Source organism: Budorcas taxicolor, chromosome 10 (genome assembly GCF_023091745.1).
Source record: "Budorcas taxicolor isolate Tak-1 chromosome 10, Takin1.1, whole genome shotgun sequence".
NCBI lineage: Eukaryota > Metazoa > Chordata > Mammalia > Artiodactyla > Bovidae > Budorcas > Budorcas taxicolor.
In genome coordinates this window covers 1,274,038-1,562,395 of record NC_068919.1, presented here as the reverse complement: position 1 = coordinate 1,562,395, position 288,358 = coordinate 1,274,038, and the positions used below count along the sequence as shown (strand labels likewise).

The window sequence follows — 288,358 nt, the reverse complement described above, 5'->3', positions numbered from 1 at the left end:
ATGTGACCTTTACTATATTGAGGTAGGTTCCTTCTATGCCCATTTTTTGAAGAGTTTTAATCATAAATGGGTGCTGGATTTTGTCAAACGCTTTTTCTGCATCTACTGAGATTATCATATGGTTTTTATCTTTCAATTTGGTAATATGGTGTATTCCATTGATTTATTTGCATATATTGAAGAATCCTTGCATCTCTGGAATAAACCCAGCTTGATCATGATGTATGAATTTTTTGATGTGTTGCTGAATTCTGTTTGATAAAATTTTGTTGAAGATTTTTGCATCTATGTTCATTAGTGATCTTGGCCTGTAGTTTTCTTTTCTTGTGTTATGTTTGTCTGGTTTTGGTATCAGGGTGATGGTGGCCTTGTAGAATTAGTTTGGAAGTGTTCCTTCCTCTGCAATTTTTTGAAAGAGCTTTAGAAGGATAGGCGTTAGCTCTTTTCTAAATGTTTGATAGAATTCTCCTGTGAAGCCATCTGGTCCAGGGCTTTTGTTTTTTGAGAGATTTTTGATCACAGCTTCAATTTCAGTGCTTGTAATTGGGTTGTTCATAATTTCTATTTCTTCCTGGTTCAGTCTTGAAAGATTCTTTTTCCCCAAATGTCCCAGTTTAACCTCCTGTACAATCTATACCTTCTTCACTGATTTGAATTACAATATTTATTATATACGGAATTCCCATAGGCCATATGGGAATTTTTTAAATATTTATTTATTTATTTACTTTATTTGTTAGGCTGCATCAGCTCTTCTTTTTTTTAATTTGGAGGATAATTGCTTTACAATGGTGTGTTCGTCTTTGTCATACAACAATGCGAATTAGCCAAAGACGGAGGAGATATATATAAACTCATGCACCAGGTCTTAACTTGCGGCATTTGGGATCTGATCCAGGACTGAACCCAGGACCCTGCACTGTGAGCACAGAGTCTCAGTCACTGGACCACCAGAGAAGTCCCTGTCATATCTATTATGTTCTGGTCCCTGAAAATCTCTTCTCACCCAGTATCACCACATTTAACTTACTATAGTTTTGTAGCATGTTTTTAATCTGATAAGACTGTCTGGTCCCTACCTCATAAGTCTTTTTTTTTTTTTTCTAAAAAACTCTCAGCTATCACAGCTCATTTAGTCTCTATAAGAAGAACATATAGATTAATTTGAGGGAAAATATATTTTTATAATATGGAGTCCTGACTGTAAGTCCAGTGCTCAAAATGTCACATGAAATCACTAGATTTTCACTTAGAGAATCTGAGACCAGATCCTTGAGGACATTTCTGACCAGATTAGTTGTGTGAGTCATCTGAATCTATGGCCTTATTGTGCATTTCTCCCCTTTCTCGGGAAAACCCATGGGAACTACATGGGTATCAAGAAAACCAGGCCCAGAGCAAAAAATAAATAAATAGTTCCTCCATATCCTTCAGGAATTCTTTAATAGAAAAATTAATCATTCACATCCTGTCCACAGTGAGAGCGGAGCTCCAGTCACAATCAATACCGCTGCTCATGTGTGCTGCAGGCTGCGTGCGTTTTGGGTATAGAATTCCTGGCTTGTGGCCATAACCAATACAGGAGTAAATGCCATTTAATTCCACCCAGCTGTTCCTGGGGCCTTCCATGGGTGGGTGTGCTGAGGGGTGTTTCATTCGATTCACAGGGAAAAATGTGCCCCTCAATTGCTTGGCACGGAGCCAGATTTGCTAGGACTTTCCGAGCACACCACTGTCAGGAAGCCATGGAAGCCGTTCGCATCGCCGCCCAAGCAGCCCAGGGCGCTCTGCGGGCTCCGGCAGTCTGTCCAGTGCTCTCAACTTGCGCTTCACTTCACGCTGAAAACCCAGCGCTTTGTGTTCAGCTTAAGGTCTTCCCAACGTGTGAGGTTAAGAAGATATCTTTACCTGTTTAAATCAATGAAGCAGTGGACATGATTAAATAGAAATTATACTTTACGTAGTATTAAAGGTGACATCCATCTATGTAAATTTAGTGTAATGGAAAACTTAGTTTAAGAATGTAATATTCTTAACCCAAAAATAAAAACCTGCTTTGCTTGACATAGGTTACTGAATTGATGTTTTGTAGTGTGTTTAGGTGCCAAAAAAGCCATTTTGGTTTCAACAAAGAATAGTCATTTTCCAATTCACATCATATAATTCCAGTGTTGTAGGTCAAAACAGATCCTTTTTCCCTTGAGAAACAATGACAAGGGACCCTGTATGGTTTGCTCTTGTGTTGTTGTTTTATTTTGTTTTGATACGTCTCAAGATTTCTGCTTTATTGACTATGCCAAAGCCTTTGACTGTGTGGATCACAATAAACTGTGGAAAATTCTGAAAGAGATGGGAATACCAGGCCATCTGACCTGCCTCTTGAGAAACCTGTATGCAGATCAGGAAGCAACAGTTAGAACTGGACATGGAACAACAGACTGGTTCCAAATAAGAAAAGGAGTACGTCAAGGCTGTATATTGTCACTCTGCTTATTTAACTTATATGCAGAGTACATCATGAGAAATTCTGGGCTGGATGAAGCATAAGCTGGAATCAAGATTGCCGGGAGAAATATCAATAACCTCAGATATGCAGATGACATCACCCTTATGGCAGAAAGTGAAGAGGAACTAAAAAGCCTCTTGATGAAAGTGAAAGAGGAGAGTGAAAAAGTTGGCTTAAAGCTCAACATTCAGAAAACGAAGATCATGGCATCCGGTCCCATCACTTCATGGGAAACAGTGGAAACAGTGTCAGACTTTATTTTTTGGGACTCCAAAATCACTGCAGACAGTTATTGCAGCCATGAAATTAAAAGACGCTTACTCCTTGGAAGAAAATTTATGACCAAACTAGATAGCATATTCAAAAGCAGAGACATTACTTCACCAACAAAGGTCCGTCTAGTCAAGGCTATGGTTTTTCCAGTGGTCATGTATGGTTGTGAGAGTTGGAGTGTGAAGAAAGCTGAGTGCCGAAGAATTGATGCTTTTGAACTGTGGTGTTGGAGAAGACTCTTGAGAGTCCCTTGGACTGCAAGGACATCCAACCGGTCCATTCTAAAGGAAATCAGCCCTGGGTGTTCTTTGGAAGGAATGATGCTAAGATGAAACTCCAATACTTTGGCCACCTCATGCAAAGAGTTGACTCATTGGCAAAGACTCTGATGCTGGGAGGGATTGGGGGCAGGAGGAGAAGGGGACGACAGAGGATGAGATGGCTGGATGGCATCACTGACTCGATGGACGTGAGTCTGAGTGAACTCCGGGAGTCGGTGATGGACAGGGAGGCCTGGCGTGCTGCGATTCATGGGGTCGCAAAGAGTCGGACACGACTGAGCCACTGAACTGAACTGAACTGAACTGAAGATCATGATGGAGGAGGAAATGGCAACCCACTCCAGTATTCTTCCTGGAGAATCCCATGGACAGAGGAGCCTGGTGGGCTACAGTCCATGGGGTCGCAAAGAGTGAGACACAACTGAGCACGCAGTTCACAAGGTTGTGATAATGTGTTAGTCAGGGCTTCTCTGGTGGCTTAGTTGGTAATGAGTCTGCCTGCAGTGTAGGAGACCTGGGTTTGATCCCTGGGTCAGGAAGGCCCCCTGGAGAAGATCCCATTCTCCAGGAACAGAGGAGCTTGACAGGCTGCAGTCCCTGGTAATGCAGAGTCAGACATGAGTGAGTGACTAAACACCACACGCACCATTAGATAGATTATTATACAGGGTTTAGGAATTGTGTGCCATGTTCAAAGTTATAACAAAAGAGGCTAATGTGGCCAAATCCATGTGACATAGTAGAGCTGGTGGTTCTTTGAGCTTGAAATATGGCTAAATGTGTTTGGGACAGCTCCAAACCAAGGGGTCCCTCCATCTTTGGCTCTGTTAGGCAGAAACTATATGGGATAGGACAGAAAAAGAATCTTTATTGAGAACCCACTTAATACAAGGTGCATATTTGATCATAGTTTAACCCCCACCAGATCCTGATTTGAGAACTAAGTCTCACAATTTAAATTAGCTGTATGCATGTTAACTGATTTCATCAGAGTCAGTTCTAACATGAGAAATCTGTCGATTGGCCAACCCCTGTTTTAGGAAAGGAAACACATTCATGGAGCACCTACTGTGTTTAAGACCTGTTTTAAAACTGTGGTTCACATTCCTAGCCCACCATATTAGCTTTTCAGTGTTTCAAATTCTGTGGGAGAAGGCGAAGGTGGGAGGATTTGAAAGAATAGCATTGAAATATGTGTATTATCATATGTGAAACAAATCGCCAGTCCAGGTTCTATGCATGAGGCAGGGCGCTCAGGGCTGGTGCACTGGGAGGACCCTGGGGGATGGGAGGTGGGAGGGGGGAGGGGGGTTCAGGATGGGGAACACGTGTACACCCATGGCTGATTCATGTCAATGTACGGCAGAAACCACCACAATATTATAAAGTAATTAGCCTCCAATTAAAATAAATTAATTAATTTTTTAAATTTGCATATTTTAAAATGTTTAGTTAAAAAGTATGTTGGATAATCTAGAACACTTTGAGAAAAGAAAGTTGGGAATTTCTCCAAAGGAGTTGTTTTAAATACAGAGAAGAATATCTGTGATCTAGATGCTCTTATTAAAAGGGTTTTAGAATGTTTCTCAAGCTCTACAGTGCAGCCCATCATAGGAGGGGATATTCCTTCTAAGGGACATATTTCAAACAGCAAATAACAAGGTGCTGGAGAGAGACTGGCTTGAATATGGTTGACTTGGATATGGCTGATTGAATGCTGCTCACCATTCAAGTCTCATTGTCTGTGCTTTCCCACAGCAGAGGCTAGAAAACTGAAATCTACATTTTCCCAGACTCTCCTGATGCCAGAGTTCTGGATGCCTCATTCATGCTGGTGACTGCATGCACTTTGATTTGATTTGGAGACCGGAAGTAAACCTGAGATCATATTCCTGTGACTTTCTACTGACAGACAAGGCAACCTGTCAAGAGGGCAGGTAGTGGCTGAACACAGACTTTGGATTTCTAGGCTCCAGCTTGAAGGGACTGGATAGGAAGTGGTGTTCACTCTGCCAGCGCTTCCTGGTCTCTGGAGCCACACTTCAGCAGTGTGTCCTTGAACTCCATCCTTCAGTTGCTGCCACTGTGTGTGTTGGTCCCTCAGTCATGTCCGACTCTTTGTGACCCCACGGACTGTAGCCCACCAGGCTCCTCTGTCCGTGGGATTCTCCAGACAAGAATACTGGAGTGGGTTGCCATGCCCTCCTCCAGGGGATCTTCCTGACCTAGGGATCAAACCCAGGTCTTCTGCATTGCAGGTGGATTCTTTACTATCTGAGCCAGGGCCAGGAAAACAAGGAAACAGATTCTCCCCTAGAATCTCCAAAACAGATGTAGCCCTGCTGACCCATTTTAGATTTCTGACCCCTAGCGCTGTAAGGGAATAATTTCTCTTATTTTAAGCCACTAAGTTTGTGGTCATTTTTTACAGCAGCAATAGGAAGCTAGTACAAACATTTCATAAATAACTATTGAGATCCTATCATGTGGTGCTGGGGTAGTTGTAACAAAAGTAAGTGCCTGTCCTGATATTCCAGCTTGCATTCTTGCCCAGAGTGAAGCAGAAGCAGGACTCCAAGCCCAGACCTGTCCCTCTTGCAAGCCTGTGCTCTTAACGCTGTCTTCCTCCACCCTCACCAGACCAGGCCCCAGGCAGGCGCACAAGCCTGGGGTCTCTTCTGTTCTAAAGGGATCTAATGAGTTTTATTCCTGATTGGATTCTCAGAAGTTGATATAAAACATCTTTTCTCGTTTGTAGGAACCTGGATGAGTCTCTTCCTTCTGAGGGTCACTGTGGTATTTTCTGTAAAGAACTCCACCCACCCCTGCCACCACCCAAGTCCATTTCTAGACCTTTGATTTGTCTCCTGATATGAGGGGTTTGTTAAAATGTTCAGCTTCTAGAGTTCTAATTCCATACATCTTTATGGGGCCTGAGGATGTACACTTTCACAGCCCAGGTGATTCTGAGGCACACCAGGGACCTCACCTGGGAAATACTCTTTATATAACGTTATAGAAAAGCCTTACTTTCTGAATCCTTAGAGACACAGTTTCCAACATTCCAATTGCCTTAGTTCTTCTAGAGGTCTTTCAAGTAGATATTCTTTTCCTGATGACACATTTTGCAGTGGCATTAGAAAATAGCAAAATCCCACATTGACTAATAATATGGGTTGTATTGTTTCATGTTTTATTTGTGGTACAGTAATGCTACTAGAGTTATCTTTCTTTTTAATATTATAATGATATTATTAATATTACAACTACTAAAAAGTCATGTTGCAATAGCCAGTGTATTTCAACATTCTCAGACATACTCCTGTAGGATTTGATTTTTTTTTTAATGTCATTTAAATTCAGTTACAGATTGTTTCACTGAAATTGCTACTTACTGGTCTGTGGTTTAAGAATTCCTTCTAAGTGACAGCTCAGAAGCCAACTTTGCTTCACTGGAAACAACAGATTATACTGGCTTCCTTTAGATATTTACAATATTTCTGTGAACCAGAGAATTTTCTTGCTCTAAATAGCACCAGTTATCCAACCCAGCCCTGTCATTTTACAAATGAGGAAAATGAGGTTTAAAGGAGGGAAGTTACTTGCCTACAGTTACACAAGTAGTTACTGTGAGGTTAGCAGCTGCTTTCCTGATTCCTGGTCTATTCAGAGTCCCGGTGACTATAATTTTATTTCTAAATCCACTTACAGTATTTCAGTCACTTCCAGTATAAGTTGATTTTTTATAGTGAATAATCTGAAGAAGATACATTTAAAATATTCATGTATTTGTTTTGCTAGTTTTTTCTTTGAAGAAATAAATTCACAACCTCTTCTATGTTAACCCCAATTTTTTTTCCTGTAAGTATTCATTATTTAAAAAAAGATTATTAAGGACTTAGAAAAATTTTTGTGGCTCTCTACTTCATTATCCTTGTCCTGATAACTCTCCCATTCAAACAGAGACAGTGTTGTTGGGGGGTGGGGGGGGCTCCAAATGAGACCTAGAGCACCAACCTCACTCTGTTTAATGCACCATTAATTTAGTATGTCATATCCAGCCCTACCCCCAAATCCTCTCCTACCCCCAAATCCTCTCTTTCTTAGCAACAAGGAAATGGTTTCACACAACTGACTCAAGCGAAGTTCTTTGAACAGTTGTTAGGGTGGGAAACTCAACACCCCAGAACAGTGATCACGGAGGTGGTAGTGGAACAGCTGGGGGATTGTACTGCCAGCCACCAGCAGACGTGCTGTGGGTCTGACTCTCAAATCACCATTACTCAGATTTGGATCCAGGAGCAAAAAGCCTAGAATGGTGAATACCTGATTCAGTGTGAAATTCAGAGACACCCATCCCACAGTTTAATTAGTATAACCAAATGACCCCTGAAGTCTTGCTGTTTGCTAATTCTTCTGGCCTAAATGCCTTTCCCCTGCCAATGGAAAAGCAAGGGGAGGGCAGTGCTGACCAGCAGGGTATGAGTTATACATAGCAACTGGATATCAAAGGGCGGAGGGAGTCCTCTTTCTTTCGAAAGAGGAAGGAGAAGGGAGGTGGATAGGGGCACAGTGCAGCTAATACTGTTCTGACTTTACCTCCATCCCGTTGAAGTCATGTTTCTAAAACAGCCACACAGAACTTCCGGTTTCAGCTCCATTATGTAAAACAGTCATACTCAGATTATCTTGACATGAAGCAGAGCAGGAAATTGAAGTGGGGGAGGGAGTTCTCATTGTGTCTCTTGGCAGCAGGGCTGACAACAGTCAGAGGTGGAGGTAGTAATTTTGTGGGAGAGGCTTAAGATAAGTGTTGTGTGTTTTCACATGTCTTTTACAGATTTTCAGTTCAGGCATGAGAAACATTGGGTTGACACTTAAGTTTATTGTCTTGAATTCCAGCCCATTTGGGACAAAGTCATCTTGTTTGGTTACATCCCACTGGAAAATTAGTTCAATGTCTTTTTCTTCCTCCAGGACACAGATTGTCTTTGTAACAGTTCATTTATTCACTTGTTTATCCTTTCAACAAACAATTATTTCAATGTACAATACTTGCTAAGTTCTTAGGATATAAGGGTGATTATAGCTGCCTTCATAAATAAAGCTTAAGGTCTTGTGAGGGAAGCATGCAATCAAGTCAGGACAATAAAGTGTATTAAGATTTACAGTAAAGGAAGTGAAGGGATGAATAGCTGAAACACCAATCCTGCCTACTCCCCCCCTTGAAAAAAAGGCATGATGAAAAGAATGTCTACCTCTGGGGCAGGCATGTGGACCAGATGAGATGGTGTGGCTAAAATCTCTGTTAAGTGAAATGACTCTTAGTTCTACTTTCTAGTCAAATCCTCTGTTGAAATCGTTTAAATGCTGCCAAGAAAGATTCGTCAGAACACTTCTCTTATTTTAAGCATCCAGGCTCTGTTTCCATAAGATACAAGAGGCTGGTCAGGCATCCTCCACCACATGCTAAACATGACTTATAGCAGCCTGTGTGGATGAGTTACTCCCCATGAAGGCCCTGCCCCACTCTGTGTCCGTGTCCAGAGCAGGCTACATGGGCCAAAGCAGGGCCCAGCAAAGTGCAAGGCACAGAGGAGTGGTGTCCATGGGTCTGAGCTCACCATGGACCTGCCCGGCCCGCCTCTACTTTCCTGGCTCCCTGCCTTTCAGTCAGCGTTCCTCGCAGTTGTATTCATCTGTTTGTGAGATCATTTTGATCTGTCTCTCTCTTCCCTGGTAGATAGTGTGCTCCAGTACAACAGTCCAGAACTCTTTTGCTTCCCACTGTAGATGCCCCTGAATATTCACTGGAAACACTGAAGCTGAAGCTGAAGCTCCAGTGCTTTGGCCACCTGTTGCAGAGAGCTGACTCACTGGAGAAGACCCTGATGCTGGGAAAGATTGAGGGCAGGAGCAGAAGAGGGTAACAGAGAAAGACATGATTGGATGGCGTCCTCAACTCAATGAACATGAGTTTGAGCAAGCTCCAGGACATAGAGGGAGGCCTGGCATGCTGCAGTCTGTGGGGTCGCAGAGAGTTCGACACGACTGAGTAACAACAGCCAGCAACATAGATGCCCCAGCCCTTGCCCCAGAAGGGTGAGTAGCACTGCCTGATTATGGTGCCTGAAGGAGCGACAGCAAGCGCGCTACTTACTCCGACTTATACTTAGGAAAGCATCACTTTCTATCTGAACAGTGGTTTCCACCTGACACTACTCTATAATGAAATCCCTATAAGACTATTCCTAGAAGATGCTAAAGCAGGCTGAGGCAGTGACCCAAAGTGAAACTCAGGTTGAAAGGGGTCAGGACAGTCACCGAGAGTGCCTTTCAAGTGCCTTCAGCAGGATATTCTAAAAAGAGTCTCACAGCCCATCTCCAGCTGGGAAATATTTCCAGAAAGGAGGGAAATGTGTCCTTTTAAAAACAAGGTATTTAATGCCCTTTTGGGTTTGGAGAGGTACTGGGCTCGGCACCCTGCAGTGAGGAGGTTTCTTCATGCCAGAGCTCCCCGTATGTTCTTCAAGGAAAGAATGGACATGCGGCCTCAGCTTCTGGTGTCCATTTTTATGCCTTGGTTGTGTGTAGGGGAAAATGGGAATATATTTTCAGTATGTGTGTTTTTTTCCTGGTGTCTGCTGACTCCCATGGAGGCTGTAAATCCCCAAATCCAAACATAAGAAGTCCATGTCAGGAGGCAATGACCCACCACTTTGGACTCTATTCAACATCTACCCAAAGAATATCCTTGGCAAAGAGCAGTGACAGCAGAATAGTGGTAAAAATAGCAATCATTCTCTCAGTTGTCAACTAAATATAACTCCTAATGGCTAAAGTTCTATAAACTACTCAATTTTTTTTGTTCTAACAAAATAGTTTGAAAATCAATGTTACCTTGGACACACAAATTCAGTATGACATCAGATATTCCAATTATCATATAATTAGTTGTTTTACATCATTATCTTAGAATTTCCAGTGTTCCAATGTTTTCTATACAGAGTGAAGGGAGAATAGAAGAAATTGGATTTACTGTACGCTTTTCTTTCTGTAAGAAATTATATATTCTGTATACACTGAAAAAGATGATGCTGAACAGTCTATAGATAATTTTAAAGAGAAAAGAAGTTTAGTAAGCAATGGAGAGGACTTCCCGGGTGGTCCAGGGCTAAGACTGCATGCCCCAATGCAGGGGACCTGGGTTCAATCCCTGGTCGGGGAACTGGATCCCACATGCTGCAGCTAAGACCAGCAAGCCAAATCAGTATTAACAAATGAAACAATGGAGAATATTGGAGCCTTGGTTTCAGGTAAACCTCCTGGGGAGGCCAAAGATTGAAGGGAACTTGAAGTTAGTCAACTGGCTGCCATGTGGTTTTGTGAAGCTAAGGGGGAGCAGCATCGTTGACAAATGAGTGCTTCAGTAGACACTTGCCCAGTGAGAACCTGTTACTGAAGAGAAAGGAAAGTGACTTAGGATGCACAGTGCAGGGAAAGGCGCACAGAACTAGGAGAAGTAAAGTTGAAACTAGAACAGACGAGGGAGGGTAGAAAGGCAAAACGTCATGCCCATTGTAGTTCTCTTTTCAAGCTCCTCTAATGAGAAACAGACATGACTAACATGTCTGCAAGATTTATTCATTCAAGAACATCAGAATCAACTCTGCCTTTCCCCTGAAAGGGGCCATACATGAAACCTTTGCTCTACACAGTTCTACCAGGAGATAGGCTAGGCTATAGCAAGACATTTTCCTTTACAGCACTAAATAGGGGTTGTCATGTGAAATTTACATATATGATTGTTTGATAAAGGTTACTCTCCCCCATTAAACTACAAGTTCCCCAATGACAAAAATTTTGTCTTCTTTTTTCACTAACCATTGGTTCCTAGTGTGTGGCATGTTGCCTAACACGTAGGAGACACTCATTTATTGAATGAATGGATGAAGCCCACTTGACCTTCCCCTTTTGTCTCCTTTCTGTCTTCCTTTCCTGTGCAGTATTTTCTGGCTTTCCTCTATTCATTTTACTTCCAGATCAAAACCAAAATTCATCTCAGTTCAGTTCAGTCGCTCAGTCGTGTCCAACTCTTTGTGACCCCATGAATCGCAGCACACCAGGCCTCCCTGTCCATCACCATCTCCCGGAGTTCACTCAGACTCACATCCATCGAGTCAGTGATACCATCCAGCCATCTCATCCTATGTCATCCCCTTCTCCTCCTGCCCTCAATCCCTCCAAGCATCAGAGTCTTTTCCAATGAGTCAACTCTTTGCATGAGGTGGCCAAAGTACTGGAGTTTCAGCTTTAGCATCATTCCTTCCAAAGAAATCCCAGGGCTGATCTCCTTCAGAATGGACTGGTTGGATCTCCTTGCAGTCCAAGGGACCCTCAAGAGTCTTCTCCAACACCACAGTTCAAAAGCATCAATTCTTCGGCACTCAGCCTTCTTCACAGTCCAACTCTCACATCCATACATGACCACAGGAAAAACCATAGCCTTGACTAGACGGACCTTAGTCGGCAAAGTAATGTCTCTGCTTTTGAATATACTATCTAGGTTGGTCATAGCTTTTCTTCCAAGGAGTAAGCGTCTTTTAATTTCATGGCTGCAGTCACCATCTGCAGTGATTATGGAGCCCCCCAAAATAAAGTCTGATACTGTTTCTACTGTTTCCCCATCTATTTCCCATGAAGTGATGGGACCAGATGCCATGATCTTTGTTTTCTGAATGTTGAGCTTTCAGCCAACTTTTTCACTCTCCTCTTTCACTTTCATCAAGAGGCTTTTAGCTCCTCTTCACTTTCTGCCATAAGGGTGGTGTCATCTGCATATCTGAGGTTATTGATATTTCTCCCAGCAATCTTGATTCCATCTTGTGTTTCTTCCAGTCCAGCGTTTCTCATGATGTATTCTCCATAGAAGTTAAATAAGCAGGGTGACAATATACAGCCTTGACATACTCCTTTTCCTATTTGGGACCAGTCTGTTGTTCCATGTCCAGTTCTAACTGTTGCTTCCTGATCTGCATACAGATTTCTCAAGAGGCAGGTCAGGTGGTCTGGTATTCGCATCTCTTTCAGAATTTTCCACAGTTTATTGTGATCCACACAGTCAAAGGCACAGAGAACTAGTCAATCTAATCACACTAGGACCACAGCCTTTTCTAACTCAATGAAACCAAGCCATGCCTGCGGGGCAACCCAAGACAGGTGGGTCATAGTGGAGAGGTCTGACAGAATGTGGTCCACTGGAGAACGGAAAATTCATCTCAACTCTTCCATATATTAGGTTCTTTTCATCAACAGCCCAGAAGAACCCAATCAAGCTAGGAGTAGTCTCTTTTGCCTCCAGACTACTCATATGTCTATCCCTTAGGACAAAAATTAGAAGCCTTAGATGCTCCTATACCAGCAGTAGTCCTGGGAAAGGTGAGCAACATAGTGGTTCCAAGTGCAGAAACTGGGTTTGAGTTACACTTCGGTACAGTTCACCAAATGTGATCCTACATGAGCTGTTTAATCTTTCCAAGTCTTAGTTTCTGCAACTATAAAATGAGGATGATAATAAAATCATCCACTTCCAATGGTTATTTTAATGATAAAGTGACTTTCTTAACAAACGTAAAGTGTCTGGTGCTGGAAAGCCCTATAAAGTATCAGCTATCAGAATCTCAGTGACCACAAGGCCTAAACATGGACCTTGTTATATATTTTTGAATCTGGTTCCCAATTTGCACCCCTAAACTGGACAACAGAGCTAAATGTTAGATCTTTGTGCCCTGCTGCCTGTTACGTTTCACTGGCAGTCTCCTTGCCCAGGTATCCAGGCTGCAGAAATGCCTGCTCGGGGATGGGGGAGCTGGGGCAGGGGTCATGGGGTCACAGGGTCATGAAGAACCCCATGAAAATCAGAGCCCAGTGGCCAGTGGTTGTTCCAGGGCAGAGGTTTCTTTGTTTCCACTCTTGGTCTTCGGTCATCTCTGTGATGGCTCTGCCTTGCCTCTCCAGGGAAGTCGTCTGTGCCTAGACGGACAGCCTCCTTCCAAGAGCTCTCCTCTCTTACAGCCCCCTTCCCAACACCAGCAGGTTCCTGTGGTTGAATTCCTGTGTCACTGGAGAAGGAATGCTTTATAACTCTTCTTCAGGCATCTCAAGTTTTCTCTCCAAATCTGGAGAGAGAGAGAAGGTTTCTGTGACGCACAGCTCAGCAGGCAGAAATGGTTGGGGCTTTGCAGGGAGGGGAGGTAGGAGGCTGCCCAGAGCAGCTAGGGGGCCAGAGTCCCTGCACCCACCAGCCACTGCTTGCAAGAGAGCTTTTCTGAGAGAAATGGGAAAGCGTGGATACACTGTCAGCATTTCTGCATTTTGTTTCCGGACAAGCCTAAGAAATCAGAATGACAGGTAGAGTCCCCTGCTGGGGGAAAGCGCCTCTTTGCAGTCCAGTTTAGACGGTTGCAGTGGGGAGGAAAATGGAGTCACCTAGGCCCACGTCTCCTTGTCCAGGAGGTGGGGAGGAGTAAGGAAGAAGCAGCCCTCCAGCCTGTCTCCCAGTCGACGCCCCCGAGACTGGAAACTGATCCGGGTAGGGAGGGAGGTGGGAGGGAGGGTCAGGATGGGGAACACATGTACACCCATGGCTGATTCATGTGAATGTATGGCAGAAACCACCACAATAATGTAAAGTAATTAGCCTCCAATTAAAATAAAATTTTAAAAAACTGCTCGTGGATAAGACCAGCAATGTCCACAAAGCCGCACTGCAGCTTTCTAGTCAGGGGTTGGTGACTGTAGAGATGGAAACTGAGTTGTCAGGGACCCTAGGGGGTGCTTAGAAACCACAGACCAGAAGAACTGAGAGATGGGGACTGTGCTGAGAGAGATCCTGCTTGCAGAATTGCACGGGGAAGAGAAAGCCCACAGAGGTGCTGCATTCTCAGCCACGACGGGAAGACTGCTGCCAAGGGGCCTGTCCCTTAAAAGCAGGCTCCCTGAGCTGTGCGTCCAGGCTCAAATGCCAGGGCAGAGAAGTCTTGTGGATCAGTTTTGTGTATGAGGTGTGGAATCAAACTTTCACACAATTAGAGAACCTCCTTTTTCACAATCGAGTCACAAGGCAGGAACTCTGTGTTTTCCTAAAGTTTCCAGTTTGTGGGAAATGAGAGAGAGAGGGAAACAAGAGTTTGTCTTCATTTTCATCCCCACCTGGTTTTTCTTCTCTGGGCCTGGTTTCAAAACCCACACATATAATCCTCACCTTTGAAATTAACCTTACTTTTCATTTCTTGGGGCTTCCCTCGTAGCTCATTCGATAAAGAATCTGCCTGCAATTCAGGAGACCCAGGTTCGATTCCGAGTCAGGAAAATCCCCTGGAGAAGGAAATGGCAACCCACTCCAGTATTCTTGCCTGGAGAATTCCATGGACAGAGGAGGCTGGTGGGCTACAGTCCATGGGGTCGCAAGAGTCGGATATGACTGAGTGACTAAACCACCACTTTCATTTCTTACTGCTTTTTTTTTTCTCTAAGTTTCCATTTAGATAAATCTCTTTCACCAAGGGATGTCTAATGAAAGATGTAGGGGGTCGATTTTGGGAACATTTTCTTAATGGTTATACCTCTTGGGAGGAAGGTTAAAAATACTTAAAATATTGGCAAATTTAACATTTTTTTTCCAAAACTGACAAATAATTAGAACTCCAAAACAAAACAACAACAAAAAAAGAAGTCTTGGGGCTTGGGGAGGGACCCTTACCCTTTATTTAAATGGAAAAATTAATTTCCAGAAGAGAAATTTTAATTTTTGTGGAACCACCAGTTTTACTAAAATTACTCCAAAAGTGTGAGCTAGTCAGTTGTGTCCAGCTCTTTTGGACCCCTATGGAGTCAGCCAGACTCCTCTGTCCATGGGATTTTCCAGGCCAGAATACTGGAGTGGGTTGCCGTTCCCTCCTCCAAGGGATCTTCCCAACCCAGGGATCGAACCAGATCTACCACATTGTGGACAGATTCTTTACCATCTGAGCCACCAGGGAAGCCCAAACTGAGCCACTAATACTCCAGTACTACTCCCTAGCTTCAGTCGATACTATTGTTAACGTTACCATTGTTAGGCAAATACTCTAAAGCCATACTGATTTACTTCAGCAACCATGTACATCTCGAACTTATAGATCATGAAAACCAAACACTCATTAAAAAAATTTTTTTTTAATTTGTTTACTTTTAATTGAAAGATAATTGCTTTACAATATTGTGTTGGTTTCTGCCATATAACAACATGAATCACCCATAGGTATACATATGTCCCCTCCCTCTTGAACCTCCTCTCACCATGCACCCCAAGGTTGTCAACCTCTAGGTTGTCAAAACACTCTTATTTTTAAAATGTATGTTTATTTGTGATTGCGCTAGGTCTCTGTTGCTGCTCCCAGGCTTTATGGATCTGTGGTGAGCAGGGACCACTTTGGTTGTGGTACAGGCGCTTCTCACTGTGGCGGCTCCTCTTGTCTCAGAGCACGGGCTCAGGGTGCAGGGGCTCAGGAGTTACGGCTCACAGGCTTAGTAGCTCCACGGCAGGCAACCAGGGACCAGGGATTAAGCCAGTGTCCCCTGCATTGCCATTCTTAACCACTGGGCTACCTGGGGGCCCCAAACACCCTTATTTTAATAAGGCATTACACTGATGCAGCGTTTTCCAACCTTCACTATGCTCTTAGATACATTATCTCACATCTATTTCTCAAAATGGTCTTCTGAAAGCAAGCATTATCATTGTTTGTTTTGTTTTTGACTAGCTTATTTCTTGAAAAATACACTCCCACACACAGCAACAAATTCAAGTAGAAGAGCACAAACAGAAAGTTAAAGCTCTCAAAACCTGTCCCCCACTCATCTCCTCCTGACCTTAGACATTCTTTCCAAGCCAGGCTTCAATAGTACATGAACCATGAACTTCCAGATGTTCAAGCTGGATGTAAAAAAGGCAGAGGAAACAGAGATCAAATTGCCAGTATCCATTGGATCATTGAAAAAGCAAGAGTTCCAGAAAAACATCTACTTTCGCTTTATTGACTATGCCAAAGTCTTTGACTGTGTGAATCACAACAAACTATGGAAAATTCTCAGAGATGGGACTACCAGACCACCTGAACTGCCTCCTGAGAAATCTGTATGCAGATCAAGAAGCAACAGTTAGAACAGGACATGGAACAACAGACTGGTTCCAAAGAGGAAAAGGAGTATATCACAGCTGTATATTGTCACTGTACTTGACTTATATGCAGAGTACATCATGAGAAATGCAGGGTTCAAGAAGCACAAGCTGGAATCAAGATTGCCGGGAGAAATATCAATAACCTCAGATATACAGATGAAAGTGAAAGCGAAGTCACTCTCATTGCGACCCTGTGGACTGTAGCCTACCAGGCTCCTCCCTCCATGGGATTCTCCAGGCAAGAATACTGGAGTGGGTTGTCATTTCCTTCTCCAGGGGATCTTCCTGACCCAGGGATCAAACCTGAGTCTCCCGCATTGCAAGCAGACGCTTTAACCTCTGAGCCACCAGGGAAGCCTGATACACAGATGGCACAGATGACACCACCCTTATGGCAGAAAGTGAAGAGGAACTGAAGAGTCTCTTGATGAAAGTGAAAGAGGAGAGTGAAAAAGTTGGCTTAAAACTCAACATTCAGAAAATGAAGATCATGGCATCCAGTCCCATCACCTCATGGCAAATAGATGGGGAAACACCGGAAACAGTGACAGACTTTATTTTTTGGGCTCCAAAATCACTGCAGATGGTGACTGCAGCCATGAAATTAAAAGACGCTTGCTCCTTGGAAGAAAAGCTATGACCAAACTAGACAGCATATTAAAAACCAGAGACATTACTTTGCCAGCAAAGCCCATCTAATCAAAGCTATGGTTTTTCCAGTGGTCATGTATGTGTGAGAGTTGGACTATAAAGAAAGCTGAGCGCCGAAGCATTGATTCTTTTGAACTGTGGTGTTGGAGAAGACTCTTGAGAGTCCCTTGATCTGCAAGGAGATCCAACCAGTCCATCTTAAAGGAGATCAGTCCTGAGTGTTCATTGGATGGACTGATGTTGAAGCTGAAACTCCAATACTTTGGCCACCTGATGCGAAGAGCTGACTCATTGGAAAAGCCCCTGATGCTGGGAGAGATTGAGGGCAGGAGAAGAAGGGGACGACAGAGGATGAGATGGCTGGATGGCATCACCGACTCAATGGACATGAGTTTGAGTGAACTCCGGGAGTTGCTGATGGACAGGGAGGCCTGGTGTGCTGCAGTTCATGGGGTCGCAAAGAGTCAGACACGACTGAGTGACTAAACTGATACACATAGCAACCCAAATCTATGTGTTCTCTTTAAAGATAAAGTCACACACATGGCAGCAGGCTCTCCCCTGGTTTGTGCCTTGCTCTTTTAATTAACCAATGGCTTGGAGATCTTCAATAAGAATATACAGAGCTGTGCCTCATTCTTATTTAATGGTCTATGTAACTGGTTTCCTACTGTTTGTAACAGAAAATAGAGTTTTCCGTTACGAACAATTCTACAATAAGCAATATTAGCAAAAACTTACATAGTTCTTACTTGGTGTTCTTCATGCACAGAAAGTCAGTTAATCCTCATAACTGTCCTATAACAGAAACTGTCATTACTTCATTTAAAGATGACAAAATAGGCACAAAGATAAGTAATTTCCCCACAGTCACACAGCTGCTGCTGCTGCTGCTGCAAAGTCACTTCAGTCGTGTCCGACTCTGTGTGACCCCATAGACAGCAGCCCACCAGGCTCCCCATCCCTGGGATTCTCCAGGCAAGAACACTGGAGTGAATTGCCATTTCCTTCTCCAATGCATGAAAGTGAACAGTGAAAGTGAAGTCGCTCAGTTGTGTCCGACTCTTAGCGACCCCATGGACTGCAGCCTACCAGGCTCCTCCGTCCATGGGATTTTCCAGGCAAAAGTACTGGAGTGGGGTGCCATTGCCTTCTCCAGTCACACAGCTAGTAAGTGGCTTTGATTTGCACATGTTTGAATTTAGATAGTCTGGCTCTAAGACAAGCACAGTGTCCTGCCCCTCGTGTTTGCCCTGTGCATTTAGACCTGAAAAGCCCAGCCACACTTCACAGGGTGGGGAGATTGAGCCCAGAGGGGCAGAGCTGCTCAGCCAGGCGGCGGCAGAGCCTGGGCTGGAGACCAGGCCTCCCGGTTCCCAGAGCCTGGCTCCTTCACTGTCCGTCATGCCCTGCCACTCCTGCAGAATGTTATCTCTGGATTCTCGAGAGCTTCTGAGCGCTTTAGACATGAATAGAGCAACTACACTGAGAAGTAGTTTAGGAAAAGCAGTTCCAGAAGAGACTTGGGACTGTGATGAAGGAGTTCAATTCTCAGGTCTTTCTACTACTCACCTCCTGTACTAGTAGCCACATACTTGGAGCGAATGTTGCCGCAGTGTATCTCTAATGTAAAAACGTACTTTTTGAGTTGCAAGTTTAGAGATACATTATGTAAAATTTTATCCAATGTTATCCCTCTTTTTTTTTTTTTTGCAATTGCCATAAAACAAAAACTGTATTAAATCATGAAAGTTTAGACTAAAGAGAGTACGCCCCATTTAATCCTACATGGCTACTCATTAACCACAGAGAAAGCAGCATGGAACCAACATTCTGCCCCCAGCTTGGGAAAAGTACAGCTGTACTCTATCTGAAACCTGCTTCCAAAGTGCTGGGCAGCCCTGAAGAGTTGTAAGCAAAACTATTTTCAGGGACCCCTTGAGTTTAAACAGTTCAAGAATTTCCCATAGATCCTCCCAACACCCTGGCCCTGGCCCTACTTGATTCTGAATGGCTTTGATTCACAGACTGGAAGGCTCCTTAGAAGCATCTAGTTTCATCTTTCACCACAATGTGGCCTCACATTTGCCTCATGCTTTACTGTCTTCCAATTATTTTGCCATTTACGTGTTTCTGTGACCCCCATGACCACACTGTGAGAGCAGGTTCTTTGTCTTCACAAGTTTTGTATCCCCTTCACCCAGGCAGGACTTAACCTGGCATGGAGGCTCTACAAGTTTTGGTTGCATCCTTCCCTGTTTCTCTGTTGTCCTTAAATTTCCCCCCACTATTATCCAACTGTTGCCCAGGCAGCCTGAGCTCTTCCAGCAGCAATGCAGGCTTGACGGAGAACCAGGCTCCTTGGCTTTGCTGCCAAAAGAAAGACTTGAGACAGGTTTCTGGGCTACACGTTTAGCTTTATCATTTTTCTTCATTCATTCGTCAGTTATGTACCTGCTGAGGGCTAGGTATACTGCCAGGGCCTCGGTGTACAGAGATGAACAACTCTGTCGGAGTTACCTTCTGTGTGAATGACCAATTCAATGTGAGACACACAAATACAGAATCAGTGCTCCTGGCATGGGCACTGAAGGCGCTATGAGAGAGACTGCCAAAGCAGACATAACCTAGACTGGAGGTCAGGGGAGGCAACTCTGAAGAAGTGAAATCTAAACTGAGACTAAAGGCTATGGCAGGGATCCAGGACTCACAGAAGGGGGAGGAGAAGGAGGCCCGTGTAGGGAACCACGTGCACAGTCACCAATGCAAGACAGAGTTTGGAGGAGGAGACTCTTCTGGAGCCCCATGTTACATATTTTCAGCCCTCCTCTGTTTCAACCACAGCTATGATGGACACTCCCCTGACAACTCAAACTTGCATCCATCAGACAGCCACCGCCCCCCCCCCCCCCCCCCAAGCCTCTGAGCAGCTTTCTCCTTTCTCTGACAAGGGCCCAAGTGCAGCCTAGAAACCCCAGGAAATTAGTGCTGCCCCGTTCCCAGCCCTCACCAGGCAACCCTCAGCAGTGGGGCCGCAAGCTGGTATACACATGTCCCAGCTTCCCTCCTGTCAGTGAACATCACTGGGAGGCATTCTGTATTCTTCTCAGCAGAAGAGAGACATGTTGCCTAGAACAACAACCTCCAAAAAAGGCTCTCTTTGTTTTTGCCTCTTCTTTTCTTATTCTTCTCATGCCGTCACTCCTTTTCAGATCCCCACTTCCCATTTGCCCCTAAGTCATTTCAAGGAAACTCAATCTAGGATATACACACATTAGAGGAGCTGGAAGAGGGTCTTAAAGGGAGTGGGCAAAGAGGCGAGTAAAGCAGGGTGAGGCCAGAATTGTAGGGCGGGGCCGGCTATGCAGAGCTGAGAATGTTATGCTCTATGGCTCCATGGTTCTGGGTGCAGACTGGGTTGTAGTAGCTGAGCAAAGCAGGAGGCTCACACAGAAGCCCAGGCAACAGAGGTACTGTCTTGTAGTGTGATGTTAGACATCCCAGGGGGCACTGCTGGTAAAGAACCTGCCTGCCAGTGCAGCCGACATAAGAGACACAGGTTTGATCCCTGGGTTGGGAAGATCCCCTAGAGGAGGATGCAGGTCAACTCCCTCTAGTATTCTCTCCTGGAGAATCCTCATGGACAGAGGGACCTGTCCCCAGGTGGGCTACAGTCCAGAAGGTTGCAAAGAGTCAGATACAACCAAAGTGATTTAGCACGCATGCATACACGCACTGCAATGTTGGCAGAGGCGATAAAAAAGATACAGACAGGACTTCCCTGGTGGTCCAGTGAAGAAGAATCCAGCTACCACTGCAGGAAACACAGGTTCAATCCCTAGTCTGAGAAGATCATGCATGCCGCAAGGCAGCTAAGCCCAAGTGCCACAGCTCCTGAGCCTGTGATCTAGAGTTTGGGAGCCACAGCTACTGAGCCCACAGGCCAGAGAGCCTGTGCTCTGCAAAGAGAGAAGCCCACGCACCTCAACTGGAGAACGGCCCCCGCTCACCAGCAACAAAGAGCCAGCACAGCCAAAAAGAGATACAGACAGGTTGGAATATGGTTCGGGGGGACGGGGTTGGTTGCACTGGGTCTGCACTGATGCTCACAGGCTTTCTTTAGTGGCAGCAAGCGGGGGCTACTCTTCGTTTTGGTGCACCGGCTTCTCACTGCAGCGGCTTCTCGTGTTCCAAAGCGCAGGCTGGAGGCACACAGACCTCAGGGGCTGCCGTGTGCAGCTCTAGAATGTGCCGCCGTCAGCAGTTGTGGCACATGGGCTTAGTTGCCCATATAGCATGTGGAATATTCCCAGACCAGGGATCAAACCCCTGTCCCCTGCATTTGCAGGCAGTTTCTTATCCACCGTACCACATCCCAGGGAAGTCCTGGGATGTGTTTTAAAAGTAGAATGATCTGCACTTGCTGATGGGTTGGGTTAGAGAAAGGAAGGGATTAAGGATGCCTTTGCTTGGGTTACTGAGTGGATGGTGGTAATGTGTACCTGAGAATGGAAGTATGGCGAAGGAACAAGATTGAGCAGGAAAATTGAGTGCAATTTAGTACTCACGAAATCTAAGATGTCTGCGTGACATCCAGGGAGAAAACATCAATTATGCATTTGTTCACATGAGTCAGGAACTCAAGGGTGGCCAGCAATGTGGATTTGGGATCATCTGTTTATGCACGGTACTTAAACCAAGGGACTAGATAGGCAGAGAAGACGAGGATTCACAGTGAAGCTCTGAGGGACTCCATCATTTAGAATTTGAAAAGACCCTGATGCTGGGAGAGGTTGAAGGCAGGAGCAGAAGGGGACGACAGAGAGGAGATGGTTGGATGCCATTACCAACTCAGTGGACATGAGTTTGAGCAAGCTCCGGGAAATAGTGAAGTACAGGGAAGCCTGGTGTGCTCCAGTCCATGGGGTGGCGAAGAGTCAGACATGACTAAGCAACTGAGCAGCGACGAAGGGGGCAAAAGGGCAGCAAATGACATTCAAAAGTAGCCAGCAAAAATAGAAGAGACTATGATATCACACAGTCTAAGAGGGGAGAGAGTTTCACGAAGGAAGGGGTGGTCAACTCTTCTGAATGCTGCTCAGAAGTGGGATAATTTGAGGATGTAAAACTACCGCCTTCTCTCATATCTTTCATCAGCATTAATCACAAAAGGCTCACACCCTTAGGCCAGGCGTCCCAAGTGCAACCAAGCCACTTTTAAAAATCAGCAGATGACTCGAGGCAGAAACTAAATGCTTTGTCTGGCTTAGGAGACATCTCACTCAGAGATCCTTAGATCTGTGTGCCCCCGTCTGCCTTGGTCTCTCTCTTCCTACCTGTTTCCAAGCTGCTGAACTTCTAGATCTGATCCAAGTCCTTGAGTTCTTCTAGCCCCGAAAAAATGATTGTATGAGTTTTATAGAGCACTGTGTTACTTTTCTAGGACTGGATGACTTGAACAGCAAAAATGTAAACCACTCTGGAGGTTAGAAGTACAAGCACAAGGTGTCAGCAGAGCTGGTTTCGTTCTGAGGCCTCTCCTTGCCTCGTAGTGGCCATCTTCATCCTAGTGTTCATGTGGCCTTCCTTCTGCATGCATCTGCTTCCTAATGTCTTCTTTTAAGGACAACAGTCATATTGGACAAAGGCCCACCTTAATGACCTCATTTTACCTTGCTGTTGTTGTTCCAAGTCATGCCCAACTCTTTGCAGCCTCATGGACTGCAGCGGGCCAGGCTTCCCTGTCCTTCACTATCTCCCAGAGTTTGCTCAAACTCATGTCCATTGAGTCAGTGATGCCACCCAACCATCTCATCCTCTGTTGTCCCCCTCTCCTCCCATGCTAGGGATTGAATTCTGAGGTGCTGGGGATTAGGACATTAACATATGATTGGGGGGACACAGTTCAGCCCATAACTGATATGTTAGTCTTTCTTCAAGTCTTAGACATGATTTAAGAATCTTACCGCGATAGGCCTACCTTTCCTAGGTCTCAGATCCATTCACCTAGTCAATTTCTAATGATCCTCTTGATTTCCTATCTTTCTCTTACTTAGTGCTTTTTAAAATTCTTTTTTTTTAATTTCTATAATTTTAAAGGTTACTTTCCATTTACAGTTATTACAAAATATTGGCTGTGTTCCCCATTATGCAGTAGATCCTTGAGCCTGTCTTACACCCAATGCTTTATGTCGCCCCCTCTCTCACCCTTCTGTTGCCCCTCCTACCTTCCCACTGGTAACCACCAGTCTGTTCCCTATTCTTGATACATTCATTCAATTGCTGTTTTTTTTTTAGGTTCCACATATAAGCAATACCATACAATATTTATTTTCCTTTGTCTGCCTTATTTCGATTACCATAATGCCCTTCAAGTCCATTCATATTGCTGCAAATGACAAAATTTAGTCCTTTTTTGTGGCTGAGTAGTATTTCATTGTATGGGGCTTCCCAGGTGGTGCTAGTGGTAAAAAGAACCTGCCAGCCAATTCAGGAGACATAAAGAGTTGTGGGTTCAGTTCCTGGGTCAGGAAGATTCCCTGGAGGAGGGCATGGCAACCCACTCCAGAATTCTTGCCTGGAGAATCCCATGGACGGAGGAGCCTGGCAGGCTACAGTCCATGGGGTCGCAGAGTCTGACATGACTGAGCAAGCAAGCAAGCGAGTATTTCATTGTGTGTGTGTGTGTGTGTGTGTGTGTGTGTGTGTGTGTGTGTGTGAGCCATACCTGCTTTACCTATATGTCTGTTGATGGACACTGAGGTTGTTTTCACGTCTTGGCAACTGTAAGTAGTGCTGCTGTGAATATAGGGATGCATGTGTCCTTCCCAGTTATAGTTTTATCTGGATATATGTCCAAAATGGATTATATGGCAACTTTATTGTCAGTTTTGTGAGCCACAGTGGCTGCACCAATTTACGGTCTCACCCTCCCAGCGTGTGAGAGTGGTTCTCCACATCCTTGCCAACGTTTAGTATTTGTAGACTTTTTGGTAATGGCCACTCTGACAGGTATAAAGTGATACTTCTTGTGGTTCTGTTTTGTATTTCCCTAATGATTAGCGATGTTGAACATCTTTTCATGTGACTATTGGCCATCTGCATTTCCTCTTTGGAAAAATTTCTATTCAGTTTTCCTGCCCATTTTTAAATCAGGCCATTTGTTTGTTTGTTTTTTCTGGATGTTGAGTTGTATGAGCTGTTTATATATGTTGGTTGTACCCTTATCGGTCATATCATTTGCAAATATTTTCTCCTATTCAGTAGGCTGTCTTTTCATTTGTTGATGGTTTCCTTTGCTGTGCAAAAGTTTTTAAGTTTACTTAGGTCCCATTTGTTTATTTTTGTTTTTATTTCCGTTACTTTAGACGACAGATCCAAAAAAAAAAAATTGTTGTGATTTATGTCAGATTGCTGCTGTTTCACATAGCCTTTAGCTTTGTTTGGCTGTCGAGACTTGCTTTAATCACTCGGGTTTAAAGTTACCACACCGTTGGCCTCTGTACACAGTAATATGTATTCATCAGGAATACATAGACTGGTCCCAGGAAAATTGACTGAGATGTATACGACCTTTCTTCACTGAAGTTTAGTGCTCTACACCTTAAGAGGTTAGCTTTCCAGAAGTAGTCCTTTTTTCCCAGCAGCTCTTCAGTTCAGGTTAGCCAGCGATGGCTAATACTCTAAGATTGTTATTGGGGGTGGGGAGATTTATTTCATGGCTATCCCCTGAGAATATATGATCATATAATTAGAGAACTGAAAGGATTCACATTGTGCAGCCGGATTTTCAGGATAATCAGAGATGCTCTCCATCTCCCAAGTCACCCCAAGTACCTTCAAAAGTCGACCACCCCTAACTCCCTCAAGTTATATCATTTGTATTAGATCATGCCTGTGTTCAAACGTTTCCGTGTCTCTTTCTTGCTTGTTTCATCGAGCTTTTCTCCTTTGGTAAGCCAGCCCTACCAGTCTACCATCCGTATGATAAAATAATGCAGCCCTTTCTGGAGCCCTTTCTCCCCACGGATGCAGCCCTTTCTCCTCGTGGTTGTGGAAGTTGACCTTGCCTCTTCCCACCTGTCCCGTAGTTCTCACTCAGAACACCATCCTCCACGCAGGCCTCACCCCTTCCTGGAGCCCTGCCTGCCACTGTATGCCAGGTTTCGCATTATTCTCTTCAAAATCCCAGAGGCCTTGATATCCATCCATAATTCAGCCTTTTACCTTACCTTCTTTCCCTTTTTGATTGAATTATAATTGATTTACAATATTGTGTTAGTTTTAGATATACAGCAAAGTGATTCAGTTATATATATATTCTAATTATTGATTCAGATTATTTTTCATTATAGGTTATTGTAATGTAATAACCTATAGGTTATTCATTATGTATGTATTATAGGTTATTATATTATAAAATGGTGAATATAGTTCCCTGTGATCTATAGTAAATCCTTGTTACTTATCTATTTTGTATACAGTAATTTTAATCTCTTAATTCCATACTCCTAATATGGAGTTAATATGGAGTCCCTTTCCCTCTCCCCTTTGGTAGCCATAAGTTTGTTAGAAAATAAACGTCTGTGACTTTGTTTCTGTTTGACTAATACATTAATTTGTATTATTTTTTATATTCCAGATATAAGTGATATATAATATTTGTCTTTCTCTGTCTTTCTTTGTCTTTCCCTGGTAGCTCAGTTGGTAAAGAATCCACCTGCAATGCAGGAGACCCTAGTTTGATTCCTGGGTCGGAAAGATCCCCTGGAGAAGGGATCGGCTACCCACTCCAGTATTCTTGGGCTTCCCTTGTGGCTCAGCTGGTAAAGAAGCCGCCTGCAATGTGGGAGACCTGGGTTTGATCCCTGGGTTGGGAAGATCCCCTGGAGAAGGGAAAGGCTGCCCACTCCAGTGTTCTGGCCTGGAGAATTCCGTGGACTGCATAGTCCATGGAGTGGCAGAGTCAGACACGACTGAGCAACTTGCACTTCTCTGTCTGACCTACCTCACTAAGTTTACCTCACCTTAATTTTTAACCTCATTCTGTACACTAGTCTGGACTCTTCATCCAAACTGTAAAGTCCTCTCTAGTCTCACCACCTGGCACTGACATAGTTCAAGCCCTAAAGTCTCTCACCAGAATGACTTTAATAACACCCGACTGGTCTGATAGAGTCCCTCCTCTACTTAAAAGTCCTTTACAAGCTCTCAGGATGAAGTTCCTCCGCTTAACCGCGCACACAGCCTCGCCTGTTCCCGCCTCGCTGGCCTTCCGCCTTCGCCTCCCAGCTTTCTCCTTCCTTAGGACCACACACAGCTTCGGCCCCAGCCACGCGGAGCCCCTTGCTCCCTGAAGCTGCTGCGCTAGCCTGTGCCTCTCACGCGCCGTTGCCTGATTGTGCCTCCATGCTCATCCCCCGACCAGGCCCTACCCGCGTTTCAGTGTAGCTAGAGTGAAACCTGGGCTTCCCTGGTGGCTCAGCTGGTAAAGAATCCGCGGGCAATGCGGGAGACCCCGGTTCAATTCCTAGGTCAGGAAGATCCCCTGGAGAAGGGATAGGCTACCCACTCCAGTATTCTTGGGCTTCCCTGGTAGCTCAGCTGGTAAAAATCCACCTGCAGTGCAGAAGACCTGAGTTTGATCCCTGGGTTGGAAAGATCCCCTGGAGGAGAGAACGGCAACCCACTCCATATTCTTGCCCAGAGAATCTCATGGAAAGAGGAGCCCGGCAGGCCACAGTCCATGGGATCACAAAGAGTTGGGCACGACTGAGCAACTAAGCATGGCACAGCATGAAACCCCCTCCAAGAAGTCTTCCCTCATTTATTTACTTAGTGATTGAGTTTAAAGAATCTTTTTTTTAAGCAGTTTTTAAAAATTGAAGTATCCTTAATTTACAATGTTGTGTTAGTTTCAAGTGTTCAACTTTTCAAGTGAGCAAAGTGATTCAGTTATACAAACATACACACACACACATAGTTTTTTAGATTTTTTTCTATTATAGGTTACTTCAAGATACTGAGCATAATTCATTTATCCTGTTGTTCACCTATTTTATATATAGTAGTATGTACCTGTTAATCCCAACGTCCTAACTTACCTCCCCACCCCAGGCGGTCTTCCTTCATTTAGATACCCCTGTCCATGCTTCCGAAGCTCCCTGTTGCTACCACCCTCGGCGCTTCTTGGCCTGTTCTGTAAACACTAATTCATTTTAGCAGCAGAGGTAGTCTTCTTTGTATTGGTAACCCTACTGCCCAGCATTACAACTGGTAACAATAACAATAAAATATCCCACAAATACTTGTTCAGTGATTAGAAGAATTTACCACTGGTTTCCTGCCCACTGTTCCTTCTCATTGCTTCCCTACATATTGGTGCCATAGTTCCTATTAGAACAGATACTTTGTATCCCCCCTACCCAAATGCTGCTGATGGATGATGTGACTAACAAAATCCATCCTCTTCAGTTTAGAATTCAAGATCCTTGGCAATCTGATCCCTACTCTGCATAGACCACAATTCTACTCCCCATTTTGTAAGAATGTGTCCTTTGCTTTCCAAACCTGGGAATTACCTCAAACCTGAGTGGCCTGCCTGGAGGGAGTCCTCTTGTTTCCCCTGCTGTGCCTCCTGTCAGTGCTGGACCACTCTCCAAGCCTCAGGTCAATCCCATCTCCTCTATAAACACACTCCCAGATTCCCCCTCTGCATGGTTATAATTAATTTTTTCCTCACTATTTTTATAGCATTGTGATATCTAATTACAGTATTCGTTTCTATTTGCTTTATATGAGGGGAGTGTATGTGTGTGTTTGTGTATATGTGTTCCCCGCTAGATCGTGGGTCCTAGATGGTAAGGCCTCCAGGGTACCTAGGAAGTAGATCATGCTCCGTGAAGGTACTAAACTAAACCTTTTTGTTAGAAGAAGCCCCAAGCTACATTCTGGCTTCTGTTCCAGGCACAGCTGTTTATAACCTTGGGCAGGTCCTCTAAGTTCTTTTGGTTTCCTTTGCTTCATCTCTAAAATAAGATTAATCATATCAAGGATGCTGTGAAAATTAATTATTTATCATTTTGAAAGTGCCTTGATATCTTTAGAGATGGGCATTTCTATTTTTGTGGCATCCTTCTCACCAGAGCTTGCCATTCTTTTAGAAGAAACATGCAAAGGAGAGGCAGGGACTGTTCAAAGAACAATTTTTTCAGAAGCTGAAATAATTATATCCTGTATTTCAGACAAGGTCACCTTTTACCCTTAGTAGCAAATGATGGAATCTTGAAGAAACCTGTTTTTCCTACTAGTGACTTTAAAGTGATTATAGTATTTATGTACATTTTTTAAAAGATGAATAAAGATTCTATCACGCAGAGCACAGAGATTTCCCTGAGGGAAGAAATAAATGAAGTAAACTTTTAAAACATTCCTAATGTAAATGACCTTCATAGACACAAGTCACCTGTTATACGTCCTGGTCAAGACTAGCAGTAGAAACATTCACTTGAGTGTTCAAGACATACCCAAAGTCAAGGGCAAAGGAAGCAAAGTCACTGATGTAATAACTGATGTTTCATGCACATCAACTCAATTCTCACAATACTTTCATGAGATACCCAGAGCAGGTCTTACTAACCCCTTTTGGTGGTTGACGAAATTGCAAGCCTCTGTGGTTATACAACTTATCCAAGGTCACTCCGTAAACAGCAGAGCCAGAACTCAACTCAGTCTTTTGACTCAAGTTCAGGGCTTCTCCCAGTCACCTCACTGCATCTCAGCCCTAGTGCTATGAACTCTGAACAGGACACCAAGGCTGCTGTAGAAGGAGATGGGCTTAGTTGCTCAGTCGTGTCCAACTCTTTGCGACCCCATGGACTGTAACCCACTAGGCTCCTGTCCACAGGATTCTCCAGGCAAGAATACTGGAGTGGGTAGTTGTTCCCTTCTCTAGAGGATCTTCCCAACCCAGGGATCAAACCCAGGTTTCCTGCATTGCAAGCAGATTCTTTACCTCTGAGCCACAAGGGAATCCTGAAGGAGGGGGATAGACTGATTTTTTTAAAAATAGATAAAAAAGTGAAAAAGACGAAAAACAAAAACTGAGGTCAGGGCTGGGTCCCCTGGGTAGAGATCTATTGCCTCTGACTTTAACCTCCACTCCCTCTCTGCTTGCCAAGAGATGACAAAGACCTTGCTGACCCCAGTGCTCAAATCTGGCATAAAAGATCCGTGCTCAGCAGCTCCCAGGGCAGATGGAAACAGTTTGACCTTGCCCAACAACTGGCCCTTCTCCAAGCGTCATTCCTCCTGGAGATAGCCACATTTTAAAAGTTAACCACGTGCGCATCTGTAATGCAACCTGTGGCGCTTATTACCTTTTTTAATAAATGGGGTATAACAGATCAGAGTTTTACAGACAGACCTAATAAGCAGGCCCACTTATTTTTCCAGTCATTAGATGGCTCCACAGCCTGCTTTGCTATCTCTCTTAGGTCATTTCCACACTCAGAGTTACAGATGTGGGAGGAGGAGGAGGCAGGCTGTCATTTCTTAAGAGCCAAAGGTGACAGTAAGCTCAGCCCCTGAGATGCCACCAAGGTGGTTTGATTTTTAAATTGGGACATACATACCAGGTTTCATTTTTTATAGATTTTATTATCTTTATTTTTGTTCAGACAAAATTATTCAACGTCAGCTAATTTGGAGATTTTCTATCGAGAGAGAAGAAAAGCAGATTATAGTGAAATGGGGTTAAGCTGGAAAGGGAAGGAAGCAGAAGGAGTTTTTCCCCAGCATGAGTACAGTCTCAGCCCAGGCGCCTTCCTTCAGCCAGAATGAAAGAACGGTCTTATTCTCTCTCCTTCATAACCCCAGCCCAGTTTACTTTTTAAAATTCTGTAGCACGACGTGTTTACAGAAATCCACCCAAGCATATGTAGTTATATTTCTTTCTTCCAGAAAGATTTCAATTTCACGGTTTCAAAAAGTTTACCTATAATGTCTCAGCCTAAAGGAAATAGCTGTTTACATTCCTTTAGTTCTCCTAATCTTTTTCCACATATACACATACTTTTCACATGATTCGTATCATAGCGTATGTATGATTTCGTGTTTCTAGTGGAGATTTTTTTTTAAGTCATCAAGGATGCCTTGAGACCCTATTTCTCTAATTCTTACATTTCAAAAGAGAAGATTTCAATTTTAAAGTGATTTAAGTTACCATAAAAACTGAGTTGCAAAAAAGAAAAAAAAAACCTGAGGAGTTGCAAGAGTTGCTTCAAGTGGAGTAATTGTTGAATTTAGTTTCTGAGAAGCCTCTACCGTAATTTCATTAAGTCATAATCTCCCTATTTGTCTGATTCTGCCCTTTGCTCCACGTCCTTCATGTGCTGTTTCTAAGAATAAAGTGCCACTGTGAACTTTATAAGAGAAAAACATTTCTTAGAGATTTCAAACAGAGAAAATGGAGACTATGAGGCTTGTGATCCAGAAGCGCAATCAATTCCCATCAGCTTGAACCAGAGGGAAGACAGCAGCAGTGCTGGTGCCTGAGAGACTGGACAATCCCAAGGATCCAAGGGGAGCTCTAGAAGCAGATAGAGGAAAGTGAAGAGGTTCTTGGAGATGGCATCGACGGCTTCCTTTGTCTAGAACTTGTGAAGCTGCCTCTTGTCAACTAAAAGTGTTAACCTGCAAACTTGTTCTCTTTATGGATAAAGTCAGAAGGGAAAAGACAGACTGGATGCCTTCCCTCTTCACTGTCGTCCAAGAAATAAAATGATGAAAGATCCCCCAGCTCCCTTATGACTTATGTGCAACAGGAAGGAGTAAAAAGCAAAGTTTAGCATGTTAAGCCATGTTCAAGACAAAAACATTAACTTCAGAGGTGGATTGTGGCAAATTTAAGTTGCATATTTTAAAAAGGGAGAGCAAAATGTAGTGTCATAGCCAGCCCCAAGTTTACCCAAAAGAATCTAACTAGGAAATGGAAAATCTAACCAATTTTATACTTTATCTATTGCTGCTTAACAAATCACCCCCAAATTTAGTGGCTTAAAATGACATTCCTTTTCAGTTTGGGGGAGTCAAGAATCTGGAGCTGGCTTCGCTGGGTGGTTCTGGCTCCAGGTTTTCCATGAAAAGACTTGCTGGGGTTGCAGGACCCTCTTCAGCCTCACACACTGTTGTCTGGAGGTTTCAGCTCCTTGCTGGCTGTTCACAGAATCAGACCCACAGGATCTCTCTATCGGGCTGCTGAGCTTGCTCACAATAGGGTGGCTAGCTTCCCTTAGAGTGGCTGATGAGAGAGAGAGAGAGAAGAAAGTGAGCATGCCTTTCATGACCTAATCACATAGCTTCACTTCCACCATATTCTGTTCATTAGAAGACAGTTCAGCCCCACACTCCAGGAATTTACCTCTGCCTTTTAGGGGAAGGACATCAAAGAATTTGTGGATATATTTTTAAACTAGAGTACAACAAACTTTTTAAAATGGGGCGGCTGGAGGTATAAAGGGCTGCAGAGGGGATACCAGCTTCTAACAGAGCATAGAAGCTAGATATACAGGAAAGCCCAGCTCCTAACCTCACTACCACTCCCAGAAACTGAAGATAGTCAGTCAGATCCTGAGGAGTCTCACCAACACTCCCAAATCTGGAGAGAAATATATTGAGTGTATATGTACCTGTCTTTCATCTTCTGACTGAGGATGAGTGGAAATTGATATGGGGAGAAATGGATAAAATAGAGCAGGGGGCAATAGTGTTAACTCTCTCTGGCAAACGTGAACGATTCGAGCTCCAGGGTGAATTGGGGAAAAAAATCCCAAACCACAGTGTAGGGGCATTGCCCACCCCTCCTCAGCATTCATAGTTACCATGTTTGCTTTTCAGGTTGCCAGTGGCAAGCACCTACAACTCGGAGTGTTTTGTTTATTTCTAACCAGCAGAATGCACATGGCCTCTTGTGGGGCAGGCAGAAGTGCTGGGCAGTGAATGCCTCCTCCCAGCAAAGCTGACGGACAACCAGGGGCCCCTCCCTGTGCAGGCATGCTGACCCTGCTGTGTGTTCTGTGCTGTCTGCCCGAGCTCCTGTTGAGCTCTCAGGAAGAGCTCCACTTTCTGCTTTCCCTTGCCTGCCCTCCTGCATTCTTTCTCCCCCGACCAGCGTCAGTCGTGTCCAGCTCTGTGCGACCCCATAGACGGCAGCCCACCAGGCTCCCCCGTCCCTGGGATTCTCCAGGCAAGAACACTGGAGTGAGTTGCCGTTTCCTTCTCCAATGCATGAAAATGCAAAGGGAAAGTGAAGTCGCTCAGTCGTGTCCGACCCTTCGCGACCCCATGGACTGCAGCCCAGCAGGCTCCTCCATCCATGGGATTCTCCAGGCGAGAGTACTGGAGTAGGGTGCTGTTGCCTTCTCCAGCGCTTCTTGGGATCACCTCCCCAATGCAGCCACTTCTACTCATTTCCCCCCCTCAGGTTCTGCTTCTGTGGAAACCCAACCTACAAACCACTGAAAAGAGTGGAATACCCTCTCAGATGAAGAGTGTAAACCCTGGCACGGAACAGTTAACAGAATCCCAGAAGAGAACCCAGGTAATGACAAAGATAGAGTAACAACTGTTGTGTATAGTATGACTACATTTTTATGAAAGTTTACCCTTGCTCTCCATCCAGCCAACCAGCTCTCTATTCCTTCTTCTCTTTTCATAGACATGCATAGAAAGACGTCTAAAATCATGCTTTTCTAATGTTAACTCTAATTATCTCTAGATGGTGCAACCCAGGGCTTTTTTTACCTTCATACATAACTTTTTCCATAGTATGTATGTTCTTTATAACCAGCATGTGCCATTTTAATGAAAACAGTAGTGAGTTTTTTCCTTTAAACAACAAAGACCAGAAACAGATAACCAAGAGGTAAGTAGGGGTAGTTTATATGAGACAGTGTGACTATAGATGACTGTGATTTTCTCTTGTGAGGTTTTTAAACTTTTAGTGAGAAATTAATTCCTCTTCCTCATCCCTATCAAATCAATAATGAGTTTTTAAACTGAAAATACATACTGTTTGTAAAAGACAGCAAAATAGCAAAATAGTTAATTTTATTTATTAAGAGGCAGAGAAGACTCTTCTTTAATGTAGTTCACTGATAAATTGGCCAAACCTGTCAGGAAGGTAAATTAACAATATAAAGCAGAGGTCTTAAAAAGTATCTATCTTAAAAAATATGTTTTTGATCCGGTAATCTGCTTCTATGCATTTAGTCCTAGGCAGCGTTTCCCAGAGCGTGGTCCTGGCATCAGAATCTCCTGGACTTACCCAAAGATGGGGGAATAAAGATATTTGAACATATCTGGATCAGCATCTTTGATTCAGACTGAGATGTGGGAATTTTGAGTTCACAAAGTCCCCTGATAGTTCTTTTTTCCTTTTGGCCTCTCGGGGCAGGCAACTTGTGGAATCTTAGTTCTCTGACCAAGTATTGAACCCAGATCACCGCAGTGAAAGCGCTGGGTCCTACCCACTGGACCACCAGGGAATCTCCCTGATAATTCTTTATTCTCTTATATCATTTTAAAAAATCTTTAACTTTTTAATTTGTATTTGGGTATAGCCCATTAACAGTGTTGGGATAGTTTCAGATGGACAGCAAAGAGACCAAGCCATATATTTACATGTATCCATTCTCCCCCAAACTCCCCTCCCATCCAAGCTGCCACATCACACTGAGCAGAGTTCCACGTTCCCCTGATAATTCTTATATACCTTAAAGCTTCAGCACCACTTGCCTGGGCAAATGAGAGTCAGTCCCCAACGTTTATTGAGTTCCATGAGGAACTGGGCTCCATTCTCTGCACTGAGGACACAGCAGTAAACAACACAGAAAAATTCTTTGTGCTAGTAGAACTAATTTTTCTTACTCAAAAATTTTATATTAGTATCATTATGGATTATTTATGTTTTGATATAATAATATTTCAAAGATGACATGGAAAACTGTTCACCAGGTGTTGTCAGAGGAAAATAGCTAAGGTTACTTTCATTAAATATACATATACATTGATAAAAAGACTAAAGGAAATATCAGTATACAAAAATGCTAATCCTGATTATCTCTGGAAAGCATGATTATAGATTATTTTTATTTCTTCTTCATACTTTTAATATTTTCTAAATTTCTAGAATAAATGTGATTTACTGACATAACCAAAAGGAATATTTTTAAAGTTCATTTAAACACCAGAGGAAATGGGAATTTTCCAATGCTGTCTTTTAAAATAAATTTTTATTTACTAATATTAATGCACAATTTCTTTCACTTAAGAATTAAACCTTAGAACTTTTGTCCCCCAACCCCACTGCCAGTGTCTCTTTAGGAGCCCTTCTGCCCCATTTTCTGAGCAGGCAGGGAACTCCTGAGAGGTGGGTCCTGGCTTGCTTTGCCTGTATTGTCAGCAGGACCTAGGATGCTGGGTGGGACTGGGGGTTTGTGGGGTATCTTAGAATATTTGATTCCATTTCTGGAGCTATTTCATCTTCAAGTTCAACCTTACTTAAGGAGATGAGCTTTCAAATTCTCGGTGAAAGGAAGGTGTTTGACTAGCTGATGAACCCAGAGTACTTCCCAGCTCTAATAAACGGAGAACTCAAGAAGAGTATAGATTTTTTTTCTTAAGTTTTTACCTTTGTTGCTTTTTCTGGATTTCAAATGTGATACATACTTGTCATGGGAAAACATTAGAGAAGTACGGACTATAGAAAGAGGAAATTATCCATAATTTCAGCTCTGTTCCCCACCCCTAACATAACTACCTTAAAGTATTTGGTTATGTTTTTTCAGATTATTCATCAGTTCAGTTAAGTCACTCAGTCATGTCCGACTCTTTGCGACCCCATGAATCGTAGCACGCCAGGCCTCCCTGTCCATCACCATCTCCCAGAGTTCACTCAGACTCATGTCCATCGAGTCAGTGATGCCATCCAGCCAGCTCATCCTCTGTCGTACACTTCTCCTCCTGCCCCCAATCCCTCCCAGCATCAGAGTCTTTTCCAATGAGGCAACTCTTCGCATGAGGTGGCCAAAGTACTGGAATTTCAGCTTTAGCATCATTCCTTCCAAAGAAATCCCAAGGCTGATCTCCTTCAGAATGGACTGGTTGGATCTCCTTGCAGTCCAAGGGACTCTCAAGAGTCTTCTCCAACACCGCAGTTCAAAGCATCAATTCTTTGGTGCTCAGCCTTCTTCACAGTCCAACTCTCACACCCATCCATGACCACAGGAAAAACCATAGCCTTGACTAGACGGACCTTAGTCGGCAAAGTAATGTCTCTGCTCTTGAATATGCTATCTAGGTTGGTCATAACTTTTCTTCCAAGGAGTAAGCACCTTTTAATTTCATGGCTGCAGTCACCATCTGTATATACATATATATATATACATGCACCCATATAAATCATACATATCATATTTTATGTATGGATTACATACACACACACATATATATACATATAATTTTATTTTATTTACTTTAATCCTTTACATTCTGGGGCTTCCCTGCTAGCTCAGTTGGTAAAGAATCTGCCTGCAATGCAGGAGCCCCTGCGTTGCTTCCTGGGTCGGGAAGATCTGCTGGAGAAGGAATAGGCTACTCACGCCAATGTTCTTGGGCTTCCCTTGTGGCTCAGCTAGTAAAGGCTCTGCCTGCAGCGTGGGAGACCTGGGTTCAATCCTTGGGCTGGAAAGATCCCCCGGAGAAGGGAAAGGTTACTCACTCCACTGTTCTGGCCTAGAGAATTCCATGGACCCCCATGGGGTTGCAAAGAGTTGGACACACTTTCACTTCACATACTATTTGGATCTTGATGTTTCCTATTACCAAGTATCTTTCATATCATTTTATGGAGATCCACTTCCACTTCTTTGTAATGGCTGTATATATTATATTGGATGCACATATGCTGATTTATTTTTAAATTCCTCTTATTTAATCTTTTTTACATTATATTTTATAATTGATTACTGCTGATATGTAAGAAACTTACTGATTTGACCTGCTGATAATTATACCTGGCCTCCTTACTCATACCCCTCAGTAGACCTCATTGTTTTTTCCTTTGATTGCCTTAAATTTTATATCACTGTCATTAAGAGATCATGACACCTTTGTTCCTTTCTTTTCAGTATTTCTCTTCCAGTTTCTTCCTGTTGTCTTATACTTGGCTGAGACCTCCAGAAACGTGATAAATATCGCTGAGTGGTAACTATCCCTATAATTTAGGTAAAAGTTGATCTTTGGTTCTAGGATTATTAAACTAATTAGCCTGTATGTATCAAGTCTGTCTGTTCAAGCACTCCCATGCTGTCTCTTAACTTGTTGATGTACCCAGGGATACGGAATTCAAGGTGGACGTTTTCAACTACAGACAGCAGAGGCGGAATGAGAAGGTGATGGGTGCGCTTTTGTAGGTGGTATTCCCTTGTAGTTTTCAGCCTCAGACATATTCCTGTTCTATTCACAATTTCCTACTTCTGCTAACTTCTATCACCAGAGAAGAAGAATAATTAGGAGCCCTCATATTCTGCTCTTTCCATATCTGTCCTGTCCCCAGAAAACTTTCCTCCTAGCTGGACAGTGATAACTTGGGAAGGTACAGTTGCTGCATCAAGTAAGTTGTAGAGGACTTAATTGGATACTAGTGTCTCTCCAGGTTTTAGTGGGAGGGATAACTGAACCTAAAGACTTTGGTAGAATTACTGATACTGTAAGCCAGTATAGAAAGTTGCTTTAAATTGAGTGAGGGAGATGGCTAATTTTAAAAAAAAATTTTTTTTTCTACTTAATCTAAAAATAAAGGTAGAAAACTGGAATTATTATGGCTTCAGGGGGAAAAAAGCAAAAACTGTGTGAGGTCAGCACAATTCTATCAATAACCAAGTTAGAAAAGTTGGAAAGTTATGCTGTTTTTTCTTAGCCTCATCTTGTTCTCAGTAATTGCTTCCTTTCAACCATGAAGTTGTTTAGTGTAGGAGAGATATTCCAGAGCTTCTCTTTATATTCACTGCTGCAGGATCCCATTTTAGCATAATTACAGTCTTGGAGTTGCAGAGACAGGCTCACTCTATCTAACTGTGCAGCTGGCTTTCTCAAATGACAATGGGATGCTCACTAGCTTAGCAAAGTCCAAGGCTATGCACCAGGGGGAGGCCCTCATGCTGAAATTTTGCCCTTGCTTTGTCTGTATTTCCTCCATGAAAATGGGGAAATGGTTTAGAATTATAAAAAGCACAGTTTTTGTTCTCTTAGGGCTTTTTAAAGGGATACACTGAGTTTAAATGCAGATTTCAAAATCCTAAATCAGAGATTATTCATCTTTACATCTCAGGCTGACATTTCAGAGCAAACACAACAAAACAGAAAAATGAATTTTGTAGTACTTATCTCCTTGTCCTTCCTCTTATATTTCTCTTTTCTTTTTGCAAGAAAACTAAAGAAAGTCTAAATTTGCTTACCTCCTTTACCTGCAAGGTGCTTTCCTATTCAGCTTGCTTATTTTCTGTTCTTTCGATGATTTGATAACCAATAACTATTCACACTCAACACTCAGTTATCTCTTTAGAGACTTCTGCTTATGTATATTTTGATTTCCCTGCTTCTCAGTAAGACCAGGGCCCTTCTGGGTGAACACACTTCACCCAGATGCATTCTCCTCTGCCCCCAAGTCCCATACAGTCTTCCTTAATACAAATTCTTGCATTCATCTCTTTTCTCTTTCACTTAGCATAACCTTAGTTCAGGTCTTTATATCTCTTTTCTCATTTATTACAGAATCTTCCTAAATGGTCCATCTACTTCTAGGCTTTCTCTATCCAACTTTTAAAGGTTTCAAATCAAATTTTTGATAGCACCATTCAAAGAGGAATGAACAAAAAAGACATACACCATCCATTTTGTATCAGGTGCCAAAACTGACGCTTGGAATGCATAGGTGAAAGATGCTGTCCATGAGTGGACTTTTTGTTCTGATTCAACTGGTGTCTTTTCTAGCTCAGAGACAGGCTCCATATATCAGTGGTTCTCAACTACAAGTCATTTGTGATTGTTCCAGCTGGGGTGGAGAAAGAGGATACTGTCATCTAGTATGTAGAGGCCTGGGATGGTGCCAACCATCCCACAATGTACAGGACAGCTCCCTCAAACCGAAACAGTACGACACAGAGTGCCAGTGGTGCCAAGATGGAGAAACTGCACATTTCACAGCCAGTTGATGAACTGTCCCTTCAGTTCAGTGCCGCCTGTCTCCACGTAATCACCTCCTACTCAGTCTCCAAAGCTTACTTCAACTCCATCTCTCCCAGTTCCCTCCCTGAATTCCTGCAGTCCGTGGAATTCTCCAGGCCAGAATACAGGAGTGGGTAGCCTTTCCCTTCTCCAGGGGATCTTCCCAACCCAGGGATCAAACCCAGGTCTCCGGCATTGCAGATGGATTCTTCACCAGCTGAGCCACCAGGGAAGCCCTTCCATTACATACCGCATTTTGTTGGTCCATCCATCCATCAGGGAACACTTGGGTTGCTTCTACCATTGGCTAAGGAATAAGGGCTTCCCTGGTGGCTCAGTGGTAAATAAGCCACCTACCAGTGCAGAAGACTCTGCTTCGATCGCTAATCCAGGAAGATCCCCTGGAGAAGGAAATGGCACCCCAGTCTAGTATTCTTGCCTGGAGAATTCCATGGACAGAGGAGCCTGGCAGGCTATAGTCCATGGGGTCGCAAAAAGTCAGACATAACTGAGTGACTTTCACATTGGGAATAAAGCTGCTATGAACATAGATACATAAAAATCTGTTCAAGTCTCTGCTTTCATTTCTTTAGGGTATATACTCAGAAATGGAATTGCTAGATCATGTGGTAATGCTATTTTTAATTTTTTTGAGGGATTGCCATACTGTTTTTCACAGCAGCTGCACCATTCGGCATTCCCCAAGACAAGGCACAAGGGTGCCGGTCTCTCTACATCCTTGACAGCATGTATGCTTTTCTATTCTGTTTCATTTTTTAACAACCGTCTTAATGAGTGTGACGTATTATCTTATTGTGGTTTTGCTTTGCACTTCCCTAATCACTAATGATGTTGAACAGACTTGCATATTCTTAACTGACCATTTGTATATTTTCCTGGTCAAGTGTCTGTGCAAATCCTTTCCCCGTTTTTTAATCGGGTTCTTTATTTTGTTGTTGTTGACTTATAAAAGTTTTTTATATAATTTAGATATCAATCCTTATCAAATACACAATTTGCAGATATTTTCTGCCATTCTGTGGGCTGCATTTTCATTCTGTTGATAGAGTCCTTTGGTGAACAAATATTTTTCATTTTGAAGAAGTTCAGTTTATTTATATTTTTGCTTTTGTTGCTTGTGTTTTTACTTTTACATTGTCAAATTCTCTGTCATGGAAATTTTTCTGTTTTTTTCTAACAGTTTGATGGTTTTTGCTCTTATGTTTAGGTCTTTGATTCATTTTGAGTGAATTTCTATATATGGTGTAAGATAAGGGTTCAGTTTCATTCTTTTACATATGGATGTCTAGTTTTCCAACACCACTGATTGAAAAATCTGTTCTTTCCCCATTCACCATCCTTGGTCTTGGCATCCTTGTTGAAAATCGTTTGACTATATATGAGAGGATTTATTTCTGAGTTCTGTATTCTGTTTCATTGGTTTATATGTCTGTCATGATTCCAATAATCACACTGTTTTGAGTACTGGGATTTTGTAGAAAGTTTTGAAATCAGGAAAAGTGAGACCTCCAACTCTTTTCTCTTTTTTTTTTCAAGATCATTTAACTATTTTGAGTCTCTTGAAATCCCACATTAATTTTAGGATGAATTCTTCTATTTATGAAAATAATGTTGTTGGAATCTTGATAGAGATTGTGTTGAATCTGGGATACCATTTTGGGTAGTACTGATGTCTTAACAATATCACATCTTCCAATCCATGTATACTGGATGGCTTTCCATTTATTTGTGTCTTCTTTAATTTCTTTCAACAACATTTTATAGTTTTCACAGTAGAAGTCAATTGATTCTTTGTAAAAGAAGTTATTTTTTCAAACAGTATGATAATCCTAATGGTAATTTTAAACTAGAAATTATTCATTCTAAAACTCACTTCACAAGAAATAATTTGGCTTCATTTTCACCCATCTTCTTATCGTCTTACCTGCATATATATATGATATCATTGTAGGAGCAGTCATTTCGTAAACCCAATTTTGAACCCTGGTTTATTTACTTATTACTATACCCTATTCATTTTCCATATAGTCATGTAGTCATGTATGGATGTGAAAGTTGGGCTATAAAGAAAGCTGAGTGCCGAAGAACTGATGCTTTTGAACTGTGGTGATAGAGAAGACTCTTCAGAGTCCCTTGAACTGCAAGGAGATCCAACCAGTCCATCTTAAAGGAAATCAGTCCTGAATATTCATTGGAAGGACTGATGCTGAAGCTGAAATTCCAATACTTTGGCCCCCTGATGTGAAGAACTGACTCATTTGAAAGACCCTGATGCTGGGAAAGATTGAAGGTGGGAGGAGAAGGGGACGACAGAGGATGAGATGGTTGGGTGGCATCACTGACTCAATGGACATGAGTTTGAGTAAACTCCAGGAGCTGGTGATGGACAGGGAGGCCTGGCATGCTTCAGTCCATGGGGTCGCAAAGAGTCAGACATGACTGAGCAACTGAACTAAACTGAACTGATTCCTTTTCCATGTTGTCATATAGTCATTTTAGCAGATGCTATATCAATAGTGAACTCTATCTAGAAGGAGGAAGAACAGTAGGGGTTTTTTAATTTCATGAAGTAGCAAAAACAAATCCTTCCTTAGCAAATTGAAAGCAAGAGATTTAGACATTCTTCTTGGGAAACTCCTTTACTGCTCAAATGAAAGTAGTCAAAATGTAAGAAGATACATTCACTGACTTTACTAGTCCTATCTGTGACCGGGAGCTGACTGTGGCTCAGATCATGAACTACTTATTGCCAAATTCAGACATGAATTGAAGAAAGTAGGGTAAACAACTAGACCATTCAGGTATGACCTAAATCAAATCCCTAACGATTATATTGTGAAAGTGAGAAATAGGTTTAAGGGACTAGATCCGATAGAATGCGAGATGAACTATGGACGGAGTTTCCTGACATTGTATAGGAGACAGGGAGCAAGACCATCCCCAAGAAAAAGAAATGCAAAAAAGCAAAATGGCTGTCTGAGGAGACCTTACAAATAGCTGTGAATAGAAGAGAAGCAAAAAGCAAAGGAGGAAAGGAAAGATATACTCATTTGAATGCATGGTTCCAAAGAATAGCAAGGAGAGATAATAAAGCCTTCCTCAGCGATCAGTGCAAAGAAATAGAGGAAAACAATAGAATGGAAAAGACTGGAGATCTCTTCAAAGAAATTAGAGATACCAAGGGAACATTTCATGCAAAGATGGGCTCGATAAAGGACAGAAATGGTATGGACTTAACAGAAGCAGAAGATATTAAGAAGAGGTGGCAAGAATACACAGAAGAACTCTACAAAAAAATCTTCACAACCCAGAAAATGACGATGCTATGAAAGTGCTGCTTTCAATGTGCCAGCAAATTTGGAAAACTCAGCAGTGGCCACAGGGCTGAAAAGGTCAGTTTTCATTCCAATCCCTGAGAAAGACTAATGCCAAAGAATGCTCAAACTACCACACAATTGCACTCATCTCACACGCTAGTAATGTAATGCTCAAAATTCTCCAAGCCAGGCTTCAGCAATATGTGAACCATGAACTTCCAGATGTTCAAGCTGGTTTTAGAAAAGGCAGAGGAAACAGACATCAAATTTGCCAACATCTACTGGATCGTTGAAAAAGCAAGAGAGTTCCAGAAAAATGTCTACTTCTGCTTTATTGACTATGCCAACACCTTTGACTGTGTGGATCACAACCACCTATGGAAAATTCTTCAAGAGATGGGAATACCAGACCACCTGACCTGCCTCTTGAGAAATCTGTATGCAGGTCAGGAAGCAACAGTTAGAACAGGACATGGAACAACAGACTTGTTCCAAATAGGAAAAGGAGTATGTCGAGGCTGTATATTGTCACCATACTTATTTAACTTATATGCAGAGTACATCATGAGAAACGCTGGGCTAGATAAAGCACAAGCTGGAATCAAGATTGCCAGGAGAAATATCAATAACCTCAGATATGCAAATGACACCACCCTTATGGCAGAAAGTGAAGAAGAACTAAAGAGCCTCTTGATGAAAGTGAAAGAGGAGAGTGAAAAAGTTGGCTCAAAGCTCAACATTCAGAAAACTAAGATCATGGCATCCGGTCCCATCACTTCATGGCAAATAGATAGAGAAACAGTAGAAACAGTGTCAGACTTTATTTTGGGGGGCTCCAAAATCACTGCAGATGGTGACTGCAGCCATGAAATTAAAAGACTTACTCCTTGGAAGAAAAGTTATGACCAACTTAGCATATTAAAAAGTAGAGATATTACTTTGCCAACAAAGGTGCATCTAGTCAAGGCTATGGTTTTTCCTTTAGTCATGTATGTATGTGAGAGTTGGCCTATAAAGAAAGCTAAGTGCCGAAGAATTGATGCTTTTGAACTGTGGTGTTGAAGAAGACTCTTGAGAGTCCCTTGGACTGCAAGGAGATCCAACCAGTCCATCCTAAAGGAAATCAGTCCTGAGTGTTCATTGGAAGAACTGATGTTGAAGCTGAAACTCCAATACTTTGGCCACCTGATACAAAGAGCTGACTCATTGGAAAAGACCCTGATGCTGGGAAAGATTGAAGGCAGGAGGAGAAGGGGACGACAGAGGATGAGATGGCTGGATGACATCACTGACTCGATGGACATGAGTCTGAGTGAACTCCAGGAGTTGGTGATGGACAGGGAGGCCTGGTGTGCTGCAGTCCAGGGGGTCGCAAAGAGTCGGACATGACTGGGTGACTGAACTGAACCCTAACTTTAAAATGTAACATTTGGAATTTTTCTTGAAATAAAAGTCCCAGAGCAATAAGAATATTTATTAGCTACACTTATTACAGTGGATAATTGAAATATTTATATCCATCTGTAACTTTTAGTTACTCTGTTTTCAATAGCTGTTCAGAAATTCTGTGAAACTGGATAAAATTCCAATAGCAGTTTTCCTAAATATGAAGAGCCATTTTAGTCATATTTGACTTTATCACCTTTCTTGGAATGAAAAACTAAGCTGACAGTGTCAAATGTTGAACTGGGAGGTATGAATTGGTAAAGACAGGTTTGGGAAGAGTTGCTGTGCCAAAGTTTATAATCAGAGTAGCGAACATGCCCCTACAGGGAAAGCAGCCTGTCTCCTAGAATTACTGTCCTCAAGTAGTTAGAAGGAACCTGTACATACTTGATTACATCAGTAAAAATCCACTGTTTCACCTTTCCTTTTACAACATTTATGCCATTTCTTGGATGAATTTAAGGACTGATGAAATATAAGCATGGGTCTTGGAATCTTCCTTTCTCTGGCTGTGTGCCGCCCACCCCCTTTTTACTTTTCTTTATTTAGGGACCATGCGTTTCTAATCAGTTACTAACAATGTTATAGACAAAAATTCTCCCATTTTTCTCCTCCTCCTTCTCTACCTTCTCCTTTACCATCATTGTTATCATAGATTCTTATTCCAGTTTTCAAACTATTTATGTTGTCTTAATTATGTCACATTTTTCTGCTAGCACCACTTTCTCCAGGTTCAGAAATTGAAACCTGCATAAAGCAATCGCAATGCTCCTTTTAACTTACTTTTTGTTTTTGCTTTCCCACTCAGTTAAAGATTGAATTTTTTTTTTAACTGGAATGTATTTTGACAGTCTGGAACAAAAACTTTTTTTTTTAACTCCTCGTGACCAGCCCTGAAAGATCTGAGGTTTAACTTAAGAGGTTACAATAACAACTATGCCCACGGAGTAGCTCCTGGAGAACTGGTTGGTTTACCTTTGCAGGCTGGCTGCCCACGGCGGTCTGCTTCCACCTGTGGGGCACACACACCTCGCTGCAGAGCTCAGAATGCACACACTCCAGCCGGTCACTATCAGCACGCATGAGGGCAGTAGGCAGCTCCATTAGGCAATGTCGAAGAAAATAAGTGTGTCCAAATGAGTAGCCAGAAAGGCTTAGTAAGCATCAGATAGATGGGTTCTGCTTTCCAAATTATTAAGTGGACTATTCAGAAGTACTGAAACATTCCTTTTTCATTGCAGATTGTTGACCAGAAGCCAGGGACAGCTGTCTTCCTGTAATGGCCCACCGTGACACCCACAGAACTTTTCCCTTCAGTGTTCAACCCGCTAAAATGTGTGAAGAGATGTGCAGTCACTTAGCATCCCTGACATCTAGGATTAGATGCAAGTGTTTTATGCAGAGAAGTGCATGGGTCCTGGAAAGTCAGTTGCCTACCTTTAGATGAATTTGTTTCAGTAAAATCAACTTGTCTGGTTTTCTCTGCATAACAATACCAAAATGATCACAGTACATATATGCATTGTGTGCATAAATGTATCATAGGCTGTCTGTAAGCATCTTTCTGGGAGACAGGCCTTGGATCTGAGTCATGATAAATTTTAAATGTGAGATTTTGCTTTCATTCTACAAAGGGTAAAGTGGAGACATCAACCATCTCTAAGGAACTGTTTTTGAAAACGAGGTCCTAGGACTGTCTGCATCAGAATTATCTCTCTTTAATATCTTCATATTTCAGAGTTTCACCCCAAGTAAGGTGTGGGCACCTGCTTTTTTGCAAACACCTAGGGCATTCTGATGCACATGACCCCATAATCTCTTGTTCTACTATCAAACTGTGCCTATTCACTTATTAAAATCAATGCAGAAATCATAAAGATTATCAAACAGAATCCAGCAGCACATCAAAGGACTAAATTACCAAGGTCAAGTGGGCTTCATTCCAGAGATGCAAGGGTAAGTCCATTTTAGGAACTCCATTAACTGAATTCATTTTAATAGATCTTATAAGAAAAGTCATCTAATATTACCTACATTGATGCTGGAAGAGCTCTTGAAAAAAATATGCATCTCTTCTTCATAAAAATTCTCAGTCCTTAGCATGACGGAGTTGATCTGCCTTAACCTGAAGCCCACATCATACTTAATGGGAAACCACCAGAAATATTTCCATCAAAGTCGGAAACAAACAAAGGATACTTGTTTAATCACACTTGTACTAAGAGGTACTTTAGTAAGTGGTAAAGTTGGTGGACTTTGGTATTCACCTACTACTATCAAGGTTCAAATCCCAACCTTGCAATTTATTTAATATTTCTCTGCTGAATTTCCCTTTCTGTAAATAGGCATAATTATAATATTTAAATCATAAAGTTCCTTGCCATGAGGTATTAATAGCTTGATAGGTATAAAATAATTGATAGGTTCATGGAGGTGTTTGACAAATATTAGCTAACATTGTTATTATTTAACATTATTTTTGAAGTACTAGACCAAACAGAAAGAAAGGATTTAGAGGTGCTAAAAGAAGAGATAAGATTATCTGTAGATAAGATTAACTATAACTAAAATATAGTTACTATAATTGTAAAACTTGAAAATCCAGAAAGACTACTGAAAAACTATGACAGATAATAAGAAAATTCTCTAAATAGCAGGCTATAAAATTCTTGTACAGAATTCAACAGAGCTCATATATACGAAGAAAACTTGAATGAAAAGAAGGCATAGACTATTCCTGTGTAGGAAGACTCAACATTCTAAGGATGTTAATCCTCTCTAAATTAAATTATAAATTTTACACTGTCATTAATATAAGGATTTTTTTTAAAAACTGGATAAATTGATTCTAAATTTCATAAGCAGAATACTCATATGGAAAGTTCCAGAGAAATTCTGGGAAAGAAGAGTTTAAGTGATAATTTATTCTGCCAGATGTTAAACATAGGCAGATTGAGAATAGAATCTGAGCTCAGAAATGAACCTGAACTCATACAAAAATCCAGTATACAGTTGTCACCAAGAATCAGTTGGCGAAAGAGGAACTATTCCTCACTTCCAAAAAAAAAAAAAAAAGGAATAGGAAAACAGCCATTTGAAAAAAATGGAGGCAATTCCTGTCAAGAACTGTGGTGAGCCTGAGGTTTTCGCCTTCTCGTAAGCTGGCCAGTTAGCCTATCAGGTCTTCATAGATGCTATCAGAAGACATGAAGCTCCTGGGTCAGAGGCTTTCTTTTGTCTTCATGGAACAGCAAGAAGCTTGAGCTTCACAATTGCGTTTGTCTTGCTCCCTAAGTAAGGCAGAGGTTTGGTCCAGATGGAAGCTACATACACAGTGGGTTTGGGTCATGGCTGAGGAACTCTGAGTTTAGGAAAGTCTCTACCTCATAAGGGGATTGCTAGAAAATCTAACCCAGAGGGAAACATTATATTTATCATCCTGGAAACCAAACCAATCTGGCGTTTGACATGGAGACACTATTTCTATCTCCTGAGGCTGAACTGATTTGCAGCTCAGATGGTAAAGAATCTGCCTGCAATGCAGGAGACCTGGGTTTGATCCTTGGTTCAGGAAGAAGATACCCTGGAGAAGGAAATGTCAACCCACTCCAGTATTCTCGCCTGGAGAATTCCATGGACAGAGGAGCCTGATGAGCTCCAGTCCATGAGGTTGCAAAGTCAGACACGACTGAGCGATTAGCATACACATGGCTGATCACAATACAAACATGCTTGAAAAAATAGTTTGGAACAAAAGGTGTCATAAGATGCACAGAAACATGAGCTATCCATGGAGAATCAACTCCTATATCTTTCCCTCATACCAAGATAAATTCCAAATGGGTCAAAAGATTAAATGTTTACCAAAAAGTGGTCAACATGATAGTGATAAAAAGGAAAATACTCAGATTGATAAAGGCCTTTCTAAATTATAACACAAAAATGTTAAATATATTTTTAAAGTATATACCATAATCACTATAAACAAAGAAAAGAAAGAAACTTGAAAAAGGAAATTGCAAATCATATTATAAACACATAGCTAATTAACCTAGTATAGCTGTTAAAAATAAAATGCTCAATGGAAAACCAAAGACCAATAGAAAAATGAACAAAGGAGAAAAGTGATTCACCAGAAAAGAAAACATAAATGGCTTCTAAACATATGGAAAAAATTCAGTTAAAATACACGGATCATATTTTTCACCTATTAGATTGGTAAAACCATGAAAATTTGATAATACACTGAATTGGTGCTCTGCAGTATAAAAAGTTGTATATGCTGAACAAGCCTATCTTGGATTTGCTATAGTATCACTGTTTACAATTCTGAACCACAAGAAAATGTTTTAGCTATTTTTAAAAATTAAAGTAAAATGTTAAAAACTGGAAATTCTCTTGGCTGTCCAGTGGTTAGGGCTCCAAGTTTCCACTATAGGGGCAGGCATGGGTTCCAGGCCCTGTTCAGGGAACTAAGATGCTACATGCTATGTGATGCAACCAAAATAGATGTCTTTAAACTTACCTATTGTAGCTTATCATGGCTTTATTCATAATTACAAAAATAAAAACAACCCAGACTCACCGGTATTCATGTGCTCAGGCTGCTGTAACAAAATTTGACAGACTAGCTGACTTAAACAACAGAAATTTATTTTCTCACAATTCTTGAAGTTGGCAAGTCCAAGATCCAGGTGCCAGCTGATTCAGTTTCTGGTAAAGACTCTCTGCTTGACTTGCAAGTGGCTGCCCTCTCTCTTTGTGCTCACATGACCTGTCCTACGTGTGTGCTGGTGGAGAGAACTTGTCTCTTCCTCTGCTTACGAGGGTACCAGCCCTGTTAGGTTAGAACCCTACCCTTATGACTCCACTTAACCTTAATTAAGGTTATAATCAATTTAACCTAAAGGCCTTATCTCCAAATACAATTATATTGTGGGTTAGAGATTCAACATATTAATCTGGCTGGGTGGGGGAGGTGGGGGACAGACACAATCAGTTCATAACAGCCCTTTAACTGGGCAAAGAATACACAGAAACTGGTACCTTCATACAGTGAACCCTTACTTCAAGCCATACATAAAAATTTCAGCAATGTCTCATTCTGCGACCCCATGGACTGTAGCCCATCAGGCTCCTCTGTCCATGGCAGGCAAGAATACCGGAGTGGATCACCGTGCCCTTCTCCAGGACATCTTCCCAGCCCAGGGATCAAACCCACCTCTCTTGCGTCTCCTGCATTGGCAGATGGGTTCTTTACCGCTGAGTCTCCTGGGCTTCCCAAATGATAAAGCCAGATTTGAAAGGCTATATACTGTATGTACCCATTTACATGACATTCTGGAAAAGACAAATCTAACGGATCAGTGGTTATAAGGAATGGAGAAGGGTTTGACACAAGGGATATAGAGGAATTTTTTTTTGCTGTGATGGAAGTATTCCATATCATGTTGGTTATGGTGTGGTTACATGGTTGCGTGTGTTTATAAACACTTACAAAACAATATTAAAAGGGCTGAAATTTGCTCAATCTAAATTGTATTTAGTTTTAAAAATAAAAAAAAAAATAAACACCTATTCTGTATCCTATACCCTATCAACTTGTCATCATATTATAAGGTAATACTATCTGATACTAATATAATAGTTCTTTCTGCCAAGGATTTCTTATTTTTTTTTTTTGTTTTTAAATTTAACAGAGCCTTTCAGGGAAAGATAGTGACAACTAAAGCAATGAATCTCAGTGAAAGTTTAGGGAAAGTTTTTTTTTTTCCTTGTGGGTTAGGATGTCCTTTGTGTAACCCCACAAACAGAAAGTCACTAACTGAGCCTCCAAGTCCATGAACTAATTATATTGCTGTCAAGGTTAAAGTAGAAATCTGTGGAAACAGCCCTGAGCTTTCCTCCAGGGGGGCCAGGTTTTTTTTAAAACAACGGACAAAGACACCAAAGGAATTCTGAGCACTTGAACCCAACCTGCTGTGTCCTCTAGCAGCACCTGCTCAGAGGAGGAGAGCTAGGCTTCTGTTTCTTCGTTGATTCCTCTGCTTGTCCCCCCACCCCAGCCTCTCCATTCTCCTGCCATGTGCCCAGTGTCCACACAGCAACCAGATAGCATTCCTACCATGTTTTACCACCAAAAAAGAAAAATAAACTGGTGAGCAAAGTCCTTCCTTATAGCAACATTAGAATTTTTTTTAACTTTACCAAGCAGGAAATAACAGTTGAAAGTCACAATCTCTAATGGGACTTCTCTTAGTGAAAAATAATAGCACCATATTGATAGGCTATCAGTTATAGGATGTAACAAATGTGCAGGCAGATTCCCTAGGGAGTTTCTCCATTTATTTGCTATTCAGTGAGATATTTTATTTTAAAATTTTTTAGGGAATCATCAGACTCTAAATCATCAGACTGGAAAGGTCAACTGTAAAGGTTGAAAACAAAACCTACTTTCCTCTAAAATGAAATCTCTCACCCTGCTTCTCATACTTTGTGACCCCATGGACAGAGGCCGGGCTCCTCTGTTCATGAAATTTCCCAGGCAAGAATGCTGGAGAGGGTTGCCATTTTCTGCTCCAGGGGCTCTTCCCAACCCAGGGATTGAACCTGCCTCACTTGCATCTCCTGCATTGGAGGCAGCTTTTTACCACTGTACCACCTGGGGAACCCAACCTTAGATTCCTTTATCAATTCCTCCGTAGTCAGCTTTATACACTGTGGAAAGACAGGTGCGAGTCTGTTACCCAAACTCTTTCCAAGCTGATGAATTCGTCTGAAAAGTAGATGAGAGTGGGACTGGGGATATGTAAGTGGTCAAGATTCCTGGACTAGCTCTGGACCTCTGTTCTACAGGACTTGAGCTCCAGCCCTTACTGTGAGTCTGAGGTCTGTGTCCGTCAGGTCGGCCTGCGTGGGAAGAAGGTGCAGCCACTGGCAAGAACACCTCTGCCAGGTAGCTGGTGGTCAGGCAGCTGTGCATGCTCAGTGCTGCTCTGTTACTGCAGCTGCGACGGCAGCTCTGCAGGGCTTCTGCCAGGCCTGGGCTACTTGATGAAACCCACAGAAGTATCGACTCCTCCCCACTCCTCTCAGCCAGTCACTCAGCCCTATTTTTAGGATTCCTTAGCAACTGAGCAGCCTGTTATTCTGTAACTAATATTTTGCATTCCTGATTCCATTACTACTGGTAGCACCTCCTGCTTCCCCCAAAACGTATGCCATACTGTCCCTGCAAGTTCTCCGCCCCTCCCAACGCAAATGTATGTCTTATTGTTCCTGCAAGTTCTCCAAGGGCAGAAGTACATTCAGCGTCTCTGCTCTGTGACTCATAAGTCCTGGATTCAGGAAATTCTTCAAGCTTTAACTGCTTCCAACAAAGCTGAGCCCTATTCCCAGCTCTCCATCTTCACCAGAATTGAGGAATAGCCAGTCAACATGCCCTCTGTCATAAACTTTCATTTTGCTTAACCAGAAACAAGGCAAGCATGATATTTTAAAAAATCAATTATCTGCTTTGGAAAAAGTCAGAAGGCAAGAGAGCTGCATCTGTGACCCCACTATGGGAGGAGGTAAGGGGAGAATTTCTAAGTCCCCAGACCTAAGGAATTCTGCCATTTTTGCTGTAAATCAGAGAAGCATTTGTGTTACAATTACAAGATAACATGACACAGTGGAATGGGGGGAGGCGGGAATCTCTGCCTTTTTAAACTTAGGATCATTTATAATCATTCAGTCTTGGCAGGGCTAGTTTTCATCTATCACTCCCTCTTACTAACAGCTTGTTCCTATTCTTAGCTTGCTGGGAATGTTTGACTGTGTGATGTACTTTGGGAAAATAAGCTAGAGTCATTGAATGTACAAAGGAAGAAGCTCATTTTATAGATATTTAAATTAAGATAGTACTAATCTTAAAACTCTAGTCTATCTTCACAATAAAATCCAAATTTAAGTTATATACATATATATGAACGTCTCTTTCTAATGATAAGCAATTCGACTTCTCTTTGCCATGGGAACCTGGCAGTAGTTCTGCGAGCTTTCATGAGTCCCCAGTGTAGCTTCACGCTGTGCAGTGTGGGTTCTAGGCTTGCTGGTGGGAGCTCTGTGCTGCTGCCTTCATGGGGCAGCTGGTATGCTCCACTGAAGAATTTGTCCTCTGTGGACACTGAAGCAGGACATTCTTTGGGGCATGCCCTTCATTTTCTTGCCAACTCTTTGAAGCTTTGCCGAGTGCAAAGCTCACACAGTGGAATGACAAGATGGAATTTGCATCAGCAGGAGCTCTGTGAGCCCACGAATTATAAACTCTTTTCATATTGATTAGAATAATATTAATTAGGAAAACCTTGCTTTGACACCAATTTCAGCTTAATAAACCAAAGATAGAAAATTAAAGAAAGATGTTGTGGGATTCTGGGTATATTCGAGCCGCCACTTGCCTCAAAGAGCCCCATTTGACACAGAATATTACATGCTTCCTAACAACCCACTGGAGGAAGTCACCATTTTGACTGCTACCCCTGAGATTAAGGTATTTGTAGATTTCACACTTTATAATTTTGCCACCAGAGTCTGTCTTTTAGACATTGTCATCTGCTCTTATTAAATGCTGTGGATAATTATATTATAACAGCTTCAACCATATTACTCTTGCCTGGAAAATCCCATGGGCAGAGGAGCCTGGTAGGCTGCAGTCCATGGGGTCGCTAAGAGTCGGACACGACTGAGCGACTTCACTTTTCCTTTTCACTTTCATGCATTGGAGAAGGAGATGGCAACCCACTCCAGTGTTTTTGCCTGGAGAATCCCAGGGACGGGGGAGCCTGGTGGGCTGCCACCTCTGGGGTCACACAGAGTCGGACACGACTGAAGCGACTTAGCAGCAGCAGCAACAGCAACCATATTAATGTATGTTTCTCAAAAAAAGTATTTTAATTCTCATCTATACCTACCGAATGATGTAAGTAACTTTTATTGTTATGTAAGATAAGCCAAAAAAGATCACTTTTGCATTAGCCAGCTATATGTTTGAACAGAATTATTTAGGTTATTTGCCTTGATTTTCAGAATCACTTTGTCCAGCTATCACTCTGGTAGTTTGAGTCACATGCTGCTTGGTGTAACCCCACCCATGTGGTTCCCTGGGGACCTTAGGGACCCAGAAGTCTTTGGTCCCCTGAATCTAGAGGCTTTCAGTCAAGGGGCTAGCAAGGCAGAAGTGGAGGCTACACCTCGCTGCCATCCTCCCCTCTGCAAGTTTTCCAGTTCAGGACAAGAGTTCATCCGAGATCTGACCTGTTTTCTTGGTTTTAGCTCCACGCTGTCTAGGACTGCTTTTCCTAAATTCTAGCATCAGGATCTGATGGTTCTAAGTAATAGAGCCCTTACCCATCTTCTCCTTGCCTACAACTCTCTGCCTCCTCCAACAGGAACAAATGGTAAGCGTTGTGTTTCTCCAAACTCAGCAAGAAACACATTAAATTCTGCTACCCAAAGGGGCCATTTTGTTCTTTTACTAAAGGCAAGTCCATCATCTTCTCTGTTTAATACCTGAAAACCCAGTTTGTGATAGCGATTTATGGGTAACACACATAGAAACAATATATCTGAGTAATTCCTTATGGTGAGATTTTGCCAAAATGTCCTACTCCATTCGTATGTAACTCCTGTGAGCTAATTTGCGAAATAAGATTTTGGCCCTAAGCACATTTCTTAGAAGTAAATAAGAAATTTAGGTAAAGATTATGCAAGTTGCTTTGAAGCTACTACTGTACTCCCTCATCTATCACTTTTAATAACTGTTTTTAAAACACCATGTTTTGAAGGGAGCTTTGTTTTTCTCAGCTCCATCTCCCATCTGCTACATTTAGTAACAAAGCCATAATCTGGGGTTTATGATATTAGTTGCTGTGGAAATTAATGCTATGCTCTCAATGTTTTACTGAGACAGCATGGATCAGTAAAGGGGTTTGAAACATAAACAATAAACTATAGTAAGCATTTGAGAAAAGTGAAACATTCAATGAATGGAATCAATTTTAGAATTAATTAATATGTGCTCACCTTTGTACTCACATACTGTTTGGTTGCAGGTACAATTTAAAGGATTAGGTCAAAGAAAATTCTGTTAAAAAGGAAAAACACCTATTACCTGGGAAATGAAATTGCACACAAAAGAAGAGATGAAGCTATTGTATTTTAAAGTGGCCTCCATTCTATGTCCCAGGATAAAATGATTTGACAAAGATAATTGATCTCTCTTCTGCCTCAGAATACTAGGTTAGTAACACTTGGTTGTGTGTGTGTGTGTTAGTTTAGTATTCAGCACTAAAAGAAATAAACTACCAAATCATTAAAAGTGGGGAGGGTGAACTAGTGTAGGAGGAAAGAGTCCTGTTATAGAAGACTTTTCTTGCTTTAATAATTTTCTTAAAGCCTTTTATTCCTGCAACTAGACTGGAAGGATACAATGCCTCTCTTCCTTAGCATCTGCCTGCCTTCCCATTCCCTCCAGTTCAAGATCGAACAAGACTAGACCTGAGCCTTCCTCCAAGCTTCTTGCCTCAGGGATTTACTAAACCCTGGAACTAGTGAGTAATTTACAACATCCATGTCAAATGACAATAACAAAAAGGAAACTACTCTTCTCTTGTCCTATATGCAAAAATAGATGGCAGACATAAATGTATTATACAACTTATAAACTATAAAACTTCTAGAAGAATTCATAGGAGAAACATGTTGTGACCTTGAGTGAAGCAAGTTTTTTTTATTTTTATTTTAAATTAATTAATTTATTTTAATTGGAGGCTTATTACTCTACACTGTTGTGGTGGTTTTTGCCACACATTGACATGAATCAGCCATGGGTGTACCTGTGTCCCCATCCTGAACCCCTCTCCCACCTCCCTCCCCATCCCATCCCTCAGGGTCATCCCAGTGCACCAGCCCTGAGCGCCCTGCCTCATGCATCGAACCTGGACTGGCGATCCCTCTCACATATGATAATATACATGTTTCAGTGCCATTCTCCCAAATCATCCCACCCTCTCCCTCTCCCAAAAGACTGTTCTATACATCTGTGTCTCTTTTGCTGTCTCACATATAGGGTCATGGCTACCATCTTTCTAAATTCCATACATATGTGTTAGTATACTGTATTGGTGTTTTTCTTTCTGGCTTACTTCACTCTGTATAATCGGCTCCAGTTTCATCCACCTCATTAGAACTGATTCAAATGTATTCTTTTTAATGGCTGAGTAATACTCCATTGTGTATATGTACCATAGCTTCCTTATCCATTCATCTGCTGATGGACATCTAGGTTGCTTCCATGTCCTGGCTATTATAAACAGTGCTGCAATGAACATTGGGGTACACGTGTCTCTTTCAATTCTGGTTTCCTTGGTGCGTATGCCCAGCAGTGGGATTGCTGGGTCATATGGCAGTTCTATTCCCAGATTTTTAAGGAATCTCCACACTGTTTTCCATAGTGGCTGTACTAGTTTGCATTCCCACCAACAGTGTAAGAGGGTTCCCTTTTCTCCACACCCTCTCCAGCATTTATTGTTTGTAGACTTTTTGATAGCAGCCATTCTGACCGGCGTGAAATGGTACCTCACTGTGGTCTTGATTTGCATTTCTCTGATAATGAGTGATGTTGAGCATCTTTTCATGTGTTTGATTGCCATCTGTATGTCTTCTTTGGAGAAATGTCTATTTAGTTCTTTGGCCCATTTTTTGATTGGGTCATTTATTTTTCTGGAATTGAGCTGTAGGAGTTGCTTGTATATTTTTGAGATTAATTCTTTGTGAGTTGCTTCATTTGCTATTATTTTCTCCCGTTCTGAAGGCTGTCTTTTCACCAGCAAGTTTTTTTAGATAGAGCACGAAAAGCATATTTTATTAAAAAAACCAACAACTGATCATTTAGACTTCAAAATGTTAAACTTCTCTTCAAAAGAGACTGTTAAAATGAAAATACAAGATACAGACTGGGAGGAAATATTGGTAAAATGCAGCTCAATTAAAAGATTTGTATGCAGAATGTGTAAAGAATTCTCTAAACTTAAAAACAAAAGATACAAGTGCCACCATATAGCTATTAGGAGGACTAAATCTGGAACACTGACATCCCCAAATTCTGGTAAGGATGTAGAACAATCGGAAGTCTCATTCATTCTTGATGGGAATACAAAATGGTACAGCCACTTTGGAAGACAGTTTGGCAGTTTCCTACAAAACTAAACATACTTTTACTATACAATCCATCAATCATGTTGGTATTTACTCAATGGAGTTGAAAACTTAAATCCATGGAAAAACCTACACACAGATGTTTATAGCAGTTTTATTCATAGTTGCCAAAACTTGGAAGCAACCAAGAGGTACTTCAGTAAATGAATGAATAAATTAACTGTAATAATTCATATAACAGAATACTATTCAGCTGCTGCTGCTAAGTCGCTTCAGTTGTGTCCGACTCTGTGCAACCCCATAGATGGCAGCCCACCAGGCTCCCCCGTTCCTGGGATTCTCCAGGCAAGAACACTGGAGTGGGTTTCCATTTCCTTCTCCAAAGTGTGAAAGTGAAGTTGCTCAGTCGTGTCCGACTGGTAGCGACCCCATGGACTGCAGCCTACCAGGCTCCTCCATCCATGGGATTTTCCAGGCAAGAGTACTGGAGTGGTTTGCCATTGCCTTCTCCCACTATTTAGCACTAAAAGAAATAAACTACCAAATCATTAAAAGACATGAAGGAAACATTATGGCTATAACTAAGTAAGAGATGAGATGGTTGGATGGCATCACCGACTCAGTGGACGTGGGTTTGGGTAGACTCAGCAGTTGCTGATGGACAGGGAGGCTTGGCGTGCTGCGGTTCACGGGGTCGCAAAGAGTCGGACACGACTGAGCGACTGAACTGAACTGAAGTAAGAGAAGACAAGCTGGAAGAGCTTCATGCTATGTAATTCTAGCTATGTGACATTCTGGAACAGGCAACTCTGTGGAGAAACATCCTTGTTTCTTGAGGTGAAGGGGTGTGTGTGTGTGTGTGTGTGTGTGTGTGACACTCAGTCGTGTCTGAGTCCTTTTGACTCCATGGACTATATAGCCTGTTTGGTTCTTCTGTCCATGGAATTCTCCAGGTATGAATACTGGAGTGGGTAGCCAATTCCTCCTCCAGGGTATCTGCCCAACTCAGGGGTCAAACCCAGGTCTCCCACATTACAGGCAAATTCTTTACCATTTAAGCCACCAGCACAGCCCATGGTGGAGGCATAGGCAAAGCACTAATGTCAGTGAAAATGCTCCGTATGATATCCTAATTACGGCTGTATGTCACTACATATTTGTCCAAACCCACAGAATGTACAGCACCAAGAATGAACCCTAAGATAAATGTGAACTTTCGGCGACTGTGCTGTGTCACTGTAGGCTCATACTTGGTAACAAACTTGTGTAACATTTTCACGAGTGATGCTAATAATGGGCAAGGTGATTCATGCAGGGAGTACTTGAGGATATATGGAAAATCTCTGTACCGTCCTCTTAATTTTGTTGTGAACCCAACTCTGCTCTCTAATACACTATGTTAAGTGAAAGTAGCTAGCCTCCAAAGGCTACATGCTGTATGAGTCCGTCTCAGTGTCGTTCTGGAAAACAAAACAAGAGGATAGGAATGTGGCTAGAGATGGGGAGAAGGGTTGGTCACAAACAGGCTCAAGTGACTTTGGGGAGATGATGGAAATGTCCTACGTCTTCATTGCAGTGGTAGTTGTGTGACTGTATGCATTTATCAAAACTCATAGAACGGTACTCTATGGTGACTTTTACTTATATAAATTATACCTTTATTTTTTAAATGTGAAAAACGAGCAAAAAAACCTAAATGACCTCTCACCGAGCATCAGCATGTTCACTGTTGCTGGAAACTGCTGGCTCCTGAGCTCTCTAAAAGTAAGGTCACCAGCTAACTCCATGAATATTTGTGACTCCAGGTCACAATAGTCGTGCAATGGTTTGTCTCTTATCTTGTAGAGAGCTGCTGACTGATGATGAAAGACAAGACAGGGAGAACTTTCTTTTTCCTTTCTTTCTCTTCTTTTTCTTCCTCCATTTTCTGCTTTCCACCAGCTCTTTTCCTTCACTTCTTTTCCCTATTTATCAGTCTGTGTGTAGCTGAAAGGGATCTGCTAGAGGCTATGGTGAGTGGGGCAAAGGGAAGCATTCAGTCTGATCAGTAGAGTATTAGTAAATGGTTAACAGCCAGCTTTGTGAAGCACACATATTAACACACATGCAGATTTATTTTAAACTCTACTGATATTAAGGGTATAGAACACATAGTTTTCAAACACTAATAAAATTTACATCATTCTTTAGTGTCAATTCCATATAGCCAGTTGATGTCCATCAAACGTTTCACTGATTTTTTGCTGAACTTTGGTATCTGTAGGCTTCCCTAGTAGCTCACTTGGTAAAGAATCTGCCTGCAATGCAAGAGACCCTGGCTTGATTCCTCGGTCAGGAAGATCTGCTGGAGAAGGGATAGGCTACCCACTCCAGTAGTCTGGCCTAGAGAATTGCATGGACTGTATAGTCCATGGGGTTGCAAAGAGTTGAACATGACTGAGCGACTTTCCCTTTCTTATCTGTAGCCAACATACCATTGTAAATAATAAACAAATGTAGTTTTGCAAGAATCTTGGCTGATATTTTCATTAACAGTAATGATTGAGATGAAAGTGAAACAACAGAGAGATGTGTTGGATCTTGACTCATTAATCAAGGACCTGAGTGACTTGGATTAATTTGATAGTTCTTGAATACCAGAGGAAGAGTTCCTTGAACTTTGTGCTGGTCACAATATAACAGTTATAGACACAACATTTAAAAAATTTTATTCTACATTATTAACGTTTTCTCTGTTACTATACAATCAACAAACATATGTGAACCCAAATTTGGAGCTTTCTTCTATTTCCACGGTTTAAATACTCTCACCTTGAAGGATTCCAGACTACCAAGGTGAAAACGCTGGATGAAGAGACGAGCCACCATTATAGCCTGTTTCCACAGTGTAGATGCAGTAGATAGAAACAGCATCAGGAACACAGTTCAGTTCAGCTCAGTCGCTCAGTCGTGTCCGACTCTCTGTGACCCCATGAATCGCAGCACGCCAGGCCTCCCTGTCCATCACCAGCTCCCGGAGTTCACTCAGACTCACGTCCATCGAGTCCGTGATGCCATCCAGCCATCTCATCCTCTGTTGTCCCCTCTCCTCCTGCTCCCAATCCCTCCCAGCGTCAGAGTCTTTTCCAGTGAGTCAACTCTTTGCATGAGGTGGCCAAAGTACTGGAGTTTCAGCTTCAGCATCAGTCCTTCCAGTGAACACCCAGGACTGATCTCCTTCAGAATGGACTGGTTGGCCCTCCTTGCAGTCCAAGGGACTCTCAAGAGTCTTCTCCAACACCACAGTTCAAAAGCATCAATTCTTCGGTGCTCAGCTTTCTTCACAGTCCAACTCTCACGTCCATACATGACCACAGGAAAAACCATAGCCTTGACTAGACGGACCTTTGTTGGCAAAGTAATGTCTCTGCTTTTGAATATGCTATCTAGGTTGGTCATAACTATCCTTCCAAGGGGTAAGCGTGTTTTAATTTCATGGCTACAATCACCATCTGTAGTAATTTTGCACAGGCACTAGCAAAACATAAATGATTAAAAATGATGACTTGTATGTATTTATGACCTTAGCTTTGAATAGAATTTATTTAATCGAAAGCTTACATCCTTTAATTTTTAATAATGACTTTGTTTTAGAGCTAGCTCACAAAACTCCTGAAATTTAACAATCAGTTATCTGGCACTTCTTTGAGTTGGTTCCAGTTCATTAAGGATTCAAGCGCAAGGCCACAAGCCGCCCCCTCCACACACAGATTCAGTAGCAGCAGAGGCAGCATGAAGGGAGAGAGGGTGCAGACATATGTTGTTTCTCGGAGCCCCGCTGCCCTCAACATGCTGCCAGGGCTGCTCTAGCCTTAGGAGATATTTTCCTGAGCTACTCAGACTGATTGTCAGGGCTAAAATATCCATTGTCATAAGCCACACTTTAAGCTGTATGAGAAAATGGATATGAATTTCAGTGGAATAAATGGTTTGACATTCTTCATTAAATTTCATCCATTAAAATATTGTGTCCTTAATGAAAATTTGTTGTTGAGGGAAAATAGTGTTATTCTGAAATTCCTTTTATTTTTAAAGCCAAATCTGAAAAGATTTTCATAAAAATGTGAACAGTTATCTTGGATGGTGAGGTTTTTTTTTTTTTCCTTCTTGTAATTTTCTGTATTTTACAAATTTTCTATAATAAATATATAACACGAAACTGAGACAAATCTTTGTTAACTTGATATGTTAAAGTGCATTGATGTTATCCTTTTAAAAACCAAAACAATAAGTTGCATTTTCAGTAAAAAGAATGCCCTGGGAAACAAACATTACTATGTTCAGTTTCATTTAAAAGCCAGATGTCCAGGAATTGGATATGGCTAATTATCAAATTCTACCCAGATGGAGTGTTTTTTTTTTTTTTTTTTCTATCATTAGATGGAAAAGCAAGTATCTCTGGCTGCTTACTTTATTATATTTAATCACTTTAGTTGGAAAACTTTAAAGAATAGATGCAGCTTAGAAAAAGGACAGTTTATTCTATCATGAATGAAAAGTTGAAACAGGTACAAGAAATAGAAGAAAAAGAATTAAAATGTGTAATTAGTTATGTGATAAAGAAGTTTAAGCTTGCTCTTTGACAAATTCCAGCAGTGTTAGAAATGAAATTGATCCCATCTCTTTTGGGGTTGGTCTTCCTGAATTTATCTATTGCTGTGTAACAAATTACTCTAAGATTAGCAGCTAAAAACAATAGCTATTATTTCACAGTTTCTATAGAAAGAAGTCAGGAAGTTGAGCATGGTTTATGAATTAGTTGGCTGCCAATGACTCAGGGGGCTTCCCTTGTGGCTCAGCTGGCGAAGAATCTGACTGCAATGTGGGAGACCTGGGTTCAGTCCCTGGGTTGGGAAGAACCCCTGGAGAAGGGAAAGGCTACCCACTCCAGTATTCTGGCTGGAGAATTCCATGGACTGTATAGTCTATAGGGTCTCAAAGAGTCGGACACAACTGATGGGCTTTCACTTTCACTATTATTCAGGGTCTTTCTGTGAAGCTGTTAGCCGGGGCTGTGGTAGTATCTGAAGGCTTGATGGGAGCAGATCCACTTCCAGGCTCACTCACATGACTGCGGGAGGGATTACATTCCTTGTGACCTGTTGCACTAAGAACCTCAGTACTTTGCTGGCTTTTGGCCAGGAGCCTCCTCTGTTCTTTGCCATCTAGACCTAGAGAAACATCGAAGGTACTTGCTTCCTGCCTTTCAGGGCTCATTGTTCTCTACTGCCAGGTGTCCAGCGCCTCAAAACAAACAAAAAGACAAAACCATTGCTTCATGTATTTTTCCCAGCTTGGGGTTGTTTAACGCTTGAGGGTGTGCCTGGTACTTGTGACTTCATCTTATCCAGAAGTGGAAGTGTCTGAAAATCACTAATAATTCTATCATATTTCTCTGCCAGAAACAAATTTAATTATTACTTATACTTTTATTTTTATAAGCATAAGGTAATGTGTTTTAAAATTATTCTCATTGATTAAAGAAAAATTACTAGCACAAAAAGTAAAATTTGTTAGAAATCGATGTCGTCATGAGACAGACTGGGGACATTAACAGAGCATTAATAAACGTTAAATTATTCTTTTGCTTGGCATTCAGGGCAGTGAATCTCTGAGAAATGCTTGTTTCTCTTTGGTAAAGTGGTGGGAGAGCTATTGTGATAATGGAGTTGACAAAGAACCAGTATGTATAAGTCAGGATGCCTTCTCAGGTAAGTCAGTTTTAGAAAGAAAAGTCAGGAAATTTGGTGTTCTGAGAATTACTTTCTTAAAACCATCCCTTACACATACTATTATTTCCCACATGTGCCCTGACATAAAAATGGGTGGGAAAAAAAAAAATGGTTGGGAAACACTGGTGTTGACAGTGCTCCATTTTCCATTTCTGCTTGTAACTATGACTAGCTAACCTGTATCTTTGCTAGACTTCTCCAGAAAGTACTAGCAACTACCTCTGCCGTGATCCTTCACTGCAGTCTTTCTCCCTCTCACAAGCTGATGGAACACTCTCCCATTCTTAACATTCATGGATGCATTCCCTTTTATGGACACTTATTGGCCCCGGGCTTTAGCTGCAGTGAGCAGGGGCTTCTCGTCACTGCGCTGTGCGGGCTCCTCACTGCTGTGGTTCCTCTCGTTGCAGGGCACAGGCTCCAGGGCTCACAGGCTTCAGCAGCTCTGGCCCACGGGCTTAGCTGCTCCACGCATGTGCGATCTTCCTGGACCAGGGATCGAACCTCTGTCCCCTGCATCAGCAGGCGGATTCTTAACTGCTGGACCACCAGAGAGGTCTTCTCCATTTCTTTTTCCAGGGAATTACAGGGACAAGTTCAATTTCTTTAATGGTTATAGGGCTACTGTATTTCATCTTGTTAGAGCTTTGGTAGTTTGTAGAATTGGCCTATTCTAAATTGTTGAATTATAAGTTTGTGATATTCCCTTATTAAAGACTGCAGAAATTATAATGATAAGCCATTTCATTACTGATACTGACGATTTATGTCTTCTCCCTTATTATTTTGCACTCTTTTAACTAGTATTTTGTTGCATTTCTTGTTTTATTTTGTTTTCCAATGTCATTGATTTCTGCTCTTTCTTTTTTTCCTAACATCCTGAGGTTATTGATATGAGACTCTCCTAATGTAATATGTCACATTTTTCTGAGTGATATTTAATGTGTAAATTACCTTCTTAGTACTACTTTAGCTGTAACCCAGACATTTTGATATGCTGTGTTTTTGTTTTCATTCAGTTCTGTGGTTTTTTATTTTCTGTTTATGTTTTAAAATTTTCTTTGGATCTTCTTTGACAAGGGGTGTGTGTGTGTGTGTGTGTGTGTGTGTGTGTGTGTGTGTTTCATTGTGGCTTGTGGGATCTTAATTCCCCAACCAAGGATTGCACCCAGGCCCTCAGCGATGACAGTGCAGTCCTAACCAATGGACTGCCAGGGAATTCAGACCGGGTATGATTGAAGTGTGCTGTTTAATCTCCAAGTATTTGCAAAATTCCCTGTTGCCTTTCATTGCTTTTTAATTCAATTCCATAAAGGTCAGAGCACATACTTACATCAATCCTTAAATGTGTTCACATTTGTTTTCTGACCTAGCATTTGGTCTATTATTGGTGCTTGAAGAAAAAACATGTGCATCCTGCTGTTGTGGGTAGTGTTCTATAAATGTCATTTAGATCCTATTGCTTGATTGTGCTATTTAGGTCTTCTATATCTTTGCTCATTTTATGATTTTTAGTTCTATCATTTGCTGAGAGAGGGATGTTGAAGTCCCCAGTTATAATTTCAGGGATCCATGTCTTATGGGAGATGAATTTTTCTGTCCCTGTGTAAGAGAAAAAATGCAAAATGTGAATACAATTTAAGTATGAAAGTATTTATTTAGAATGAGAGAAGAACCACAACAAATTACACATTTTGGAATGCTAACATAAAATCAACAAATATCACAAAATCCAAGAAACAGCATCATAGGAGTATTATTTTACCACCTGATATGATTTCTATAGTACTTTTTCCTTACACTTTTTGCGTAGATGCTCTTTTTTTTTTTTTCGGCATGTGACAGTTGTTTTATCATATTTGTATCAACTGAACAGACCATTCACTCTTTCTAAGTATGGTTGATCAAAAAAAAATTTTATTGCTGATAGTTTTTTTTCCCAGCTTGACAACTTGTCATTTTTTTAAACATTGTAGTCACATTTGGGGATGCTTCTATTAGGTTTCATTTATAGGAATTATAAAATTTGGAATAATTTCCCACAAACTAGCTTCTTGCTCCATACATACTTCTGGTACGGATGACAGGCTGTGTTCATATTGCCACACAGCCTCTGGCTCTGCACCTTGGTGTTACAATCCTGGGAGAGCAGACAGTGGGCTGGAGGCAGATGGCTGGAAGCTATTCTTCTACAGCGATGGTTAACAATAAAATACTACTCACGGAAGTGATTGTGAATCATGTAAATATCCTCCCACTCCATTCTAACAACTTGTATCTCAGACTCAACTTCGCCTTAACTGGAACCTCAAAATTACTCCAACCACTCTAATTCTACCAGACACAAGGAGAACTGTGATAGAGGAGGAAAAACACGAACACACGAGCATATTGCTAAGGCACCTGCCAGGACCTTGGAAAGGGCGTGTGTAAATGGGGGCCTTTGAAGCTTGACCCTCCTTAGTTTAATTGAAAATTAAGCCCTGCTGCTGACATTTTACTGGGATACAGAGGGAAGGACGTAAACACTTGTACTTAGTCAGCTATCTTGAAGCAGAAGTTTCTTGGATGTCTTTTAAAAAATTTTTTTAATATGAAAATTTCCAGTTATACACCAAAGCAGTAAGAATGGTATAATGGATATTCATGTTTTTCATCAAGTTCTAAAATGATCAGATTTTGCTGATCTTTTTTATTTGGGTGCTGCCAGTTCAAGAAATTGTAGGGGATAGATAGAAAGAATGAGTCATGAGCTCTGCCCTCATGTATATATCTGATGAGGAAGATGTGGCGTGAATCCAGCAAACCCTGTCACACTGCCCACGAGAGAACTCGGGCATGAAGGAAAGAACACCTTCAACAAGGAATGACCAGTAATAGATTCGAGGAGGAAATAAGTACCTATTTTAGAAAACAAGAACCTATTTTAACTTGTCCAAGCTGAAACAGAATTGAAATATCTGAAATACATATTCTGGTTTTCACTCTAGAATGTTCCTCTCAGCTTTGGAGAAATAGTTCAATCTCTTTGCTATTTACCTAAATCTTTAATACTCAAATTATTCGGATGTAGGACTTCCCTTTCACTTTCATCAAGAGGCTTTTTCTTTCTTCTTCACTTTCTGCCATAAGGGTGGTGTCATCTGCATATCTGAGGATATTGATATTTCTCCCGGCAATCTTGATTCCAGCTTGTGCTTCATCCAGCCCAGCGTTTCTCATGATGTACTCTGCATATAAGTTAAATAAGCAGGGTGACAATATACAGCCTTGACGTCCTGGTTTCCCTATTTTGAACCAGTCTGTTGTTTCATATCCAGTTTTAACTGTTGCTTCCTGACCTGCATACAGATTTCTCAACAGGCAAGTCAGGTGGTCTGGTGTTCCCATCTCTTTCAGAATTTTCCACAGTTTGTTGTGGTCCACACAGTCAAAGGCTTTGGCATAGTCAATAAAGCAGAAATAGATGATTTTCTGGAACTCTCTTGCTTTTTCAATGATCCAGCAGATGTTGGCAATTTGATCTCTGGTTCCTCTGCCTTTTCTAAAACCAGTTTGAACATCTGGAAGTTCATGGCTCATGTACTGCTGAAGCCTGGCTTGGAGAATTTTGAGCATTACTTTGCTAGCGTGTGAGATGAGTGCAACTGTGTGGTAGTTTGAGCATTCTTTGGCATTAGCCTTTCTTAGGGATTGGAATGAAAACTGACCTTCTCCAGTCCTGTGGCCACTGCTGAGTTTTCCAAATGTGCTGGCATATTGAGTGCAGCACTTTCACAGCATCATCTTTTAGGATTTGAAATATCTCAACTGGAACTCCATCATCTCCACTAGCTTTGTTTGTAGTGATGCTTTCTAAGGCCCACTTGACTTCACATTCCAGGATGTCTGGCTCTAGGTGAGGGATCACACCATCGTGATTATCTGCGTCGTGAAGATCTTTTTTGTACAGTCCTTCTGTGTATTTTTGCCACCTCTTCTTAATATCTTCTGCTTCTGTTAGGTCCATACCATTTCTGTCCTTTATTGTGCCCATCTTTGCATGAAATGTTCCCTTGGTATCTGTAATTTTCTTGAAGACATCTCTAGTCTTTCCCATTTTACTGTTTTCCTCTATTTCTTTGCACTGATCATTGAGGAAGACTGTCTTATCTCTCCTTGCTATTCTTTGGAACTCTGCATTCAAATGGGTATATCTTTCCTTTTCTCCTTTGCCTTTCACTTCTCTTCTATTCACAGCTATTTGTAAGGCCTCCTCAGACAGCCATTTTGCCTTTTTGCATTTCTTTTTCTTGGGGATGGTCTCGCTCCCTGCCTCCTGTACAATATCACAAACCTCCGTTCATAGTTCATCAGGTACTCTGTCTATCAGATCTAGTCCCTTAAATCTATTTCTCACTTCCACTGTATAGTCATAGGGATTTTATTTAGGTCACGGGAGCGGCAAGCGGTGGCTGCACGGTGCTGGAACAGCAAGCTGCTGAGAGGAGACCCCATGTCCAAGGTCAGAAGTGCTCGCTGCCTTTCGCTGGAGCAGCCGTGAATAGATACCCCACTTCAAAGGTCAGGCACGGCAGCTGCGCTTCACTGGATGGCGGTGTGGAGACACCCCATGTCCACAGTCAGAGAAACCCCAGCAAGACCGTAGGCACTGGAGCGGCTGTGAGGAGATACCCCATGTCCAAGGGCAAAGGAGACGCCCCAGCAAGACAGTAGGTGGGGCGAATTCACATTTAGAATCAAACCCGATTCCCGACAGAGATGCTCAGAGGGCTCAAACAAAACTTGTGAGACCCAGGGACCCCACAGAAACTGGGACAGAACTGTGTTTGAGCATCTCCTGCAGAGGTACGTGTTGGCAGTGGTCTGCCCCAGGGACAGGGACCCTGGGTGTGGGTATGGCATAAAGCCCTCTTGGAGGAGGTCACCATTAACCCTACCACAGAGCTGCCAGAACTTACACAGGACTGGGAGATAGACTCTTGGAGGGCACAACAGAGCCTTGTGCACTAGGACCAGGGAGGAAGGAACAGTGACCCCACAGGTGACTTGCCTGTGGGTGTCCAGGAGTCTCGGGTGAAGGCGTGGGTTGGTGGTGGCCTGCTGCAGGGTTGGGGGCATGGACTGTAGCAGTACATGCATGGGACCTTTTGAGAAAGGTCACCATTATCTTCATTACATCCACCATAGTTTGGCCCCACATAAATAGCAGGGAGGGAACGAAGCTCCACCCATCAACAGAAAATTGGATTAAAGATTTACTGAGCATGGCCCTGCCCAGCAGAACAAGACCCAGTATCCCCCTCCATCAGTCTGTCCCATCAGGAAGCTTTCATAAACCTCTTACCCTTCTCCATCAGAGGGCAGACAGACTGAAAGCCACAAATACAGGAAACTAACCAGTCTAATCACATGGACCACAGCGCTGTCTAACTCAATGAAACTATGAGCCGTGCCGTGTAGGGCCACCCAAGATACAGGTCATGGTGGAGAGTTCTGACAAAATGTGGTCCACTAGAAAAGGGAATGGCAAACCACTTTAGGATTCCTGGCTTGAGAACTCCATGAACAGTATGAAAATGCAAAAAGATAGGACACTGAAAGATGAACTCCCCAGGTCAGTAGGTGCCCAATATGCTACTGGAGATCAGTGGAGAAATAACTCCAGAAAGAATGAAGAGACGGAGCCAAAGCAAAAAAAAAGTTGTGGATGTGACTGGTGATGGAAGCAAGGTCTGATGCTGTAAAGAACAATATTGCATAGGAACCTGGAATGTTAGGTCCATGAATCAAGGCAAATTGAAAGTGGTCAAACAGGAGATGGCAGGAGTGAACATCAACATTGTAGGAATCAGAGAACTAAAATGGAGTGGCTGGGTGACAACTCAGATGACCATGATACCTACTACTGTGGGCAAGAATCCCTTAGAAGAAATTTCATAGTCAACAAAAGAGTCCAAAATGTAGTACTTGGGTGCAGTCTCAAAATGGAAGGCATGATCACTGTTCATTTCACGGCAAACTATTCAATATCACGGTAATCCAAACCTATGCCCCAACCAGTAATGCTGAAGAAGCTGAAGTTGAACAGTTCTATGAAGGCCTACAAGACCTTCTAGAAATAACACCCCCCCCCAAAACTGTCCATTTAATTATAGGGGACTGGAATGCAAATGTAGGAAGTCAAGAAATACCCAGAGGAACAGGCAAATTTGGCCTTGGAGTAGCAGGGCAAAGGCTAATAGAGTTTTGCCAGGAAAGTGCACTGGTCATAGCAAACACCCTCTTCCAACAACAGAAGAGAGACATTACACATGGACATCACCAGATGGGTGACACCGAAATCAGATTGATTATATTCTTTGCAGCCAAAGATGGAGAATCTCTATACAGTCAGCAAAAACAAGACAAGGAGCTGACTGTGGCTCAGATCATGAACTCCTTATTGCCAAATTCAGCCTTAAGTTGAAGAAAGTAGGGAAAACCACTGGACCATTCAGGTATGACCTAAATAAAATCCCTAACGATTATACAGTGGAAGTGAGAAATAGATTTAAGGGACTAGATCTGATAGTTAGAGTGCTTGATGAACTATGGACGGAGGTTCGTGATATTGTACAGGAGGCAGGGAGCGAGACCATCCCCAAGAAAAAGAAATGCAAAAAGGCAAAATGGCTGTCTGAGGAGGCCTTACAAATAGCTGTGAATAGAAGAGAAGTGAAAGGCAAAGGAGAAAAGGAAAGATATGCCCATTTGAATGCAGAGTTCCAAAGAATAGCAAGGAGAGATAAGACAGTCTTCCTCAATGATCAGTGCAAAGAAATAGAGGAAAACAGTAAAATGGGAAAGACTAGAGATGTCTTCAAGAAAATTACAGATACCAAGGGAACATTTCATGCAAAGATGGGCACAATAAAGGACAGAAATGGTATGGACCTAACAGAAGCAGAAGATATTAAGAAGAGGTGGCAAAAATACACAGAAGGACTGTACAAAAAAGATCTTCACGACGCAGATAATCACGATGGTGTGATCCCTCACCTAGAGCCAGACATCCTGGAATGTGAAGTCAAGTGGGCCTTAGAAAGCATCACTACAAACAAAGCTAGTGGAGATGATGGAGTTCCAGTTGAGATATTTCAAATCCTAAAAGATGATGCTGTGAAAGTGCTGCACTCAATATGCCAGCACATTTGGAAAACTCAGCAGTGGCCACAGGACTGGAGAAGGTCAGTTTTCATTCCAATCCCTAAGAAAGGCTAATGCCAAAGAATGCTCAAACTACCACACAGTTGCACTCATCTCACACGCTAGCAAAGTAATGCTCAAAATTCTCCAAGCCAGGCTTCAGCAGTACATGAGCCATGAACTTCCAGATGTTCAAACTGGTTTTAGAAAAGGCAGAGGAACCAGAGATCAAATTGCCAACATCTGCTGGATCATTGAAAAAGCAAGAGAGTTCCAGAAAATCATCTATTTCTGCTTTATTGACTATGCCAAAGCCTTTGACTGTGTGGACCACAACAAACTGTGGAAAATTCTGAAAGAGATGGGAACACCAGACCACCTGACTTGCCTGTTGAGAAATCTGTATGCAGGTCAGGAAGCAACAGTTAAAACTGGATATGAAACAACAGACTGGTTCAAAATAGGGAAACCAGGACGTCAAGGCTGTATATTGTCACCCTGCTTATTTAACTTATATGCAGAGTACATCATGAGAAACGCTGGGCTGGATGAAGCACAAGCTGGAATCAAGATTGCCGGGAGAAATATCAATATCCTCAGATATGCAGATGACACCACCCTTATGGCAGATAGTGAAGAAGAACTAAAGATCCTCTTGATGAAAACGAAAGATTAGAGTGAAAAAGTTGACTTAAAGCTTAGCATTCAGAAAACAAGGATCATGGCATCCATTCCCATTATTTCATCGCAAATAGATGGAGAAACAGTGGAAACAGTGACAGACTTTATTTTGGGGGGCTCCAAAACCCCTGCAGATGGTGACTGTAGCCATGAAATTAAAAGATGCTTACTCCTTGGAAGAAAAGTTATGACCAACCTAGACAGCATATTAAAATGCAGAGACATTACTTTGCCAACAAAGGTCCATCTAGTCAAGGCTATGGTTTTACCAGTAGTCATGTATGGATGTGAGAGTTGGAGTATAAAGAACCCTGAGCGCCAAAGAATTGATGCTTTTGAACTGTGGTGTTGGAGAAGACTCTTGAGAGTCCCTTGGACTGCAAGGAGATCCAACCAACCATCCTAAAGGAAATCAGTCTTGAATATTCACTGGAAGGACTGATGCTGAAGCTGAAACTCCAATACTTTAGTCACCTGATGCAAAGAGCTGACTCGTTTGAAAAGACCCTGATGCTGAGAAAGATTAAAGATGAGATGAGAAGGGGACCACAGAGAATGAGGTGGTTGGATGGCATCACCGACTTAATGGACATGAATTTTAGGAATCTTTGGGTTTGGTGTAGGACAGGGAGCGCTGGTCTCCTGCAGTCCATGGGGTCGCAAAGAGTAGTACACGAATGAGCGACTGAAATAAATTGAATTGAATGATCTAGTGGTTTTCCGTATATCTTCAGTTTGAGTCTCAATTTGGCAATGAGTTCATGATGTGAGCCACAGTCAGCTCCCGGTCTTGTTTTTGCTGACTCTATAGAGCTTCTCCATCTTTAACTGCAAAGAATATAATCAATCTGATTTCGGTGTTGACCATCTGGTGATGTCCATGTGTAGAGTCTTAATCTTGTGTTGCTGGAAGAGGATGTTTGCTATGACCAGTGCATTCTCTTGGAAAAATTCTATTAGTCTTTGCCCTGCTTCATTCCATATTCCAAGGCCAAATTTGCTTGTCCAGGTGTTTCTTGACTTCCTACTTTTGCATTCCAGTCTCCTATAATGAAAAGGACAGCTTTTTGGGGTGTTAGTTCTAGAAGGTCTTGTAGGTCTCACAGAACCGTTCAACTTCAGCTTCTTCAGCAGTTACTGGTCGGGGCATAGGCTTGGATTACCTGGTATTGAATAGTTTGACTTGGAAATGAACAGAGATCATTCTGTCGTTTTTGAGATTGCATTCAAGTACTGCAGTTCAGACTCTTTTGTTGACTATGAAAGCTACTCCATTTCTTCTAAGGGATTCTTGGCCACAGTAGTAGATATCATGGTCATCTGAGTTAAATTCACCCATTCCACTCCATCTTAGTTCTCTGAGTCCTAAAATGTTGACGTTTACTCTTGCCATCTCCTGTTTGACCACTTCCAATTTGTCTTGATTCATGGACCTAACATTCCAGGTTCCTATGCAATATTTACATAGGATATTTACACAGCATCAGACCTTGCTTCCATCACCAGTCACATCCACAAGTAGTTGTTGTTTTTGCTTTGACTCCATCTCTTCATTCTTTCTGGAGTTATTTCTCCACTGATCTCCAGTAGCATATTGGGCACCTACAGACCTGGGGAGTTCCTCTTTCAGTGTCCTTTCTTTTTGCCTTTCATACTGTTCATGGGGTTCTCAAGGCAAGAATACTGAAGTGGTTTGCCATTCTCTTCTCCCATGCACCATGTTTTGTCAGAACTCTCCACCATGACCCGTCTGTTCTCGGTGGCCCTACATGGCACAGCTCATAATTTCATTGAGTTAGACAAGGCTGTGGTCCTTGTGATTAGATTGGTTAGTTTCCTGTGATTGTGGTTTTCATTCTGCCTGCCCTCTGATGGAGAAGGATAAGAGGCTTATGGAAGCTTCCTGATGGGAGAGACTGACTGAGGGGGTCAGTGAAGAAGAACTAAAGAGCCTCTTGATGAAAGTGAAAGAGGAGAGTGAAAAAGTTGGCTTAAAGGTCAACATTCACAAAATGAAGATCATGGCATCTGGTCCCATTACTTCATGTCAAATAGATGGGGAAACAGTGGAAACAGTGACAGACCTTATTTAGGGGGGCTGCAAAATCACTGCAGATGGTGACTGCAGCCATGAAATTAAAAGATGCTTGCCCCTTAGAAGAAAACTTTTGACCAACCTAGACAGCATATTAAAAAGGAGAGACATTACTTTGTCAGCAAAGATCCATCTAGTCAAGGCTATGGTTTTTCCAGTAGTCATGTATGGATGTGAGATTTGGACTATAAAGAAAGCTGAGTGCCAAAGAACTGACGCTTTTGAACTGTGGTGTTGGAGAAGACTCTTGAGAGTCCCTTGGACTGCAGGGAGATCCAACCAGTCCAAGCTAAAGGAAATCAGTCCTGAATATTCATTGGAAGGACTGATGCTGATGCTGAAACTTCAATATTTTGGCCACCTGATGCAAAGAGCTGACTCATTTGAAAAGAACCTGATGCTGGCAAAGATTGAGGACAGGAGGAGAAGGGGACAACAGAGGATGAGATGGTTGGATGGCATCACCAACTCAGTGGACATGAGTTTGAGTAATCTCCAGGAGTTGGTGATAGACAGGGAGGCCTGGCGTGCTGCAGTCCATGGGGTCACAGAGTCAGACATGACTGAGCAACTGAACTGAGCTGAACTGAGGGCTTCCTTGGTGGCTCAGATGGTAAAAAATCCGCCCGCAGTGCAAGAGACCTGGGTTTGTTCCCTGGGTTGGGAAGATCCCTTAGAGGAGGGCATGGCAACCCTCTGCAGGAATGCATCACTAGCTGCATTTCAGCACCACAGGCTGAAGTGACATTTTGGATCCCTGTGTGCCCGCTAAGTCACGTCTGACACTTTGTGACGCCGTGGATTTTTGCCCACCAGGCTCCTCTGCCCATGGGATTTTCCAGGAAAGAGTACTCTAGTGGGCAGTCCATCCCCATCTCTTCCCTCTGCTTCAAGCCCTGGCAGTCTCTTTCCTCTACTTCAAGTCCTCACACACACACACACACACACATATGAAGAGAGAGTGTGGCGTATTAGTTTCTAAGGCTGCTATAACAAAGTGCCACAAACTGGGTAGCTTAAAACAATGGATATTGATTGTCTCACAGTTCTGGAAACTATACATCTGAGACAGAGGTCCCGACAGGACTGTGTTTCTCCTGAAACCTGCAGAGAAGTCCTCACTTGCCTCTTTCTCAGTGTTGGTGGCTGGCCAGCAGTCTTTGGTGTTCCTGGCTTGCAGGTGTATGACTCCAATCTTTGCCTTTGCCATCAAACAGCCTTCTCCCTATGTGTTTCTTTCTTCATTTGGCTGTCTTCCTATAAGGACAGTAGTTATTGGATTAGGGGTCCACCTACTCCAGTATGACCTCATTTGAACTTAGTTACATGTGTAATTATCCTATTGCCAAATAAGTTCATAATGTTGAGTACTTGAGGTTAGGAATTCAACACATCTTTGAGGAGTGGGGGAATGATCAACCAATAACAGATGGTAACCATGAGGAAAGCATACCAGAGAAACCAAAGACATTGCCTTGATTCCAGAATTTATTCCAAGAAGGAGTCCTACTACAGTGGGGTAGAAGACCGAAGAATCTTTTTAAGTATGTATCAGTTCAGTTCAGTCACTCAGTCGTGTCCGACTCTTCGCGACCCCATGAATCGCAGCACACCAGGCCTCCCTGTCCATCACCAACTCCTGGAGTTCACTCAGACTCACGTCCCACCTACTATTTGGTTAGCGATGGACTAACTGGGTTTGATTGACAAGTGTATGCTATCATGAGTTAATTAAAAAATTAAATTAATTTAAAAAGTTAATTTAAAAAACTGAATGCCTTCATATAAAGACTGAATGGCCCTGGATACAGGATAGCGGCCCTATCCTTTCTTGTAGTTTTCCCCAGCTATCCTGTTTGGAGGGAAATGATGGCGTATAATTTTGATGAGTAAATGGGATAAGTGATTGTTGTGGTGAGGGTGTCACTCTTTGCCAGAGAACTGTCTTTGATGTCTAAAGGATTACTTGGGACCTAGATGAAAGAGTTAGTCATACAGTAAGAAGCCTAACCAAGGGGATGCAGCTAGCATTTAGGAAATGCACCCATTTTTCTGTATCTCTTTTCCTTTGATCAAACATGTACACGTTATTAATAAAAATAAATACAAATTTTTAAAAAGACATGAAAAGGAAATGGTAAAATGAACTCTGCCCTAGTCCAAAAGAAAAAAAAAAATCACAGCAATTTCAAATCAGGCCCTTTGTTGAGATCCTATACAAGAACAGCAGTATGATTGGGATTCTTAAATGGCAGTGGCTGAAATGACTAATAAAAGCCTGCTAATAACACAGAATCAAATCACCAAACAAACCCATCTCAAAATCCAGTTTCTCTAGAAGGGAAGGGCATGAACTTTATGGTTGGCACCATCTCTTAATGTAGGACCTTAGGCAAGTGACTTAATCTCTCTCAAGTTTGCTATGTATGAAACTAAGGATAACTACCTAGCAAGGCTGTAGTGAGAATTAAGTATCTAGCTGAATGCGGGACACATAATAGGTGGTTCACTAAATTGAAGCCTTCCACCTCCCAGTCCTGCATATATATGCAAAATCCAATCTTTGCCCACTACCCCGTCACCTCCTCATCTCATTCTCTTCCTCTCTCTCTCTCTCTTTTGCCCAAGTTCTTATTTATAATCTAGCAAAGGGCATATAAACAGGAAATGACTTGAATTTATTCTTAAAAACCAGTGTAAAACAATGTAGTATACCACTGACTACTGAAGTGCTGACGAACTCGACGTTCCTAAAAACAGCAAACACATATTGAGTGATCACTCGTGCCAGGCATGGTGCTAGGCATGGAGTAAAGGAAACATCTTCCCTCCCTGGTGGAGTTCAGTTTAGTGAACTGAATGAAGAAGCAATGAATAGATAACTGAAAAATATGTTCAGTGCCCTAAAAGAAATGATCAGGTGCAATGATGGAGACTAATGAACGGGCAGGCGGGATACTTAGTTTAGGAAGGATGGCCTTTCTGAGGTGACATTTAAACTGAAACCTGAAAGATGAGAAGCTAGATGTGTAAAGAACAAGAGCAAGTGCCTTCAAGACAATGGAATCAGCACGTGCAGTGAGGCAGTCAGGAGCTAGAAGGGTTTGAGGGGTAGTTCTGGCAGTGTCAGCAGATAGAGGGGCCACCATGACGTAAATCCAACTCTTATCATGGGCTCAATGCCCTACCTAACTTGCCCCTGTCCCCCCTGCCCCAACCTCATGTCCTCCCCAGGTATCCATATCACCTGTCCTTTCTCTCCTTTATGTGCTGGTCTCCTGTTTCCCACCTCAAGAATGAGAGGTTTGCTGCGTTTGCTGTTTCCCACCTCAAGAATGAGAGGTTTGCTGCGTTTGCTGTTTCCCACCTCAAGAATGAGAGGTTTGCTGCGTTTGCTGTTTCCCACCTCAAGAATGAGAGGTTTGCTGCGTTTGCTGTTCTTCTGTCTAGAACGCTCTGCCCAGACGATTCTCATGAATGACTTCTGGCCCCTGTGGTCAGTCAGGCCTCAGATCAAGCGTCATCCCTGGAGAGAGATCGCTAAGTACCACCCCTCACCCAACATTAACTTTTGGTGTTTTTTTTTCTCTTCCCATCCCTCATCACTATCAAACGTTATTTTGTTGATTTTTAAAAGTACTTTTTGTTTGCTTTATACTCTCCGCTAAAATATAAGTCCCATGAGTTTATTTTCTTTATCGCTATAACCTAGGATCATATCTAGAATATAAAGGAAACTCAAATATTACTTGTTGAATTTATGTTGAATGAAATAAAGCTTAAAGAGGTAACGCAAGATGTTAGAAAAGAACTGACCCAATTGTGTGAGCGAGGACTTCCTGGAAGAGGTGTTTTCAGTTAAAATTGAAGGGGCAAGAGAGCGAAGGTGGCATGCAGGTAAAAACAAGAACTGTGGAAATCACTAGTTCATTCCCGTCCTTTTTCACTAGCTTGGTGGCGGTGGTGGTGGTGGTTTAGTCGCCAAGTCGTGTCCGCCTCTGGCTTAGGACCACCTTTAGCGCTGGAGCCGCGTTTTACTAATCGTTCACCAGCGCCTGTCCCGGGACCTGGCATATGGACAGGTTTTTTTACACAATGACTGGCTGTGGGGTGCGCAGAAGGGTCTATTAACTCGGCTGCTGTACAGCTCGAGGCTGGCCACTAAGTCTGGCAGCACCCGCGCAAGCGAGCAGGATGCGGCGCCGAAGCGCGGCAGCGGCCCCCGCGCCTGCGCGTCACGGTTCCCTCTCGGCGCGGCGCGCGGGGCCGGCAGCCTCGGCGCGCGCCTGCGCAGTGCGGTCCTCCCGCCTCCCACAAGATGGCGGCGGCCGAGTAGCGCGGGGGCGGGGTGTGGCCGCCGGAAGCCCGGCCGCTGCCGGGGGGAGCCGAGGGCGAAGGCCCGGGCGCAGCGGGCCGAGGCGGGATGCTGTTCCCAGGGAGCGCCGTTGGCCACCGGTGAGGAAGGTCAAGCACGGAGCTGCCGTCCCGAGCCCCCAGCGCCCCCTATGTACACCCCCCGCTGCTCGAGTGCGGCCGCCGCTTTGCCTGCTTCGGTACCGCCCCGTGCTGTGGGGTCCCGGAGCTGCGGCGGCGGCAGGGGCTGTGTCCGGCAGGAGAGGAAGCGCCCGGGCTGCGTCCGTGCTTCTGTCCGCGGGGCGAGCGTCTGGCAGGTGGGTGAGGACGCAGGCTTCGCTGTCTCTTCTTTGGGCAAAGCTTTCTCGGCTTTGCCCCGCCGTGGCTCAGAGCCCGGTGGCGCTCAGCCGGCCTCCGCCGCTCCCGTGTCTCCCCGGCCCGCCCCCTCTCGGCGCCCCGCTCCAGGCCTCCGGCTGGCCCCTGGCTTTGCATGCCTCCATTCCCACCCAGGGGCCGGGGGTCGCGGCGCCGGCCGCCCTCCGCAGCCTTTCCTGGCTCCTGCCCAAGCGTCAGCCCTTGCAAGCGGTTTCTCCTTTGCGTTAGGTGGGTGGGTCGTCTGCCTGTTTAGTCACCTCCCCATCTTCCTGGTTTCGACCTTCTTGCTTCCTTGAGACGTCTTTTAACTGTATGGAAAGCTTATCCTGGCTGATAGACTTACAAAGAAAAGCTTGCTATCCAGACGCCAGTGGATTTTGTTCATCTTGTTGAGGGAATCCAGCCCCCAGGAGACTGGGATGGTTTTGGGAATTTGACCATCGAAGTCCTGCAAAGTTGAGGAATGGTGCCAGTGACGGCAAGTGATTCTTCATCTAAATTAATCCTTTTCTCACTACTTGGTCTCTAAACTTTGTTGGGGGGGGGGGGGGGCGGGGGCGGGGCCGGGCGGACATATGTATGCTAGATCAGGGAAAGAATTGAGAAGTGGTCCTGTTTTAAAAGAAGGCTTTATGAAGGTAAGAAATGTAATAGCCCAAGAAGGGATAAGTGATTTTAGTGATTATTTTATTCACTATTAGCCTAAATTGTCCACTGAAGCTTCAAAATCTTGTGTTGTCCGAGCCCTTTGTTTTATTTGGAAAGGACTAAAATGGAGAAAACGCTTTTTAAACTTGAAACTTCTCAAATTTCTTGGATTCTCAATTGTTATTAGTACCACTTGAGGATCCTTACTGTACTTGATATTTTCTGCAAAATTTAGGTTGTGCCAGTATCGTTTCTTCTTCATTACTAGGGCAAGAGTAGTCAGAATTAATGGTGTAAAAAGTGCAAACCGAAGGGGGGATGGAGTAGTGGACGAAGTTGCCATGTCTGATTTTTCCCATTTTTTTCCTGTAATTGGATAAAGTGTCAAGAGCAGCAGAATGGTAAAAAATGAGATTATGAATATAAATGATAGCTTGTCCGTTGAGATTGCAATGGGTGGACCTTTTAAAATTAAATTGAGTGATATCCTTTTTTTGAAGCCATGCTAGGTGCTCTCCAGAGTTACTAAAGCACAAACTGTTGTTGCCTTATTGGAATTCCATGCTAAAAATCTTTAACAGGTGGGTTACAATTGGCCTGACAGATTTAACTTTTCCTTCTACCTCCTGACACACATCTGCCTTAACCTTTATTGTAGACTTTTGTCCTCTTGATGAATTTCTTAAATTTGGACATAGAATTGTTCAATTTAAAAGGAGAGGAGATATTTTAAATGTTTGATTTCTGTGCGGGCAGATTCATTCACTTGGTTGTTGCTGTGCTGTGCTGAGTCGCTTCAGTCATGTCCGTCCCTTTGCGACCCTGTGGACAGCCGGACTCCTCTGTCCATGGGAATTCTTCAGGCAAGAGTATTGGAGTGGATTGGCATTTCCTCGTCCACAGGGTATTCCCGACCCAGGGATTGGACCCACGTCTCTTATGTCTCCTGCACTGGCAGGTGGGTTCTTTACCACTAGCGCCACCAGGGAAGGCTGTTTGTTTCCTGCACCCAAGGACTGCGTGTTTTTAGAGGTGATGCTCTCTCAATTCTGTGCTTTTAGCTGAGCCCTAGTCAGTAGCTCATTGCCTGAGGCATTGTGTCAAGACCTGTCTGACCACAATCAATCAACTGTTCCACACTTCTGGAACCTGTTTTCTCTCTCTCTTCCCCTCTTCCTCCCTTTGGGAACCCTCCCATCTTTGTATCTCTATTCATTCAATTTGCTAGCCTACTGCTCTTTTCATTTGCCTCCCCTTGTCAGCAGGGTCCCAGGGTCATCAGTTTTTACCAGCCTGTCATTGATACCTTAGAATACTTAACTTTATGTCAGTTTCTCTTTCTAGTGACCAGTTCTGAACAGGCCTCATCACTTTTTGATCCCTGAAGGATACAAGAGACAGTTGTGTGAGGATTTTGGTTTGTTTTCATACCAATTAGTGTTCTGTTATCCCAGGTTTTAATGTCGGTTGTGTCTGGTTTTTTTTTTTTTTTTTGGTCCTACTTCATGAAAGCTTTTATAGCAAATAACTTTATCTTTTCCTTTCCTGAGAAAAATCTCAAACATCTGAGGTATAATCTTTTCTATCCTGATATCGTTTCTTTCAGTTCAGTTCAGTCACTCAGTCATGTCCGACTCCTTGCGACCCCGTGAACCGCAGCACGCCAGGCCGCCCTGTCCATCACCAACTCCCGGAGTTCACTCAGACTCATGTCCATCGAGTCAGTGATGCCATCCAGCCATCTCATCCTCTGTCGTCCCCTTCTCCTCCTGCCCCCAATCCCTCCCAGCATCAGAGTCTTTTCCAATGACTCAACTCTTTGCATGAGGTGGCCAAAGTACTGGAGTTTCAGCTTCAGCATCATTCCCCCCAAAGAAATCCCAGGGTTGATCTCCTTCAGAATGGACTGGTTGGATCTCCTTGCAGTCCAAGGGACTCTCAAGAGTCTTCTCCAACACCACAGTTCAAAAGCATCAATTCTTCGGCGCTCAGCCTTCTTCACAGTCCAACTCTCACATCCATACATGACCAGAGGAAAAACCAGAGCCTTGACTAGACGGACCTTTGTCGGTAATGTCTTTGCTTTTGAATATGCTATCTAGGTTGGTCATAACTTTTACTCTTATCTGAAAAGAAGGAACTGTCCTTCCTTTTCTTCAAGAGCAACCTTCGCCAGATGTATCCATGATATCCCTCTCTGTCTTTCTTTCTCAGTAATTATCCATTAACACTCCTTTTTAAGTCTGGCCCTCTCTAGCCTGCATACATGCTTAAATATACCTTTGCCAGGGCTGCCAAACACAGTGCTGTGTGCCGTGCAACTCACAGAAGCCAGTCTGAATTTTGAGCCTGCTGTGCCACTGTATTTTTATTCTTCAATCCTAGGAGCCTGGTATAGTTGTTGTTCAGTCGCTCAGTTGCCTCCAACTGTTTGCAACCCCATGGGCTGCAGCATGGCAGGCTCCTCTGTCCTCCATTATCTCCTGGGGTTTGCTCAAATTTATGTTCATTGAGTCAGTGACTCCACCTAGCCATCTCATCTTCTGCCACCTCCTTCTCCTGTTGTCTTCGGTCTTTCCTAGCGTCAGGGTCTTTTCCAGTGAGTTGGCTTTTCGCATCAGGTGGCCAAAGTATTGGAGCTTCAGCTTCAGCATCAATCCTTACAATGAATATTCAGGGTTGATTTCCTTTAGAATTGGTTGATCTCCTTGCAGTCCCGGGACTCTTAAGAGCCTTCTCCAGCACCACAATTCTCAATTCTTGACACTCAGTCTTGTTTATGGTCCAACTCTCACATCTGTATGTGACTACTAGAAAGACCATAGCTGTGACTATATGCACTTTTGTCAGAAAAGTGATGTCTCTCCTTTTCAGTATGCTGTTGAGGTTTGTCATAGAATTTCTTCCAAGGAGCAAGCATCTTTTAATTCCATGGCTGAAGTCACCATCCACAGTGATTTTGGAACCCAAGAATATAAAACCTGTCACTGCCTCCAGTTTTTCCCCTTCTATTTGCCATGAAGAGATGGGACCAGATGCCATGATCTTAGTTGCTTGTGTGTTGAGTTTCAAGCCAACTTTTTCATGCTCTTCTTTAACGCTTATCAAGAGGCTCTTTAGTTCCTCTTCACTTTCTGCCCTTATAGTGGTATCATCTCCATATCTGAGTTTGTTGATATTTCTCCCAACAATCTTGATTCCAGCTTGCGCTTCCTCCAGCCCAGCGTTTCTTATGCTGTACTCTGCCTATAAGTTAAATAAGCAGGGTGACAATATACAGCTTTATTGTACTCTTTCCCAGTTTGCAGCCAGTCAGTTGTTCAATGTCCGGTTCTAACTGTTGCTTCTTGACCTGCATATAGGTTTCTCAGGAGGCAGGTAAAATGGTCTGGTACTGCTATTTCTTTAAGAATTTTCCGCAGTTTGTTATGATCCACACATTCAAAGGCTTTAGCGCAGTCAGTGAAGCAGAAGCAGATGTTTTTCTGGAATTCTGTCGCTTTCTCTGTGATCCGACAAATGTTGGCAGTTTGCTCCCTGGTTCCTCTGCCTTTTCAGAACCTAGCTTGTACATCTGAAAGTTCCAGGTTCACATTCTTTTGAAGCCTAGCTTGAAGGATTTTGAGCATAACCTTGTTAGCATGTGAAATGAGTACAGTTGTATGGTAGGTTGAACATTCTTTGACATTACCTTTCTTTGGGATTGGAGTGAAAACTGTGACCTTTTCTAGTCTTGTAGCCACTACCGAGTTTTCCAAATTTGTTAACATATTGAGTGCAGCACTTTAACAGCATCATGTTTTAGCATTTTAAATAGCTCAACTGGAATTCCATCACCTACACTAGCTTTGTTGGTAGTAATGTTTCCTAAGGCCCCCCTGACTTCACACTCCAGGATGTCTGGCTCTAGGTGAGTGACCACACCAGCTGGTGTACCGTTCTGTGTATTTGTGCCACCTCTTTTTACTATCTTCTCCTTGTATTAGGTGCTTACCATTCTGTCCTTTATGGTGCCTATTCTTGCATGAAATGTTCCCTTGATGTCTCCAGTTTTCTTGAAGAGATCTCTAGTCTTTCCCATTGTGTTGTTTTCCTCTATTTCTTTGCATTGTTCATTTAAGAAGGGCTTCTTATCTCTCCTTGGTATTCTCTGGATCTCTGCATTCAGTTGAGTATATCTTTCCCTTTCTCCCTTGCCTTTCCCGTCTCTCCTTTCCTCAGCTCTTCGTAAAGTCTCCTCAGACAATCACTTTGCCTTCTTGCATTTCTTTTTCTATAGAGTAGTTTGGTCACTGCCTCCTATACAATGTTATGAACCTCTTTACGGTGATGAACTTTGTATATAAATTCATATACAAACATATGAACCTCTTTCAATAAACTCATATACAACTATATGAACCTCTTTCATTGTTATGAATATGGTAGACACTTTCTGTACCAGATCTCATCTCTTGAATCCATTTGTCACCTCCAATGTATAATCATAAGGGATTTAATTTAGGTCATATATAAATGACCTAGTTGTTTTCCCTACGTTCTTCATTTTAAACCTGAATTTTGCTATTAGGAGCTCATGATCTGAGCCACAGTCAGCTCCAGGTCTTGTTTTTGCTGACTGGATAGAGCTTTTCCATCTTCAGCTGCAAAGAACATAATCAATCTGATTTTGGTATTGACCATCTGGTGATATCCATGTGTATAGTTGTCTCTTGGTTGTTGGGAAAGGGTGTTTGCTATGACCAGCATGTTCTTTTGACAAAACTCCATTAGCCTTTGCCCTGCTTTTGCACTCCAAGGCAAAACTTGCCTGTTATTCTGGGTGTCTCTTGACTTCCTACTTTGTATTCCAATCCCCTGTGATGAAAAGGCCATCTTTTTTTGGTGTTTGTTCTAGAAGGTGTAGTTCGAGAACTACAGCAGTTGTACTTCATAGAACTGTTCAACTTCAGCTTCTTTGGCATTAGTGGTTGGGGCATAGACTTAAGATAAGTGTGATATTGAACAGTTTGCTTTGGAAATGAACTGCGATTATTATTATTATTTTTTGAGATTGCACCCAAGTACTGCATTTAGAACTCCGGTTGACTGTAAGGGCTACTCTCTTTCTCCTAAGGGATTCTAGCCCACAGTAGTAGATAAAACGGTCATCTGAATTAAATTTGCCCATTCTCATCTATATTAGTTCAGTGATTCCTAAGATGTTCCTTCTTGCCATCTCCTGCTTCACCACATCCAGTTTGCCTTGATTCATGGACCTAATGTTCCAGGTTCTTATTCAGTATTGCTCTTTACAGCATCAGACTTTAACCATCAGACACATCCGCACAACTGAGCGCCATACCCGCTTTGGTCCAGCCACTGCATTCTTTCTGGAGCTGGTAACGACTGGCCTCCGCTCTTCCCCAGGAGCATGTTGGGCACCTTTTGATTGTGGTGCTCATCTTCCAGTGTCATGCTTTTTGGCCTCATACTGTTCATGGGGTTCTCGCGGCAGGAATACTGGAGTGGTTTGCCCTTTCCTCCTCCAGTGGACTGTGTTTTGTCAGAACTCTTCACTATGACCCATCTGTCTTGGGTGGCCCTGTACAGCGTGGCTGATAGCTTCATTGAGTTACACAAGCCCCTTTGCTACAACAAGGCTGTGATCCATGAAGGGGTATAGTAGGAAGAACATTTACTTTTAAGCTTTAAAGATCTGACTGTGTGGCTGTGGGCAAGTTACTACTCAGGCTGTATTCTTTATCTATAAAGTAGAATGCTATACGAGGAGGGCATGGCAACCCAAGGCAGTGTTCTTGTTGGAGAATCCCCACGGACAGAGGAGCTTGGTGGGCTACAGTCCATGGGGTCGCAAAGAGCCGGCCAAGACTGAGCAACTAAGCACAGCATAGAATGCTATACTTACCTCACAGAGGTGTAATCGACAGAGTTTAACACACGTTACGTGTCTTTCCAAGGGGTGGTCCATTATGGAGTTCTTAAAAGTAGAAATTATTCCTTCCTTTGCACTCTGGCTTCTCTTACCATTGCAGCACTGACATTGCTTTTTACAAAGTTGTCTTGGCAATCTAATTACCAAGTCTAATGGCCTTATCTCAATCATCCTTGGTTTTCTTAGACCGCTTCTGAAATATACTCTATAGGAATGAAATGATCTGATCGCTTGTTTCTTAGCTTTGTAGTTCCTGACTCTCTTATATCTCTGAAAGTTTCTTTACATTTCCTGCAGTGTCTTGATTTTGCTCTTCCCCCTAAACATAGCTGTATCAGTTAGGATGCGAATAGGATTTAAAAACAAAAGAAGTGTATTAGCTCAGGTAATTGGCAAGTGCATAGGTAGGATTAGTTTAAAGGGTGAGTGAGTCAAGTCGCTCAGTCATGTCCGACTCTCTGCGACCCCATGGGCTGTAGCCCATCAGGCTCCTCTGTCCGTGGGATTCTCCAGGCAAGAATACTGGAGTGGGTTGCCATTTCCTTCTCCAGGGGATCTTCCCAACCCAGGTCTCCCGTGTTGCAGGCAGACGCTTAAACCCCTGCGCCACCATTTGTTCGTAAACTTAGCTTTGTTTAGCCCTTTAGTCCTCGGTCCTTAGTCAGGACTGAGGCTCTGTTTTTCCATTTTCCTCTAAACTTTGTCCTCCCATTTGGGTTTCATGCTCAAACTGGCTTCCCTTCTAGATTAAATCCAAGTGCTTTCCGTCTTCATCTGTAGTGTGGTGACCTTTGTGCTCAGGTTTATCCTTTCATAGTTGCATGTTTCTCTTTCTGCTCCAGGCGTCACATTCTGACACAACCACCAAAGACAGGAGGAGGTTTGCCCTCTCATCTCTTGATGAGGCAAGTAAACCTTTCACAGAAAGCCTGTATCAGGTTTCATTTTGGCCTTATTACTTATGCCCTAGTTCAAGGGGACTGGAAAAAACAATATCTGGCATTTCAGTCTAGGAAGATATTGGGTGAATGGCTACAGGGAAGGTAACCAACATTGTCAGTGACATGTATTGATAGTATTGTGTGGAGAAGTAAGCTTAAATGCATGAGAATTTTCAGATAGTAGTAGCAGACTGAAAGCACTGATTATCTCAAGAGCTGATATAAGCTATACTTAGGACTGGATCAGTCATTTAGATAGTCATGAATGACTAATTAAAATTGGATTATTATATAACATTAGTATGTTTGGTATATCCCAGTTCTTTTAAGGTGGTTGTTAAGTACATTTACACATGCACTGTGAGAAATGGATACATGTAGCAACTATTAGGGAATAGATTTGTGGTTCTTGGAGATGAGAGGTATTTGGAAATCTATGGGTTTGGTTTTTTGATTGTCAGTGATTGGGAGGTCCGATCCAGTTGCTGGTAGAGATGAGATATACCAAGGGTCCTGTGATGTTTGCCCACAAAACAAGAATTGTCCCTTCCAAAATACCAGTAGTGCCCCTATGCACTGAAATAACAAACGCTTTGGTTCTGAAAGAATTCGCTGAGGTTCTCCTGTGCACTTACATTGCAAGTGACAGACAACCAGATTCAGACTGGCTGCACGGTAAAGGGCATGAGTAGGTCTTGTCCTTGAACTTCAGCCAGGCCTTCATCCAGTCTGAAATCCTCAAGGACTTGGCTCTGTTTCTGTGATTTGTTCTGCTCTGTCATTGCTCTTGTTTTGGTTTCATTCTCAAGCTAGCTTATCTCATGGTAGCAAATTACTGTAGCACTTTCAGACTTAATACTCTCATTTTGTCTGTAAAGTGAAATGAAGTATATCTTTTGTTATTTGATTTTGCAAGTATTTGTTGAATGTCATCACTGTTGAAACTTCCCTGAACACCTACCCCTAAAAGTCGATTACGTCCTCTGTTATGTCACAACTTTACAAAACTCTATTACATGCCGTATTCTATGGTTATTATGTTTATATGTCTCATGCATTGAGTTGTCTTAATTGTCTATGTATTCTTAATGTGTAAAATACTCTCTGACTTAGTGATAGACAGTAACCATTTATGGATGAATGAGACAAGAAGGGAGGATATGGGAAGGGGCAGAGAAGCATAAGAAGTCCCCATTCCTTCCTGTTACTGAACCCTGAATTATGAATGCTGTACTCCTACCTCCAAAGTACGTGTATAATGCTCTTGTGATTGAGAATTCATTTGAAAGCTTTAGTGAATTCTGGTAATGTTCCATCATTATTTTCTCAGCAAAACTAAAACCAGTTACCATCTTCTGTTCTTTCCACAAATATTTTGGAAAGCCTGCTATTGGCACATAACGTAACAACAATGGTAAGCAAAATAGAGCTATGCTTAAATATCAGTGAGGGACAGAGACACGTTTATGTGTGCACGCTCAGTCTCACACACACACGCCACGCAGCTAATAGGTTTTGAAGCAGAATAAGATAGATTCAGGGGATTAAAACGTAACAGGATACTATAATACTTGAGGTAGTTTGGTGAGAAAAGGCTTTTTGAGAAGCCCTTTTCTGAGTGAAGTGGATTAAGCCATGGCACTATCTGGAAGAAGCTGTTCGGGTAGAGGAAGCAGCAGCTTCTAACGTGAAAGTGTCCTTGGCCTGTTGGAAGAACAGCATGTGGGAGGCCGTGGCTGAAGCAGAGTGAGAGAAAGGGGGGTGTGGCAGGAGAGGTGGCAGGCCAGGCCAGAGGGAAGGTGTGGGGAGGGGAGACCAAGGAGAGCTCTGGAGGTCATTGCAAGACTTGATTTTATTACGAGATGGAAACCACTAAAAGGTGTTAAGCATGGGAATACCCAGATTTGACTTGATTTTTAGAGGATTACTCTGGCTCTGTGTAGAAAATTGATTTGTATCGAGGTAAGAATGGAAGTAGGAAAGTCATTTAGGAAACTCTTACAGTAATCTAGGTTGGAAATGTAGTGCTTGGGCAAGGTGGTAGTGGTGGAGGACCAAAGAAGTGATCAGATTTGTGACCTATTTAGAAGGTGAAGGAATGACCATTTATTGATGGAATTGATGTGGGGTGTGAGGAAAACAGAAATAAAGGATGGCTCTGAGTTGTTTGATATGAGCAACTAGGTGAAAGGTGGTATATGTTATTGAGATAGAAACGGTGGGGCAAGGGGTAGGGGTTAGTGGGAAGCAGGTTTGGAGAGTTAAATCAGGAGATTTGTTTTGGATGTGGCTTTGTTTGAAATGCCTATCAGATACTCAACTGTAGACACTGAGTATACACACAAACACACACACATGTGCACATATATTAGCTAGGAGTTTAAGAGAGAGAGCGCTAGAGATAAATGTTCGGAAATTATCAACGCACAGATGGTGTTTAGGTCCATGGGACCAGGTGAAATCACCTGAGGAGTGAGAGTAGAATTCATGAAACACTTTGATGTTGAAAATGGCTTCCTGTATCGAAGATTGGGAGCTACTGTTTTGGACAATAATAGCATTCCGAGTATGGAGAAGATAGTGAGTAACCCTTGGAGAAAGAAGTGCAACTTGACCTGGACTTCGGAAGGATACAAAGAATAGAAAAGGCTTTTTCCTTCTCTCATGCCAAGCACAGTGCCTGGCTTGTGGTGAGCATTCTACAGGTGCTGATGAATGAAGAAAAAAGCACTTAGGGGGAGGAACAGCTTGAGCCAGAGGTATGGCAGCAGGCAAAGCCTGGAGTGTTTTAAAAGAAAGTCAGAGACCTAGAGAAGGTACTGGGTTGGGCAAAGTTTGTTCGGGTTTTTCTGTAACATGTTATGGAAAGTAGTCCAAAGTAGGATTGGGTTGGTCTATTCAAGGCTTTAAATGCTAAAATGCCAGTTGTATTTAACTCTGTGAACTAATGATTTTCAACTGTTTCATTCATTAGCACAGCACCTGTAGTTCTTGGCCTCCTGACAAACGCTCAGTAAATACTGAATGGCTTCTGTGGTGGCTCACTGGTAAAACATTCGCCTGCCAAAGCAGGAGACACAGGAGACGTGGGTTCGATCCCTGGGTTGGGAGGATCCCCTGGAGAAGGCAGTGGCAACCCACTCCAGTACTCTTGCCTGGGAAATCCTATGGACTGGCAGGGAGTCGAAAAGACTTGGACACAACTTAGTGACAGAACAGCAGCAACAACAATAAAATTATTATTTCTAATGATAAGCTTTAAAAAGTTATCCTTTATTATCGATATAAAATTACCTGTGACATCTCTCATAACCAGTCAGAAAATACCAGAGATAGCAGCCCCGAGGATGAAAGTGGCTTTCAAAAAACTGAGGAGCCACTAACAGTTTTATGTTAAGAGACGATTATTTTGTTTTTATAAAGATAACTGCCTGAAGCCTGTTTGTTGATCATTTTTTCCTTTAGCTGTCAAGGAGCAGACTGATTTAGAAGTATGGGGGGTGTTAGCTAGAAAGTCTGGAGAAAGCAGTGCACCCCACTCCAGTACTCTTGCCTGGAAAATCCCATGGACGGAGGAGCCTGGTGGGCTGCAGTCCATGGGGTCGCGCAGAGTCGGACGGACTGAAGCGACTTAGCAGCAGCAGCAGCCAGCTAGAAAGTCACTCAGTCATGTCTGACCTTTGTGACCCCATGGACTGTTCCATAGAATTCTCTAGGTCAGAATACTGGAGTGGGTAGCCTGCCTTTCTCCAGGGGATCTTCCCAACCCAGGGATTGAACCCAGGTCTCCCACATTGCAGGCAGATTCTTTACCACCTGAGCCACCAGGGGGGTGCCTCAAACAGTAAAAGTGTCTGCTTGCATTGCGAGAGACCCAGCTTTGATCCCTGGGTGGGGAAGATCTTCTGCAGAAGGAAATGCCAACCCTCTCCAGTACTCGTGCCTGGAAAATTCCATGGATGGAGGAGCCTCGTAGGCTACAGTGCATGGGGTCGCAAAGAGCTGGACAGGCCTCAGCAACTTCACTTTCACTCTTCACTTTCTAGGTAGAAAATTGGAAATGATGTATCTTTGGAAATCTAATGATTATTTTTAAGTTATATTATTTTAAATACTAATTATGATTAGAACTTCTCTCTGTGCTAAGTAATTAGCATATGATAGACTTAACACAATTTAAATGTTAAAAAATAATTTATCTGAATAAAATGATACTGAGATAAAAGTTGAAATTTTAAAGTTGCCCTTTGAAGGAACTTTTTAAAATATTTAGGATACTTTAGGTTTGTGATTACTTTCTTCAGTTCTTATATACCCCATTACTAAAGTTTTCTGTAGTCATTAATGAAAATTCAGGAAAAGTACAGGTGACATTCATAAGTTCATCATATGAAGAAAACCAGTGTAGTTTTCGTCTCTCCCAGCCCTTCCCTCCCGCTTTCATTACCCTCCATCCCTCTCTTCTTCCCTCTGTCTCTCACTTTCTTCTTTGTGCCTAGGACTTTCTCCTCTTGTTACAGTGTAAACATGTGTATATATCTAATTTTTTTTAATTAGGTTATATTCATTCCTTGGAATATTTGATAAATCTTATTTTTATTGACTGTATAATCCCATTGTAAAAATTGTTTTTCTTTATTGTTTCCTGGAGTTGGTTATTTAGTTTAGGTTTTCTGTTTTATTATCATGTGGGCAGTGAATGTCTTAACACGTGGATTTTTTTTCTCTTTTCCCTTAGAATAGGATGATAGGCAATGGAGTTACTAAATAAGGTTTCATCTTAAACGTTTTTAAGGTTCATGATACATGTTGCCACATTGTACAATGTCTTGTAAGCCCAATAAATGTTAATTGGTTTGAAAGTAATCCTAACTGGGTGGTGGTGGGGAGGTTAGGACCTACGGAGTTGCCAAGCTTGAGTGGTAGTCTAGGTTAGCCTTTTATTTCCAAATATTTCTTTCTTGTCTTTAATATATATTTCAAGGTGTATATGAAAAATAACATGAAGAACTTAACATGTTACTGCAAACACACATGAAGTTATTCCTCAGGTCAAGACGTACAACGCTGCCATCATCCCAGAGCTCCTGCCCTTCCGGTTCCTGGTCTTTAAGAGAAAGCTTTCAGCATTTCACTCCAAGTCTGTTTGCTGAAAGTTTGTTTTTGTGAAAACGTTTATCATATTAAAGAAGTTCCCTTCTGTACCTGGTTTACTAAGAATTTTGTGTTTTGTTCTGTTTGTTTGAATTTAATGCTTTTTTTTGTTGTTGCAGCTCTTCATTACCATGTGAATTTTCTCCTTCACTATGTTAATATATTTAATTATATGTTATTTAAAATCTTAAACCTAACCTGATTTCTGAGATAAACCTAATTTTGTTTTACAGTATTACTCTTTTTATGTATTTCTGGATTCAGTTTGATAGTCTGTTAATAGTTTTGTATCAGTGAGGTGGCCTATATTGTCCTTGTCCGATTTGAAATCAACGGTTATCTCATACTATCCTTATAAAGTGAGCTGACCCTCATTTTCTATTCTTAAAAAGTTTAAGTAGAACTGAATTGTTCCATTAAATTTCTGTGAGAATCTGGCCGAAGCCATCTGGGCTGGTGATTTTCTTTGTAGGAAAATTTTTAATTACTACTTTGATTTCTAATTTTTAAGCCTTCTCAGATTTTCTATTTGTTGATTATTTTGGTAGTTTTTCCCCTAAGACGTTGTCTTTTTCATCTAAACTTTTTAAATTTGCTAGCATAAAATTATTTATAGTAAGTATTCAATTCAGTTCAGTTCAGTCGCTCAGTTGTGTCCGACTCTTTGCGGCCCCATGAATAGCAGCACGCCAGGCCTCCCTGTCCATCACCAACTCCCGGAGTTCACTCAGACTCACGTCCATCGAGTCCGTGATGCCATCCAGCCATCTCATCCTCTGTTGTCCCCTTCTCCTCCTGCCCCCCAATCCCTCCCAGTATCAGAGTTTTTTTCCAATGACTCAACACTTCTCATGAGGTGGCCGAAGTACTGGAGTTTCAGCTTTAGCATCAGTCCTTCCAAAGAACACCCAGGACTGATCTCCTTCAGAATGGACTGGTTGGATCTTCTTGCAGTCCAAGGGACTCTCAAGAGTCTTCTCCAACACCACAGTTCAAAAGCATCAAATCTTCGGCGCTCAGCCTTCTTCACAGTCCAGCCCTAACATCCATACGTGACCACAGGAAAAACCATAGCCTTGACTAGACAGACCTTAGTCAGCAAAGTAATGTCTCTGCTTTTGAATATGTGATCTAGGTTGGTCATAACTTTTCTTCCAAGGAGTAAGCGTCTTTTAATTTCATGGCTGCAGTCACCATCTGCAGTGATTTTGGAGCCCCCCAAAATAAAGTCTGCCACTGTTTCCACTGTTTCCCCATCTATTTGCCATGAAGTGATGGGACCAGATGCCATGATCTTCGTTTTCTGAATGTTGAGCTTTAAGCCAACTTTTTCACTCTCTCCTTTTCACTTTCATCAAGAGTCTTTTTAGTTCCTCTTCACTTTCTGCTATAAGGGTGGTGTCATCTGCATATCTGAGGTTATTGATAGTTCTCCCGGCAATCTTGATTCCAGCTTGTGCTTTTTCCAGTCCAGCGTTTCTCATGATGTAGTCTGCATATAAGTTAAATAAGCAGGGTGACAATATACAGCCTTGATGTACTCCTTTTCCTATTTGGACCCAGTCTGTTGTTCCATGTCCAGTTCTAACTGTTGCTTCCTGGCCTGCATACAGGTTTCTCAAGAGGCAGATCAGGTGGTCTGGTATTCCCATCTCTTTCAGAATTTTCCACAGTTTATTGTGATCCAAACAGTCAAAGGTTTTGGCATAGTCATAAAGCAGAAATAGATGTTTTTCCGGAACTCACTTGCTTTTTCCATGATCCAGCCGATGTTGGCAATTGATCTCTGGTTCCTCTGCCTTTTCTAAAACCAGCTTGAACATCAGGAAGTTCACAGTTCACGTATTGCTGAAGCCTGGCTTGGAGAATTTTGAGCATTACTTTACTAGCACGTGAGATGAGTGCAATTGTGTGGTAGTTTGAGCATTCTTTGGCATTGCCTTTCTTAGGGATTGGAATGAAAACTGACCTTTTCCAGTCCTGTGGCCACTGCTGAGTTTCCCAAATGTGCTGGCATGTTGAGTGCAGCACTTTCACAGCATCATCTTTCAGGATGTGAAATAGCTCAACTGGAACTCCATCACCTCCACTAGCTTTGTTCGTAGTGCTGCTTCCTAAGGCCCACTTGACTTCACCTTCCAGGATTAGTATCCATTTAATGGTTGCAGTGAAGAATTATCTTCCTGTGTCTGTTATAGGCTAAAACTACCTCTGTTTTTCCTCATTCGGTCTCCCTGGGAATTTAGTAGTCACTCAAAGGAACCAGATTTTGAATCTTGTTGATTCCTTTTTTTATTATATATTTGTTCTCTGTTGCATTAAGTTCTGGTCTTTATTTCCTTCCTTCTATTTTTGGGATTTACTTTTTTGTTCTTTTGCTAACTTCTTGTAGATCACTACTTTTCAGCATTTCTCCCTTTTAGATATATGCATTTAAGGCTAAGCATTTCCCTCTAAATAATGTTTTAGCTAGCTAAATTACTCAGATTTTAATATGTAGTACTTTTATAATTCACTTTAAAATGTTTTCTAATTTTCACTGGCACCTACTTTAACTTTTGGATAAGTTGAATGTATTATATTTCTCAATTTCTGAACACATGGAGATTTTCTAGTTATTTTTGAATTTTTTTATTTCTAACAACATAAGAATGTCATCAGAGAACCCTAACAACATAACAGTGTCGTAGTGTTTCAAGGGTCTGTGATTTCAGACCTTTAAAATGTTAGATCTGCACTGTGGCCCCAGTATATTATTTTTTCTCTACAGCTATTTAATGTGGTGTTCTATATATTTACATTAGGTCTTGCTTGTTAAACCCATATTTCAAATCTTCAGGATTTTAAGTGACCTTTTGTTTGCTTGTATCAATTACACAGACAAGGGTGTGTTAAAATATCCCATTTACCACTGTAGATATTTCCCCGTGTATTCTCTTAGCTTTTGCTTTATTTATTTGAGACCGTGCTAGTAGACGAATATCTATATACACTGTGCTTAGTTGCTCAGTCATGTCTGGCTCTTTGCAACCTTTAGATTGTAGCCCGCCGGACTCCCCCGTCCATGGGATTTTTCAGGCAAGAATACTGGAATGGGTTGCTGTTTCCTTCTCCAGGGGATCTTTTCGACCCAGGGACTGAACCCGCATCTGGGTCTCATGAGCTGCCAGCAGATTCTTCCCCTGCTGAGCCATCAGGGAAGCCTCGTAGATGGATGTGTAATAGTTGTATCCGCTTAGTGACTTACTGTCAGGAAATATTCCACTTTTATTCTGAAAGTGCTTTTTGCGTTAAGGTCTAGTTTGGGATTGATATAACAACACCAGTTTTCTTTTTATTGTTTTGTAAGGCTGATCTACCTACACTGTTTAGAAAAATCATATTCTGCTTTTATGTTATCAAAGCCAGATTGTTTCTTGCCATATCATCTTGGCTGTTTCTAGCATTGTAACATGTAATTTGCTTCAAATGTAGGCACTAATAAGATACTGAGATAAAGTCTTACTTGGTTGAATTTAAAAAGTAATGAGCATGATTTTGAATAAGTACTGAAGTTGTTTTAGATTTCTCTTATTTTAAACATTAAAAAATGTAGTTTTGTCAGGAAAAAAGACTTTAAGATTTATATCCTTGAGCAGATATTACTGGTATGCAGTATACATATCAAAAACTGCAAGAGAAAATGAAATGAAAATAAATCTGCTACCCCTGTCTCTTCCCTGGTGGCTTAGATGGAAAAGAATCTGCCTGCAATGCAGGAGACCCTGGTTCAGTCCCTGGGTTGGGAAGACACCCTGGAAAAGGAATGGCAACCCACTCCAGTATTCTTGTCTGGAGAATTTCCTGCACAGAGGAGTCTAGTGGGCTATAGTCCGTGGGGTCACAAAGAATCGGGCACAACTGAGCGACTCACACATTGACTTTGCACCATCTTTTGGTTACACATGTCCTCTCCACAGAGGCAACCACTGTGTTATTAACACAGGTGACAGTGTAATCACTGTGACCAGTTTCTTGTTTAGTTTTTAAAACTGGAGTCCACAGAAACCCAAACTTCGCAAGTACAGCTTGTTAGATGGGCAAATATACATACTATGTGGTAAACTCTAATTTGTGTTTTCATCAAAAGGTAGCATTCTGGAACATGACATACTTATGAATTTTAAATCATAATGATAACTCTCATTCAAGCTCCGGAACAGGTTTTTACTTCAAAAATTACAAAGCAGATACTGGAAGAGGATAAACAGCTCTCTGCTTAAATCTGATTACCCAGTCCTTCAGTTTGGAAATCCTACTGGTTTGGACTTTTACAGAAGTGGTCCCATGGTTAAAGATAATTGGGAAAAATCTGACAAGGATGGCTCCTTTGCTAGTTACTCAAGGGGGTGGCTATGAGGAATTTCTGTTAAGGATTACAGTAAGGTGAAAGAATCTGTGTATCTTGCTTATTTTCTGTCTACATGAGCAACGAATGCTGAGTAGAGCTAGAGGATCTGCTTCCGGGGTCATTCACTCACTCATTTGGCTGGCAAGTTGGTAGTCGTTGTCAGGACACTCAGGTAAGCTTATGGAAAGGCCATCCCGGGACCCAAATGTTGACCTTTCCATAAGGTGACCTGAGTGTCCTTATAACACAGAGGCTGGCTCCACAGTAAGCAGTCTAAGAGACCGCGGTAGAAGCTGCAGTGTCTGACAGTGGCCTAGCCTCAGAAGTCACACGCTTCTGCACGTCTCAGTGGCCACTCGTGTGTGTGCTCCGTCAGGCCCAGTTCTTCGTGACCCTCTGAATGGTAGCCCAGCAGGCTCCTTTGCCCTTGGGATTTTCCAGGCAAGAATTCTAGAGTGGGTTGCCATGTCCTCTTCCAAGGGATCTTCTGACCCAGGGATCAGATTTGAGTCTTCTGCGTCTCCTGCATTGGCAGCTGGATTCTTTACCACTGAGCCACTTGGAAAGCCATTAGTCCCTCGGGTCAGCTCTATTCAGCATAGGAGAACACTATGCAAAAGCTCAACTATCAGAATTTAAAGATTATTAAGGATAGTCTTAGAAAGTGGCTATAGTATCACTCCCCATTTGAATAAGGATGGGATCAGCAATCTTATATTTGGTGTTTATGGTAATCTCAAGGTGAATTTACTCAAAAAAGTCTAACGCTTTTAGGGTGCTGCGTACTTTTCCATTATTTATGCATTGCTCAGGAAAATGCCTGTTTGCTGACGTTTTCACAGTGATTTATTTTTTGTTGTATTTGATGCCTGATAAGAAAAGAATTAGTATTCTGGCTTCCTCTTAGAAATTGTAGTATACATCCTTGAGCTTTAATATGGTGCTGAAGTCTTGCCTGCCTTATCTGTTGATGTTACTGCTTTAATCTAGCCATTGGATCCAGGTGTGGTTTAGAACTTTGACTGTATATAGGGCATTTTCATTCAGAAAATAATGAATTCCAACTATAGTGTTCACAAAATAAGGTGGTGTGAGTGTTAAAGAACCCACCTGCCAATGTAGGAAATGTAAGATACATAGGGTCTTCCTGTGGGTTGGGAAGATCCCCTGGAGGAGGGCATGGCAATCCATTCCAGTATTCTTGCCTGGAGAATCCAGTGGACAGAGGAGCCTGGTGGGCTGCAGTCCATAGGGTCAAAAGAGTCAGACACAACTGAAGCGACTTAGCACGTACATACTTAGGCTGCTGTAATAGTATGGAAGAACAAGGCTGCCACTGTAAGAGAAAAAAAAAAATACTGTCCATGTATCCTTTGTGAGAGAAATCTTGAGAGGAGTAAGAATTTGAAGATTTAAGTCTGGTAGGGAGAGGGCCAGGAAATTTGTGAATCAAGTATCTGTTTATTTTAAATGTATCAGATATCCAAGTGAAAAATAGATAGTTGGATATTCACAGAAGAGGGTTAGGATTTAACTTTGAGATTTAACATCATTAGATGATGTTAAAAGCCTTGGGAGTAGGTGAGAAGACAGTGAGGAGAGAAAGCAGTCCTGGTACAAGTCCTCAGGCACTCATGATTTAGAAGACGCTTGAAGAGACAAAAGAAATCAGTAGAGGAAATCAGAGGGAAGAGGAAAACCAGGAGAACATGGCGTGGAGGACAGGAGACGACGTCTGCTTCAAGTAGAAGAGAGTGGTCTGCCTGGCCTAATGTCCCAAGAGGTTACTGTTCTAAGATGAGGGCGATGGGATTAGGCCACCTGACAGTTGAGCTTCAGGAGGTTGTTTAGGATTAGGGTGGGTTAAAGACTGAATTAAAGGTGAGAAAATAGAGATAGGAAATGAAGGCCACTAGATCAAGAAGTTTTGCTGTGAGTAGAACAAAGAAATGGTCATATCTAGTTGGCGGGGGGTGGAGGTGAAGGGGAGCTAAGGTCAAGAGAGGAATTGCCTGACCCAGGGATCGAAGCCAGGTCTCCTGCATTGCAGGCAGATTCTTTACCATCTGAGCAATAGGGAAGTCCCGAGGAATTCTTAAGATGTGTAATAACAGAGCACGTTTGTTCACGATAATGGTCTCGTAGAAGAGGAGAAACCGACTGTACAGGAGAGAGAGGGGTCAGTCAGTGGTTTTCTTGAAAAGACGAGCATAGCTGGACTCCATGCCCACCTTCCTGATCTTGGATAGACGCAGTGCTGCCTTTTCTATTTCGATAGAAGAGAAGCAGTGTGGAAGCATTACAGCCCTACCGATCTCACAGGACGCGGCAGAGAAAGTTTTTTAAAAGATTTATGAAGTAAATATAAAGTTTTAGTTTTAAAAACATGAATCTATATTGAAAGAAGGCATTGAATTTATTAGTTTGCCTTGATTTTCCTTTCTCTCTTTCACTTTTAGAGTAGAATGTTAAGTGTTCATGTTGAACTCTTGTTGTGATTCATTCTCGTAATCTTTAAAATGAATTTGCATGTTAGATCTGTTGTGAATAGTCCAAGTGACCCAGAGGTTTCTGATTTGATTGGCACAATCCAGTAATGCCGGGTAGATTTTGTTTTGTCATTTTACTTAATAAATTTGGATTGTTTACCCTGTAATAGAAAACATCTTCAGATATTCAGAAATGAAATAATTTTATCGTCTATACGTTGCCTTACGTGCTAAACTTCAGCATAAAGCAGGAGGGAGGGACGATATTAAAAAAGCAGGAAATGGTAGTCCAGAATTAGGTGACGCTGCCTGCAGTCAGTATGCAAGGCATTGAAAAAGTCATTGTGTTCTCATCCAAGGTAAGAACTTGAGGATACCACGTAAGAATAAAAGCCTTGACCCAAGTATTTGGTTTGAGGTTCTAATAAATAAACATCATTATCAGGCCATAAATTTATTCTTGCATATACAGTAGATTTTATTTTTAATGTCAGTTTAAAAATTGGATTTTTTATTATCAAATCAAATGTATTTCGAGGGCTCATTTGTGTGTTATAAATTGATAAATGATTGGCCAAGTGATCTAAGTATTTTATTTTAAATGTTAAGGTCATAGTAGTTTTAATTATGTTTTGGAAAAAAGGCTATTTTTTAAAAACTCATTCTGTGTGCTCCTTTTTCTTGAATTCACAGTGATCCCATAGACATTTGGTGCTGTTTAGGTAATTTAAGTCCCTGAACTCTTTAGTGTTGAAATCTCATCTTTATGGAGCAGGGTTTATAAGTTTGTATTGTAAATTGTACCTTTGGGAGCAGTGTTATAGCTGTTTTAGGTTTTTAGTAAAGATCAAAGCTAAAAACATTAAACAAGACATAATTTTTAAAAGACACATGAACAAACATAAAATTCTGCTTTAAACATTTAGTTTTTAAAAAATTAATCAATTTTTTTCCCCCAGACGAAGGATATCTTAAGACATTGGATGACCAAACTGGATTTTATCTGATTAGAGCACGTTAAGAATTTAGAAAAAAGTTTCCTTTACCAACGAGGAGATGTTTGAATATCTGTTAATTGGGTAAAATGATTGTCAAAGGTGACTTTTTAGTTTTTTGTCTTATTAACAACACAAATTAGTAAGTATACTGTCAAAATTGTCAAAATAAGACTAATTAAAACACAGTTAAATTTCTTATAGAGTGTAAAATTTTGTGTTTTTTTTCCTGTTATTATGTTTTTCAATTGAAAAAGCCTTTGGTCATTAATTTTAACTATAAATTAGTAATATATGCATATAACGCCTGGTTATTTCTTCTCTAGAGTAAGAAATATCAACTGGTTCTGTTAATTTTTGTAAATCTTGCCATAATCATGTATCCTTCCTTATTTGAAACGTCTATATTTTTCATTGCCTATAAGAAGATGTCTAAAATTTTTAACCTACCAGACAAGATATAAAACTGCCCTAAAATATTACTCAATCCCTTTGAAGGCTAGTTCTCTTGCTGCTTTCTCTCTGAACTCGTTCTGGACTGCCTAGCCAGAAATGATCAGACCTCATCCTTTGAAACAGATGCTACGTTGTATTAAAGCTTCCCTTGCGCACATTTGTCAGTTGACACCTTACTCCTCTGTGTGCCGTCTACATTTACACAGTCAGCAGTGCGGTTGGATATCCGCTGTGCACCAAGCACTGTTCTAGGTGTGAAGGCAGCAGCAGTGCATGGGAATCTAGGTTCCCGTCCTCATGAAATTCATATTCTAGTTTGGAAAAGATAATGAGGGAGACAAAAAATTAAATAAACAGAGGGATAGAGCCTTTTAGATCTTAAATGCTTTGAGGAGAAAACAGTATATATGATAGAAAGTTTAAGGACAGTACCAGTGTTGATTTGGTGGTGATGGAAGATCTCTTTGAAAATGTGACATTTACGCCAAAGCTCAGGGACAGCGGTGGAGCAGTCATTTGAAGGTTTGGGAGCAGAGTTCTCCAACTGAAAGACAGACAGTGCAACGGCATTAGAGAGAGGAGAGAAGGGGGCGGTGGGGGAAGAGGGAGTAGGAGGTAGGTTATGCAGGGTCTTGTAAGCAGAGGTAAGGGATTTGGAATTTATTCTAATTTAATTTCAAAGCCTGTGAATTGTTGTTTAGTTGGTAAGTTGTGTTTGACTGTGCAGCCCCATAGACTGTAGCCCATCAGGCTCCTCTGTGTGGGATTTCCCAGGCAAGAATACTGAAGTGGCTTGCCACTTCCTTCTGCAGATCTTCCCCACACAGGGATCAAACCTGCATCCCCAACATTGGCAGGCGAATTCTTTACCAGTGAGCCACCAGGGAAGCGCAGCTTTTATGGGTTCGTGTGATTACATGGGCCCCCCCCCCCCGGGTCACCCTCCCCTCCTTTACTGAGAGTGTACTGTACAGCCAACACAGTACTCGGCACTGGTTTGTGTTATTGAGCAAGCGAACATTTAATCCAGAGGCCACGTGAAAACAGGCAGAAGTGACCCACATTCTGAAGGAGAGTCCACGTCACAAGGTCCAGGACCATAGTGCTCTGGAGTTGGCCTGCTTGAATCACAGGACTTTGACTGTGGTTTTAAGAGTTATTCCTTACAGGTTACAAGTTAACTGTCTCATGTCCCTCAGCTCAGTGCAGTTCAGTCGCTCAGTCGTGTCTGACTCTTTGCGACCCCAGAACCGCAGCACTCCAGGCCTCCCTGTCCATCACCAACTCCCAGAGTCCACCCAAACCCATGTCCATCGACTTGGTGATGCCATCCAACCGTCTCATCCTCTGTCATCCCCTTCTCCTCCTGCCCTCATTCTTTCCCAGCATCAGGGTCTTTTCAAATGAGTCAGCTCTTTGCGTCAGGTGGCCAAAGTATCAGAGTTTCAGCTTCAACATCAGTCCTTCCAGTGAACACCCAGGACTGATCTCCTTTAGGTTGGACTGGTTGGATCTCCTTGCAGTCCAAGGGACTCTCAAGAGTCTTCTCCAACACCACAGTTCAAAAGCATCAATTCTTTGGCGCTCAGCTTTCTTTATAGTCCAACTCTCACATCTGTATATTACCACTGGAAAAACCATAGCCTTGACTAGACAGACCTTTGTTGACAAAGTAATGTCTCAGCTTTTTAAGATGCTCTCTAGATTGGTCATAACTTTCCTTCCAAGGAGTAAGCGTCTTTTAGTTTCATGGCTGCAATCGCCATCTGCAGTGATTTTGGAGCCCAAAAAATAAAGTCAGCCACCATTTCCCCATCTATTTGCCATGAAGTGATGGGACCAGATGCCATGATCTTCATTTTCTGAATGTTGAGCTTTAAGCCAACTTTTTCACTCTCCTCTTTCACTTTCATCAAGAGGCTCTTTAGTTCTTCACTTTCTGCCATAAGGGTGGTGTCATCTGCATATCTGGGGTTATTGATTATTTCTCCCGGCAATCTTGATTCCAGCTTGTGCTTCCTCCAGCCCAGCGTTTCTCATCATGTACTCTGCATATAAGTTAGATAAGCAGGGTGACAATATACAGCCTTAACGTACTCCTTTTCCTATTTGGAGCCAGTCTGTTGTTCCATGTCCAGTTCTAACTGTTGCTTCCTGGCCTGCATACAGGTTTCTCAAGAGGCAGGTCAGGTGGTCTGGTATTCTCATCTCTTGAAGAATTTTCCAGTTTGTTGTGATCCACACAGTCAAGGCTTTGTCATAGTCAATAAAGCAGAAATAGATGTTTTTCTGGAACTCTCTTGTTTTTTCAATGATCCAGCAGATGTTGGCAATTTGATCTCTGGTTCCTCTGCCTTTTCTAGAACTAGCTTGAACATCTGGAAGTTCACGGTTCACGTATTAATGAAGCCTGGCTTGGAGAATTTTGAGCATTACTAGCTCAAAATGTGAGATGAGTGCAATGATGCGGTAGTTTGAGCATTCTTTGGCATTGCCTTTCTTATTGACTGGAATGAAAAGGGACCTTTTCCAGTCCTGTGGCCACTGCTGAGTTTTCCAAATTTGCTCGCATATTGAGTGCAGCACTTTCACAGCCTCATCTTTTAGGATTTGAAATAGCTCAACTGGAATTCCATCACCTCCACTAGCTTTGTTCATAGTGATGCTTCCTAAGGCCCACTTGACTTCGCATTCCAGGATGTCTGGCTCTAGGTGAGTGATCACACCATCGTAATTTTCTGGGTTGTGAAGATCTTTTTTGTATGAAGATCTTTTTTTCTCATGTCTCTACATTGTTCTTTATTGCATCCATACTGGTCTTAACTAAAGCAGATATTTTCAATACCATCATTGGATAAATGTCTGCCAAACAAAGCCGAAACAAATTTTGCCGTTGTTCTGAACTTTAGGGCAAGGGTCACAGTGCTCTGGGGCTAATCTTCCCCGTATAAGCTCATTCTCAGAGTGTGTTCCTTCTTTAGGGTTGCAGGCTACCTTATGGCATGCAGAGAAAGTGCCAAACGAGTGACAGTGAATCTTGTCTCCTTGTTTTAAAGTCTGCTAATTAATAATTTTAGTTACATCTGCCAAGTCCTTCTTACCATATAATATAGTGTATTCACTACTGTAACACCAGGGCAGATTTAGCCTAATACATGTTTAATGTATTTAATATCATATAACAGCAGTGAAGCAGAATTAACTCTGACAGAGTTAATTTTTGAGTCATTTCACTTTTCTTATTTCTTTTGCCTTTGCTTATATGCCCACCTTCAATGATTACCTTGATAGTGATGCCTGATAGATTTGCCATACTCCCATAAGACAACCCCAAACTGTTTATCTTTAGTTTTAGTATTTAACTAAATGAACATAAAAATGTGGAAATGTCTCTTGCATTTAAAGAGATTTTGTTCTAGATATCTTCCAGAGAAAGCTGTGGTTACCCATTGATAAAAATTTGTGGGTCAAGAGAATGTTTTATGGATTCCAAATTGACATTGTCTAAGCTGTTTGAGATTTTTTGTTTTCACTTATTCTATGATTTAAAAAATGTATTCACTCAGTAAATGTTTATTGAGCATCTGCTGCTGCATAGCTAGGTGCTAGGATGAAAATGACTGAACACGTAACTTTTTTTTGGTAATTAATTAATTTAATTGGAAGCTAATTACTTTACATTGTTGTAGTGGGTTTTGTACATTGACATGACTCAGCCATGGGTGTACATGTATTATCCATCGTGAACCGCCCCCCTGCACCTCCCTCCCCATCCCATCCCTCAGGCTCATGCTGGTGCACAGGCCCTGGGCGCCCTGTCTCATGCACTGAACCTGGACTGGCGATCTGTTTCACGTGTGGTAGGATACATGTCTCGATGCTGTTCTCACAAATCATCCCCCCGTCCCCTTCTCCCACAGAGTCCAAAAGTCTGTTCTTTACATCTCTGTCTCTTTTGCTGCCTCACATATAGGGTCATCGTTACTATCTTTCTAAATTTCATATATATGCATTAATATACTGTATTGGTGTTTTTCTTTCTGACTAACTTCACTTTGTATAATAGGCTCCAGTTTTATCCACCTCATTAGAACTGATTCAAATGTGTTCTTTTTAGTGGCTGAGTAATATTCCATTGTGTATACATACCTTAGCTTTCTTATCCATTCATCTGCCAATGCACATCTAGGTTGCTTCCGTGTCCTGGCTATTGTAAACAGTGCTGTGATGAACATTGGGGTACACGTGTCTCTTTCATTTCTGGTTTCCTTGGTGTGGATGCCCAGCAGTGGGATTGCTGGGTTGTATGGGAGTTCTATTTCCAGGTTTTTAAGGAATCGCCACACTCTTCATAGTGGCTGTACTAGTTTGCATTCCCACCAACAGTGAAAAGATAGCCTTCAGAATGGGAGAAAATAATAGCAAATGAAGCAACTCACAAAGAATTAATCTCAAAAATATACAAGCAACTCCTGCAGCTCAATTCCAGAAAAATAAACGACCCAGTCAAAAAATGGGCCAAAGAACTAAACAGACATTTCTCCAAAGAAGACATACAGATGACTAACAAACACATGAAAAGATGCCCAACATCACTCATTATTAGAGAAATGCAAATCAAAACCACAATGAGGTACCATTTCACGCCGGTCAGAATGGCTGCGATCCAAAAGTCTACAAACAATAAATGCTGGGGAGGGTGTGGAGAAAAGGGAGCCCTCTTACACTGTTGGTGGGAATGCGGGCTGAACACGTGACTGCTTACGAAGCATGAGACTGAAGGAAAAACAAGCTGCTGTGGGAGATAACACAGTCGTCCTTTAGCATCTATGAGTGGTTGGTTCTGGGACCGTGGAGAATATCAAAACCTGGAGATGCTCAAGTCCCTTATATTAATATAAAATGGTATAGTATTTACATATAACCTACACATATCCCTCCCATTATACTTTAAATCATCTCTAGGTTTCTTATAATACCTTGGAAGTGCTATGTAAGTAGTTGCCAGGCTGCTTGGCAAATGCAAGTTTTGTCTTTCGGAACTTTCCCCAAATCTTTTCTATATATTTTTGGTCCATGGCTAGTTGAATCCACAGTGGTTAAATGTAGAACCCAAGGATATAGAGCACCTCCTGTACTTAGATCTGGGTAGATGATCTAACATGAAGTGCTTATGGGGATGAAGTAGTTTGACCAACACTGGCTTAGGAGTCAGACTGCCACTTCACTGTGGGTGGACCTGAATTAATTTTGAAATTTCTTTGAGCCTCAATTTTCTATATGTGTGAATAGTAATCTTTAATTGCAGTTCCTACGCCCTTTTGCAGTGAAAGTGAGTGAAGTCGCTCAGTCATGTCCAACTCTTTGCAACCCCGTGGACTGTAGCCCACCAGGCTCCTCCGTCCATGGGATTTTCCAGGCAAGAATACTGGAATGGGTTGCCATTTCCTTCTACAGGGGTCTTCCCGCCCCAGGGATAGAACCCAGGTCTCCTGCATTGCAGGCAGATGCTTTAACCTCTGAGCCACCAGGGAAGCCCAAAGCACCACCAATTTTGGATTAATTTGTATTTTCCTTAAGAAAGACTCCCCTACAATTTATATATATACCTGGATCTGCTTTTGGCTACCTTAATTTTTTTCTCCTTCAAATGTGATGATTTCAAATTGTGTCCAACTTAGAGGTACTTAACTTTTGGAGGAAAAAATGCAGAAATAATGTGTGTTAGTTGGTAGAAATTTTATAAGATTAAGAAAAATTACGATTTTTATAATTTCTACACCCAGGGAAGACACTTGATATTTCAGTGATCTCTCTTCAGTCTTCTCTGTGCACATACATAGTTCATTAAAAGAAAAAGACGAGGCTAGTTGGCTAGTGAGTATCATATTACAAATAAAGCATGCATTTCACTTAATATATAATTATTCATTATAATTTATTTTTATAATTAAATTTAATTATCTTATTAAATTATATGATTTGTATAATTTTATAAATATTTATAAATTAATAATTTAGTAATTCTATATTTTCACTTGATATCACATGAATTATATAATACAGTTATATCTAATTATCTTCCATGACATAATTTTATTTTTTTCTATGAGATTGACTTTTTATTTAGATTCCTCATGCAGTATTTGTCTTTTCTGCCTGGCATATTTCACTTAGCATAACGCCTTCAAGGTCCATCCATGTTTTCCCAAATGAGTAGGGTTTCCTTCGTTCTCATGACTGAATAATATTCCATTGTGTGTGTGTTATCATTTTTGTTTATTCACCCATTGATAAACACTTTTTTCCATATCTTGGTTATTAACAATATGCTGCAGTAAACATGGGAGTGCAGAACTCTGTTCCGTATCCTGCTTTCATTTTTGGGGATACATACCAGGAAGTGGGGTTGCAGAATCATATGGTAGTTGAATTTTAATTTCTTGAAGAACCTCCATGCTGTTTTCAATAGTGGCTGCACCAGTTACATCCCCACTAACACTCCACTAGGGTTTCCTTTCTTCCACATCCTCCCCAGTATTTGTTATTTCAGACTTTTGATGGTAGCCATTTGAACAGATGTGAGGTGATACCATCCTGGTTTTGATTTTCATTTCCCTGATGATGAGTGATGTTGAACATCTTTTTATATATTTGCTAGTCTTTTGGATGTCTTTTTTGGGAAGGTGTTTTTTCAGTTCCTCTGCCCACTTTTTAATCCAGTTGTTTGGTTTTTTTTGGCTATTTAGTTGTGGTTTTTTAAATGTAATCAATATTTTGGATACTAACCCATTAGATATATGGAGTTAGAAATGTTTTCTCCCATTTGATAAGTTGCTCTTTCATCTCGTTGATGGTTTCTGTCTCTGTGTAGAAGCTTCTTAGCTTGATGTTTTTCTACTTGTTTGTTTCTGCTTTTATTGCCTTTGTGTTTTGGTGTCACATACAGAAAAATCGTTGCTGAGACTGATATCAAGAAGCTTACACTCTGTGTTTTAGGAATTTTACAGTTTCAGGTATTGAATATAAGTTTCTAATCCATTTTTTGTTGATTTTTGTGCACGTTGTAAGATAGGGGTCCAGTTCATTCTTTTACATGTGGCTGTCTGGTTTTCCCAATACCATTTATTGAAGAGACTGTCTTGTCACCATTGTATATGCTTAGATCCTTTGTTATAAATTAATTTATCATATTTGCATAGGCTTATTTCTGGGCATTATTGTTTTCCTTGATCTGATGTCTATATTTATATTAGTGTCTTTTTTTTTTTTTGGAGCATAATTGATTTGCAACTACCATACTGTTTTGATCACTATAGTTTTATAATATAGTTGGAAATCAGGACATGTGATGCCTTCAGCTTTTTTTCTCCCCTCAAGATTCCTTTGGCTATCTTGGGTCTTTTGTGGTTCCATAGACATTTTAGGATTGTTTGTTCTGTTTCTGTAAAAAATGCTATTGGAGGTTTGAAAGGGATAACATTGAATTTGTAGATCACTTTGGGTAGTATGGACATTTAAACAATGTTAATTTTTCCATTCAGTGAGCTTGGAGTATCTTTCCCTTTATTTATGTCTTCAGTTTCTTTCATCACTGACTTATAATTTTCACTGTACAGATCTTTCACTTCCTTGGTTTAAATGGATTTTATCCTTCTACATTTGGCATAATTTTAACCATCTTTAAGTGTGCCAAAAGTATAATCAACGAAGCTGTTGTTACCAATCACTGAGTTTGTTTCTAAAATGTCCTTTGTGGAAACAATACTGAATATATTTGAATATTAATACTTGTATTTGATTGTATAAGATGATTTCTTTTAACTGGACTTACTTTAGTATAACCACTTTATTTTTATGCATTTATTTTTTGTTGTGCTAGGTCTTCATTGCTGCATGTAGACTTTCTCTAGTTGTAGCCCGATGGGGCTACTCTTTGCTGTGGTGCAGGGGCTTCTCATTGCAGTGGCTTTTCTTGTGGAGCAGGGGCTCTAGGCACACAGGCTTCGGTAGCTGTGGCTTGTGGACTCTAGAACGTGGGCCCAGTAGTTGCGGCAAACGGCTCTCCTTGCTCCGCAGCGTGTGGAGTCTCCCCAGACATGTCCCTCGCCATGGGATCACCCCTTGTCCCCTGCACTGGCAGGCAGATTCTTACTCACTCTACCACCAGGAAAGTCCAGTATACGTGAGCATTTGAAGCACTTTCAAAAGCTGCTGCTGATTTTTTTTTAATGTATCCTCACTGACGTGCAATGTTATTTTAAAATATCATTGTCTACTTAATAGGTGAAATGATATTCTTTTGTTTTAATTTTTTTGATTCCATACTGTAGTGGAACATTTTCTATATATTAGTCCCTATTGTTTTTCTCATGTTAATTGCTAGTACCTGACTAGGAAGCTTTTTGATAGGAAAAGAGAAGTTTGTTTTTTTCCTCTGTAAGCAGATGCATTAGGCTGTATAGCACTCTGAATTTAAAAACATTTCAAAACAGTCTCCCTATTGCAGTGCACTAGGAGCTTTGATAGCAGAAGCTGGAGTGATGCATGGTGCTTTGCAGTTCTGACAATACACACCTATGCCTGGACCTCACCCTCAGAGATTCTGACTTAATGATGTTTTTAAAACTTCTCAAGCTCCTAGATGGGGAAACAGTAGAAACAGTGTCAGACTTTATTTTTGGGGGCTCCAAAATCACTGCAGATGGTGACTGCAGCCATGAAATTAAAAGACGCTTACTCCTTGGAAGAAAATTTATGACCAAACTAGATAGCATATTCAAAAGCAGAGACATTACTTTGCCGACTAAGGTCCGTCTAGTCAAGGCTATGGTTTTTCCTGTGGTCATGTATGGATGTGAGAGTTGGACTGTGAAGAAGGCTGAGCACCAAAGAACTGATGCGTTTGAACTGTGGTGTTGGAGAAGACTCTTGAGAGTCCCTTGGACTGCAAGGAGATCCAACCAGTCCATTCTGAAGGAGATCAACCCTGGGATTTCTTTGGAAGGAATGATGCTAAAGCTGAAGCTCCAGTACTTTGGTCACCTCATGCGAAGAGTTGACTCATTGGAAAAGACTCTGATGCTGGGAGGGATTGGGGGCAGAAGGAGAAGGGGATGACCCAGGATGAGATGGCTGGATGGCATCAGACTTGATGGACGTGAGTCTGAGTGAACTCCGGGAGCTGGTGATGGACAGGGAGGCCTGGTGTGCTGCAATTCATGGGGTCGCAAAGAGCCTGACACGACTGAGCGACTGGACTGGACTGAAAGCTCCTAAAGTGATTTTATTGTGCAGCCACCTAACCTCAGAAACTTAACCCCAAGGCTGCATCACATTTTTTTAACCTAGAGGGCCCAGGGTTTTTATTTAAAGCATTCTATTTCATCTGTAGATGGTTATATTTTACAGTAATATTCATTATTCAGCATTTGTGTTACTATTATTCCTTGCAGGATCTGCATTGCATGCCCTTTGGAGATTAATTTCAAATCATTCCTTACACTAATAGGACTTAATAAACAGCATATTATGTGGTACACCATGAGACATTCAAGGTACAATCGGGTGTGGCTCTCCCCTAAAATTCTTACAGTCAGGACTAGGAAAGGAGATGTACACAGAGGTACCAATATGTTTGTTACCATAAAAGGCAGGAACAATGGAGGGAAGATGAGGGTGGATTGAGTCTAGGTGGAATGGTCGATTATTTCATGGAAATCTATGTTTAAGCTGAACTTTCAGTTCAGTTCAGTTCAGTCGCTTAGTCGTGTCCGACTCTTTGCAACCCCATGAACCGCAGCACGCCAGGCCTCCCTGTCCATCACCAACTCCTGGAATTCACTCAGATTCACGTCCATCGAGTCAGTGATGCCATCCAGCCATCTCATCCTATGTCGTCCTCTTCTCCTCCTGCCCCCAATCCCTCCCAGCATCAGAGTCTTTTCCAGTGAGTCAGCTCTTCGCATGAGGTGGCCAAAGTACTGGAGCTTCAGCTTTAGCATCATTCCTTCCAAAGAAATCCCAGGGCTGATCTCCAGAATGGACTAGTTGGATCTCCTTGCAGTCCAAGGGACTCTCAAGAGTCTTCTCCAACACCACAGTTCAAACGCATCAGTTCTTTGGTGCTCAGCTTTCTTCACAGCCCAACTCTCACATCCATACATGACCACAGGAAAAACCATAGCCTAGACTAGACGGACCTTTGTTGGCAAAGTAATGCCTCTTCCGATTGGTGGTGGCTTATTAGTTCTGTGTTCCTTATCAGGATCTCCTGTCATAAAACAACTCATGCAAATAGTTACTATGGTGCCTGGCCAGGGTGGGTGGTTTCAATCTGGGCTTTCCCCAACATAACTATGGCTGATTCATGTTGATGTATGGCAGAAACCAACACAATATTGTAAAGCAATTATCCTTCAATTAAAAAAAATACAACTTTTAAATAGCTAAATATATTGTTATACAAAATTCAAATCAAACTTTTTTGGAATTGCTGAGAAATCTGGTTTGAAAATCTTGCTGAAATAAACTCAGTTGAAAACATTGTAAAATGTAAAGTTTTTAGATTGGCTTGTTTTTTTATTTGAATTATATTGATTGGTGAATGTATAATGGTCACAGCTTTCTGTAAAATTTTTTCATTTGAATCACTAACTTTTATAACACATGTAATAAAAATTTAGACAAATACTTTGGCTGGGAATTGGTGTACTAAATAATAGCTTGAGTCATAGAGTCAGGAGTTGTTTCTAAGGTTACTTAGAAGTTATTTTAAAAGCTTTTAAAATGTATTCTGTGTTTAGAAGGGCACTTTTTCTTTCTAGAAGCTTTAGGCCTTATGAGGAATTATCTATTCTGAATTTGTCACAAATAGTTGATGACTAAGTCCTAGTCAATGAATCATGCACTTTCAGTAAGAGAGTCTTGAAAGCCTTTTGTAAAACTAAGTCATCTTGACAAAAGAGATATTTAGGACAGAACCAAATTGATTAATGTTTCTTTTACTTCAAATATCAAGGGAAAGTATTTCTAAATATATTTAAACTTTTCATTTATTATATATATTTTTCCTAATTACTAATAATATGTGTTTCATTTGTTCATTCAACAAATATTTAGGGAGTATTTGCTATAAGCATTGTAATACAGAGACAAAAGAAAAAAGTATCCAAAAGCAGACAGGAAAAGCAGAAATTACTCCATAATCCACCTTCCATGGATAACTGCTGTGAATATCCACTCTGTGTACATCTGTGGGCATTTTGCTATTTGTCCATTACTTTTCTAATTTATACCATTTTTATTAAAATGAAATTGCTCCAAATAACTCTGTTTGATAGCTTGCTTGGTGCTTTTCTTGCTATTAATTTGAAAAATAAAGATTATAATAAATATATTTCATTTAAAGACCTAAAGTTTTCTTTCAAATTTGAAATAGATCATGAAAACTGACTCTCCCCACCCCCACTCCCCACATTTTAAACCAGATTTTAAATCCAGTTTAAATCCTTGCCAATTTGGATTTTGTCCAACTAATAAAAAATAATCCAAGCTTTACTTGGTTAAATTTAAGTGAAATGTGGAATTTGCAGTGAAATATTTAAGTTAGAGATTAGTAGTGACTCATAGCATTTACTGGGTCAGGATGTGTTCTGAATACTCCTTCATATATATTCACTCCTCTATTCAACATTTCTGTTCCCATTTTGTGGGGGAAATTAAGCACTGAGCCTTTAAGTGACTAAAGTCACACAGCTAGTAAATCACAGGAGCAGAAGATTTAATCCAGACTGTGTGACTTCATGATTTTGGTCTCAACTACTTTTCTGTACTGCCATCATAGCTTTTCTAGAAACTTGTGTTTTTAATTCATAGTTCCAGTGATTTACCTAGCAAATCGATGATTTGCAATGTAACATTATTTGTTTTGATACATTTAGTAGAATTCTTTTCCTCTGTGCTTGCAAGCCTGTAAATCTTAGCAAGTAATGAATGAGAGGTAATTTGTTACCCACCCACCTCTAGTATCTCGTGCTAATAATCTTTCGGCCCCGTGGACCTCCCCCACCCCACCGTTTCTGCTTGTCAGCTTCCGTCGGCTGCAGTGGGTGGCCCGGAGGCAGAGTGGGGGAGGGGGGGTGGGCGCTAGGTGCCGGCCTGGGCTCGGAGCCGTGTGGCGGGGCGGGGCCCTTGCGCTGCTGCCCTTGAGTGCGGAGCGTGAGTCGGAAAGAGGCGCGTGGAGCCGCTGTGTAATCGCTGGATGCGGACCAGGGCGCTCCCGTTCCCGTCGGGGACCTGCCGATTGGCTGCGCGCGCGCCCACGTGACCGACATGTGGCTGTATTGGCGCAGCCCCCCTGGGTGTCACTGGAGACGGGATGGAGGTGCTGCTGGGCTCGGAAATGGGGTAGGTGCTGGAGCTGCGCTGGCCCGGCTTGCTGCTTGGGTTGAGAGCGGGCGGGGGGCGAGGGGGAGGCTATCTTCCCTTGCACTGTCTAAAGCTGAAGGCCTTACCTTGGCACAGGGTCTGCAGCCACACGCCAAGCGAAAAGGCAGGGGCGTCTCCCCCCACCTCTCCCCTACTGCAGCACCGGAGGTGGATTTCCTGTGCTTCTGATCCTGGGTTTTTGACAGAAGAGGGAGAAGGGGGAGGGGTACCAGTGTTAAGGGGAGACTGTTGAGAGAGAGCCGTTTTCGAAGCTAGAAAGAGGTTTTGTTTTTATAATGCCTGTTGACAGAGTAGAGTGGAATAACAGTATCTAAGGAAACGGGTAGAGGACAACAAAGAATGGAGCATATTCATGGCAGGAGCGAAGGCTCTAGCCCATTGAAAGGCTTCTTTTCCTCCCTGGCCACAGGGACACAGGCAGTGGTAGCCGAGAGAGCGGATACAAAGCTGCTGCTGATGGCTGATGTGAACCTTGTGGAAAGGGAAGCTTGGGAGAGGAGGAAGAGGTGGAGGCAGGTACTGCAGAGCCTGAGTGGTGGCTTTGGTTGATGGGTGAAATTTTGGTTACCAAAGAGCCTGCTTTTGCAAACGGTCTGAGTGAACTGCCTGTGAATAGGGTGGCAAAAAGATGCCAGTGCCTTTGTTACTTTGAAGTCACAACCCTAGTGCCTTTTTGCAAATGACTGCAGCAGTGCTTTCTCCCACCCAGGCTGAAATGATAACTGCAGAGGAGTAAGAACCCTTGCAGCAGTGCTGTTGGTAGAAGTCTTTTTATAAAAATCCGTAGTTTATCATTACAATCTGTATAGAAGAAATTATTTAGATTTTTAAAAGTAGGAAGAATATCTGACTATGAATGTTTTGACAGTGGAATGTATCAGACACTAATTCTATATCACAGAAGAGATGTTCAAATTCTTTGCTTCAAGTAAATCCTGTAGGAAATCTTAATAAATTATGTATGAAGCAGTGGATCTTTTCCTTTGTTAGCATAGCTTTCTGCTATTAATTAGGTTATTCAAGAGTAAATCACTTTATAATGTAAATTGGGAAAAAGTATTGTGATAAATTTTTTCATAGGCTTAATATTTAAGATCTGTATTAAGTATTTATATTACTCTTTGGTCACTTTTAGATATCATTGACTAAAGTATATAGGCAAATACTTCAAATTAAAGCACCATGATTTTTCTTTTAGATATATTTCTGTCTTGTGAATACTCATAACATATACTCTTGATATCGAGTGTTTTCATTGCACTGTTTTTTGTTCTTTCATTTAATGCCTAAAAACCTGTTTTCAGATTGAGTATAGCTTTAAATGCTGCCTTATCTTTATGCATATTTATGATAGCCAGCTTGTCAAACCTCCCTATGGCAGTGGCTTTGTAAAGCACTCCAGGGTCAATGTATCTTAATTAGTGTTTATGTATTAGAAAGTCTTGAAAGAACCTTTAATTTTTGTTTAAGAAAATTTTTTTCAAGATAAGAAATTGAACTTGAATAAAACTAGCCTGGTTTTCACTGATAAATAGGCAATTTTATTCTTTATTTTTAAAACTATTTTTGCTGTAAGAATTATTAATCATGCATATCAGGGTTAATAGTCCTTAGAATCTCTTTTTAAAATCTGATAAAAATTGTACCTAGAATTAAAGATATTATATTAAATTTTTAAATGAAGTTTGTTTTTTGTAGTATGTATCCAAATTTTCTAGAAGATCCTTGGATATATTTTTCCAATAAGTTAAAAAAAATTTAAGTGAAATTTAATAGCTAATGCCATTCATATGTTTGAACTCTGATATAGTTTTTGAGAGTTTATGGTTCTTATTTTTATATAAATTATCTTGTGTTACTATTTAAACAGCTCAGTGTAGCATGATTTTCACTTTACATGATAGATTATTCCTAATTACGTATATTGTGACTTTATACGAGGTCATGTATTGTATATAAGGACATAAAGAACGTAAGTCTTCTGTTTTGTTCTAACTCTGTAAAACTATTTTATAATGTCGCTTGTTGCATAACATACAGAATAGTATGTAACAGAAATTACTTGAAAAGCAACATAAATCACAAGTCATTCATTGAATGAAAAAGAAATCTCGGTTTTGAGTTTTTAGCTGTGGTGTAGAATGCTTTGTGAAATATGTGGTGTCTGAGCAAGTGGAGATGCAGCAGGTTTCACAATGGCATTCATAACATGCTTTTTAAAGATCATCTCATTAATCAAATTAATACTTGTGCTAAGCAGAACAGTATTAGATTGAGATTTTAGGGGGTTTAAATAAGAAAGAGCTAAAGTACGAAAAGTTGATTTCTTTCCTTTTATATCTATTATGAAATACCTAATATAAGACTATACTGTTGGCTTTAGTGGTCTTTGAAATTATTCATTGTTAATTAATATGGGTGGCTCAGATGGTAAGGAATCTGCCTGCAATGCAGGAGACCTGGGTTTGATCCCTGGGGTGGAAAAATTCCCCGGAGAAAGAAATGGCTACCCACTCTAGTATTCTTGCCTGAAGAATTCCATGGACCGTGGCAGGCTACAGTCCATGGGGTTGCAAAGTGTTGGACACAACTGAGCATCTAACACTTTTATAATTGATATGGTCAGAATTGAGCTACTGAGTTCAGAAGTTAAATATTCCTAACTATGTCTGTGAAGTGAATCAAAGCTGTTAATTGCAGTCTTTCATGCGTTGCTGTTTAGATTTCTGCCATTTTCTCTATTTTTAAAAGTAATCTCACATAATGTAGCAGTCTTCTTATATTAAATGTTCTCTTTAATTTTGACCTCCCCTGCTTTGTTTTTGTACTAATCTCTGAGTGTAATTTCACCTAGTACACAGGATAGGATAGGGTAATATGATGTAGAGAAGATGACTTGAGGAAATACATTCACTATGTAGTTGAGTACCTACTAAATGCCAGACAATATAAAGGTACAAGACATGGGAACTAACCTCCAAGAAACTTACAATAGGACTATTTGGAATATTATTGCTACTGCGTTGAAAACACTGCTTTCGCTACTCCTACAATCTTTAAAGATTTATATCATCTAAAATGTCTTCTGACGTCAAGGAATGTGGTAGTTTGTTGTTTGAAACACAATGCCTTGTAAAATCTGCTTGGAATAGCAGATAATTCTGAAATTAAATTTCCTTTAAAGTATTAAGTGGCTTGAATGTAAAAGATAAAGTGATTTCTAGATCTTCTAGCTATAATAGTCAATAATTTGTGGTTCTTGGTTTCTGTAAGGTTAGAAGGAAAGTTACATAGATCGTTTCTTGTTTTGGTATAGGTGACATCTCACTTGTTAAGTATTAGTTCTGTTCTTGAAAATTATTTTTGAAAATCAGATCATGACATCATCAGTCCCACAAGGCAAGCTTTCATCGCTTTATTCCCACTCCCCTTATGGGCACTTATTCACATGGTTTCTTAGATGTGCATTCATTCTTGCGAAATGTTCAGCATTTTGTGTCTTTTTTGTAGTTAATAAGGGTTTTTTAAATTGTGGTATTTTTACCAGCTCAACCATTTTTAGGTGTATATATAGTTCTGTGGCATTAACTCTTGTTGTGAATGTATCACACAATTCATCTCTAGTTCTTTTTCACATTCCGAAACTGAAACTACTGAGTAAGCACTGATTCTCCATGTCCTCCTCCCAAGCTCCTGGCAACCACCGTTCCATTTTCTTTCCCTATGAATTTGACTTCCCTTAGAACCTCGTATAAGATTAGTCTTCAGGGTTCATCCATGTGGTCACATCTGTCAGAATGTCCACCTTTTTTGAGGCTGAATAATATTCCAGTGACACCCCATCCTTATGGCAGAAAGTGAAGAGGAACTAAAAAGCTTCTTGATGAAAGTGAAAGAGGAGAGTGAAAAAGTTGGCTTTAAAGCTCAACATTCAGAAAACGAAGATCATGGCATCTGGTCCCATTACTTCACAGGAAATAGATGGGGAAACAGTGGAAACAGTGTCAGACTTTACTTTTTGGGGCTCCAAAATCACTGCACATGGTGATTGCAGCCATGAAATTAAAAAACGCTTATTCCTTGGAAGGAAAGTTATGACCAACCTAGATAGCATATTCAAAAGCAGAGACATTACTTTGCCAACAAAGGTCCATCTAGTCAAGGCTATGGTTTTTCCTGTGGTCATGTATGGATGTGAGAGTTGGACTGTGAAGAAAGCTGAGCACCAAAGAATTGATGCTTTTGAACTGTGGTGTTAGAGAAGACTCTTGAGAGTCCCTTGGGCTGCAAGGAGATCCAACCAGTCCATTCTAAAGGAGATCAGCCCTGGGTGTTCACTGGAAGGACTGATGCTAAAGCTGAAACTGCAATACTTTGGCTACCTCATGCGAAGAGTTGACTCATTAGAAAAGACTCTGATGCTGGGAGGGATTAGGGTCAGGAGGAGAAGGGGATGACAGAGGATGAGATAGCTGGATGGCATCACCAACTCGATGGACATGAGTTTGGGTGAACTCTGGGAGTTGGTGATGGACAAGGAGGCCTGGTGTGCTGCAATTCATGGGGTCGCAAAGAGTCGGACAAACTGAGCGACTGAACTGAACTGAATATTCCAGTGTGTGTGTACCACATTTGTTTATCCATTCATTTTTTGATGGACACTTGGGTTGCTTTCATCTTTTGGTTTTTATGAATAATGCTACTCTGAACACGGATGTGGAAATACCTATTTGGGTTCCTACTTTTGCTTCTTTGGGGTATTGTACCAAATTTATGTTTTTAATTTGTATAACTTTTTAACATTTTTAACTCAATACTATTTTTTATTTTCTTAATACTATTTAAAAAAATTTTGGTGAGGGGGCGGCTACCACACGCAACATGGGGCTTTCCCTGGTGGCTCGTTGGTAAGGAATCTGCCTGCAATGCAGGAGACGTGGGTTCCATCCCTGAGTTTGGAAGATTCCCTGGAGGAAAGCATGGCAACCCACTCCACTATTCTTGCCTGGGAAATCCCATGGACAGAGGAGCCTAGTGGGCTACAGTCCATAGAGTCGCAAAGAGTTGAACACAACTGAAGTCACTTAGCACACACGCACGCACACAGCATGTGTAATCTTAGTTTCTCTGCCAGGGAGTGAACATACGTCCCCTGAGTTAGACGCGTGGAGTCTTAACCGCTGGACTGCCAGCGAAGTCCCTCCATACTGTTTTTAAGATCTCTTTTACTTTCTGTCCATCTAGTTTGTGGCACCAAGTCTGCTATATAATGTTCTGTAGTATCTATCAGATGGGAAGGTCCTTAAGGGTTTTTTCCAAATCTCTTTTACCACAAACTTTGCGGTGGTGTGCATCCTCGTATGGGACTTGTTATAGACTATTTTAGTAACGTATCAGTATATAATAAATTACCCGAATCTTCGTGGCTTAAACAAGAAATACTTAATGCTTTAGAGTTTCTCTGGGGTAGGAATTCAGGAACGTCATAATTGGCTGTATGGCTCGCAGTCTGCATAAAATTGCTTAAGAAGTTGGTCAGGCCTGCAGCCGTCTGGAGGTCTGGCTAGACTGGAGGATTAACTCCCTGGATGGCTCACGCATGGTCTGGTTCCCCTGACTCTGGCAGAAGGCCTCACTTCTTTGCCATGAGCTGCTATAAGGGCCTGCCTGCCAGTCTCCATGACATCGCGACTGGCTTCCCCCGGTGATGCCAGAGAAAAAGAGCAGGAAGGAAGCCTTTCATGACATGGCCTTGAAAGTCATACTCCAGCACTTCTGCCATATTCTCTTCATTAGCAGTGAGTCACTTAGTCTAGACCACACGAGAGGAGATGGAGCAAGCTCCAGTTTTTGAAGGTATAAGGCCAAAGAAATTGTGGGTGTATTTCAAGATCACTTCATGTCTGGTGAGAGTTCACTGGGATTTATCCTTGGAAGAGGGATCACTGGATTATAGGATATTTTCCATGTTGTTGTTGTAACAAATTATCACAAACTTAGTGTTTAAAACAGCCCAAATCTGTTATCTTACAACCTTGGGGATCAGACGTCTGAAATGGTTTTTGCTGGACCAAAATCACGATAGCAGCAGTGCTGTGCTTTCTCCAGAGGCTGTTTGGTGCATCCATTTACCTGCTGCTTTCAGCTTCTGGAGTCCAGCTGCATTTCTTGGTTCATGGCCTCTTCTCCATCTTTATGCAAGCAACACAGTAAACCTCTGTCTGACCCTCTGTTTGTGTCTTCACATCTCCTCTGACTCAGACTTTTCTCTTTGCTTCTTTTAAGAACCCTTGTGACTACAGCAGCTCTCCCCACATAATTCAGGAAATTTTCCCAACATTAAGAAACTTTACTTGTTTACATCCACAGAGTCCCCTTAGCCACGTAAGGTGGCACGTTCACTGCTTTCCAGGATTCGGACATGGACGTCTTTGTGGGACTACTGTACTGTAGGCATACACATACAGCTTTTTTCTTTTTTTTTTTTCAGATGTACACATGCAACTCTGAAGTGTTTTATTTTTTAAGTTTTATTTTTGTGAATGAATGTTACTTTTTTGAGTAAATTCACATTTCATTTACCAAATTTGTTTATAGTATGGTATATAATAATGACTAAGATGGTAACCAGATACCCACTGAAGAATATTGAAATACATGTTCCACTAGCTATTTTTAGAGTCTTGGTTTTATTATCATTTAACTTATGTTGGTATATTAGCTACTTCTGACAATGTTTAGAATAGAAGCTGAGAAACATTAAAGCAGTGTGCTGTACCTTTTAGTCTTGTTATACCGTTTCTGTGGGTCCTCTGTCCAAACCTCGTCTTCCTCACACTGTGATGTTATCTAGCCACAGTGTGGTTCCAGGCCCCATTTATGCAATTACCTCCAATTGTCTCAGCAAGGTGTGACTCTCATAAACTCTGTCAGTCTCTTGAACCCAAACTTGCCTTTGAATTGTAGGTTATTTGTATCTTGGGGCTTCCCAGGTGGCTCATTGGTAAAGAATCCACCTGCCAAGCAGGAGACACAGATTCGATCCTTGGGTCGGGAAGATCTCCTGGAGAAGGAAATGGCAACCCACTGTAGTATTCTTGCCTGGAAATCCCATGGACAGAGGAGACTGGCAGGCTACACTTCATGGGATTGCAGAAAAGCTGGACACAACTTAATGACTAAACAATAACAACAATTTGTGTGCCTGGGTCTCCTGTAAGTTGGAATCTTGAGACAAGACTTGTGTGAAATTCTTGCGTTGTGAAGTGATCCAGGAACAAGAGCAGTGGCTTAGAAAATGTTAAATAGTGAAGAGGTACAGCCAGTATGTGTTCTCAAGTTGATCACCACTCCAGACAATTTGGAAAGCCAGGACTTTCAGAGGAGCATAAAATTGTTGACCTAAGGAAAGGATTATGCGTACTAGCTCCCATTCCCCTTTAGTCCCAGCTCATGTTCAGTCTTACTTAGGCTGTACGTGCATGAGTGCTGGGGACCCGCGCTGGGGTGTCACAGAGGTCCTAGAACAGAAAGCACAGGATGCTTGGTTCAGTCGGTGCGCCGTCAGCTTATGTCTTGCTGTGAGCTGTTCGGTGCAGCAGTGACTGCAGTTAAAATGAGCCAAGGGAATGTAAGATGAGACAAGAATGTCTGATTTATTTGTATACGGAACCTGTTTCCCCTTCTACTGGCATATTATCCATTTGCTAGATCATGAGATACTGAGAATAAGGAACATGTCAGTTTATCTTTTCAGTGTTACAGAGCTGCTGTGACAGAGTTCCACAGACTCGTGGATTAGAACCATAGAAATGTATTCTCTCGCCATACTGGGGCTGGAAGGACAAAATCACAGTGTCGGCCAAGTTGAAACCTTCTAGAGACTCTGAGACTCTGCTCCCCGCCTTTCTCCCTGGCTCGTGGTGGTTGCTGGCGTTCTCTGGCGTTCCTGGGGTTGCAGCTGACTCACTCCAATCTATGCCTCCATTGTCACTTGGCATTTTCCCTGTGTCTCTGTTCATTTCTTCACGTGGCCTACTTTGAAGGATTCCAGTCACTGGGTTTAGGGCCAGTCCTAATCCCATCAGACCTATTTTAATTTGATTACATCTGCAAAGTTCCTGTTTCCGAGTGAGGCCATTTTTCACAAATTCCAGGGATTAGCTGCTTGTGACTCAACATATTTTGGGAAACCTGATTCACCCCATAAAACCTCCCTATAATATTTTCATGGTGTCTTGGGAATAATTAGTTTTCAAATGTTTCTTGGTTTGAATTATACAGAAAGATGGGAGTCATCTTGGACAATCTCTGAATTTGTGCCCTCTTTTTACTCTTCTTTGCTCTCCGTGGCTGTTTATTCTTGCATGTATTTATCTTTTTGTGACTTGCACTGAGTATTTCAGGAATCACAAAACTATTAGACCCAAACCTTGTCTTAAAAGGTGGGAAACAACATGGAGGATCCATGTCAGTGTATGGCAGAACCAATACGATATTATAATTAATCTTCAATTAAAATTAATAAATTAAAAAATAAACATTTTTTAAAAGTAATACAAGAAAAAATAAAGGTGGGAAACAAAACTTGCCAAAGTAAAATGGAATAATTAGAAAGCAGTTAAACCAAGTTGTATAGTATTTACTGAACAGTTAGCAGGAAGACTCATTAATGGCTTGTGGGAGACAGATTTTTTTGTTGTTGTTTAAAAAAATAGCAATTTAAAGTGACATTTGAACATTAGTAGCTGATATCTTAGCCATAGCCAATATGATTCTTAAAGCATACAATAATTCCTGAGTACATTCATTTTTTGCCCCCATCCTTTTTTTTTTGGCCAGTTTTAAGTCAGATTGTTTTCCCCTATGACTTGTGATACAAATTTAGGAAGGTTTTTATGTGAGGAAACAGAATTGGGCTTTAAAGTATACCAAAGCAGAGGGGGAAAAGGATGGGGCATTCAAAAAGAGATGAATTCTGAGCAGAAGTACAAAATAGTTTGTATGGAAGAGTGAAGAGGGAATTAGGTAAAGAGAAGGGTTATCTTGGAACTTAATAGAAAATAAGTTTGGAACGAAGACTGGTATTAAGTACACTAGATCGTGAAAGCTACGTAGAGGTAGGGGCATGGTCCTAGGAGCTTGAGCATTGAGAGTAAATATGACTTTAAATTGTGGCTCAGACATTTGAGCTGCGTTTTTAGGAAAGTTACTTGACATTTGTGAAGTCCCATCTTCTTTAACTCTAGAATAGGAAGGGATACCTACGTCACAGTTGGTGAGGATTAAACTACATACACACACACACACAGATATGTACATGGCACTTATATGACCTATTGTAAATATGCAATAAATGGTAGACTTTCTACATTTTATCAAGTAGAAAGATTAGCAGATACACAGAGGATTTGAATAATATGCTACAGGTGTTAGCATATTATATACCTGTTTTACAACTTTGTACACTTTTTCCTTTTTTAAAAATTTCAGTCAGATATTTATGAAAATTAGTCATGTTCTTGATTACAAGGCAAACTTTTAAAAATTCAAAATAATAGCATTTGTAGGCAGCAGTCTCCAGTCAGTCTAACAAACAATAAATCAGTGGCAAGAAAAAGATGACTCACAAGTCATTTTATATCACTAATAATTGAGAAAAATCTTAAGTACACCTGAGTCAAAGAAGAAGTCAATATTGAAATTATAAATTATCAAGAAATTAAGAGGAAAATACTTCATGCTAAAACCTGTGAAATATGGCTAAAGCTATACTGAGAAGAAACTTAGTATTATACCTTAAATTATTATTATTAAAGAAGAAACTTGATAACATGGTAATAAAGGCAGTAAATGAATTACTGCTCAATTTAAATAACAAGAACAAAATAAGCCAGTGGAAAATAAGAGGATATAATTAGTAAAGGTAAGTTCAGAAATAAATAAAATAGAATATAAAATAGTGGAAAGGATGTATAACACTAAAAGTGGATTCTGGGAGGAGTTAAAGATGAGTGAAATAGAAGAAACCCTGTAAAGCCAGGCTAAAGGAACAAAAGACAAAAAGAGCATAAATGGAAAAGGAGACAAATTTTAAAGAGACTGTATATGGCACTTTGCTTATACTTGAAGAGCTAGAGGAATTGGATAATTTATGAGTGAACCGTTAATGAATCAAATTGATACAGGAAGATGAAGAAAGAATGAAAAGGCTTAACAACAGAAGAAAATTTAAAATATTCAAAAATCGTTCACCTAAACAAGCACCTTGTGATCTGAATTCTAGCTGACTTTCCAAGACTAGGTAAGTTGTTTTTCAAACTATTCTAGACCATATAAAATTAGCATAAAGTTAATTTAAGTCCATAATTTAAAATACTATAAAAATTTCAGTCATATTGTGATTTCTTTCATAAAAATTTCACAGGAGATACTGAGCAATGAACAAAGTAGTAAAATTAATAAAATATGAACAGGTAGGGTTTATGGCAGGAATGGAGGATGGATCAAAATGAGAAAATATGGTAACTGACAGCATCAGCAAATTAAAAACTGTATGGTTATATTTTATCATAAATAGAGGAAAGCAATAGAATGGGAAAGACTGGAGATCTCTTCAAGAAAATTAGAGATACCAAGGGAACATTTCATGCAAAGATGGGCTCGATAAAGGACAGAAACAGTATGGAACTAACAGAAGCAGAAGATATTAAGGAAAGATGGCAAGAATACACAGAAGAACTATAGAAAAAAGATCTTCATTACCCAGATAACCACAGTGGTGCGATTACTCATCTAGAGCCAGACATCCTGGACTCCGAAGTCAAATGGGCCTTTGGAAGCATGACTATGAACAGAGTTAGTGGAGGTGATGGAATTCCATTGAGCTATTTCAAATCCTGAAAGATGATGCTGTGAAAGTACTGCACTCAATGTGCCAGCAAATTTGGAAAACTCAGCAGTGGCCACAGGACTGGGAAAGGTCAGTTTTCATTCCAATCCCAAAGAAAGGAAATGCCAAAGAATGCTCAAACTACCACACATTTGCACTCATCTCACATGCCAGCCAAGTAATACTCAAAATTCTCCAAGCCAGGCTTCAACAGTATGTGAACCAAGAACTTCAGATGTTCAGGCTAGATTTAGAAAAGGCAGAGGAACCAGAGATCTAATTGCCAACATCCGCTGGCTCATCGAAAAAGCTAGAAGAGTTCCAGAAAAACGCCTACCTCTGTTTTATTGACTATGCCAAAGCCTTTGACTGTGTGGATCACAAAAAACTGGAAAATTCTTCAAGAGATGAGAATACCAGACCGCCTTACCAGCCTCCTGAGAAACCTGTATGCAGGTCAAGAAGTCACAGTTAGAACCGGACATGGAACAACAGACTGGTTCCAAATAGGGAAAGGAGTACGTCAAGGCGGTATACTGTCACCCTGCTTATTTAACTTATATGCAGAGTACATCATGCGAAATGCCAAGCTGGAATCAAGATTGCCAGGAGAATTATCAATAACCTCATATATGTGGATGATACCACCCTCATGGCAGAAAGTGAAGAGAAGCTGAAGAGCCTCTTGATGAAAGTGAAAGAGGAGAGTGAAAAAGTTGGCTTAAAGCTCAACATTCAGAAAACTAAGATTATGGCATCCTATCCCATCCCTTCATGGCAAGTAGATGGGGAAACAATGGAAAGAGTGAGACACTCTCTTTTCTTGGGCTCCAAAATCACTGCAGATGGTGACTGCAGCCATGAAATTATGACACTTGCTCCTTGGAAGAAAAGCTATGACCATCCTAGGCAGCATAAAAGCAGAGACATTACTTTGCCAACAAAGGTCTGTCTAGTCAAAACTATGGCATTTCCAGGAGTCATGTATGGCTGTGAGAGTTGGACTATAAAGAAAGCTGAGCACCAGAAAATTGATGCTTTTGAACTGTGGTGTTGGAGAAGACTTGAGAGTCCCTTAGACTGCAAGGAGATCCAAGGATGCAAGGAGACATCCTAAAGGAAATCGGTCCTGAATATTCATCGGAAGGACTGATGCTGAAGCTCCAATACTTTGGCCGCCTAATATGAAGACCTGACTATTTGGAAAAGACCCCGATTCTGGGAAAGATTGAAGGCAGAAGGAGAAGGGGATAGACAGAGCATGAGATGATTGGATATCATCACCGATTCAATGGACATGAGTTTGAGTAAGCTCTGGGAGTTGGTAATGGACAGGGAAGCCTGGCATGCTGCAGTCCATCGGGTCACAAAGAGTCAGACACAACTGAGCGACTGAACTGATGCATTATCAAAACGTGCTATAAAGTCATTTAGAAGCCACCCCTAAAAACATTTTTAAATAAAAGGAAGATACCTGAATGTTAAAAGTATTTACTGAAATCTAAGAGTAAGATTTTTGAATGGTGAATTATGAAATCATTCCTATTAAAATCAGGAATAAGATCACTGTTGTTAAAATATGATTTTGAAGTCAATTCAAGCTAACAAGATAAAAAGAAGTGAGGTCTAATTGTTAGGAAAGAAAAGACAAAATTGTTACTACTTATGTATTATATGATCACATGCCCAGAAAATCTACAGGGAAAGACTGTTAGAATTCATAGGATAATTGGATAAGGTGGTTCCATAAGGGGTATGTATCATATAAAATAATACCAGTACTAGCAATATTTGGTGTTTAACTCATGGCAAATCAAATAACCAAAAAGCCGGAAATCAATTTGATACAAAATGCGCAGGGCCTTTTCTTGGGGGGAAAAAAATAGAAAATTTGACCGAATTATTCCTTACTAGGTAAGATTTTTAATCTATTTCAAATTAATATAAATGTAATACAGTTACAGGTCTATGTATATATGAGAATTTAACATAGTTCAGTGAAAAAGAAATGTTTTAATTAATCTGCAATTGGTTATTTGTATGAGAGTCAATTCAGTTAAACCACTCATAGTATAAAATAAAAATTCTAAGTGAATTAAAAATCTTAATGTAAAAAGTAATTTCTGATATAAGCTAGTGAGTTAAAAATCACTTGGCGTTTATCACTTCTTTCTCTTAAGACCATTGTGAAGTGATACTTAAAAAAAAAAACAGTTGAAACAATGTGTTCTGACAGTGTCACAGAATGAAAGGGAGCCAGAGCAAGGTTGTAACCAATTTCTGGAAGAGGAATAAATCATGGAAATTAAAAATGATTACTGAAGCATAAAGTCCTTAAGACTTCCTAGGTCCCTTTTCAGGTTACTTCTTATTTAAGAAAAAAATACTAGGGAATTCTCTACTAGTCAGTGATTAGCACTTGGTGCTTTCACTGCCATGGGCCCATGTTCAGTCCCTGGTTTGAGAATTAAGATTCTGCAGACTGCATGGTGCAGCCAATAAATAAATAGTAAAATACTCATTTTGAAATTTCTCAATAGCCTTTGAAATTATGTGGGCTACCTTAAGGGGCTTGGAAACCAGAATTGTGAATTCATGTCTGGGCCAGGGATTAGCAAATTGCTACTGTTTTTGAAAATAGTGTTATTGGAACACAGTCATGTGCATTTATTTATGTATTGTCTGTGGCTGCTTTTGTGCTACAGCAAGAAAGTCAAGAAGTTGTGACAGAAATCATATCGTTTACAAAGACTTATTATCCAGCCCTTGCAGAAAATTATCCAACCTCTGTTCCAGGTAATTTTGGTGGCCATCTTGGAAATTGCCCTCACTTGGAATGGACTTTAACAGAGTCCAGCCAATGAATGTAGCCGATTACAGAATGTAAAGGACAGGAAGGGGTGGGGAAAGAATAGAGCAGATAGGAGACTGATTATCGCTATCTACCTGACTTTAGTGGAAAAGAGGAAGAGAAGTTGAATGGAGAGTAAATACCTCTATTGGTTGTTAAATAAAGAGAAAAGAATTAAAAATAGGTGAGGTGCAGAATTACTTTTTAAAATCTGACTTGTCACAGTTTCATATTTCTTGAGGTTTTTGTTTTATTTCTTCATTTTCAATTATTATCTCCTTTAAAAAAATTTCCTGTCCTAATTAGAACTTCCAGGATTATGATGTAACAGTAGAGAATCCTTATCATGCTTTGCTTTTGATTTTAAAAAGAATGCTTATAGTATTTCAGAATTAAGAATGACGTTTAATGTTGTTGGCGACTTCTGTTTCCAGCTCACTGAGTTTTTATCTTGAGTAGATAATGACGTTTTCCAAATGTTTGTTCTCTATTGAGATGATCGTATGGTTTTTCTTCTTTAATGTTTTAATGAAGTGAATGACACACATAGATGACCCAGTGCTAAACCATCTTCGAAAGCTGAGTAAACTCAGTTTGATTCTGCTATAGTTTCTTTATACTTCTGTGTTTTATTTCCTGACACTTTGTTTAGGATATTTGTGTCAGTATTCATAAGTGATATTAGCCTATGATTATCTTTTTCACAGTACCTTTGGCTTTTATATCATGACTATATTAGCCTCATAGAATGGCTTGGGGAGTACTTCCTTGATTTTTGTTCTTGGAAAAGCTTGCATAAGGTTGGAATGATACGTTTCTCAAATGTTTGGTAGAAGGTGTTTATAAAACCATTTGAATCTGGTATTTTTTTGTGTTGGACAGAGGAAAGGGGAAACATTTAACTCCTCTAGCTTTCAGTAGTTGTAGAACTATTAAGATTATCTATTTCTTCTTGAGTCAATTCCCCCCACCTTTGAATGTTGTTCACTTTATATGTTTGGTATCTTGTCTGTCTCTAACATTCAATCTTTTCAAAAAACCAACCTTTTGCTCTTTACAAAAAGGTATACAATGAAAAGGAAGGCATCTTCTCAGCAGAGCTGAGACTTCCAGAGGCAGTCAGTGTACTTTGGTGTATCCTTTCAATGACATTTTTATCTTTTTCAGTTCAGTTCAGTCGCTCAGTCGTGTCCAATTCTTTGCGACCCCATGAATTGCGGCACACCAGGCCTCCCTGTCCATCACCAACTCCCGGAGTTCACTCAGACTCATGTCCATCGAGTCAGTGATGCCATCCAGCCATCTCATCCTCTGTCGTCCCCTTCTCCTCCGGCCTCCAATCCCTCCCAGCATCAGAGTCTTTTCCAATGAGTCAACTCTCGCATGAGGTGGCCAAAGTATTAGAGTTTCAGCTTTAGTATCAGTCCTTCCAGTGAACACCCAGGACTGATCTCCTTTAGAATGGACTGGTTGGATCTCCTTACAGTCCAAGGGACTCTCAAGAGTCTTCTCCAACACCACAGTTCAAAAGCATCAATTCTTCAGTGCTCAGCCTTCTTCACAGTCCAGGTCTCACATCCATACATGACCACTGGAAAAACCATAGCCTTGACTAGACAGACCTTTATTGGCAAAGTAATGTCTCTGCTTTTGAATATGCGATCTAGGTTGCTCACAACTTTTCTTCCAAGGAGTAAGTGTCTTTTAGTTTCATGGCTTCAGTCACCATCTGCAGTGATTTTGGAGGCCAAAAAAATAAAGTCTGACACTGTTTCCACTGTTTCCCCATCTATTTCCCATGAAGTGATGGGACCAGATGCCATGATCTTCGTTTTCTGAATGTTGAGCTTTAAGCCAACTTTTTCACTCTCTCCTTTCACTTTCATCAAGAGGCTTTTTAGTTCCTCTTCACTTTCTGCCATAAGGGTGGTGTCATCTGCATATCTGAGGTTATTGATATTTCTCCCGGCAATCTTGATTCCAGCTTGTGCTTCTTCCAGCCCAGCGTTTCTCATGATGTACTCTGCATAGAAGTTAAATAAGCAGGGTGACAGTATGCAGCCTTGATGTACTCCTTTTCCTGTTTGGAACCAGTCTGTTCCATGTCCTGTTCTAACTGTTGCTTCCTGACCTGCATACAGATTTCTCAAGAGGCAGGTCAGGTGGTCTGGTTCCCATCTCTTTCAGAATTTTCCACAGTTTACTGTGATCCACACAGTCAAAGGCTTTAGCCTAGTCTATAAAGCAGAAATAGATGTTTTTCTGGAACTCTCTTGCTTTTTTGACAATCCAGCGGATGTTGGCAATTTGATCTCTGGTTCCTGTGCCTTTATCTTTTTACAACCCTTTTATTTTTTATTAAAACAGGATGAACAGTATGAGACATAGTGATCCATACTGTTTTCTCTCTTCTTTTTTTTGTTTTTACATCAACCTCATTTTTTAAATGCCAGTGTAATATCCCACTGCATGGATGTATCCTGTTTAATTAAAAGTAGTTATACTTTTATACCCAGTAAAAACCTTTCCCATTTGTTTGACATAACCTAAGAACTTGATTTATTACCCCTATTCTAGTAACAGACATAATCATTTCAGAGGTCCAACAGGCCTTCCATGTGCCTTACCCTTTCACAGATAAGTCAAAATTAAAATGTTCGTTGCTCTATAATAGCGTCCTTGAAAGAAGGTACATTCCATTTAAGTATTTTTAATTAAAAGCACAACTCTTTTCTACAATTTAAATGCCATATAATGTTCTTAAGCATTTAAATCCCTGTTTCTTTTGTAATTCACCCTAATGTGTAGTATAAGAAATTGATGCCGCTTTATGTTTGCTCATGGCTGTCCTTTTGCCCTTGCCATGTATTTAAAGTCCATCATCTTCTTTTTTTTTTTAAAGTCCATCTTCTGACATGTTTTAGAGATGCTACCTTTATTATGACTAACTTGCATATACTTCTGAAATTAAAAAAAAACATGTTCCCTTGGTTGATCTATTCATCTGCCAGTATCATAGCTTTTTAAAGCCTTTTTATTTTTAAATAGCTTTGTACTTATACAAGAGCTAGAAAAGTAAGAGAGTTCCTATGTACCCTTCAGTTAGTTTCTCCTAATGTTAACATCTTATATATCCATAGTATAATGACAAGAACTGAGAAATTAGCTTACTGATACAGTAAACTTCATACTGTTTTACTTTTAATGGGTTTGCAGCACTCATTTAATATGACGTAGGTATACTCTTGCTCTTCCCTTCATATTTTCCCTTTTTTGCTCTTTTTTTTTTCAGTTGTCTAGCTGTAGAAAACAAAATTTAAAAAAATTTATATAGTATTTATATTGGGACCATGTAAAACTAACTCAGGGAGAAATAACATCATGATGATACTGAATCTTTAGTACGCAAACAAGATATGTCTTTCCATTTGTTGAAATCTACCTTTGTGTCTCTCAGAAGTGTTCCATAGTTCTCCTCGTACATGTTTTGAACTCTTTATTCAGTTTATGCCAGTTTTTTAAATTATAGATAAGATCTTTTCTTCCATTTTATCTTTTATCTGGTTTCTCTTTGTACGTGTGAAGGAAAGATTTCTATATGTTTCATACTTCACTAAATTACCAGATTATCTTGTAGTAATATTTAGTTGATTCTTTTGGATATTCTGGTTATTTAATTGTACCCCTGCCAGTAGTATTCCTTTCTGATTTCAATCTCTGTGTTGACTGATAAAATGAGTAAGACTGGTAAAAATGGGGCTTTCCCTGACTTTAGTAATATAGTGTATCTAGTATTTCCTCATTGGGTGGTGCTGGCTTATCTGGGGCTTAAATATACTGTGTTAAAAAAGTGTGCTTTTATATCCAGTATTTTCAACAAGAATGGGCATTGAATTTTTAAAGCGTTTTTTCATCACCTTTGGCATGATAATATTTTTCTTCTGTGTAGCTCTATTAATGTGTTGAGTGATATCAATTTTACAACAATGATTTTTGTTGTAAATTTTAGATTTCCCTTCTCTTTTGGTTAGTTTTGATAAAATACACTTTCTAGTAAATTATCTGTTTCATTTAGTTTTCAAGTTTGTTTACATAGACTTGAGCAAAGTAGTCTTTTATGATTCTTTTGGTTTCTTTTTGTATTGATATTTTCTTCTTTTTTCATTACCATCTAACAGGACTGACAGCTACATCTTTTTAAAAATTCATTAAACCAGAATAAAAGCAGTTTAATTTTTTTTAAATCCCAAACTTCTTAATTTATAAGAAAGAATCTTTCAGATTTAATTTTAATTGAGTATCCCTTACCAACCTAAACTTTTCTGCCTCCTTGCATTGATTTCTTAGGATCCTTGTGAATTTGTTTCTAGTGAACATGTGGATAAAGGTCTAAATAACAGTCCTTTTGCTTTCTTCTCCCCTACCTTACTTTTAAGGGATGAGAATCTCTTTAGTGCACACCCTGACTCCCTGGTGACTCAGGAAGAATCCACCTGCAATGCAGGAGACCTGAGTTCGATCCCTGGATCAGGAATATCTCCTGAAAATGGGAATGACTCCCTTCTCCAGTATCCTTGCCTGGAGAATTCCATTGACAGAGGAGCCTGGCATGCTACAATCCAAAGAGTTGGCTCCCAAAGAGTTGGACAGGACTGAGCAACTAACCCTTTCACTTACTGAAAAGCCTGTTTTAGATCTTTGTATATTCTCAGTAATGTGAAAGATTCAGAGATTTTTCCCATTTCATCAGATAAATTTTGAGGTTTTTTTTTTTTAGTGATGCTGGGTGATTTGCATTTACGATATATTTGGTATGAAATTCTTGTGATTGTTTAAAAGGCTTTCTAAAACAAATTTATGATTTTTTAAAAATTTTGCATTAAGCAATTTTGAACTAGGTATGGCTGCAACATATTAAAAGGACACAAAGCAAAGTATTACCTCAAAACATCTTATTTTTCTCATAAAATTATATGAAAACATCCTGCTTTCTAAAGCAGAAATGACTTAAGTGTTTTGATTCTGGAAGGAGAGAAAAAAAAATGATGGGATGTTTTAATTGTCCACCTACAGGGCTGAATTCTTTTTTGTTCCAGTAAAGAGCACTTTTAGTAGTCTTTTGCTCAGTTTGCCCATCTGGCTTTTTTTGTAATTGTGTATGGTTATAACCTCTGTGTCTTAACATAATTCCAGTAATTTTCTCTGTCCCTGTATTATTACTTTTTCTCTTATTTATACTATCTTAGTGGAAAATTGCCTGTTAGGCTTTTATTTGGAATGAGGAATTTTAGGGCGTACGTTACTAAATGCTGTCAGATTCCCCCCTTTGTCAGATGATGTTTAACGTGCTGCCTCTTTGTAGAGATGCTTATTAGTGGTACGGTATAAAATAGATAGGGCGTCCCAGGTGGCTCAGTAGTAGAGAAACGGCTTGCCAATGCAGGAGACGCAGGAGACTCGGGTTCAGTCCCTGGGTCAGGAAGATACCCTGGAGGAGGAAACGACAACCCACACCAGTATTTTTGCCTGGATCATCCCATGGACAGAGGAGCCTGGTGGGCTGCTGTCCATGGAGTTGCAAAGAGTCAGACACAGCTGAGCATGCATGTACGCAAAACAGATAAGTGATCCCACTTGTGAATTTCTCCTTTGTTTCTGATACACCTTCTCAGTCCTTTTTCAAAAGAGTTCACCTCTTGTCCATTGGTCAGGGGACGGAGGCTTATAACAGTAGATTAACATTAGGTCTTACTAAGGAAGTTACGTTTCAAGTGTATTTTCGTGATATAACTTACACAGAACTTTTATTTTTAGACCATTCTTTTGTTTCTCAATTCTAATAATATCCCTGTAAAGTATATTAAAAAGGTAGTGAAGGTCCATTTTACAAATGGTGAAATAAATTAAAATTCAGGGACAAAGGTAAAGGCATGACCAGGACTGAAATTAAGACCCATATCTCCAAATCCAAGTCCAGTGCTCATTCTTTTCAGTCGTGAAGGTTTTTGAGGGTGCTCTCCACCACCCAGGGCTCTCTTTCCTCCTCAGTTGACAGTGGGTGGCACCAGATTTATCGTCCCTAGCTGTTGGAGAACAGACGAGACCTGTGTCACTTGATTTCCCTTGTTAGGGAATCCCTTCCAGTTGCTGAACCACAATATTGTCATGACTAGCCAGTGTTGTAATTTGTCTGCCTTATTTCATATAGTGGATTTTTAGTGCAGAAACAGTTTTTTAATGTCCAGATCTGTTAAGTATTGCTTGAGTACAAACTTTGTTATACTTTTTAACTCTTAGAGATAGGTAGAATTTTATTTATTCCATAGAAATTAAACTACAAAGAGGATCTGGGTCTTTGGAACTTCGTTAGTCTGAACATAACTTCTAGCATTCTCTAATTCTTCAGGCCAAGGACCTCTTATTACCTGACTATCCTCTATATCTTTCTTTTCTCTCCTCTTCTTTCATGGTAATGTAATTAATAGCCAGGCTCTGCTTCACTTCTCTTTGACAGTCTCTACTCCTAAAATCATCCGTTTTCTTCAAGTGTCTTTCAGCCTCAACGTGAGCACAGTGGGTCCCGTGATACGTATGCCATAGCGTGGCCTGTTACATTCATCCTTTTGGATAAATGTAATAGAATTTTATGTTAGCAATTATTATCATCTTTCTTTCCAAAAGATTTGACGTCTCAATCCAATCCTCTCCCTTGTGTCTGTTTTGTTAAATGACCGCCTTTTTAATGAGGCCTTCTTGGAACTTCGTATTTCCCCATGGATAATGTTTAAGACTAGCCTTTTATCAAATGAAAAGTGGTAGACTGCAGTGCTTAATCTCATTAATCCATTTGGGCTATGAAATTGTGTGACTGTTGGACAAAATCCAGAAATAAATTAATATGACCAATATAAATATATTTCTTACCAATAACTGCATTGCCTAAGTCTTGTCTGTAAGACCATTTAAAATATCTCTGAAACCTCGAAAAAATTCTAACCTGATAGAAATCCTACCCATCTGTAAAAAGGCAGGTGTTTTTCAGACACTACTGAAGTTCTCTTCTGTTTTAAATCTTATTTGTCTTTAGTTAAAACCCCAGTATTTCATCTTCTCAGAAAGGTGCTGCCACCCGCACAGTGTTGTTTTGAGACTGAAACTGCTGCGTTAACACAGCTTTTATTAAATGTCTCCGAGGTTTTGTTTCTTTATCCCTTTCTTTGTAACAAGCAGCCACTCTATTTTTCAGTAGTGAATTTCAAAATCCTTTTTAACCTTATAGGTCCAGGGGTAGCCAAGGATGGCTGCAGCTTCATATGATCAGTTGTTAAAGCAAGTTGAGGCCCTGAAGATGGAGAACTCAAATCTTCGACAAGAGCTAGAAGATAATTCCAATCATCTTACAAAACTGGAAACTGAGGCATCTAATATGAAGGTATCAAGACTGTGACTTTAAATTGTAGTGTATCCGTTTTTATTCCATGTTTCTTCCTGTAAACTTGGGGTTAGACACTTCACTTACTTAGAAGTGTATTTTTTAAGTTAAGCAGTAATTTGTAAACTCTTTCTTGCAAAAGTTAACATTGATATTTTCAGTCCAAATGTTTTTAATTCATCCAGCAAATCATATAAAGAAAATGATTATAAAACCACAGTGACTAAGTAGTTAGTCCTTAGTTATTTTTAAGCTTAAAAATGAGAGACCAACTTTACCATCGCTATAGTGAGGCTGGGGGTCCTGTGTGATTCTAGCCTTGCAACTGTAGGATTAATCGTAAGGATTAAAACAGATTGTAGTCACATCCCCAACCCCCTCAGATCCTGTCATCACTGAAGTGCTGCAGTGACAGACCATCAAGAAATTTGGGGTGACCTAGCGAGAAGAGTCCTGAAGTGAAGATTTGTACCTGATTCTGTTTCTGGTTTTGCCATAAACTGAGCTACAGACTGTAGGGTGCCCTTCCAGAATTAAATTGCTTTATTTGAAAAGTAGCCGTTGCACTAACAGATGATGTCCAGGACACCTTCCAGCCCTAAAATTGGTTTGCTACATAGCATTGAAAAGCTGTGATAACCTCCATGAAAAGTTATAAAATACTCAGTGTGCACTGGGAAAATATGTTCTTATTTCAAAATAATTGCAGTTAAAACTTTAACCGTTTTAATTTCCAGTTAGGCAGATTTTCCTTTCACTGAATTTAATAGAACCGGAGGTCATCAACAAGCTGTTACCCCCTTCTCTTTAAAAAAGAAATCCTTCTTGCTACATGTGTTTTCTGCGCCTTGGCTATTTTACCATCCGGGTTTCTGACCCTCTTCTTCCTGTCTGCTCACTCCTCTTACTCCCTATTCATTTATTATTCTCTTCTATTTCTTTTTCCATGCATTTTGAGGTCTCTCTTATTCTTCAGGCTTCTGTGCACTAACTGAACTATTGAGCTGTTCCTCTTTTACCCTTTTATTCAGTATCATAGCAGTTTAGCCTTTTACTCATATGAACCTTCCTTTCTTTTTCTCTCTTTCTCCCTTTCTTTCTCTTCTATCCATAAATCTTTTCTACTCTGTTGCCTATTTCTGTGGCAGTAACAATGACAGATCTCCAAGATACCTATCTCAAGTCCTTCATAAAGAAATATTTTTTTCTATAGACTATAAAGAAACATTTTTTTCTCACCACAAACCATGAAAACAGCTGAATCAATTATCTACTAGGTTAAAAAAGAGTAGTTTGGTATTTTAACACTAATCAACATAATGTATCTAAAATTATTGTACATGACATGTGGTTTTAAAAGTTTAAAGATAGAAAATTTAAACTTCCCAGCGGGACTAATCGCTTATCTGCTTCAGAAGTATATTTTGTAGAGAATTCTTCCTAGCACACCTGTCTGAATGTCTCTTGTGCAGAATTCTGAGTCCCCTTTTAAAGTTTTTTCTTTTTTTTAACTAGAGCAAATAGAAACTTCATTTTGATGAAACATTTTAGCATACCTTTAGACCCATCTCCATGGATGGGAATGCTGAAGTGTGGAATGTCTCTTAGAGTAACAATATAAGTCAGGTCCTTAAATTTCTGCAATGAAATACCAGGTTGACCTCTTAGCAATGGGGTGTAATATACATCATGAATATTAGTATTTAAGATATGTCTGAATTCAACCATGAATTGATTACTGCTCAGTGAGTGTTTTTACAGACATCCTTGCAAAGCCATCCACATATTTCTTGAGGATTTAGTGTATGGTATCATAGCAGTTATGCCCTTATACTGAAATTATTTATGTATCTCTCCTTTCAAGAAGGTTTTTGAAAAAAAAGAAGCAGCGGCTTTATGGTATTAACAGGAAATACCATGCTCTGTTTATTTTGTCTTAAAATATTGATGTGTGAAAAGACACTTGGAAACATTGAAATTTACTACATTGGATTAAAGTTAATCTGAAACAATGGTTATTTCTCAAAAAAATCACTTTTTAGACTTTGTAATACATCATATGATCTTGTATTATGTTTACTCATCATTCGTATGTAATCCTGTGGACAGCAAGATGTGACTCTTCCAGCTAGATTAATTTCGGGATTTCTGAAATTTATACAGTAGTACCATCTAGTGGCAAAAGAGAATAGTGCTTTGCTGTTGATTACATGTCATTGATAGTATAAAAATATTCTGTGTGACAGTCAGGGAAATATGTGTACAGTAGTTAAGGAAATGTGAGCATTGACTGTATTTGAGAATATTAAGAAAATGTTTATTTTTTAGGTCTAATGATGGCATTGTGGTTGTGTTTAGAAAGAATCCCTTTTTAAATATACATGTAGAATTTTTGTAGAGAAAAAGCAGTATGATGACTGAGATTTGTTTTTCAAATAAATTTGGGTTGAGAGGGAATGGAGGAAGTGGTTATAAGTATAGGTAAAAGAAGCCCATGAATTGGTAATTATTGAACTAACGTGAGGATACATAGGAGTTCATTACATTATTCTCATACATATACGTTTATGTATATACTTGATGCTTCTGTAATTAAACTACAGATTTTGTGGGATTTAGAATAAGAATGCAGCAATTGTAGCTAAACTTCAGGGAAATTATATTCTATACTTTTTACTCCAGGGCAGGAAGTCAATGTGATTTACGTTGAAATACTGAATATCACAGCATGATAAATATGGTGAAAAGTTAAGTTAGCTGCACAGTCGTGTCTGCCTCTGCGATTCCTTGGACTGCAGCCTGTCGCGCTTCTCTGTCCATGGAATTCTCCAGGCAGGAGTACTGGATTGGTTGACATTTCCTTCCCAAAAATATGGTGAGGTATGAAGCATTTAAATTGAAAGATGGCATGGTGTAGAAAAATATATCTAGGTAACATTTTAACCAACTGTTTATATCTCTTGTATTTTAGTAAAAGGAAGTATTTATAAATTGTTTTTTAACTGTAAAACCATGTACATGGAAAGTATCTTATTTTCAGAGTGTAAGAAAAAAAAATGAGAAGTAAAAATTCAAATTGGCATAGTTCATAATTTATTTTGAAGATTTAATTACCAGGTATACTTTTATCTAGTAATAAAAATATCAGTAACTATGACATAGCAAGAAAAACAGAAGTGGGTCAAGTTGAAACGCCCTGGAAATGACACAGTTAGTCAGTGATATTTTCTGTTCACTTATATGACCACAGTAATTTGTCTGTACTAATTAATTCTCTCATGGTTTTAAAATCTTAACATGTTTTTAAAATAATGTTTGATTATATGATTTTTAAAAACCAGACTTCCAGAATTAATAAATACAAATGAGTATTTTCTCCTTTAAAATTACATATTAATTTTAAAAACTGTCATTTCTCAAAACATTCTTTTGAAATATTTTGTTTGGAATTGCTTTGTAGTTGTGTAGCATTTTCTTTTAAAAACCTTTTTGAAATTCAGGACTTCTTTTTAGGCTGTTCTCAGTATGTAGCCCCAAGCAATTAATCAGCCCTACCGCAGCAACACTGATAAAACAAAAAAAAGAAAACACTGGATAAAAACAAAAGCCATTCTTTTAAAGACATTGGAGAACTGTGAAATCACCAAGGACTGTATCAACTAAAATTCCTAAGAGGAAAGAGCCCTTTCTAGATGAGCTGGGATCACAAGTAATTTTATTCCCGGGGTATTTGCTGATTCTGGGGACAGACTGATACTTAATCATTGGCACAGGCATCAAGACTCCACTGGAGGAAGGAAACTGGACAAACACGCGGGCATATGTGAAGTATTGACGTTTAGAAGAGCTCCAAGTGTATGACTAGTTTCTCACGTTTTCTCCAAATACATGGGACGTTCGCTGAGTCTTGTTGAGGGGAAGATGCTGGGGTGGACTAGGAAGCGGAATATTAGGAGGAATGTCCTGCTAAAGGAACGCTTTCACACAGCAGGTCTCCTCATTCTGAATTTAAGAGAAGAGATACATTCAGAGAACTCAGCAAACCAAATCAGATGTGAAAGGGAAAGTCACCCAGTCGTGTCCAACCCTTTGCGTCCCCATGGACTACACAGTCCACGGAATTCTCCAGGCCAGAATCCTGGAGTGGGTAGCCTTTCCCTTCTCCAGAGGATCTTCCCAACCCAGGGATCGAACCCAGGTCTCCCGCATTGCAGGCAAATTCTTTACCAGCTGAGCTATTAGGAAATCCCATATGAATTTCACTTAAGCTGCATCTGCAACCCATTTTCAGTTATTGGTTGAGGGAAATCAGACCCCAGTGGTGGAAAGGGCAGACTCTGTAAGGGAAACTCTAACCTCAGTCTTCCTTGTTCTTGTATACATAATGACTGGCATACAGTTAAAAACACAAGAAATACAAAGAGATAGGAAAATGACTGATAACCAACAGAGCAAACAGGTAATAGAAGCAAATCCCAAGATGATCCACATACTGTAAGCAAGAGTCAAGGATTTCAACATAATTATTTTAAATGTTTTGAAAAAAAATGATGTATTAAATGGATAAAGAGTCAGAAAATCTCAACAGAGAATTGGAATCTATAATTAGGAAGAATCAAACTTAAACCTTGCTGGTAGGAGTATAAAATAGCACAAACACTTTGAAAAGCCATTCAGCAGTTTCTTTTAATCACTGTGACTAAGCATTTAAACCTCCAGATATATATTCGAGAGAAGTGAGTGCATGTGTCCACCTGGAGATAAGTGTAGGAATGTACATAGTAGCATTCTTCGTAATAGCTTCCAACCTGGCAACAGCCCAAATGCCCATCGAAAGGATAAGGGATGTATCAGTGGAGATGTAGTCTTACAGTGGACAACTGCGCAGTATTCAACAACTGATACATACAGTAGCATGGATGAGTGTCATAGAGACTTTGGTGAGCACAAAACACAAGACACAAAAGACTGTATACTGTGTGATTTCATTTATATGCAATTCACAAGCATGCCAACTAACTGATAACAAAAATCAGAGTACTGGTTACTTCTGGAGAATGAACATTGGTTGGTAAGGGGCAAAAGGGAACCTTCTGAGATACTGGAAATGTTCTGTGTCTTCCCTGGGTGGCGATTACATGGATACTTGGATTATGTAAGAAAATAAGATTGGTATGCTTTTCATATGTATGTTCTATCTCAGTAAAACAGAAAAGAAATGAGCTTAATTTTTATAATGGAATAGACACGATCTGTTCACAAGGAAGTAGTAATGTAGTCAGGCTGGATGGTGTCATCGTGAGACAGTAACTGGATCTATAAATTAACTGCATTTTTTTGAGATTCATAACTCAGAATTTACAAGAATAATTTAAGAGAACACATTCAAATAAGGAGCTTTTCAAGATAGCTGCTTTGAAAATTTAATTTTTTTGACTTTAAATTTCAATAATTTTATTTACTTTATGGTTATTACTTTTACCAATAGACTTCTAGCCATATGCACAGAAACTTAAAACTTACAAGGTATGTATATTCACTCTTTTTAAAATTTAGGAAATACAGACAAAAAGAGATCAAACTCACCGATTTAAAAAAAATTTTTTTAATGTTGGTAGGTGATGGACAGGGAGGCCCGGTGTGTTGCAATTCATGGGGTCGCAAAGAGTCGGACACAGCTGAGTGACTGAACTGAACTGAACTGAACCTTTGATAATGTGTATATTTTTCTCTCTGTGCATTTTATGCAGGCATGCATTCAATGGGATCATATTTTGCAGTGAGCTTTTTAATTTAATACAGCCATCTTTTCATGTCATTAAGTATTTGATAGTATTTTCGTAGTTGTATAATATTCTGTTGTTTGGCTAATGCCATAAATTTATTTAATCCTTTATTGTTGAACATGCAGATTTACATGGCCTTTTCATTTCTCTTGTTGGTGTTATTTTAATTTTTCCTTATTTTTAATATGTTTTTTAAAAACCAGTAATGTGCCGTTAATTTTCAAAAATGAAGTATATGTCCTATGACATGCCAGGGATTTCTTTTAATTGTTGCTTTTGAATTCTTAAATGCTTGTACTTTTTCTGAAAACAATATTTGTTTTGGTAATATCTGTTGTTTTAAAATGAGAAAACCAAAAACAAAAATTGCTTGAAATCCCAACTTGTATAGAATACTCACTTGTTAACACCTGATGATAGACTCTAGAGATGGATTGTGTATAAAGACAGACCTGATCAGAGCTGTGCTTTAAAAGTTTTATTAATCTGTTAGTTCTGTGCAAGGTAGGACCATTTAAGAGATTATTTCAGTAGTTTTGGTGGGGTCAACAGCCAGGATAGTGACATAAGAATAGAAAAGAGACGGCTGATAAGAGATATTGGGCCTAGAATACAGAACTGATAACTGATGAGGGAGATGAAAGAGGCGAGGCTGAAGATTTGAGCCTAAAGGGAAAAGAAGGCTACTGCTATTTAACTGAACAGATATAAGGCAAGGAACAGGATTTAATGGCACAGGGTGATAGCTTGGACGTTTACAGATACAGTGCATATCATCCAGACACACTGAATGTAAGGCATCTATCAGTCATTCTGGGAAAATGAGTCTGAAGTTGTGAGGTTAGGATTAGAAACATATCATTGATAGTTCCTTGAGAAAGGTAATTGTTGAATTAGAAGACTAGGGATAATAAGAAATAAGATTAAAAGATCATTGAATTGCAAGCAGCAGTGGATGGAAGGAGACTCAGGATCCTGAAAACTGCAGGTAGCCTCCAGTGGTAATTCTCGAACTTTATGGAAGAGAATTGTGTCCTGATGTTTATAGTAATCTACATTCATTCAAGAAAGACATCCTTGTGCAAATTTATTTCCTATCTTGCAGTTGTGATACACTGACATAATTTCTGACTGTAAATAACAGTCACCTCCACGTTCCCACATCTACTTATCTAAGCCTTTTAACTTTCAACATGGTCTTTGTTTGAAGGTCAGATCATTAAGGTCACAGGCTATTTCTTATTGTTAACATAGAAATTCTTAATGCTTCTAATGTGACTGTCAAGGTAAACCACTGACATAGTCTTTACTATATTTACTCTAATTGACAGGTTTCCTTTTCAGTCTATTTATGGATCCTTTTTTACGTAGAGGAACACTGCCCATAGCTGTAGGATTGTAACTGTTCAAATACATTGTTTTGCATTTGAAATCCTACTTGGCCAGCAGAGATTTTGCTATGAACTAGAATGGGATGCCTCAGAATATGTAGCATGTAAAAATACGTATAAATTATTGTTAAGGAACATACAGAAAAACTAGTAGGAAGTGAAAGTTTTCAATGTTCTCCGACAAAAATTTGTAAAGAGAAGGCTTTAGATGGGAGAGGAAGTAATGGATCAAAAGTTGGGAGACAGCAGACAGCCACTTAACTGTCTGCTGAATATAAATCAGTGCGCTAGTAGAATGTATGTACATTTACGCTTGGTATTCATTGGGGTGTTAAATAACACAGCATAATGTGTTAATTTGCTGTCTTTCATGGCCATGTTGGTACAAGCTTAGTTTTTGTGTCTTCAGGAAGTCTTTGAGTCTCAGTTGCTCTGTCTGAAAAATGAGAGTAATCCACCTTGTTATGTTATTTCAGAAGTTACAGATATACATCTTAACTATTCTGTGTATACTGTATGGAGATGACTTGTAATCACCATTATCATAAAGTATCACTGTTGTCATTGGGCTGTAATTTATTATTTATAATTAGTAATAGATAATATATGTAAAGTACTTTGCATTTTATATGTTTTCAGATAGATCTGAAATAACTTTTTTCGCCCAGCAGACCTTAATGCCAAGAAACTTAAAATCATATCTTCAAAAAGTTATTTAGAATTTTGTCATATTGAGATACTGTGTTCTTTTTTACAGGAAGTACTTAAACAACTACAAGGAAGTATTGAAGATGAAGCTATGGCTTCTTCTGGACAGATTGATTTATTAGAGCGTCTTAAAGGTAAATTTAAAAAAAATGTTTTAAAGTAAATTTTTTAAGCTCCAGTTGTCAACTTTAGGTGTATATATCCAGATAATGCTTCTCTTGATTAGAATGCTGGTTTTGGATTTTCTTAGCCTCATGCATTAGGATGTGATTTTTAAAGTACAAGTATGTGAAAAGTCTATTTGCTTGTCATTTTTCCAGTTAAAACATTCAACCGCCTCTAAATAAACTATTTCAGATGCCTTTCCTGACAATTTTCAGCTCTTTCTAAAACGCATTGCTCTTCTGCCAGTCATTAAGTAGGTCTTTATTAAGCTTTATGCTATAGACTGGACCCATTGCTTCATTTGAAGGAGTCAGTGCCTTTCTTTGTTCCATTCAGAAGAGAAGTGCTTTATCTTTGTGCATACACACACACATATATATACACACTCACACAGATTTTAAGCCATTTTTAATAGAATTTTGAAAGAATGTCTTTCTTGTTTTATTACTTAAAAATTCAAATGTCAAATCAGCTAGTTTTAATTGTAGTTGAAGGTGGGCAGAGAAATTACCTTTGGATCCCCAAGTATATTATTACCTACTAGGAATCTAAGAAAGGACATTCTGTCTAATTTTTCTTTAACATGCTTTTTTTCCACCGGATTAATTCAAGCTATCTTGGAGGGAAAGTTTAGCTATTCTATTCCTAAATAATTGTTCAGTCACTCATATACATTTGTGGCTTTCTCTGATAGAAATCTAAAGTTGCAGGACTCTAAACCAAAAGGTGAACACTTTTTTTTATTAATGACCCATATTTGTGTATATTGCAAAAGGTCACCACCACAAGTGTACCCTTTTATAGGTGCTTTGGTCTGGGTTTTTTTCAGGACGTTTCGTTTATAGAACCAGTAGTCAGTGAATTTCTCTGAGCATCAGCATTTGTGATAAGGATTCCCTCTGTCCCTGTATAGATCTGCTGCTCAATAACTGCCATAATTTAGTACTCACGCATACTTTATGTGATATATATATAATGTATTTATTTATATATATATATATATATACACACACACAATGGTTTAACATTTGAGGGTTGAAATGTGAACCTAAGGTTTCATTATTAAAAGGTAATATAATTATATTAGCAATATTTTAGATCACTTACAGCAGTTGTTTTATAAAAACTTGTCTGTATTTTATTTAGAACTTAACTTAGATAGCAGTAATTTCCCTGGAGTGAAACTACGGTCCAAAATGTCCCTCCGTTCTTACGGAAGCCGAGAAGGATCTGTATCTAGTCGCTCAGGAGAGTGCAGTCCCGTTCCTATGGGTTCATTTCCAAGAAGAGGGTTTGTAAATGGAAGCAGAGAAAATACCGGTTATTTAGAAGAACTTGAAAAAGAGAGGTAACTTTTCTTCATTAAGTAGTAAACTTTTATGCTCCTATTTTTGCTAGATTTTGTCATTTTGTGACAATACAAAACAGGAATTATGAAGCGTGTGTGGTGGGTGATCATAAGCAGCACTTAGAGAGCATGTTCCATTTACTGTCTCAAAGCGGTGTATTACTGATTGTCCTTCCATCTAAAGATGTGAAGGAGGCAGTTTCTTGGGATTCTAATGCTCAAATGCTCTGTACATTGAATAATGTACAAATAGTATACATAATCACAATGGCTAAAATATGTAACTTAGTTTTGATTGACTTTTCTGTTATCTTTTCAAATGAATTAAATAGCTACCAGATTCAGTATAAGCTTGACTGGTTTCCATTATTAAACAAATGAAACAATTTATCAGTTTTGGTTTCTTAAAATAATGTTGCTTGACACAGAATCAATTCTTGTTTCTAAGAACTAGTATCTTAATTCTTTTCTTCTTGAACTTAAAATCATCTCACTGCAAGTATCAGAATATATAGTTACCAAGAACTTTGTCAAGTATTTTTGTACCTCCTATAAGATTATAAATTCCTTTATGCATGATTGATACCATATTATATTTATATTCCTAAAAGTTCTATTAGACTTTCAAGAAATACTCAAAATTTATAAATGTTAATTTGCATAAATGTACAAATGTATAAATTCTCTGGGACCTTGGTCAAGTCTTTAAATTTTTGTGTCATTTCCTTCTGTAAAATAGGAATATGGTTCTACCTTGTGGAGTTGTGAACAATGGATATTAACATATGGAAAATACCCAGCATATCTCATTGAGAGGCAAAACACCTTTTACTACTTTCTCTCTGGTTTTAGATGTGACCATCTCTAAAAATAACAATAATCATGGACCAGAAATAGTGCTAAGCTTTCTTTAATCTCTTGAGTTTAAATGAATCTCTGTTTCATATCTTGAACCAGCACTATTTCTGAGAGTCTAGGAAACACTGTCCTGAAAAATCAGAAGCTAACTGGAGTGTACATTCTTTCACCACTTTGTCCCCTTTGAGCTGTTAAGAGGCATGTGAGCGTGCCAGTTTTCCTAGGAACTTACTTTGCTTTATGTGACAAAGGCCTGATTTTATTCACAGAGTGTGTGTGTGTGTGTGTGTGTGTGTGTGTGTGTGTAGTTCTCAATATCTTGTGTCCTCCTGGTTCTCACCATTGTTTGAAGGTAAATTTAGCCCTTGTTTATGTGGCAAAATCTGTATTTTGCTGTCGTACTTGATTGATAGTTTGAATAGGTCTAGGATTTATTTTCTTCAACTTTTGAAAATTCTGTTATTTCTTTGATGATTTTACCCCCTCTGTTTTTCTACTCTTTCTTTCTAGACATCCCTTAAGTCATAGAAACTATCTCTTATCTTTTTTTCTTGTTCTCTGTATTACCTATAGATACAGTAAGTTTAAGTGAGGTAAGTGTTAGAAAATAGTCAAGCCAGAACTCAAGCCCAGATCCATACCCTTTTTTTTTTCTTAATTTATATTTGTTTTTGACTGTGTTGGGTATTCCTTGCTGCACAGGTGCTTTGTCTAGTTGGAGAGAATGGGGGCTTGTTCTGCCACACGAGCTGTAGGGAGCACAGGCTTCAGTAGTTGTGACGCGTGGGCTTAGTTACCTCTGGGCATGTGGGATCTTCCAGAACCAGCAGTCAAACCCGTGTCCCTGCATTGGCAGGAGGATTCTTAACCACTCTACCACCAGGGAAGCTCCATGACCTTTTTGAACCTGTTTTCCAGTTAAAATATGTTGTGAGGATGAAATTAGATATTTTTTAAAAACTGCTTAGCACTCTATGTCTGAAACACTCAAATAGTTATTGTCACATTAGCCATTAATACTTCTTAACAAGTATTTAAATGCCTGATACATGTGCCATGTTCTTCTAGATGATCCTGAGTTAGCTAGAGGACTAAGAAGACATGAAATTTATGTCAGGTCAGTTTATTTATCTTCCTTGGTTCTTGTCTCATCGCAATAAAAATCTGGAGCAATGGACCAAAAGGTGTAGAACATCAGACAAGTTACAGCTCAGTTCAGCTCAAGCAGACAGATCTTTTCTTAGTAAGATACTCCCAAAGGAGCCCTCCTCATCTTTCCTGTTGGTCCCTCTTGGCTACCCTTTTATGTGTCCAGCCTCCTCCTTTTGGTTGTGCCTGATACAGAGTAGGGCTTGTACCCACCACCAATCAACGAGAGGGATGCAAATGGTCATACACTCAAGGCCAGTTGACAATTTCAAGTTATATAACAGCAGGCTGTGTTGTTATGCCTTACCATATGTCTTCCCCTAATTCCATCTTATAATTAGATGAATTCGATATTAAAATTAGATGAATTAGGTATTCATCTAATCGACATCCACATCTACATCTGTGGTGTTGGAGAAGACTCCTGAGAGCCCCTTGGACTGCAAGAGATCCACCCAGTCCATTCGAAAGGAGATCAGCCTTGGGATTTCTTTGGAAGGAATGATGCTAAAGCTGAAACTCCAGTACTTTGGCCACCTCATGCGAAGAGTTGACTCATTGGAAAAGACTCTGATGCTGGGAGGGATTGGGGGCAGGAGGAGAAGGGGACGACAGAGGATGAGATGGCTGGATGGCTGGATGGACTCAATGGACATGAGTCTGAGTGAACTCCAGGAGTTGGTGATGGACAGGGAGGCCTGGGGTGCTGCGATTCATGGGGTCGCAGAGAGTCAGACACAACTGAGTGACTGAACTGAACTGAGAATATTCATGAGCCGTTAATAGTCTCCTAACTGCCTAAGGTTACTTGGAGAAGCCCCTGTGGTTGTTTTGTATCCACTCTGTGCTGAGGGCCGCCTGCAGTAGTTGAAAAGTCTCTGGTTATTTTGTAACATCTGTGAGCTCTCATGGGTGTGTCTGGGATGTTCAGAGATCAGCTTGCATCCCTTTCAGCCAGGCTTCCCCTTGTTCCTAACTTCCTACGTAACATTTACATTTTAAAGAAGACTGTTGACAGTCACTAAACAAGCCTTCAATCTGCTAAATGAAAAAGACCCGCCCGAGCCAGTGCCTTGTTTCAGTTTTGAGCCTTAAATACTGTGGTGCGAGTCATAAGATAACTCCTGTCAGTTAACCGCTTGTGACCATGTTGGCTCTTGACTTTGGCTTCCCAAGCAAGAGCATTTTGCCAGAGTTCAGTCTTAAACTTGATAGCAACAACTTGGCCCTATTCTCCTTAACATTGTTCTCATTCCAATACCATCGCTAAAATTAGCTTATTCATTTGAGGATGTTTAGCACCCAGATCTTGATTAAATAAGCCAATTTATTGAAGAGTAATCAGAAAAAGCAAGAGAGTTCTAGAAAAACATCTCTTTCTGCTTTGTTGACTATACCAAAACCTTTGACTATGTGGATCACAATAAACTGTGGAAAATTCTGAAAGAGATGGGAATAGACCACCTGACCTGCCTCTTGAGAAACCTATATGCAGGTCAGGAAGCAACAGTTAGAACTGGACATGGAACAACAGACTGGTTCCAAACAGGAAAAGGAGTACATCAGGGCTGTATATTGTCACCCTGCTTATTTTAACTTATATGCAGAGTACATCATGAGAAACGTTGGGCTGAAAGAAGCACAAGGTGGAATCAAGATTGCCAGGAGAAATATCAATAACCTCAGATATGCAGATGACACCACCCTTATGGCAGAAAGTGAAGAGGAACTAAAAAGCCTCTTGATGAAAGTGAAAGAGGAGAGTGAAAAAGTTGGCTTAAAGCTCAACATTCAGAAAACTAAGATCATGGCATCTGGTCCCATCACTTCATGGGAAATAGATGGGGAAACAGTGTCAGACTTTATTTTCTTGGGCTCCAACATCACTGCAGATGGTGACTGCAGCCATGAAATTAAAAGACGCTTACTCCTTGAAAGGAAAGTTATGAGCAACCTAGATAGCATATTCAAAAGCAGAGACATTACTTTGCCAACAAAGGTCCGTTTAGTCAAAGCTATGGTTTTTGCAGTGGTCATGTATGGATGTGAGAGTTGGACTGTGAAAAAAACTGAGCGCCGAAGAATTGATGCTTTTGAAGTGTGGTGTTGGAGAAGACTCTTGAGAGTCCCTTCGGCTGCACGGAGATCCATCCAGTCCACCCTAAAGGGGATCAGTCGTGGGTATTCATTGGAAGGACTGATGCTGAAGCTGAAACTCCAGTACTTTGGCCACCTCACGCGAAGAGTTGACTCATTGGAAAGAGCTGACTCTCTCATGCTGGGAGGGATTGGGGGCAGGAGGAGAAGGGGACGACAGAGGATGAGATGGCTGGATGGCCTCACTGGCTCGATGCACATGAGTTTGGGTGAACTCCGGGAGTTGGTGATAGACAGGGAGGCCTGGCGTGCTGCGATTCATGGGGTCGCAAAGAGTTGGACACGACTGAGTCAGAAGAAATAGCATCTCCCTCTATCCCTTGTTTCCTTGCCTTAGTCCTGGTAGATCCTGCAGGTGCTCACCAGGGATCATTAAAAAACAGGGTCAGATCTCATTTTTTTGCTAGTTGTAATACCCAGCCTGTGAAAGGGTTTCAGGATTTCTGCACTGCTTTCTCCTGCTCCTGTTGTCAAAAATGGAAGGGAGAGGGCAAGCTTCTCATTGTTCAGCACCTCTGCCTCAGGTTGGTACATCATAACCAGGAGCTGGCTTCTTCCCATGAATTCCTTCCCATGAGGTTGCCACAGCAGAAAGTGAAGGCTTATTTCTTATTTTTCAAGTTGCTTCTCAGTAAAGAAAGGAAAGTTTAGCAACAGTAAAACTTTCCACATACATGCATACATACTCATCAAGAAAATATAATCAAATAGAATTTTAAAGTATTAATAACAGAGTCAGAGTGGGGAATGACTTGGTAAGAGCAAAGCCCAGAAGCTGTAGTAAAAAAAATATCCTCATATTCAAGTGATTAACTGAGAAAATACATTTATAACTGACAGAGTACTATCATTCTTAACGCAGAAGAGGTCCTGTAAATAAGAAAAAGCCACAGAGAAGGAAATAAAAATGGATTTTAAACTTGGAAAAATGTTTCCCCTTACCCATACTAAAAGAAATCAAATTAAAACCTTAGGAATAGGAAATTCCCTTTTGGTCCAGTAGTTAGGACTCTGCACTTCTAATGCCGTGAGCTGGGGTTCCATCTGTGGTCTGGAAACTAAGATCCCACAAGCTGTATAGCGTGGCCAGAAACAAGGAAGTCCATAATGATATACCATTTTTTAAACCCTAGAAATGTAAAAGGATCTTAAAAGTTTGATAAAGCATTTAGATTGTCAAAGGTGGCAGAAGCATAAATTGGTACAATATCTAGTAAGGACAGTAAGTTAAAAATTTAGATATCCTAGGAATTTGTCATCTATACATGCTTGCATATTTGTACAATGAAGTTACATATAAGGATATATGTATAATAGCAAAAGATTAGAAAGACCCTAAATGGAAAAAAAAAAAAAGACCCTAAATGCCCTCTAACATAGAACCAGTTATTGTTTATTCTTGTATGGATTCATAAATATCTTTGCAGCTAGCAGAAAAACACATAGGACCTCTTTATATTCTGATACAAGAATGATCTGCAAGATAGACTTTTAAGTGGTAAAAAGTTATGACAACACAGATAATAATATGCTATTATTTATGTTTTAAAATGTACGTGTACATATACACACATATATTCTTTCATTTTTATAGAATGTCTCTGGAAATAAATACAAGAATAATAGCGGTCGCTTAGGGAAAGAGTCACACAAAAGAACATAGATCATATACTTCTTGTGAAAGTGAAGCCGCTCAGTCGTGTCCGACTCTTTGCGATCCCATGGACTGGAGTCTACCAGGCTTCTCTGTCCATGGGATTTTCCAGGCAAGAGTACTGGAGTGGGGTGCCATTTCCTTCTCCAGGGCATCTTCCCAACACAGGGATTGAACCCAGGTCTCCCACATTGCAGGCAGACGCTTTACCCTCTGAGCCATGCAGGATCTTTAATACTATTGTACCTACTGATTTTTTCCTCTTAACACTTTATTTTGCATTATGTTTATATTGATCAGATACAGAGTATTGATATAGATTGTTATTGAGGACATCATTGATTGGGTTGTCAGAAATTATGTAACAAGTTCATCTTCAGATTCCAAGCCTAAGAAAATGCTTCTCTCCCTCAGAACAACCTCCTCTTATACACAGTGATAATATATTTCTTATTTCAACCAGGAAGAAGCTGAAAGCTACGTGCAGTAGTTCCCTATACTCCAGATTTATTTTTTGCATAATTACTGCTTTTCTTTGCTCCTTTATTATACTTTTTATTCTTAGATCTGAGTTTTATTAAATCTGTACTTTTTACTGTATACCAACATCGAATTCTTAGGCTGTAAATAAATGTGAAGAAAGCATTTGGTTGAAATGTAAATATTCTAGTAAGAATGGTTGCCATCTTATTTAGCTGAAAAAGTTTAAAACTTTTAATATTCAAATTTTAATGACTATAAGTCCCACCTTCAGAAATCTCAAATTAGTAAAATTCTTACTTATTCATTATATTACTTTAAATAGAAAACATTACATTTATAGCTTATAAGAGTTGCTGTTATGTGCTCTGTATTAACATTGTGTAAACTTAACTTTTTTTGAAAAACAGATCATTGCTTCTTGCTGACCTTGACAAAGAAGAAAAAGAAAAAGACTGGTATTATGCTCAACTTCAGAATCTCACTAAGAGAATAGATAGCCTTCCTTTAACTGAAAATGTAAGTAACTTGACAAAATAACATTTTTATATCTGAAAGTATATCTAAGTTTATAACTGTAATATGCTTTATCCAACTTCAACATAAATACATAGTCAGTGAATTTTGTATATAAAGATGATACAACTAAAAGATTCAGGATTCAATTAGGTTTTTTATTAGATGTGTTGAATTACCAAAGATACTCTGTAGAAATGTTTATCACCATCTGTCTGTTTTTTGAACTATATTACAGGACTCATGGCAGATGGTTTTTGCAATGAAAGTATCTTTGAGATAACTTGAGTCCTGTTCTAGTTATTGTAAATGACAGTAGCTGTTCGCACAGACGTTAGGGCTTTTTGCAAGCACTAAAAGTTGTTTGTTTTGCTAATGTAACTATGTAAAAAATAACTTAATTCTGTCAGCCTCTCCCTCCCTACCCAACCTCTCCAAGTTAACTGTTCTATTCATGGGATGACACGTATAAGAACATTTCTGAAATACATTAATAATTTTAAATAAGACTTTAACTGTCACCCATAAATTTTAAAACAATTTAATAGGCCAATTAAAATTAATCTTCCACTCTTAGCTTAGATCTTTCATTTTCTAATAAAGTTTTGAGAGGACATAATAAAACAAAAAGTACAACAAAGGAAAAACCTTTTCCAAAACACACAGTTAATCAGTCTCCTGCGTGGGCATTGTCTGGCGGGAGCTAGAACTAGTGCTCAGCCTCGTGAGCACAAACTTATCCAGGTTTGTGAGAGGGAAGGAATCTCCCTTCCTGACAATGTCCTTAACATCCTTCTGGGGGCTCAGGAGACACCACAAATGAAGGAACAGTTCATAGAGAGTGTTGACGTGTGAGGGTTAGGAGCTCAGGAGGGTTTGGAGGGATCTTTGCTCTTAATGTTAAAGCGCTGTTTTGCTTAACATTCACTTTGGTGATTAAAATGCACAGTATTTAGAGTACGGCTGTCTGCATGCAGTTGTGTGTGAAACAGTTCAAGAGCAATTGGTTAATACCTGAAACAAAGATCAGTTGTCAAATCATTCCCATATTAATTTACCATATAGTCAGTCACATTTATTTAAGAGGATATGTAAGACATTATAGACCATTAGGCAACATTAGCAAATGTAAATTGCTTATATTTCATAAATATTTTTAAATTCACAAAATATTTATTTTATATTGGGAAGCCAGGTTAAGAACGCTTTCATATGGAAATACTTACCAGGTTACTAGGCATTGCTTAAAACATCAGATCTAAACCACATTATTGTACCATAATGTGTCATCTTCAACCTTTTGTGCAAGGGATTTTTAGAAGTGGAGGACAGATAAGTGTAGTTATAACATGACTCACAGCATGCAGACTGTTTCAGCTGTGTTGCAACACATAATGTAGATATGCCTATAGGAACACATTCTGCGTGTGTCATCTGTATATTGCAAGGGAAAAGGGTAAAAGCTCCTCTAACTTACCAGACAACACAGTTTGGGATTCTTAGGCCTACAGAATGCTATTCTGAGTCAGACACATACACATGCAGCTTTTGTGTGTGTGAGTATGTGTGTATGTAAGGTCTTAGCTTCTTGATCAGGGATCAGGCCTGTGTCCTTGACAGTGAGCGCATGGAATCCTAACCCCTGGACCTGCAGGGAATTGTCCACAAGCACCTTTTTATTGGACTTATAGAGCATGAAAAATCTACAGCACTTGATTATTCCCTTCATGGTCCATTATAACTGTCACCTGTCATTTTGCCTGGTCATTTTTTCAGCCTTGGAGCATGTCTTTGTAAGTTTCTTTGCCTTCTTCTTTTCATCATTTTTTATACCTAGCAGTTACCACAGCGTCTGGAATTGTAGTTAGAGGGCTAATAAAGTTTTGAATGTACTAACACCCACTCCATGAAGAAGTACTTTTTTTGGTTTGTTTCAACTTTGGTTCATATTTATATTTTTACCAAAAAGTTTGTGTTGTCTCGCAATTTATGATTGTATTATGTAAAAGCTTTTCTTTATTCTGTCTTCTTCATTTTACATGTGGGAAAGTTCTCTCAGTTTAGTCTATATGCATATAACAATCCTAAAGTGAGGTATCAACTTAAGGATGATGGGCCTGATTCTTGATTTTTCTATTTTGTCCACATTAATATTCCAATTTTTAATAATTCAAAGTAGTGCTTCTTCAGGGCAGAAGAATTGTAAGTTAACTAAAATTAGGCTTACCTTAACTGGACCAATATATAAATATATTTTAAAGAGCTAGTACAATTTAATTAAAACTATTTGTGATTGTGGGGAAATGAAAGTGTTTCAACTCTTCACTTCACATCAGAAACCCAGGCTGAGCCTCACACTGATCAAGTTTTAGGACTTCTTAGAGTAAAAAATAATTTTCTCATATATAATAACATGTATCTGTTTATTCATTTTCTTTATTGATACTTCTATGCTTTTTTATTTTTACTGATAAACACAAGATATTAACATTTCCATTTTATTTGTGGTTTTAGTTTTCCTTACAAACAGATATGACCAGAAGGCAGTTGGAATATGAGGCAAGGCAAATCAGAGTTGCAATGGAAGAACAGCTAGGTACTTGCCAGGATATGGAAAAACGAGCACAGGTAACATTTATTATTAAACTACGAAACAGTAATAGCTAGATTTCTATGAAGAATCTAATGAATTACAGCTCTGTTAACTTTGGTTAAGTTTTATTATTAAAGATATTTTAAAGTCTGTCTTTACTTTGGCACTAGTTCAAAATAAGAATAATTTACTATGGCTGCTGGGAAGCATAACCAGTATTCACATAATTCTGCCCTCATATTTCAGTTCTCTGATACTGTTCCATTATGCCTTGGAATTATAAGAGGGAAAAAGAATTCGATTCTGGTCGTCTTACTAGTTGCTAGCTAATTTTAGTTATCCTCTGAGATTTTTACTTCTGTGTTTGTATAATGAAACCCAGAATATTAAAAAAGGTAAGTCTCATTCAAAGAGAGAAACATATGTAGAGAACATTGGGAAGAGAAACGAATTGGATGGAGAACATTCCCATGTTTCTACCCTCAACTACGTAAAGAATATTGGGATAAGAAAGGATTTCTTAAGACATTAGACTAATTGTAAAGATTGGTAAAATTTTACTACTTTAAAATTAAGAGTTTATCTTTATTAGGCACCTTAAAGAAAATGAAAAGGGGAAAAAACACATTTGGGAACTACCTGTCTGTCCATCGGTCTGGACTCAGTGCTCGTACTGCCAGGCCCTGAGTTCCAGCTGTGGTCAGAGTACTAAGACCCCACAAGCCAAGTGGCACAGCCAAAAGAACAAAAATGGTGAAAAGATAAGTTACGTATTGGGAGAAGGCATTTATCACCATATAAGTGGCATGGAATCAAGAATATATAATGAATTTCCAGAAATACTTTAAATTATATGATACAATTAATACAGATTTAGTATTTATAACAGTTGGTGTTTTCATGAAATTATTTTAAAATACCAGGCAGATTTTGTTTGTATGTTGATAGAAAAACTATGAGAAATTTTACTCTGGTTTATATGAGTTTCAGTTCAGCTCAGTTCAGTTCAGTCGCTCAGTCGTGTCCGACTCTTTGCGACCCCATGAATCGCAGCACACCAGGCCTCCCTGTCCATCACCAACTCCTGGAGTTCACTCAGACTCAAGTCCATTGAGTCAGTGATGCCATCCAGCCATCTCATCCTCTGTCGTCCCCTTCTCCTCCTGCCCCCAATCCCTCCCAGCATCAAAGTCTTTTCCAGTGAGTCAACTCTTTGCATGAGGTGGCCAAAGTACTGGAGTTTCAGCTTTAGCATCATTCCTTCCAAAGAAATCCCAAGGCTGATCTCCTTCAGAATGGACTGGTTGGATCTCCTTGCAGTCCAAGGGACTCTCGAGTCTTCTCCAACACCACAGTTCAAAAGCATCAATTCTTCGGCACTCACCTTTCTTCACAGTCCAACTCTCACATCCATACATGACCACTGCAAAAACCATAGCCTTGACTAGACGGACCTTAGTCGGCAAAGTAATGTCTCCACTTTTGAATATGCTATCTAGGTTGGTCATAACTTTTCTTTGAAGGAATAAGCGTCTTTTAATTTCATGGCTGCAGTCACTATCTGCAGTGATTTTGGAGCCCCCCAAAATAAAGTCTGACACTGTTTCCCCGTCTATTTCCCATGAAGTGATGGGACCAGATGCCATGATATTCGTTTTCTGAATGTTGAGCTTTAAGTCAACTTTTTCACTCTCCTCTTTCACTTTCATCAAGAGGCTTTTTAGTTCCTCTTCACTTTCTGCCATAAGGGTGGTGTCATCTGCATATCCGAGGTTATTGATATTTCTCCCGGCAATCTTGATTCCAGCTTGTGCTTCTTCCAGTCCAGCGTTTCTCATGATGTAGTCTGCATATAAGTTAAATAAGCAGGGTGACAATATACAGCCTTGACGGACTCCTTTTCCTATTTGGAACCAGTCTGTTGTTCCATGTCCAGTGATAACTGTTGCTTCCTGGCCTGCATACAGATTTCTCAAGAGGCAGGTTAGGTGGTCTGGTATTCCCATGTCTTTCAGAATTTTCCACAGTTTATTGTGATCCTCACAGTCAAAGGCTTTGGCATAGTCAATAAAGCAGAAATAGATGTTTTTCTGGAACTCTCTTGCTTTTTCCATGATCCAGCAGATGTTGGCAATTTGATCTCTGGTTCCTCTGCCTTTTCTAAAACCAGCTTGAACATCAGGAAGTTCACGGTTCACATATTGCTGAAGCCTGGCTTGGAGAATTTTGAGCATTACTTTACTAGCATGTGAGATGAGTGCAATTGTGCAGTAGTTTGAGCATTCCTTGGCATTGCCTTTCTTTGGGATTGGAATGAAAACTGACCTTTTCCAGTTCTGTGGCCACTTCTGAGTTTTCCAAATGTGCTGGCATATTGAGTGCAGCACTTTCACAGCATCATCTTTCAGGATTGAAATAGCTCAACTGGAATTCCATCACCTCCACTAGCTTTGTTTGTAGTGATGCTTTCTAAGGCCCACTTAACTTCACATTCCAGTATGTTTGGCTCTAGATGAGTGATCACAGCATCGTGATTATCCAGGTCGTGAAGATCTTTTTTGTACAGTTCTTCTGTGTATTCCTGCCATCTCTTCTTAATATGTTCTGCTTCTGTTAGGTCCAGACCATTTCTGTCCTTTATCGAGCCCATCTTTGCATGAAATGTTCTCTTGGTATCTCTAATTTTCTTGAAGAGATCTCTAGTCTTTCCCATTCTGTTGTTTTCCTCTATTTCTTTGCACTGATCGCTGAAGAAGGCTTTCTTATCTCTTCCTGCTATTCTTTGGAACTCTGCATTCAGATGCTTATATCTTTCCTTTTCTCCTTTGCTTTTCACTTCTCTTCTTTTCACAGCTATTTGTAAGGCCTCCCCAGACAGCCATTTTGCTTTTTTGCATTTCTTTTCATGGGGATTGTCTTGATCCCTGTCTCCTGTACAATGTCATGAACCTCATTCCATATAGTTCACCAGGCACTCTATCAGATCTAGGCCCTTAAATCTATTTCTCACTTCCACTGTATAATCATAAGGGATTTGATTTAAGTCATACCTGAATGGTCTAGTGGTTTTCCCTACTTTCTTCAATTTGAGTCTGAATTTGGCAATAAGGAGTTCATGATCTGAGCCACAGTCAGCTCCTGGTCTTGTTTTTTGTTGACTGTATAGAGCTTCTCCATCTTTGGCTGCAGAGAATATAATCAGTCTGATTTCGGTGTTGACCATCTGGTGATGTCCATGTGTAGAGTCTTCTCTTGTGTTGTGGGAAGAGGGTGTTTGCTATGACCAGTGCATTTTCTTGGCAAAACTCTGTTAGCCTTTGCCCTGCTTCATTCCACATTCCAAGGCCAAATTTGCCTGTTACTCCAGGTGTTTCTTGACTTCCTACTTTTGCATTCCAGTCCGCTAGAATGAAAAGGACAGCTTTTTTGGCGGTTAGTTCTTAAAGGTCTTGTAGGTCTTCATAGAACCATTCAGCTTCAGCTTCTTCAGCGTTACTGGTTGGGGCATAGACTTGGATTACTGTGATATTGAATGGTTTGCCTTGGAGATGAACAGAGATCATTCTGTCGTTTTTGAGATTGCATCCAAGTACTGCATTTCGGGCTCTTTTGTTGACCATGATGGCTACTCCATTTCTTCTGAGGGATTCCTTCCCGCAATAGTAGATATAATGGTCATCTGAGTTAAATTCACCCATTCCAGTCCATTTTAGTTCGCTGATTCCTAGAATGTCAACGTTCACTCTTGCTATCTCCTGTTTGACCACTTCCAATTTGCCTTGATTCATGGACCTGACATTCCAGGTTCCTATGCAATATTGCTCTTTACTGCATCGGATCTTGTTTCTATCACCAGTCACATCCACAACTGGGTACTGTTTTTGCTTTGGCTCCATCCCTTCATTCTTTCTGGAGTTATTTCTCCACTCACTTCCAGTAGCATATTGGACACCTACTGACCTGGGGAGTACCTCTTTCAGTATCCTATCACTTTGCCTTTTCATCCTGTTCATGGGGTTCTCAAGGCAAGAATACTGAAGTGGTTTGCCATTCCCTTCTCCAGTGGAATTTACGTTTTTAGAATGTGAACTTATGAAATACTGTATGCATGTTTTTCCATATCTGTTAATGTGTTTGTTTTAGAAGTGAAGTGAAGTGAAGTCGCTCAGTCATGTCCGACTCTTTGCGACCCCGTGGACTGTAGCCCACCTGGCTCCTCTGTCCATAGGATTCTCCAGAAAAGAATACTGGAGTGGGTTGCCATTTCCTTCTCTAGGGGATCTTCCCAACCCAGAGATCGAACCTGGGTCTCCTGCATTGCAGGCAGATGCTTTAACCTCTGAACTACCAGGGATTTGTTTTAGAGGTACTTAAGAAATGAGATGCAGATATGAAAATTTCTGTATTAATATATAAATATAAATAAGTATATTCCAGACAGCTTACTGTAGAACAGATTAACTTGAGTTCTTTCTTGGCCATTTTGTTCAGATATGTGCAGATGTATTCATTTTAATTTTGTTCTGGAATATAGTGTTCTTCTTTTGCTAGTTAATATTTTAAGGAATTTTTAGTCCATATTTTATAAATACAACAAACATTCATTTATTCTGGAAATATATTAAGGTTAGGGTTAAAGAAATATTGTACACAAAGCAAAAATGGAAGTATTTGTAGTACATATGAGGAGTTAATATCCCTAATATACAGGGAGCACCTACAAATCAATTGAAAACAAGACAACCAAAGAGGAAAATAATCAAAAGGTATGAGTAGTCCCATCACAAAAGTACAAGTGGTTAATAAATAATTGTGAGAAGATGCTTAAACATCACTAGTCATTAGGCAAAAGTAACATAAAATAATGTTGTTTTTTGTTAGTGGTGGTGGTTTATTGTTTGGTTGGTTAATTTTCTGCCTATCAGACTGGCAAAAGCTTTAAAGTTTAGTGTCATGTAATACTGGTGAGATTGTGAGAGACTGTAATACGAAGCGTTGTCGTCTGCCTGTTGTAAGAATAAACTGGTACAATCCTGAAGGACTCTGTAGCACTTCCTGTCAAAGTTAAAATGTTTGTACCCTCTGACCTAGTAATTCTGTAAGACTCTCAGAATACGTCCTCCAGGAATGTCTACTTAAAGCAGCAAGAATATAAGTACAGATTTTATGATATTCATTGCAACACTATTTGTAAGACACTTACAGAGAGAGACAATTTCAGTGTCCATCATTTGGGTAGTTATTAAATTAGTAGTATGCAGCTGTTACAAATATTAATAATTAGGTAATGGGAATAATGAAAATAATTGTCCATAGTAATTCTTTCCCTTGTAACTCTGCTTGAGTGACTCAACATGTAAGACTAGAATGGCCAGCTAATGAACATGGAAGTGAATTCCAAGAAGGCCTGAGGCCATGAGAAAAAAATGTGGTACCTCCTTTGCAAGCAAAAAAGATGGATAAAAATTCCAAGTAAAATAAAAGTAGAGTGAAAGTTTTTTAAAACAATAATTATGTACCAGAAACAGAAGCCAACATTACATTAGATTGAGAAAATAGAGAAGTAATTAGATTGTTACCGTTGCAGTCATTAACATGGGTTGCTGCTTGCTGTCATCACTGTTACTTTGTTTGGAGGTTCCACTAATTCAGGTAGAAAGAAAACAAGTTGTTTACTGCACTGTTTTCCAACCAGAAGAGACCAAATAATTGTCATTTGTGAATTATATAGTTGTCTACCTAGAAAAGCCATGGCGAAGAGCCAGAAAGTATTTTAGCTAATGAGAGAACTCAGTAAGGTGGCTGGAGTTAAGATAAATTAGTGTTTCTCTATTAGCAATGGCTACCATTTGGAAATGGCAATTGGATAGAAGGATCTCTTCATAATGACAGGAAACTTTAAAATACCAAAAACAGACCCACATGAAGAGAAATATAAAATTGCTGAAGGACACACCGTGTAGCCTTGAAAGTAGAGAAGCGTTGTGTTTGTGTTACCTGGTTGCAGTGATGCCAGGGATATCGCAAAAGAGAGGCCAGCTAAGATTGTAAGGTTCCTGCAGGGTATGGAGTGAAGTGAGTAGTCAGACCACTCGAGCCGGCTGTTCTCTTGCTGTCTGTACATCCTCTGAGTGCCTGCTTCCCCTGCACCCCGCATACAAGACTGACCTTCCCACACACTTGCCCCTGGCCCCAGCTATTGACTGTGCTTATCACTGGGGCAGTGAAGGGCTTTCCCCCTCTGCTGGTTTCCCTGGTGACTAATGAGCCAACCCGACCTCACTCTATAACTGGCAATCTCCCCTTCCACCCGAGAGGGAAGCCTGCTGCGTGTCCTGCCTGCAGTCCGTCGCACATGGTAGGGTATCACTCCAGGACCTTGTTTCAGGTGTGTAAGATCCCCCTTCCATTAAACCATTGATGTCTCTGTTGCTAAAAATAAATAAGATTCCTAGGTGAGAAGATTTTAATATCCTAATGATGTCTTCTTTAAAAAGTTGATAGAGAAATATAATATGATTCCAGTCATAATCTTAGTTTTTTTAGAGCCCAGAAAAATTATTCTTAAGTTTGTAAAGTAAGAATTTCCAAAAGTATTTAAGAAAATTATAATGAGTGAGGATTTACCTTACCATTTGGTAAAATTTACTGTACAGGTGTTGCAGTAATCACAGTATGATATTAATAGCACAGGAATAGACGTAGGCAAATAGAATAGAGACTAGAAAAAGAGGAAGGGAATCTGGAATCTTTTAATGATAAAAGTTGCAGGTTTGGGGCAGGGGGGGTGGGGAGTGGTAAATAACTCAGTGAACACATGGATAATAACTAGAAACCTTTTTGGTGGTAGTTGTCTTTTAATCACTAAGTCATGTCCGACTCTTTTGTGACCCCGTGAACTGTAGGCCATCAGGCTTCTCTGTCCAGGGGATTTCTCAGGCAAGAATACTGGAGTGGGTTGCCATTTCCTTCTCCAGGGGATCTTCCCGACCCAGGGATGGAACCCACATCTCCTGCACTGGCAGGCGGATTCTTTACTACTGAGCCACCAGGGAAGCCCTATCTGGTAGTACAGAAATGAACGTAGATCCCTACCTCACATCTTGTGCATGAACAGTTACAGGTGAGTTACGTATCTAAATGTAAAAAATAAAGTTAATAGAAGAAACTAGGACAAGAGAGATCTTAAGATTGGAAACTCAAAAGCAATAGGAGGGCAGAGGATTTACTTTGTAAAATTTTAAAAGCATTCATCTGGGAGCACATCAAGGGAGAAAGGTTTAATATCCCTGTACTGTAAGAATTCTACAAACTAATAAGAAAAAGACAACTCTTTTTATATGGGCAGAGGATGTAATCATTCAGTTTATTGAAAAGAAAATACAGATGACCAATAAAACCCATGCAAATGACTGTTGAACAGTTCAGGGGAAATTGAAACAAACTCCACTCTTGCCCATGCCTGTTTGAATTAGTCTCTAGCTATCTCCGTTAACAGTTTGGTTATTTGTTTATTTGTTTCTTTATTTGTTCAGCACAAATTTGGGCACCTAGTATGGTGCTCCCTACTCTCTATGCGTGTAAGAAAAGGTTGGATAAATGTACATCGAGTTGTTCATAAGAGCTTTTTCTGGGAGTTGGGGATTGGTAGGGTGAAGGTTACTTATACTTCTGTACTGCTGTAATGTTTTATAAATACATGGATGACATAGTTCTGTGTAGCTTTACCTGTTTTCTGGTTCACAGATACTTAGGTTGTTTATAATTTCCCACTGTTACAACAACTCTGATAAACATATTTATCCATATCCTATAAATGTGCACAAAAGTTTTTCTAGGTCAACAGTCTTTTTCTTAGGGGGCTATATGGTCAGTATTTTAGACTTCGTGGACCATGTGGTCTGTTGCGACTACTCAACTCTGCCTTTGTAGCAAGAAAGCAACCATAGACAGCAGTATATGAGCAAATGAGCGTTGCTGTGTGTCAGTAAAACTTAATCCATAGACACACATGACTGGCAAGCTGTAACTTGCTGATCTCTGCTCTGGCATACATACCTGGCCCTAAGGTAGGAGTGTTCTGAATAGTGTTTGCCAGATTGCACTCAAAATGATTTTATCAGTTTACATTCCTCCCAGGAGTATATGATTATTCTGTTTCCTTTGACTGTTGTTTTTTTTTTCTTCAGAAATTGAGTCAAACTTTATAATTAACAGTCAATGGGCATGTGAAACAATTATCTTGTCATTTAGTTTATACTTTCATGAGTAACTGAAGTTGAATATCTTTTCATGTATGTATTAGACTTTTAGATTTTCTTTTTGCTGTTTTTTCATATTATTAGATGTCTTATTCATATATACTTGAGATATTTTAATATATGTTTAATACCCATCTTAATACCCAATACATGATGTATTTCACAACCCTTCCCTGCCAAATCTGTTACCTACTTTAGCTTAATGAGAACAAAAAACTAGTTTTTATTGTAATGCTAAATTAATTATATTGTCATATTCCTGCTTTCTTCCACCTATTTTTACATCTTTTCCTATCTTTAAATGTACCCTCATTTTTTTTCTAGTAAATCTAATGTTTTCTTTTTCAACTAGATCTTTAATTTATCTCAAATTTACTATCATATATGTTTTAGAGGTCAGTCAGTTCAGTCACTCAGTTGTGTCCGACTCTTTGCAACCCCATGAACCGCAGCATACCAGGCCTCCCTGTCCATCACCAGCTCCCAGAGTTTACCCAAACTCATGTTCATTGAGTTGGTGATGCCATCCAACCATCTCATCCTCTGTCGTCCCCTTCTCCTCCTGCCCCCAATCCCTCCCAGCATCAGGGTCTTTTCCAATGAGCCAACTCTTCACATGAGGTGGCCAAAGTACTGGAGTTCCAGCTTTAGCATCATTCCTTCCAAAGAACTCCCAGGGCTGATCTCCTTCAGAATGGACTGGTTGGCTCTCCTCACAGTCCAAGGGACTCTCAAGAGTCTTCTCCAACACCACAGTTCAAAAGCATCAATTCTTCGGTGCTCAGCTTTCTTTATAGTCCAACTCTCACATCCATACATGACTACTGGAAAAACCATAGCCTTGACCAGACAAACCTTTGTTGGCAAAGTGATGTCTCTGCTTTACATGTGCTATCTAGGTTTGTCATAACTTTCCTTCTGAGGAGTAAGTATCTTTTAATTTCATGGCTGCAGTCACCATCTGCAGTGATGTTGGAGCCCAAGAAAATAAAGTCAGCTACTGTTTCCACTGTCTCCCCATCTATTTCCCATGAAGTGATGGGACCAGATGCCATGATCTTAATTTTCTGAATGTTGAGCTTTAAGCCAACTTTTTCACTCTCCTCTCTCATTTTCATCAAGAGGCTCTTTAGTTCTTCCTTACTTTCTGCCATAAGGGTGGTATCATCTGCATATCTGAGGTTATTGGTATTTCTCCCAGCAATCTTGATTGCAGCTTGTTTTCATCCAGCCCAGTGTTTCTTATGATGTACTCTGCATATATGTTAAATAAACACGGAGACAAGATACAGCCTTGACATACTGCTTTCCCAATTTGGAACCAGTCTGTTCTTCCATGTCCAGTGATAACTGTTGGTTCCTGACCTGCATACAAGTTTCTCAAGAGGCAGGTCAGGTGGTCTGGTGTTCCCATCTCTTTCAGAATTTTCCACAGTTTATTGTGATCCTCACAGTCAAAGGTTTTGGCATAGTCAGTAAAGCAGAAATAGATGTTTTTCTGGAACTCTCTTGCTTTTTCAGTGATCCAGTGGATGTTGGCAATTTGATCTCTGGTTCCTCTGCCTTTTCTAAAACTAGCTTGAACATCTGGAAGTTCACGGTTCACATACTGCTGAAGCCTGGCTTGGAGAATTTTGAGCATTACTTTACTAGCGTGTGAGATGAGTGCAGTTGTGCGGTAGTTTGAGCATTCTTTGGCATTGTCTTTTGGGATTGGAATGAAAACGGACCTTTTCCAGTCCTGTGGCCACTGCTGAGTTTTCCAAATTTGCTGGCATATTGAGTGCAGCACTTACACAGCATCATTTTTTACTTTTAAGAGGTAGGAATCTAATTTTTATATATCTAAATACACACTCGTGCATATGATTTTTATATGTGTGTATATATTTAGTTTATATTATATGCAGTATAATTTCTATTCAATACCCTGGTGGCTCAGACGGTTAAACGTCTCTCTACAATGAGGGAGACCCGGGTTCGATCCCTGGGTCAGGAAGATCCCCTGGAGAAGGAAATGGCAATCCTCTCCAGTACTATTGCCTGGAAAATCCCATGGACAGAGGAGCCTGGTAGGCTACAGTCCATTGGGTCGCAAAGAGTCAGACGCGACTGAGCAACTTCACTTTCACTAGTGATATATACACACATACAGATACGTACAGATAGATATACATTTATGTTGTTAACTAAATTTTCCGTTATCATTTATTGGATGTGCTTCTGTTTCCCCATGGATTAGTAATGCTGTTTTTGGCATATGAGACGTTGTATTTGCTGAATATTTGTGAACTCTGTTCCATTAGTCTGTTTTACCTTCTCTTGATACCACACTTGTTTTATTTGCTATAATTTTATTAATTTTAAGTCTTGTATTATGAGTCCTGCGTATTTACGTTTGTAAAAATGGGTTTATCATCTGTATTGTTACTCTTTTATTTGAAATTTAGTATCAGCTTATTTTATTCAAGGAAGAACCTTATTGACTTTTGATTAGAATTACATTGAATTTATAAATGAATTTAAGGAGAATGTATATCTTTACAGTATGAAGATTGGATCTTGGTTGTTCTCTGGATTCTAATTCCCTACCTGTCACTTATCAGCGCGGTGATCTTGTTTAAACTCTGCCTCAGTTTTCTCATTGGTAAAATGTAGAAAATGATTCCATTTAAACATGTGAGGATTAAATGAGTTAATATGCATAAAACCCTTGGAATTTCGCAAATTCCAAGTAAATATTAGATATTGCTGCTGCTGCTAAGTCACTTCAGTCAAGTTTGACTCTGTGCGACCCCACAGATGGCAGCCTACCAGGCTCCACCATCCCCGGGATTCAGGCAAGAACACTGGAGTGGGTTGCCATTTCCTTCTCCAATTCATGAAAGTGAAAGTGAAGTCACTCAGTAAGTGTCCGACTCTTCGTGACCCCACGGACTACAGCCTACCAGGCTCCTCTGTCCATGGGATTTTCCAGGCAAGAGTACTGGAGTGGGGTGCCGTTTAGTTTTATATCTCTCCATTCATTTGGGTCTTATTTTATTGCCCTTCAGAAAAGTTTTATAATATTCTTCATAAAACTCTTGTTGTTCAGTTGTTAAGTCATGTTCAACTGTTTGTAATCTCATGGTCTACAGCGCACCCGGCTTCCCTGTCCTTCACTTGCTCCCAGAATTTGCTCAAATTCATGTCCAATGAGTCAGTGATACTATCCAAAGGTCTCATCCTCTGTTGCCCATATTCTTCATAAAACTTTTCCAGTAAGTCAGTTCTTTGCATCAGGTGGCCAAAGGATTGGAGTTTCAGCTTCAACATCAGTCCTTCCAATGAATATTCAGGACTGATTTCCTTTAGGATAGACTGGTTGGATCTCCTTGCAGTCCAAGGGACTCTCAAGAGTCTTCTCCAACACCACCGTTCAAACGTATCTATGCTTCAGCACTCAGCTTCCTTTATAGTCCACTCTCACATCCATACATGACTACTGGAAAAACAATAGTTTTGACTAGACAGACCTTTGTTGGCAAAGTGATGTCTCTGCTTTTTAATATGCTATCTAAGTGGGTCAGAAATTTTCTTCCAAGGAGCAAGCGTCTTTTATTTCATGGCTGCAGTCACCCTCTACAGTGATTTTGGAACCCCCAAAAATAAGGTCTGTCACTGTTTCCACTGTTCCGCATCTATTTGCCATGAAGTGATGGGACCAGATGCCATGATCTTAATTTTCTGAATGTTGAGTTTTAAGCCAACTTTTTCACTCTCCTCTTTCGCTTTCATTGACAGGCTCTTTAGTTCTTCTTCGCTTTATGCCATAAGGGTAGTGTCATCTGCATATCTGAGGTTATTGATCTTTCTCCCAGCAGTCTTGATTCCAGCTTGTGCTTCATCCAGCCCAGCGTTTCTCATGATGTACTCTGCATAGAAGTTAAATAAACAGGATGACAAGATATAGCCTAGATGTACTCCTTTCCCTATTTGGAACCAGTCTGTTGTTCCATGTCCAGTTCTAACTGTTGCTTCCTGATCTGCATACAGATTTCTCAAGAGGCAGGTCAGGTGGTCTGGTGTTCCCATCTCTTTAAGAATTTTTCATAGTTTGTTGTGATCCACACAGTCAAAGGCTTTGGCATAGACAATAAAACAGCATTAGATGATTTTCTGGAATGCTCTTGCTTTTTCAGTGAGTCAACGGGTGTTGGCAGTTTGATATCTGGTTCCTCTGGCTTGTCTAAAGCCAGCTGGAACATCTGGAAGTTCACAGTTCACATACTGTTCAAGTCTAGCTTGGAGAATTTTGAGCATCACTTTACTAGCGCGTGAGATGAGTGCAATTGTGCAGTAGTTTGAGCATTCTTCAGCATTGCCTTTCTTTGGGATTGCAATGAAAGGGGAACTTTTCCAGTCCTGTGGCCACTGCTGAGTTTTCCAAATTTGCTGGCATTTTGAGTGCAACACTTGCACAGCATCATCTTTTAGGATTTGAAATAGCTCAACTGGAATTCCATCACCTCCACTAGCTTTGTTCGTAGTGATGCCTCCTAAGGCGCACTTGACTTCGCATTCCAGGATGTCTGGCTCTAGGTGAGTGATCATATCATCATGATTATCTGGGTCATGAAGATCTTTTTTGTACAGTTCTTCTGTGTATTTTTGCCACCTGTTCTTAATATCTTCTGCTTCTGTTAGGTCCATACCATTTCTGTCCTTTATTTTGCCCATCTTTGCCTGAAATGTTCCTGTGGTATCTGTAATTTTCTTGAAGAGATCTCTAGTCTTTCCCTTTCTGTTCTTTTCCTCTGTTTTTTTGCACTGATCACTGAGGATTGCTTTCTTATCTCTCCTTGCTATTCATTGGAACTCTGCATTCACATGGGTATATCTTTCCTTTTCTCCTTTGCCTTTCACTTCTCTTCTTTCCACAGCTATTTGTAAAGCCTCCTCAGACAACCATTTTGCCTTTTTGCACTTCTTTTTTTGGGGTATAGTCTTGATCCCTCCTTCCTGTACAATATCAGGAACATGCATCCATAGTTCTTCAGGCACTCTATCAGATCTAATCCCTTGAATCTGTATATCACTTCTACTGTATAATCATAAGGGATATGATTTAGGTCATATCTGATTGGTCTGGTGGTTTTTCCTTACTTTCTTCAGTTTAAGTCTGAATTTGGTGTTAGGAGTTCATGATCTGAGTCACAGTCAGCTCCTGGTCTTGCTTTTGCCGACTGTATAGAGCTTCTCCATCTTTGGATGCAAAGAATATAATCAGTCTGATTTTGGTGTTGACCATCTCCTGATATCCATATATAGAGTCTTCTCTTGTGTTGTTGGAAGAGGGTATTTGCTATGACCAGTGCGGAAAAACTCTATTAGCCTTTGTCCTGCTTCATTCTGTACTCCAAGGCCAAATTTGCCTGTTACTCCAGGTGTTTCTTGACTTCTTACTCTTGCATTCCAGTCTGCTGTAATGAAAAGGACATCTCTTTTGGGTATTAGTTCTAGAAGGTCTTGTAGGTCTTCATAGAACCATTCAACTTCAACTTCTTCAGCATTACTGCTCAGGGCATAGACATGGATTACCGTGATATTGAATGGTTTGCCTTGGAAACAAACAGATTATTCTGTCGTTTTTGAGACTGCATCAAGTACTCTTTCGGACTCTTTTGTTGACTATGATGACTATTCCATTTCTTCTAAGGGATTTCTGCCCACAGTAGTAGATATAATGGTCATCTGAGCTAAATTCACCCATTCCGGTCCATTTTAGTTTGCTGATTTCACTCTTGGCCATCTCCTGTTTGACCACTTCCAATTTGCCTTGATTCATGGACCTAACATTGCTATGCAGTATTGCTCTTTACAGCATTGGACTTTACTTCCATCACCAGTCACATCCACAACTGGATGTTGTTTTTGCTTTGGCTCCATCTCTTCAGTCTTTCTGGAGTTATTTCCAGTAGCGTAGTGAGCACCTACCAACCCCAGGAGTTCATCTTTCAGTATCCTATCTTTTTGCATTTTCATACTGTTCATGGGGTTCTCAAAGCAAGAATACTGAAGTGGTTTGCCATTCCCTTCTCCAGTGGGCCATGTTTTGTCGGAACTCGACACCATGATCCGTCCGTCTTGGGCGGCCTGACACGGCATGGCTCATAGTTTAATTGAGTTAGACAAGGCTGTGGTTCATGTGATCAGATCGGTTAGTTTTCTGTGATTGTGGTTTTGGTCTGTCTGCTCTCTAATGGAGAAGGATAAGAGGCTTATAGAAGCTTCCTGATGGGAAGACTGACTGAGGGGGAAACTGGGTCTTGTTCTGAGGGGCGGGGCCAGGATCAGTAAATCTTTAATCCAATTTTCTGTTGATGGGTGGAGCTGTGTTCCCTCGCTGCTGTATACCTGGGGCCAAAGGCCATGGCACCCCACTCCAGTACTCTTGCCTGGAAAATCCCATGGATGGAGGAGCCTGGTAGGCTGCAGTCCATGGGGTTGCGAAGAGTTGGACACGACTGAGCGACTTCCCTTTCACTTTTCACTTTCATGCATTGGAGAAGGAAATGGCAACCCACTCCAGTGTTCTTGCCTGGAGAATCCCAGGGACGGGGGAGCCTCATGGGCTGCCGTCTATGGGGTCGCACAGAGTTGGACACGACTGAAGTGACTTAGCAGCAAACTATGGTGGAGGTAATGAAGTTAATGGTGACCTCCTTCAAAAGATCCCGTGCAGGCCCTGCTACGCTCAGTCCCCCAGCCCTTCAGCAGGCCACCACCGTCCCACGCCTCCACTGGAGACTCCTGGACACTCACGAGCAAGTCTGGGTCAATCTCCTTTCTCCTTGGTCCTGGTGCACACAAGGTTCTGTTTGTTTCCTCCAGGAGTCTCATTTCCCCAGTCCTATGTAAGTTCTGGCTGCTCTATGGTGGGGTTAATGGCGGCCTCCTCCAAGAGGGCTTATGCAGTACCCAAGTCTGCTGGACCCAGAGCCCCTGCCTCTGAGGCAGATCACTGCTGATCCGTATGTTCACAGGAGATACTCAAGCACAGTTCCTTCTCAGCCTCTGTGGGGTCTCTTGGTCCTGGTGCACATAAAGTTCGTTTGAGCCCTCTGAGTGTCTCCGGTGGGTATGGAGTTTGATTCTAAATGCAATTTCAATATATATATATCAAACTATATTACTATATAATTTTTATACCAGTTTTTCAAAAGTCATACCGTCTCTGTATGCCTGAACAAGTAAGCATTTTGCATTTAATTAAATTTCATAAGTATTCAAGATTGTCATATAGAGAATGGAAAGAAATGCTACTGGCTTCTTCCATTTTATGTTGAGTAACAAAAGCACACAGGTTATTGTGGAAGCAGTCGTCAAGGTGATGACTTGATTACAGGGTTTAGTGACCTAATAGCAATACAGAAATAAAGTTCTGTGAAGAGGAATGTTAGATATATTTTCCTGTTTTCATCCTCTAAATATTAAAAATTTTGACTTGGGACTTTATTGGTGAGGGGGAGCTGGTTATATAAAGAGAGGAAAATAATGAAATATTATGAAAGTAGTAAGTGTAGATAGTTTTGTTGTTTCTGTAATGCCAGGATGTATTTATTGTCTGATATAGAAGTGATCATTCATCTCTGCAGAATCTTTAGAGAGCTACCAGAAGTCCTTCTTCTTCAGCATATTTTCATGGTGAAAATTGGACATGGTAAAATGTCTTAATTAGAGAATATTATTTACCTTAAGTTCACTATTTTCAGAATCATGTTAGAGAATCAGCATAGTTGTAGTGTTACAAAGGAGGGACAGAGGGAGGAAGTTTTCTTTTTCGGTGAGCACAAATTTTTTGAGCTTTTCCATGTTTGTTTATCATAATGAAGCAGCAACAATAATCATTCCTGCTATGGCAACAAAATCATAAGGACATTGTATTTAAACAGAACTATGTTTGATCAAAGGGTAAGTTTGTATGTAAGTTTTTTAGCTGTATATACTTAAAGCTGTTCGTTATAACACTTTAATTATCTATTGAAGTATACATGCTCAAAAATCTTTCATTGATGGGTCCATAATCATAAAAAGTTTGGAAATGACTCCATCTAGTTTCTGACACTTTTTCCTCATTGAAACAATTACCCTTACAATACAGTTTTTTATACCAATGTTACAATGTCAACTATGGAATTATGGCAGATGATACAATATCAGCAGTACTTATTTTTAAAACATGTATACTTGAAAACATTTCCCACATTTTTCAGTTCCACATTGTTTGATCTGTAGTTACTGCTTTGTGTTCACTTGAAGATCTCAGTATATGGGGGAAGCAGTAACTCTTACCATCATTGTAATTTTTAGTGTTGGGAATAATGTTTAGCTGCAGTAAGTATTTGGGAAAGCTAACTCTGAAAGGTACTGCTGACCTGTAACAGGAATAAGTTTGGGGAATATTATTATTTTTTACATACTGTTGCTTCTTAAAAAAATTCAGATGCTCTTTCTCTTTACAGGATGCCATACTTTATATAAACCCATTTTACTGTACTGACATCTGAATTAATATAAAAGTTTAAATTCAGATGTAATTTTCTTTTTGAAATAGTTTTTGAGAACAGCTTTTAAATACCAATTTCACACTGTTATGTATCATTTGTTGTTCAGTTGCTCAGTCATGTCCAACACTTTGCTACTCTGAACTGCAGCATGCCAGGCTTTCCTGTCCTTCACTATCTCCCTGAGTTTGCTCAAACTCATGTCCATTGAATTCCATGATACCATCTAACCATATCTTATCCTCTGTCGTCCCCTTCTCCTTCTGCCTTTAATCTTTCCCAGCATCAGGGTCTTTTCCAGTGATTTGGCTCTTCGCATCAGATGGCCAAAGTATTGGAGTTTCAGCTTCAGCGTCAGTCCTTCCAGTGAATATTCAGAATTGATTTCCTTTAGGATGGACTGATTGGATCTCCTTGCAGTCCAAGGGACTCTCAAGAGTCTTCTCCAACACCACAGTTCAGAAGCATCAATTCTTCAGCACTCACCTTTCTTTATGGTCCAAGTAGATACATGACTTGCATTTGTACAGTTTTCCTAAATCTAGAGATCTGTTTTATAAAGTTAGATATGTTAAAAAGTTGAACTGATCCACTGATGCCCTCATATATGAATATGTATATATGTATGTATCTAATTTTCACATAAGAACGATTTGGTATAGAAAAAAAGAATGATTTTATATAATCCTAAGCTTTTAAATGGTAACCATAGAATGGTTAATGTTAAATTAATATTAAGAACTAATGTTTTTAATAAAAATAGACCTAATTTGGTTACTTATTTTATTTTAGCGAAGAATAACCAGAATTCAACAAATAGAAAAGGACATACTTCGTATACGACAGCTTTTACAGTCCCAAGCAACAGAAGCAGAGGTTAGTAAATTGTCTATTTTGTTTACAGATGTAATGATAGGTGGTTATTCTAAGAAGAGAAGATATGTACAGTTAGCACAGTGTCATTGAAATAGATGTTCTAGAGAATTGAGACATTTGATAAGCTTTTTCATTAAATTAAGTAGATTTCAAAAACCTATACTACGGTTTCTTCATAATGCGTAGTCAATTAAAGCTGAAAGAGCCATAAATGGATACCTTACTTCAGTTATCTGTTTACATATAATTTGGCTACTGAGTTTATAAATAAGCTGTCTCCTTCTGTAATCCATAGTAAAAATTGATCATATACATTTATCTATGCTTACTTTACAAACTTCATTAAAATGACGGTAAAAGGATAAAATGAAAAAGCACAAATACCAAGGAAGGTGACAGTTAATAAAATTAGGAGAACTGCAAAGCAGATAAATCATTTTTTAGGTTATGGTAGAGAGTTGACCCTGGAGTGAGCACTAGTAGGTCACAAAGCAACTCATTTTACACTATGGAGTCCTGAAAGTTTCCAGAATTGGTTACAGTAGGTGCTTCTGGATATGAGGATTAAAAGGGGGGTTAAAACCATGTTTGTCAGCTCTGCAGCTAAAATTTGGTTTTGATCACCACACAGAAGGGTGGGATATAAAAACCACCCCTTCAGCTGTCTGTTTATAGCCACTGAATCTGGGCACTTCTCACCTTGTTTATGGGCAAATAAAAGGAAAACCTACATGGAACTTGAATGAACTATTGCTGAATAGGGAAAAACAGCATGTGGGAGGCTCAGAGAAAATAAAGTATTTGCTTCTTACGTCACCTACAGGAAGACCTGTCTCTATGCAATAAGAGCAAAAAGTGTTGAATAAAAGTCTACATTGAACAATACAGAATTGTTGCTAGGAAAAATTGGCTCAGTATTTGGGGATACATCAGTGCAAAGTTTCTAATGTGCAGCCAGATTGAGACTCACATTCCAGACCATACAGGAAAAAAAGAAGAGAATACAAAGAATGAAACAGCAACCTAGTGCTTTATTCTAAATATAATTACCAAAAACAGGATGAAGTGCTTATTGATACTTTTAAATGTTTATGATATACAAAATAGTATGTATACTTTGATCCCATTTTTTAATATGCACAAATAAACTTAGTGTATCAGAAATAATATGAAAAGGCAGATAGCCATTGTTCATACCTCCTTGTTTTTTAGTTTGGCCAGTTTTGTAATGTTTTTATAGTAACTGTACAGCTTTTACAGTGAGAGAAAACTTCTGTATGCGAAACAGATTTGGCATGTTTCCCAGGTAGCTCGGTGGTAAAGAATTCGCCTGCCAACACAGGAGACTCAGGTTCTGTCACTGTGTCGGGAAGATTCCCCGGAGCAGGAAATGGCAACCCACTCCAGTATTCTTGCCCGGGAAATCCTATAGAAAGAGAAACCTGGTGGACTACCGTCCATGGGGTTGCAAAAGAGTCGGACAGGACGTAGCAGCTAAACAACAGCAGCAGCACTCCTCGCCAGCGCATTCCACCCATGGAAAATCTGGTCAGATAATGAATAGGTCTGTTTGGAGGCAGAAACTTAGTGCAGGCCCATTTATACACAGGGAAGACAACTAATTCTAATGTTTAAAAGTATAATTTTTGAAAACAGTGTCTTTAAGACTCTCTTCATCCATGCTTTGCTTTTTAAATATCTTAGAAGCTTTGGCTTCAGTACATCGGAATTTGAAATATGTAGAAACGTATATTTGCTAATTAGTCAGGTTCAGTGTAATAGTCATATTGTTAAAAGTAGTTTAACCTGGATGTTTTAAGTCAGTATGAACCGAATATTTGTAATATATAGAATGTGTCCTTTTTGCAATGTTAACCCTTCAGGACTGTTTTTTTCCTTCCAAAATAAAACAGAACTATCTCTTTACTCCTTTTTCAACATCATTGGCATTGCTGTATGTGGCATTCTGGTTATTATGGCCCCTTTGGGTTTCCAGGGTAGTATATGTGTGTGTGTGTGTGTGTTTCTAGATCAAAAATACTATACTCTATTTTTAAAGCTGTTTTTAGAGAGGCAACTTTTTTTTTATTGAGCAGCACTACGTTTATATTTTCTTTTTATATATATTTTTTCTGCTTTGAGTTTTTGCTGTTGTTTTTCTAGCTTCTTTAGTTATAGTTAGTTTTTATTCACCGTCTTTCTTATATTACGATTTTTACTGTCTGGCTGCATCAGCAGGGTTTTTTTTTTTTTTTTTTAATTTCTAAGTCAGTATTTACATTTATTTTTCTGCTTGACTGACTCCTTTCTGTGTGTGAAATGGCCTTCTTTGCTATTAGTATTGCTGCACGGGGCTTCTTTTGGTCATCACTTGCCTGGTATAATATACTCACTGTCAGTACATTTCCAAACGTTACCAACATTCTGGCCTCTAGAAATTCCTAAGAAAAGTTGTCGTTTGTTAATAACAGTCCTCGTTGTCAGCACAGTGATAGTTTTATTGCAGGTCGGGGGCCTGTTTGTGTTTTTTATCTGTTCAAGATTTCATTTATATCATTGGATTTGGGGCCAACTGTCTACCACTGTAGCAGTCTGTTCTTGTTTCTTTTCGTTATAAAAATGGCCATATTTTTCATCGCCTTAAGTGGTTACATTTATTCAGTGAATATAAACTAAAAGAAGGTGTCATGTCTTATTTAAGAAAGAAAGAAAACTTTTTAATTTTGCTGTTTGATGTTTCTTTATTACTATCAGAAAGAGAAGCTAGAAAATGGAGAAAACTGGGGATCAGATACTCATAAATTAGTTCCCATCAGTATAGAGAAGAAAAGACATCTGTCAAATAAGTTATCCACCATGAAGCGTCTTATAACACTATCTTTGCCCTACCTGCTAATAACTCTGGTTTAGGGTCTAGATGCAGGGTATAACTCAGATGATATAACTATTGCACTTGATTCAAATCTCAGAAGTTCCATGAGGGTACATGAGGCAGCCAGTGCTACCACTTTCTCTTGTATTCTTTCCAATAGGTGATTTACTGACAAGTGTATACATTTGGGGGAGAGGGGCCCCAAAAGATGGGAGCTATAAGGAAAATTGTGGCATGGTTTAATAATCTCTAGAAAATAGCCAGTGAGAAATAGTTTTTAAAATCCCATGCAGAGTACTCTTACAACTCATTAATAAAGAGACAACCCAACTTACAGATGGGCTAAAGATTTAATACACATTTCACCAGAAAAATACATAGGAATGGCTAATAAGCACATGAAAACAGGCTCAACATCATTGGTCGTTAAGGAAATCAAGTTAAAGCCATAATGCTGTATCACTCTATGCTCACCAGGGTGGCTGTAGTCATGAAGAAAACAATCAGCATTGGCAAGGATGTGGATCAGTAGAAGCCGTCATATGTTGCTGATGGGAATGTAGAATGGTCAGCCACTTGGAAGTTTGGCAGTTACCTGAAGTATTAAACGTACAATTACTGTATAACGCAGCAGTTCCACTTCTAGCTGTCTAAGAGAAATGAGCACATTTGTCCACGCAGAGACTTTAATTTGAATATTCATGGCAGTATTACTCACAGTAGCCCAAAAGTAGAAAAATGCAAAAGTGCATCAACTGATGAATCAGTAAATAAAATGTATACCATTACAATGCAATACTATTCGGCAATTAAAAGGAGCAAATTGTTGACACACACTATAACAGGGGTGAGCCACAAAAACATCACTGAGTAAAAGTAGCTAGACTGGCAAGTCCATGTATTCCATCTACAATAAATACACAGAAAAGACACGTTTCCAAAGTAGAGTCATAGTGACCTGGAGCTGTGCGTGGGGATGGGGATTACCTGTAAGTGAGCATGAAGGGTCTTTTTAGAATGATGAAGATGGCCTAAAACTGAAGTTTGGTGATTCTTGGTAGGTTTATTCCAAGTCATTGAGTTGTACACTTAAAGTGAATTGTCTTAAAGGCATTTTGAATCCAACATACCCAAAGCATAATTAATGAAGGTCTCCTCCTGAGTCCTCCTTGGGACCCCCACATCCTCCCAGCCCTCATTCTCCTGCAGTGTTACCTGTCTCTGTGAATGGCACCAGCATTGTTCAGCTGTGTGAGCTAAGAAAGAGAAGAGCAGTCTGTGACCCCGCACCTCTTCTTCCACTGTATCCAGTCTGTCTTGCAGTCCTTCAGATGACCTCTGCCTCCGCTGCTTTTATCTACATCAGTGCTTCCCTGGGTGTAAAGGACCGTCTTCTCCCACTTACGTTAATATAGGATCTGCAAGTTGACGTCTTCTGTTTCCCACCTACTTAGACCATTTAAAATTTGAGCTTGAACAATCAGGATACATGTACCTTTTACCTATAGTATTACTAGTGTTGGTTATGTAGGGCCATGAGTGCCATCTGAGAATCACACTGAAATTCAACAAAATCAGTAAGTTCCTTTTTTTAACCATCTCTCCATTCTACTCTTCACACTGTAAATCACTGATATCCTAGTGCAAGCCATGTTCCTCCCGTCCCAGCTCCTTGGCATATGGTCTCTATTTGCCTGCATCTTTGCATGTGGTCTCTGTTTCCTTCACCCTCTGCCATATCCCATTTCCCAGATCTCCTGTGCATATTTTAGATCTCAGTCCAAACAACGCTTCCTAAGAGAGCGCTTCCCCAGCCTCCCACAGTGTCTCATGTCCCTCTGTTATATGTCTTCATAAGCACCCTGTGCCCTTTTCTCGGAGTACTTGTCAAAGCGTTTACCTGTATTGTTGTTTCTTTCAATATTTGCTAGTATCCCTGACTAGACTGAATCTTGAAGAGTGCATTGAACAATGTCTGGTTGCATCTGCTGTATTCTCCAGCCCTATTGCAAGTAACTAACAGCGCATATTCAATAATTGCTTTTATATTGACATCTTCAGTGATGTTAGTGTCAAATCTTTGTGGATTTAGTGCTCGTTAATTCATTTTTTTCTCTTCAGTGACTTTGTATTCTCTCTTTAGATGATTTTGTTGAATTTTATAGTGTCACTTTCCCATGGTACTGTATTTTCTTGTTTCTGGATTATTGGGACTACCTCTCTTTTGCCTATGTATAACTTACACTTGTTTATTGATGGAAATAGTATATGTAAATTATTTTTAAGTCACATTTTAAATGGTCTAGGAATGCTTTATGTTTAAAGAAATTCCAGTGGAAGCCACTTTGTAATATAGTTTTCCATTATTATGTCACACTTTTTAATGTGTGATTTTTAATTTTGCCTATAATTTTCCTAGAGGAGGCACACTGGTAATTGTTTCTATAAAAGATGATTGATAGATTATCTTATTTCTTTGATTCTTTGGTGATATTTTTCAAAGTGACTGCTTTGTATTGGATATAATCTGTCTTGAAATGACTGCTTTTACTGGATATAATCTTGCCCTTTCACTTTACATAACAGATGGTGGTTACATTAGAAAGGTTTTGGTTTTATTCATATTAGAATCTAAGAGCTTATCTGTTGGTTTCATATGACTTTTATTAGCAGATGTATATAAAAATATATATGTGTGTATACTTACATAGAAGGTATTTCTAAGCTTAGGTAGTAACTGTTATATTTGCTGCTCTATTAAATACCAGAACCATGTGACCTTGCGGAAAAGACAGTTATTTGTTCTAGTTGGGTTATGTCCCTGATAGTGATGTGAGCACAGCTGGTGGAGGATGGTGTTTCTGTGAGTCTCAGAAAATCCTTTGTCTTGTGCGGCTCTATTGCTCGAGGGACACACTTCACTTGCCTTTTACCGAAATAGTCAACTGACAACCCTGCTGGAGGTTATGAAGTATGAAGTGCAGTTCCAGGCTTTTGTAAACCTGTATTTATATGTGCATTCAGAGCTTTAAAGCAAGAAAGAAGGAAAGCTGTGGGCTGAGAAAGCATGCACCATTTTTGTATGTACTGATGTTAACTCCATATTAACAGAGGTCATCTCAGAGCAAGCATGAAGCAGGCTCACATGAAGCTGAACGGCAGAATGAAGGTCAAGGAGTGGCAGAAATCAACATGGCAACCTCGGGTAGCGGTCAGGTAAATAAATTATTTTATTAGTTTTTTTCTAGTTAACTACTTAAATATTTAAAAAGAAATACTGAGTGAGATGATTCTCACAACGATCTGTAAATCTTATCTGTTTCCTTAGTCCTAAATGGAGATCTCCAGAAGAATTCAGTACTAAAATGCTATGTCATTTTTCTGTATTATATTTAACAATGATGCTTTCAAAATTTCCAAGTATATTTTATAGCTCTAAATTATGTGTCTCTGTTTTAGCCTAAAATGATTAATGTGAGTAGAGTTTCTTTGAAAAACAAATACTAAGCTGCATTTTGGTCATATGTGATTTGACCTAGTTATTATTGCATGCATTGAATAGATTTGCTCTTTCTCTGTGGCATTCTTTCTAAGACATTTTTATGTGTTTTTTTTTAAATCATAAAGAGTTAATATTCTCATCTTCAGTTGTATTTCAAGATTATAGAAACACAGCATTGAAATAAATGATTCTAATGCCCGTTTAAAAAGTAAATACATACCCTGGTCATATTTACTATTACCATCTTTAGCAAAATTATGGAAGATAATTGTTTTTAATGTAGAACATTATCTTGTGCTGCCATCAGTTTTCCATTAGAGTTTGATTGGAATGCATCCTAATATGACAGTATTTTTCTTTGGAATGTTCTGTATTCTCCACATTTTTTCAAGCAATATTTTATGTTTTAAATGAATGATTTTTTAAAATGCAGTTTCGACTAAGTTGATTTTAAGGAAATTTTCTTACTGTTGATATAAAATATTCCTTTAGTGTCTGTAGGTTACTTTTAATGATACTATTTATTTAGAAAGAACATGGTTCTGTTAGTTCATTAAAATTTAAAGCTTAAAATGTCTCATACTTAATATTTAAATTTACCACGTTTAAACAAAAATATACTTCATTTTAATATTACTGGTCCACATTGTACTGGGTAATACTCTACAGATGGGTAAATTAGGGCAAAAGAAATTATATTTAAATAGTTCATTTGGGTTCTTTGTCTACTATTTAGGGAATTCTTTGGGAATATCATGTGTTCCTACACATATGTAGAAAGAATTTCTGTCTTCTTGACAAAATTTTTTTTTTTTTTGCTTTAGGATTAAGACCCACTATTAATGCTTTGGGTCGTATTTCAATTATTATATCCTTTAAAGCCTCACCTAGCCAATAAGCTGGATATTTATTTTCTTAATTGAATTCCTATCTCACTTCTTACATCAAAATTTAACTCTAAATATATTAGATTTAATGTCGAAAATGAAAACTTTAAAAAACAGTTTACTCATTTGCCTGCGTCGTGTCTTAGTCACGGCACGTGAGACCTTCACTGTGCCATGCAGGATCTTCTCTTGCACCGTGCAGGCCCAGTAGTTGTGGCCCTCGGGCTTAGTTGCCTTGCAGCATGTGGGATCTTAGTTCCCAGACCAGGGGTCAAACTCACATCCCGTGCATTAGAAGGCAGATTCTTAAATCACTGAACCACCAGGGAAGTCCCCCTAATGAAAACGATTAAAAATATTAAAAGGTAAGAAAATGAGGATAGAATTTTTATAATCATGAAGTGAGTAGGAAACCGTAAAAGAACGATAGGTTTCATCTAAAAATGTAAGACTTTAGTGTGCCATAAAATCATAAGAAACTTAGAAGACAAAAACCAAGATCACATTAACGTCGCTACAGCAGCTCCCAGATCCTACGTAGATAAGTGGTGAGACTGTGATTTAGTTATGCCAAAATCCCGTTACCTGTCTTAGTAGGACTGACACACATGACAGACTCTTGGGGTTTGTTCATTTCTTTTGTTACTTGCTCCAGAGACAAAAACAATTAACACTAACCGAAATGAAAATAATCTGTCTGACTTTCTCAGGATCGTAGTAATATGATCCATCAAAGCCCCTACCCTAGCACCCTTATCTCTACCACTGTGTGGAAGGAAGCTCACTGTACCTTGCCTGGTTTCCTGCCCACAACTACTCTGCCAGGATGATCTTTCATGAGTAAATCCCCCTCCTGGTAAAATCCTTTGTTGGCGTCCCTTGGTCCTTAGAAAAAGACAAGCCTTTATCACGACCTGTATAATCTGGCTCCTGCCTAAACTTGTCAGCTCTCTGTCACCCTTTGCTCTCAGCATTTCTGCCACACTGGCCCTTCAGGACTGTTGCAGCCTGCACAGCGTCTGCACCTGTTCTCTGCTGTGCATTCTCATCCCACTTCTCTCAGTTAACATCACTTTGTGTGTGTCTGAACTTAAGCATGATTTCTCTCAAGAGGCTTGAACTGTTCACATCCCATTATTATAGACTGTCCTAGCTTCTTGTTCTCACTTTGAAGGCGACATTTGCAGTTTTATTTTTATTTATTTATTTCTGTTCTCCCTACCAGATTGTAAGCTCCAGAAAGACAGAAATTCTTTCCAGCTTTATCCATTTTTATATCCCCGCAGTCCCTGATAAATAGTAGATAATAGCAATGAATATATGTAGGTTGAAAGGGATAACTAACATCCCTTCTAGAAATCGGGATTTTTGATCTGTGATTAATCTCCCTTGAAAGTTAAATGAAAAGAGAAAGCTAGAAATAAATTATATGAGCTAGATCCCTACTTGCTTAGTATATAACTTTATGTGTAATTCATTTATGAATCGATTCTTAGCTTTTCCATTTAATGTTTAGAACCAGATCTCTAGTGATACAACCAGTAAGTAGTGATGAAGTTCAAATAAGAGTGGGAAAGGGATGAAATGTTAGGAGAACCTTTTCCACTGCCAATAATATGTTTTTAAACTTGTTATTATGGAAAATTTCAAATATGGTGGTGGTTTAAATTTCCCACTCTTGTTTGAACTTCATCACTACTTACTGGTTGTATCACTAGAGATCTGGTTCTAAACATTAAATGGAAAAGCTAAGAATCGATTCATAAATGAATTACACATAAAGTTATATACTAAGCAAGTAGGGATCTAGCTCATATAATTTATTTCTAGCTAAAATTTCAGATATATACAGAGACAAACAGAGTAATATAGTAATCTGCAGGTACCCTATATACTTTGTCCTCTGATTTTATTTTTAGGAAAGATCCCAGGCATTATCATTTTTTGCTTAATTATTTCACTGTGTATTTCCAGAATACAACATTTTTTTAATTGAAATGTAGTTGATTCATAATATTGTTAGTTTCAGGTATACAGCAGAGTGATTCAGTTATATTGTATTTTTCCAATTCTTTTCCATTTTAGGTTATTACAAGATATTGAATATAATTCCCTAGGGCTTCCCAGGTGGTGCTAGTAGTAAAGAACTTGCCTGCCAGTGCAGGAGACATAAGAGATGTGGGTTTGATCCCTGGGTTGGGATGATCCCCTGGAGGAGGGCGTGGCAACCCACTTCAGTGTTGTTGCCTAGAGAATCCCATGGACAGAGGAGCCTGGCAGGCTATGGTCCATAGGTTCGCAGAGATGGACATAACTGAAGCGACTTAGCATGCACACATGCATGCACTGTAAAGTAAATCCTGTTAATTATTTTATATATATCAAAGTGTACATATCTGTTAATGCCATACTCCTAATTTATCCCTCCTCCCATTTCCCCTTTGATAACCCTAAGTTTATTTTCTGTGTCCAAGAATACTTTCTTTTAAATTGAAATACAATTGATTTACATTATTGTGTGAGTTTTAGCTCTACAGCAAAGTGATTCAGTAATATATACATATGTTTTGGATTATTTGTATCTATTAATCCCATCCCTCTTAATTTGTCCTTCCCTGTCCCCTGTGGTAACCGTAAGTTTGTTTTCTGTGTCTGTGAGTCTATTTCTGTTTTGAATATAGATACATTTGTATTATTTTTTAGATTCCACGTATAAGTGATATCATATAGTATCTGTCTTTGTCTGACTTCCCTCACTTAGTATGACGTTCTCTAGCTCCATCCATGTTGCTGCCCATGGCAGTATTTCATTCTTTTTTGTGACTTCTTAAACCATTGTATCTTCTTAAACCATCATCTGTTGATGGGTACTTGGGTTCTTTCCATGTCTCGGTTATTGTAAATATGTTGCTGTGAACATTGGGGTGCACTTATCTTTTCAGATTAGAGTTTTCATCTTTTTTGGATTTATGCCCAGGAGTGAGATTGCTGGATCATGTGGTAACTCTATTTTTAGTTTTTTAAGAAACCTCCATACTGTTTTTCATTGTGGCTGTACCAATTTATATTCCCACTAATAGTGTAAGAGGGTTTCCTTTGCTCCACATTCTCTCGAGACTTTTTGCTCTGATGGTGGCCGTTTTTAATTTGAATTTCTCAGTAATCAGTGATGTTGAGCATCTTTTCATGATTTGTTGGCTATCTGTATGGCTTTTTTGAAGGAAGGTCTGTTCAGGTCTTCTGTCCATCCTTTGATTTTGTTGTTTTTATTTATTTATTTATTTATTTATTTATTTTTTTGATACTGAGTTGTATGAGCTGTTTGTACATTTTGGATATTGACTGTCAGTCACATCACTTGCAAATATTTTCTCTCAGTCTGTAGGCTGTGTTTCTGTTTTGTTGATAGTTTTCTTTATTGTAAAAAATCTTTTAAGTTTGACTAGGTCCCATTGGTTTATTTTTGCTTTTATTTGTTTTCCCTTGGAAGACTGATCTAAGAGAATACTGCATAATTTGAGACTATTAGGCTATTTGCCTGTGTTTTCTTCCAGAAGTTTTATGGTATCATGTCTTATATATAGAGGTCTTTGAAACAATTTGAGAGGTTTTTTTTTTTTGGCTTGTTTGTTTATGGTGTGAGGGTGTGTTCTAACATCATTGATTGACATGTAGGTACCCAGCTTTCCTAGTGTCACTTGCTGAAAAGACCTTTTTTTCTCTATTCTGTATTCTCACGTCCTTTGTCAAGGATTAATTGACTGTAGGTATGTGGGTTTAGTTCTGGGCTCTTTATTCTGTAGTTTCGGTCTGTGTGTCTGTCTGTCATGTTTTTGTACAAGTACCATGCTGTTTTGATTACTGTAGCTTAGTAGTATTATCTGAAGTCCCAAAGCAGTCTGCAGATTTAATGCAGTTCCTGTCAAAATGCCTATGACATTTTTCACAGAACTAGAACAAATACTACTAAGATTTATATGGAACCAGAAAAGGCCCAGAATTGCTAAAGCAGTCCTGTAGACAGAGGACACCTATAGAATGCCTAACTATTGTGCCATTATTACGCTCCCAAAGAAACTAATAGTAATTCCTCAGTAGCATCAGATAACTAGTCAGTATTCAAATTTGCAGTTGTTTCATAAATGTCATAGGTTTTAAATTTATTTGACACAAAGGCCAGATAAAGTTCATGCACAGAGATTGGTTAATGTGTCTTTGAAGTTTCTTTTAATCTATAGGTTTCTTCTTTGTCTCTTAGATTTTTGCTATATATTTGTTGAATAACCAAAGTTATTTGTCTTCTCAAGTTTTCCATAGTCTGAATTTTGCTAGGAACATCTGCATGGTGAGGTTTGACCGCTCTGTTTGTCTTCTGTATTCCCTGTAAATTGGTATTTGGCTCTAGAGATGTGATCAGATTTGGTCTCGGGCCCTCATTCTATGGCCAAGACTTTCATAGATAGCATAGTGGTCTTCCACCAGGAAGCACATAACGTCTGGTGGGCTCTCTTTTTGTGATATTAACAGCATTTATACTTAATGTCTAGCTTCACTAATTCACTGAGGGTTATAGAATTAGCTGTAGTACTTTAACAGAGAGAAACTTCTCCTTATCTACTGTTGGACCACTTCGATGTACCATCTGTATGAAAAATGGCAAGGTGGGGAGGGTGCTTGCTTCTTTCGCTTCTTCCCCCTCTTACACAGTTTCACAGTGAGCTGGAGACTGTTGCTACCTCTATGGTAAACTTTTTAGAGTCACTTTGTTTTGTTTTGTTTTCTCAGAAAAATGCTATTTTTGAGTCACTTCCTAAAGTGAGCATGATAGAAGAGGGGTTTTTACCCAGCAGATGTAGTTGAAATTGACCGTGTCCCAGCTGTGCTGGTTGAGCTGCCAGGCATAGTCCTTCTTGGGACCTTCGGCACTCATTTGAGTGCCCATGATGGCAGTGGGTATTGAAGGGTGGATAGAGGAGGACCAGAAAATAGAGAGGTGCTTGATTCTAATGTGTGCGAAAAGGAGGTGCAGGTCAGAAGCAACAGTTAGAACCAGACATGGAACAACAGACTGGTTCAAAATCTGGAAAGGATTACATCAAGCCTATATATTATCACCCTGCTTATTTAACTTACATGCAGAGTACATCATGTGAAATCCAAGGCTAGAAGACTCACAAGCTGGAATCAAGATTGTTGGAAGGAATATCAGCAACCTCAGATTTGCAGATGATACCACTCTAATGGCAAAAAGTGAAGAGGAACTAAAGAACTGCTGGATGAGGGTGAAAGAGGAGAGTGAAAAAGCTGGCTTAAAATTCAACATTCAAAAAATGAAGATCATGGCACCCTGTCTTGTCATTTCATGGCAAATAGATGGAGGGAAAGTGGGAACAGTGGCAGATGTTATTTTCTTGGGTTCCAAAATCACTGCAGATGGTGACTGCAGCCATGAAATTAAAAGACACTTGCTTCTTGGAAGAAAAGCTATGGCCAACCTAGATAGCATATTAAAAAGCAGAGACGTCACTTTGCCAACAAAGGTCCATCTAGTCAAAGCTATGGTTTTTCTAGTAGTCATATATGGATGTGAGAGTTGGACCGTAAAGAAGGCTGAGCACTGAAGAACTGATGCTTTTGAACTGTGGTGTTGGAGAGGACTCTTGAGAGTCCCGTGGACTACAGGGAGCTCAAACAAATCATAAATGAAATCAACCCTGAATATTCATTGGAAGAACTGATCTGGAAGCTCCAATACTTTGGCCACCTGATGCAAAGAGGCGAGTCATTGAAAAAGACCCTGATGCTGGGAAAGATTGAGGGCAAGAGGAGAAGGGGGCAGAGGAGGATGAGATAGTTGGATGGCATCACCAACCCAAAGGACATGAGTTTGAGTAAACTCCAGGAGATAGTGAAGTGTAGGGAAGCCTGGCATGCTGCAGTCCATGGGGTCACAAAGAGTCAGACATGACTTGGCGACTGAACAACAATAACCGTTTCTTACAGGTTGCTGCTTCTCTGGTCCCTCTGAAGGATGATGGTGCAGACTTCATCATAAGAAAAAGGCCCAGGAAAGATTCTCAAGACTCGAGTTCTGGCTTATAGGTAGTATGGGTATGGGAACGTGCTCTAGGAATCTCCTTATAATGAATCCTTCTGGGTTTCTAGCTAGACAGTTTGGGAGAGCAGAGTGGAGAGTGTCCCAAAGTCAAGAGTCTGTATAGAAAGATACTGAGTCTGAAGCTTAAAGGTGATTTGATGTCTACACTGAAATGAATGTCAGAACATGTTTCAACGTAGACATGGGTTTTTCCTTGCTTCATAATATAACCTCTTGTTTCTCTTCTGTTTCAAACAATATATTAGTTATCCGTTGCTGCCTGACAAATTTAGCAGCTTAAATCGGCAATCATTTATTGTCTCTGTAGATCAGGAATCCTGGTGCAGCTTAGCTGAGTGCCTCTGGTTCAGGGTCTCTCATAGGCTGCGGTCACCATGTTGGCTGGGGCCTCAGTCATTTCAAGATTTGATGAGGGGAGGATCTGCTTCTGAACTCACCATATGACTGTTAGCAGGCCTCAGGTCTCCAGGCTGCCGGCCAGTGGTATCATTTCTTGCCACCAAGGCCTCTACAAAGAGCAGTTCATAGTGTAATATCTGGCATCCCTCAGAGAAGAACAAGAGAGGGTGTCCAGGATGGAAGCCACAGTCTTTGTAAACTTATAACTTTTCTTGAAAGTGACTTCTCCTCATATCTACAGCAGTCTGTTCACTAAAAGCCTTTCACTAAATCTAGCTCACATTTAAACACAGGGGTAGTTCATAAGGTGGTGAATTCTAGAAGACGAGGATCCTTACAGGTTGTTTTACATCCTCACTACCAGAAACAGTCAAAGTATGTAGATATCCTTAAAGACAGTATGCTTGCTTCAGGATAAGGAGTCATTCATTCCCTCCTGTAGATCAAAAGCAGCCCTTCCCCAAAATTTCCGTAAAAGCCTCCCACCTGCTCTCTTTATCTTGAGTCTTGGTCCCTCAACTCCATCTTCTTAAATGCAATCAGAAGAACCTCTTAATCTCCAAGTCAGTCAGTCAGTTTCTCTCTCCCTGTCTGTCTCTGTCTCTGTCTGTCTGTCTGTCTCTCTCTCTCTCTCTCTCACACACACACACACACACACACACACACACACACACATTCTTTCTGACCTGTGCTTTCGGCCTCTGCCTCATCTGAGCTGCCATGTGGCTAACCCTCCTCTTTTTTAACTAAACACCTCTTTGTCATTCAAAATCAGACAGCATTTTACTCTATAATCCCAAACTGAGTACACGCCATTCCTGTGCGTACACCTGGGCTCTGTCAAAGCACTGTGTATTTACACTGTGTATGTTGAGCAACCTGTCTAGACTCTGTATGCAGTGAGGGTGTGGATGTCTTATTCACTTACGTTCCTAGAGACTAGCATTGCACCAAGAAAGGACAGAAATGGTATGGATGTCACAGAAGCAGAAGATACTAAGAAGAGGTGGCAAAATTACACAGAAGAGCTGTATACAAAAGACCTCCATGACCCAGATAGCCACAGTGGTGTGATCATTCACCTAGAGCCAGACATCCTGGAATGAGAAGTCAAGCGGGCCTTAGGAAGCATCACTACGAACAAAGCTAGTGCAGGTGATGGAATCCCAGGTGAGCTATTTCAAATCCTAAAAGATGATGCTGTGAAAGTGCTGCACTCAGTATGCCAGCAAATTTGGAAAACTCAGCAGTGGCCAAACAGGACTGGAAAAGTTCAGTTTTCATTTCAATCCCTAAGAAAGGCAATGCCAAAGAATGCTCAAACAACCACACAGTTGCACTCATCTCACATGCTAGCAAAGTAATGCTCAAAATTCTCCAAGCCAGTCTTCAACAGGACGTGAACTGTGAACTTCTAGATGTTCAAGCTGGATTTAGAAAAGGCAGAGGAACCAGAGATCAAAATGCCAACATTCGCTGGATCATCGAAAAAGCAAGAGAGTTCCAGAAAAACATCTGCTTTATTGACTACACCAAAGCCTTTGACTGTGTGGATCACAACAAACTGTGGAAAATTCTTCAAGAGATGGGAATACCAGACCACCTGACCTGCCTCCTGAGAAATCTGTATGTAGGTCAAAAAGCAACAGTTAGAACTGGACATGGAACAACAGACTGGTTCAAAATCGGGAAAAGAGTACGTCAAGGCTGTATACTGTCACCCTGCTTATTTAACTTATATGCAGAGTACATCATGAGAAACCCTGGGCTGGATAAAGCACAAGCTGGAATCAAGATTGCCGGGAGAAATATTAATAACCTCAGATATGCATATGATACCACCCTTATGGCAGAAAGAAAAGAAGAACCAAAGAGCCTGTTGATAAAAGTGAAAGAGGAGAGTGAAAAAGTTTGGCTTAAAACTCCCAACATTCAGAAAACTAAGATAATGGCCTCCAGTCCCATCACTTCATGGCAAATAGATGGGAAAACAATGGAAACAGTGAGAGACTTTATTTTGGGGGGCTCCAGAATCATTGCAGATGGTGACTGCAGCCATGAAATTAAAAGACACTTGCTCCTTGGAAGAAAAGTTATGACCAACCTAAACAGCATATTAAAAAGCAGAGATATTGCTTTGCCAGCAAAGGTCCATCTAGTCAAAGCTATGGTTTTTCCAGTAATCGTGTATGGATGTGAGAGTTGGACTGTAAAGAAAGCTGAGCACCGAAGACTTGATGCTTTTGAACTGTGGTGTTGGAGAAGACTCTTGAGGGTCCTTTGGACTGCAAGGAGATCCAACCAGTCCATCCTAAAGGAAATCAGTCCTGAATATTCATTGGAAGGACTGATGCTGAAGCTGAAAATCCAACACTTTGGCCACCTGATGCGAAGAACTGACTCATTTGAAGAAACCCTGATGCTGGGAAAGATTGAGGGCAGGAGGAGAAGGGGAAGACTGAAGATGATATGGTTGGATGGCATCACTGACTCGTTGAACGTGAGTTTGAGCCAGCTCTGGGAGTTGGTGATGGACAGGGAGGGCTGGCGTGCTACAGTGCACGGGGTCGCAAAGAGTCAGACGTGATTGAGCAAGTGAACTGAACTGACCTGAAGAAAGGAGCAGGAGCTCAGTGAATGTCTGTTGTTTGCATGCATGTGAACTGAAGTCGGTAGCCGGCGACAGTGGAAGGAGATGTCCTTCTGCTCTGCCCCTTCTCCTGCCCCGAGGGTGCTACCCTGCTGCTTCTAATTGAGAAATACCCCTAGAAGATTAATCAACATAAAGCATCCAGACCTACAGAAGGGGTGGAGTCTAGAAAGGGTAGCCTGTCTGGGACTCTGTTCTAGTTTCCTTAATCTAACCCTAGATTTCCCAGTGTGTGTATGAATAGGTAGGTCGTCATGCTTTTATCTGGGGAAACAAAAGAGACCTCTCAAGTTATGACTTCTTAAAAATAAACTCTATTGAGGAAAGAGTAACATACAGTAAAGTGTACCTATTTTAAATACACAGTTAAGTGAGTTTCACATTTACAGTTTTTTCCTACAGTTATATTTATAAATGTATTTTTCTCTTAAAACTTTTTTTTAATAATAGCCATTCTGGCAGCTATGAGAATGGTATCTAATTTCAATTTGTATTTCTGTAATAAATGGTGATATTGAGCATCTTTCCTTGTGCCTATATGTCTTCTTTAGAGAAATGTCTATTCAAGTCTTCTGCACATTTTTTGATTGGGTTTTTCATTTTTTTGATATTGAGTCTTACAAGCTATTTAAATACTTTGGGTTTTAATTCCTTGTCGCTCCCATCATTTGCAAATATTTTCTCCCATTCTCTAGTTTGTCTTTTTGTTTTGTCTATGATTTCCATTGCCATACAGCAGCTTTTGAGTTTAGTTGGATTCCATTTGTTTATTTTTACTTTTATTTATTTTGTCTTAGGAGACAGATCCAAAAAAATATTGTCACTATGTATGTCAAAGAGTGTTCTGCCTATATCATCTTCTGACTTGCTCCCTTATTAGTCCCTTTAGACATCTCGTGAGTTAGTTATTTTTTCATGTCTTTCTCCAATAGAAGTTTCAAGCAGTCTTCTCTCTGCTCTCAGCTCCTGGAGAACCTGGACTGTACCCAATTCAGTTAGTTTTGTGGTAATTCAGAGCGTTTCATCACTCAATGGAGCTCTCTACCAACCAATTTATATTTAACTGAATGTGATTTCATGCCTTTTGATTTGGGAAAGAATATTACCCTTAGAATTTCTTCAGTGTTTGGTACTTTGTCTTTTGCAACAGTTTTTTTTTTTTTTTTTTTTCCTTAAGTGATTCTCTAAATTCTACTCAAGTTAATACATAAAAATGCTCATTTTGAGCAGTTATAAATGTTCACACTTTAATGGTATATTTAGCTATTTACCCTAAAGACAGTTAATTTGGAGTATCTTAACATGAAGGTAGCTACATGTATCTACCATCTAAATTATACTGTCTATAATTTGCTTAATTTCTAGGGTTCAACTACACGAATAGATCATGAAACAGCCAGTGTTTTGAGTTCTAGTAGCACACATTCTGCTCCTCGAAGGCTGACGAGTCATCTGGGAACCAAGGTAATAGATTATCAAGTCTTGTTGCTAGAACTCTGAGTACTTTATTAAAACATTCTTCATTCTTCTTTTAAATTTAACTAAAGAATTCTTTTGTTTCCATCATCACAGTCTCTTAAAGAAATGACAGCCCATTCTCTGCAAGTATCCTAAGGTCCAGTCCAAGCTGGCTTGCTCCCCCAAGCCCTCTCCCCCTTTCTGCCTTGGTGCCCTGTCTGCAGTGGTGCACCCCTCCACTTCCCACCCCACTGCAAGACGACCGTCAGAGTCCTCGCCAGCCTTCAGAACTCTTCTTGGGCTTTCCTTCTTTCCAAAACATTTTCTGATTTCCAGGGCCCTCTTGCCTACCCATGCAGTCTGTGTCTGCCTCCTTTGAATCAGTACATTTGGAGCACAGGAACTGTTTTTTAAACAGTATATTTTCTGTCACATCTAAATACTTCCTTGTTTTCATAGCATATCCCACATACTCTTTCTTTACTTCAGTAATATAATGGCTCTGAGGAAAAGCATTACGGGACTAATGTCGATTTAAGAAACGAATTTTAGAGTAGCAGTGATATTATTAATATAAAGCTTAATCCTTTTAATAACTCACAATAGTTACTACTTGGGATCCCTAGTGTGCCAGTAACTGCTAAAAGCTGTACGTTTACTATCTCTGATCTCTTCAAAATCCCTTTGAATGTATTATTCTTGCCCCTCTTTCGAATGAGAATACTGAAGCCAAAAAGATGGTAATTAAATTAGAATTCCACCCTAATCTGTCCAACATCAATGAGTAGTTTTTACTATAAAGAAAACCTTTAATATTTAAGAGTACTGTTACTTGAAAACTGACAGCTTGAATACCATTTGCTTTTGGAGTGATTTATGCATGATAATATTAAGACCTTACTACATTTTTGAATGCCAGTTACTATCCTATACATGTGTTACTTTTTTTAATCTTCACAAAGAAAACCCTATTAGGTAAATTATTCCATTTTGCAACTGAGACAGCTGGACCTCAGAGAACTCCGATAACTTGGTTGTATCACACAGCTCACTTGCAAATAGTGGAGTCAGAATTTGAAAGCCTATTTTTTTTTTTTCATTAGGAAGGCAGTCCTGTACTGCCTTCCTAATAAAACTTTCAAATCTAAGAGTAGTGTGTATGCACATTTAGAGTAGAGTTTTTCAGCCTCAGCATTATTGGCTGGATGGTTGCTCATTGCATTGTAGGGTGTTTAGCAGCATCCCTGGTCTTCACCCACTGAACGCCCAAAGTGTTTCCTCCCAAAGTGTGATGGCCAAAAATTTCTCCAAGACATTGCCAGAAGAGTCTCAAGGTGGCTAAAGTTGCCTCCGGTTTGGAACCACTAATTTATAGATATGATGCATTTATATAATAGCTCAACTTTTATATAGTAGCTCTTGCTTTAAAAAACTGTGGTTGATCGCAGGACAGGATGACTGGGTGCTGTTTCCTGTTTCTAGTCTGCTTCTGAGTCAATTCTCAGAGTTTACAATAAGGCAGTGATGATGCTTATCAGCTGCTTCAAAAAAAAAATTGAATAAGAGTATTGACTTTGTATCCCTATATGATCAGGGCATTTTTTTTATGACAAAATACTTTTACATGTATAAGGGAGACATCATAATTTTAAGAATATTATAATCTGGTGAGGGTTAGCAATTGCTGAAAACTAGTACTTAGTAAATAGCAATTGCTAAAAAATATTTTCTCTTTATTGATTATGGTTGTAGATTTTAAAAAATAAAGTTTTTAATTGTGTAAAGAATTTTAGATAAACCACATTTCTTACTCTGTGTGTGTCATTAGGTATGTGTGTGTGTGTGTGGTGGGTGGGGGAGATGTGAGAGGGAAAGAGAGAAATCGGCTGATTGTCTTTCGTTATAATAACGGATTATCACCCACTGATCCAGACAATAGCCGTTTAGGTATGCAAGAACCTACTGTCTCCTTATGACTATATACTACCACTACTAATATTTACTTATAAGCAAGACGGTGATGATGATTATAGCATATGGATTTTGAAATAACACTCATTAACTTCATCCTGGAAAGAAGTTTTTGTTTCTGTTTTTGTTTGAATTACAATTAATATCCCATTTGTCACTTCATTGGTGTTGGCTTTTGGCTATTAAAGTCATAATTTTGTTTCTAAACTCATTTGGCCCACAGGTGGAAATGGTGTATTCATTGTTGTCAATGCTTGGTACTCATGATAAGGATGATATGTCGCGAACTTTGCTAGCTATGTCTAGCTCCCAAGACAGCTGTATATCCATGCGACAGTCTGGATGTCTTCCTCTCCTCATCCAGCTTTTACATGGCAATGACAAGGACTCTGTGTTGCTGGGAAATTCCCGGGGCAGTAAGGAGGCTCGGGCCAGGGCCAGCGCAGCGCTCCACAACATCATCCACTCACAGCCCGATGACAAGAGGGGCAGGCGTGAGATCCGAGTCCTCCATCTTTTGGAGCAGATACGAGCGTATTGTGAAGCCTGCTGGGAGTGGCAGGAAGCCCACGAACAAGGCCTGGACCAGGACAGAAATCCAAGTACGTTCCATATGGTGCATGTGACAAAGCAAATGTAAAAGTTTTTGAAATGAAAAGCTTTTTAATTAGGATGGTGTCTTTATGAATCAGAGTGGGAAATTCATATTAGCTACCTACACTGCTCACACAGTTCAAAGCTTAATTTCTCTATTTCCCTAGAAAAAAAAACTAGCAAAGGAAAATGTTGTGTGTCCTACAGTGCAACCAGAAAAGAACAGAAAATCAAAGTAGACTTAAACACTCATAGCATAGTTGATATAGAAAGAACTTGACCGATTATGTTCTCCTTCTCTCGAGATTAAGCTCAGGAAAGTGACTTTACGTAAGTTCCTTCAGCTGTGAGTGACCAAGCCGTTCTCTCATATTCACACATCACTTTACTCAGTGGACGCAGAGCTGTGTTATATCCGTTATTTGATCCTTACAACAACCTTGTGAAGTAGGAAGGGAAGATATTATCATCTTCATTTGACAGATGAAGAGACTGAGGTTCAGAGAGGCTAAAAGATTTGCCTATGGCTTCACAGATAGGTGGTGGGTGGTGGATCTAGGATCAGGGGCCAGACCTCCTGCCTCTCAGCCCAGTGTTCTTCTCACTGCCCCATCTGTCTTCAGGCCTTGGGGCCCCAGTTGCTGGGGTGATCAGCCACCCAGCTCTTTTCTCAGGGAGAAACCCTCTCCCCCAGGAGCAGGGATCATGGGAGTTGGGACCCTTGGGGAGATAACTTGCTTCATTCCTATAGGAAGAACCAAAAGCAGTAAGAATATAAGGTAAGACCTCCTTTCACCTGCTAAGAACCCACACATAGACATACACACAACAAAGGACTATCGAGTCAATATCTCAATTGGGGGAGCAGGAGGAAGACTGATGATGAGAACTTGATCTATAAAGATTCAGTAGATTTCTCTTAGGGTTAGGTATAAAGGTGAATTTATTACAAATTAAACATTTTTCAACAATAAGAATATCACAGAAATGTCCTTTCTGTTTGTCCTAGGGCCAGGGAGAATTAATAAGTTGCTTTACTGGGAAAACATTATCTTTATGGATCGTTTTCTTTGGCTGTCCACAATTATGTAATGACTTGTATTGTGTGCTCTTAATACCTGTCCTCAGAAAAGTTAAATAGAATAAATATGATTACTTCTGAAAAATAGATTGGTTTTTAAATTTTTATTTCAAGTAACAGTTTTGAAACTTTATGCATAATATTAAATGTGCAAGTACATTTTCTTAGACACTTTTCCTGTAAATTTTTATTTACTATCTGGTATCTATATAATAAGCTTTCTCTACTAGAGTTGCACTAGGTTTCTCTATACATTTCTATACAGCCATGTGCCTTTCAGTTGAAAATAAAGATTATAAGTAAATAGTTTTATACTAAAATGTTTTTATTATTTCAAATAACCAATATTATTTTTAAGTTATTAGTTGAATTATAGCATAAACCTACATGGGAGTTAGTCCAACAGACTTGGTCAAAGGCTGATGAGAGGTAAACATTTTTATGGAACCAAAAAAAGCACTTTACCTATATTTTCCTTTCTGTGTGTGTAGTATTGATTCATCTTTTCAGCAAATACTTGTTGATTCACTAAGCTACCATGCATGAGAAGTATATCAGCAAACTCGGAGTATTTTTTAGATATAATAAACACCACTACTTTGAGAAAACAAAGCATTATGGTTTATGTCAATTTTATTTTTCAGTGCCAGCTCCTGTTGAACATCAGATCTGTCCTGCTGTGTGTGTTCTGATGAAACTTTCGTTTGATGAAGAGCACAGACATGCAATGAATGAACTTGGTAAGATAAAAATGTTTCTTAATGCCATAGAAGAATCCTGAAGACTTTTCGTCATTGTTGAATTAGTATATAAGGCCACTAACTTCTATTACCATCTGCTTCCTCCTTGTAGCAAGTGACTCTGGTTTCCAGAGAAGACAATGTCCTAAGTGACAGAAACTGCTACCCTTTTATAACCTAACTTGGGTTTTTAAAATCTTAGCCAGAGATGGACAAAAATAAATAAATGGGCCACTCTTGCCAATATTGTCAAGGTAGACCCTGGGTGACAGTCAGTGGGAGGGTAATTTGAATCATTTTGAGATGTGATGATATGGAGCTTTGTAATTATCCTTGAACTCAGTCACTTCTGATAGACACAGGAAGGAATTATTATTAAGATTCTCATTTATCTTCATGGTTATCCGTACTTTACTGAATTTTCATGATAAGCAGTGTGGTTGGTATCTCTGAAACTCATTAATAATGGAAAAGCATTATTCTCTAATTTATGTTAGAAAACATTCCATTAATTTGGAAGGATTACTCTTAGTGTGTGTTCTCACATACTCTGAACCTTATAAAACCTGCCTCTGTGGCCCCCATTGTTCATGTGATGGTTTCTCTTTGATTTCTAGGTTCATTTTGCACATGTGGTTTTTATAAGTTGCGTCATGCTGAGCCATCCCATGTGGACCTGGATCGCTCTAGTTGAGCCACAAGCGAGAAGCATGCACTGCGTCTCCGTCTTAGTGTAGCTGTGCCCTTGCTTTTTGTGCTGTTTACGTTGCCTTCCATTCCAGCCCCCACTTGTGTCCCTGCCACACTTACCATTTTCATTCATCATTTATCTTAAAAGTGACAAAGTCGTGAGTCTCTTAAAACACAGAGAACCTGAACGGCTGAAAATGAGCGCTGTCTCCTTCAGATCGTCACTTTGGGAGGCTGTGTATACTTGGTCTCCACCTGCCCCCAGCTGTACTTTTCTCCCCACAGGCCCTAGCCCACTTGATTCTCTTTCCTTATTCCCCAGGTTCCTGTGAAATTGAGTATGCACTTGTGAGTTCTCCCCTCCTCAACACAATCCAGCATTGGTGAAATCTCAAGTTTGGGTGTTTTTTTTAACACTCGTAATAATGGGGGAACTAATGAACAAACAGGAAAACTAATCCAGTTTTAAGCTCCCACAAACGTTTTTCCTAAATGTCCCTATGTTCCAATGAACTGTAGACTAGGACTGACCCACATTAATCATCTGAATTTCCAAGTGAAATCTAGACTCAGTATTTGTTCCTCTTCCTTCTTCAGGTAGGAAGGCTACCCGGGGCATTTCATCCCAGGAGCTAGGGCAGGGGCTTTCAGGTGAGGAGCAGGACGGGGCCTCTGGGGGTGTGACTGTGGGGATGTAGCCACAGGGGATTACCTTTTCACTCCTAGCCTCTGACTTTGCGTTGGAGCCAAAGAAGGAACCAGGTGTGTAGACTGTGGATAGATACAGTCAGGTAGCACAAGGGATCTGACAGTGAGGGACGGGAGGAAACTATCCCTCACTGTCAGATAGGGACTTCATCTACTAAGTCCCAAGTAGATGAAGGAAAATTCCTAAGCCCAGTCAGCTAGGACTGTCTTCTGTAGATGCAAGAAGATTCTACAACTGTTAGGGTCATTTAAGTTTGCAACTATTAGACTATAGTTTGCAAGTTTTAGACTATAATGCCAGGAATGTACACATTTATTAATTTCCGACTCCATCCTAGAAACTGTGCTAGGCACTAGATACAAAAAGGATTAAGATGTGGTCCTGATTTTCAAGGAACGCGTAGTTAATATTCATTGGTGTTTCCCAGACTAGACGATGATGCTCACCAGGGCCAGTGGTCAGAATGTGTACTTCTCTGGCCCATGGTAAGCAAGCTTAGGAAAATAGAATCTCCAGAGCAGGGGACCTAGGAATCAAATCCAGTAAGTGGCCCACGTGATTCTTAGGATCAGGAAATTTTGTGAAACTACCAATATATATAGAGTATTGTTGCTGAGCCCTACTTGTTTTAGAATGAGGTATTTCATGCTAATGGTGACTATCTAAACCAAGTAAAAGTAATATACCTTTTTTAAAATTCTGTCGTCTTTCTACTGTCTTGCTTTGATAAGTTTAAGGATTTTGGTAAATGTCACCTGAAGACATTGATCATCTGCTGTCGGTAAGGTTATGAGATACCAAACGCGATAATACTTGGTTCATCTGAACCACGGTTCTCTAACACAGACACCAAGAAAATGTGGAAGGATGTGCTCATGACCTTTACATTACCTTGAAACATCCTAGTATTTCTTAGGGCAACCAATTTTTTTCCTGTCTGTCATGAATTCACATCATATGTTTGTGAATCCATTTTTAAAGTGTATAGGTTCTTTGCCTTAAAGTTCACTGGAGGTTTTTTTTTTGTTTTTTAACTCCTGGAAATCATAAAGGGTCTCTCTCTTTTATCTAATACGCTAAGTTTTATTGAACGTTCTTTTTTCATTAGCACATTCTTCATCATTTTATTGGCATTAATCAGGTTCTTTTTCAGAGTCAAGTCCTAAGATTTTTGGTTTCCCATACAAAAGTAGTCAAGGGCCTTCTTGGGAGGTTCTTGAGATTATTGCACATGTTACTGTCTTAGAACAGTGTCACAGATGCTGCTGTACTGGGCAGGATTTTATGTAGCCATGAAGCAGAGTGTGCTCTGTATGGCTTTGATGGTCTGCTTTATAATCCTCAAGATTTGGTGATCAGTACACAAGGCTACTGTCTTTAAGTCAGCAGTGACTCCCGGGCCTGTTTCCTAGTCAAGACTCTAGTCCCTCCTCCTTTGCTGAAGGATTAAGGGGTGGGCCTTTCTGAAGCTCCCTACTAGGCTTTCTTCCATTCACTCTCCCTAGGCTATAAGCCCTGCTACATGGCTTCCCTGACAGTGTTTTTCAAAGTAAGTAAAGTCGCTCAGTCGTGTCCGACTCTTTGCGACCCCATGGACTGTAGCCTACCAGGCTCCTCCCTCCATGGGATTCTCCAGGCAAGAATACTGGAGTGGGTTGCCATTGCCTTCTCCAGGGGATCTTCCCAACCCAGGGATCGAACCCGGGTCTCCTGCATTCCAGGCAGACGCTTTAACCTCTGAGCCACCAGGGAGGCCAACTCACGTCGTAATCCACGTTCCCTCTCCTGAGATTTACACACATTTTCATACTGCTCCTCCAGCATTTTCACCGAGATGATTTTTCAGACATTTCTGACTCAACTGACAGAAACTGAGTCTGTCTCCTCCATCCCCAAAACTGTCTCTTGACCAGGGTTCCTTTTCTCAGACAGTAGCCTTCCCGTCAACCCACTTGCTGAAGCCAAAATCTTAGACGACACCTTCGACTCTGTTCCTGTCCCCTATATCTGCTAACTGTTTTAATTCTGGCTCTTAATACATCTTACACCACTGCTAATCTTTTTATCCCCAGCATAAGCAAAGCCTCTTTCTTCACTGCTAGTCTCCCATAGTTTGTCTTACTTGACTCCTACTTCCCATCGTAATCATTTCAATAGCCTTAATCATAGGACTCTGTTTAGAACATACATCTGATTATTCTTTTCTCCTGCATTAAATCCTTGGTGAGGTACACAGTCTTGTATTACCTGGCATTTTTGTAGTCCCTCCTTGTTGCTGTCTTTTAATGTCTCAGGCCCAGCAGCCCTTACACGTGCTCTTTTATCTGCTTGAAATGCTTCCTTACTGTTTCTCCTCTACCCTTCTTAGATGGTCATTCATCCTTTAAGTCTCAAGTTAAACCTTAATTCCTCAACCATTTTCTTGATCCTTCCAGTCTACATTAGGTTTGCCTGTTATCACGCCCCGTGCTTCTACACAATCATGACATTTAAATTAGCTGTTCAGTGGCGCTCTGTGCTAATCTGTAAGCTCCATAAAGACATTGGTTGTTTTGTTCATTGGCTATTTTGTTCATGGGCTATTTATCTTTCCCATCATCATGGGTGGATGGAGGAAAATCTTCCTAAATATGGTTTGCATTGGCCGTAACCAAATTAATTTTTATTTACCTACATTCAGACTTAACTGTCATTGGTGGCAGTTATAAAGATTCACACAAATGTTCCAAGAGTTAAATCCCTGGCTTGGCATTCTTGACCCAGAATTGAACTTGGTCTGTTTTGCAGACTTGCTGATTGCTCTGCATACTGATCCTTTCTAGATTATTTACAAAAATGACGAATGTTTAGAACTTCTTTCAGATTAATGACCTAACAGTTTAGACTTACAGTATCGAAGAATTACCTGTTTATATTCATCATCTCTTTTCTGTCTTAGCTAACAGGATCTCCAGTTTCATAATGATTATATTGATGACGAGTAATATTTTGAATAACTTCCATATGCATTTTTATTTTTCTTTTTATTCACTCCCACACCATTTTGCTTCACCTTTTGTCCTTCTGTTTTGTGTTGTCTTTCTACTACCCCTTCCTTTATGTCTTTTCCTTTCCTTTCCCTTCATTTTCCTCCTTGCCTTCCTACTGTTGACCACTGTGGACATTGTTAAGTATACCCAGTGGTGGGAATCAAGGGGAAAGAAGATACTAAATCCTAGTATTGGTATTTGACACTTGTGTGTATCAAAGAAAAATAAGAATTTAAAAAGAAAAACCATAAAAATGGTTCTATTCAGCTTAGTAATAAGTTGAACAGGTAATTCTTTTTCATAAAAAACAAAAATAAGCTTTGCTTCCTGTACTATTTCACTTAGAAGTTTTAATATTCCTAATGATGCTAAAAATTATTTTGGAGATAAAAATATATTAAAGTAATTAGGCCATAGTGTGAGACAGTCCTAGTAATGAAGTTACCTTTTTCTGCTTACATTCAGGAGGACCTAATAGTGGAATATAGTCTTCTTCTTCCTTGACAGGATGCAGTGTATTACAGTAAATAAAGTGTAATATTCATCTTATTCAGTAAGACAGGGGGCTGGAGGGTGGAGAAACTGGCAGAAAATGAAATAGTTGTCGCTCGTACTTGATAAGTGTATTACACAAGAGTGCTTTATAACATTTTTTGTAGCTTGTAATTCTGAAGACAGAGTTAAACTCATTCTTTGAGATTTTTCCCTAGTAATTTATAAACTTGGTACCCATTTGTGTTATTTTAGATTATTGACTTTTTCCTCTTGCCCTTTTTAAATTAGGGGGACTACAGGCCATTGCAGAATTATTGCAAGTGGACTGTGAAATGTATGGGCTTACTAATGACCACTACAGTATTACTTTAAGACGATATGCAGGAATGGCTTTGACAAACTTGACTTTCGGAGATGTAGCTAACAAGGTATGTTTTATAAGATCGATTTCTTAAGATAGCTCTGGTATGAGCTTTTTTTATATACAGACTACTTTTCACTGACTTCTTTTTTGTCGCTCTCGTCATTAAACACTGACTAATAAAAACCTGTACTATATATTCCACTGCATATCCGTACTCATTTGATGTCTAATGCCTAAACAAAGGCAAAAGATGGAACACAGAAGTGAACTTAAGTCATCACATTTAAAATTCTGTTCCTGGGCAGACTTCCCTGGTGGTCCCGCAGTTAAGACTCCACTCTACCACTGTAGGGAGCACAGGTTCAGTCCCTGATTGGGGAATTAGGATCCCATTTACTGCCTAGTGAGACAAAAAAAGTAATTAAAAAAAAAAATACTGTTCTTGGGAATGATAGCAAAAATCTGGAAATCTTGATGATTGGTGAAAGTGTCAGACACATATTAGTTCCATCCAAATAAAAGACTTTACATTCAAACCCTTTTCTTATCATTTCTTATTATTTATTCACTTTATTTTTCCAGTTTGCCAAGAAAGGAATGAATATTGCAAAGGATTAGGAGGGCGTTTGTCTTTCATTTATGTAATTTATGGTTCTAGTTCTCTTATGCGTGGCTGCAGGTTGCCTTGTTACTAACCCATGTAATCCTTGACTTTCTAGGCTACTCTCTGCTCTATGAAAGGCTGCATGAGAGCACTCGTGGCTCAGCTCCAGTCCGAGAGTGAGGACTTGCAGCAGGTACTCCTCAGATTCCTTGTGGTTTTCTTGGATATTAGTGGCTTAACACCCTGACTTAGGTTAATGTAAGCTATGACTCAGTATTCAGCATCTCATGTTTAAATTGTGGCTGCATTAACACCAGAATAGAGGAAAAGAATTTTATTTTAGACTTCCTTTTGGCTCTATATTAGCTTTAAGAAGAAATGTATTTATTAATAGATTTCTACTCTTACTTTTGGGCTTCCCAGGTGGTGCCTATGGTAAAGAACCCACCTGCCAATGCAGGAGACAAGAGAGACATGGGTTTGACCTCTGGGTCGGGAAAATCCCCTGGAGGAGGGCAAGGCAGTCCATTCCAGTATTCTTGCCTGGACAGTCCCATGGACAGAGGAGCCTGGTGGGCTGCAGTCTATAGGGTTGCGAAGAGTCAGACACGACTGAGACAGCTTAACACGCATGCATGCTCTCTTGCTTTTAACCTTAAGAACAGGAAAGCGACTAGTGTAAATAATTTTATAAACAAACTATTCTAAAATTGATCCATTTGCAGGTTATTGCGAGTGTTTTGAGGAATCTGTCTTGGAGAGCAGATGTAAATAGTAAAAAGACTTTGCGTGAAGTTGGAAGTGTGAAAGCACTGATGGAATGTGCTTTGGAAGTGAAAAAGGTACCTTTGAGAACATTTGGTATTACCGTATGCATTTCATCTTTGGATACTTTTTCGCTGCCCTCTCCCACCTCTGAGACTCACTAATTTCTGACCCTCTTAGCTTACCAATCCCAAGACTTAGAATGCTCCAAACTCTGCAAGTATTAAGGCAGACAAGCCTACAAGGTGACGTAGTGTAAATCGGGGTGTTTCAGCTCTGTTGACATCTTGGACAGATAAGTCTTTGTTTGGGGGTACTGATCTGTGCCTTGTAGGATGTTTAGCAGCATTCCTGGCCTTTGCCCACTAAATGCTGACATACCTTCCCCTCAGTCATAATAATCAGAAATGTCTGCATTTATTACCAGATGTCCCCTCTAAGGGAAAAGGGACAGAATCACCCCCAGATGATTCCTTGCTGCCCAAATCCCAATCTCCCAGAGTCCCCAGATTTTGATAGTCACCTTATAGAGGTAATCAGACCCAAAGATGAAAAATCCATCAAATAATAATTTGTTTACAAAAGGAAGTAATATCCAGGTGGGATATCTACTTTAGAAACTAAGCTAATTTTTTTTTAATTGAAATTTGCGAAGAACTAAACTAAGCTCGGCTTTTTATCTAATCTGAGCTTCCTTTCACCTAACCAGCCCTCCTTGACCCAGAACCTACATTTTTCTCTTCAGAATTTCCTTTGCAGTCTGGGGCTATTTTTTAATTTATGTATTTTTTTCTAAATTACATTGTTTTATACCTGGAAACTCCAAGAAAATCAACTGGAAAATTATTAGAAATAAGAAAAATATTCAGTTAAGTAACTGGCTATAAAGATAATGTTTAAAGGTGGTCAACAGGTATAAACTTCAGTTATAAGATAAATACATACTAGAATGTAATATACAATATAATAAATGTTGTTAACACTACCATATCATATATGAAAATTTTTAAGAGAGTAAGTCCTAAGTGCTCATCACAAGGGAAAAGTTTTCTATTTCTTTAATTTTTGTGTATGTATATATACATATATATATATATGAGATAATAGATGTTCACTGAACTCACTGTGGTAATCAATTCATGATGTATGTAAGTTAAATCATTATGCCGTATACCTTAAATAGTGTTACATGTCAATTATGTCTCAAAACTGGGAGAAAACAATACTGTTCAAATATACTCAGGATTTGCATAAAGGTACCTTAGAACACTACTGAATCAGCAGAACATTTGTACTCACACTCTAGAAAAAAAGGTTATGAATGGCCAGTAAGCACTTGAAAATATACTCAGCATCATTAGTCATCAGGGAAATACAGATTACAACTGTGAGATCCCGTTATACATATTATATCGGTTATAATCTTTAAAATTGACCATGTGTTGTCAGAGATGTTAAAGAGCTGGCAGAAGAGTTAAATGGTGTACGGGCATACCTCGCTTTATTGCAGTTTGCAGATACTGCGTTTTTGCTAAGTTGAAAGTCTGTGGCAACCCTGCACCAAGCAAGTCTTTTGGTGCCATTTTCCCAACAGCGTTATTTTTCACTTAATGTATGTACATCTTTATACATAATGCTTTTTGACAGTTAATAGACTACAGTATATGCACTGAGAAACCAAGAAAATGGTGTGACTTGCTCTATTGCAATATTTGCTTTATTGGAGTGGTCTGGAACCATACCTGTAATATCTCTGAGGTCTGTCTGTCCCACTTGAGAGAACTGTTGGCAGTGTTTTCAAACTAACATTTACCTGCCATACAACCTGGCCACCCATGAGGAACAAAACCTTAAATTTACACAAAGACACACAATTGTCTACATAAAGATTATTTGTGATAGCCAAAACCTAGGAAAAACATTCTAATGTCTGTCAGTAGGTAAATGGGTAAATAAATTGTGGAATACTATTTGGCTATTAAAAAAAAAAGAATGAATTATTGATACCTGCAATAATCAGTTATGTCAGAAATCAGAGCAGTAGTTGCCTGGGTTTGGGGGTGGATTACAAGGGGTATGAGGAAATTGGAGGAGGATCAAAGTACAGTTTATTGGTTGCCTTAATACCTTACTAAAATTATACAAAAAAATTAGTGCCATGTACATTTTAAGACTCCTTTCGAATCAACTTTGTGTATTTTCAGAAAGATTTAATGTTTTTGTATAGATTATTGGGACTTGTATTGCTGCTGAATAGCTCATTGTATTATCACTCAGGGACCTCAAAGATCTACATACAGGCCAATTGCTACATACCAAGAAAGTTAGAGTAACAGACACAGCCTACTGAAAAGTGTAAAAGAGGATTTTAATAAATGTCAAGACATAGTCTTGTAAAGGAAGAGTAGATCATTAAAGATCATTTCTCCCTAAATTCATCTATAAATTTTTAATGTAAGCCCACACCGAGAAAACCAGAATTGAAAGAGACAAGTGTACCCCAGTGTTCATCACAGCACTGTTTACAATAGCCAGATGAATGGATAAGAAAGCTGTGGTACATACACACAATGGAATATTACTCAGCTATTAAAAAGAATGCGTTTGAATCAGTTCTAATGAGGTGGGTGAAACTGGAGCCTATTATACAGAATGTAGTAAGTCAGAAAGAAAAACACCAATACAGTATATTAACACATATATATGGAATTTAGAAAGATGGTAACAATGACTCTATATGAGAGACAGCAAAAGAGACACGGATGTAAAGAACAGACTTTTGGACTCTGTGGGAGAAGGCGAGGGTGGGATGATTTGAGAGAATAGCACTGAAACATGTATATTATCATAATGTGAAATAGATCGCCAGTCCAGGTTCAATGCATGAGGCAGGGCGCTCAGGGCTGGTGCACTGGGATGACCCTGGGGGATGGGATGGGGAGGGAGGTGAGAGGGGGATTCAGGATGGGGAACACATGTACACCCATGGCTGATTCATGTCAATGTATGGCAGAAACCACTACAATCATGTAATTAGCCTCCAATTAAAATAAATTAGTTAAAAAAATTTTTTTAATGTAAGCCCAATCTTGGAAAAACTAGCCCATCAGAAAGTTATACTGTCCAGTTCTGGTTTGGTCTTGCTCTGGTTAACGGTATTAGAATTTATTTTTTCCATCTTTTCCTACATTCAGTGCAACAGCCAGTATGAACATTCTTTCTCTTTTTAACTTGTCACCTCTTCATTCTCAACTTCATTTACTCCTCACAACCGCAAGGACCAAAACTGCCTTGCACATTCCCCCTTTTCACCTCATTCACTGGCCCTTCCTCTTCTACACAACAGTCTTTCCTTCACCTGCACCCCTGCGCTCTGGGCATTGCTATTACTCAGAACTGTTCGTCCCTTACTCTTGTCTGCTATACTTTCTCTACTGCTTATAGAGAAGGAGGCTTTTTTAATGTTTCACTTATCTCTAAGAAGCCCAATATTTTGAAAATAAAAAACAAAAATGTTCATTTTCATTGCTTCTTCCAACTTCTTCAGAGAATCTCCTGTAACAACCAAAGCCCTAAACAAGTAGTCAAGTAGTCACTCCCTTCATTTCCTAACTGGCCATATCTTCCCCAGTTCTTTCTAAATTTGCTCCTAACAAAAAATCTAGATTTATAGCTTAACTAGGATATCACTTTTCTACCTGTACCTGTATTTGATACCTTTGATCACATACCTTACTGAATCTCCTCCTTTTGTTTTTACCACCTATACTTCCAACATCCAATCATTTCATCTTGTCTCGTCTAACTATTAAGCTTTGAAACAAAACCCTTGGCCCCCTACATGTAGTCCCAAAGAGAGCAACTTCTGTTTTCCTACCTTCAACTCTCATCTCTAGGTCAGTTATAAGTTTAGCTCACTCCTCTAAACTCTTCCCATTTTTTCTGATCGCGAGATACTTTGTCCCATTTCCTCAGTCGCATTATAATTAAAATTGAGCTATTGTCCTTTTCACATCTTCAGTGGTGAAAGCATTTCTTCTCTGCCTCATGGTAAATATTATCTATTTTATTCATTCAATATCCTGAAGAAGAGAATACAGTGGCTCTTGATTGGGTTGAGCCCAAAATGTTTGCCATGACATTCAGGGCCCTCTTTACCCTGTCTGACCTTACTTCCCGCAATGTCCCAACGTGGACTTCGACGTCTTCTGTGTCTTCTTTCTGTTATTTAGTCCTCCCTTGCTTATTCCCACTTCCATGGCTTTACTCTTTCTACTTCCCCTGCCTCCTCTGAATGTACATGTCTTTTTATCTGCAGAGGTGCTCTCCTCCAAAAATTATTTTATTTATTTGACTTAAGTTCCCATGGCAGTAATCTTTTCATTAGAGCCCTTGGTTTTAAGTATAGTGTTACAGTCTTTTTTCCCCAAAGTAAACAGCACCTTCAGAGCAAGTGTCAGTTGCTGTTTATATCCTCTAAAGTACCTGTAACTGTGATAGGCACAGAGTAGGTTTCTAATGAATGTTCGTTTGTTCCCTGATTGATTTTTAGTAAGAAGACTGTCATCAGGAGCATGACAAGTTTTAACCAACATTCTTAATTGTATACTCAAAGTGTTTCCTCTGGCAGTTGTGATTTGACAGTTTACTATGATACTGCACATCAGGGAGTTGTCATTTTTATAATGACTTTATTTCTTTGAGGATTTTAAGAAATTGGAGTATTTCCGGGATGCTTCCATTTTAATAAATTGTTACTTTTGCATCAACCACACATAAATATGGATGTGTATTTCATACAAACAGAATATTGTACATACTTGTCTGCAACTTGCTCTTTTCATTTAATGATAGGTCTGGATATCTTTTCAAATCAGCATACAGAGGGTCTTTTCTAGTTTATATTATCCTGAAAATGTTATCTTTTCCGAATGCACATCAGTTGTTTCATTTTCTAATATAAGCTTCTGTGAGATAAGTGTGCACCATCTAAACATTTCACGTTCATTGTTTAGATGAATGTGATGGTCATTGTTTTAATGTTGTGTTCTGCTTGTCTCATGGGGATATCACTGTCTTAAGTTCTGTTTGGTATTTTACGAAAGTTTTTTTAAGTGAGGAGTTCCTAATGCTTTACCAGTAAAGGATGGGCAGCCAGGGGATATTTTTAAAAAAGGAGAGAGCTTTCTCTATAGAAGTAAGTATAGACGTTCTAAGAGTTACAGTTACAGCCCTTAACTAGACGACATATATTCTGTTTCTTGCTAGGAGTCAACCCTCAAGAGTGTTTTGAGTGCCTTATGGAACCTGTCGGCACACTGCACTGAGAATAAAGCCGACATATGTGCTGTAGACGGCGCGCTTGCGTTTCTGGTTGGCACTCTCACTTATCGCAGCCAGACCAACACTTTAGCCATCATTGAAAGTGGAGGTGGCATCTTACGGAATGTATCCAGCTTGATAGCTACAAATGAGGACCACAGGTAAGTACAGAGTTTTATGTTACTTTTAAATGAATTGGTAAGATTCATATCTTAAGAAAGACTTAACTGAGCAGTCTTTCGTGTAATTATGCAAATTCTGAGCCAAATTACATTTATGACAGTGAAACTATTAACTATTAATACCTGATTTATTCATTAACATTTATGCTAATAAAAGTTCATAGTATCACAAAGATGTCTAAAAATAAACCAGTGATACTTGAGAGATATAACCCATGTGTAGAATAAAAAATGAAAGCCATAAATATTACAGAGAACAAAATCCTTTCCTGTATGTAGTATGGATTAAGGGAATATGAGGTGATTAAAAAAAAAACCTGTGGTTATGATCCAGAAAGTACAATGATTCACATTTTTCTAGTGGAGCCATAATATCAGTAATCAAAATGTTTTTCAGCCAACAGCCATTCATCCAATTTATTAGAACTGTAAAACCTAACAGAGCACCTCAGATACAAGGCATACATTTTCAGAACTTGAGCTTTGCATTATCTCAACAAAAATAGAGTATCTTTCACAGTGTATTATTTATTTTATCCTGTATTGTTCCTCTCTCATTAAAAAAAAAAAAAAAAGACTATGGGACACTTGTAGTAAAAGGCTTTTGTAAAGAATGTAAATATCTTTTCTGTAAGTTTTTGATGCACAAACTACAAGCCTTACAGCCCTTTCATCTTCTCATGGAAGAACTCTTAAACTCAATAAGCACTCAGGTGTCTGCTGGACTGCTGAGAGAACTGCCATTGCTAAAGCTTATTGTACCTTTTTGCCTATCAGTTTTAAAGCCCACTAGAGCTGACTATGCTCTCATTAAACTTCATTTTACCATGCATTAAACAAGCCATAGCTCTTCAGATCTTAACATTCATTACGCTGACTCTCAACTCTTGTTTCTATAGTTACTTTTAAATGTTTTTAAAACTTTTTAGAAAAACTACACACACAATTTTCCCAAGACCACTTAAAAGGGGGAATATCAGTATTACAAATTTAAACCAGAGAGAGATTATCTAAAAGTCATTTTGCTGACCTGAGCTTACAGTGTGTTCTCTGACTTTGTAAAGATCTGTTAATTGATTCTTTTCTCTACCTCTTCTGCGATGTCTCTGTTATCAACATTGTGGAACCCCAGATGTTAAATTACCACAGAGTCCCTGTTCAGCTTTCATAATATATTTATACTCAGTAAACTGAGAAACTCTGTCACTATGTAAAGTAAATATATATTTGCTCAAGAAATGCAGAATTGATGAAACTGAACATTTTTACCTTTTAGTCTGACAGATGAGTACTATAAAACAATAAACATTAAATGAACTAAAAAGGAGATGGGCAGTGCTTGAAATTTATAATATAATTCAGTGTAGTTTTATTATGCCTGTTGTTACAAGTTTTAGCAGTTATCTTTAGCTTTAAATTTGTTCTCTTTCATTTTATTTGTCACTGCAAACAGATTTTTACCTTACTTTTGTAATATCTTGTTTTTATTTCAGGCAAATCCTAAGAGAGAATAATTGCTTACAGACCTTATTACAACACTTGAAATCTCACAGTTTGACAATAGTCAGTAATGCATGCGGAACCTTGTGGAATCTCTCAGCAAGAAACCCTAAAGACCAGGAAGCATTGTGGGACATGGGAGCGGTCAGCATGCTCAAGAACCTCATTCATTCAAAGCACAAGATGATTGCTATGGGAAGTGCTGCAGCTTTAAGGAATCTCATGGCAAATAGACCTGCAAAGTATAAAGATGCCAATATCATGTCTCCTGGTTCAAGTCTGCCTTCTCTTCATGTCAGGAAACAAAAGGCCCTGGAAGCAGAATTAGATGCTCAGCATTTATCAGAAACTTTTGACAATATTGACAATTTAAGTCCCAAAGCATCTCATCGTAGTAAGCAGAGACACAAGCAAAATCTCTATGGTGACTATGTTTTTGACACCAATCGACATGATGATAACAGGTCAGACAATTTTAATACTGGAAACATGACTGTCCTATCACCATACTTAAATACTACAGTATTGCCCAGCTCTTCTTCACAAAGGGGAAGTTTAGATAGCTCTCGTTCTGAGAAAGATCGAAGTTTGGAGAGAGAACGAGGTATTAGCCTAGGCAACTATCACCCAGCAACAGAAAATCCAGGAACCTCTTCAAAGCGAGGTTTGCAAATTTCTACCACTGCAGCCCAGATTGCCAAAGTCATGGAAGAAGTATCAGCTATTCATACCTCCCAGGAAGACAGAAGTTCTGGGTCTACCACAGAACTACATTGTGGGACAGATGAGAGGAATGCACTAAGAAGAAGCTCTACCACCCACACACATGCAAACACTTACAACTTTACCAAGTCAGAAAACTCAAACAGAACATGTCCAATACCATATGCCAAAGTAGAATATAAGAGATCTTCAAATGACAGTTTAAATAGTGTCAGCAGTAGTGATGGTTATGGTAAAAGAGGTCAGATGAAACCTTCAATTGAATCCTATTCTGAAGATGATGAAAGTAAATTTTGCAGCTATGGTCAGTATCCAGCTGACCTAGCCCATAAAATACATAGTGCAAATCATATGGATGATAATGATGGAGAACTAGATACACCGATTAATTATAGTCTTAAATATTCCGATGAACAGTTGAACTCTGGGAGGCAGAGCCCTTCACAGAATGAAAGATGGGCAAGACCCAAACATATACTAGAAGATGAAATAAAACCGAATGAGCAGAGACAATCAAGGAGTCAAAGCACAGCTTATCCTGTTTATCCTGAGAGCAGTGATGATAAACATCTCAAGTTCCAACCACACTTTGGGCAGCAAGAATGTGTTTCCCCATACAGGTCAAGAGCAGCCAATGGATCGGAAACAAATCGAGTAGGCTCTAATCATGGAATTAGTCAAAATGTGACCCAGTCTTTGTGTCAAGAAGATGACTATGAAGATGATAAACCAACCAACTATAGTGAACGTTACTCTGAGGAAGGGCAGCATGAGGAAGAAGAGAGACCAACCAATTATAGCATAAAATACAGTGAAGAAAAACATCACGTGGATCAGCCTATTGATTATAGTTTAAAATACACCACAGACATTCCTTCTTCACAGAAACCAGCATTTTCATTCTCAAAGAATTCATCTGGACAGAGCACAAAGACTGAACACATCTCTTCAAGCAGTGAGAATACGTCCACAACTTCATCTAATGCCAAGAGGCAGAATCAGCTGCATCCAAGCTCAGCACAAAGCAGAAGTGGTCAGACCCCAAAAGCCACCTCTTCCTCTTGCAAAGTCCCCTCTATCAACCAAGAAACAATACAGACTTACTGTGTAGAAGATACCCCAATATGCTTTTCAAGATGCAGCTCATTATCATCTTTGTCATCTGCTGAAGATGAAGTAGGGTGTGATCAGACAACGCAGGCAGCAGAGTCCGCTAACACTCTGCAGATAGCCGAAATCAAGGACAGCAGCGGACCTAGGTCAAATGAAGATTCTGTGAGTAAAGTTCCAACAGTGTCACAGCACATTAGAACCAAATCCAGCAGACTCCAGGCTTCTGGTCTGTCTTCAGAGTCAGCCAGGCACAAAGCTGTTGAATTTTCTTCAGGGGCCAAATCTCCTTCCAAGAGCGGTGCTCAGACACCCAAAAGTCCGCCAGAGCACTACGTTCAGGAGACCCCACTCATGTTCAGCAGATGTACTTCGGTCAGTTCACTCGATAGTTTTGAGAGTCGCTCGATTGCCAGCTCTGTTCAGAGTGAACCCTGCAGTGGAATGGTAAGTGGCATTATAAGCCCCAGTGACCTCCCAGATAGCCCTGGACAAACCATGCCACCAAGCAGAAGTAAAACCCCTCCTCCTCCTCCACCTCCTCCTCCTCCTCAGACAGTTCAAACGAAGCAGGAAGTACCTAAAAATAAAGCACCTAGTGCTGAAAAGAGAGAAAGTGGACCTAAGCAAGCCGTGGTAAATGCTGCAGTACAAAGGGTCCAGGTTCTTCCAGATGCTGATACTCTGTTACATTTTGCCACAGAGAGTACTCCTGATGGATTTTCTTGTTCGTCTAGCCTGAGTGCACTGAGCCTTGATGAGCCATTTATTCAGAAAGATGTGGAACTAAGAATAATGCCTCCAGTTCAGGAAAATGACAACGGGAATGAAACAGAAAGTGAGCAGCCTGAAGAATCAAATGAAAACCAGGAAAAAGAGGCAGAAAAACCCACTGATTCTGAAAAAGATCTTTTAGATGAGTCAGATGATGATGATATTGAAATACTAGAAGAGTGTATAATTTCTGCCATGCCAACAAAATCTTCACGCAAAGCCAAAAAACCAGCCCAGACTACTTCGAAATTACCTCCACCTGTGGCAAGAAAACCAAGTCAGCTCCCTGTATACAAACTTCTGCCATCACAAAACAGGTTACAGGCACAAAAGCATGTTAGTTTTACACCAGGAGATGATATGCCACGGGTGTATTGTGTAGAAGGGACACCTATAAACTTTTCCACAGCTACATCTCTGAGTGATCTAACGATAGAATCCCCTCCAAATGAGTTAGCTGCTGGAGAAGGGGTTAGAGCAGGGGCACAGTCAAGTGAATTTGAAAAACGAGATACCATTCCTACTGAAGGCAGAAGTACAGATGAGGCTCAAAGAGGGAAAGCCTCATCTGTCACTGTACCTGAACTGGATGACAATAAAACAGAAGAAGGTGATATTCTTGCAGAATGCATTAATTCTGCGATGCCCAAAGGAAAAAGTCACAAGCCTTTCCGTGTGAAAAAGATTATGGACCAGGTCCAACAAGCATCTATGTCTTCATCTGGAACTAACAAAAATCAATTAGATGGTAAGACAAAGAAACCGACTTCACCAGTAAAACCTATACCACAAAGTACTGAATACAGGACACGTGTAAGAAAAAATACAGACTCAAAAAATAATTTAAATGCCGAAAGAAATTTCTCAGAAAACAAAGACTCAAAGAAACAGCACTTGAAAAATAACTCCAAGGACCTCAATGATAAACTGCCAAATAATGAAGACGGAGTCAGAGGAAGTTTTACTTTTGATTCACCTCATCATTACACACCCATTGAAGGCACTCCATACTGTTTTTCACGAAATGACTCTTTGAGTTCTCTAGATTTTGACGATGATGATGTTGACCTTTCCAGGGAAAAGGCTGAATTAAGAAAGGGGAAGGAAAATAAAGAATCAGAAGCTAAAGTGACCAACCACACAGAACTAACCTCAAACCAACAATCAGCTAGTAAGACACCAGCTGTTACAAAGCAGCCAATAAACAGAGGTCAGTCTAAACCCGTGCTGCAGAAGCAGTCCACTTTTCCCCAGTCTTCCAAAGATATACCAGACAGAGGGGCAGCAACAGATGAGAAATTACAGAATTTCGCTATTGAAAATACTCCAGTTTGCTTTTCTCGAAATTCCTCTCTAAGCTCTCTTAGTGACATTGATCAAGAAAACAACAACAACAAGGAAAATGAACCTATCAAAGAGACAGAGCCCCCTGCCTCACAGGGAGAACCAGGTAAACCCCAGGCCTCAGGTTATGCTCCTAAATCATTTCACGTGGAAGACACCCCTGTTTGTTTCTCAAGAAACAGTTCTCTCAGTTCTCTTAGCATTGATTCTGAAGATGACCTGTTGCAGGAATGTATAAGTTCTGCAATGCCAAAAAAGAAAAAGCCTTCAAGGCTCAAGCCTGATAATGAAAAGCATAGTCCCAGAAATATGAGTGGCCTATTAGCGGAAGATTTGACACTCGATTTGAAAGATGTACAGAGACCAGATTCAGAACATGGTTTATCCCCAGATTCAGAAAATTTTGATTGGAAAGCTATTCAGGAAGGTGCAAATTCCATAGTGAGTAGTTTACATCAAGCTGCTGCTGCTGCCGCGTGCTTATCTCGACAAGCTTCATCCGATTCAGATTCCATCCTTTCGCTGAAATCGGGCATCTCTCTGGGATCTCCATTTCATCTTACACCTGATCAAGAAGAAAAACCCTTCATGAATAATAAAGGCCCACGAATTCTAAAACCTGGGGAGAAAAGTACATTGGAAACTAAAAAAATAGAATCTGAAAATAAAGGAATAAAAGGAGGCAAAAAGGTTTATAAAAGTTTGATTACTGGAAAAGTTCGATCTAATTCGGAAATTTCAAGCCAAATGAAACAACCCCTTCCAGCAAACATGCCTTCAATCTCCCGAGGTAGGACAATGATTCATATTCCAGGAGTTCGGAATAGCTCTTCAAGTACAAGCCCAGTTTCTAAAAAAGGCCCACCCCTCAAGACTCCAGCCTCCAAAAGCCCTAGTGAAGGTCAGCCGGCTACCACCTCTCCCAGAGGAACCAAGCCATCAGTGAAGTCAGAATTAAGCCCTGTTACAAGGCAGGCATCCCAGACAGCGGGATCAAACAAAGGACCTTCTAGATCAGGATCTAGAGATTCCACTCCTTCAAGACCCGCCCAGCAACCATTAAGTAGACCAATGCAGTCTCCAGGGCGAAACTCAATCTCTCCTGGTAGAAATGGCATAAGTCCCCCTAACAAATTATCTCAACTACCAAGGACGTCATCCCCTAGTACTGCTTCAACTAAGTCCTCAGGTTCTGGGAAAATGTCTTACACATCTCCTGGCAGACAGATGAGCCAGCAGAACCTCACCAAACAAACGGGCTTAGCCAAGAATGGCAGTGGTATCCCAAGGAGTGAATCTGCCTCCAAAGGGCTAAATCAAATGAGTAATAATAATGGATCCAATAAAAAGGTAGAACTTTCCAGAATGTCTTCAACAAAGTCAAGTGGAAGTGAATCCGATAGGTCAGAGAGACCTGTATTAGTACGCCAATCAACTTTCATCAAAGAAGCTCCAAGCCCAACCCTAAGGAGAAAACTGGAGGAATCTGCTTCATTTGAATCTCTTTCTCCATCTTCTAGACCCGATTCTCCCACACGGTCCCAGGCACACACTCCAGTTTTAAGTCCTTCCCTCCCTGATATGTCTCTACCTACACATTCGTCTGTTCAGTCTGGTGGGTGGCGAAAACTCCCACCTAACCTCAGTCCCACCATAGAGTACAACGATGGAAGACCAGTAAAGCGCCATGATATAGCACGCTCTCATTCCGAAAGTCCTTCCAGACTTCCCATCAATAGGTCAGGGACCTGGAAACGTGAGCACAGCAAACACTCATCATCACTTCCTCGAGTAAGCACTTGGAGAAGAACTGGAAGTTCATCCTCAATTCTTTCTGCTTCATCAGAATCTAGTGAAAAAGCAAAAAGTGAGGATGAAAAACAAGTGAACTCTATTTCAGGAAGCAAACAAACTAAAGAAAACCAGGTATCCACAAAAGGAACATGGAGAAAAATCAAAGAAAGTGAAATTTCTCCCACAAATAGTACGTCTCAGACCACTTCTTCAGGTGCTGCAAATGGTGCTGAATCAAAAACTCTGATTTATCAGATGGCACCTGCTGTTTCTAAAACAGAGGATGTTTGGGTGAGAATTGAGGATTGTCCCATTAACAACCCTAGATCTGGAAGATCTCCAACAGGAAATTCTCCCCCCGTGATTGACACTGTTTCAGAAAAGGGAAGCCCGAACCCTAAAGATTCAAAAGATAATCAGGGAAAACAAAATGTGAGCAATGGTAGTGCCCCTACACGCACCATGGGTCTGGAAAACCGCCTGAATTCCTTTATTCAGGTAGATCCCCCAGACCAAAAAGGAACTGAGACAAAACCGGGACAAAGTAATAACCCTGTCCCTACATCCGAGACTAATGAAAGTTCTGTAGCTGAGCGTACCCCGTTTAGTTCTAGCAGCTCAAGCAAGCACAGTTCACCAAGTGGGACTGTCGCCGCCAGGGTGAGTCCTTTTAATTACAACCCAAGCCCAAGGAAAAGCAGCACAGATGGCACTTCCGCCCGACCGTCTCAGATCCCAACACCAGTGAGTAACAACACAAAGAAACGCGACTCAAAACCCGACAGCACGGAACCCAGTGGGACTCAAAGTCCGAAACGTCATTCCGGGTCTTACCTTGTGACATCCGTGTGAAACGAGCTGGAAGGATGAAACTAAGAATGTGATATGTGTTCATTACAACTGCTATGTAGAAATTTTGTTTCAAGTGAAACTGTAAAAGACTGAAAAATTTTGTAAATAGGTTTGATTCTTTAACGTTAGAGGGTTTTTGTTCTGGAAGCCATATTTGATAGTATACTTCGTCTTCACTGGTCATATTTTGGGAGGCACTCTTGATAGTTAGGAAGAAAATGGTAAAGCCAAGTATATTTGTACAGTATGTTTTTCATGTATTTAAGTAGCATCCCATCCCAGCATCCTTTAATTATTGCTTGTCTTAAAATAACACTACAGATAGAAAATATGATATATTGCTGTTATCAATCATTTCTAGGTAATAAACTGACTAAACTTACATCAGGGAGAAATTGGTATTTATGCAAAAAACCATTCTGTTTTAGTCCTTGAGAGTCCATCTAACATCATAATCAATCACGTGGCTGTGAAATTCACAGTAATATGGTTCCCAGTGAACAAGTTTACCCAGCCTGCTCTGCTTTACTGCATGAATGAAACTGATGGTTCAGTTTCAGAAGTAATGAGTAACAGTTCTGTGGTCACATGATGTGCATATAGATAGCTATAGTGTAACAACTTACACTATTCTGTGCGCAAAACAAAAAAATCTGTGTAACTGTAAGACATTGAATGAAACTATTTTACCCGAACATCACAAAGTAGGTAGAATTTTTGCTGCGCTGTAACTTGTTGTATATTCTGGTATTTGAGGTGAGATGGCTGCTCTTTTATTATTGAGACATGAATCGTGTCTCAGCAGAAACTAAGTGAACATTTCAGAATAAATTATTGCTGTATGTAAACTGTTACTGAAATTGGTATTTGTTTGAAGGGTCTTATTTCACATTTGTATTAATAATTGTCAAAAAGGGCCTCTTTTAAAAGCTTATATACATTTTTTCTTCAAATTCTATGCATTTAAGAGTAAACTTCCTCTTACTGTAATAAAAAACAATTGAAGCTGATTGTTGGCATTTAACCATTCCATGCACTGGCACTTAACCGTTCCTGAAAGTTTAATGTGTGATTAGCACTTCCTGTTTAGTATTTTTCTTTTCTTACTCCACTGGAGTTGACTTTTTAAATTCATATAATAGCAATGTGAACTGCCTTGCATACGGGCATTGAACACAATAGGCCCACAAAGAACGTTTCTTTTTTCTTAGTAGAATTCTGTCCTTGAGAAACTAACTATTCTGAGGTAGAAGTAGTCTCTTCAAGCCCATCTTGGAATGTCACGGTCTTGTCTCTCCTGTTGCTCCTGGGTCTGGAGTGAACACCTTCCATCACCTTTTGTGTTACAGCAAAATTTCAGCAGCCAAATATAATCAGCACCTTGCCATGTTCAGAAAATGCTGAGACATTCAAGAGACTCTTAAGAAACCACTGCCTGTTAACGAAAACTTTGTTTTTGATGAGTAGGGTTGTGGGGTGTGTGTTTAAATGCCCCCTTCCTAACACAGCAAGGAGAGGATCCTCCTTCATGAAGGAAGATAGACTGATAAGATTTATTTAAAAAGCTAATATATCTTTCCAGAATTTGTTCTAAATAATCAGAGAGTAAGGATGATGATAAATGTTCACGTATTTGTTGAATAAATGAAATTTTATTTTTTAATGATAAATTCATGCACTCTGCATTTGGGGGTGGGGAAAGATATTTAGATATGGCAGTACACTGGGGAAAGGTGGTGACGAGTAAGCATATCTACCTGCTGTCTTTGAAATCATATCATAGAGTTAGTTATCTACCGCATACCTGTGTTTATTATTTACAGGTAAGGACTTTTTTTAAGTCCTTTATTAAAATGCCAGTAAATAAGTGCTGTGATTTGAAGAAAGGCATGTGACTCCAAAGCCCATACTCTTTCTACTGCTCACCTTTGGAATATACCTACATTTAAACTTTAGTCAAGTTTTATCTGTGTGAAATCATTTGTAAGTCCTAAGACTATTCTGTTTTTCTCAAAGGATGCCTTATAAAGGTCATATTTCTTTCCTGTTTAGTCCTGATTTTCTTTTTTTTTTTAAGTTACTACTGCATGACAATTTTTATAAACCACTTCAAATACTTTTATAGAAAAAAAAAATGGGATATAAGTGAATTAGAATACAATTGCCTTTCTCAAGGAAGGAAAAAAGAAAAAGATAACCTCAGTGCTGAAAATGAAAAAAGGATGCCCTCCATATCCCAGAAAACTCAGGAATTCCAGTAAGTAGTGCCTACTGGGAGAAGGTATAGTATACATTGACCATTGAGGAAAAAGTTCTGTATGAGACCCTCTAGTTAGAGACAATGGCTCTGAATTAGTAAAGGAGAAAATCTCAGTTCTAATTTTAGAAGTTCAGGGAGTGTTCCCATAACTGATAACAAGCCAAATAGTCCGCAGTTTACACTTGTAGGTTAGAAATGGCACACCGAGCCAGCATTGGGGGTTGGTTGAGTTGCAGCGCCTGTTGAGAAAAGCAGGGCAGTGCTCTGTTACCTTTGGACTGCAGCAGACAGAACCGAGGCAGTGGATTTCGAACTTGAGTGCATGCAGATCACCAAAAATGTTTGTTAAAGCACATCCCCATCCTTCCTAACTCAGAGTCAGGCCTGGGAACTAGCAGGCGGTGCTGATGCTGCTGGTCTGGGACCACTCAGAGTTACTGCCATGCATGACTGCAGTAAAGCTCCTCGAGGGACTGCCTTCAGCTCCAGCTATTCTTCTCAACCACTGGACTCAGCATCTGAGAAAGTACACCAAACTGCCTTCTCCTTTAGGCATGAAAAGATGTGAATATTGAGTTACAATCTGATACAGCCCATCTCAACTCCCAATAGTCCACAAGTTTACCAGACATGAATGAACAGGTAATTCTATATCTGAGGGATTGACTCATGTTCTCTTTGAAACAGTTATCTAAAAGGCAAAATTTCAACAAATACCTAATTTGGATTTGGAATAATGTCAAAAGAGACACACCAAGAACAGGGCAAAGAAGAGAACTTTGAAGAGAGGGCAAATGGACTTCAGATGAAAGAAAAATGTGCCCAGTTAGTATACAAACAACCACCAATGGCAAATTCGGTATTTGAGAAAAAACTTGACAAGTTTCTTTGCACTGACAGGAAAGTTAATGAGAGGGAAATAATGAAATAAAAGATAAGCCCCAAAGATCCAACTGCATTGTAAGAATAGTCAAAACGCTTTTCCCCCCATAAAGTATGGATTGTTCCCACAAGGTTAATGAACTGAAGGGATGAGTCTTGCTGAAGATGGAAGCCAGTTGCACTATATCATGTTTTCACAGTTTCCTTGCATCTAAATAGAAAAAGAACTGAGTGCCAGAAATGCAAAAAGAAAATTGCCAAGAGCTGAAGAATACTTGAGTAGTCAGATCATTCACACTTAACCAAACAAAAATAATTTCTCAAGAGTCACAAGGGTTGAAATAGAGTATATAAATTATATTTTAGTTTCTAATTCGTTCATATTAATGCTGACTTTCAAATACTACTTCATAGTGTTGAAACCTATGGACTTTGACTCCTACAAACTCCAGGTCTTTTTTTCTGCCCTTCTCTCTTCTGTGGTCTATAAAACTATTCTGGTTTTTGTTAGACCATTGATCCTTCTTTCAACCTGTTATGTTTTGTGTGTGTATAATATTGTTCTCGGTGCTAAATACACATCTGATATTCAGGATAACTCTACAGTTGTGACTATTTGCTTATTTTCTTGACGTTATGAGATTGTTCCTTTTTTTAATTAAAAATACTCAACATTGTGCTAGTGAAGGTGACCACTGACTATAAAGCAACATTAGTGAATGTTGCAAAAATTAGCTATTGTTAATAGCTATTGTAGACATTACCTGTCCCACCTACACAACCTTTTGGAATCCTGACATACAGTCTCACAGTTGATCATGGAACCTTGTGCTCATTGTTTCCCCCGGCCATGGCTGTTTCCACCAGAGGGGGTACCTGACCTAGAGGAGACTAGTTACCAAAGACTTGCAGGGCTTGTCTTTAAAAAAAAAAAAAAAAAAAGAGGTCAATTTTAAATAGAAGAGTCACGAAATTTCCAGTTGGAGATTGAGTGCTAGAACTGAAAGCTCTTGTAAAGTTAAGACTGAAGGTGCTCTGATTGGCATCATGAAGCTAAAATAAGAGAAAATGGGTCGCTAGAGAGAGAGGGAACAGGTATGAGGGAGGCATAGAAAGCAAGTGTGAGACATAACAAGAATGGCTAGCTCCTGGCATTACCACAGTTCTTGCTGATTCTGGGGGCTAGTTCTACTTTTCTTTGTGTTTGGAACATTTGTGACTTTCAAACCCACTTTGTTCCTGAAGTAACTTGAAACAGGAAACTATTTAGACACAGTTTAGTGACATTTTTTTTTTAATATAAAGTTTCTTTAAATCTTTCTTTCCTTCTTTCTTGAAATCATCTGTGGGGAAAAAGGAATAGGCTGCCTACATAGAAAAAAGTAGATTGGCGTCAGATTTCTTCTCTGAAATACTGAAGGCCAAAAAAAAAAAAAAGCAATAGGACAATATATATACCATTTGGAAGCAAATGGAAATATTACCTAAGAATTCTGAAACCTGTCAAACTAGCACTTAATTTATCTGGAACACTTGTATCATTCAGGATTCTTGTTACAGTGGTTAACAACTTTCTCTAAAAGAGGAGACACTCATTTAAGGAATCAGATAGCTCACAGGAGCTGTATGAGGGCCAGAAAATCAGGCTTGGGAACCACCACAGAAACAATACCCAAACCATACTGTGAGGCTGCTTCAAAAAGACCCAGTTGTGACCTGTCAACTCTGGAGCCCTCTGACACCACCCTCCCCATAAATTAAGAATATATTCAGCACTTGCCTCATCACACCGCTCAATTCTGGACTGCAGTCTTGCTGAATGGGCACTATTGGCAGAGCTGTCATATGCCTTTAGAGCCTGGGAAGGCTCAGTGGTTTGGTTTCTCCATTGAGGAAGCTGGATGCCTAGGACATGAATTCTCCAAACCTACAAGGGGCATTTCATAGGCACCATTGGGAAACCAGAATCCGTGACATACCTCCTACCATAGTACTCCTGCTGCCTGAGCAATTAAATGGGAATGTATTAAGGAAACAGTTTGAGCAATAAAACCTTTGAACTGAATAAACGTGTAAGTAATTGTGGTTACTCTGATAATGAATCTCAATGTGAATGTGCACGTAACTCAGAACTGAAAAGATGAAATGCTTAATTTAAATTCCACATTATTCTACCCCAAACTGGGAAATGAGGGAAAGAAGACATAAAAGCATGCTAAATTTCTACTCTTTCAAGTAGGCAGTGTCAAAAGATACTATTTTACTTTTGGAAAAATACAAGTTCAACTTTTCTATTTAGTGCTAACAACAATGTTAAAAAGAAAGCTTTGTATCCAAATCATTAGTCAAAATAACTATGAATACAGGAACACTTGAACAGGGCATCAAAAAATAGGGAAAAGCGGAGAGGGAGAATTAGCTACAAAAAAAGCATAAAATGACAGGAATAACAATGAGTGGATTAAGCACATATGGTAAAGTTGGAGTCAAGTAAAAAAAAATCCTTTACCTATAATGCCATTAGTAAAAGATACACCTAAACTGGTCCAGACTGGACAGAACTAAAAGCACAACTACACACAGGCAAATGCAAAGAAAGCAGTATAGGAACATTTATGCCAAAGTATAACTCTGGATGAAAGGCATCAAACAATGAGAAGATGGACAGCAGTTATGACTTTCTTTGAACATCAAATGATAAAGCATCAAGTGTACGAAACAAAATTACAAACACAGATTGACAAAAACTGGCGCCAGTGACAGGGTCAGTGTTTGACAGATGATTTAGTCTACACACAACCAAAGGAGGATTATTACTTAAAACCACAACTTCCTTCCAGAAAGGGTGACTCTTGCTTCTTGAAAAGTCCTTTTCTTTAGCTGAGGACCTTGATGGGTTTGGGATCTGTAAAGCCAAGCCTGGAGTTTAGTGGGAGGAGGGTTAGAGAAAATCACATAGGTGTGCTTAAGAGAGGCAAGAACTCGGGGTTTGGGGATACCCAGGAATGGGGGGTTGAGGAGCAGAGATGTGAGCACAAGAGGAGAGACAGAACAGAAAAAATGGCAGGAAGCCAGGGTCCTATGAAAACCCTGGTGATGCGACAGGCAATGGTTTTAGAAATAGAGACATACACTACTTCAGTTGAAATTAAGTTCTTTATAAAATCTTTGTTAAAAATAAAATCTTTGTTCAGCAATAATGTATTCACTTAATTTTCAGAATCTTTTTAATGATCACAGTTATCTTCACCATCACTTTATATAAATTATTAAAGTATTTGAATTTACTTACATTACATGTAAGTGTTCACTGTTTCCTCTTTATTGCATAGCGGAAACACTTTCTTCTTTATGTTAATATAATTTGGTTTGGCAGGAATATGTCCTTAAATAGTGTGTGTTTGTTTGTTTTCCAGAAAAGCTAGGTTGGGAATATACTTTCTCAATCCTGGCTTGCTTAAAATTGTTTTTCTTTTGCCCTCACACAAAGGATAATTTGAGTCACAACTTTAGTCACAACTCATTTTCTTCAAAACTCTTCTAATGTTTACTGTGGCTAAAAAGTTCAGATATAAGGCTGAGTTCTGTTTCCCTATAGAAAACTTATTTCCTGCCTGGTGTTCTTTGGGTTTTGTTTTTAATCTTTGAAATAAAGCAATTTTACTAGCATAAACCCAGCTGTGTGTCTTTTTTTCCACAGCCCTTTTAATCCTGAGTCTTTTCAATCTTGAGTCTTCAGTTCGTTGAATGTTCTCACCTTACTCTTTACAAACCAACCAGATCTACCAAAACACTGCTCTCCATTAGACACCAGCCAGAAGCTTGGTGGTGCCTAAGCGAGAGGCACCATACTGGGTGCCATCCTGTCAGTTTTTGGTGTCCAAAAGCTGCACTCTGTCCCTACACAAGTGGGAAGAACACTTGTCCTCTACTTTGGGATTTAGTGTAACACTTCCTCTCAGAGTACCAAAGCAGTACTGCTTGTGTTCAAATGCCTTAAAGGATTTGTAGTGAAACAGTTTCACTAAAAGAAATTTTACTTACAGTCTACCCTCCCACACCAAGATAAAGATCTGAAGAATACTGAAAGTGAAAGTGAAGTCGCTCAGTCGTGTCCGACTCTTTGCGACCCCATGGACTGTAGCCTACCGGGCTTCTCCATCCGTGGGATTTTCCAGGCAAGAGTATTGGAGTGGGTTGCCATTTCCTTCTCCACAGGATCTTCCTGACCCAGGGATTGAACCCGGGTCTCCTGCATTGTAAGCAGATGTCTAAGCCACCAGGGGAGTGGGTTGCTATTTCCTACTCCAGGGGATCAATCATCCAAGCCATGTGCAAGGAGATTCTTTACCAGTGAGTTTAATTTTAGGGTAGAGATTCTGGAAAGTGTATAGTCGAATTCCTAACATTTACACGGAACACTGAAACAGTGCCAGTAATTTTGCTAGTTCCACCACTATAAAAATCCATTTTTGCCAAGTTGAAAGCAAGCTGCAGGGCCCAGGAGCGGTTAAAGATTAAACAAACAGGGCATTTCCTTGCCTACTCTAACAACTGGCTCAGAACTCACAGATAACCCGCGGTGTTGAGCCGTACTCTAAGGATGAAAGAAACATGCACCACCCACACGCAAAAAGAAAGTAGCTTAAAAAAAGGTGGGGGGCGGGGGGGGGCGGGGCGTGAAAGCGTAAACCGATTGTAGCGACGGCGCAAGCGTTCCAAAGGCTGGTTTCTGCAAGCTCTCAGAAAGGAAAGAATTAGTCACGTTCGTGTACCCTCTCGCGAGAGGAAGGGATTTCAACGCCACGTCAGGAACCAGAGAGCCGAGACGAGTACACTTTCCGATGGGCGGGACTTCCGCCGGAAACGGGGTGGTCTGGGACCTCTCCGAGGTCTCCGGCCGGCGTTTTCACCTGTAGGCCCGGACCGGGTGCTCTCTGGGCGTGGACGCTGTCTGGACCCGGGTGAAGATGGCTTGCGCCGCGGCGCGGTCCCCGGCCGACCAGGACAGGTGAGTCCGGAAAGAGGAAGCGATTTGGGGCAAGCCCACCAGCTCTGCCCCTTCTTCCCCAACCCTAAGGAAGGCTCCTCAGAGGGCGCTAGGCCCTGGCCCTGTTCTCGGGCGTCTGTACCTCCCGGAGGCCGCTGTTTGCAGGACCCTAGATTCCAACTTTACGTAGCTCGATGTTTTACCTGTACTTAAGACAGAGGATATTGGGAGCTCCGTGGGTGACGGTAAGTAGTCGTTAAGTGACAACTCTTTTCTTTCTATCGTTGTCGTGTGAGAGCAGAGCCCGCCCTCAGAAGCTTTTGACAGGCTGTTGTGTGTAAATAAACAGTTCCGGTATTGTTTTCTTTTCTTTTTTTAAAAAAGCTTTGTCTAGCAAGTGATGTTTTTTTCATCTAAGGTAATAAGTTAAAGTTCGGTTTTTAAATAGAGGGGAGCATCACCGACTCGATGGACATGAGTTTGAGCAGGCTCTGGGAGTTGGTGATAGACAGGAAAGCCTGGCGTGCTGCGGTCCACGGGGTCGCAGAGTCGGACACGGCTGAGCGAGTGAACTGAACTGAATAATTGTATAGGTGCACCGGCAATCTTGATGATGGTGAAAGAATGAATGAATTTGGGGAAGTATTGCTCTATTGATACCAGCTGGGCTTTTCCTGTGGCAGGTTCATTTGTATTTATCCTGCTTATTTAAATAACAAGAAGACCATCGCGGAGGGGCGGCGAATCCCCGTAAGTAAGGTAAGCATGTTTTGCAACAAGGACCTGGGCAGGTTGTCCTGTTAGGCCACAAAGACTTCTTTTACTCTGCTGCGTTGTTTGAGGCCCAAGGAGAACGAGCAGCCAACGACTAGGCTGCTTTTTAAGTGATTCTTCATGAGCCTTTGTTTGAAACAGTTTGGGGATGGGGTGTTGTAGGGTTTGCACATTTTTTTCTTTTTTTAAACCAACGTTATGACAATCTTCTCCTTAATAAAGGAAACCAAAATTATGGCACTGTACAATATCATCTCGAGAATGTAGTTGAGTTTTTTATTTTAAACAAGACTTGCAGAAAATTCAGATGTGTTGAGTTTTACAGTTTTAGGCCCCTTATCATCATCATCATCCTTTTGACTTGGATTAAGTTACTCTAAAATTAACACTTTTTTAAAGTAGGTGTTTATAGTCTTAAAAGAAATGATTTCTCCCTTGTGCTGTTTCGATAGAAAAACCCAAGTTCTTAGTTGGCCTGGTGGCTTAAGTTTAGAAAGAGCCTAGAGCCAAGTGATGGGATCGTTGTAGCATTTTATTTTCACAATTAATGTTATATCCTGTTTTTTAAGGCTGATTTACATTTTGTAATCTAATGGATTTAAGGAACTTGGCCTGAAGCAATACATTATTTTTGTGTTATTTAATATCTCCCATTTTGCTGCTTAAATATATAAAGTCTGCTTTGCTGCTGCAGCGTAAGGAGAAGATGCCAAAGCACTAATTCAGAAAAATGCCTAACATCAAGCCACTTTGACAGAGGCCTCTGGTAGCAGGCTCTCAGATAATTTGGAGAATGATTGAATTACTTTTAACTTTATTGACAGCTTACATACAGAAACATACATAAATCTTAAGTGTTTTTCTTGATTAATTTTCATGAAGTGAGTACACATGGTTAACCAAGTATCCAAATCAAAAAAAAAAAAAAAACACTAGCACCCAGAAAGATTCCTTTATGTCCCCGCCACCCCCCAGTCAGTGTCCCCTGCACATATAGTCATAACAAAGGATGACCACTGTCCTGACTTCCAATACCATAGATTACTATTGCTTGTTTTTTAATTTTATTTAAATGGCATCACACACTATGTGCTTTTATGTCTGTCTTACTTCAGTGAATGTTAAGCTTATGAGGTTTACCTGCACTTTTGAGTATAGTTTGTTAAATCTCATCTCTCTGTCGTAGGGTTTCCCAACAGCAGCACTGTTGACATTTTGAGCCAGATAGTTCATGGTTGTGAGTGCTGTCCTGTGCTGTCTGGGTCACTTAGCAGCTTCCTTGGCATCTGCCCACTGGAAGCCAGTGCCCTACCCAACCCTAGTTGTGATGATCAAAAATGTCTCCAAGCACTGATAAGTGTCAGGGTGCAAGATTACCTTGATGAAAACTACTGCTCTGTAGTAGTGCATTGTGTGAATGTACCACAGTCCATTTTACTATTGACAGATAGTTGGGTTGTTTCTAGTTTGAGGCTGTTATAAATAGTGCTTCTTGATATTCTCTATTTTGTATTTTTTGGGGGGGTATATACCTTGCAGTGGAATTGCATGGCCATAAAGAATGCATTTATTTTATTTTACTTCCATAGATTCTGCCAAACAATTTTCTAAAGTTGTTGTATCTGTAATAGTTGTTTAACCAATATTCATTGAACACTACTATATTCCAAGCATTATGCCAGGTGAATGTATTGATGAATAAAGCAGTCCTTAACCTTGTGAAGTTTATGTTCTCATGGAAGGGAAATCAACACAAAAGTCTGAATATGTGAGTCCCAAGAATTTAAAAATTACAGTTGAAACAACTGTACCTAGTTTGTTCTTTGGTTTTCTTTAAAGGAAACCAAGGGTCTTGGTATGTGTTTTATTCATAGTGTTTGAAATGATTTATACAACAGTGTAGCGGTATCCACTTAAAGCTGAGCTATTTATTGTTTTCATCTTTAATTAACTTTTCAGGCTGTTGAAAATCCTACAGCTACAGAGATTCAAGATGTATGTGCAGCAGTTGGACTTAATGTATTTCTTGAGGTATGATATAGTTCTTCATTCACTAACTTCCATACTCATTTCATTGATGTGATAACTTTCATAAATCCTGTTTTTCTTTCTTTCTGTTAAGAAAAATAAAATGTACTCTAGAGAATGGAATCGTGATCTTCAGTACAGGGGCAGAGTCCGGGTCCAGCTCAAACAGGAAGATGGCAGCCTCTGTCTTGTACAGTTCCCATCACGTAAGCTTTTTTTAATGAATGAATGAAATTTGGGATAGGTTATTCCTCTACATTGCCAAAAATGTTCTAAAACTGACATTTTAACAAGTCAGAAAAATAATTTGCATTCTGTGAATTAATTTAGAAAAAGGACTACTGCTGATGGAGAGAGATAAACAGTGCTTTTAATTTCTTTTATGTTAGGACATTTGAGAATTTGATGAAACCTAGTAATCATTTTTCAAAAAAAAAAAAAATTGTTCCATGAACATTTTATGAACCTATGGAAGTCCATTATTGTTCCCAGGTTAAGAATGAGAAATTATTAAATTGTTAGATATTATTGCTATTTTACATCTAGAAATGCTTGAGGTCTGTTACTAATTTCTAATACTGATAAATCTAAAAAACTGTATTGGGTGAAAAAAAGCAAGAAGTATGCAGTGTGGTGCTTCTAAGGTGTAAATTTAAATACAGAATATTACTATTTATTGATAGATGTGGATACAGTGTTACTGATTTTATATATATATATATATATATATATATATTTGCGTGTGTTATCAGTTCAGTCGCTCAGTCATGTATGCTGTTTGCGACCCCATGGACCACAGCACCTGTCCATCACTAACTCCCAGAGTTTACTCAAACTCATCTCCATTGAGTAGGTGATGCCATCCAGCCATCTTGCCCTCTGTCGTCCCCTTCTGTCCTGGCTTCAGTCTTTCCCGGCATCAAGGTCTTTTCAAATGAGTCAGCTCTTTGCATCAGGTGGCCAAAGTTTTGGAGTTTCAGTTTCAACATCAGTCCTTCCAGTGAATATTCAGGACTGATTTCCTTTAGGATGAACTAGTCGGATCTCCTTGCAGTCCAAGGGATTCTCAAGAGTCTTCTCCAACACCATAGTTTAAAAGTTAAAAGCATCAATCTTCGGTGCTCAGCTTTGTTTATAATCCAACTCTCACATCCATACATGACTACTGGAAAAAACAGCCTTGACTAGATGGGCCTTTGTTGGCAAAATAACATCTCAGCTTTTTATTTTTTTTATTTTTTATTTTTTGTGTTATCTCAGCTTTTTAATATGCTGTCTAGGTTGGTCATAACTTCTCTCCCAAGGAGTAAATGTCTTTTAATTTCATGGCTGCAGTAACCATCAGCAGTGATATTCGGAGCCCCAAAAAATAGTCTGCCGCTGTTTCCACTGTTTCTCCATATGTTTGCCATGAAGTGATGGGGCCGGATGCCATGATCTTTGTTTTCTGAATGTTGAGCTTTAAGCCAACTTTCTCACTCTCCTCTTTCACTTTCATCAAGAGGCTCTTTAGTTCTTCTTTACTTTCTGCCATAAGGTGGTGTCATCTGCATATCTGAGGTTATTGATATTTCTCCCAGCAGTCTTGATTCCAGCTTGTGCTTCCTCCAGCCCAGTGTTTCTCATGATGTACTCTGCATATAAGTTAAATAAGCAGGGTGACAATATACAGCCTTGACGTACTCCTTTTCCTATTTGGAACCAGTCTGTTGTTCCATGTCCAGTTCTAACTGTTGCTTCCTGACCTGGATATAGGTTTCTCAAGAGGCAGGTCAGGTGGTCTGGTATTCCCGTCTCTTTGAGAATTTTCCACAGTTTGTTGTGATCCACACAGTCAAAGGCTTTGGCACAGTCAATAAAGCAGAAATAGATGATTTTCTGGAACACTCTTGCTTTTTCGATGATCCAGCGGATGTTGGCAATTTGCTCTCTGGTTCCTCTAACTCTTCTAAAACCAGCTTGAACATCTGGAAGTTCACAGTTCACATATTGTTGAAGCCTGGCTTGGAGAATTTTGAGCATTACTTTACTAGCATGTGAGATGAGTGCAGTTGTGCGGTAGTTTGAGCATTCTTTGGCATTGCCTTTCTTTGGGATTGAAATTAAAACTGACCTTTTCCAGTCCTGCAGCCACTGCTGAGTTTTCCAAATTTGCTGGCATACTGAGTGCAGCACTTTCACACCATCATCTTTTAGGATTTGAAATAGCTCAACTGGAATTCCATCACCTCCACTAGCTTTGTTCGTAGTGATGCTTTCTAAGGCCCACTTGACTTCACATTCCAGGATGTCTGGCTCTAGGTGAGTGATCACACTGTCATGGTTATCTGCATTGTGAAGATCTTTTTTGTACAGTTCTTCTGTGTATTCTTGCCATCTCTTCTTAATATCTTCTGCTTCTGTTGGGTCCATACCATTACTGTCCTTTGTTGTACCCATCTTTGCATGAAATGTTCCCTTGGTACCCTTGGTTGGGAAGATTCTCTGGAGAAGGAAATGGCAACCCACTCCAGTACTCTTGCATGGAAAATCCCATTGACGGAGGAGCATTATAGGCTATATTCCATGGTAGCAAAGAATCGGCCACGACTGAGCGACTTCACTTCACTCTGTATATTCTTGCCATCTCTTCTTAATATCTTGTGCTTCTGTTAGGTCCATACCATTACTGTCCTTTGTTGTGCCCATCTTTGCATGGAATGTTCCCTTAGTATCTCTAATTTTCTTAAAGAGATCTCTAGTCTTGCCCATTCTATTATTTTCCTCTGTTTCTTTGCACTGATCCCTGAGGAAGGATTTCTTATCTCTCCTTGCTGTTCTTTGGAACTCTGCATTCAAATGGATATATCTTTCCTTTTCTCCTTTGCTTTTTGCTTGTCTTCTTTTCACAGCTATTTGTAAAGCCTCCTCAGACAGCCATTCTGCTTTTTTGCCTTTCTTTTTCTTGGGGATGGTCTTGATCCCTATCTCCTGTACAATAACACAAACCTCTGTCCATAGTTCATCAGGCACTCTGTCTATCAGATCTATTAAATCCCTTAAATCTATTAGATCCCCTTAAATCCCTTAAATCTATTTCTCACTTCCACTGTATAACTGTTAGGGATTTGATTTAGGTCATACTTGAATGGTCTAGTGGTTTTCCCTACTTTCTTCAATTTAAGTCTGAATTTGGCAATAAGGATCTGAGCCACAGTCACCTCCTGGTCTTGTTTTTGCTGACTATATAGAGCTTCTCCATCTTTGGTTGCAAAGAATATAATCAGTCTAATTTCAGTGTTGACTATCTGGCAATGTCCATGAGTAGAGTCTTTTCTTGTGTTGTTAGAAGAGGGTGTTTGCTCTGACCAGTGCTTTCTCTTGGCAGAACTCTATTAGCCTTTGCCCTGCTTCATTCTGTACTCCAAGGCCAAATTTGCCTGTTACTCCAGATGTCTCTTGCCTGGAAAATCCCTGGTAGGCTAAGTCCGTGGGGTCACAAACAGTCGGACACGACTGAGTGACTTCACTTCACTTCACTTCCAGATGTTTCTTGACTTCCTACTTTTGCATTCCAGTCCCCTGTAATGAAAAGGACATTGTTTTGGGGTGTTAATTCTAAAAGGTCTTGAAGGTCTTCCTAGAACCGTTCAGCTTCACCTTCTTCAGTGTTACTCGGGGTATAGACTTGGATTACAGTGATACTGAATGGTTTGCCTTGGAAACGAAGAGAGGTCATTCTGTCGTTTTTGAGATTGCATCCAGGTACTGCATTTTGGACTCTTTTGTTGACTATGTTGGCTACTCCATTTCTTCTAAGGGATTCTTGCCCACAGTAATAGATATAATGGTCATCTGAATTAAATTCAGCCATTCCAGTCCATTTTAGTTCTCTGATTCCTAGAATGTCGATGTTCACTCTTGCCATCTCCTGTTTGACCACTTCCAATTTGCCTTAATTCATGGACCTAACATTCCAGGTTCCTATGCATTGAGAAGGAAATGGCAACCCACTCCAATGTTCTTGCCTAGAGAATCCCAGGGATGGTGGAGCCTGGTGGGCTGCCGTCTCTGGGGTCGCATAGAGTCAGACACCACTGAAGTGACTTGGCAGCAGCAGCAGCAGCAGCAACATTCCAGGTTCCTATGCGTTATTGCTGTTTACAGCATCGGACCTTGCTTCCATCACCAGTCACATCCACAACTGGCTGTTGTTTTTGCTTTGGCTCCATGTGTGTATATGCTGCTGCTGCTGCTGCTAAGTCGCTTCAGTCATGTCCCACCAGGCTCCCCCGTCCCTGGGATTTTCCAGGCAAGAACACTGGAGTGCGTTGCCATTTCCTTCTCCAGTGCATGAAAGTGAAAAGTGAAAGTGAAGTCACTCAGTCGTGTCCGACTCTTAGCGACCAAATGGACTGCAGCCCACCAGGCTCCCCTCTCCATGGGATTTTCCAGGAAGAGTATTGGAGTGGGGTGCCATTGCCTTCTCCGTGTGTGTATGTATATGTGCATATTTGAAATGGACTGGAAGGAAACACCAGGCTTTAAGGTAGTGGCTAACCTCAGGCAAGCAGGCAGTGAGGAGAGGTGCCAGGGGTGTGATGGCCAGAGAAGACTGTTGCGTTATCTCCAGCATTTCATTCCTTAAAAAATCTTTTACAGCTTAATGACGTTGAGTTTTTGTTGGAAGACTCAGAAGCCTGTGCTTCCTAGCTTAAGATACAGTAAGAGCCTGATTCTATTGCCAGCTTGTTATGTTTAGATATTTTCTTTGATCTTCAAGTCAATTACTAGGATCAAGGTAAAAATTTTTATTTCAAATAAAATGTTCTAAATTTTTGTTTTGTTCATTTAAATTTAATTTCAGCATTGTTCTTAATACATTTTCTCTCAGAAAGGCCCCGCTTTCTGCAAATCATTGTCTTCCTAGTTATTTAATTTCTTCTGTTTAAATTCGTATTTTCTTGACATGATGACTTCATGAACTTTATGATTTTCAAGTACGATGACCTTTTACATCTTGTTTCTCAGTTTATATACTAAGCCTAACTTCTGGTTCCTAGGTAAGTCAGTAATGTTGTATGCTGCAGAAATGATACCTAAACTGAAAACAAGGACACAAAAAACAGGAGGTGGTGACCAAAGTCTTCAGCAAGGAGAGGGAAGTAAGAAAGGGAAAGGAAAGAAGAAGAAGTGACCTGGCCTGAGAATCAAGGATGTGATACAGCTGTAAGAGACGTGAATGGAGGCTTTGCTTGCATCTGAGGGAAACAGACGCTTCTTCCTTGCATCATTTAACTGAGCTGTGAACATTTGTGCCTCCCAGCTTCAACATCAGAGTTGATAATGAAATAAATATACATCAGAAGTTTGCATCCAGCTCTTATGCAGTATAAAAGACATTTTTCTTTTTTGCCTCTTAATGCAGAGTGTTTGTGAAAGAAAGAAGCATATTCTTAAATGGACAGTGGGCTCTGCCATAAGTTACTTGAAATCCTATATCTGTTTGTCCTCTATGTGAACATGTTTCAAATAAATGAGTTGAATAAGATTTGAAATACACCTTTTGTTTATCTTTTTAATTTTAGTGAAATAAAATTTGAAACTTGACTTTTTGTAGCTTTTGCTTATGAACTGATTAATGCCAGTAGAGGAGATAGAGAATAAAATGGGGAGTGGAAGCTTAGTGAGACCCTAAAACCAGAAGGTGGTTAAATCCTTTTGGAGGTCTATGAACAGGCTGTCTGTGGATCATATTCTTTTAATCAGTCTTTGTAATTGAGTTGTTTCATCAATTACTAGTTTGTTGACGTGGAAATTTAAGCTTTAGATTTGCTTATTTTGTAGATTGGAGTTCTAAAATTATCTATGCTTTAGCACCTTGAGATAAACTTTTTTCCAAGAAACTATAAAGTAGATTGATAATTCTGACTTTATTCCAAAGCACTGTTCTAAAAGTGATGACTTTGTGTAAAATTTAAGAGACTCCTTCTCCAGCCTTTTGTTTTTGTCTACTGAGCATCTCTTAGGGGACTGCCTTCTCTGACTTGGTGTGCTTCTGGAAGAGCTTTTAGTCACAGGACGCACCCTGACCACAGGATGTAACCAAGGCCAGGCCAGTGGAGTGTTCTCTCGATTTTATGTATGGAGTAGAAACACAAGTACAGATGGTGATAGGAGCTAAGATTTGATTCACATCTTCCTGAGGCCTAGTGCAGCTCTTCTGTGAATCCTGTGTGAATTCATAGCCTTTAAACCCCAATTCCTTTTTTATTGCTAGAGATCGAACAGTTCCAAGTGATTACAGAATAAACATAGCCAGAGTTTCGGAACTCTAAAAGGGATTGTACACCCAGGCTGTATGAAATGATCCATCGCTGTGTAGGGGGAAGTATCAGAATTGCTACTTAGGTTTTGTCTCCAACAGTTTCTGTTTTTACTGTGTCTTATAGTGAACATAATTGTATAGTAGTTTGTATATCAGACTTACAAATAAGCACAGTGGTGCAAAACATGATTCAGAAAAGCCCTCTTTGGGAAAATATATCACTTAGGAATATGGCTGTAAAACAGAAAAGAATGAGGGACTTAAACAGGAATTAAATGTTTAAATAACACGAAACTCAAAGGTTATTGTAGGTGTTGATTCAGTTGCACAGTGATGCCCTCCTACCTCTGTGGTCCACTCTCTGTGGCATGTTTCCAACATCCTTTAGTTGTTACAAACTTGTAAAAGGACTGGTGACAGACCCAGCACATCAGAGTTCCACATCTGTCCCCCTTGACATCACCATGTGAAGTTCATGGAGCTTCGGATTGATCAAGGGTTCATCAGACAACTTACAATTGTCATTATCATTCACATTTTGCTGTGTCAGGTTTTTGTTGCAACATTGTGTATATTATAAACATACCTTTATTACTGTAAAACTTTCAAGAAAGAAGCATCACAAAATTTTGAGTGAAGAATTTTTCAGTGAATCTTACATAGATACTTTCTCTGGCTGAGCGACATATGTATTAATACTAGTGTCCCAGAAGAGGATAGTTCTTCAGAATATAGTTCTGATTCAGATGATGTAAATGATGATGTCACACCAACAAAAAAACAAAAATCCTTAGTGATTGATTCTGCAATGGGAAGTGAAAATGAAATGGTGCTGGAGAATGCTCCTTTGCTTCCAAAGAAGAGTGTATTGAATAGTGTTTCACAAAAATGACTTTACAAGTGTGTTAGGTATAATTGTTGAATGTAATAACCCACAAAGTGTTAGTGAAATAACAATTTTTGGCCAGCCACAGTAAAACTTGCCAGCCACAGGTGTTCAGTCACTCCATGTCTGACTCTGCGATCCCATGGACTGTACCAGGCTTCCCTGTCCATCACCAACTTCTGGAGTTTACTCAAACTCTTGTCCATTGAATCAGTGATGCCATCCAATAATCTCATCCTCTGTCATCCCCTTCTCCCACTTTCAATCTTACCCAGCATCAGGGTCTTTTCAAATGAGTCAGTTCTTTGCATCAGGTGGCCAAAGTATTAGAGTTTCAGCTTCAGCATCAGTCCTTCCAGTGAATAGTTAGGACTGATGTCCTTTAGACTGGTTGGATCTCCTTGCAGTCCAAGGGACTCTCAAGAGTCTTCTCCAGCACCACAGTTCAAAAGCATCAATTCTTCAGCACTCAACTTTATAGTCCCGCTCTCACATCCATACATGACTACTGGAAAAACCATAGCCTTGACTAGATGGACTTTCATCGGCAAAGTAACGTCTCTGCTTTTTAATATGCCATCTAGGTCAGTCATAGCTTTTCTTCCAAGGAGCAAGTGTCTTTTAATTTCATGGCTGCAGTCACCATCTGCAGTGACTTTGGAGGCCAAAAAAATAAAGTCTGCCACTGTTTTCCACTATTTGCCATGAAGTGATGGGACCGGATGTCATGATCTCAGTTTTCTGAATGTTGAGTTTTAACTTAAAAATAACAATTTTTGGTCAATCACAATAAAAACTGCCGACCACAGGTGTTAGTCTCTGCAAAAATTTCCTGGTAAGTGTGTTAAAGGAAAGGCAGGGATTTCTCAAAACCTGTCCTGGCCAACTTTCACTTGTTTCATTGTCAAGAACTCTGGCACAAAGCGAAATACAATCTTCTCAGTCCTGATAGAGTGACAGACAAGGAAGTGAGCAGTTGCGAGTGGATACTGGGCAGTCAATGTAAAAGATCTGTCACAGAAAGATGCCTAGAATCTAAAACTGTTTTAGAGAGAGGGCAATAGGATTGTCTGAAAAGGTTTCACAACTATTGCTGTACATGTTGCTGTTTGTTCATGTTGCAGTCAGTGAATAATTACTTCTTTGCCAGCCAAGTGAAAAACGGTCATTTCAGTGAATTATGATCACCTTCTTTGCCCCTTTTTTAAAGGACTTTATTATTAGCAGTTTTATACTTGTACGTAATTAAAAGAGCTAGCCAATTTTAATAGTTTCCATTTAGGCATTAACTTCCATCTGTAGAGGAGGATTTCATTTTCCTTTCTTTATTCCCAAGACATGCATGCATCTTTCCCATCTTCCTTCCTACCACTGTATTTCATCATTGTAATCACATCTTAACTGACTCCTGAGAAACCTGTATGCAGGTCAAGAAGCAACAGTTAGAACCAGACATGGAATAATGGACTGGTTCATAATTAGGAAAGGAGTACGACAAGGCTGTATAACGTCACCCTGCTTATTTAACTTACATGCAAAGTATACCATGCAAAATGGTGGGCTGGATGAATAACAAGCTGGATTAAGAGTGCCGGCAGAAATAGCAATAATCTCAGGTATGCAGATGACACCACCCTAATGGCAGAGAGCAAAGAGTAACAAGAGAGCCTCTTGATGAAGATGAAAGAGGAAAGTGAAAAAAACTGGCCTAAAACTCAACATTGAAAAAGTGAAGATCATGGCATCTGGTCCCATCACTTTGTGTCAAATAGATGGGGAAGCAATGGAAATAGAGACTATTTTCTTGGGCTCCAAAATCATAGCAAATGGTGACTGCCGCCATGAAATCAAAAGGTGCTTACTCCTTAGAAGAAAATCTGACAAACCTAGACAGCATATTAAAAAGCAGAGACATCACTTTGCCAACAAAGGTCTGTCTAGTCAAGGCTATGGTTTTTCCAGTAGTCGTGTATGGATGTGGAAGCTGGACCATAAAGAAAGCTGAGCGCTAAAGAATTGATGCTGTTAAACTGTGGTGCTGGAGTCAGTACCACAGTCGGTCCTGAAGGAAATCAACCCTGAATATTCATTGGAAGGACTGATGTTGAAGCTGAAACTCCAATACTTTGGCCATGTGATGCGAAGAGGCAACTCATTGGAAAAGACCCTGATGGCTGGGAAAGATTGAAGGTGGGAGGAGAAGATGGCGACAGAGGACGAGTTGATTGGATGGCATCACTGACTCAATGGACGTAAGTTTCAGCAAGCTCTGGGAGATAGTGAGAGGGAAGCCTGGCGTGCTGCAGTCCATGGGGGTCACAGAGAGTTGGACACAACTTAGCGACCGCACAACAACAATTTAGTGTACATTGTTCTGTGTTTCATTCATAGCTGAATCATGCCAGTACCTTTGTTGCTCAATAGTGTGATCAGGGTTCACCAGTACGGGAGTCCCCGGGGAGCTTGTGAAAATTGCACACTCGCTGGCCCCAGCCTGGAATTCAGATGCTTTTTGAAGATTTAGCTTATCTCCGGAAATACTCTGGAGTATGCTATGGTTATTTTTGTTTTCCTTGGAGCTAATTTTCTTTTATTTGCTTAGTTTTATGAATATTTGATGAATTATCAGTTGTCAAAATGTCCTTTCAAAAAGCTTGTCCATATCAGATGTTTTCTCTAAGGTTGATCTGCTTCCCCAGAGAGAAGGCTGACAAGCTCCCAGGATGATAAAGATCTGGGTGCCTAGTGGGTGAAGGCAGGGTGGGCTAATGGGTCTCAGCATTTGGTCACTCAGTCATGCTTTTAATGCAACTTCCCTCCCTTAACTCTGCCCGTGCCCCCTCTCCAAGGATCCCCCACTCTTTCCAGAGGATAAACCTCTGGTCTACATGGTTGTGAATAAGGTAGTTCTTCATTAAATCCTCCTCTTTTTTTAGTTCCCTCCCGACATTAAGATACTCTTTGCAGTTATTTTGATATTGGGGGTAACGATAATAAAATTTCTCTACCCAAAGAGAGAGACTAGGTGGGATAGGCAGAATATGCTATTCTGACCATCATCCATCCTCGCAAAAAAAAAAAAAAAGTAAATATGTTGCTTTCATGGCAAAAAGCTTTGCATGTGAGATTAAGAATCTTGAGCTGGAGAGAGTATCCTGGGTTATCCAGGTGGGCCCAATGTAAGTGGGCCCAAGCTTATAAAAGGGAAGCAGGGGTCAGTGTACTAACGGGCCACAAACGGGGCCACAAACGGGGATACAGGCAGACTGTGGAAGCTGAAAGCAGCAAGAAAATGGATTCTCCTGTACCTCCAGAAATAACGTAGCCCTGCCCACCTCTTTCGGATGTCTGTCCTTCAGAACTGTAAGCTAATATATTTGTGCTGGTCAAGGCTATGGTTTTTCCTGTGGTCATGTATGGATGTGAGAGTTGGACTGTGAAGAAGGCTGAGCGCCGAAGAATTGATGCATTTGAACTGTGGTGTTGGAGAAGACTCTTGAGGGTCCCTTGGACTGCCAGGAGATCCAACCAGTCCATTCTGAAGATCAACCCTGGGATTTCTTTGGAAGGAATGATGCTAAAGCTGAAACTCCAGTACTTTGGCCACCTCATGTGAAGAGTTGACTCATTGGAAAAGACTGTGATGCTGGGAAGGACTGGGGGCAGGAGGAGAAGGGGACGACCCAGGAGGAGATGGCTGGATGGCATCACGGATCGATGGACGTGAGTCTGAGTGAACTCCGGGAGACGGTGATGGACAGGGAGGCCTGGCGTGCTGCGGTTCACGGGGCCGCAAAGAGTCGGACACGACTGAGCGACTGAGCTGAACTGAAGCCACTGATAATGTGTGGCAATATGTTACAGCAGTAACAGGAAACTAACACGCGAGCTGAACTAATTAGCTAAGAGAAACTGTCCAGACCTTGGGGTTCTTCACCTTAGCAGTAGTCTCTAATAGTAGCTGTCTTCAAAAAATTAGTCAATCTAAGAAAAATTGGAAGACTTTATTCAAGCCAAATTTGAAGATTATAGCCTGGGAAGAGCACCTCAGAAAGCTCAGAGAGTTGTTCTGCCCGTTAAAAGTCAAGACAATTTATATATGCTTTTTGAGAGAGGGCAGTACTTTAAATGATACGTTCGTATTTGAGTTTTCATAATCCAGATGTAAGCACCATCATGGTGGGTCATGTGACTTTACCAGCTCAAAAAGGAATGTTGTCTTCTAAAGAGTTGTCTTCATGCTTAGAGAATGTTGCTGGTTATGGTGGCAGGTATTCCTGCTGACGGGGGAGTTTTGCTCAATGTGTAATGTAGATATACAATGCACAATTGGGGGAGTGCAAGTTGCTTAGTCATAGCCCCATGGACTATGCAGCCCATGGAATTCTCCAGGCTAGAATACTGGAGTGGGTAGCCTTTCGCTTCTCTAGGGCATCTTCCCAACCCAGGGATCGAACCCAGGTCTCCCACATTGCAGGCGGATTCTTTACCAGCTGAGCTATCAGGGAAGCTGAAGTTGGAGGGAGAGGAGAGGCCAAAGGGCAAAGAAGAAGATTTATGTTTAAATTTTTCTTGCCAAAACATGAATTTCATTTCACTTTCTTAATCATGGTTATACATTGGAAGAGTTTTAAAATACTGGCACCTGAGTATATAGTGGATTTTTTAAATTTCTGGTAGTGGAGGCAGACACTAGTATTTTCTGAAAGCTGCTCAGATGATGGTGATGTACAGCCGGGCCTGAACACCTCTATACTGAGTATAAAGACACCACTAACCTAACTCAGTGATTTCTTGTCAAAGTGTGGTTTCTGTATCTAGCATCACCTGGGGTCTTGTTCCAAACAGAAATGTTTCAGCCCCACCCCAGACTTCTAAATCGGGAATGGAACCAGCCATCTTTTACCAATTCCTCCCCTCCCCAAAGAAATCCTGATGCGCATTAACACTTGAGAACCTCTGATTTGACCAAAGAACCTCTTAATTGCTCTTAATTCTCTGGGGCGTGTATGTTACAGATTTTATAAGCTAATACTGTAGTAAGCAGCCTGAAAAACTTAAGGTCATTCTCAGATATATTTACTTTCTCCTGCTGTATCATACAGAGCTAATATTTGGTTAAGGGTGTGAATTGTATCTATTACTCTATAATTAAACACCATGACTCTAGACATGCAGACATGTAAAGGCACGTGTAGGAGAGGATGCGGACCGAAGTACACTCTCCAAAGGTAGGTATGTTTAATAAAATCCCCAGTTCTTCTTGTCTTAGTCTAAAAATATAGAGTGATTTGGAGGCATATATGTGTTTACTATATTACAAATAGACTTATATGAAATAATAGCACCAACTAGAAGCTTTGTGAGACGGTGTGTAATGCATTATGCCAGCATTAGAGCTGACTCCTCTCAGGCAACTACTCGGTGCTAACTTTGCAGCATCCAGGTATTCAATCAGCCACAGACTGTGTAGTACTGCAGTGTGTATTTATTGAAAAAAATCTGTAAGTGAGCCTATGCAGTTCAAACCCGTGTTATTCAAAGGTCAAGAAGAGTTTAGGTTTCCTCTCCATTTATTGCTAACAATTAGTAGAAACTCTTTTTGGTATTTTTTTTTTTCTGGCTTTTAAATATTTTTTATTTTTTTAATTGAAGTATAATTGCTTTGCAATGTTGTGTTAGTTTCTGCTGTACAACAACATGAATCAGCTATATGTAAACTATAAAGCTATATGTAAAAAAACCAGCTATATATCCCCTCGCTTGTTTTTAGGGAAAGTCTTTGCTCTGACAGGTAGTTATCACCACGGGGAAAATTACAGGCCAGGTGAGAAACATGGTCAATAAACACCAGTGTTGAAGGATTATTTATCTGTGTTAAGATTCTTCTTAGATTTTCTTTTAAGCCCCATAAAAGAAAATGGACTATAAAAGCTCAATGAGATAACAAAATTTTATTTACATCTATTTCCATTTAATATAGCACATCTTCAGGATAGGTGGTAACTTATTTAAAGGTTATGCTCATATTCTTCAGGCTGTGGGTAGAAGATTCCCCAGGGTAGCAGTAACTGTCTTGTAGGAATTCTTTGCCTTCACATATCCCCAAAATACCATTCATGTACAAATAAATACTTGTCTTATAGCTGAACACAGGCTCAATTAGTTTTTCAAATACTCTAGCCACAGCAGTATGGTTTTTTGGAAATCTAAACTGAGAGAAGAATTGCTCAACTCATAGCTTCTCCTGTCATTAATATGTACATGCTGACTGCCAAAAAGAGTAACTAAAATTTCTCACAGACTGTCCTGCAAGAGAAACCTATAGTAAAAAGAAAAAAAATTGCATTCAGAAATTTTTGTCTAAATTGGTATTAGCCTGTAAGTAGTTATAAGCAATGGTAACTTTCATGCTTCACCATCTTGCCTGATATTTTGTACACTAAAAGTTACATATTCTGTATACTAACAGTCTGATTATACAGTCTGAATGCTAGAAGTTGCTAATTTTCATTCTTTTACCACCAAGAAAGCATACTTGATTTATAGGGAAAGGGATTTAAATACTCCTAGAGGCAATGGCACCCCACTCCAGTACTCTTGCCTGGAAAATCCCATGGATGGAGGAGCCTGGTAGGCTGCAGTCCATGGGGTTGCTAAGAGTCAGACATGACTGAGCGACTTCACTTTCACTTTTCACCATCATGCACTGGAGAAGGAAATGGCAACCCATTCCAGTGTTCTTGCCTGGAGAATCCCAGCGACAGGGGACCCTGGTGGGCTGCCGTCTATGGGGTCACACAGGGTCGGACACGACTGAAGCGGCGCAGCAGCAGCAGCAGCAGCAGAGGTACTTCTGAAACTTTTTAACCTAAGGCTTAACTTTCTTCCAATAACAAGTAGCTGTTTGCTTTCCGAAAGATTTTATGTTTTATCATAAGCTTAATAAGGTGCTTTATTATCATCACATTCTTCTCTCCGCAAAAAAGGCCCTGATCCATATTGTTATATTGGGGTGATAGTGTTTCTTATTTTTGATACCTTTGACATATTTTTGTTTTACACTGTGACACATCATTATGACTTTACCTAATTGTTATCTAAAAGGGAACTATCATCTTTATTTGCCTTAAAATATTTTATAGGCCTGGTTTTTCGTTTTGTAATGCTTTTGTTTTAGTCAGTTTAGTCTAACAAGGACTCTAGCAGTATGGTCAGTGCAAAGCTTAGACTCTCTAGTATGGACAAATTGTCAAGGTCCCTATAAGCCATTGGGCTAATCAAGCTAGTAATATTAATTTTAACTTTTTATTTTGTACTTAAACTGCATATAACCTCATAGTTTATCATCAAAACAAAGCATATAGATGAAAGCATGTAGATGGACTACAAATGATTCTGACTTGGAAACTAGGGAAGCCTCTGCTGTTTGACCTTTAAGTCCAGGGAAAGAAGGTAAAGGTGTTTGTCTTACCCACTACCAACTAGACTGTGCAGCATATCGTACTTCTCTGAGAATTGCTCTTAGAGCCTGGTGTCACCATGAGCATGTAGTTGCTAATGATATAAACAAGAATGTACATGTAATGAGAGGTGGGCGAGTCTCTAGAGGTTCCTTAAAGTAGAGGTTTTTAAAAAGACTAGGAAAGAAACAAGACTAAACCAACATGTTACTCAGCTATGAAAGTGAAACCAGGGATGGTTTCCACAACAAAGCTTATCAGCCAGTTTTTAAAAAGCTACAAGACAATATTACTAGCTCTACAGAATTGGGAACTGTGATGTGTGTGTACATTTCCCCATTTATCACTTAGCTGACTGCCTCACAAAGCTGTTCTGGTATTCAGCTGCTACAATGTTAGGAAACCACCAGGCCAACCTCCCTTCTGCCTCATTTATCACTTAACTGTTCCTTTGAAACACTGCCCATTTGTATTAATTTTCTGAAGTACTATTCAGCAGATCACACCAACACAATGGAACCTTCAGCCTTTGGCTGGTGCTGCCCATAAGCAATATGCAGCCTACAGACAGTAACATTTCCCTACGTGTGTGTATGCACAGGTACATTAAAAACATTTAAACATTTACTCTTAAAGAGTATCCTAAAACGTAAGCACAGGGTAAGTACAGAGAAGACGCATGCAGAGAGAGCCCACTGAAATACAAAGCCTGTGGGATATATAATTTTAAGTTTATATTTCCTACAGGATAGTAACATAGGTCTTTTCCAGCCCAGAGGCATAATATATTTTCTGAAAACTTGGACACTGCCCATTGCATTAAGTGTAAATGCTCCCTAAGTATATAAACAGTGAAAGTAAGCAAAAAACCTTACAACACATTCCTTTGTTCAATATATCAAAAATGTTTCCAAGGCAACATCATTAAAACGATCATACACCACAGCCCCTAATCCGGTGTCAAGCTCCCATAGGAGGTGCAGAGAGGCCAGACAGGCTCCAGCCATCAGTGGTCTAGGTGCTCTTCTTCTCCTCACCCAGTAAATTCACGGTGGCTTTCTTGGCTGTTAGAAGGAGAGAGAACTGTATTAGAGCTGTTTGTAACCCAGCTGTGTGCCGATGTGGCTCCTGTTGTGGGTGACTCACACTCAGACGAGGACACGCGGAGGTCTGTGGGCAGGGCTAGCAGTTTCCAGGAAATGGGCCTGAGGCCTCTTCACGCGCAGCTCCTGAGCACTGCAGCAAAGTCACTGAGGACCTAGCCCCTTAGAGTGATCATGTCGCCTGTGCCACTGTGACCTGTCCTCCCCTGAGTATCACAAGAAGTAGAGGTCCCTTGAGTGTATAGTGTCCTCGGTACAGTCAAGAAATTCCAGGTCCTCCCTGGCCTTCCTAATTACCACTTGGCTTGGAATGTGCTCTAAGAGCTCGTGTGATGTGTCTGAGGGCCACAGGGAGGGTTCTGAGAGCCTTGAGGCCTCCTGAGAGTCCAGACCGCAGCGTTCTCGGTGGAGCCCTGAGCAGGTGCCAGGCAAGGCTGCCCTCCTTATGCACCAGCCGCCCAACAGCGGCTCTCCCTTCACTCACTTAAAATTGTGGACTAAAGTTTACAAAGACACTGCAGGCTCTCAACTAGCTCTTTGCAAAAATGTACTTCCTGGAGAATCCAGAAACTCAGAGTCTACAATGTGTCAGCCTCAAAATCCATCTTATTTTCATTCTCATACCTCGGTTTATGAATGTGTCATAGCAGAGTAAAACAGGATTTCAGAGGACTGAGATCTAAGAGAATCAAAGGCCAAGAAATGTGGGTGAACTAGACAGAAATGACATCACCAGAGGTTGCTGGTTTGGTTCAGAGCAGAGAGGAACAGGTAAGAAACCTCTTCGAAAGGAACTGGCGACCCTAGAGTGGGAGGATGCGAGGAAACGTAGGGGCGCGCTGAAGGGGACTGAGCCGTGTCCGGGGGCAGCGCCTGGGGAGGACGCGGTCTGTGAGGAGGAGGACACACACCAGCTGGGGCATCAGGGCTGCAGGGGGCTCTCTGGGGGTCTTCCTCCCCCAGAGGCCAGCTCACCCCTCGTCTCCCACTTCCTCAGGAGCGTAGAACCCCCTTTTTTTTTTTTTTTAATTCCCTAGTTCTGTGGCCATTGTCCATGGGCTAAAACCCTTACTGTGCCCTCTGGAACTTCCGGCCCATTATCAGGAAGACCTCTATCCTCCCGTTTCTCTGAATGGATCCTTCTTCCTGTTGCTCTTACAGAGACCCGCCTGCCCCCCAGGACACTGCCTTCTCAACTGTCCTATGAGCTTTCCTTCCATGACCCTGGTACTTCTGGGCCTGGAGGTCCAGGAAGCACTGTCTTTGATCTTCATGGCTGTGTTCAAAACCTCATGGCATGAGATGACCTTCCCCAGCCACCCATCTTTTTTCCAATTCTCTCTGACCCTCGGGCTGTGCTGCCCCATCTCTTTAAGATTTTAGCTCCAAACTGACAGTCACTTCTGAGCAGTGCTATCGCTTGAATTATCACTGGTTTCAGTATTCTTCCAGCATCCTGACCGCTTGGGTCCTCTGCTCCAGTAACCGGGGTGTCCCTTCTAGCTGCTTGCAGCCTGGTCTCCTTCAGCTGCCCCTCTGGGCCATCCCCCTCCAGTCATACGTTCCCCGCTCTCAGCTTTTGCACGTGCTCGTTCTTCCACGGGGGCTTTCTTCCCCATGGTTCCTTCCCTTGACACCTTCAAGTGTGATGCAGTATTGCCTCCTTTGTGAGGATTTCCTAAATCACTCTCTAAAACTGTCACCTTCCCTTCAGCCCGAGCACCACTATCTTTCGATCTGTTCTATTTTTCTCTGTATCATGTGCTAACTACACCACGTAACTTGCTTTTCATTGTATTCTCTCTCTCTCTCTCAACCAGTCTATAAGCTTCGTGGGTTCATGCAGTATGGTCTGCTGGTCTGTTTGGTTCCCTGGTTCACGCCCAGTGCTATGAACATGCTTGGCACATAATTAAGTCACCTCAATAAGTAAGTATTTGTTGAATGTATGGATGAGAAAGGCTGAGAGAGAGGGCATTCTCTTGCACCTCTCACAAAAGCCATTTGAACAGCAGCATCACAAGCAGTTCAACCTGAAATGAATGAGAGAGACTGGACTTGTATATAAATACAGATGACCCCTAAAATCTCCACCCACCACAGGAAAGTCACTTTTCCTAATGTGCTGACTGAATGATGTGTTATACGTGGCATGGCAGAAGGATGCTGGGAACAGTAAAGGCAACAGGCAAAGCCTTGGTGGAGAAATCGCAGGACAGCCTTGGCACGTGGCGGAGGAGAGCCAACGGGGCGGGACGTGAGGAAGCCCGCTACCTGGGCCTCTAGAACGCACGGCCTCTCGCACCCTGGGCCAGGCTGCCCCAGGCCATACCTTCCTTGGCGAAGGCATCTACAGTCTCTTTGGCTTTGTCCTTCAGGTCGTTCACCACATCGTCTACTTGGGACTCGTGCTTCAGGAAGAAGGGCCGGATGATGCGCTTGTAGAGCAGGTCTGCTCCGTTGGCAGGGCTGGGAGCCATGCACCACAGCAGGAAGCCACACTGCAGGGAGAAGCAGCACGGTTACAGAGGGCGGTGACCCCGGACCGCACGCACTGCCGCCTCCACCGAGGACAGCGCCGCCCCTGCCGCCTGCTGCACGGGCACCGCCGCTGTTTCTGCAGGCTGTTGGGCGCACTTCACTTGGTGGAGCAAACATGACAAATAACGACCTAGTAAGGAAAGGCTGCCAGGGCGTCCCTGCTGGCTCAGCTGGCAAGGACTCTCCTGTAAGGCAGGAGACCCGACTTCGATTCCTGGGTTGGGAAGATCCCCTGGAGAAGGGATAGGCTACCCACTCCAGCATTCTTGGGCTTCCCTGGTGGCTCAGCTGGTAAAGAATCCACCTGCAATGGGGGAGACTTGGGTTCAATCCCTGAGTTGCAAAGATGCCCTGGAGGAGGGCATGGCAACCCACTCCAGTGTTCTTGCCTGGAGAATCCCCATGGACAGAGGAGCCTGGTGGGCTATGGTCCATGGGGTCGCAAAGAGTCGGATATGACTGAACAACTAAGCACAGAAGGAAAAACTGAGACTGACAAAGGCAAAACACACCAAGTCCAGCAGCTTAACTTCCTGGCTAACTTGGACCACTTTTTAGTTGTGAGTCACGAGAGCTCTAGGAATGCAAACCTGGGAAGGGGCTACTACTAATGACAGAGCTTGAGTTAAAACGCACACAGAGCACCGATACTGAGCGCCCTTCTGTGACATTCAAAATACAAAAGAAACAGATTATAGGGGGCGAGTTTTGAAAAGACAGCAGTTACCAGGCTGGATTTAAAAAAAAAAAAAGAAAACCCCAAACCATGGCTATATAGTTCTTGCAAGAAACACACCTAAGACAAAACTAATCAGAACACTGAAAATAAGATGAAAAAAAAAGATGTATCTGACAAATACCAACTTTCAAAATAGCTCATATAACAACAGTACATCAACACAAGGAAAAATAAGTGAACAAAATAATAAGGAAGGAAAACAACTTGTTAGGAAGAATAAGCGGCCTGAACCTATGTATCTTTGAGCTATGTAAATTATATATACTTTTGTTTTTGGCTTCCCTGGTGGCTCAAACAGTAGAGTCTAACTGCAGTACAGGAGACCCAGGTTTGATCCCTGGGTCAGGAAGACCCCATAGAGGAAGAAATGGCAACCCACTCCAGTATTCTTGCCATGGACGGAGGAGTCTGACAGGCTACAGTCCATGGGGTTGCAAAGAGGACACGAATGAGCAACTTCACTTTCTTTTTGTCTTGATACTTATATAATTGTAATTTTTATAATTATGTAATTTATAATTATATGTAGTTTCTAAATACATAATAATTTTGAACTGTAGAAACTTGAAAGTCAGAACTGATCAATGGACAAAATCCACGATCAATTGCTTTTTAGTATTTCCATCGGAAACTGATATATTAAAAAACTAGAAATCAGTAAGAATACATAGGAAAATACACAAAATTTAAAATCTTAATCTAAAGATATATACAGATCTCTCCACCCAACAACCTGAGACCTAAGAGAACTGTATACTACAAAACATAGAGGTAAAAAAATGGAGCTCAGCGACACTGGTTCTAGTCTCGGCTCTGCCACTTACTAGCTGGGCAAAACTTGCGCAGGTTACTTACTTGCTTAAGTCTGTTCTGACTCTATAAAAAAAGTATAAATAGAAAAAAATTTTTTAATCTATTTCATACAGGTTTTGTAAGAAAATAAGAAACCTCTGGAGCATCTAGCCTAGCAGGGGCTCTGTCCCTGTCCCAAGAAAACTGTGTCTTCTACCAACATCCATGAGACAGAAGCAGGCTGCCTATTAGAGTTTTAAGTCAGGTAAAATCAGATCTCAGGACCAACATACACCCTTTTTAAACAATTATTTTGTTCTTAACTCTCCTTTCACTGCCTGAAATGAAATTCAAAGCCATGAGATGCTTACACATACAATTAAGAAAAAAAAAAATAAAACGGTTTCTAACTGGAATATAAAGAAAGAAGAAAGTAAAAGTGTTTTATTTAAGAAATGTATTTTGGCCTTCCCTGGTGGTGCAGAGAATAAGAATCTTCCTGCCATTGCAGGGGCCACTGGTTCGATCCCTGGTCTGGGAAAATTCCACCTGCCACGGAGTAGCTAAGCCCATGCACCACAATTACTGAGCCCACACGCTAGGGCCCACGGGCTGCAGCTACTGAAGCCTGCTGCCTAGAGCCTATGCTTTTCTTATACCCAAACATTCATATTTTCCATCCGTTGCTTATAAAGATAATGCTAATATATCCACACATACACCTAAAAGTCAATAGAGCAATTTAATCAAAGTGATGTGCAGGAAAAGTTACATTCTTGACAGAACATCAGAATTCTATGTGAACATTTTGAAGAGAACACAGTGTGGCGGCCAAGGGGATGTGCCCTGTACTACTGCATACAAAGCAAGTTTCCTACCAATTATATTAACTATTCGAAGAGAAGAACTATTTGGATTTAGTTTTTAGCATCTAACATCCAATATACTTGTTATTTATATCCAGGCATTTTGCTGTATTTATTATTTAGGAGGAGAAGGGGCGACAGAGGATGAGACTGTTGGTTGGCATCATTGACTCAATGGACATGAGTTTGAGCAAGCTCCAGGAAATAGTGAAGGACAAGGAAGCCTGGTGTGCTGCAGTCCATGGGGTTGCAAAGAGTCAGACACAATTGTGCAACTGAACAATTAATATTTAGGAAACTGGCATAAAGTTTTAAATTGGCATGAGATACATTTTAATTTTTCCTATTTAAAATTGTAGAAAAAAGTCTCCTGGCTGGTATTCCTATGTAGAATATCTGATTGTCAGGAATATATTATTGATGTAGACATATGTCTGCATAGCCTCAAAGTGAAGTGGAAAGGACTCACAGGTTAAGACTCAGGAGAGTTGGGGAGAAGGAAATGGCAGCCCACGCCAGTATTCTTGCCTAGAGAATCGACTGGACAGAGGAGCCTGGCTGGCTACAGTCCGGGTTATGAGAGTCGGACATGAATTAGCAACTAAACCACCACCCCTAAGGCATGTAAAAGAGCTATTCAAAATATTTAAAAAAAAAAAAAGAATCAGAGGAGAGTTGGTATCTATTTCATGACTGCAAGTAAATCAAACAACCTCTCAAAGAGTCAATTTTCTCTTCAGGATTTTTTAGGAAACTCAAGAAATTAAAAAATATACTTGAAGAAAGTACACAATTTACAGCTAATATTACCAAGTCCTACAGTTCTTACTGTTGTTGAAAATCTCTGAAATGTTATCTGCCTATACAGATAACAACCCTAAGCAACCCAGAAAAGTTGACTTGTTCACCTTTTCTGGATGAATTTAAGCATGGCTACCAGACAGGACCAGAGCCAAGAGTCTGCATTTTTGTGCCTCTCCAATGTGATTCAGTTTATATGCTAAACTCCAAGACTGTTCATTTACTTCTTCCCAGTTCCCTCTAGCTATTGTCTTGAGACTGTAAAGTCATTACTGCTCTTTACCTACATCCTGAGCATTTTCCAGTTCTCAAATGAAATAACTTTCTTGTATTAAAAATAAAGTTAATTACAGTTCAACTCTCAAGGGTGGTATTCAGCTGCCAGCTTTTACAACTCCCTTTTCTTAACCTATGTACCTACTCAAGAGCCCAGAAATACACATATCTGACCATCCTTTTAATCGGGCCAGCTCATGGGGTTCCCAAGAGCAAACACAAGCCCACTCTTACCCGCAGTGCAGATAAAGAGTCCATGCTATTTCAATTTAACTCTCAGCGCTAGCAGCACTGACACACTAAATCCTTAAATTACAACAGGCCAGAGAGTTGTGTCTGTGATTCTAATGCTGCCACTATTCAATTTCCCTGTAGAAATGCTTCCAAGGTAGGGATATATTTAATATGCACAGTTTGGCACTAGCCTGGTGAGACCTGAGAGTTAATGTCTGAAAAAAATGTATTTCAACACTGGCTTCTGGTGTGCTGCAATCACTTGATCAGAAACCAGTCTTGGGAAGCCTTTGCGACACAGCCACAAGAACAGTAATGCTCAGCATGCACAAATAAAAGCTAAAAGCAAACATGTGAAGGGGAAGACTTTTCTATCTTCTTTGCCTCCTACAAAGTTAAGAAGAAAAATGTTATGCTCTCTGTCACTGGGTCAAACAGTACAGGTAACAGTCTGGATCAGGACTTAAACTTGCCAAAGTTTATTCAACCTTGTTTGAAAAATCTAGAAACTTATTTAAATGAGAATAAAGATGAGGTGCAAAGGTATTTGTTGCAGCATTAGTTATAATAGCAAGATAACTGTCCTAAATGTCTATTAACTGAGGAATGAATGAATTCTTATCTATAATGGATTGGACATCTAGGTCAAAGAATATTGAATAACATGAGAAAATACTCATAGTATTGTATTAATCGAAAAAAGTGAGATATAGAATCATATATGATATATATGGTCTCAACCATACATAGTTGAGTAAAACAATAACATACACAATTCTGTGTGTATACACTGTATCAAGAAATTTATTTACACATTAAAAAATAGGAAGACTACCCTAAGATGATAACAGTGGCAGTCTTAAAATACTATTTTATTTTCTACATAAAACATGCCCCAACACACAGGCACACAAACACAAAACCACAGATGCAAACAGTATAACAGCAAGGATTAATTCACCAAAATCCCCCTGACCTAAAACACATTCTGGCGCACAGAGGTTCTAAATAAATATCTGCTGAATAAAGAAGATATACTACTTTCACAAACAGAGAAATTATTTTTAAATAAATACATTTATTTTTAAACCTTCCTGTTCCAAAGCAGAGCTCAGATCAAAGCTCCAAACAGGCAGGATCCACTTTTACTAGCTCAATACATGGAACAGCATCTTCTCAACCAACCTTCGCTGCCTAATCATTGGTCCTTCTTAACATTCCTTCAAGCTAACAGGCTACTTTAGAAAAATGGGGGGAACAGGTCAACAATATTAACTCTGCAAAAGATAAAATAGTAAACCCGGCCTTAGCTGCAGGTCTTTTCTTCATCCTCCCAAACAATTACCTTGTGATTGTAGCAATAGCACAGGTAGGACCCAACTAGTCCTTAAAATGGAATACTCTCACATACACTTCTCTGCAATTCAGGGACCTTTTCTCAGTCAGTTCACGGAAGCCACTCAGAATACACCACTAATACAGAAAGAAAGCATTTTTATTGACAGCATGATCAATTTTTAATCATCTCAAGTATATCACCTATTTGGAACATACGGGATAAATTCACTCTTTCTGGATGCCATGCCATCATACAGCTGGGCACTCACTACTAATGGATGCACATTCACTTCACTATTAGGGAGGAAAACTTGCTGCATAGCAATTTCTGTAATGTACTTCAAATATAAATGACTTGCTGATTATCTTTTATTCTGGAGCCTCTCTGTCTCAAGGGGCCTCCACTAGCAGAGGTGATCACGAGCAGGCCGCTGTCAGATGGCTCACATTTCAGAAGTCTGAGGTCAGGTGCTGGTGTAGTGGTTCTACTGACAGCAGACGGCTGGCGGCAAGCAGTGGGGCCCAAGGCAAAAACCCGGCTTCTTGCTGTTAGAGACTGCCGTGTGACATCACTGCCGTTAGACAGGTCTTCAAGGATTCAAAAGTATTTGAAGTTTAAAGTATGGACATCTACATCAAAGACTATAAAGCTATTTTTATAAATGCTAAGTATCTTTGGATAACAAAACCATGAAAAATCCAGCAGCCTACGAAATCTAAATCTTCCGATAGACCAATTTCTTTCCCATTTCTTTTGAAAGGAAAATTTTTCAGCTGTGTTACAAGGCATTCAGTGGTAACATCATTCAAACTTAAAAGAATATGCAGGGACTTCCCTGGTGGTCTAGTGGCTAAGACTCCATGCTCCCAATGCAGGGAGCCTGAGTTCAATCCCTGGTTAGGGAACTATATCCCACATGTTGCACCTAAGACCCACTGCAGCCAAATAAACAAAAAATTGCTTTTTAAAAAGAATATTCACATTTGCATTTAAATTTTTAACTAGCTTTTTTTTTAAACCATAAATGGTTTCATACTGTATATAATCTATAATTTTTATAAATAATGAATTATGCAAAACTTCTGTATCTCAATAAATGAATTATTTCTTTTAACAGTATGGATGTACTATTAATTCATTTAACCATTTACCTGTTGATGGACCCTTCAGGGATTTTTTTTGTAATTATCAGAATGAGAGAGCTTCTGGTATCTAATTTCCTGCATCTACATTTCTTTAGATAAAAAATCTAAAAAGAAAGTAAACAGAAATGTAGACATTTTAAATAACTGCCAATTTAATGAGGAAGCTAAACTATTTGAGTATTTTAACTCACACTTCCCAGATTGCTGACTACTCGTATTTTTTTCTCTTATGTGAAATGTCTCTATATGACTTCTTTCATTTTCCTCTTTTTCTTCCCTGTTAAGTTTTTCTATATATTCTGGATATAACTCCATATCTGGTAAGAATGTAAATACATCCTCCTGCTGCTGCTGCTGCTGCTAAGTTACTTCAGTCGTGTCTGACTCTGTGTGACCCCATAGACGGCAGCCCACCAGGCTACCCGTCCCTGAGATTCTCCAGGCAAGAACACTGGAGTGGGTTGCCATTTCCTTCTCCAATGCATGAAAGTGAAAAGTGAAAGTGAAGTCGCTCAGTCGTGTCTGACTCTTAGCAACCCCAGGGACTGCAGCCCACCAGGCTCCTCCGTACATGGGATTTTCCAGGCAAAAGTACTGGAGTGGGGTGCCATTGCCTTCTCCAATGCATGAAAGTGAAAAGTGAAAGTGAAGTCACTCAGTCATGTCCGACTCTTCCTACCAGGCTCCTCCGTCCATGGGACTTTGCAGGCAAGAGGACTGGAGTGGGGTGCCATTGCCTTCTCCTAGTCTGTCATTATTTTTCCCTTGTTTATGCTGCCCACTGTTATATAGAAATTTTTGTCTAATTTCTATTCCTCCAAGTTAGAAAACATTCTCCTATACTTCTTCTGAAGCAGAGGTTTTGGCTTAGAAGTACTGCCTTGGGAGGGACTGAGGAAAACAGCTGTGGACTGAGCAGCCAGGGCAGTTTCTCCTCATGCCCCCGCTCCAAGCCCTAGAGCTGTGAATGACCACCTAGGAGCACCTGATTCAAATGCTGCTGGGGGAGCTGAACGGCGATGCCTGCACCTGAGGGGCTATTTTGGGGAGGGAAGGGTGATTAACTGTGACTCCTCTGCTGCCTGGGGCTCCCCACCCTAGTTTAGGGTGGGCAGGCTCCCCACCTGCCCCTCATCCTGAGTTTACCAGAACTAGCATGAATCAGGGTGCGGCCACCTCCATTCCAGCACCCAATGGAATAGCTGATATGCCTGGAGAAAAATGAACTTATAGGCCAAAATAACAAGGTATTTGAAAACTACAACCATTTCAAAACAAAGCACAGTCAACTACAGATCTAACAGCAGCAGAAATTTTAGAAGTGACTGACTAAGAATTTTAAATTAACTATACTAAAAGAAATACAGTGACATGAAAGAACAAAAAAAAATAGGAAAGAACCAAGCAAAATTACTAGGAATGAAAAATAAAATAGTTGAAATAAACACAATGTATAGCATAAAGAGCAAATGGAACAAAATTGAAACTGGAAGATCAGATTGAGAAAACTCCCAGAAAGCAGGAAAACACAAATAAATATATTTGACAAATAGGTAAGGTCAGAGGAAAAGAAAAAATACATCCAAATTACTCAGAATTAAAAATCAAGATGATATCAATGTAGTGGTGGTTGCAGGGAGGAAAATCAAAGAATGAGAGAGTTTCTGGTATCTAATTTCCTGTATCTGTTTCTTAGATAAAAAATCTAAAAAGAGAGAGAACAAGATGGCAGAGGAGTAGGTGGACGTGGAGTACATCGCTCTCCACGGACACATCAGGAACACACCTTCAGACACAGAAGTGCACGCAGAGCACCAGCCGAGAGCGGACAGGAGGGCCTGACCAGTGGAAAAGAACCCACAGAACCACGCAAAACTCAGTGGGACGAAGGAACCAGGGGGAAAAAACAGGAGTGTTAGTAGGACTGCACCTGCCCTGAGCGGGTGGCGGAACTGAAGCAGGGCTCCAATCCCCACAGCCAGGCAACTGTCTGAGTCAGAGGAGAAACATTTAAGGCTGAGAGCAAAACAGCTGATCCGTGGCAGCCTAAATGGAATGAGAATCAGACAGTCCTTGCCGCAACCATACATATGCCGGGGAGGAATGGAGCGCTACTGGAAGGGACAGCGGCTGGGAGCTGGAGTTGAGGGATTGTGGAGCAATCCCAGGGCGAGGGCTGCTGTTGACTGTGGAGAGACAGATCGAGTGGATGCGAGGGAGGAGGCTGTGGTGGGAAATGCCTGTGGAGGAAAGCCAGGCAGCCACGGAAGCAAGGCCATAGTGCTGAGTCATGCGCAGAGGGTGGAGCCATCACCATAGCCCCTCTCTCCCCCCAGGAAAGTATTCGAGAGGCTGGCCCATCCAATGCCTGACGCACTGAACTACAGAGCAGGACCCCACCCAGGGTGCTCCTTTCAGTGACCAATGTACCGAACTACAGAGCAGGGATTCCTGGTGGCTCAGAGGTTAAAGCGTCTGCCTCCAATGCGGGAGACCTGGGTTTGATCCCTGGGTCAGGAAGATCCCCTGGAGAGGGAAATGGTAACCCACTCCAGTGTTCTTGCCTGGAGAATCCCATGGATGGAGAAGCCTGGTAGGCTACAGTCCACAGGGTTGCAAAGAGTCGGCCAGGACTGAGCGACTTCACTTTCACAGAGCAGGACCACCCTCTGCCCAGGGTAGCCCTCTAAGTGCCTGAAGCCTGAACAACAGAAAGGACCCCAGGCAAGGGATCCCTCTAAGTGCGTGCCTGAACGGGCGGAGCTACAAAGAAAGACTGGCCAAAGAGGCCTTCTGAGCACCAGCTACAAGAGGCTGGAAAAAAGCCTCTGATCAGGCCATAACTCCTGCTGTGGAGGCAATCCGTGTCCCTGCACACTTGGCACCACCACGGTTCCCCAAGCCAAGCAGCTGCACCACCTTCACACACAACCCTCACTGGGGCAGAGCTGCCACAAGCCAAAAAAAAAAAGTGTGTTCATGTGCCCAAGGTCTCTTTGGTCCTGTTCGACTCTGCGACTCTGTAGACTGTGGCCTGTCAGGCTCCTCTGTCAGAGAGGGGGTTCTCCAGGCAGGGATACTGGAGCGTATTGGCCAATACTGGGTGCCACACCCTCCTAGAGCACTGTATTTCCTGATGCCCTAGCTGCCAACCCCCCTAAATACCTGGTGCTGCCAGAACCCCTGCAACCCAAGCAGCTGCACCACCTCCACACCTGGCCCTCACGGGGCAAACCCAAGTCCTCCAGGGCAGCCTCAGGACCTAAACCCCAGTGGATGACCCACATGCAGAGGTGGAAATAAAACCACAATTGAAACCCAGGGGCAGTGTGGCTAAGGAAGAAGACCCAAAACCTTCCCACCAGCTGTACAAGCTGCAGATGACATCCACACAATCAACTAGGCAGACTCTGTGTCTATGGAATATATAAAAGGCCACTGAGAGCTCCCACAAAAGAAAATGCACTCTGATAGCTGTGGACATGGGAGGCAAGAACACACAGGAGTAGGACCAGATGAGAATCTGAGCTGCCCCCACAGCAGGTCCAGTGATCAGCACAGTGTTGGAGGGCATCCTAGGAAGGTAAGGTGGACTGGGATTCCCAGTGCAGGAAAGGACTCTGACAGCAGTGACTCAAGATAAACCTCTATTATTTTCAGTTTTTGACTTGTTCTGTATATTCTCTTGGATTTTGTTTCTTTTTTCCTTTTTCCCCCCCTCTGTTGTAGTTCTCAATTTTATTGACACTGAGAAATCCAAAGCCTGAAGGCTTTTGAGCCTTTTCTTATTTCCTTAGTCACATTTTTTATTGTTGTCATAAACCTCTGCCTCTGTTTGGCCTTTTGCAGTTCTGTGGAGTTTTCCTCTTTTATTTCCTTTATTTTTAATTTTAATTTTTTAAACCTATTATTATTTTTTCTACATTTATTCCTTTGTTCCCTTTTCCTACTGTTCTTCCACCTTTGCTGTTAATCTTTCACATATATAAACCTTCTTCATCTACTTCTATTTAACTTGGCATATCTATTCTTTCTTTCTTTTCTTAATCTCCTTTCCTCTCAAAATATTTGTTAGTTTTATTTTCATTGCTTTATTCCCCAATTGATGACCCACCACATAGAGTAATGTAAATAAAAGCAAAAGTAAACAAGTGGAACCTGATTAAACTTAAAAGCTTTTGCACAGCAAAGGAAACTATCAGCACGGTGAAAAGACACCCCTCAGAATGGGAGAAAATAATAGCAACTGAAACAACTGACAAAGGATCAATTTCCGGGATATACAAGCAACTCATACAGCTCAATGCCAGAAAAACAAACAGCCCAATCAAAAAGTGGGAAAAAGACCTAAACAGACATTTCTCCACGGAAGACATACAGATGGCTAACAAACACATGAAAAGATGCTCAACATCGTTCATTATTAGAGAAATGTAAATCAAAACTACAATGTGATATCACCTCACACCAGTAAGAATGGCCCTCGTCAAAAAGTCTACAAAAAATAAATGCTGGAGAGGGTGTGGAGAAAAGGGAATGCTCTTGCACAGTTGGTGGGAATGTAAACTGATACAGCCACTATAGAAGATGGTATGCAGATTCCTTATGACCCAGCAATTCCACTCCTAGGCATATACCCTGAGAAAACCAAAACTGAAAAAGACACATGTATCCCATTGTTCATTGCAGCACTATTTACAAAAGATAGAACATGGAAGCAACCTAGATGTCATTCGACAGATGAATAGGTAAAGAAGTTGTGGTATATAAACACAATGGAATATTACTCAGCTGTACAAAGGAATGCGTTGGAGTCAGTCCTAACGAGGTGGATGAACCTAGAAACTATTATACATAGTGAAGTATGTCAGAATGAGAAATATAAATACCATATTCTAACACATATATTGCATGGGAACCTGGAATGCTAGGTCCATGAATCAAGGCAAATTGGAAGCAGTCAAACAGGAGATGGCAAGAGTGAACATCGACATTCTAGGAATCAGCGAACTAAAATGGACTGGAATCGGTGAATTTAACTCAGATGACCATTATATCTACTACTGTGGGCAAGAATCCCTTAGAAGAAATGGGAGTAGCCATCACAGTCAACAAAAGAGTCCAAAATGCAGTACTTGGATGCAATCTCAAAAATGACAAAATGATCTCTGTTCGTTTCCAAGGCAAATCATTCAATATCATGGTAATCCAAGTCTATGTCCCAACCAGTAACACTGAAGAAGCTGAAGTTGAAAGGGTCTATGAAGACCTACAACACCTTTTAGAACTAACACCCCCAAAAAGATGTCCTTTTCATTATAGGGGACTGGAATGCAAAAGTAGGAGGTCAAGAAACACCTGGAGTAACAGGTAAATTTGGCCTTGGAGAACAGAATGAAGCAGGGCAAAGGCTAATAGAGTTTTGCCAAGAGAACACACTAGTCATAGCAAACACCCTCTTCCAACAACACAAGAGAAGACTCTATCATGGACATCACCAGATGGCCAACACCAAAATCAGGCTGATTATATTCTTTGCATCCCAAGATGGAGAAGCTCTATACAGTCACCAAAAACAAGATTGGGAACTGACTGTGGCTCAGATCATGAACTCCTTATTGCCAAATTCAGACTTAAATTGAAGAAAGTGGGGAAAACCACTAGACCATTCAGTTCAGTTCAGTTCAGTTCAGTGCAGTTCAGTTGTTCAGTTATGACCATCTCTTTGCGACCCCATGAATTGCAGCATGCCAGGCCTCCCTGTCCCTCACCAACTCCCAGAGTTCACTCAAACTCATGTTTATCGAGTCAGTGATGCCATTCAGCCATCTCATCCTCTGTCGTCCCCTTCTCCTCCTGCCCCCACTCCCTCCCAGCATCAGGGTCTCTCCCAGTGAGTCAACTCTTTTCATGAGGTGGCCAAAGTATTGGAGTTTCAGCTTCAGCATCAGTCCTTCCAATGAACACCCAGGACTGATCTCCTTTAGGATGGACTGGTTGGATCTCCTTGCAGTCCAAGGGACTCTCAAGAGTCTTCTCCAATACCATAGTTCAAAAGCATCAATTCTTTGGCACTCAGCTTTCTTCACAATCCAACTCTAACATCCATACATGACCACAGAAAAAACCATAGCCTTGTCTAGACGGACCTTTGTTGGCAAAGTAATGTCTCCGCTTTTGAATGTGCTATCTAGGTTGTTCATAACTTTCCTTCCAAGGAGTAAGTGTCTTTTAATTTCATTGCTGCAATCACCATCTGCAGTGATTTTGAAGCCCCCAAAAATAAAAGTTTCCACTGTTTCCCCATCTATTTGCCATGAAGTGATGGGACCGGATGCCATGATCTTAGCTTTCTGAATGTTGAGCTTTAAGCCAACTTTTTCACTCTCCTCTTTTCCCTTTCATCAAGAGTCTTTTTAATTCCTCTTCACTTTCTGCCATGAGGGTGGTGTCATCTGCATATCTGAGGTTATTGATATTTCTCCCGGCAATCTTGATTCCAGCTTGTGCTTCTTCCAGTGCAGTGTTTCTCATGACGTACTCTTCATATAAGTTAAATAAGCAGAGTGACAATATACAGCCTTGACATACTCCTTTTCCTATTTGGAACCAGTCTGGTGTTCCATGTGGAGTTCTAACTGTTGCTTCCTGACCTGCATATAGGTTTCTCAAGAAGCAGGTCAGGTGGTCTGGTATTCCCATCTCTTTCAGATTTTTCCACAGTTTATTGTGATCCACACAGTCAAAGGCTTTGTATGACCTAAATCAAATCCCTTATGATTATACAGTGGAAGTGAGAAATACATTTAAGGGACTAGATCTGATAGAGTGCTTGATGAACTATGGATGGAGGTTTGTGACATTGTACAGGAGACGGGGAGCAAGACCATCCCCAAGAAAAAGAAATGCAAAAAAGCAAAATGGCTATCTGAGGAGGCCTTACAAATAGGTGTGAAAAGAAGAGAAGTGAAAAGCAAAGGAGAAAAGGAAAGATACACCAATGTGAATGCAGAGTTCCAAAGAATAGCAAGTAGAGATAAGAAAGCCTTCCTCAGTGATCAGTGCAAAGAAACAGAGGAAAAGAATAGAATGGGAAAGACTAGAGATCTCTTCAAGAAAATTAGAGATACTAACGGAACATTTCAAGCAAAGATGGGCTCAATAAAGGACAGATATGGTATGGACCTAACAGAAGCAGAAGATATTAAGAAGAGGTGGCAAGAATACACAGAAGAACTGTACAAAAAAGATATTCATGACCCAGATAATCATGGTGTGATCACTGACCTACAGCCAGACATCCTGTAATGCAAAGTCAAGTGGGCCTTAGGAACCATCACTACAAACAAAGCTAGTGGAGAAGATAGAATTCCAGTTGAGCTATTTCAAATCCTAAAAGATGATGCTGTGAAAGTGCTGCACTCAGTATGCCAGCAAATTTAGAAAACTCAGCAGTGGCCACAGGACTGGAAAAGGTCAGTTTTCATTCCAATCCCTAAGAAAGGCAATGCCAAAGAATGCTCAAACTACTGCACAATTGCACTCGTCTCACACACTAATAAAGTAAAGCTCAGAATTCTCCAAGCCAGGCTTCAGCAACATGTGAACTGTGAACTTTCAAATATTCAAGCTGGTTTTAGAAAAGGCAGAGGAACCAGAGATCAAATTGCCAACATCTGCTGGATCATCAATAAAGTAAGAGAGTTACAGAAAAACATCTATTTCTGCTTTATTGACTATGCCAAAGCCTTTGACTATGTGGATCACAATAAACTGTGGAAAATTCTGAAAGAGGTGGGAATACCAGACCACCTGACCTGCCTCTTGGGAAATCTGCACGCAGGTCAGGAAGCAACAGTTAGAACTGGACATGGAACAACAGACTGGTTCCAAATAGGAAAAGGAGTATGTCAAGACTGTATACTGTCACCCTGCTTGTTTAACTTATATGCAGAGTACATCATGAGAAACACTGGGCTGGATGAAGCACAAGCTGGAATCAAGATTGCCAGGAGAAATATCAATAACCTCAGATATGCAGATGATACCACCTTTATGGCAGAAAGTGAAGAACTAAGAGCTTCTTGATGAAAGTGAAAGAGGAGAGTGAAATAGTTGGCTTAAAGCTCAACGCTCAGAAAATTAAGATCATGGCATCTGGTCCCATCACTTCATGGCAAATAGATGGGGAAGCAGTGGAAACAGTGGCAGACTTTATTTTTTGGGGCTCCAAAATCACTGCAAATGGTGACTGCAGCCATGAAATTAAAAGACGCTTACCCCTTGGAAGAAAAGCTATGACCAACCTCCTCCATCCATGGGATTTTCCAGGCAAAAGTACTGGAGTGGGTTGCCATTTCCTTCTCCAGAGTATCTTCCCGACCCAGGGATCAAACCCAGGTCTTCCGCATTGTAGACGCACACTTTACTGTCTGAGCCACCAGGGAAATCATGACCAACCTAGACAGCATATTAAAAAGCAAAGACATTACTTTGTCACCAAAGGTCCATCTACTCAAGACTATGGTTTTCCCAGTGATCGTGTATAGATGTGAGAGTTGGACTACAAATAACGCTGAACGCCGAAGAATTGATGCTTTTGAACTGTGGTGTTGGAGGAGACTCTTGAGAGTCCCTTGGACTGCAAGGAGATCCAACCATCCATCCTTAAAGAGATCAGTTCTGAATGTTCATTGGAAGGACTGATGTTGAAGCTGAAACTCCAATCCTTTGGCTGTGTGATACGAAGAGCTGACTCATTTGAAAAGACCCTGATGCTGGGAAAGATTGAGAGCAGGAGGAGAAGGGGATGACAGATGATGAGATGGTTGGATGGCATCACTGACTCAATGGACATGAGTCTGGGTAAACTCCGGGAGTTGGTGATGGACAGGGAGACCTAATGTGCTGTGTTCATGGGGTCGCAAAAAGTCAGACACACCGAACAACTGAATTGATCTTAACTGACCACATATATACAGAATCTAGAAAAACGGTGCTGAAGATTTTATTTACAGGGCAACAACGGAGAAACAGACATGGAGAATAGACTTATGGACATGGGGAGAGGGGAGGAGAGGGTCAGATGTATGGAAAGAGTAATGTGGAAACTTACATTACCATGTGTAAAACAGACTGCCAACGGGAATTTGCTGTATGGCTCAGGAAACTCAAACAGGGGCTCTGTATCAACCTAGAGGGGTGGGAGTTGCTAAAGGGAGGGGATATATGTATACCTGCTGCTGCTGCTGCTGCTGCTAAGTCACTTCAGTCGTGTCCGACTCTGTGCGACCCCATAGACGGCAGCCCACAGGCTCCGCCATCCCTGGGATTCTCCAGGCAAGAACACTGGAGTGGGTTGCCATTTCCTTCTCCAATGCGTGAAGGTAAAAAGTGAAAGTGAAGTCGCTCAGTCGTGTCCAACTCTTAGCGACCCCATAGACTGCAGCCTACCTGGCTCCTCCATCCATGGGATTTTTCAGGCAAGAGTACTGGAGTGGGTTGTCATTGCCTTCTCCATATGTATACCTAGGTCTGATTAATTTTGAGGTTTGACAGAAAACAGCAATATTCTGTAAAGCAATTATCCTTCAATAAAAAATAATTAAAAATATATATAAAAGAAAAAATTGTAGGAAGGAAAAAAAAAGTCTAAAAAGAAAGTAAACAGAAATGTAGACATTTAGGACAAGTTAAAATAACACGGACACTCAAAACAGGTTTAAATATACAAAGGAAACAATTAGATTTGAGGGAAACTAAAATAACTTTTAAGAGAGGCAATACAGGCGGCAGGAATGCAGATCTTCAAAATTCTTAGAGAATTAGTCGAGTCTTTAAACTGTTTCATATGTAACTCAACCTATTTCTTGTGTAACTTCATGTGTACTCTTACTTGAGTCTTTAAACTTTTTTTCACTTGTAACTCTTACTAAAACAAATACTTAAAGAATATGAAGGGAAAGAAGAAAACCCATAATTCATAAGAGCGGGACTTAAAGCCCCTGCAGCTGGGGCAGTCTAGCTCAGTGAGCCCGAGGCCCTATTTGCATGCGAAGCAGGGCCTCTTCCACAGAAGACATTCGAGGAATCACCATTTAGAGAGAAAGAACCAACCACTTACTAAAAGGTGTGAACTTCTTCATTGTCATTTGCCTCTGACGCAAGTCCAGAGTTGATACAGTCCCGTTAGGACAAAGCTCAACTTCCTACTGCCTTTCCTCACATAGTTGTAACTAAAGTGAGTCCTCTGCCTAACACAAGGTGTGGCAGGGCTGATGCCAGACTACTGGACCTGTCAGAGTTATTAAAATGACTTCCTCAGCTGATTTCACATGTTCTTTTTCCAAACCTATATAAGAAATGAGTATTTTTTGTCCAGATATAAAGACTCCAGCACGCAACTGAGAATAACTGATGGACTGATAAAACTTGCAATGTTTATGCATCAAACACAGACAACAGTGCATGAAGATAGGATTTTGGCAAAGAGCAATGCTTGTGCTGGTTCACAGTATTTCCATCTTTTACTATTATCAAACACATGTTACAGATATAATTGCTTTGGCTATTTCCAAAGTGATACACAAAATAGTTAGCTATATTGAGTTCTTTCTTCCTGTTTACATAATCTGAGGCAGAGCCAGAGATGTCTAACATTCAAGCATCTGTTCCTATTCCTTGTATACAGGTCCTGAGATCGAGTTTATTTTAGTCATAGGGAGCAAAATTAAAACACAGATGAAAGAAAACAACGGCAGTTCAGGAAGAGCCAACATACCTTCAACATGTAGTAGAAGGGGAACCAGGACAGGAAGAGGTCAGAGAAGAATTCGACAATGCTGAACACACCATATACTACCCAGTAGGTCAGCCACTGGGTATCATCTTCTTTGTTGGGGCTTTCTATGGCTTTAATTCTGAAAGGCAATACAAAAGCAAGTGTATTATGCAGTAAGATCTCAATGAGACAATTTCGATCATTATACTTTCACGCTGCCCTCCAATACCAACTGAAAAACTCCGGCAATATATGTACCACGACAGTAGATGCGTGAATTCAACATGAAAACAGACGGCAAAGTAGAAATATCAAGATGAGCTATTATAACTACTCGTTACCAGTCCTCTGGTCACCAGAGATGCCAGCACCGTTGTCCCATGAGTCCCCACCTTGCCTGAGCCTCCACCACAGCTCCAGGAAATAGCACTGCTGCTGCTAAGTCGCTTCAGTTGTGTCCGACTGTGTGCGACTCCATAGACGGCAGCCCACCAGGCTGCCCCGTCCCTGGGATTCTCCAGGCAAGAACGCTGGAGTGGGTTGCCACTTCCTTCTCCAATGCATGAAAGTGAAAAGTGGAAGTGGAGTCGCTCAGTCGTGTCCGACTGTTCGCGACCCCATAGACGGCAGCCCACCAGGCTCCGCCGTCCCTGGGATTCTCCAGGCAAGAAGGCTGGAGTGGGGTGCCACTTCCTTCTCCAGGAGACAGCACTAATGAGTGGAAACTAGAGTGACCCCCATTTCCAAGTGGGGTTCTGCTGCTAGGGACATATCAAGAATTCACTCACGCACTCCAGTTCTTTGCACTTTAACTGAAGTACATCATGAGTGAGTAGGCATTTCAATAAACAATATCTTGGGAAACATAGTCCCAGAACGCTTTCCAGAGTTCATAACATACTTCGTAACAAAACTAACATACTTCGTGAAAACGAACATTGGTTCTGACTATCGTCACGTGATCCTCAGGCGGTGAACTTTCCTCCCCTTATCAGTTAACACTAGGACTTTCTCAGTTATCAACTACTTCTTAACAAAATTCATTCTGTAAATAAATAGAACTAAATTTAGAATAACCTTCTTTTACTTCTCAATCAGGAATTTCTTCTAGTCCTAAAAATCCCTTCATTCTAAGACCCAGTTCCATAATATTTTATCCTATCCTGACATGTCTGGATACTTATTGTAACTGAGCTGGACTGCATCAGTAAACTAGAAGAAATATGAATCTTGCTTAGCTTATGCAATGAGTTAACTACTGAAAATACATTGACTACTTGGTAACAGGGGTTCGCCAAAGAAACAGTCTGATGAATCATGCTGAATCATCCCCTAAAAAAGCCTCTGAATTAACCAGAAGCAGCCATGGGTGTATGTGTGCCTGCCTACATGTGTGTTTTAAGAAAATGACCAAGTGGGGAAAAATTATAGCTGACTGAAATGACTGCTAATGACATGAGGAAAAGGCGAGGAGAGGGTGATGACATGAATGTGTTTTGAACATCAAGAGTAAATACAGAATCACAAAATAAACTGAAGAGAGCTAATTATAAAATAATGGCTTGTCACATGTAGACTGTGTCTGTGTTTTAGCTTTCCTCAGGTAGAAATTAGCTGATGTAATAGAAGTCAAAGGAAAAAGAAGGCAAGCCTGTGAACCAAAGCGCTAATAAATGTACATCCATTACATGGAAGGTTTTTTTCATTCCTGCCAAGCTTTATTTGGTATAGAATATACTTTATCTGGGGAAGATCCCCTGGGGGAAGGCATGGCAGACCACTCCAGTATTCTTTCCTGTAGGATCCCATAGACAGAGGACCCTGACGGCTACAGTCCATAGAGTTGCAAGTCAGACAGGACCACGGGTGCTTGTGCTACATCGGTTATCTATTTACATTCAAGTGGATTTCTAACAATTACTAAGTATCATAAAAATTTGTTTCTTATACATCTTACCGTGGACAAAGGGGCAACAAACATTTACAAAACCACTGATATTTTTAGTTCCATTCTGTGTCATTAATACTTTTTTTACTGAAGTAAGAAAATGGCAACCCACTCCAGTGTTCTTGCCTGGAGAAGCCCAGGAATGGGGGAGCCTGGTGGGCTGCCATCTCTGGGGTCGCACAGAGTCGGACACGACTGAAGCGACTTAGCAACAGCAGCAGCATAGTTGATTTACAATGTTGTGTTACTTTCTGGTGTACAGCAAAGTGACTCAGTTATATATGTGTGTGTGTGTGTGTCTTTTTCTATTACATTGATAGATATGATAGATATTATATTGACAGATTGATAGTCATGTCCGACTCTTTGCAACCCCATGGACTATACAGTCCACAGAATTCTCCAGGCCAGAATACTGGAGCGGGTAGCCTTTCCCTTCTCCAGTAGATCTTCCCAAACCAGGGACTGAACCCAGGTCTCCCTCATTGTGGGCAGATTCTTTACCAGCTGAGCCACAAGGGAAGCCCAAGAATACTGGAGTGGGTAGCCTATCCCTCCTCCAGGAGATCTTCCCGACCCAGGAATTGAATCTGGGTCTTCTGCACTGCTGGTGGATTCTTTACCAACTGAGCTATGAGGGAAGCCCCATTATATAGGTAGTTTATTATAAGATATTGAAGATAGTCCCTTGTGTGATACAGTAGGACCTTGCTGTTTATGTATTTTATATATAACAGTTTGTATTTGCTAATCCCAAATTGCTAATTTAAACTAATTACCCCTAGCCCCACCCCCCACCCTCGGCAACCACAGTCTGTCCTCTGTGAGCCTAAGTTCATTTGTGCTATATTTTAAATCCCACATGGAGTGTTAGCATATGGTGTCTGTTTTTCTGTCTGACGTCACTTCGTATGATCATCTCTAAGTCCGTCTATGTTGCTGCAAAGGGCACCGTTTCATTCTTTTATGACTGAGCGATATTCTATCGCATATATGGAGCACATCTTCTGTATCCATTCATCTGTTGATGGACATTTAGGCTGCTTCCACGTCTTGGCTATTGTAAATAATGCTGCTAAAAATATTGGACACATATCTTTTCCAGTTAGGGTTTAATCTAGATAAATGCCTAAAAGTGGGATTACTGGATCACATGGCAACTCTATTTCTACTTTTTTAAGGAATCTCCGTACTGTTTCAGACAGTGGCTGCACCAATTTCCATTCCCACCAACACTGCAGGACTTTTTCTTTTATCAGATTTGTACGCTGATTTACTTATTTATTTAGGCTGTGGTGGGTCTCCCTTGCTTCACCCAGGCTTCCTCTAGCTGCCGCCAGCAGGGTCTACTCTTCATTGTGGCGCACAGGCTTCTCACTGCAGCGGTTTCTCTTGCTGCAGAGCAGGCTCTAGCCTCAGCAGTTGCAGTGCGTGGGCTCAGCCGCTGCGGCTCACGGGCTCTAGAGCGCAGGCTCGGTAGTTGCGGTGCGTGGGCTCAGCCGCTGCGGCTCACGGGCTCTAGAGCGCAGGCTCGGTAGTTGCGGCGCGTGGGCTCAGCCGCTGCAGCTCACGGGCTCTAGAGCGCAGGCTCAGTAGTTGTGGCACGTGGGCTTAGCTGCTCTGCGGGATGTGGGATCTTCCCGGACTAGGAATCAGACCAGCGTCCCTTGCATAGCAAACAGATTCCTAACTACTGGACTGCCAGGGAAGCCCTCTACACTTTTTAATGATGGCCTTTCTGACCAGAGTGAGCTGGTACCTCATTGTAGTTTTGATTTGCATTTCTCTAATATTAGCATGTTGAGCATCCTTTCATGTGCCTATTGGCCAACTGTATGTCTTTTTTGGAGAAATGTCTGTGTAGGTCTTCTGCCGATTTTTTGATTGGGTTATTTGGGGTTTTTGTTACTGAGTTTTATGGGCTGTTTGTATATTTTGGAAATTAATTCCTTATCAGTCACGTTGTTTGCAAATCTTTTCTCCTATTCTGTAGGCTATCTTTTCATTTTGGTTATGTTTTCCTTTGCTGTGCAAAAGCTTATAAGTTTGATTAGGTCCCACTTGTTTATTTTTGCTTTTGCTAAAGCCTTGGAAAGACTATAATTATTTTTAAAATGTTAGTCCACAGATTAAGAAACTGAAAAATAAACAGTGCCCTATGTATCTCTTCATCTGGCTATTGATTTGTTTCCTCTAATCCTTTTATAATAGATTGGTCATCTAGTGAGTTCTGTGAGTCATTCTAATTAAACCTAAAGAGGGGATGCAGGAACCTCTAGTTGACAGCCAGTTGGTCAGAAGCACAGACTAACAACCGAGGCTTGTTACAGGTGCTTCAAACGTGAGGAGGTCTTGTTGGACTGAGCCTTTTAGCTTTGTAATTTGATTCTGTCTCTGGGTAGACAGTGTCAGAACTGAGTTGAATTCTTGGACTCTCGGGCTTCCCAGGCACAGTGGTAAAGAACCCTCCTGCCAATATAGGAGCTGCGAGAGATGCAAGTTGGATCCTTGGGTGGATTCCCTGGAGTAGGACATGGCAACCCATTCCAGTACTCTTACCTGGAAAAGTTCACGGACAGGGCAGCTTGGCGGGCTACAGTCCGTGGGGTCACAAAGAGTTGGGCATGACTGAGGACACACACACTCGGATCCTCTGCTATTATCTGAGAGTTGCCTGTTGATATGCAGAAGCCTTTGGAACTGGGCCCTTTGCATCTTTGACCACTCTGCTGCCTTTTATTTACATTTGCTAAACAGTACTCTTGGAAAATCCCATGGACGGAGGAGCCTGGTAGGCTGCAATCCATGGGGTCGCGAAGAATCAGACACGACTGAGTGACTTCACTCTCACTTTTCACTTTCATGCATTGGAGAAGGAAATGGCAACCCACTCCAGTGTTCTTGCCTGGAGAATCCCAGGGGATGGCGAAGCCTGGTGGGCTGCCGTCTGTGGGGTTGCACAGAGTCGGACACGACTGAAGTGACTTAGCAGCAAACAGTATTTTAACTTGTATCAGAATGAAGATTTATCAACCTTTCAGGCAACATACAGGATTCAAGAAATCCTAAGACGCAACTCTATCCTTAGGCCATTTGTAGTTTTTGGTCTTCAGCTAAAGGGGCAAAGATAAAAAATGGGAAGGATAGGAACTTAATAATTATTTAACTTAACCTTCAGAATAGCCTATGTAACAGGTAATGTTATTCTCATTTTTGAGAGAAAGAAACTGAGGCTTAGGGAAGAAAATCCACATCGGCAGGGGATCCAGAGGTGTGCTCCCACAAAGCCTGTGTCTGTCTCTTTATCCCAAGTTGTTTTCCTAGTTGGGAGAACTACTCACTACCCGCTTGCACAGCACTTATAGCAAAGTGTCTGGTACTAAGTGGGCAGTTAGTAAATGTTAGTTTCATTCATACAGATACAGAAAAGTTCATAATCTGACTTTTGGAAGGGACAAGAGTCCTCTATTGGAGAAAATCAAGGCTTGGAGAGGTCAACTTGGGCACAGAGCAGACTAACAGGGGGAAAGGTCCTGGTCTCAACATCCAGATTCCTGAAGGGCCATTCATCCTGCTTCCTTGAGGTGGAGGACCATTAGAAGTGGGCGGGATGTTCAAGTTGGTGTTCCAAGCTGATGCCCTAGTCCACCGGTTCTCAGACTTAGATGATGATCCACAATCACCTCAGGAACAGTTAAACAATGTATACACTATATTTTTATAGTGTATAAATATATAAAAACTATATACAGCGGGTCCTTCAGACCTAGTGGCTCAAGCTCTCCAACAGGCCCAAGTACGTGCTTTTAGAAACGTATGTAGGTGATTCGAACACACAGCTAAGTTTCAGAACCACGAGCTCCAAGATCCAGTTCCAGTAGCACTTGGTCATATCATTTCTAAGACAGAAAACCAAAATGACTGAATCAGTTCCAAAAAGCTATGGCCAGAGGGTAGGCGACCCCTTTGCAGCAACGAATGAGAAGCCAGGAGAGGAGAAAAGCTCGATCCTAAAGGGACTCGGGGACTGTCGCCCCAGTGGCTGGCAACAGTTCCCCTGTGCTCTCAGAGCCCTGGGCCCCGCTCTCTCCAGGCCACATCACCTCAAACGGCAGAGCCAGCAGCAACCGTGGGCTCAGCACTACTCCCGGGGCAGCACAGTCCTGCCCACGGTCACGGCCACCTAAACTCGGTGCTGGGCCTCCTGCTCCAGGGGCACGGGTCAGCGGCATAGTCTCACCTCCCTCACGCAGGCAGCAAAAGGAAGCAAGGCCTGGGTGAGCAGGAGACGGGCCTGCAGTGTGGAAGATGGTTGGCAAGCAGGCCTAAAAATTCACTGAGCAGAGTTAGAAATTGTAGACTGTTGAATTGGAAGATGTCTTAAAGTTCTAGTTCAAGTTCTACATTTTACAGACACAAAATAAAATGAACTTCAGAGAGGAAAGAGTGATATTTAAATGACTTTCAACTCAAAGATTATAGCAGAAGAAATTATAGAACCGTGTGTTTATACATTTTTTTAAGGGCAGGATGGACTGTTTAAATAAATTTGGGTATATCCATACAGTGAAATATTTCTGAAGCCTTTAAAAGGATATTCCTTAACAGGGACAGATGTCTAAGATACAGGGCTGAGTGTCAAAAAGACATTACTAATTTTGTATTTAAAAGAAAAAAGAAAACTATCTGTGTTTATAGACCAAGAATGGCATTTAGAAATACTTTTTTCAAGTTGAATACAGTTAATCCTCAGTATTGGGATCGTAGAATTTTGTTTTTTTAAGATCTTTCAATGAGCATGTACTATCTTTTTTAAATTGAAGCATTAAAGATTTTAAAATGAAAAAAAAATAATAAATTGAAGCATGACTGGTGTACAATATTATATGTTACAGGTATGCAGTATAATCACAATTTTTAAAGGTTATATTCCATTTATAGCTATTATAAAATATTAGCTATATTTGCCATTCTACAATATATTCTTGTAGCTTATTTTATACTTAACAGTTATACCTCTTAATCGCCTAGCCATATATTGCCCCTACCCCCTCCCCTCTCCTCACTGGTAACAACGAGTTTATTCTCTATATTTGTGAGAATATACTAGCATCTTTTAAAAAATTTTTCTGTAACTGACTTACAATGTTAGTTTCAGGTGTATAGCAAAGAGCATCAGTTATACATATACGGCATGTACTATTTTTAATAACAAAAGTGAGGACAAATATTTCTATTTGGGGGGAAAAACACAGGGCACCAGACTATATATAACTGCGGTCTCCTATGAGACTAGGGCTCTTTAGGGCCTTGTTAAAACACTGAAGTGAACAGCAGACACATTCATTTAATTTCTCTCTTGAAAAAACTGCTCATGATTTTCTAACAAACAAACTTCCCTAACAATGATCGGACACAATCTATTGTGTTTTAGGGCATTTAAAGTACTTCACTCCACACAGATGGCTCAGACAGTTAAGAATCTGCCTTCTTGAAGGAGACACAGGCTTGATCCCTGGGTCAGGAAGATCCACTGGAGAAGGGAATGACTACCCACTCCAGTATTCTTCCCTGGAGAATTCCATGGACAGAGGAGTCTGATGGGCTACAGTCCATGGGGTCACAAAAGAGAGGACACAACTGAGCATAAGGACACTTTTCTTCACAATACATAGAATGACACAGAGGGAGAAAAGAAAGTCACACCACCCATCATATGAATTGACTCATTCTAATTTCCTCCTCATGACCAATATAGATAGCATATTCAAAAGCAGAGACATTACTTTGCCAACAAAGGTCCATCTAGTCAAGGCTATGGTTTTTCCTGTGGTCATGTATGGACGTGAGAGTTGGACTGTGAAGAAAGCTGAGCGCTGAAGAATTGATGCTTTTGAACTGTGGTGTTGGAGAAGACTCTTGAAGAGTCCCTTGGACTGCCAGGAGATCCAACCAGTCCATTCTAAAGGAGATCAGTCCTGGGTGTTCTTTGGAAGGAACGATGCTGAGCCTGAAACTCCAGTAATTTGGCCACCTCATGAGAAGAGTTGACTCATTGGAAAAGACTCTGATGCTGGGAAGGATTGGGAGCAGGAGGAGAAGGGGACGACAGATGATGAGATGGCTGGATGGCATCACTGACTCAATGGAAGTGAGTTTGAGTGAACTCTGGGAGTTGGTGATGGACAGGGAGGCCTGGCGTGCTGCAATTCATGGGGTCGCAAAGAGTCGACACGACTGAGCGACTGAACTGAACTGAACTGAACTGAATTTCCTCCTCATTCTAATTTCCTAGAAAAAGAAATGCTAAATGGCAAAATGGTTGTCTGAGGAGGTCTTACAAATAGCTGTGAAAAGAAGAGAAGCAAGAGGCAAAGGAGAAAAGGAAAGATATACCCATTTGAATGCAGAATACCAAAGAATAGCACAGAAAAATAAGAAAGCCTACCTCAGTGATCAATGCAAAAAAAATAGAGGAAAATAATAGAATGGGAAAGACTAGAGATCCTTCAAGAAAATTAGAGATACCAAGGGAACATTTCATGCAAAGATGGGCTCAATAAAGGACACAAATGGTATGGACCTAACAAAAGCAGAAGATATTAAGGAGAGGTGGCAAGAACACAGAGAAGAATTATACACTAAAGATCTTTATGACCCAGATAACCACGATGGTGTGATCACTCACCTAGAGCCAGACATCCTGGAATGTGAAGTCAAGTGGGCCTTAGGAAGCATCACTACGAACAAAGCTAGTGGAGGTGATGGAATTCCAGTTGAGCTATTTCAAATCCTAAAAGATGATGCTGTGAAAGTGCTGCACTCAGTATGCCAGCAAATTTGGAAAATTCAGCAGTGGCCACAGGACTGAAAAGGTCCCTTTTCATTCCAATCCCTAAGAAAGGCAATGCCAAAGAATGCTCAAACTACCGCACAATTGCACTCATCTCACACGCTAGTAAAATAATGCTCAAAATTCTCCAACACAGGCTTCAGCAGTAAGTTAACCATGAAATTCCAGATGTTCAAGTTGGATTTAGAAAAGGCAGAGGAATCAGAGATCAAATTGCCAACATCCACGGCATCATCAAAAAAGCAAGAGAGTTCCAGAAAAACATCTGTTTCTGCTTTATTGACTATACCAAAGCCTTCACCTGTGTGGGTCACAACAAACTGGAAAATTCTGAAAGACATCTGAATACCAGACCACCTGACCTGCCTCTTGAGAAACCTATATGCAGGTCAGGAAGCAACAGTTAGAACTGGACATGGAACAACAGTCTGGTTCCAAATAGGAAAAGGAGTACGTCAAGACTGTATACTGTCACCCTGCTTATTTAACTTCTATGCAGAGTACATCATGAGAAACACTGGACTGGAAGAAGCACAAGCTGGAATCAAGATTGCTGGGAGAAATATCAATAACCTCAGATATGCAGATGACACCACCCTTATGGTAGAAAGCGAAGAAGAGCTAAAGAGCCTCTTGATGAAAATGAAAGAGAAGAGTGAAATAGTTGGCTTAAAGCTCAACATTCAGAAAACTAAGATCATGGCATCTGGTCCCATCACTTCATGGGAAATAGGTGGGGAAACAACGGAAACTGTGAACGACTTTATTTTGGGGGGCTCCAAAATCATTGCAGATAGTGATTCCAGCCATGAAATTAAAAGACACTTGCTCCTTGGAAGAAAAGTTATGACCAACCTAGACAGCATATTAAAAAGCAAAGACATTACTTTGCCAACAAAGGTCCGTCTAGTCAAAGCTATGGTTTTTCCACTGGTCATGCATGGATGTGAGAATTGGACTATAAAGCAAGTTGAGCACAAAAGAACTGATGCTTTTGAACTATGGTGTTGAAGACTCTTGAGAGTCCCTTGGACTGCAAGGAGATCCAACCAGTCCATCCTAAAGGAAATCAGTCCTGAATATTCATTGGAAGGACTGATGCTGAAGCTGAAACTCCAATACTTTGGCCACTGATGCATAGAATTGACTCATTGGAAAAGACCCTGATGCTGGGAAAGACTAAAAGTGAGAGGAGAAGGGATGACAGAATATGAGATAGTTGGATGGGATCACCAACTCAATGGACATGAGTTTGGATAAACTCTAGGGGTTAGTGATGCACAGGGAGGCCTGGCATGCTGCTGCCCATGGGATGGCAAAGAGTCAGACACAACTGTGCAACCAAACTAAACTGAACTGAATTTCCTACTATACAAAGCAAACTAGCAAAAGATGATTAATTACACTGAATTATGAAGTAGCCAGGCTTTCCCCTTCATTTCTTCCCAATGCTCATCTGTCTTTACATTATTTTACTATTCTTGGCTTATAGCTTTGTATCCTGGTGTTACCACTTACTAGGTACATGAACTTGGGCGAGTTTTTCTGGGCCCTAGTGAGCTCATCTGTCAAGTAGGGATGATAAACCTCATTGTGTTGCTATGAAGATTAACTTAGTTAATACATATTAAGCACTTAAACAGGGTAAGCACTCAGAAATATTACTCTATTAGGTAGTAATTATAATATGGTGATAATTTATTCTTATCATAGGAGGCAAAGGATTAAAAAGAAAAGAAAGCAATAAGAACACTCCAGTCCTTCTGGCTAAGCAGAGCTTAAAGGATTAATAGCATTGTTAATACAGGAAAGAAGAGATTAGAGAATTACTCATGGATTTTAATTGTACTTCACTCTCCTAATCCAAAATGCTACAGAAAGTAAAAGGTTGGGTGAAATCCAAAAATCCTATTTGCAGGTCAATGTAATAAACCTGGACACTGCTTAAAACATTTTTCAGGTCTACATGGAGACTGGCCAAAAGTCTTGACACTGGAATTGAACTGGCACTGGCAGGGATGGAATCACTGGCCAGCCCTCATCCGGACTACCCGGCCCCAGTGACTGAACTGGCTGCCTCCACCGTGTCGAATCATCTGTTTCTTTGCTGCTGCTTCCTAAAAGTAAGATCATGAACCAAAACCAGCCAAAGTACAGCACTGAACAGATGTAAAAAAAAAACAAAGTTCGAGTAGATACGGTCTATCAGCATTTTCTCCCTCCAAATTAAGAGTCAGCATTCAGAGAATCTAAGTGTTCTGTGACCCACAGACATGAGTCAACTGTAAATTCCCTAAGTACTTCATTAGAAAGAAATCATGTAAGCTAAAGACAGTTGATGTGAAATTGAAAGTCACTCAGTTGTGCCCAACTCTCTGAGATCGCATGGACTGTAGCCCACCAGGCTCCTCTGTCCATGGAATTCTCCAGGGAAGAATACTGCGATCGGTTGCCATGCCCTTCTCCAGGGGATCTTCCCAACCCAGGGGTCGAACCCAGGTCTCCCACACTGCAGGCAGATTCTTCACTGTTTGAGCTATCCAGGTAGCCCCTGCAAGTTAAGCATTTTTTACACTATAAGAACTTTTTCAGACTCAAAGTTTATTCCTGGTTAATGAGTATTTCAATACATTCAAGTCATTAAGTTAAAAATGTCCATTTTCTACAATAGTATGGAGTATAAGCTGTGTGCACATTATATTTAGTATTACATACGCCTATGTCTACAATGAAGGGGAAGCATAATACAGATGACAAAGAAATACTATAGATGACAATCTAGACGACAAATAAAGCTAGTTAAGCCATTTTGCAATTATTTATTCCTATGTCCTATATTTCAAATGAGCTATTTTAAAGGTAACTTCTAAGAGGGAATAAGACAATCTGGCTTAATCTTCTTTGTTGTAATTTTTCTTAAGATAAAAAGGCAATGAAAAAACACATAAGATTCTTTACCATCAGTACAAACCAAACCAAACCAAACCAGCGTTACTTTTCTCCACTCAATTCTTGTTGGTAAAATGGCCAGAGAGGCCCTGTCTAGGTAATCCACCGTGAGTATCAGTGACAGACCTGTTCAAATGCAAGCGTACATGGAGCACGGACCATGCATGACACTGTACTGAGCTCTGGGGCCAAAACAGTGACGCTGCAGGACCGAAAATCAAAAACAGTCAAATGATAGTTCCATTCTTAAGTAAGCAGCACAGGTGTGCTGGGGGAAAGGTCCAATGAATGAGTTAAGACAAACAGAAACGTCAATGGAAGCAAAACAAAGTAAAAAATAGACTTAATATTTTAAAACTGTTAGTAAAAATTATGCCCAGTGCTTAGGACCAAGTATACTACTGTACCAAAACAGAAGAAAACCACTAGCCATAACACATATTTATAACTTGGAAAAACAAAACTTTATTGTACCTTATTGCTCCTTAAACAATGATGTCTTAAGCTGCTGATATCTAAGTACAGGAAAAAATAAGAAACAAAAAACAATAAGTAGAAAAAAATAAGGTAAAATACTACTTAAGAGGTTTTTCCTTAATCATTTAAGTTCAATAACATGAGTAAGAGAACCGTGACTATGATTAAGTCAGTTTTCCCCTGTATGTTAATTAAAAATTCAGTTCAGTTCAGTTCAGTCACTCAGTCGTGTCCGACTCTTTGCGACCCCATGAATTGCAGCACGCCAGGCCTCCCTGTCCATCACCAACTCCCGGAGTTTACTCAGACTCATGTCCATTGAGTCAGTGATGCCATCCAACCATCTCATCCTCTGTTGTCCCCTTCTCCTCCTGCCCCCAATCCCTCCCAGCATCAGGGTCTTTTCTAATCAGTCAACTCTTCACATGATGGGGCCAAAGTATTGGAGTTTCAGGCTCAGCATCAGTCCTTCCAATGAACACCGAGGACTGATCTCCTTTAAAATGGACTGGTTGGATCTCCTTGCAGTTCAAGGGACTCTTCAACACCACAGTCTTCTCCAACACCACAGTTCAAAAGCATCAATTCTTTGGCTCTCAGCTTTCTTCATAGTCCAACTCTCACATCTATACGTGACCACTGGAAAAACTATAGCCTTGACTAGATGGATCTTTGTTGGCAAAGTACTATCTCTGCTTTTCAATATGCTGTCTAGGTTGGTCATAACTTTTCTTCCAAGGAGTAAGCATCTTTTAATTTCATGGCTGCAATCACCATCTGCAGTGATTTTGGACCCCAAAAAAATAAAGTCTGACACCGTTTCCACTGTTTCCCCACCTATTTCCCATGGAGTGATGGGACCAGATGCCATGATCTTCGTTTTCTGAATGTTGAGCTTTAAGCCAACTTTTTCACTCTCCTCTTTCACTTTCATCATGAGGCTTTTTAGTTCCTCTTCACTTTCTGCCATAAGGGTGGTTAATTAAAAGTAACCCTTATTTAAGCAGTTCCTAAAATGTTGATATTGTTAGTGTTTAACTTAAATTATCCCCTCCTTTTACATAGAGAAAACTGAATATTATAAAAGTTAATCTATTTGCCCAAGGGTTAATTCAACTAGTAATTATCAGGTGCATTATATATGCTTCTGATCACTCACACGAAAGAAACTTGGGTACACACTACCCAGACTCTATGTGGTTCACATGTAACTTAGTCACTATAGTTCAAACTAGCCAAATGATGTAAAATTCAGTATTAATATTAAACTGGTTTCAGTAGTAAAGCCAGTGTTCTGAAGACATTGCTGCAGCAGCAGCCAAATGATGTAAAATAAAGTATTAATATTAAATGTCTTCAGAGCACTGGCTTTACTACTGAAACCAGTTGTACTCATCAATAGGATTTTAATTTTAATAAGTTGATTATATTTCCAGACTGACAGGGCATCAAAAAAAAATTCATAAAAAAGGCTTATAAAAATAAAAAGCTTTGAGATGTGCTGTTGGTAAGGAACAGAAAGGAGTCTACTTCTGGTCTATTTGCTTTGTTCTGTTTCAAATGTGGTTAAGTTACATTTAAAAACAAATATTCCAGAGTTTAAGGTATATTATTTGAAGCAAGAATATGAAGAATATGGACCAGAACGTTAAGAATCCTTTCCAATACAGCAGACACACACTGTGACCACTATGCATAGGAATGCTTCTGAAAACAAAGATCATGGCCTCTGGTCCCATCACTTCATGGGAAACAGATGGGGAAACAATGTCGGACGCGACTGAGCAACTGAACTGAACTGAAAGAAGAGATTTTTCTTCATGGAAATAAAGATCAGAAACTATAGACACTCAGAAAAGTACTTGTTTTCTGCTGCAGAGTAGGTGTACTTTCAAAATAAGAGAGAACACCAACAGAGAAAGAGATAAACAAAGAGAAAAAACTAAACAAGTAAAGAAGTAAAGGAACAGTTTGCTTCTTTACTGTTTACATCATACCCAATCCTCCCTCCCTACCCAAAAGAAGGATACAATCACTACAGCAAATCTGCTTCATAAATATGTAGAAACTGTCTTCTAAGATGACTATACAAGAACAACGAAAAAATATGCCATGCTCCTTTAATTTTTAATAGTGTTCCCCTATAGTACAAATGACCGACTTACTGAAATGCTTAATATAAGCTAAATTTGCAGGCAAAGGTATATTAACATGACTCTATAAAACAACTTTAATGGAAGTTGGAATACAAAAAAGCCAAAAGCAGTCTTTTACTGGTCAAATATTTTGGTGTTTAATTTGAATATAAAGCATAAGGAATGTTGGCAGTGGGCAGGCCAGGGGAGTCAGATACCCTTTCCCTACACCTGAATTTGCCTCAACAGATTTGTGAACTAAGTCGTAAAACTTGATTTTGTCACCTTAGTTTCCAAATATGTTAAAGGTAGCTATAGTTCCAGCAGCTTGATCTCTAAGACCTCTTCTAGCTAACATTTTATAATTCAAAACAGAAAGCATTAGACTGTTCACTAGGCAATATTAAAAGAATAGCAGATGCAAAAAACCAGGTCCTACTATATGGCACAGGGAATTATATTCAGTATTTTGTAATAATCCATAATGGAAAATATATATATATATGTAAAACTGAATCACCTTCTGTACACTAGAAACTAACGTAGAAATGTAAACCAACTATACTTCAATAAACGAACAGAAAACACCAGCAGATGCAAATTCTACTGGGACAGCCCTCTGCCGATGAAACTGATGGCTCTGTAAATATAACGTCTATGTCAGGTATGTACTGGAAATTTTAACTTACACTCAAGCACCCTTACAAGCTCTGCAGGAACAACCTGAACTGACCTTTCCCGATGAAAGAGGGCCACATCAAGAGTTACCACTGCCATGTAAGTAATCCCTTCACTAGGTCACCTGGCCCCACCAGCAGAAGTTGTAGGATATATATAGTGGCCTTGTGAGAGGGACAGATGACAGCTCCACCCCCAGGAACCAGAGAGTGTTAGTATGAAGTCAACATAGGTTTCTGCAGCCCCTGCTTGTATTTCAACTGCTAGAAAAGTAATTTCATTAGCAATTTTTGAAACTATTTTTAAACTTCTGCTTTACTGATTTATTCTCAAAATTGATTACTTGGTAATATTATTGATAGGCATTAAATATCGTAAAGTGTCCCATAAATATTTATATTTGTTTAATTTTATTTTTTAATATTTTTTTTATCTATTTGGCTGTCCTGGCTCTTAGTGTGGCACAGGGGGGCTTCAGTCTTTAGTTATAGCATGCAGGGTCTTTCAGTCATGGCCTGTGGCATCTACCTCCCTGTCTAGGAAATGCATCTGGGCCCCCCGAATTAGGAGTGTGGAGTCTTAGCCTCTGGACCATCAGAAAAGTCCCTATACTTGTTTTAAATACTATTCAAGGATATTAACTTGAAAAATGGAGTCCTCATTCAAAGTCCTAAAAACAGACAGCTCTGGGACAGGGGGAAGAGGAAGGCAGCTCAGAAGAACAAATAGATCTTATCTCCAGGGCCTCCATGAAGAGAACAAAAAAACAGTTCATTAAAGTTCACAGGGAACACTCCAGAACAGAGTCTGGAATGAAGTCTCCCTCCACAACTGCTTCAGAGCCCAGAAACTACATTATGAATAATTCATTCAAATCATTCATCTTATTTGCTCCTCAAAATCTTTTTTTCTCTACGACACAGGCAAAAGGAAAAAAACAAAAACATAACCAAAATACTGGCTGTAATTATCTATAAAAGAGTCACAGGTGGCTATAAGGATAATTTATTAGTGTTACAGTTTTCTCCGTAACTCCTTCATCTTAAAATAGCTCGGTCACACTAACCATAATACAAAGTGAAAACAACCAGCAAACGGCCGACAAACGTAAACTTTACGACCTCAGTGGTGCTTAAGGCCACATTTACAGACTGTCAGTTGTATTTCAGGTCCAAGTACCCAGTAGGCCAGAGAAGGAAAGTGTGGGCATGCGCCGCCCTGCCCTGCAGCTCTCCTAACAAGGAACACACAGTTGCAGAGAGAAAAGCAGGTGTAATGGGGACATAGCAGCTGAGTGGAAAATATATCTGCTCCCAAGTGCTCATGAATGTAAAAGGAAGCTCTATAAAAAACACAAGAAAACAAACCCATCCCTTACTAATAAGTCTATGAGAAAACCACAAATACACATCCTCCAGCATCATTAGGGAAGCCTAGCTCTGGTTCAGAAGACTTGCTCTCGTGAGACAGAGAGTGATTCAGAACTGTCAGCCACACCACGGCGACCTTCCTAAACTCCCCTCGGGGTAGTGAGCCTCTGTTCAGGAGTCTGCCACTGCAGACTGTAACTAACCAGACTTCAAACCTTTTTAGCCTACCTTTCCTCATGTTATCTGCTGTGTACTGTCTGCAAAGATACTATAGCTTTCACTTGTGATTGATTATAGTACAATCCTGGTAGTTATTCTGACTGTATTCCCCTTCAACATCCCCTTTTCCAATCTGACTTCATACAGTTTGGTTCAGTTCAGTCCCTCAGTTCTGTCCAACTCTTTGCGACCCCATGGACTGCAGCACGACAGGCCTCCCTGTCCATCAACAACACCCAGAGTTTACTCAAACTCATGTCCATTGAGTCAGTGATGCCATCCAACCATCTCATCCTCTGTTGTCCCCTTCTCCTCTCACCTTCAATCTTTCCCAGCATCAGGGTCTGTTCAAATGAGTCAGCTCTTCACATGAGGTGTCCAAAGGATTGGAGTTTCAGCTTCAGCATCAGTCCTTCCAATGAATATTCAGGACTGCTCTCCTTTAGGATGGACTGGTTGGATCTTCTTGCAGTCCAAGGGACTCGCAAGAGTCTTCTCCAACACCACAGAACAAAACCATCAATTCTTTGGTGCTCAGCTTTCTTTATAGTCCAACTCTCACATCCCTACACGACAACTGGAAAAACCATACCTTCAACTAGACAGAACTTTGTTGGCAAAGATATGTCTTTGCTTTTTAATATGCTGTCTAGATTGGTCATAATTTTTCTCCCAAGGAGTAAGCGTATTTTAATTTCATGGCTGCAATCACCATCTGCAGTGATTTTGGAGCCCAAAAAAAAAGTCTGTCACTGTTTCCACTGTTTCCCCATCTATTTCCCATGAAGTGATGGGACCGGATGCCATGATCTTCGTTTTCTGAATGTTGAGCTTCAAGCCAACTTTTTCACTCTCCTCTTTCATATTCATCAAGAGGTTCTTTAGTTCTTCTTCACTTTCTGCCATAAGGGTGGTGTCTTCTGTATATCTGAGATTATTGATATTTCTCCCAGCAATCTTGATTCCAGCTTGTGTTTCTTCCAGCCCAGCATTTCTCATGATGTACTCTGCATATAAGTTAAATAAGCAGGGTGACAATATACAGCCTTGACGGACTCCTTTTCCTATTTGGAACCAGTCTGGTGTTCCATGTCCAGTTCTAACTGTTGCTTCCTGACCTGCATATAGGTTTCTCAAGAGGCAGGTCAGGTGGTCTGGTATTCCCACCTCTTTCAGAATTTTCCAGAGTTTTTTGTGATCCACACAGTCAAAGGCTTTGGCATAGTCAATAAAGCAGAAATAGATGTTTTTCTGGAACTCTCTTGCTTTTTTGATGATCCCACAGATGTTGGCAATTTGATCTCTGGTTCCTCTGCCTTTCTAAATCCACTTGAACATCTGGAAGTTCATGGTTTACATACTGTTGAAGACTCACTTGGACAATTTTGAGCATTACTTTACTAGCGCGTGAGATGAGTGCAATTGTGCGGTAGTTTGAGCATTCTTTGGTATTGCCTTTCTTAGGGAAGGAAATGAAAACTGACCTTTTCCAGTCCTGTGGCCACTGCTGAGTTTTCCAAATTTGCTGGCATACTGAGTGCAGCACTTTCACAGCATCATCTTTTAGGATTTGAAATAGCTCAACTGGAATTCCATCACCTCCACTAGCTTTGTTCGTAGTGATGCTTCCTAAGGCCCACTTGACTTCACATTCCAGGATGTCTGGCTCTAGGTGAGTGATCACATCATGATTATCTGGGTCATGAATATCTTTTTTGTACAGTTCTTCTGTGTTTTCTTGCCACCTCTTCTTAATATCTTCTGCCTCTGTTAGTTCCATACCATTTCTGTCCTTTATTGAGCCCATCTTTGCATGAAATTTTCCCTTGGTATCTCTAATTTTCTTGAAGACATCTCTAGTCTTTCCCAGTCATTGTTTTCCTCTATTTCTTTGCATTGATAGCTGAGGAAGGCTTTCTTATCTCTCCTTGCTATTCTTTGGAACTCTGCATTCAAATGGGTACATCTTTCCTTTCCTCCTTTGCTTTTCGCTTCTCTTCTTTTCACAGCTATTTGTAAGCCTCCTCAGACAGCTATTTTGCTTTTATGCATTTCTTTTTCTTGGGTATAGTCTTGATCCCTGTCTCCTGTACAATGTCACAAACATCAGGCCACAGTTCATCAGGCACTCTGTCTATCAGATCTAGTTCCTTAAATCCATTTCTCACTTCCACTGTATAACTGTTAGGGATTTGATTTAGGTCATACTTGAATGGTCTAGTGGTTTTCCCTACTTTCTTCAATTTAAGTCTGAATTTGGTAATAAGGAGTTCATGATTTGAGCCACAGTCAGCTCCCAGTCTTGTTTTTGCTGACAGTATAGAGCTTCTCCATCTTTGGATGCAAAGAATATAATCAGTCTAATTTTGGTATTGACCATCTGGTGACGTCCATGCATAGAGTCTTCTCTTGTGTTGCTGCAAGAGGGTGTTTGCAATGATCAGTGTGTTCTCTTGGCAAAACTCTATTAGCCTTCGCCCTGCTTCATTCCGTACTCCAAGGCCAAATTTTCCTGTTCCTCTGGGTGTTTCTTGACTTCCTACTTTTGCATTCCAGTCCCTTATAGTGAAATGGACAGTTTTTTTGGGTGTTAATTCTAGAAAGTCTTGTAGGTCTTCAAAGAACCATTCAACTTCAGCTTCTTCAGCATTACTGGTTGGGGCATAGATTTGGATTACCATGATATTGAATGGTTTGCCATGGAAATGAACAGAGATCATGCCTTTGTTTTTGAGACTGTACCCAAGTACTGCATTTTGGACTCTTTTGTTGACTATGACATTTCTTCTAAGGGATTCTTGCCCACAGTAGTAGATATCATGGTCATCTGAGTTAAATTCACCCATTCCAGTCCATTTTAGTTCTCTGATTGCTAAAATGTTAAAGTTCACTCTTGCCATCTCCTGTTTGATCACTTCCAATTGGCCTTGATTCATGGACCTAACATTCCAGGTTCCTATGCAATATTGCTCTTTACAGTATCGGACCTTGCTTTTATCACCGGTCACATCCACAACTGGGTGTTGTTTTTGCTTTGGCTCCATCTCTCCATTATTTCTGAATTTATTTCTCCTCTTATCTCCAGTAGTATATTGGGTACCAACTGACCTGGGGAGTTCATCTTTTTGCCTTTTTGCCTTTTCATACTGTTCCTGGGGTTCTCAAGGCAAGAATACTGAAGTGGTTTGCCATTCCCTTCTCCAGTGGACCATATTCTGACAGAACTCTCCACCATGACCCATCCATCTTGGGTGGCCCTACACAGCATGGCTCATAGTTTCACTGAGTTAGACAAGGCTGTGGTCAATGTGATTAGATTGGTCAGTTTTCTGTGACTGTGGTTTTCAGTTTGTTTGCCCTCTGATGGAGAAGGATAAGACTTCATACAGATCATCCCCAAACATCTCCCCTCCCTGAGATGTGCTGCCTCCTGACAAAGAACTGAAGGCAAGCTGCATTTGCTCAGAAGACCCGATGCAGTGTCCCATCTGGGTGTGCACAGTTAAAATAGAGGTCTCTGCATATAACGATGTATAGTGCTGCCATCATAAATCAATGCTACATCACATCAGACAAGAGAAAGAACTTGTTAGTAATATATTCTAATCAACAGGTATAAAACACTGCAAATTACTGTGTGCAGATATGATTTGGAACGGCAGTACCTTGAGAAACATACTGCATGAAGTTGATGTATTTGCATTGACAGTGTCAAATGGATAAAGAAAAAGTTATATCAGCAATTAATTTTCATCCCTATGGAAAGTTCTGGCATCTGTGGGACACTTAAAGAGCCATATGGGAAGCAATATAACAGAAGTTTAAAATATGGACTCTGCGGCCAGACTCCCTAGGCTAAAATACCAGTTTAATCATCCACTGTTATGAGACCATAATCAAATTACTTCTGTTTCTCTGTTTCCTCACTTGTAAAACAGGAATGATTGTAATACTTATATCACAGGGCTGTCATGAGGATTAAATGAGCTATATTTGTAAAGCACTTAAACAGAGATATTTAAGTGTTTATTAAATTAAGTGTCACACAGTTATTCAACAGCCCCACAAAGAGCTAAAAGCAGTAACACTCCTTGTACTGATGACAAAAGCTTCAATCGGGCTGGTGAGGACACAAGGAAGGTAAAATGACACATCACCAGAGTGGGTATGAGATTTGAAAAATGTTGCCAAACATCAGATTAAATATAGACATTAAAATGCTGGACTCAGAGCATCTATTATCTTCTCAAGCACGGTGCTAACATATGCCTGAATGTGCTTTCACATTCCTGTGCACTTAACCGAGGGCTCCAGACCAAGCCTAGCCTCTGTGTGACCTTGGAAAACCTTCTAAACTCTCTCTTTCCCGGGATCTTTTGAAAAGTGTTGATGATCAGACTACCCGTTTGATCGCTAAGGCCCAACTCTGATAGTCCCAGGAAGGTGGCCACCTGATCCTTAACAAAAATATTAAATAAAAAAGAGGAAAAGTAATAGATGTTTTAATAGAATTTCAAGCAAAAAGTTTGCTGGGTTGTACAGAAAGCAAGCCTTCCTCCTTTCCCTTATCTTCAGGACAAAGACAAAAACAGAAAACAAAGCCATTAGGCTTTCCCTCCTATTCCACTTGAATAAAAAAGCAGAGTCAAGAACAGCCACCACATTCCAGGACTACTGGGAGGAGGTTATCTTGGGTCTCAGCTCCAACTTTGATGCTTCAGCATAGTATACACTCCTGAGAGGTCTCTCAGAAAGACTTGCTAATAAATGCAGGGCCACCCCAGAAACAAACAGCCACATAAGATATGATTCGGTTTGTATGAAATGTCCAGAACAGGCAAATCCATACAGACAGAAAGCAGGCTGGTGATTGCTGAGGACTGGAGTGTAGAAGAAATGAGGGATGACTGCTAAGAGGTAGAGGGTTTCCTTTTGGGGTGATGAACCCATTCTAGAAATAGGTAGTTGTGATGGTTGCAAAACTTTATAAATATACTAACCGCTAAATTTGTATACTTTAAAAGGGTTGCGTGAGACTTCTATCTCAGCAAAAAATGGGGGAGGGGCAGGCCCACTGTGGTGATAAAGTTTCCTATGACTATCCAGTAGTCTGCTTTCTCTTATCAGTAATAGAAGGAAGTAGGGAGATTGAAGTCCTTCTGTCAACAGCTCTTGATAATGAGAAGGCTGGATGACATTTCAAACTGCCTATATAGGGTGGCCAAAAAGTCTGGAAACACAGAGGAAGAGGATAAAGGTCCTGCTCTCAAAGGGAAATTATCTCCACAGAAAATAAGAGTAACCAGTAGGAAGGGGCCTCCTGATAACAAGCTGGTTCTGCTGCCTGGAGGGCTGGTCAGGCCTCTAGCTGTCTTTGGCTCTAATACACCGCCAAGACCTGGCAGGAAGCCAGGGGCACCTCAGCCCCACCCACAGATTTCCCAAGGTAGTGAGTCATGAGAAAAGCTGAGAAGACAGATAAGTTTGCCAAATTTTATTTCTGCACCCTGCAGCCTCTTGGTCAACCAAGCTTGACCATTGTTGGCCACCCAACAGGGACCATTAAATAGCACAATCTGATGGCCCAAGGAGATGAAGCGGCAGGAGTGAACACGGTACGGTGAGAAAGAAAGGGGTTAGCAATAGTTTGGCGGGATCACCAATTCCTTCCAGAGATCACAGCAGCCAGAATGACCTTGAGAATGTAAATCTTCACGTCACCTCTTATCTTGAACCCATCCAAGGCAGTCAGAAAACATGCAAGTTCCCCACAACCACCCGAAATAAACTGCACACTGGACGTGTCAGCCAGTAGCCGTGCCTGGCCCTCCTCCGCCCCTCTTCGCTCTCAGAGCTCCCAGTGCACCAGTGCCTCCAGGGCCTGGCGCACATTGCTTCCTCCTCCAGGGTCTGCTCTCCGCTGGCACCTTCCCATCCATCAAGTCTTAACTCCAATAGCAGCTCAGATGAGTAATCTCCAGGGGGTCCCTCCTGTTAACCTCTCCCCCAGCTCCCTGCGGGTGCTCTGTGGAGGACACGGTCACTATTTTACTATTTATTGCAGTTTACTCTGTAGTCTCTCCGAGCACAGATGGGGAGTATGTCCGCCTTAGTCCCTGTGTATCTGAGATGCTGCCATGGTGCATGGATAGCATTTGGTGTTTGCTTAATATTACTAGATGAGCCTGTATTTTTTAAATAAAAAACACTCTGGCTGGCAAGAATTCCAACAGACAAGAACAATTAGAGCGATGGCAGATCACATCTTAAGTAACGCTGATTGAGGTGCTACTCATCACACCATTTTCAAGGACTTTCTTTCTGACAGTTATACCGTCACACTGCTTAAGCAATGAATAGATTTCATTAGGCTAATGGAACAGTGACTGCCTGAAATGTTTCCTAACTGGGGGTCTGTATGCTTTACTGTGCATACAATCCCACGTCTCCTTGAATCTCTTTCACAAAGCAGAGGCCAGGTGGGCCTCTAGACCCTCCCCAGGGTCTGCAGGCCATTCTTCCACGCCTTCAATCCCCCTCTTCAAGTATAATAAGCACAAGCTACGCTGCTGCTTTATACTGGGGCTTCTCAGCATGACCTTTAAAAATGAGACTCCTTTAATAATTCCAAAACCCAGGTTGCATCTGAGAGTAATTACATCATAATCTTCAGGGGCAGGGCCTAGGAATCAGTAATTTTTAAGGCTCCTGAGATACTTCCAGTGGGCAGTCAAGGCTGAAAAGCACTGTTTTAGGGAAAAATCTAAGCACCCACAGAGACCAACCTTCACTTAATGAACACAATCCTGTATTCATTTTAAATGAGAGTCCCTTAGACAGCAAGATCAAATCAATCCTAAAGGAAATCAACCCTGAATATTCACTGGAAGGACTGATGCTGAAGCTCCAATACTTTGGCCACCTGATGCAAAGAGCTGACTCATTGGAAAAGACCCTAGAGCCAGGAAAGATTGAAGGCAGGAAGAGAAGGGGGTGACAGAGGATGAGATGGTTGGATGGCGTCACCAACTCAATGAACATGACTTCAAGCAAATTCTGTGAGATAGTGAAGGACAAGGAGGCCTGGCGTGCTGTAGTCCACGGGGTCACAAAGAGTCATATACCAATTTAGTGACTGAACAACAATGTTCATTTTAAAAGTAAGAGTTGGGTCTACCAAAAGGAAACATCCTATGAATAAATAGTAATAGATGTAGGTACTCATCAATTATTCCCTGAATTTTTATTTAAGTCATTAAAACCCCTTTATTAGATTTCTAATACTCATCATTCCTATTAAAATGTACTACAAATGTCACTTTGCCTCAGAGTACTCAGAAAAGAAAACAAAGTGTGTCTACTTGATGAATAGAGAAATTCTAAAAAATATAAAGCCCACTTACCTCAGAAATATGATCATGTCTACCATTTCAAAGAATTCCTAGCAATAAACAGGAACATTTAGCTTCTTCTAAATAAAAAGAGCCAATAATTCTCAATGGACTATGTAGAAAATGAATAAGAAAATGACTTTAAACAAATGATAAAACTGAAATTGAGTCACTTGAAATTACTTTAAAATATGACTTTAAAAATGGCTAGAATTAATCCAGTAGGCCAAGGAAAAGTTTGTCCAAGCTCTGTTTGCCTTTAGTCACATCCACTTCCATATACACAGGCCTACACACCCTATCGAGAAACAGATCTTTACTTTTCTAAAGCCTATACCAATGATCTCATCTCACCAACAGACAAGGTTATGGTTCTCACAGATCATACATCAAACGGCACTGATGTGGAGACAACATTTTTTAAGCTCTGTGGTATTTTTAAAGAGCCATAGTCTCTGCTAATTTAAAACAACTCAAGCAGCTTTTATAAACCTTACAAAAGCGTTCCCCAGAGATAAGCGTTTGGTCCCTAAGTTGGGAAGATCCCCCGGAGGAAGAAATGGCAAGCCTTTCCAGTATCCTTGCCTGGAAAAATTCCATGGATAGAGGAGGCTGGCGGGCTACAGTCCATGGGGCCACAAAGAGCAGGACTCAAGTGAGCATGCACAGGAGATAACTTTTTCATTGACCTGAAAGTCAATCCAGTTTTTCTGGTTGGTCTTCACCGTTTGGCATACACAAACAATATGTGTGGTACTTTAGCAGATAATGGTGGGGCTGCTGCTGCTGCTGCTGCTAAGTCATTTCAGTCGTGTCTGACTCTGTGCAACCCCACAGACGGCAGCCCACCAGGCTCCTCTGTCCACGGGATTCTCCAGGCAAGAACACTTGAGTGGGTTGCCATTTCCTTCTCCAATGCTGGGGAGGATCTCCAAATTCACACCAAGTAGTAGCCTATCTGTAGCTAGATTTTCTGGAGCCACTAAGTGTCTGTACCTGACTAATTCAGTAAGTACTACTTAGGTAATTTTGATTTCACTGTTCAAGTCAGAACTAACATTTTCCTAAAACACATTTCCACTTTCTAGTCACATATTAAATTCTAGCCAGGTCTATGATAGACAAAGGTGTAATCATGTGTTATTGGTGTCTTAGGCTTCCAGCTGAAAGTTTTTTCCTTTATTTTTATCCTTATGGTTGAGGAAAGTTGTAGAGACCAACTCAATGAAAGTAAAACCCATCAGAGTTCTCAGGAACAGCTGTAGAGTAAAACAAAATTCATTTAAAGGGAAGAATAATTCCTATTTCAATGAATGGGAAAAAATGAAATTGGACAATATTTTTAAATTAAACACACTGTAGAGTAAATCTGAATTAAGGAAGCTCTAACTGATGGGGTTTTACTAGTGTACATAAATATAAGGTGCAATGCACATTTAAATAATTATTAGGGAGAAGGAATCTACTCTCTGTGCGAGTTTCCCTGGAGGCTCAATGGTAAACAATTTGCCTGCCAATGAAGGAGAGGTGGGTTCCATCCCTGGTAGGGGAAGATCCCCTGGAGAAGGAAATGGCAACCCACTCCAGTATTCTTGCCTGGAGAATCCCATGGAGGAGGAGCCTGGTGGGCTACAGTCCATGGAGTTGCAAAGAACCAGACATGACTTAGCAAGTAATACAACAATAATCCACTCTCTGTACCCGGTGAGATCTCTCCAAAAGTAAAGGTCCACTTTGTTATACCTTTCATTTCTGGAGCTGTTAGAAGGCACACACCCTGCCACTATAAGCTGATGAAACATACATTTTAGCTAGTCATCAGATCAGATGTCAAGTTAAGCCTCTAAAATGTGTAACCTTAAGCGGTGAGTTACTCCTCTCTGGTCCTTTGACCACTCTCCCAGGAAAATGGGGATGTGATGTCACTAGGACCACTTTGGATGGGGGAAGGGGAGGAAGGGACATTTGCTGGGGGAGTCACTTACGAGACGTAGGCTGGATAACCAAATCCTATCAGGTTGCAGAGGAGAGAGGCTCCATAACCGAACACCAGGTACAAAGCCAGCAGGCCGATGACACCTGGAGACACGAGGACAGAAGTGGGTCGGGTGGCACACTGCAGCCGCAGCCCCCGCCCACAGCGTACGGCTGGGCTCGTTCTAGGCGATGGAGAAAAACAAACCGCACCACGGCAGGGCAGGCGCCTTCGCAGGGCTTTGCCTCGGGTCTGAGGATACCCGGCAGGCCCCCTATTTGTGCCCTTCCTTCCACCATCCTCCCCGCGAGGGGCACACCAGCTGGAGGAGCCGTTTCTTTCCTTTCCCGAGGGTCCAGAGAAGTCGGGAGTCCCTGGCCGGCCCGCAGCCCCTCCGCTCCCGCGGGGACACCCCTCCCGGGCCCCGAGCCTGGAGGTACCCGGCGTTGCGCCACGGGCCCCGCGCGCCCTCCCGCAGGGGCCGCGCCGCGCCAGCCCTGCGCTCCGCCACTGCGCTTGGCGTCCGGCCGCGGGGCAGACACGTCAGCGCCAGCGGTGCCCGCGCCCGGCGCCGCGGGCGGCTCTGGCCTGTCCAGGCAGCCAGTCCCGTCCCTGAGGGGGCCCGCCGCTCGCCCCGCTCTGTCACCGACCCCGCGGTCTCCGCGGGCCTGCGCGGCAGCGGATGAGACAGCTGCCCCCGGGCCAGGCGGAGCAGGACCCCGCGGGCGCCGGCCCTGCACTCACCGAGCGCGATGAAGCTGCGGTGCACGCCGGTCTTGGCCTCGATCTTGGCCAGGAGGTCAGTCATGCAGTTCTTCTGGTGAAGGAACTGGTCGAACCTCTGCCTCATGGCTGCAGACATGGCGGGGACCGGCGCGCTCCGCTCGGCGCAGTTCCTGGTGCCGGCGGCTGCAGAGCGGGGTGACTGCGCCGGGGCGGCGGGGCGGGCGACTGACGCGGCCCCGGCGGTTCTGCGCAGCCCCGCTCCCGCCCCTCTCGCTGCCGCGCGCCGCGCCCGGCGCCACACCCTGGGCGGCGGCCCGGCGCCCGCGGCTCCCTGCCGCGCGGCCGGCCCTCCGCCCCCACCTCTGTTAACTGAGTGAGCCCCTTTCAGAAATCGGACTGGACGGAAGGACAGAAGGAACGTGGAGGCAGGCGGCCTTGTTGCTGCCACCTACAAAGTAGGGGGACTGGTCTGATGGACCTACACTGCTGTGTTGTATCCACGGAACACATTTTCCACTTAAAAATGGAAATGCACGACCATCCCCCAAGAACCGTTTGACGGCAGACTTGCTTTTTCTTTCACGGCCGGTACTCGGCATAGCTTTTCTTACTTTACAAGTAACAGCCTTTTTGAAAATACCCTTGAAACAAGACACCCTACTCTGGGGACACCATTTCCAAGAAAAGCACTGCACGACTTAAACCACTTCATGGGGGGCTTGGCATTCGCTTGATCTCCGATACCACGGAAATGTTCCTAGCCTCAGAGATAGTAACGTTTGCTTGCCTTGTGGTTGCCTAGTCGCTCATTGTCCGACTCTTTGCGACCCTATGGACTGTAGCCCGCCAGGCTCCTCTGTCCACAGGAATTTCCCAGGCAAGAATACCGGAGTGAGTTGTGATTTCCTACTCCAGGCGATCTTCCTGACTCGAGGCTTAAACGCCTGAGCCATCAGGGAAGCCCCGTTCTTGCCTAGAAGCAAAATTACTCTGGAGAAAATAGCTCCAAGTCTTATTAGGGTAGGAAGGACTTCGTTTTTCTCCCTTCAGAAGGTCCGGCTCCTGCTCTTCATCCACCTGAATATAAGCTCTTATTATGGCTCGCCCATGTTAATAAAGGAAGTGAAGTGAAGTGGAATCGCTCAGTCGTGTCCGACTCTGCGACCTCATGGACCTATCAGGCTCCTCCGTCCATGGGATTTTTCAGGCAAAAGTGCTGGAGTGGATTGCCATTTCCTTCTCTAGGGGCTTTCCTGACCCAGGAATCGAACCCGGGTCTCCCGCATTGCGGGCAAACGCTTTACCGTGGGAGCCACTCCCTTTGAAAGTAGTCTTTCTGACTCCTGTGATCTGTACCCTGCTGCAGAGTTTTCCTTGTTGCTTAAGCTTCAAAGGCTCCCCATCCCTTGCAGACCAGAGCTGCGATTCCTTAGGATAGCATTCACCGGCCCCCAATATTCTCTCTTCACCCTCTTTCAAACTGACTTTACAGTACTGCCTTCCACTTCTTTGCCCACTCTTAGGCTTTTTCTTTTGTGCTAATTCGCCTTCCTCTTTTCTTCCCCAGGTCTTAGCTCAGTTCTCTCACTAGTCCCGTCACTACCCAGCCAAATCAGTGACCAAGGTAAACAAACACAAAGTAAATATAGAATAGGACTGCTGTGATTATCACCCTGCTGAGGTGTCCATTTCTGTCTTTCTACCTATGGACAATTCTCAGTGTGGCAGCTAATTGGGTCTTTCTAAATTGTGGGTCAAGTTGTGCTGTCTTTTTGCTCTTAACCCTCCAGCAGTTTCCGCTGATGGAAAGAATGGCCTCAAAGTTACAGGTAGTATGTGTGTGGTTCATCCTTCTCCCTTCTGATCTCATCTCGTGTGCTTCCTAGCTGTGCCTCAAACAAGCTGAGCACACTCCCGCCCCGGGGCTCTCACTTTCCTTCTACCTCAGTGGTCCTCAACCAGCAGTGATTCTGTCCCCCCAGGACATGTGACAATGTCTGGAGACATCTTTGCTCGTAAGACAAGTGGTCACAACTAGGGTGGCCGATACTACTCAATTGCAAATAGCATCTAGGAAGGATGCCGCTAAACATCCTGCAATGCACAGGTCAGGCCTCCAAAAAAGAAAAATCCAGCCCCAAATGTCAGTAGTGCTGAAGTGGGGAAGCCCTTCTCTATCTAAAACCTCCAGATAAGCACTTAACTGTCTTCTCCCATTCATCAGGTCCTTGCTCAAATGACAAATCTATAAGGTCTCCTCTGATCCAGAATTGCAACCCTAACACTCTCTAACCTGTGTCTTGCTTTTGTTTTTTTGTTCTACAACACTGACTACTCTCTGACATTCTATATGTTCTACCTTTTTTTTTTTTCTTTCCCCACTCAGATATGAGATCCACAAAAGGGGGTATTTTTGGCTGTTTTCTTTATGTCTGTATCTCAGACACCTAGAATAGTGCCTGATACTTAATAGGTGTTCAGTAACGATGTGTTGAATCAATGACTATCTAACATGCATTGTGCTAATAAGTATTCTAAGTGTTTCATGCATGGATTCACATAATTCTTGTGACAGCATGGGGTAGATACTATTTTATCCTCATTTAAAGGAGGGAAATAAGGCATACATACCAAAGTCTCAAAATTGATAAATGTCAGAGCTAGAATTCAGACAGGACTCTTACCCCTCAATGTATTGCTGCTGTAGTAATTCAGTCCCTAAAGTGTGTCTGACTCTGGGACTCCATGAACTGTAGCATACCAGGCTTCCCTGTCCTTTGCTATCTCCCAGACTTTGCTCAACTCATGTCCATTGAGTCAGTGATGCCATCTAATCATCTCATCCTCTGCTGCCCCCTTCTCCTTTTGCCATAGATCTTTCCTAACATCAGGGTCTTTTCTAATGAGTCATCTCTTTGCATCAGGTGGCCAAAGCATTGGAGCTTCAGCATCAGTCCTTCCAATGAATAGTCAGGGTTGATTTCCTTTAGCATTGCCTGGTGTGATCTCCTTGCAGTGCAAGGGACTCTCAAGAGTCTTCCCCAGCACCCCAAATATAGAACATCAATTCTTCAGCCCTCAGCTTTCTTTATGGACCAATTCTCATAACAGTACATGACTACTGGAAAAACCATAGCTTTGACTATACAGACCTTTGTCAGCAAAGTGATGTCTCTGCTTTATAAGGTGCTGTCTAGGTTTGTCAGTTTTTCTTCCAAGGAACAAGCATCCTTTAATTTCATGGCTGCAGTCACCATCAGAAGTGATTTGGAGCTCAAAAAAATAAACTCAGTTGCTACTTCCATTTCTTCCCCTTCTATTTGCCATAAAGTGATGGGACCGGATGCCATAATCTCAGTTTTTTGAGATTTAAGCCAGCTTTATCACTCTCCTCTTTCACCCTCATTAAGAGACTCTTTAGTTTGTCTTCACTTTCTGCCATTATTAGAGTGGTATTGTTCCTTGGTTTTTGTCTCTCACAACAAAGATTTGGAGTGATGGTATCATCTGCATATCTGAGGTTGTTGATATTTCTCCCTTGATTCCAGCTTGTGATTCATCCAATGTACTGCTGATATGGGTCAGATAGTGTCTTCAAAAAAGATAAGCTGGAGTGATAATCTCCTTCTCATTTGGAGGTAGGATCTTTATAGAGGTAATAAGTTAAGATGAATTTATCTGGGTGAGCAATCCAGTATGACTGGTGTACTTATGAAAAGAGGAAATTTGGATGAGATAGAGACAGACATGGACAGAGGAGAGACAAGGTGAAGACACGTGGGGAGAAGCCAGCCTGCTCTCATAGATCTCGAAGGAAACCAGCTCTACCAACACCTGATCCTGGCCATCTGGCTTCCAGGACTGTGAGACAATACACATCGTTTACTGAAGACAGGCAGTTTCTGAGACTTGGTTACAGCAGCCCTAACAACTGGCTACCAGAATAACTGAATTTTTAAGTTTTTAGCCAGTTGTGAATTTAATCTCCTAAGTGAATACAGTAATTGCTCATTTGTCTGGAAGTCAAGGTCATGTTTTTGAGAACTTCAAATGATTCACAATTTGATAGTATTATTATTTTTCAATCCAAGGAGCAATGTCCTTTAAGTGTGCAAATCAACCTATATTTATAGCTCAACTTTTCATATTGTGTCAACATTTGTAGTATAGCAGCTATAAGTATCTAGAAGCAAACTATTCATTTAGAATCCTTTTGTATAAATATTGCTCCCTTCCCAATTTTCTGTGAGGTTAGATTGCAAGTTTTTCTTTCGCTTGTCATTCTAACACTGGCAAGATGAGGCAGCATAGCAAGGCAGAGTGTGTGTGTGTGTGTGTGTGTGTGTGTGTGTGTGTAGCACAGCCTCTGGACGCGGCCTGTATGGGTGAAATCCCAGTGTATCATTTAGCTGTGTGGCTTTGGTCAAGTTACATAAAATTTCAGTGCCTCTAGGGGTGACATTAGAACCTAATTCATAGGGTTTTCATGATGATTGAATTTGTTGCTATTTCTAGAGTTTTGGAAATGGTTCCTGATGGAAAATAAGTGTTTCTTAAATATATATAAATATTTTTATAAATATATATAAATATTTTTTGGCTGCACCACATGCAGGATCTTTAGTTCCCTAGCAGGGATCCAACCCATACCCCCTGCAGGGGAAGTGTGGAGTCTTGACCACTGGACCACTGAGAGTGGATTGCCATTTCCTTCTCCAGAATAGTCCTTAAGTAATTTAAGAAAGAAAGAAGGAAAAACATAACCAGATGTTAAAATTGAGATAAAGGAGTACATAGTTCTTGCCTTTAGGAAATTACAGTTAAGTTACACGATGTGGGACCCTTAGCTCTTTCAGTCATCACTACAAAGCTTAGACTCTTTCAGAAATAAGGAAAGAGATGCAGAAGATAAGACCTCAGCCTTAGGTCTCAGACCATTCACCTACTCGTATTCATGGAGTATATCATGGGTGCCCGATGCTGTCAGACTGAGAATCAGACAGACCAGGTCTCTGTCTGGAAGGCCATGGAGCAGGCTGGCCTGAAGCAGGTTGACTTTGGCAGTTCCTAAGAAGGAAGTCAGGCTAACCTGGGATGATGCAACTGATGTTACTCCACCCTTTTCTGAGCTAGGGAACAGAATTCTGCCAGAGACCTATGATGAGGCCACTTTAGTTCTCCAAAAGCTGTGTCTTCGGGTTAGGATAACTTCCTAACTGCTTGAAGTTATTACATTTTTGTTATACCTCTCATATATGTCAGGAAGAAGTTGTAGTGAGTAGTTTGCCACGTAATCTCTTTGTTACCCTCCCTCCACCCCAAATATGGAGGGGGAACCCTGCATGTTACTGGATCCTGCCACCCTGGCGGTGGCTAGTCTTCTCAGTCAGGAGACTCCGACCCTGCGGACACAGCCCTGTTGGCGCACAACCCCCGTCCCTCTGCTGGAGGAGGTTAGTGGTGACATCATCAAAATAAAAAGAGCAAAAGACAAAGGAAACAAAACCTGAGGCACAGACTTTCCAGATGACGGGAGGAAAATGCAGAGGCTTAATAGAATTTAAGAAAGATTATTGAAAGAAATAAAATGTGACGATTATTGTGCGTCATTGAATACATTTGACTTACATTTTATTTGCTTCATTTGTCTTACTCTTCAACATTTTCTACTGAAAGTATGGACAAAGCATTGTATTATGTGTTCCCATTTATCAAACAAGAAATTCAGTCAGTTCAGTCTCTCAGTCGTGTCCGACTTTTTGCAACCCCATGGACTGGAGCATGCCAGGCTTCCCTGTCCATCACCAACTCCTGGAGTTTGCTCAGGCTTGAGTCAGTAATGCCATCCAACCATCTCATCCTCTGTCATCCCCTTCTCCTCTCACCTTCAATCTTTCCCAGCATCAGGGCCTTTTCAAATGAATCGGTTCTTCACATCAGGTGGCCAAAGTATTGGAGCTTCGGCTTCAGTATCAGTCCTTCCAATGAATATTCAGGACTGGTTTCCTTTAGGATGGACTGGTTGGATCTCCTTGCAGTCCAAGGGACTCTCAAGAGTCTTCTCCAACACCACAGTTCAAAAGCATCAATTCTTCGGTGCTCAGCTTTCTTTATAGTCC

General features: G+C 40.7%; 3 protein-coding genes and 1 non-coding gene across 4 annotated transcripts; 2 read left to right on the top strand and 2 right to left on the bottom strand.

Moving 5' to 3' along the window:
- The first annotated feature begins 75,440 nt into the window (after positions 1-75,440).
- Positions 75,441-210,154, top strand: APC (APC regulator of WNT signaling pathway). The gene is made up of 16 exons (XM_052646250.1): positions 75,441-75,605; positions 138,230-138,314; positions 139,492-139,693; positions 146,402-146,510; positions 149,022-149,135; positions 166,700-166,783; positions 172,767-172,871; positions 184,577-184,675; positions 186,864-187,242; positions 188,960-189,055; positions 190,343-190,396; positions 194,267-194,406; positions 195,062-195,139; positions 195,672-195,788; positions 200,980-201,194; positions 202,709-210,154. Exons 1-16 carry the CDS (start codon positions 75,441-75,443, stop codon positions 209,310-209,312), a joined length of 8,646 nt encoding a protein of 2,881 aa, XP_052502210.1. The 3' UTR covers positions 209,313-210,154.
- Positions 192,135-192,206, bottom strand: TRNAS-GGA (transfer RNA serine (anticodon GGA)). Its single transcript has one exon. It is a non-coding gene; the product is annotated as a tRNA-Ser (tRNA).
- A 7,172-nt stretch (positions 210,155-217,326) lies between the features above and the next one.
- Positions 217,327-225,777, top strand: SRP19 (signal recognition particle 19). Its single transcript, XM_052646810.1, has 5 exons — positions 217,327-217,465; positions 218,128-218,203; positions 220,178-220,249; positions 220,341-220,452; positions 225,289-225,777. The coding sequence occupies exons 1-5, from the start codon at positions 217,425-217,427 to the stop codon at positions 225,420-225,422; spliced, it is 435 nt and encodes a 144-aa protein (XP_052502770.1). The 5' UTR covers positions 217,327-217,424; the 3' UTR covers positions 225,423-225,777.
- A 7,604-nt stretch (positions 225,778-233,381) lies between these two features.
- Positions 233,382-282,433, bottom strand: REEP5 (receptor accessory protein 5). The gene is made up of 5 exons (XM_052646354.1): positions 282,258-282,433; positions 281,524-281,617; positions 255,519-255,657; positions 238,338-238,506; positions 233,382-235,966 (listed from the first exon to the last, which is right to left on the bottom strand). Exons 1-5 carry the CDS (start codon positions 282,373-282,375, stop codon positions 235,917-235,919), a joined length of 570 nt encoding a protein of 189 aa, XP_052502314.1. The 5' UTR covers positions 282,376-282,433; the 3' UTR covers positions 233,382-235,916.
- Between the last annotated feature and the right edge of the window lie 5,925 nt (positions 282,434-288,358).

Excerpts from the sequence above, each read along its gene's own strand:
- SRP19 (XM_052646810.1), top strand. The coding sequence starts at position 217,425 with ATGGCTTGCGCCGCGGCGCGGTCCCCGGCCGACCAGGACAG. Across the intron at positions 220,250-220,340 it reads GACTTAATGTATTTCTTGAG|AAAAATAAAATGTACTCTAG; the intron begins GTATGATATAGT and ends CTTTCTGTTAAG. Across the intron at positions 220,453-225,288 it reads TCTTGTACAGTTCCCATCAC|GTAAGTCAGTAATGTTGTAT; the intron begins GTAAGCTTTTTT and ends TCTGGTTCCTAG.
- APC (XM_052646250.1), top strand. The coding sequence starts at position 75,441 with ATGTACACCCCCCGCTGCTCGAGTGCGGCCGCCGCTTTGCCTGCTTCG. Across the intron at positions 75,606-138,229 it reads GCGGGGCGAGCGTCTGGCAG|GAAGTACTTAAACAACTACA; the intron begins GTGGGTGAGGAC and ends TCTTTTTTACAG. Across the intron at positions 166,784-172,766 it reads CCCAAGCAACAGAAGCAGAG|AGGTCATCTCAGAGCAAGCA; the intron begins GTTAGTAAATTG and ends CCATATTAACAG.
- REEP5 (XM_052646354.1), bottom strand. The coding sequence starts at position 282,375 with ATGTCTGCAGCCATGAGGCAGAGGTTCGACCAGTTCCTTCACCAGAAG. Across the intron at positions 255,658-281,523 it reads GGTTATCCAGCCTACGTCTC|AATTAAAGCCATAGAAAGCC; the intron begins GTAAGTGACTCC and ends ATTGCCTTTCAG. Across the intron at positions 238,507-255,518 it reads CCTTCTACTACATGTTGAAG|TGTGGCTTCCTGCTGTGGTG; the intron begins GTATGTTGGCTC and ends TTCTCCCTGCAG.